The sequence below is a fragment of the Heptranchias perlo genome, chromosome 30, assembly GCF_035084215.1.
Source record: "Heptranchias perlo isolate sHepPer1 chromosome 30, sHepPer1.hap1, whole genome shotgun sequence".
NCBI classification, from domain to species: Eukaryota; Metazoa; Chordata; class Chondrichthyes; order Hexanchiformes; family Hexanchidae; genus Heptranchias; species Heptranchias perlo.
Window position 1 is genome coordinate 33,122,035 of NC_090354.1, and position 288,358 is coordinate 33,410,392.

Sequence of the window (288,358 nt, forward strand, 5' to 3'; positions counted from 1 at the left end):
GTCTTACGAGGAAAGATTGAACAGGTTGGATCTATACTCATTGGAGTTTAGAAGAATGAGGGGAGAGCTTATTGGATTATAAAATTCTTATAGGATTCTGAGGGGACTCGATAGGGTTGGTGCTGAGAGGATGTTACCCCTCATGGGGGAATCTAAAACTAGGGGGCATAGTCTCAGAATAAGGGGTCACCCATTTAAGATGGAACGAGGAGGAATTTCTTCTCCCAGAGGGTCGTGAATCTTTGGAATTCTTTACCCCAAAAACCTGTGGAGGCTGAGTCACTGAATACATTCAAGTCTGAGTTCGACAAATTTTTGAACAGCAAGGGAGTCAAAGGATATGGGGAAGGAAAATGCGGAAAGTGGAGTTGAGGTAAAAATCAGATCAGCCATGATCTCATTAAATGGCGGAGCAGGTTCGAAGGGCCAAATGGCCTGCCTCTATGTCTTGTGGTCTTATAGTACTCCTGCCTCTATGTCTTGTGGTCTTATAGTAAAGCTCCCTCAACACTGTCCATCAAACATTCTGAGGGCGTGTACAGCACGGGTTAGATACAGAGCGAAGTGCTCTCTACACTGTCCCATCAAACACTCCCAGGGCAGGTTCAGCATGGGTTAGATACAGAGTAAAGCTCCCTCTACACTGTCCCATCAAACACTCACAGGGCAGGTACAGCACGGGTTAGATACGGAGTAAAGCTCCCTCTACACTATCCCATCAAACACTCCCAGGGCAGGTACAGCACGGGTTAGATACAGAGTAAAGCTCCCTCTACACTGTCCCATCAAACACTCCCAGGGCAGGTACAGCACGGGTTAGATACAGAGTAAAGCTCCCTCTACACTGTCCCATCAAACACTCACAGGGCAGGTACAGCACGGGTTAGATACAGAGTAAAGCTCCCTCTACACTGTCCCATCAAACACTCACAGGGCAGGTACAGCACGGGTTAGATACAGAGTAAAGTTCCCTGAACGCTGCTCAGAATGTTTCTTGGCCATTTTCAGAAGATCGCCCCCTCCTGCACCTATGTGGCATTTTTCCATTTCCAACACCAACCATTCTATGGTGTCTCAGTTAATTTTGTAATTCCGCTCCAAACTGAACTGCAGCTGCCCAAGTTCATTTCACGATTTCGGTCATGGCTTTAGCACAAATACATCTACAGCCTTCGTGCAAAGCACATTTTACTTAGGGCCATTAAAGACCGAAGAGAGAGTTGTCCCATCAGTCCAGGCCTGGGCAGTGGTGAAAGGCCACAACCTAGACCATGGTATTGGTGCTTTCCGGTGAGTATGTGTAATGGCAGAGTACTGTGTTGTGTTTGTAATACACGTCTGTCTTTATTCCAGACTGTTCAACCATGGGAGAAGCGAACCTTCCCACTGACGTGTGATCCTGGGACTGAGCGTGAGAGTCGAGCTGAAACCAGCCACAGACAGACCAGAAACAGTCGCCGTTCATCTGGAGGCAGCAGCAGAGGAAGCCAGGAGGCGGAGAGTGGTGCACTGTCCTCCCTTCCACACGATGGCAAACAGAGACATTCTGTACCTCTGCGGCTCGCACACAGATAAACAAATTAGTGGCAACTACACTTTGTTCTCGACGTTTGATATTCAAACATCACCCAAACAAAATTCACAGTTTTTAGTGAATTTAGAGTCCATTTTAGATAGCTTTCTTAGGTTAAACTTTCTGTCACCGGCCACAGTTATCACGATTAAGAGGTTAGTTTGGCAAATTAGATTCTAGGGTAAAAGCTGGATTGACTGATAGTTCGGGTATTGGCCTATATTAATAGTCCTGTACATAAAGTCGCTAACTCCTTTTGGTTGCGTGTAGTGATTATCGATCCCTTAAATCAACAGTGGAGCGCACAGATGGCTGGTAATGTTCGCTAGCAGTCCTATATCATAACTGGTTTTGTTCCTGTTTTGCTGTCGTCTTGTGGGAGGGGCTGAGATGAGTAATGCTTCACTCTTAAGGAAACTGCTTCACTTCCCACTTTGAGCTTTTGGAGTTTAGCATCAGCTAAAGTGCACCTGGGCCAGAGGCTCCACCCTGGGGATTAATTTGAATCAAACCCTGTAGAGATTTGAATTGAATTTATTCTAGACTTGGTGAGTTGCTGTGTGTCATCATGTGCACTGCCTGAGCTAACTGGGTTCAAAGGTGAAGCAGATTGCTGCATAGTTGTGAATATTTCGGAGGGTTGGATGTATCTGTACTCCGCCTGCTGCTTCCTGCTCCTTACTGGTTCCTGCATTTTGCTTTGAAACCATTGCTGAGTGGCAGCCTGGGACCAGATGCTTGATTAAGAGTTGGCAATTTGAAAGAGGATATAGGACTTGTGGGTAAATCCCAATGGGGGATGGGTGTCGTGTGCCTCGGGTGCCTGTGTCAGGCTGGGGATGGGGCTGAAACAGCAATAAATATACAGATAACACTCCTTTTGTCTCATCTGTCGAATGACCTTTCTCTTTAAATGGCTCAGAATCTTTGAGGCTGCTTCACCTTCCTTGTGTCAAAGCAGGTGACAGCTGTGCAGTTTTCTTGAGGGGCGGTTGTGCTTACAGATGCATTCTTACCGCAGAGTGGTGTAGAAACAGAACATGGGCAAAATCATCAACAGCCAGGCATGTGCATTACAACTTATCCCAATCTGAATTACTGGTAGCAAATTCTGCTGAAATAATCACAGGTTTAATATTCTCCCTTTTAGAGCTCCAATCTGCTTGGATCTTTCAGGCAGTTACTTAGGCACTTGATCAGGATATTGAGTTATTGAGGCACTGCAGCAATTCATGTAAAACACTTCGATTGTGCTTCCATACCAAACTACGGGCAACTTGGGCAATTGTTTAAAATGTTAGATTTTAAAAGCCGATTACAGGGGATCCCCTCCTCAGAGAGGCTGTAACGTAAATGTTATACTCTAAATAGGAAAGAGAAAGAGCACTGAAAATATGCAGCAGGCCAGTCGGCATCTGAAAGAGAAAAGGCAGGGTTTTGGATGGAGGCCAGTCAGAGTAGCTCCACCCAAAACAATAACCTGCCTTTTTCTTCTCGCATGCCTTCATGTGTGCGTCTCATCCTGCTCCCTCGGCAGACTGTTAGTAATGTTGGGGGTTGAATCTCCGCTAACATCACCAACTCTGTGGTGGAATTGATGTGATATTTACTAGGAGCCAGCATGAATGGAGGAGACTGGAGCCTGGCAGGATTACACACTCTGATCTCCTGTCCCTTTGAACAGGATAGGGCTCAGAGAGATTGGAGGCACTCCAGTCTAGTGCTGCTTTACTTCAACATCCCTGCTTTCCATTTTCTGGCGATAGAGGTGTTATACCACCCATAGTGCGTTATTTGGAAGAAGGAGCAGCTGTTCGCACAAAGTATCGATGACAGATGGGCATGGACTTCCATCTAAAGTGGGACATTGGTACAGTGATATGACCAGTCCTATGGGGAGGGGTCCCCCCATCTACTGCTGAGTGGGGTTTTTTAAGTGCTACTCTGCAGGGACAGGTCGTTCTTAAAAATAAAATGTCAGTCAGCAAAACAAACGGCTCATTCTCTGCATGCTCCCAAGGTAAGTCGTCTAAAGGACCGATTCCAAGTGTCCACCATTCTGTCCCTTATCCTGGCACAGAGATAGCAGTGCCAGTGTGTGGCAGCCCTCTGCTCGTTCACAGGGACCAGTTGGTGTAACTCTTTCCCTGGTTGAGCTGGTGGAGAGGAGAGGGCCGAGGCTGGGTACATTTCCTCCCCCCAATATTGGGAGCCAACTCAAGGGATCAATTGTCTGTGCACAAAACTAGCTTCAGTCTGCTGGTCAGTTGCAGTGAGGCAGGTGTCTCACGTTTTCCTTGGTTAAGGGATTGGAGTAGAGAGAGGGAAGGGTAAGAGAGGGAAGGGTAAGAGAACTTATACTCCACAGCACCACACTAGTAATGGGAGAGCTTTGTGTGCATGATATGAATGGGGTGACCCACTCACTGCTGTACCTGAATCAGACCATGTCACACTGCTCGCCTCTGTGAGCCATCTATACTCAGCACGTCCATTTTGGTTTGGACCATTCTTCTGACCAGTGCCACAATGGTAGCAATAACATTTTAAATGCGTTTAATCAAGGCTCTGTTACTTGTTGAAACTGGAAAAGATTGATGCGAGGTGCAGGGTTTATGTTGAGTTATTGAGGTTTTGAAAACTGCAACAAAAAGAAATCAGGGAAACCTGATAAGATCTGTGGTTTGCCAAAGAAAAGACTTTTACTAAACCGTAATTAGAAATGGGTCTTATCGGGGCTGAGCAGCAGCATTCAAATAACCCAACTACCGCTCAGTTTTCTGGAGAGTGCTAAAATTATTTTGCTTCAAACAGTTTCCTGATAATGAGTGGTCGCATGAACTGGGCCAGGTAAATCCAGTATTCCCTCTTGCTGAGACTGTCCCTGTGAGTGCCCAAAATCAGACTGTAATTTGGGGGCAAGTTATAGTACTTTAGTTGGTGTGTTGTAGTAGAGAATGGGAGGGTGTTCTGGGGGAAGTGGGAGGGGGCACTGTACACGGTTGGGGGAGAGCAGAACATGGAGAATTGCTCATTGAAATTACACAAGTACTGGTTTTGTTAGTTTAAGTGTTTTTTTAAGGGTCAGAAATATATGGGTTGGGTCATAAAATAATGCCCATGTGTCCAGGACAGAATAAAAGTTAACTTAAGGGACGTCAACTTTTCCCTGCTACTCATCCTCTCACTAGTAAGATAGATTTTTAAAAAAATATCTAGGGCTATAGTGAGTGACTGTATTGCGTGTAGCATGAGAGTAACTGATTTGGGAATGTGACTTGGGCATAGTGTGTGTGACTTGTACGTGGCATGAGTGTAGAATTTGTGTAAGTGTGTGTGACTATTGGGTTTGAGAGTGTAACTTGTGTGTGGTGTGTGATTCTATTGTCATTTGTGCCTGTGTTGTTTGTGACTTGTGCATGGTGTGTGAGTGTGACTGTTGTGTGGCACATGAGTGTGTCTATATTGTGCTTGAATATTGTGTGTGGAGTGTGACTTATGTGGCGCATGAGTGTGACTTGTGCGAGTGTGACTGTTGTCTGGTGCGTGAGTGTGACTGGCACGAGTGTGCCTATATTGTGTTGTGTGTGGCGTGTAAGTGGTCGATAATCCTGGATACTTTCCCTCTATTCTGTGGCACTGCTGTATGTAGATTTGAACAGAATGACTCTCGATCAGTATTAACCTATATTTAGGTTTCAGCTAATGTTCCTCTTTTCTCAGTGCTTAGCATTCTGTGAATGCGGAACATAGGAAACAAACAGCTTGGTAAAAAGCATAGCATGTTCTCTCATTCACTCAAAAAAAAACCAAATGTATCTCTTCAACTTGCCGGAACATCACCCTATAGAGAAGCAGCCTGAAAGCACAAACCATACTGTTCAGTTCTGTTTTACTTGCCTTTAAACCTGGAGTCCTGTGAATTAAAACTGGGATTGGTAACTAAATTGGTGTAATCAGAAGCAGTTGGTAAATGAGTATGACGACAGTCCAATCTCTTGGACCTTTCTGTGCTAATGGCATGGGTTAACCCAACATCAACAGCCTGATGTGTCCAGCAATTAATTGCACCTCAATCAGCCTGAGCAGTGTTAGAGCCATCTTAGTTTTTGTTTGGAGAATTCAGGTTTGTCTCCAGCACACCAGCTGTTCATTGTCCCAGTGATGGTTCTCCCTATGTGTGACGTGTCTCTCCAGTCAGTTGGTTGAGCTGACAATCCAAAGTACTTTTACATTTTGCTTAAATGTTTGCATTCGTGAACCTTCTAGTGCTTGTATTTGTTGGGCCAGAGCCACTTGCCACTTTCCCAGTCTTGGAGCAGTGTTGCTTTTCGATCATGTAGAGTTGTTAGCTCTTGAGATGCGTAAAACAAGTTTTTCTAAGAGCAATCTGCTTTCAAGTACTAAAAGAGCAGTGGATAGGTCAGTACCTCAGGCAGGTTTTGTTACGATGTGTTTCTGGAATATTGAGAGTACATGTTAGAAGCAGCCTGCTAATCGAAGTAGCAGACTTGAAAAAGTTAAACTTGTCTGATGTTTGTCTGTAAGTACTCACCTGAATCTCCATTCCCACCCACCAAATTAATATACCACCCAAACTTACACAGCTGTGAAGAACGTTGCTCGTAGATTTGAACCTGTCTCTAGGTCAACCTGCCATGTTGCCCACCTGCTCTCACTCCCCTGTAGTAAAGGGTGACACAGTCTGTCGAGCAGCCCTTGTGGTGTTAGATTCCCATTTCACCAAAGAGTGATACTTGGTGTTCGTGCTGCAGACATGACTGGGCCATCTCAGCTCTTACCTCAGCCCCTGTGATCCAATCATTGTTTAAACTGTCCTTCAGTTGTACCTGTTCCTTCCGATGTGGTGTCGAAAGCTAGTTCACTGTTAGCTTTGTGCCTGTCTCTGTATATTTCCATCTCAGAAAGTCATTGAAAAGTGTAAAAAAATCAAATTTTTTTGATCTTTTATATACGTTAAATGAAAATTGTAGCTGACTGCTTTGATTGTAGCGCCCTTAGCCTTGTAAAAATGTTCTATTTTGTACATATTTTCTCTTTTTTGAAAGCTGTGTATGGAGGTATGGACTCTCGTTGTCCTTGCTGTATAGAAGGCTTTTCTTTATGCAGAGAAGCAGTACTTTATGACTTAATCAACCCTAATGTTAAGCACATCCTGTGCTTATAAAAAGTTTAAAAATTTTAAAAATATTAAAAAAAAGGTTGAAGACTTTCTGGATTTGCTGGTGTGTTCATTCCTCACATGGGTCGACTAAAAAAGAGGCTGGCTTATGTTAATGTGTCTCTTCAGAGTGTCTCATACAATGGATTATTTAGGAAGTGAGTTACTCTTATTTCCACATTGCAAGATCTCACAAGCAGCAATGATCAGCTCATCATTTTTTGGTGGTGTTTGTTGTGGGAGGAATATTGGCCAGGACACCAGGAGAACTCTGCTCTTCCAACAATGCCATCGAAAGACCAGCTCCCCGGCACCGCAGCGTTCCCCCCCCCCCCCCCCCCCAGCACCGCAGCGTTCCCCCCCCCCCCCCCCCAGCACCGCAGCGTTCCCCCCCCCCCCCCCCCAGCACCGCAGCGTTCCCCCCCCCCCCAGCATTCCACCCCCCCCCCCGAGCACCGCAGCGTTCCCCCCCCCCCCCAGCATTCCCCGGCACCGCAGCGTTCCCCCCCCCCCCCCCGGCACCGCAGCGTCCCCCCCCCCCCCCCCCCCAGCACCGCAGCGTTCCCCCCCCCCCCCCCCCAGCACCGCAGCGTTCCCCCCCCCCCCCCCCGGCACCGCAGCGTTCCCCCCCCCCCCCCCAGCACCGCAGCGTTCCCCCCCCCCCCCCCAGCACCGCAGCGTTCCCCCCTCCCCCCCCCCCCCCCCCCGGCACCGCAGCGTTCCCCCCCCCCCCAGCACCGCAGCGTTCCCCCCCAGCACCGCAGCGTTCCCCCCCCCCCAGCACCGCAGCGTTCCCCCCCCCCCAGCACCGCAGCGTCCCCCCCCAGCACCGCAGCGTTTCCCCCCCCCCCCAGCACCGCAGCGTTCCCCCCCCCCCCCCCCCCCGGCACCGCAGCGTCCCCCCCCCCCCCCCAGCACCGCAGCGTTCCCCCCCCCCCCAGCACCGCAGCGTTCCCCCCCCCCAGCACCGCAGCGTTCCCCCCCCCCCCCCCCAGCACCGCAGCGTTCCCCCCCAGCACCGCAGCGTCCCCCCCCCCGGCACCGCAGCGTCCCCCCCCCCCCCCCCCCCAGCACCGCAGCGTTCCCCCCCCCCCCCCCCAGCACCGCAGCGTTCCCCCCCCCCCCCCCGGCACCGCAGCGTCCCCCCCCCCCCCCCCCCCCGGCACCGCAGCGTTCCCCCCCGGCACCGCAGCGTTCCCCCCCCCAGCACCGCAGCGTTCCCCCCCCCCCAGCACCGCAGCGTTCCCCCCCCCCCCCAGCACCGCAGCGTTCCCCCCCCCCCCCCCAGCACCGCAGCGTTCCCCCCCCCCCCCAGCACCGCAGCGTTCCCCCCCCCCCCCCAGCACCGCAGCGTTCCCCCCCCCCCCCAGCACCGCAGCGTTCCCCCCCCCCCCCCCCAGCACCGCAGCGTTCCCCCCCCCCCCCCAGCACCGCAGCGTTCCCCCCCCCCCCCAGCACCGCAGCGTTCCCCCCCCCCCCCCCAGCACCGCAGCGTTCCCCCCCCCCCCCCCAGCACCGCAGCGTTCCCCCCCCCCCCAGCACCGCAGCGTTCCCCCCAGCACCGCAGCGTTCCCCCCCCCCCCCCCCAGCACCGCAGCGTTCCCCCCCCCCCCCCCCCAGCACCGCAGCGTTCCCCCCCCCCCCCCCCCAGCACCGCAGCGTTCCCCCCCCCCCCCCCAGCACGCAGCGTTCCCCCCCCCCCCCCCCAGCACCGCAGCGTTCCCCCCCCCCCCAGCACCGCAGCGTTCCCCCCCCCCCCCCAGCACCGCAGCGTTCCCCCCCCCCCCCCCCAGCACCGCAGCGTTCCCCCCCCCCCAGCACCGCAGCGTTCCCCCCCCCCCCCCCAGCACCGCAGCGTTCCCCCCCCCCCCCCCAGCACCGCAGCGTTCCCCCCCCCCCAGCACCGCACCGTTCCCCCCCCCCCCCCAGCACCGCAGCGTTCCCCCCCCCCCCCCAGCACCGCAGCGTTCCCCCCCCCCCCCCAGCACCGCAGCGTTCCCCCCCCCCCAGCACCGCAGCGTTCCCCCCCCCCCCCCCAGCACCGCAGCGTTCCCCCCCCCCCCCCCCCAGCACCGCAGCGTTCCCCCCCCCCCCCCCCAGCACCGCAGCGTTCCCCCCCCCCCCCCCCAGCACGCAGCGTTCCCCCCCCCCCCCCCAGCACCGCAGCGTTCCCCCCCCGGCACCGCAGCGTCCCCCCCCCGGCACCGCAGCGTCCCCCCCCCCGGCACCGCAGCGTCCCCCCCCCCCGGCACCGCAGCGTCCCCCCCCGGCATCGCAGCGTCCCCCCAGCACCGCAGCGCTCCCCCCCCCCCCAGCACCGCAGCGTCCCCCCCCCGGCACCGCAGCGTCCCCCCCCCCCCGGCACCGCAGCGTCCCCCCCCCCCGGCACCGCAGCGTCCCCCCCCCGGCATCGCAGCGTCCCCCCCCCCCCAGCACCGCAGCGTCCCCCCCCCCCCCCCCCGGCATCGCAGCGTTCCCCCCCCCCCCCCCCCAGCACCGCAGTATTCCCCCGATAAAGACCGGCACCTCCAATACCGTAGCATTCCCCCAATAAAGCACCAGAGTATCAGCCCAGATATTGTTCTTGGGGTCATGAGTGATTCAAAAGAGAGCGTTACCAACTGAGGAAGAGTATCCAGCCTCTTGAGAGGCTTGAAAGGGGATGGGTGCTCTGTCCCGAGTGGCTCACCTCAAGTTCCGCAATCTACAAGGACAGAACGCTCATCACTCGCCTGGATGGAGGATGGATGCAGCCACAATAACACTCGGAGCTCAATGTTAAGGTCAGGTTTAGCTTGTATACCTCCCACCCCTCTCACCAGGCTCAGCATTCACCCACTCTACTGCATTGTGGCTGCAGCATATACAGGAGCAACACTGCAGCTACTCACCAATGTTAATGCGACAGCAAGCTGTCCCAATGCGCCCCCCACTTCACCTACCACGAAGGGCAAGAGCAGTAATGTGGGAACATCCCCTCTAAGTCTCACCATTCTGACTTGAACATATATCACCATTCCTTCTCGTCGCTGGGTCGATATTCTGGAATTCCCTACCTAGCACCATTGTAGGAGCATTGTCTCCACAAGGGCTGCAACGGTTCAAGGAGAAGGCTCACCGCCTTCGAGCAACTACAGATGAGCAATAAATAGAGCCTTGCTAGCATCACCCAGATCCCAAGGAGAGATAAATAAAAATGTTTATTGAACTGCCTTGCTGCAATGCTAGCTTTTTTTCATAAGCTGAGAGATCTGCTTTGTCAATTTTTGTTCTAATTTAGATTGTGGATTATTATGGGTTGTGTTGACTTGCTCTTTTCACTGCGATGTTCAGATGGCAGACTGAACTCAAACCAGTCTACACTTTGTGGACAGCCCAAATGATTGTATTTTGTTGACCCATTTGTAAGAATAAAACTGCATAAATGTGAGCTGTTAAATGGGCTGCCTTGGGTCACTGGCTGGGATTTAAACAGGTCTCAGACAAATAGAAAGAGATCCCAGCACACTTGTGTTATTAACCCCTGACAAAATTCAGCAGCCCTTTTACACATTCCTAAACTAGTAAATTTCAGCCCAATTTCCATTGCGCATAAGTGCACAGCACTAAGTTGGTGACAAGTTCTGCATTAATTGGGTGGTGCTGCACAGCAAGGTAATTTGGATAAGACTATTTCCACTGTTCAATGAGTCAGTAACTTGACGTATATACTGACAACACCCAACTCTGTTTCCACTACTTCTCAGCTTGACTGCCTGTGTGCTGTCAGGCTGCTTGTCTAACATCAAATATGATCTCTTCAGTATTTCTGATATTGAGCTGTAGGAAGTTATGATATCTAAGATTTGATAAAGTGCCACATTATAGACGTGTTAGCGCAATTGAAGCCCATGGGATTAAAGGGACAGTGGCAGCGTGGATACAAAATTGGCTAAGGGACAGAAAGCAGAGTAGTGGTGAACGGTTGTTTCTCAGAACGGAGGGAAGTATACAGTGGTGTTCCACAGGGGTCAGGATTAGGACCACTGCGCCTTTTGATATATACCAATGACCTGGACTTGGGTATACATGGTATAATTTCAAAGTTTGCAGTTGACACGAAACTCGGAAATGTAATAAACGGCAAGGATAGAGGGAGCACGGAGTAGTAGCTATCGACAGAGTCTGGTTTCGACAGAGTCTATAATTGGGAATTTGGTGAGTGAGGGGATTTTTAAGGATTGATCTTTAAAATTTGACTAAGTTTGGCATCAAGCATTTAACATAAATTTAATCTTAACTTGCAGTTTTCAGTTAGTGGTAAACAAGCAGCCTGAAGTGGCAGTCGGTCCCCTAGTTAATTAGGTGACTGGTTAGAACTGGTAATTACTATCAGCCGGGGCTGACTCAGGTGATTGGCATTCTAACTAGCATAAGTTCAGAAGGGTTTTGCTAACGCACGACGTAGCAGCTATCGATAGAGTCTGGTTTCAACAGTCTATAATTGGGAATTTGGTGAGTGAGGGGATTTGATTAGTCAGCGGAGAGGAGCGTCCCGAGAGCGGGTCGCAGCAACAACAAAACAAAACTGCAGTGTGACGATACAGGTAAGGCAGGTAGGTGGTTGGTGGTGAGTATCTCTTCTGTTTTCTTCTTTCTTAGGACTGTGGGCTCAGTAACTTACAGCATAAAACTATTTTTTTTTTAAAAACTAAACTTAATTTAGTTATAGCAAGTAGTGTTTTTTAGTGAATTAAAGGAGCTGGAGCTGTGGGTGGATTCACTGTGGAGCATCCGCGATGCTGAGATTATTGTGGATAGCACGTTCAGTGAGGTGGTCACACCGCAGGTAAAGATTACGCAGACAGAAAGGAAATGGGTGACTGCCAGGCAGAGTAAAAGGACTAGGCAGGTACAACAGGAGTCCCCTGGGGCCATCTCCCTCTCAAACAGATATTCCACTTTGGATGTTGTTGGGGGAGATGGCTTATCAGGGGAATGCAGCAAGAGTCAAGACTGTGGCACCACGAGTGACTCAGCTGCACAGGAGGAAGGAAAAAGAATGGGAGAGCAATAGTGATAGGGGATTCCATCGTAAGGGGGACAGATAGGCGTTTCTGTGGTCGCAGACGTGACTCCAGGATGGTATGTTGCCTCCCTGGTGCTAGGGTCAAGGATGACACGGAGCGGCTGCAGGACATTCTGAAGGGAGAGGGTGAACAGCCAGAGGTCGTGGTCCATATCGGTACCAACGACATAGGTTTTAAAAAAAAGGGATGAGGTCCTGCCAGCAGAATATAGGGAGTTAGGAAATAAATTAAAAAGCAGGACCTCTAAGGTAGTAATCTCAGGATTACTCCCAGTGCCACGTGCTAGCGAGAGCAGAAATAGGAGAACAGACCAGATGAATGCGTGGCTTGAGGGATGGTGTAGGAGGGAGGTGTTTAAATTCCTGAGGCACTGGGACCGATTCTGGGAAAGGCGGGACCTGTACAAGCTGGACGGTTGCACCCAAGCAGAACCGGAACCAATATCCTCGCGGGGGCATTTGCTAGTTCTGTTGGGGAGAGTTTAAACTAGTATGGCAGGGGGATGAGAACCAAAGGGCAGGTACAGATAGGACAAATTCAGACCAGGAAACGGGAAGTAGAAAAGCAGTTAGTGACGTAGTTAGCGACACGGAAAGGCAAAAGAAGCAAAGGTTAAATAGTGTTCAGCCCAGGAATTTGACTGGGTTAAAGGGTATATACTTCAATGCAAAGAGTATTACAAACAAAGCAGATGAGCTAAGGGCACAGATAGACACATGGCAGCATGATATCATTGCAATAACAGAAACCTGGCTTAAAGAGGGGGATAATTGGCAGCTCAATATTCCTAATACTGAGTTTTCTGGCAGGATAGATTAAAAAAGGAGGGGGGTAGCATTATTGGTTAAATTACAGTTGTGAGAAGGGATGATATGCTAAATGGATCATCAATCGAGGCCATATGGGTTGAGCTAAGAAATATAAAAGGGGCAGTCACACTACTAGGAGTGTACTATAGACCCCGAATAGCGAAAGGGAGATAGAAGAACAAATATGTAGGCAAATTTCTGAGTGCAAAAATAAGAGGGAAATAATAGTAGGGGACTTCAACTACCCTAACATCAACTGGGATTGAAACAGTGTGAGGGGCACAGAAGGCGCAAAATTCTTGATCGGTGTCCAGGAGAACTTTTTTATCCAGTACGTGACAAGCCCAACAAGAGGGGATGCAATTCTAGATTTAGTCCTGGGAAATGAAGGTGGGCAAGTGGGTGAAGTGACAGTGGGTGACCATATTGGGGATAGTGAGCACAATTCAGTTAGTTTTAGCATTATTATGGAAAGGGACAGAGTTAAATCAGGAGTAAACGTTTTAAATTGGGGGAAGGCAAATTTTACAGAACTAAGAGGTGATTTGGCAGATGTGGACTGGACACAACTACTTGAGGAGAAATCAGTGACAAGCCAGTGGGAGGCACTAAAAAGTGAAATTCTACAGGTACAATGCAGACACGTCCCCTCAAAGAAAAAGGGTGGCACTGCCAAATCTAGAGCCCCCTGGTTGTCTAGAAGTATACGGGGCAAGATAAAGCAGAAAAAGAAAGCTTATGACTGTCACAGAAAACTAAATACTGCAGAAAGCCTAGAGGAGTATAGAAAGTACAGGGATGACGTAAAAAAGGAAATCATAGAAGTTTACAACATGGAAACAGGCCCTTCGGCCCAACATGTCCATGTCGCCCAGTTTATACCACTAAGCTAGTCCCAATTGCCTGCACTTGGCCCATATCCCTCTATACCCATCTTACCCATGTAACTGTCCAAATGCTTTTTAAAAGACAAAATTGTACCCGCCTCTACTACTGCCTCTGGCAGCTCGTTCCAGACACTCACCACCCTTTGAGTGAAAAAATTGCCCCTCTGGACCCTTTTGTATCTCTCCCCTCTCACCTTAAATCTATGCCCCCTCGTTATAGACTCCCCTACCTTTGGGAAAAGATTTTGACTATCGACCTTATCTATGCCCCTCATTATTTTATAGACTTCTATAAGATCACCCCTAAACCTCCTACTCTCCAGGGAAAAAAGTCTCAGTCTATCCAACCTCTCCCTATAAGTCGAACCATCAAGTCCCGGTAGCATCCTCGTAAATCTTTTCTGCACTCTTTCTAGTTTAATAATATCCTTTCTATAACAGGGTGACCAGAACTGTACACAGTATTCCAAGTGTGGCCTAACTAATGTCTTGTACAACTTCAACAAGACATCCCAACTCCTGTATTCAATGTTCTGACCAATGAAACCAAGCAAGCTGAATGCCTTCTTCACCACCCTATCCACCTGTGACTCCACTTTCAAGGAGCTATGAACCTGTACTCCTAGATCTCTTTGTTCTATAACTCTCCCCAACGCCCTACCATTAACGGAGTAGGTCCTGGCCCGATTCGATCTCCCAAAATGCATCACCTCACATTTATCTAAATTAAACTCCATCTGCCATTCATCGGCCCACTGGCCCAATTTATCAAGATCCCGTTGCAATCCTAGATAACCTTCTTCACTGTCCACGATGCCACCAATCTTGGTGTCATCTGCAAACTTACTAACCATGCCTCCTAAATTCTCATCCAAATCATTAATATAAATAACAAATAACAGCGGACCCAGCACTGATCCCTGAGGCACACCGCTGGTCACAGGCCTCCAGTCTGAAAAACAACCCTCTACACCCACCCTCCGTCTTCTGTCGTCAAGCCAATGTTGTATCCAATTGGCTACCTCACCTTGGATCCCGTGAGATTTAACCTTATGTAACAACCTACCATGCGGTACCTTGTCAAAGGCTTTGCTGAAGTCCATGTAGACCACGTCTACTGCACAGCCCTCATCTATCTTTTTGGTTACCCCTTCAAAAAACTCAATCAAATTCGTGAGACATGATTTTCCTCTCACAAAACCATGCTGACTGTTCCTAATCAGTCCCTGCCTCTCCAAATGCCCGTAGATCCTGTCTCTCAGAATACCCTCTAACAACTTACCCACTACAGATGTCAGGCTCACCGGTCTGTAGTTCCCAGGCTTTTCCCTGCCGCCCTTCTTAAACAAAGGCACAATATTTGCTACCCTCCAATCTTCAGGCACCTCACCTGTAGCGGTGGATGATTCAAATATCTCTGCTAGGGGACCCGCAACTTCCTCCCTAACCTCCCTAAATGAAATAAGGAAAGCAAAGAGAGGGCATGAAAAAATATTAGCTAGTAAGATTAAAGAAAACCCAAAGATGTTTTATCAGTACATTAAGAACAAGAGGATAGCTAAGGAAAAGGTGGGACCTATCAGGGATGATAAGGGTAACTTGTGTGTAGAAGCAGAGGATGTGGGTAGGGTTTTAAATGAATATTTTGTCTCCGTATTCACAAAGGAAAGGGATGATCCGGACATAGTCGTTAAAGAGGAGAGGTGTGAAATGTTGGATAAGGTAAACATAACGAGAGAGGAAGTACTAGAGGGACTGGAATCCTTGAAAGTTGATAAGTCACCAGGGCCGGATGGATTGTTTCCTAGGCTATTGAAGGAAGCCAGGGAGGAAATAGCAGATGCTCTGAGGATCATTTTCCAATCCTCACTAGATACAGGGGAGGTACCGGAGGACTGGAAGACTGCAAACGTAATACCATTGTTTAAAAAGGGTATGAGGGAAAGGTCGAAGAATTATAGGCCGGTCAGTCTTACCTTGGTGGTGGGCAAACTATTAGAATCAATGCTGAGAGATAGGATAAACTGTCACTTGGAAAGGCATGGTTTAATCAGGGATAGTCTACATGGATTTGTTCAGGGAAGGTCATGCCTTCCAAATCTGATTGAATTCTTTGAGGAAGTGACAAGGAGGATTGATGAGGGTGCAGTGGATGTTGTCTACATGGATTTTAGTAAGACATTTGACAAGGCCCCACATGGCAGACTGGTCAGAAAGGTAAAAGCCCATGGGATACAGGGAAATGTGGTAAATTGGATCGAAAATTGGCTCAGTGACAGGAAACAAAGGGTAAAAGTCGATAGATGCCTTTGCGAATGGAAATCCGTTTCCAGTGGTGTGCCACAGGGCTCAGTGTTGGGTCCCTTGCTGTTTGTGGTATATATTAATGATTTGGACTTAAATGTAAGGGGCATGATTGGCAAATTTTCAGACAACACAAAAATTGGCCGTGTAGTTGATAATGAAGAGGATAGCTGTAGACTCCAAGAAGATATCAATGGGTTGATGGAGTTGGCGGAAAAGTGACAAATGGAGTTCAACCCGGAGAAGTGTGAGGTAATGCACTTAGGGAGGGCAAACAGTAAAAGGGAATACGCAGTAAATGGGAATATATTGAGAGGGGTAGAGGAAGTGAGAGACCTTGGAGTGCATGTGCACAGGTCCCTGAAGGTGGCAGTACAGGTAGATAAGGTTGTGAAGAAGGCATACGGAATGCTCTCCATTATTAGCCGAGGGATAGAATACAAAAGCAGGGATGTAATGATGGAACTGTATAAAACGCTGGTAAGGCCACAGCTGGAGTATTGTGTGCAGTTCTGGTCACCACATTACAGGAAGGACGTAATTGCTCTGGAGAGAGTACAGAGAAGATTTACAAGAATGTTGCCAGGGCTTGAAAATTGCAGCTACGAGGAGAGATTGGATAGGCTGGGGTTGTTTTCCTTGGAGCAGAGGAGGCTGAGGGGAGACTTGATTTAGGTGTACAAATTATGAGGGGCCCAGATAGAGTAGACAGGAAGTACCTGTTTCCCCTAGCGGAGAGTTCAAGAACTAGAGGACATAGATTTAAGCTGATTGGTGGAAGGATTAGAGGGGACATGAGGAAAAATTTTTTACCCAGAGGGTGGTGGGTGTATGGAATTCACTGCCCGAATTGGTGGTAGAGGCAGGGACCCTCAACTCTTTTAAAAAGTACCTGGACCTGCACCTAAAGTGCTGTAAGCTGCAGGGCTACGGACCAGGTGCTGGAAGGTGGGATTAGAATGGGCACCTGGTTGTTCTTCGAGCCGGCACGGACACGATGGGCCGAATGGCCCCCTTCTATGCTGTATCTTTTCTACGGTTCTATGATAGAAACAAACTTCAGGGGGACATAGACAGACTTTAGGAAGAGGGTGCAGAGGAGATTTACTGGAATGGTTCCAGGAATGAGGGACTTCAGTTATGTTGATAAACTGGAGAAGCTGAGGTTGTTCTCCTTAGAGCAGAGAAGGTTAAGGAGAGGTTTGATCGAGGTGTTCAAAATCATGAACGGTTTTGATAGAGTTAATAAGGAGAAACTGTTTCCAGTGGTAGAAGGGTCGGTAACCAGGGGACACAGATTTAAGGTGATTGGCAAAAGAACCAGAGGCGACACGAGGAAACATTTTTTTACGCAGCGAGTTGTTATGATCTGGAATTCACTCCCTGAAAGGGCGGTGGAAGCAGATTCAATAATAACTTTTAAAAGGGAATTGGATAAATACTTGGGAAAAAATTTACACGGCAATGGGGATTGGGACTAGTTGGAGAGCTCTTTCAAAGAGCCGGCACAGGCACGATGGGCCAAATGGCCTCCTGTGCTGTACCATACTATGATGAAATGGGCAGACACATGGCAGATGAAATTTAACGCAGATTATTTTTTATTCGTTCTTGGGATGTGGGCGTCGCTGGCGAGGCTGGCATTTATTGCCCATCCCCAATTGCCCTTGAGAAGGTGGTGTTGAGCCACCTTCTTGAATCGCTGCAATCCGTGTGGTGAAGGTTCTCCCACAGTGCTGTTAGGAAGGGAGTTCCAGGATTTTGACCCAGCGATGATGAAGGAACGGTGATATATTTCCAAGTCGGGATGGTGTGTGACTTGGAGGGAAACGTGCAGGTGGTGTTGTTCCCATGTGCCTGCTGCCCTTACCCTTCTAGGTGGTAGAGGTCACGGGTTTGGGAGGTGCTGTCGAAGAAACCTTGGCGAGTTGCTGCAGTGCATCCTGTGGATGGTACACACTGCAGCCACAGTGCGCCGGTGGTGGAGGGAGTGAATGTTTAGGGTGGTGGATAGGGTGCCAATCAAGCGGGCTTCTTTTTCCTGGATGGTGTCGAGCTCCTTTAGTGTTGTTGGAGCTGCACTCATCCAGACAAATTGAGAGTATTTCATCACACTCCTGACTTGTGCCTTGTAGATGGTGGAAAGGCTTTGGGGAGTCAGGAGGTGAGTCACTCGCCGCAGAATACCCAGCCTCTGACCTGTTCTTTTAGCCACGGTATTTATGTGGCTGGTCCAGTTAAGTTTCTGGTCAACGATGACCCCCAGGATGTTGATGGTGGGGGATTCGGCGATGGTAATGCCTTTGACTATCAAGGGGAGGTGATTAGACTCTCTCTTGTTGGAGATGTTCATTGCCTGGCACTTCTCTGGCATGAATGTTACTTGCCACTTATCAGTCCAAGCCTGGATGTTGTCCAGGCCTTGCTGCATGCGGGCACGGACTGCTTTGTTATCTGAGGGGTTGCAGTTGGAACTGAACACTGTGCAATCATCAGCGAACATCCCCATTTCTGACCTTGTGATGGAGGAAGGTCATTGATGTAGCAGCTGAAGATGGTTGGGCCTAGGACACTGCCCTGAGGAACTCCTGCAGCAAAGTCCTGGGGCTGAGATGATTGGCTTCCAACAACCACTACCATCTTCCTTTGTGCTAGGTATGACTCCAGCCACTGGAGAGTTTCCCCCCTGATTCCCATTGACTTCAATTTTACTAGGGCTCCTCGGTCAAATGCTGCCTTGATGTCGAAGGCAGTCACTCTCACCTCACCTCTGGAATTCAGCTCTTTTGTCCATGTTTGGACCAAGGCTGTAATGAGGTCTGGAGCCGAGTGGTCCTGGCGGAACCCAAACTGAGCATCGGTGAGTAAGTGCCGCTTGATAGCACTGTCGACGACACCTTCCATCACTTTGCTGATGATTGAGAGTAGACTGATGAGGCGGTAATTGGCCGGATTGGATTTGTCCTGCTTTTTATGGACAGGACATAACTGGGCAATTTTCCACATTGTCGGGTGGATGCCAGTGTTGTAGCTGTACTGGAACAGTTTGGCTCGAGGCGCGGCTAGTTCTGGAGCACAAGTCTTCAGCACTACAGCTGGGATGTTGTCGGGGCCCATAGCCTTTGCTGTATCCAGTGCACTCGACCGTTTCTTGATATCACGTGGAGTGAATCAAATTGGCTGAAGACTGGTTTCTGTGAAGGCAGGGATATCGGGAGGAGGCCGAGATGGATCATCCACTCGGCACTTCTGGCTGAAGATCGTTGCAAATGCTTCAGCCATGTCTTTTGCACTCACGTGCTGGACTCTGCCATCATTGAGGATGGGGATGTTTACAGAGCCTCCTCCTCCTGTTTAATTGTCCGCCACCATTCACGACTGGATGTGGCAGGACTGCAGAGCTTTGATCTGATCCGTTGGTTGTGGAATCGATTAGCTCTGTCTATAGCATGTTGCTTCTGCTGTTTAGCATGCATGTAGTCCTGTGTTGTAGCTTCACCAGGTTGGCACCTCATTTTTAGGTACGTCTGGTGCTGCTCCTGGCATGCTCTTCTACACTCCTCATTGAACCAGGGTTGATCCCCTGGCTTGTTGGTAATGGTAGAGTGAGGAACATGCCGGGCCATGAGGTTACAGATTGTGCTGGAATACAATTCTGCTGCTGCTGATGGCCCACAGCACCTCATGGATGCCCAGTTTTGAGCTGCTAGATCTGTTCTGAATCTATCCCATTTAGCATTGTGGTAGTGCCACACAACACATTGGATGGTGTCCTCAGTGCGAAGACGGGACTTCGTCTCCACGAGGACTGTGCGGTGGTCACTCCTACCAATACTGTCATGGACAGATGCATTTGTGACAGGTAGATTGGTGAGGATGAGGTCAAGTAAGTTTTTCCCTCGTGTTGGTTCGCTCACCACCTGACACAAGCCCAGTCTGGCAGTTATGTCCTTTAGGACTTGGCCAGCTCGGTCAGTAGTGGTGCTACTGAGCCACTCCAACCAGTGTACATTCTAAGTGTGAAGTGATGCATTTTGGAAGGAAGAATGAGGAGAGGCAATATAAACTAAATGGTACAATTTTATAGGGGTGCAGGAACAGAGAGACCTGGGGGTGTATGTACACAAATCTTTGAAGGTGGCAGGACAAGTTGAGAAGGATGTTAGAAAAAGCATATGGGATCCTGGGCTTTATTAATAGAGGCACCACACTTCAGGAAGGATGTGAAGGCCTTAGAGAGGGTGCAGAAGCGATTTACTAGAATGGTACCAGGGATGAGGGACTTCAGTTATGTGGAGAGACTGGAGAAGCTGGGGTTGCTCTCATTGGAGCAGAGAAAATTAAGGGGAGAATTAATCGAGGTGTTCAAAATCATGGGTTTTGATAAAGTAATTAAGGAGAAACTGTTTCCAGTGGCAGGAGGGTCGGTAACCAGAGGACACAGATTTAAGGTGATTGGCAAAAGAACCAGAGGGGAGATGAGATTTTTTTTTACGCAGCGAGTTGTTATGATCTGGAATTCACTGCCTGAAAGGGCGGTGGAAGCAGATTCAATAGTAACTTTATTAACTTTAATAGGGGGCACAGTCTAAAAATTAGAGCCAGACCTTTCAGGAGTGAGATTATAAAACATTTCTACACACAAAGGGCGGTAGGAACATAGGAACAGGAGTAGGCCATTCAGCCCCTCGTGTCTGCTCCTCCATTTGATAAGATCATGGCTGATCTGTGATCTAACTCCATATACCTGCCTTTGGCCCATATCCCTTAATACCTTTGGTTGCCAAAAAGCTATCTATCTCAGATTTAAATTTAGCAATTGAGCTAGTATCAATTGCCGTTTGCGGAAGAGAGTTCCAAACTTCTACCACCCTTTGTGTGTAGAAATGTTTTCTAATCTCGCTCCTGAAAGGTCTGGCTCTAATTTTTAGACTGTGACCCTACTCCTAAAATCCCCAATCAGCGGAAATAGTTTCTCTCTATCCACCCTATCTGTTCCCCTTAATATCTTATAAACTTCGATCAGATCACCCCTTAACCTTCGAAACTCCAGAGAATACAACCCCAATTTGTGTTATCTCTCCTCATAACTTAACCCTTGAAGTCCGGGTATCATTCTAGTAAACCTACGCTGCACTCCCTCCAAGGCCAACATGTCCTTCCGAAGGTGCGGTGCCCAGAACTGCTCACAGTTCTCCAGGTGCGGTCTAACCAGGGTTTTGTATAGCTGCAGCACAACTTCTGCCCCCTTGTACTCCAGTCCTCGAGATATAAAGGCCAGCATTCCATTAGCCTTATTGATTATTTTCTGCACCTGTTCATGACACTTCAATGATCTAGGTACCTGAACCCCTAAGTCCCTTTAGACATCCACTGTTTTTAACGTTTTACCATTTAGAAAGTACCCTGTTCTATCCTTTTTTGATCCAAAGTGGATGACCTCACATTTGCCTACATTGAATTCCATTTGCCACAGTTTTGCCCATTCACCTAATCTATCAATATCGCTTTGTAATTTTATGTTTTCATCTACACTGCTTACAATGCCACCAATCTTTGTGTCATTGGCAAATTTAGATATGAGACTTTCTATGCCTTCTTCTAAGTCGTTAATAAATATTGTGAATAATTGAGGCCCCAAGACAGATCCCTGCGGGACTCCACTAGTCACATCCTGCCAATGTGAGTACCTACCCATTATCCCTACTCTCTGTCGCCTTTCGCTCAGCCAACTTCCTAACCAAGTCCGTAATTTTCCCTCAATTCCATGGGCTTCTATCTTAGCTAACAGTCTCTTATGTCGGGCCTTATCAAATGCCTTCTGGAAGTCCATATAAATAACATCCATTGACATTCCCCTGTCCACTACTTTAGTCACCTCTTCAAAAAATTCAATCAGGTTTGTCAGGCACGACCTACCTGTCACAAATCCATGCTGGCTCTCTCTGATTAACTGAAAATTCTCGAGGTGTTCAGTCACCCTATCCTTAATTATAGACTGCAGCATTTTCCCCACAACAGATGTTAGGCTAACTGGTCTGTAATTCCCTGGTCTCTCTCTCTCTCTCTCCTTTCTTAAAAAGCGGAGTGACATGGTGCAATTTTCCAATCTAGAGGGACAGTTCCTGAATCGAGAGAACTTTGAAAGATTGTAGTTAGGGCATCTGCAATGTGCTCACCTACTTCCTTTAAAACCCTGGGATGGAAACCATCTGGTCCTGGGGATTTGTCACTCTTTAGTGCTATTATTTTCTTCATTACTGTTGCTTTACTTATGTTAATTTTATCGAGTCCCTGTCCCTGATTCAATATTAGTTTTCTTGGGATTTCCGGCATGCTATCCTCTTTTTCGACTTTAAATACTGATGCAAAGTAATTATTCAACATGTCTGCCATTTCCCCATTGTCAATGACAATATCCCCACTTTCAGTTTTTAAGGGGCCAACACTGCTCCTGACCACCCTCTTTTTCCTAATATAACTATAAAAGTTCTTCGTATTGGTTTTGATATCCCTTGCAAGTTTCTTTTCATACTCTCTTTTTGTAGCCCTTACTATCTGTTTGTGACCCTTTGTTGATCTTTGTATCTTTCCCATTCGCCAGGATCTGTGCCATTTTTTTGCCTTTTTATATGCCCTTTCCTTATGTCTTATACTGTCCCTTACCTCTTTAGTTGTCCATGGCTGTTTTTTTTGGCAAGTAGAGTTCTTGCCCCTCAGGGGTAGAAACCGATTCTGTATCACGTTAAATGTTTCTTTAAACATTTCCCACTGATCATCAGTCGTTTTACCCATTAACAGATTTGCCCAGTTTACTGTGGACAGTCTCTGTCTCATCCCATTGAAGTCGGCCTTACCCAATTCTAGAATCTTAGCAGCTGATTCACTTTTTTCCCTTTCAAACACTACATTGAACTCGATCATGTTATGATCGCTATTGGATAGATTTTCACGCACAGTTAAGCCGTTAACTAAATCTGGTTCATTACTCATTACTAAATCTAGTATGGCTTGCCCCCTTGTTGCCTCTCGGACACACTGCTGTATAAAACTATCCCGGACACACTCAAGAAATTCACTACCTTTCTGACAGTTGCTAGTCTGCTTTTCCCAATCTATGTGAAGGTTAAAGTCCCCCATTAAGACCACTATGCCTTTGTTACACGCTTGTCTAATCTCTGCATTTATACAATCTAGCACTTCAGAGCTGCTGCCAGGGCTCCTATACACAACTCCCTCTATAGTCTTAGATCCTTTCCTATTTCTCAATTCAACCCATAAGGTCTCTGTTGGCTGCTTACCTCTCGTTATATCCTCCTTTATCATTGAAGTGATTTCATCTCTAATCATTAAGGCTACTCCTTCCCTTCTTCCATTTTCCCTGACTCTCCTGTAGACCTTATAACCCGGTATATTTAGTTCCCAATCCTGACCATCCTGCAGCCAAGTCTCAGTAATAGCTGTCATGTCATACCCTCCAATTTGAATTTGAACCTGTAGTTCATTTAATTTATTCCTTATACTCTGTGCATTTGTATATAGAAGTTTGGAACTCTCTTCCACAAACGGCAATTGACACTAGCTCAATTGCTAATTTTAAATCTGAGATGGATAGCTTTTTGGCAACCAAAGGTATTAAGGGATATGGGCCAAAGGCAGGTATATGGAGTTAGATCACAGATCAGCCATGATCTTATCAAATGGCGGAGCAGGCTCGAGGGGCTGAATGGCCTACTCCTGTTCCTATGTTCCTAACTTTCAAAAGGGAATTGGATAAATTCATGAAAAAGAAAAATTGCAGGGCTATGGGGAAAGAGCAGGGGAATGCGACTAATTGGATAGCTCATTCAAAGAGCTGGCACAGGCATGACGGGCCGAATGGCCTCCTTCTGTGCTGTCTGATTCTATGTAAAGCAAAGCAGCAGGTGCCCTGAGCAATAGGCCCATCTGATTACATGAACGGACCCTCCGCATGGAAGTGACTAACTTCATTTTTAGTAAACGGGAAATAGTCTCCATGTTTGAGAAAAAGCCATTCACGGCTCTGCTCCTGTGGGGCTGGTTTGACCACAGCTCTGCTCCTGTAGATGTCCGGGGCAGGTTTCTGTATATTTTCCTTCGTAGCATGATCATTCAAATGACCCTTATTGGCTGAGGAATACCTGTTTTGTGGCCCTCAGTTTTAATTTGGCCGATGAGGGTCCCAGACACAATAGCCCTCAAAGCCCCCGACTGGCCTGGCTCTTTGCCACAGGCCATGGCTACGATATTGATGCATTTAAAAAAGTCCATTTCGAAGGAGTGTAACCCCCCAATCAAAGCAGTTTGTCTCCTGATACCGTCATCATCCTATGGCCTTAAGTGTCGGCATATGGTGTGTCAGCAAGTATATCAGTGGTGTCACCAAATGATTTCTGTCTGTCACTTCCTTCTGGTGGGAGGTGAAAGTTAGGTCAGCCTCAATTTTATCCGATTTTTTAGAACGCTGTCTGGAAATTGTGGCCTTTAGTTCCTTCGGTTGTCCAAGTGCCTCGCACGTCCACAGGGGCAGAGCTGTGATCAAAGCTGCCCCACAGGAGCAGAGTCCAAGTGGGAACTGAGAAATTAATGTCCCATCAGAATAGAAGGTTCTGTCCTGTCACTCTCAGTGCGCGCACTGATTGGGCAGCAGCCAGGATAGTTCTCCAGTCCTTTTCTTAAAGCCTGTATTCACTTTGACTCAGAACATTAATTCTGCCATTTTATCTGATCTCATACATTCTTTTAATTGAAATGAAAGTCACAGGACACAAGGTAGGGGCATCGATTTTGTCATCTCAATGATTGCTTCCTTTGAGAACAAGACTTTAGGTAAATCCATTTAGACCCTACTGACCCTCCCCCGGTAAACTGTACTGACCCTCCCCTGGTAAACTGTACTGACCCTCCCCCGGTAAACTGTACTGACCGACCCCTGGTAAACTGTACTGACCCTCCCCTGGTAATCTGTACTGACCCTCCCCTGGTAATCTGTACTGACCGACCCCTGGTAAACTGTACTGACCCTCCCCTGGTAATCTGTACTGACCAACCCTGGTAATCTGCACTGACCGACACCTGGTAAACTGTACTGACCCTCCCCTGGTAATCTGTACTGACCAACCCTGGTAATCTGCACTGACCGACACCTGGTAAACTGTACTGACCCTCCCCTGGTAATCTGTACTGACCGACCCCTGGTAAACTGTACTGACCCTCCCCTGGTAATCTGTACTGACCAACCCTGGTAATCTGCACTGACCGACACCTGGTAAACTGTACTGACCCTCCCCTGGTAAACTGTACTGATCCTCCCTGGTAAACTGTACTGACCCTTTCCTGGTAACTGTACTGACCGACTCCTGGTGAATTCTTCTGACCAACTCCCGGTAAACTGTACTGACCAACTCCCGGTAAACTGTACTGATCCTCCCCTGGTAAACTGTACTGACCAACTCCTGGTGAATTCTTCTGACCAACTCCCGGTAAACTGTACTGATCCTCCCCTGGTAAACTGTACTGACCAACTCCTGGTGAATTCTTCTGACCAACTCCCGGTAAACTGTACTGATCCTCCCCTGGTAACTGTACTGACCGACTCCTGGTGAATTCTTCTGACCAACTCCCGGTAAACTGTACTGACCCTCCCCTGGTAAACTGTACTGATCCTCCCCTGGTAAACTGTACTGACCAACTCCTGGTGAATTCTTCTGACCAACTCCCGGTAAACTGTACTGATCCTCCCCTGGTAACTGTACTGACCGACTCCTGGTGAATTCTTCTGACCAACTCCCGGTAAACTGTACTGACCCTCCCCTGGTAAACTGTACTGACCCTCCCCTGGTAAACTGTACTGACCAACTCCTGGTAAACTGTACTGACCCTCCCCTGGTAAACTGTACTGACCGACCCCTGGTAAACTGTACTGACCCTCCCCTGGTAAACTGTACTGACCCTCCCCTGGTAATCTGTACTGACCAACCCTGGTAATCTGCACTGACCCTCCCCTGGTAAACTGTACTGATCCTCCCTGGTGAATTCTTCTGACCAACTCCCGGTAAACTGTACTGACCAACTCCCGGTAAACTGTACTGATCCTCCCCTGGTAAACTGTACTGATCCTCCCCTGGTAATCTGTACTGACCGACCCCTGGTAAACTGTACTGAACCTCCCCTGGTAATCTGTACTGACCGACCCCTGGTAAACTGTACTGACCGACACCTGGTAATCTGTACTGACCGACCCCTGGTAAACTGTACTGACCGACACCTGGTAAACTGTACTGACCGACACCTGGTAAACTGTACTGACCGACCCCTGGTAATCTGTACTGACCGACCCCTGGTAATCTGTACTGACCAACTCCTGGTAAACTGTACTGACCAACCCTGGTAAACTGTACTGACCGACACCTGGTAAACTGTACTGACCAACCCTGGTAAACTGTACTGACCGACACCTGGTAAACTGTACTGACCAACCCTGGTAAACTGTACTGACCAACCCTGGTAAACTGTACTGACCGACCCCTGGTAATCTGTACTGACCAACTCCTGGTAAACTGTACTGACCAACCCTGGTAAACTGTACTGACCAACTCCTGGTAAACTGTACTGACCAACCCTGGTAAACTGTACTGACCGACACCTGGTAAACTGTACTGACCGACACCTGGTAAACTGTACTGACCGACTCCTGGTAAACTGTACTGACCGACACCTGGTAAACTGTACTGACCAACTCCTGGTAAACTGTACTGACCGACACCTGGTAATCTGTACTGACCAACTCCTGGTAAACTGTACTGACCAACCCTGGTAAACTGTACTGACCAACTCCTGGTAAACTGTACTGACCGACACCTGGTAAACTGTACTGACCCTCCCCTGGTAGACTGTACTGACCGACCCCTGGTAATCTGTACTGACCCTCCCCTGGTAAACCGTACTGACCAACTCCTGGTAAACTGTACTGACCCTCCCCTGGTAAACCGTACTGACCGACCCCTGGTAAACTGTACTGACCAACTCCTGGTAATCTGTACTGACCCTCCCCTGGTAAACCGTACTGACCAACTCCTGGTAAACTGTACTGACCCTCCCCTGGTAAACCGTACTGACCGACCCCTGGTAAACTGTACTGACCAACTCCTGGTAATCTGTACTGACCCTCCCCTGGTAAACCGTACTGACCAACTCCTGGTAAACTGTACTGACCCTCCCCTGGTAAACCGTACTGACCAACTCCTGGTAAACTGTACTGACCCTCCCCTGGTAAACCGTACTGACCGACCCCTGGTAAACTGTACTGACCAACTCCTGGTAATCTGTACTAACCGACCCCTGGTAATCTGTACTGACCGACCCCTGGTAATCTGTACTGACCGACCCTGGTAAACTGTACAAACCGAAGCACCACCAGCACAGAAAGCCCTGGCTTTGGGACGTCCTGAGGTCATGAAAGGTGCGATAGAAAGTCAGGTTTGTTCCAATATTTTGCAAATGGAGAACAGGCTCTGTCCTGAATTATTTACGTTTCAACAAAACCTCTGTGCTGACATCAGTGCTGCTTCACCCTTTTTGAGGACAGTCTCACTCCAGCTGGCTGATCAACAGGAGATGATGATATATTTCACAAAGGACCGAGAATCAGACGGGAAACCACAGCACTTGGAACAGACTTTATTTCCAAACTTTTACTTTTACAGCAACGATTATCAATGTAAACCAATGATTAAAACAGTTACAGCATTGAGCAATCACAGACAAGAAGCAAAGCCACTGAACATTAGCGAAGATGCTGCCATCGGGATTAAATTGCCGTGTCTCCTACCTCAAAGAGCAAGCTTTAAGAAACAATATACACCAGCCACAAAACACACCTTCATGTCGGCACTAACCTGTTTGAGCCCAAAGAAATCTAGAGTAGGATGAGAGTGAAGGTCTGTTCAGAGGGATCAGCTTCGATGGGCGAATGGCCTCTCCCCAACCCTGTCTATTCCCGAGTTCTTAGCCCTTTTAGAGAAATGTGGAGCCTGACAATTGCTACAGCGCCAAGATATAGAACAGAGTCCACACTGAGCGCAGAAAGTCACCTTAGACACCTCGATCCTGCTCTCAATCTGTGAGTGGGTCTGGGAGTGGCCGACTCTGAGTGGGTCTGGGAGTGACCGACTCTGAGTGGGTCTGGGAGTGACCGACTCTCTGTGAGTGGGTCTGGGAGTGACCGACTCCCTGTGAGTGGGTCTGAGAGTGACTGACTCTGAGTGGGTCTGGGAGTGACCGACCCTCTGAGTGGGTCTGGGAGTGATCGACTCCCCGTGAGTGGGACTGGGAGTGACCGACTCCCTGTGAGTGGGTCTAGGGAGTGACCGACTCCCTGTGAGTGGGTCTGGGAGTGACCGACTCCCTGTGAGTGGGTCTGGGAGTGACCGACTCCCTGTGAGTGGGTCTGGGAGTGACCGACTCTGAGTGGGTCTGGGAGTGACCGACTCTGAGTGGGTCTGGGAGTGACCGACTCTGAGTGGGTCTGGGAGTGACCGACTCTCTGTGAGTGGGTCTGGGAGTGACCGACTCCCTGTGAGTGGGTCTGAGAGTGACCGACTCTGAGTGGGTCTGGGAGTGACCGACTCCCTGTGAGTGGGTCTGGGAGTGACCGACTCCCTGTGAGTGGGTCTGGGAGTGACCGACTCCCTGTGAGTGGGTCTGGGAGTGACCGACTCTGAGTGGGTCTGGGAGTGACCGACTCCGAGTGGGTCTGGGAGTGACCGACTCTCTGTGAGTGGGTCTGGGAGTGACCGACTCCCTGTGAGTGGGTCTGAGAGTGACCGACTCTGAGTGGGTCTGGGAGTGACCGACTCTCTGTGAGTGGGTCTGGGAGTGACCGACTCCCTGTGAGTGGGTCTAGGGAGTGACTGACTGAGTGTGGGTCTGGGAGTGACCGACTCCCCGTGAGTGGGTCTGGGAGTGACCGACTCCCCGTGAGTGGGTCCGGGAGTGACCGACTCCCCGTGAGTGGGTCTAGGGAGTGACCGACTGTGAGTGGGTCTGGGAGTGACTGACTGAGTGGGTCTGGGAGTGACCGATTCTCTGTGAGTTGGTCCAGGGAGTGACCGACTCCCTGTGAGTGGGTCTAGGGAGTGACCGACTCCCTGTGAGTGGGTCTGGGAGTGACCGACTCCCTGTGAGTGGGTCTGGGAGTGACCGACTCCCTGTGAGTGGGTCTGGGAGTGACCGACTCTGAGTGGGTCTGGGAGTGACCGACTCTGAGTGGGTCTGGGAGTGACCGACTCTGAGTGGGTCTGGGAGTGACCGACTCTCTGTGAGTGGGTCTGGGAGTGACCGACTCCCTGTGAGTGGGTCTGAGAGTGACCGACTCTGAGTGGGTCTGGGAGTGACCGACTCCCTGTGAGTGGGTCTGGGAGTGACCGACTCCCTGTGAGTGGGTCTGGGAGTGACCGACTCCCTGTGAGTGGGTCTGGGAGTGACCGACTCTGAGTGGGTCTGGGAGTGACCGACTCTGAGTGGGTCTGGGAGTGACCGACTCTCTGTGAGTGGGTCTGGGAGTGACCGACTCCCTGTGAGTGGGTCTGAGAGTGACCGACTCTGAGTGGGTCTGGGAGTGACCGACTCTCTGTGAGTGGGTCTGGGAGTGACCGACTCCCTGTGAGTGGGTCTAGGGAGTGACTGACTGAGTGTGGGTCTGGGAGTGACCGACTCCCCGTGAGTGGGTCTGGGAGTGACCGACTCCCCGTGAGTGGGTCCGGGAGTGACCGACTCCCCGTGAGTGGGTCTAGGGAGTGACCGACTGTGAGTGGGTCTGGGAGTGACTGACTGAGTGGGTCTGGGAGTGACCGATTCTCTGTGAGTTGGTCCAGGGAGTGACCGACTCTCTGAGTGGGTCTGGGAGTGACCGACCCTCTGTGAGTGGGTCTGGGAGTGACTGACTCTGTGTGAGTGGGTCTGGGAGTGACCGATCCTGTGAGTGGGTCCAGGGATCACTGATTTCAGGTTTAAAGGAAAGTAACAAACAAACTAATATTAATTTCATGTTGACCAGTTGACTTAAAACTGGTTTGGGCCCAGAATGTGTTCCTGAGTGTGAGCACAGACTGATCCTCTCGGTGAAGACTCTCTCCCTCATGCAGCGGTCAGTGTGGACTTGCAGGATCTGGCAAACTTCTCTCTGCATTCAGGTTTCCCACAATTCTCAGAACTGCTCCATTCTGTGGCCCTTTGAGTTCCATCTAATTATAAAATACCACATTTCCTACTTTAATGCTACACAGAGAAAGTTTCTTCACTAATATTAAGACAATCAAACGCAGTCAATGTATTGAATGTGAGCGGAGTGGGCGGAGGGTTACAAATAGCCCCCAACACCTGCAGTAAGGAGAGACACAACACATCACTGCCACTGACAGAGTGGGCCAGATATGGAACTCACTGCCACATGGAGTGGTTGAAGCAGATAGCATTGACCCATTTAAGGAGAAGCTTGATGCAGACCTGAGGGAGAAGGGAATAGAGGGGGATACGGGGCCAGGTGGGAAGAGGGAATTAGAGTGGAGTATAAACACCAGCATAGACCAGTTGGGCCGAATGGCCTGTTTCTGTGCTGTAAATCCATTTACTATCCTGTGGGATTTATCTGAGTTGGATCTCCTACCTTTCCAATGACACTTCCATCTGCTCTATTCTCATGGGCACTCCATCAGATTTCATGCTCAGTTAACAAGAGAAGCTTCCAAAACCCCTCTCTCTTTCTTGGGACCAGTGACTCGGCTACCCTGGGCTCGGGCTGTACCAGGTTGACTTCTGCATATTGCTGGGTGTGAAACAAGCCTAGCAGACACTCCCAGTGAATTGGATTACCACCTCAGATGAAATCCCAACTCACACCAGCTGGTGTTTATAAACCATGTAACCAGAGTCCTACTGCTAGTTAGCTCTGGTTATCTCTTTCCCCTGCCAGTCAAGAAAGGGGTCATTTGTACCAGTGTAAAAAAGCCATCTCCTCCATTGTGGGGGTTCAGTGCTCATTGGCATTCAGTCCCAAATAGGTGCCAGCTGGCAAGGGCACTTTCTCACTGTGGGTTGAAGGTAACAGGCAGCGATTGAGTTCCCAGTAAATGACATTGAGGACGAGTTAGTCTGGAGTTAGAGGTTTCACATCACCAGGAAATTGAGATTCAATCAGAGCCGTTACCAAGACTATCCTTTAAATGTTCAGAACGTGAAATCCCTCAGGTGCAGCAGTGTGAAGATACTTAATATCAACGGGCAGTGAGGTCAACGAGCAGAGAGGTCAACGAGCAGAGAGGTCAACGGGCAGAGAGGTCAACGGGCAGAGAGGTCAACGGGCAGAGGGATCAACGGCCAGAGGGATCAACGGGCAGAGAGGTCAACGGGCAGAGAGGTCAACGGGCAGAGGGATCAACGGGCAGAGGGATCAACGGGCAGAGAGGTCAACGGTCGGCAATGTCAACGGTCGGAGATGTCAATGAGCAGAGAGGTCAATGGGCAGAGAGGTCAATGGGCACTGCGGTCAATGGTCGGAGATGTCAATGAGCAGAGAGGTCAATAAGCAGAGAGGTCAACGGGCAGAGAGTTCAACGGTCGGAGATGTCAACGGTCGGAGATGTCAACAGTCGGAGATGTCAATGAGCAGAGAGGTCAATGAGCAGAGAGGTCAATGGGCAGCAGTTCACACTCAGCAGCTTCTAAACTACATGCAGGACTAGTGACAGGCAGTTAGCAGCCACGTTAATCGAGTTATACACCAGTAAAACTGGGTTCTGTTTACAACAGCTAAAAATAACACATTCTTAAACACCCCTCATTAAACAGGTACTACAGCCTGTACCCACTGGGGTCATAGCTTTACTGTAGGAACAAAGGTGGTCAAGGCATCAACCAGGGCTGCAAAGTCATTAATAACACACAGTAAACAAAACACTGGTACACCCAGGGTCTAATCGAGGGGTTCAGGGGGTTTATATATAGAATAACAGATCCCTGGGAGTGAGTTACAGGCTGGAATCTAATCGAGGGGTTCGGGGGGTTTATATATAGAATAACAGATACCCGTGAGTGAGTTACAGGCTGGAATCTAATCGAGGGGTTCAGGGGGGTTTATATATAGAATAACAGATACCCGGGAGTGAGTTACAGACTGGAATCTAATCGAGGGGTTCGGGGGGGGTTTATATATAGAATAACAGATACCCGGGAGTGAGTTACAGACTGGAATCTAATCGAGGGGTTCGGGGGGGTTTATATATAGAATAACAGATACCCGGGAGTGAGTTACAGACTGGAATCTAATCGAGGGGTTCGGGGGGGTTTATGGATAGAATAACAGATACCTGGGAGTGAGTTACAGGCTGGAATCTAATCGAGGGGTTCGGGTGTTGTAATTAAACCATGACAACAAAACTCAAATAGCCTGTAACTCTCACTGAACCCTTCGATGCTGGCACCAGGAGATAGTGTGAAGTAATCTCGGTCTATAATCGGGTAACTGACAGTCCGGGTGTGGAATCGTTTGTTAGGGATGGAGAGAGAAGGAGAGAGAGATAAGATTCTGTAAAGCTATCAATTAAATCGATAAGGGATGTTTTGCTAAATGTCTCTCCTCACGCTTAAAGTTTGAGGGTGAGGTGGGCCCCCCTTTGCTGCAGCAGTTCCAGTCTGTCAGTGATGCAGTGATAGTGTGTGTGGTTTATGAGGAGGACTCACAGTCTGTTCTCGAGTCCCTTCACCTGACCCAGGAAGTGTGTGTGTGGGAGGGAAGACACCACTTCCTGCCACAATCCCAGGGAATTAACCGCACACTGGGAGCAAAGTGCACTGTTGCTCCTGAGACCCTCGGTTAGACCCAGCTCCGTTTAACTCTTGCCCACCTTAGCCAGGAAAATAGAGTGAGATCCAGAGTGGATTAAACCCCAGCATCCTCTATCAGTCTGGTCTACTGCAGCCCAGTCTGGACACACCAGTGACTGACTCCAGCATCAATACAGACTCCATATGAAAACGAGACCTAGAAAAGCACATCAAACAGCACACCAGGTAAAACTGTTCATAGTTAAAGGTTCAGCTCCAGTGGGTGCCAGGAATACACAGCCCCATCCACTCTACTGCAGTCGGTTATACAGAGAGCCCGGGCTCAGGAGCAGACTGCGGTTATACCCTGACTTTCAGTTTGACCAATCAATCAGAGTGCAACAAAAGATTCAGGTTTTAACCCGGTTGGATCAAGTTACGTGGCAGAAACATTGGCACCATTTTCACCAGCTGGTAACGGGCCGCCCGGAGAGGGTTAAAAACCAGGAGTGTCCTGGAACCAACCAATCAACTCTGCTCTGCAATCATTCTGTAGGGTTTTCTGAGGAAACTTGGCTAACGTGGACTGAAAGGGTAGACATGGGCAGACAGAGACAGGGGAAGGGGCAGGGGCAGGGGAACGGGAAGGGGCAGGGCCAGGGGGAAGGGGCAGGGGCAGGGACAGGGGATGGGGAAGGGGCAGGGTCAGGGGGAAGGGTCAGGGGAAGGGTCAGGGGCAGGGGAAGGGGAAGGAGAAGGGTCAAGGGTAGGGTCAGGGTCAGGGGAAGGGTCAGGGGAAGGGTCAGGGGTAGGGGAAGGGTCAGGGTCAGGGGAAGGGGAAGGGGAATGGAAGGGGCAGGATGGGACAGGAACAGGAAAGGATGGCGAAGAGCTGGGCTGAGCTGGCCCTGTCTTGCTGCTGTTTCTTGCTTGTCCTCTGCTGAATTTTAGCAGTAACAGCTTCCAGGCTCCAGCATTTTATACTGTGATCATCCTCAACATTCACTTTGCAGCTGCTCAGCCCCTTAAATTCATCAGAACTATACTTAAAAGGGTTAAATTATGAGGCCAGGTTGCATGGACTAGGCTTGTATTCCCTTGAATATAGAAGAATAAGGGGTGATCTAATTGAGGTTGTTTAAGATGATTTAAAGGGTTTGATGGGGTAGATAGAGAGAAACTATTTCCTCTGTTGTGGGAATCCAGAACAAGAGGGCATGACCTTAAAATTGGAGCTCGGCCGTTCAGGCGTGATGTCAGGAAGCACTTCTTCACACAAAGGGGAGTGAAAATCTGGAACTCTCTCCCCCAAAAAGCTGTTGAGACTGGGGGTCAATTGAAAATGTCAAAACGGAGATTGATCGATTTTTGTTAGGCCAGGGTATTAAGGGTTATGGTACCAAGGAAGGTAGATGGAGTTAAGGTACAGATCGGACATGATGTGATTGAATGGCGGAACAGTCTCGAGGGACTGAATGGCCTCCTGCTCCTATGTTTAAAAGTAAACACGTGGAGTTAAGTTATGAGGGGTATAAATGGTGAAAAGACCAACAGGAGTGTGGCAGCACGGAGGGACAATTCCTCAACACCAAGGTACAGAGTTTACAGGACTCACGAGGGGTAGTTTTCCACCTTGGGGTTTGTTGTGGGTGGGGGGTGGTGAGGGGAAGGAGTTGGCCTTGGACAGAACACATTGCAAATTCTAGTGCATTCTGCACACAATTTCCCACTGGCATTCTGAGTGGACAAAGGGAAGGCGGAGAACGACCCCTAAAAAATTACACCAGAGGGAACATAGGAACAGGAGTAGGCCATTCGGCCCCTTGAACCTGTTCCGCCATTCAATGAGATCATGGCTGATCTGTATCTTAACTACATTTACCCGTCTTGGTTCCGTGGCCCTTAATACCCTTACCCAATAAAAATCTATCACTCCCAGTTTTGACATTTTCAATTGACCCCCAGCCTCAACAGCTTTTTGGGGGAGAGAGTTCCAGATTTCCACTCCCCTTTGTGTGAAGAAGTGCTTCCTGACATCACCATGGAACGGCCAAGCTCTAATTTTAAGGTCATGCCCCCTTGTTCTGGATTCTCCCACCAGAGGAAATAGTTTCTCTCTATCTACCCCATCAAACCCTTTAATCATTTTAAACACCTTCATTAGATCACCCCTTAATCTTCTATACTTGAGGGAATAAAAGCCTGGTCTATGCAACCTGTCCTCATAATTTAACCCTTTTAGCCCCGGTATCATTCTGGTGAATCTGCACTGCACCCCCTCCAAGGCCAATATATCCATCCTGAGGTGCGGTGCCCAGAACCAGATGGGGTCTGACCAGTGCTCTGTACAACTGAAGCATAACTGTCTCCCCTTTGTATTCCAGCCCCCTCGAGATAAAGGCCAACATTCCATTAACCTTTTAAATTATCTTTTGAATCTGTCCACTGGCTTTTAGTGATTTCTGTACTTGGACCCCAAAATCTCTAAATAAAGGGACAGACTACCTCTAGAGTCCTAGCCTTCTCAAAAAGCCTAAAGGATTGCAGATCAGGAGTTAACATATGGGATGTGCAAGGCCACATGAAAGACAACAAAGCACCACTGTCTGTAACTGGCCAGATATCTGGGCATAGCCAGACTGAGTGCTTCAGGGGACAGTGCAAGAAGCGAGATAGAGAGGGCTCAGGATGGTCCAGCACCAGTTCATGTTAGACACCTGTGAACTGCTGTGAAGGAAGGAGAGGCTTCAAAGCAACAGTCACAAGCCCTGCTTGGCCAAGGAGGCTGAGACTTGATCAGCCAGTGTAGCAAGCTGTGGGGACTCCACCATATTGATGCTGCCAGAAGAGGACACGTTGCTGAGGCGGCGGGGAGATCCCTCGGTGGAAGCGGTCGGAGATTTGTAGACAATTTCTGCACCGTGATCGGTCCGAGATTTGGCCGACTCGCGGAAAGTCAGCTTGTGAGATTCAATCTGGAGAGAGAAGGGAGATTGTGTCAGTGCAAAGCACAAAGCAGAATCAGCTTCCAGCTCAGGAATTAGTTAAAATCACCCAACTGGGAACCAATCACCCAAAGGGGAATCAATCATCCACCTGGGAATCAATCACTCAACTCAGAATCAATTGCCCAACTGGAAACCAATCACACAATTGGGAATCAATCACTCATCTGGGAACCAATCACACAACTGGGAATCAGTCACCCAATTGGGAATCAATCATCCAACTGGGAATCAATCATCCAATGGGGAATCAATCACCCAATTGGGAATCAATCGTACAATTGGGAATCAAATGCCCAACTGGGAACCAATCACCCAGCTAGGAACCAATCACACAATTGGGAATCAATCACTCATCTGGGAACCAATCACACAACTGGGAATCAATCACCCAATTGGGACTCAATCATCCAACTGGGAATCAATCATCCAACAGGGAACCAATCACCCAATTGGGAATCAATCACCCATTTGGTAATCAATTGCGTAAATGGGTATCAATCATCCAAATGGGAATCAATTGCCCAACTCGGAATCATTCGCCCAACTGCGAATCAAATATCCAACTGGGAATCAATCACGCAACTGGGAATCAATCATCCAATTGGGAATCAATTGCCCAACTGGGAATCAATAACGCAACTGGGAATCAATCACCCAGCTGGGAATCAATCACGCAACTGGGAATCAATCATGCAACTGGGAATCAATGGCCCAACTGGGAATCAATCACCCAACTGGGAATCAACCATCCAACTGGGAAGCAATCGCCCAACAGGGAATCAATCACTCAACTAGGAATCAATCACCCAATAGGGAATCAATCACTCAACTAGGAATCAATCACCCAACTGGGAATCAATCGCCCAACTGGGAATCAATTGCCCAACTGGGAATCAATCGCCCAACTGGGAATCAATTGCCCAAGTGGAAAAAAAATCACCCAATGCGGAATCAATCGCCCAACTGGGAATCAATTGCCCAACTGGGAATCAAAGGCCCAACTGGGAATCAGATGCCCAACTGGAAATCAATCACCCAACGGGGAATCAAACAACCATGTTGGAATCAATCACACACCAGAGAATCAATGCCAAACTGAGAATCAATAACGCAACTGGGAGTCATTCACACAACAGGGAATCAATCACCCAACTGGGAATTCAATCCTACAACAGGGAATTAATTATTCAACAAAGAATCATTCACCCAAGCAGGAATCATTCACCCAACTGGAAATCAATCATCCAATGGGGAATCAATCTCCCAACTGGGAATCAATCATGAAACAAGGAATCAATCATGAAACAGGAATCAATCACCCAACTGGGAATCAATCGCCCAATGGGGAATCAATTGCCCAACAGGGATTCAATCACCCAACTGGGAACAATCACCCAGCAGGGAATCAATCGCCCAAAGGGGAATCAATTGCCCAACTGGGAATCAATAGCCCAACTGGAATCAATCACCCAACTGGAAAACAAACAACTAATGGGGTATCAATCGCCCAAATGGGAATCAATCACGTAACGGGAAACAAATCACCCAACTGGGAATCAATCATGCAACTGGGAATCACACAACTGGAAATCAATCACCCAACTGGAAAACAAACAACCAATGGGGAATCAATCAAGCAACAGGGAATTAATCACACAACTGGGAATCAATCACACAGCAGGGATTCAATCACACAACTGGGAATCAATCAGCCAATGGGGAATCAATCACCAAACTGGGAATCAATCAAGCAACAGGGAATTAATCACACAACTGGGACTCAATCACCCAATCGGGAATCAATCGCATAATTGGGAATCAATCAGCCAATGGGGAATCAATCACCAAACTGGGAAACAATCAGCCAATGGGTAACTAATCAACCAGCTGGAATCAATCACCCAATGGGGAATCAATCATCTAAATGGGAATCAATCACCCAACTGGAAATCAACCACCAACTGGGAAACAATCAGCCAATGGGTAATTAATCAACCAACTGGGAATCAATCGCTGAATGGGGAATCAATCAATCAACAGAGAATCAATCACCCAACTGGAAATCAATCATCCAACTTGGAACCAATCATCCAACTGGGAATCAATCGCCCAATGGGGAATAAATCACCCAACAGGGAACAAATCACCCAACTGGGAATCAATCACCCATCTGTGAACCAATAACACAACAGAGAATCAATCATGCAACAGAGAATCAATCGCTAAACGGGGAACTAATCACCCAAAGGGGAACCAATCACCCAAAGGGGAATCAATCGCCCAACTGGGAATCAATCACCCAATGGAGAATCAACCACTCAACTGGGTATCAATTAGCCAGCTGGGAATCAATCACCCAATGGGGAATCAATAATCCACCTGGGAATCAATGACCCAACTTGGAATAAAACATCCAGATTGGAAAAAATCACCAAACTGGGAATTAATCACCCAACTCAGAATCAATCGTCCAATGTGGAATCAATAACCCAACTGGAAGCAACCACGCAATTGGGAATCAATCATCCAACTGGGAATCAATTACCCAACTTGGAATCAATCATCCTGCTGGGAATCAATCATGCAACAGGAAATGAAACACACAACAGGGAATCAATCACACAACTGGGAATCAATCGCCCAACTGGGAATCAATAACGCAACTGGGAAACAATTACCCAACTTGGAATCAATCATTCAGCTGGGAATCAATCATGCAACTGGGAATCAATCACCCAACGGGGAATCAATCGCCCAATTGGGAATCAATCATGCAACTTGGAATCTATCACCCAACTGGTAATCAAATATTCAATTGGGAATCAATCATGCAACAGGAAATGAAACACACAACAGGGAATCAATCACACAACTGGGAATCAATCGCCCAACTGGGAATCAATAACGCAACTGGGAAACAATTACCCAACTTGGAATCAATCATTCAGCTGGGAATCAATCATGCAACTGGGAATCAATCACCCAACGGGGAATCAATCGCCCAATTGGGAATCAATCATGCAACTTGGAATCTATCACCCAACTGGTAATCAAATATTCAACTGGGAATCAATCAGGCAACTGCGAATCAATCATCCTGCTGGGAATCAATCATGCAACAGGAAATGAAACACACAACAGGGAATCAATCACACAACTGGGAATCAATCGCCCAACTGGGAATCAATAACGCAACTGGGAAACAATTACCCAACTTGGAATCAATCATTCAGCTGGGAATCAATCATGCAACTGGGAATCAATCACCCAATGGGGAATCAATCGCCCAATTGGGAATCAATCATGCAACTTGGAATCTATCGCCCAACTGGTAATCAAATATTCAACTGGGAATCAATCATCCAACTAGAAATCCATCACGCAATTCGCATCAACCACCCAACTGGTAATCAATAACGCAACTGGGAATCAACCACCCAACTGGGAATCAATAACGCAATAGGGAATCAATCACCCAACAGGGAATCAATCGCCGAATTGCAAATCAATCACTCATCTGGGAACCAATCAGCCAACTGAGAACCACTCATGCAACTCGGAATCAATCGCCCAATGGGGAATCAATAACACAATTGGGAAACAATCAGCCAATTGGGAATTAATCATCCAACTGGGAATCAATAACGTAATAGGGAATAAATCACCCAACAGGGAATCAATTACACAACTGGGAATCAATCATGAAACTGCAAATCAATGAACCAATGGGGAATCAATCACCCAATGGGAATCAATCACCGAATTGCGAATCAATCACTCATCTGGGAACCAATCAGCCAACTGGGAATCAATCATGCAACTCGGAATCAGTCGCCCAATGGGGAATCAATAACACAACTGGGAAACAATCAGCCAATTGGAAATTAATCATCCAACTGGGAATCAGTCATCCAACTGCGAATCAATTGACCAACTGGGAATCAAACAAGCAATTGGGAATCAATCACTCAACTGGGAAGCAATTACCCAACACAGAATCAATCACGCAACTGAGAATCAATCATCCAATGGGAAACGAATCACCCAACTGGGAATCAATCGCTTCACTGGGAATCAATAAACCAACTGGGACTCAATTGCAAAATTGGGAATCAATTGCCCAACTGGAAATCAATCACGCAACAGGGAATCAATCACTAAACTGCAAATCAATCAACCAATGGGGAATCAATCACTCAACTGGGAACCAATCACCGAATTGGAAATCCATCACCCAATCGGGAACCTATCATCAAACTGCAAATCAATCACCCAATAGGGAATCAATCTTCCAACTGGGAATCAATCGCCCAACTGGGAATCAATCTCGCAATACGGATTCAATTGCCCAACTGGGAATCACTCGCCCAACTGGGAATCAATAATACAACTTGGAATCAATGATCCAACGGGGAATCAATCATCTAATGGGGAATCAATCACTGAACTGGGAATCAATCATCGAATTGTGAATCAATCGCCCAATGGGGAACGAATCACCCAACTGGGAATCAATCACCCAGCTGGGAATCAATCACCCAACTGGGAATCAATCAGCCAACTAGGAATCAATTGCCCAACAGGGAATCAATAACACAACAGGAAATCAATCACCCAACAGAGAATCAATTACGCAACTGGGAATCAATCATCCAACTGTGACTCAAGCAACCAACTGGGAAACAATCTCCCAACAGGGAATCAATAACACAACAGGGAATCAATCATCCAACGGGGAATCAATCGCCCAACTGGGAATCAACCACACAATGGGGAATAAATCATCCAACTGTGACTCAAAGAACCAACTGGGAAACAATCACCCAACTGGGAATCAATAACACAACAGGGAATCAATCACTCAACAGGGAAGCAATAACACAACAGGGAATCAATCAGCCAACTGGGAATCAATCGCCCAACTGGGAATCAATCACGCAATGGGGAATAAATCATCCAACTGTGACTCAAACAACCAACTGGGAAACAATCACCCAACTGGGAATCAATAACACAACAGGGAATCAATCAGCCAACTGGGAATCAATTGCCCAACTGGGAATCAATCACCCAATGGGGAATAATTTACCTAACTGGGAAGCAATTAACTAACTGGGAATCAATCACCCAACTCGGAATCAATCACGCAACTGAGAATCAATCATCCAATGGGGAATCAATCACCGAACTGGGAATCAATCATCGAATTGCGAATCAATCGCCCAATGGGGAACGAATCACCAAACTGGAAATCAATCACTCAGCTGGGAATCAATCAGCCAACTGGGAATCAATCGCCCAACAGGGAATCAATAACACAATAGGGAGTCAATCACACAACTGGGAATCAATTACTCAACTTGGAATCAATCATCCAGCTTGGTATCAATCAACCAATGGGGAATCAATCACCCAATAGGGAAACAATCATACAACAGGGAGTCTATTACCCAACTGATTCAATCACCCAACTGAGAATCGATCATACAGCTGGGAATCAATCATGCAACAGGGAATCAATCACCCAACAGGGAATCAATCGCCCAATTGGGAATCAATAATACAACTTGAAATCAATCACCCAATGGGGAATAAATCACCCAACTTGGAAGCAATTACCCAACTGGGAATCAATCACCCAACGGGGAATCAACCACTCAACTGGGTATCAATTAGCCAGCTAGGAATCAATCGCACAAATGGAAATCAATCGCCCAATTGGGAATCAATCACCCAACTGGGAAACAATCACCCAATGGGGAATCAATAATCCACCTGGGAATCAATGACCCAACTTGGAATAAAACATCCAGATTGGAAAAAATCACCAAACTGGGAATTAATCACCCAACTCAGAATCAATTGTCCAATGTGGAATCAATAACCCAACTGGAAGCAACCACGCAATTGGGAATCAATCATCCAACTGGGAATCAATTACCCAACTTGGAATCAATCATCCTGCTGGGAATCAATCATGCAACAGGAAATGAAACACACAACAGGGAATCAATCACACAACTGGGAATCAATCGCCCAACTGGGAATCAATAACGCAACTGGGAAACAATTACCCAACTTGGAATCAATCATTCAGCTGGGAATCAATCATGCAACTGGGAATCAATCACCCAACGGGGAATCAATCGCCCAATTGGGAATCAATCATGCAACTTGGAATCAGTCGCCCAATGGGGAATCAATAACACAACTGGGAAACAATCAGCCAATTGGAAATTAATCATCCAACTGGGAATCAGTCATCCAACTATGAATCAATTGACCAACTGGGAATCAAACAAGCAATTGGGAATCAATCACTGAACTAGGAAGCAATTACCCAACACAGAATCAATCATGCAACTGAGAATCAATTATCCAATGGGGAACAAATCACCCAACTGGGAATCAATTGCTTCACTGGGAATCAATAAGCCAACTGGGACTCAATTGCGAAATTGGGAATCAATTGCCCAACTGGAAATCAATCACGCAACAGGGAATCAATCACTAAACTGCAAATCAATCATTCAATGGGGAATCAATCACTCAACTGGGAACCAATCACTGAATTGGAAATCCATCACCCAATCGGGAACCTATCATCAAACTGCAAATCAATCACCCAATAGGGAATCAATCTTCCAACTGGGAATCAATCGCCCAACTGGGAATCAATCACGCAATACGGATTCAATTGCCCAACTGGGAATCAATCGCCCAACTGGGAATCAATCACGCAACTTGGAATCAATCGCCCAACTGAGAATCAAACATCTAACTGTGAATCAATCATGCAGCTGGGAATCAATCATCCAAATAGGAATCCATCACGCAATTGGAATCAACCACCCAACTGGGAATCAACCACCCAACTGGGAATCAATAACGCAACTGGAAATCAACCACCCAACTGGGAATCAATAACGCAATAGGGAATCAATCACCCAACAGGGAATCAATTACACAACTGGGAATCAAACATGAAACTGCGAATCAATGAACCAATGGGGAAATAATCACCCAACGGGAATCAATCGCCGAATTGCGAATCAATCACTCATCTGGGAACCAATCAGCCAACTGGGAATCAAACATGCAACTCGGAATCAATCGCTCAATGGGGAATCAATAACACAACTGGGAAACAATCAGCCAATTGGGAATTAATCATCCAACTGGGAATCAGTCATCCAACTGCGAATCAATCGCTCAACTGGGAAACAATTACCCAACTCAGAATCAATCATGCAACTGAGAATCAATCATCCAATGGGGAACGAATCACCCAACTGGGAATCAATCGCCCAACTGGGAATCAATCACGCAACTTGGAATCAATCACCCAACTGAGAATCAAACATCTAACTGTGAATCAATCATCCAGCTGGGAATCAATCATCCAGCTGGGAATCAATCATGCAACAGAGAATCAATCGCATAACGGGGAATCAATTATGAAACTGGGAATCAATCACACAACTGGGAATTAATCGCCCAACAGGGAATCAATACAGCAACTGGGAATGAATTACCCAACTTGGAATCAATCAACTTGCTGGGAATCAATCATGCAACAGGGAATGTATCACGCAACAGGGAATCAATCGCTAAACTGGGAATCAATCACCAACTGGGAAACAATCAACCAACTGGGAATCACTCACCCAATGGGGAATCAATCACTCAACTGGGAATCAATCACCCAACAGGGAATCAATCATCCAACGGTGAATCAATCATCCAACGGTGAATCAATTACACAACTGCGAATCAATCATCCAACTGTGACTCAAACAACCAACTGGGAATCACTCACTCAACAGGGAATCAATAACACAACAGTCAATCAGCCAACTGGGAATCAATCGCCCAACTGGGAATCAATTACCCAACTTGGAATCAATCATCCAGATTGGAATCAATCACACAATGGGGAATCAATCACCCAACAGGGAAACAATCACACAACAGGGAATCTATTACCCAACTGGGAATCAATCATCCAGATTGGAATCAATCACCTAATGGGGAATCAATCACCCAACAGGGAAACAATCACCCAACTGAGAATCGATCATACAGCTGGGAATCAATCATGCAACAGGGAATCAATCACCCAACCGGGAATCAATAGCCCAATTGGGAATCAATAATACAACTTGGAATCAATCACCAAACTGGGAATCAATCATCGAATTGCGAATCAATTGCCCAATGGGGAACGAATCACCCAACTGGGAATCAATCACCCAACTGGGAATCAATCACCCAACTAGGAATCAATCGCCCAACAGGGAATCAATAACACAACAGTGAATCAATCACCCAACTGGGAATCAATCATCCAGCTTGGAATCAATCAACCAATGGGGAATCAATCACCCAATAGGGAAACAATCACACAACAGGGAGTCTATTACCCAACTGATTCAATCACCCAACTGGGAATCAATCATACAACAGGGAATCAATCACCCAACCGGGAATCAATCACCCAATAGGGAATCAATAATACAACTTGGAATCAATCAACCAACGGGGAATAAATCACCCAACTGGGAAGCAAATACCCAACTGGGAATCAATCACCCAACTCGGAATCAATCATGCAACCGAGAATCAATCATCCAATGGGGAATCAATCACCCAACTGGGAATCAATCACCGATTTGCGAATCAATCGCCCAATGGGGAACGAATCACCCAACTGGGAATCAATCACCCAACTGGGAATCAATCACGCAGCTGGGAATCAATTGCCCATCTGGTAATCAAACAGTCAACTGTGATTCAATCACCAAAATGGGAATCAATCACCCAACGGGGAATCAACCACTCCACTGGGTATCAATTAGCCAGCTGGGAATCAATTGCCCAAATGGAAATCAATCGCTCAATTGGGAATCACTCACCCAAATGGGAACCAATCACCCAATGGGGAACCAATAATCCTCCTGGGAATCAATTACCCAACTTGGAATCAATCATCGAGCTGGGAATCAATCATGCAACAGGGAATGAATCACACAACAGGGAATCAATCACATAACTGGGAATCAATCGCCCAACTTGGAATCAATCATCCAGCTGGGAATCAATCACCAAATTGGGAAACAATCGCACAATTGGGAATCAATCATGCAATTGGGAATCAACCACCCAACTGGGTATCAATTAGCCAGCTGGGAATCAATTGCCCAAATGGAAATCAATCGCCCAATTGGGAATCAATCACCCAACTGGGAACCAATCACCCAATAGGAAATTAATAATCCAACTGGGAATCAATCGCCCAACTGGGAATCAATCACGCAACTTGGAATCAATCGCCCAACTGAGAATCAAACATCTAACTATGAATCAATCATGCAGCTGGGAATCAATCATCCAGCTGGGAATCAATCGCCCAACTGGGAATCAATCACGCAACTTGGAATCAATCTCCCAACTGAGAATCAAACATCTAACTGTGAATCAATCATCCAGCTGGGAATCAATCACGCAGCAGAGAATCAATCGCACAATGGGGAATCAGTTATGAAACTGGGAATCAATCAAGCAACTGGGAATCAATCACACAACTGGGAATCAATCGCCCAACAGGGAATCAATACAGCAACTGGTAATGAATTACCCAACTTGGAATCAATCAACTTGCTGGGAATCAATCATGCAACAGGGAATCAATCGCTAAACTGGGAATCAATCACCAACTGGGAAACAATCATCCAACTGGGAATCACTCACTCAACAGGGAATCAATAACACAACAGAAAATCAATCAGCCAACTGGGAATCAATCGCCCAACTGGGAATCAATCATCCAGCTTGGAATCAATCACCTAATGGGGAATCAATCACCCAACAGGGAAACAATCACACAACAGGAAATCTATTACCCAACTGATTCAATCACCCAGCTAAGAATCGATCATACAGCTGGGAATCAATCATGCAACAGGGAATCAATTATCCAACTGGGAATCAATAGCCCAATTGGGAATCAATAATACAACTTGGAATCAATCATCCAACGGGGAATCAATCATCTAATGGGGAATCAATCACCGAACTGGGAATCAATCATCGAATTGCGAATCAATTGCCCAATGGGGAACGAATCACCCAACTGGGAATCAATCACCCAACTGGGAATCAATCAGCTAACTAGGAATCAATTGCCCAACAGGAAATCAATAACACAACAGGAAATCAATCACCCAACAGGGAATCAATTACGCAACTGGGAATAAATCATCCAACTGTGACTCAAGCAACCAACTGGGAAACAATCACCCAACAGGGAATCAATAACACAACAGGGAATCAATCAGCCAACTGGGAATCAAGCGCCCAACTGGGAATCAATCACCCAATGGGGAATAATTCACCTAACTGGGAAGCAATTAACTAACTGGGAATCAATCACCCAACTCGGAATCAATCACGCAACTGAGAATCAATCATCCAATGGGGAATCAATCACCGAACTGGGAATCAATCATCGAATTGCGAATCAATCGCCCAATGGGGAACGAATCACCAAACTGGAAATCAATCACTCAGCTGGGAATCAATCAGCCAACTGGGAATCAATCGCCCAACAGGGAATCAATAACACAATAGGGAGTCAATCACACAACTGGGAATCAATTACTCAACTTGGAATCAATCATCCAGCTTGGTATCAATCAACCAATGGGGAATCAATCACCCAATAGGGAAACAATCATACAACAGGGAGTCTATTACCCAACTGATTCAATCACCCAACTGAGAATCGATCATACAGCTGGGAATCAATCATGCAACAGGGAATCAATCACCCAACCGGGAATCAATAATACAACTTGGAATAAATCACCCAATGGGGAATAAATCACCCAATTTGGAAGCAATTACCCAACTGGGAATCAATCACCCAACGGGGAATCAACCACTCAACTGGGTATCAATTAGCCAGCTGGGAATCAATCGCCCAAATGGAAATCAATCGCTCAATTGGGAATCACTCACCCAACTGGGAACCAATCACCCAATGGGGAATCAATATTCCACCTGGGAATCAATGACCCAACTTGGAATCAATCATTGAGCTGGGAATCAATCATGCAACAGGGAATGAATCACACAACAGGGAATCAATCACACAACTGGGAATCAATCACCCAACTGGGAATCAATCACCCAACTGGGAATCAATCACCCAACTGGGAATCAATCACACAACTGGGAATCAATCGCCCAACTAGAAATCAATAACTCAACTGGGAAACAATTACCCAACTTGGAATCAATCATCCAGCTGGGAATCAATCACCAAATTGGGAATCACTAATGCAATTGGGAATCAACCAACAAACTGGGAATCAATCACACAATTGGGAATCAACCACCCAACTGGGAATCAATAACACAATAGGGAATCAACCACCCAACTGGGAATCAATTACCCAACTGGGAATCAATCATGAAACTTTGAATCAATGATCCAATGGGGAATTAATCACCCAACGGGGAACCAATCACCCAACTAGGAATCAATCAGCCAACTGGGAATCAATTGGCCAATTGGGAATCAATTGCCCAACTGGGAATCAATCGCGCAACTGGGAATCAATCATTCAACTGCGATTCAATCACTCAAATGGGAATCAATCACCCAACAGGGAATCAACCACTCAACTGGGTATCAATTAGCCAGCTGGGAATCAATCGCCCAAATGGAAATCAATCGCCCAATTGGGAATCAATCACCCAACTGGGAACCAATCACCCAATAGGGAATCAATAATCCAACTAGGAATAAATCATCCAGCTGGGAAAAAATCGCTAAACTGGGAATTAATCACCCAACTTGGAATCAATTGTCCAATGTGGAATCAATAACCCAACTGGGAATCAATCACGCAATTGGGAATCAATCATCCCACTGGGAATCAATCATCCAACAGGGAATCAATAATCCAACTGGGAATCATTCATCCAACTGCAAATCAATTGCCCAACTGGGAATCAATTGCCCAATTGGGAATCAATCGTCCAATTTGGAATCAATCACGCAACAGGGAATGAATCACACAACTGGGAATCAATCGCCCAACTGGGAATCATTAACGCAACTGGGAAACAATTACCCAACTTGGAATCAATCATCCAGCTGGGAATCAATCATGCAACCGGGAATCAATCACCCAACGGGAATCAATTGCCCAACTGGGAAGCAATAATGCAACTGGGAATCAATCACCTAATTGGGAATCAATCATGCAACTTGGAATCTATCGCCCAAGCGGTAATCAAAGATTCAACTGGAAATCAATCACGCAATTAGGAATCAACCATCCAACTGGGAATCAATTACCCAACTGGGAATCAATCATGAAACTGTGAATCAATGATACAATGGGGAATCAATCACCCAACGGGAATCAATCACTGAATTGCGAATCAATCACCCAACGGAATCAATAACACAACTGGGAATCAATCAGCCAACTGGGAATCAATTGTCCAATTGGGAATCAATCACACAACTGGGAAACAATCAAACAACAGGGAATCTATTACCCAACTGTGACTCAATCCCCCAAATGGGAATCAATCATACAGCTGGGAAGCAATCATGCAACAGGCAATCAATCACCCAACCGGGAATCAATCGCCCAATTGGAAATCAATAATGCAACTGGGAATCAATCGCCCAATTGGGAATAAATCATACAACTTGGAATCAATCGCCTAACTGGTAATCAAACATCCAACTGGGAATCAATCACGCAACTGGGAATTAATCATCCAACAGGGAATCAGTTGCCCAACTGGGAATCAATCAGCCAGCTGGGAATCAATCACCCAAATGGGAATCAATCGGTCAATTGTGAATCAATCACGCATCTGGGAATCAATCACCCAACTGGGAATCATTTGCTCAACTGGGAATCAATCGCCCAATTGGGAATCAATAATGCAATGAGGAATCAGTTACCCAACTTGGAATCAATCAACCAACTGGGAATCAATCAACCAATGGGGAATCAAGCATGCAACTGTGAACCAATCATCCAACTGGGAATCAATCACCCAACAGGGAATCAAAGACACAACTGGGAATCAATCACCCAACTGGGAAACTATCACCCAACTGGGAACCAATCATGCAACTCAGAATCAATAGCCCAATGGGGAAACAATAACCCAACTGGGAATCAACCACCCAACTGGGAGTCAATCACGCAACTGCGAATCAATCATGCAACTGGGAATCAATAACGCAACTGGGAATCAATCGCCCAACTGGGAATCAATTACACAACTGGGCATCAATCACGCCACTGGGAATCAATCACGCAATTGTGAATCAACCACCCAACTGGAAATCAATCACACAACAGGGAATCAATTACCTAACTTGGAATCAATCATCCAGCTGGGAATCAATCACACAACAGGGAATCAACCACACAACAAGGAATCAATCACCTAACTGGGAATCAATTACCCAACTGGGAATCAATCACGCAATTGTGAATCAACCACCCAACTGGGAATCAATAACGCAACTGGGAATCAATTACCAAACTTGGAAACAATCATCCAGCTGGGAATCAATCACCCAACTGGGAATCAATCGCCCTACAGGGAATTAATCACATAACAGGGAATCAATCACCCAAATGGGAATCAATCAGCCAGCTGGGAATCAATCACCCAATTGGGAATCAATCGCCCAACTGAGAATCAATCACGCAACTGGGAATCTATTGCCCAACTGGAAATCAATCGCAAAACTGGGAATCAATAATGCAATTGTGAATCAATTACCAAACTGGGAATCAATTACCCAGCTGGGAATCAATCATACAACGGGGAATCAGTCGCACAACAGGGAATCAATCACACAACCGGGAATCAATCGCTAAATTGGGAATCAATCACCCAACTGGGAAACAATCACACAACTAGGAATCAATAACCCAACTGGGAATCAATAATCCAACTGGGAATCAATCAACCAATGGGGAATCAATAATTCAACTGGGAATCAATCGCTCAATTGCAAATCAATCGTGCAACTGAGAATCAATCATCCAACTGGGAGTCAATCATGCAACTGAGAATCAATCATCCAACTGGGAATCAATCACGCAACTGAGAATCAATCATCCAACTGGGAATCAATCACCAACTGGGAAACAATCAGCCAACTGGGAATCAATCACGCAACTGGGAATAAATTGCCCACCTGGGAATCAATCAAGCAACTGGGAATCAATCATCCAACTGGCAATCAATCGCCCAACCGGGAATCAATAGCGCAACTGAGAATCAGTTACCTAACTTGGAACCAATCATCCATCTGGGAATCAATCATGCAACTGGGAATCAATCACCCAATGGGGAATCAATCGCACAACTGGGAATCAATAGCGCAACTTGGAAACAATAACCCAACTGGAAATCAATCATGCAACCGGGAATCAATTACCCAACCGGGAATCAATCGCTAAACTGGGAATCAATCACCCAACTAGAAATCAATCACTGAACTGGGAATCAATCACCCAACTGGGAATCAACCACTCATTTGGGAACCAATCACCCAACTGGGAATCAATCGCCCAACTTGGAATCAATCGTCCAATGTGGAATCAATAACCTAACTGGGAATCAAAAGAGCAATTGGGAATCAATCGCCTAACTGGGAATCAATGAAGCAACTGGGTATCAATCAGCTAGCTGGGAATTAATCGCCCAAATGGAAATCAATCACCCAACTGGTAACTAATCACCCAATGGGGAATCAATAATCTAACTGGGAATCAATTACCCAACTTGGGATAAATCATCCAGCTGGGAAAAAATAGCCAAACTGGGAATCAATCACCCAACTCGGATTCAATCGCACAATTTGGAATCAATAACCCAACTGGGAATCAATCATGCAATTGGGAATCAATCATCCAACTGGGAATCAATCACCAAACGGGAATCAATACCCCAACTGGGAATCAATCACACAATTGGGAATCAATCATCCAACTTCGAATAAATTGCACAACTGGGAATCAATCGCCCAATTGGGAATCATTCATGCAACTGGGAATCAATTGCGCAATGGGAAATCAATCACGCAACTGGGAATCAATTGTCCAGCTGGGAATCAGCCACACAACTGTGAATCAATTGCCCAACTGGGAATCAGTCACACAACTGTGAATCAATCACGCAATCGGGAATCAACCACACAATTGTGGATCAATAACGCAACTGTGAATCAATAATCCAATGGGGAATTAATCACTGAATTGTGAATCAATCACCCAACGGGGAACCAATCAACCAAATGGGAATCAATCAGCCAACTGGGAATCAAATGCCCAATTGGGAATCAATCAGCCAACTGGGAATCAATTACCCAACTTGGAATCAATCATCCAGCTGGGAATCAATCACGTAACAGGGAATCAATCACACAACAAGGAATCAATCATGCAACCGAGAATCAATCACCCAACCGGATATCAATCGCTAAACTAGGAATCAACCAGCCAACTGGGAATTAATAACGCAATAGGGAATCAATCACCCAACTGGCAATCAATAACCCAACTGGGAATCAATCACCCACTGGCAATCAATAACCCAACTGGGAATCAATCATCCAACTAGGAATCAGTTGCTCAATTTGGAATCAATCACCCAATTGGGAATCAATCACACAACTGGGAATCTATCACCCAATTGGGAACCAATCACACAACAAGGGATCAATCGTGCAACCGGGAATCAATCACCAAACTGGGAATCAATTACCCAATCGGGAATCAATTACCCAACTGGGAATCAATTACCCAATGGGGAATCAATCAGCCAACTGGGAATCATACAACGAATTGGGAATCAAACTAGCTTGGCAGGGAAATGGGAACCTGAGTGTGGATTCAGATGGGATAAAGTCAGAACTGGAAATGGCAGGCAGAAAATTAGTGAGTGAGTCTGGAAGGCCGAGGGAACAAAGGTTAGAAAATAAACAACAGAGGAGGTTGGCAGTGCGTAAATGTATTTACCTCAATGCAAGGAGTATAGTGAATAAGGCAGATGAGCTGAGGGCACAGATAGACACGTGGCAGTACGATATCTTAGCTATTACAGGAACATGGCTTAAAGAGGGGCAGGACTGGCAGCTCAACATCTCTGGTTACAGGGTTTTCAGATGAGATAGAGAGGGGATATAAAAGGAGGGGGGTGGCAATTTTGGTTAAGGAAACAATTATAGTTGTGAGAAGGGATGATATCTTAGAAGGAGCATCAAATGAGGCCTTATGGGTTGAGCTAAAGAACAAAAAAGGGGCAGTCACACTGCTGGGAGTGTACTAGAGACCCCCAAACAGTCAGAGGGAGATAGAGGAGCAAATATGTAGGCAAATTTCTGAGAAGTGCAAAAATAGGGCAGTAATAGTCGGGGATTTCAACTCCCTGAATATTAACCGGGACAGTATCAGTGTGAATGGTATAGAGGGTGCAGAATTCTTCAATTGCAGACAGGAGAATTTTTTTTAGCCAGCACATAGCAAGCCCAACGAGAGGGTGGGGGGGCAGTTCTGGATTTAGTTCTAGGAAATGAAGCTGGGCAGGTGGAAGGAGTAGCAGTGGGAGAGTATTTTGGTGGTAGTGATCATATTACTGTTAGTTTTAGCATAGTTATGGAAAAGGATAAAGACAGAGCAGGAGTTAAAGTTTTCAATTGGGGAAAGGCCAATTTTACTAAACTCAGAAGTGATTTAGCAGAAATAAACTGGAAACAGCTACTTGAAGGTAAATCAGTGTCAGAGCAGTGGGAGACATTCAAGGGGGAGATTCAAGGGGTTCAGAGTAAACATGTTCCCACAAAGAAAAAGGGAGGGACTGCCAAATCTAGAGCCCCCTGGGTGACAAGGAGCATACAAGGTAAAATAAGACAGAAAAAGAAAGCCTATGATAGACACCAGGAACTCAATACTACGGAAAGCTTAGAGGAGTATACAAAGTGCAGGGGTGAAGTTAAAAAGGAAATGAGGAAATCAAAGAGAGGGCATGAAATAATATTAGCAGATAAAATCAAAGAAAACCCAAAGATGTTTTATAAATACATTAAGAGCAAGAGGATAACTAAGGAAAGAGTAGGGCCTATCAGAGACCAAAAAGGCAAACTATGTGTGGAGGTGGAAGATGTGGGTATGGTTCTTAATGAATACGTTGCGTCTGTTTTCACAAAGGAGAGGGGACGATGCAGACATTGTAATTAAGGAGGAGGAGTGTGAAATATTAGATGGGATAAACATAGTGAGAGAGGAAGTATTAAGGAGATTAGCATCTTTGAAAGTGGATAAATCACCAGGGCCGAATGAAATGTATCCCAGGCTGTTAAAAGAAGCCAGGGAGGAAATAGCAGAGGCTTTAACAATCATTTTCCAAACTTCACTGGATACAGGATTAGTGCCGGAGGATTGGAGGATTGCTAACGTTGTACCGTTGTTTAAAAAGGGAGCGAAGGATAGACCGAGTAATTACAGGCCAGTCAGTCTAACCTCGGTGGTGGGCAAGTTATTGGAATCAATTCTGAGGGACAGGATAAACTGTCATTTAGAAAGGCACGGACTAATCAAGGACAGTCAGCATGGATTTGTTAAGGGGAGGTCGTGTCTGACTAACTTGATTGAATTTTTCGAGGAGGTGACAAGGAGGGTCGATGAGGGTAATGTGTTTGATGTAGTCTACGTGGATTTTAACAAGGCTTTTGACAAAGGTCCCACATGTCAGATTGGTCAAAAAAGTAAAGGCCCATGGGATCCAAGGGAAAGTGTCAAGTTGGATCCAAAATTGGCTCAGTGGCAGGAAGCAAAGGGTAATGGTCGATGGGTGTTTTTGCGACTTTTTTTTTTATTCGTTCACGGGATGTGGGCGTCGCTAATCCCTAATTGCCCTTGAGAAGGTGGTGGTGAGCCGCCTTCTTGAACCGCTGCAGTCCGTGTGGTGATGGTTCTCCCACAGTGCTGTTAGGAAGGGAGTTCCAGGATTTTGACCCAGCGACAAAGAAGGAACGGCGATATATTTCCAAGTCGGGATGGTGTGTGACTTGGAGGGGAACGTGCAGGTGGTGTTGTTCCCATGTACCCTGCTGCTCTTGTCCTTCTAGGTGGTAGAGGTCACGGGTTTGGGAGGTGCTGTCGAAGAAGCCTTGGCGAGTTGCTGCAGTGCATTCTGTGGATGGTGCACACTGCAGCCACAGTGCGCCGGTGGTGAAGGGAGTGAATGTTTAGGGTGGTGGATGGGGTGCCAATCAAGCGGGCTGCTTTATCTTGGATGGTGTCGAGCTTCTTGAGTGTTGTTGGAGCTGCACTCATCCAGGCAAGTGGAGAGTATTCCATCACACTCCTGACTTGTGCCTTGTAGATGGTGGAAAGGCTTTGGGGAGTCAGGAGGTGAGTCACTCGCCGCAGAATACCCAGCCTCTGACCTGCTCTCGTAGCCACAGTATTTATATGGCTGGTCCAGTTAAGTTTCATGTCAATGGTGACCCTCAGGATGTTGATGGTGGGGGATTCGGCGATGGTAATGCCGTTGAATGTCAAGGGGAGGTGGTTAGACTCTCTCTTGTTGGAGATGGTCATTGCCTGGCACTTGTCTGGCGCGAATGTTACTTGCCACTTATGAGCCCAAGCCTGGATGTTGTCCAGGTCTTGCTGCATGCGGGCTCGGACTGCTTCATTATTTGAGGGGTTGTGAATGGAACTGAACACTGTGCAGTCATCAGCGAACATCCCCATTTCTGACCTTATGATGGAGGGAAGGTCATTGATGAAGCAGCTGAAGATGGTTGGGCCTAGGACACTGCCCTGAGGAACTCCTGCAGCAATGTCCTGGGGCTGAGATGATTGGCCTCCAACAACCACTACCATCTTCCTTTGTGCTAGGTATGACTCCAGCCACTGGACAGTTTTCCCCCTGATTCCCATTGACTTCAATTTTACTAGGGCTCCTTGGTGCCACACTCGGTCAAGGGCAGTCAAGGGCAGTCACTCTCACCTCACTTCTGGAATTCAGCTCTTTTGTCCATGTTTGGACCAAGGCTGTAATGAGGTCTGGAGCCGAGTGGACCTGGCGGAACCCAAACTGAGCATCGGTGAGCAGGTTATTGGTGAGTAAGTGCCGCTTGATAGCACTGTCGACGACACCTTCCATCACTTTGCTGATGATTGAGAGTAGACTGATGGGACGGTAATTGGCCGGATTGGATTTGTCCTACTTTTTGTGGTCAGGACATAACTGGGCAATTTTCCACATTGTCGGGTAGATGCCAGTGATGTAGCTGTACTGGAACAGCTTGGCTAGAGGCGCTGCTAGTTCTGGAGCACAAGTCTTCAGCACTACAGCTGGGATGTTGTCGGGGCCCATAGCCTTTGCTGTATCCAGTGCACTCAGCCGTTTCTTGATATCACGTGGAGTGAATCGAATTGGCCGAAGACTGGCTTCTGTGATGGTGGGGATATCGGGAGGAGGCCGAGATGGATCATCCACTCCGCACTTCTGGCTGAAGATCGTTGCAAATGCTTCAGCCTTGTCTTTTGCACTCACGTGCTGGACTCCGCCATCATTGAGGATGGGGATGTTTGCAGAGCCTCCTCCTCCCGTTAGTTGTTTAATTGTCCACCACCATTCACGACTGGATGTGGCAGGACTGCAGAGCTTTGATCTGATCCGTTGGTTGTGGAATCGCTTATCTCTGTCTATAGCATGTTGCTTCCGCTGTTTAGCATGCATGTAGTCCTGAGTTGGAGCTTCACCAGGTTGGCACCTCATTTTTAGGTACGCCTGGTGCTGCTCCTGGCATGCTCTTCTACACTCCTCATTGAACCAGGTTGATCCCCTGGCTTGTTGGTAATGGTAGAGTGAGGAATATGCCGGGCCATGAGGTTACAGATTGTGCTGGAATACAATTCTGCTGCTGCTGATGGCCCACAGCGCCTCATGGATGCCCAGTTTTGAGCTGCTAGATCTGTTCTGAATCTATCCCATTTAGCACGGTGGTCGTGCCACACAACACGTTGGATGGTGTCCTCAGTGCGAAGACGGGACTTCATCTCCACGAGGACTGTGCGGTGGTCACTCCTGCCAATACTGTCATGGACAGATGCATTTGCGACAGGTAGATTGGTGAGGACGAGGTCAAGTAAGTTTATCCCTCGTGTTGGTTCGCTCACCACCTGCCGCAGGCCCAGTCTAGCAGCTATGTCCTTCAGGACTCGGCCAGCTCGGTCAGTAGTGGTGCTACCGAGCCACTCTTGGTGATGGACATTGAAGTCCCCCACCCAGAGTACATTTTGTGCCCTTGCTACCCTCAGTGCTTCCTCCAAGTGGTGCTCAACATGGAGGAGGACTGATTCATCAGCTGAGGGAGGACGGTAGGTGGTAATCAGCAGGAGGTTTCCTTGCCCATGTTTGACCTGATGCCATGAGATTTCATGGGGTCCAGAGTCAATGTTGAGGACTCCCAGGGCCACTCCCTCCTGACTGTATATCACTGTACTGCCACCTCTGGTGGGTCTGTCCTGCCGGTGGGACAGGACATACCCAGGGATGGTGATGGAAGAGTCTGGGACGTTGGCTGAAAGGTATGATTCTGTAAGTATGGCTATGTCAGGCTGTTGCTTGACTAGTCTGTGGGACAGCTCTCCCAATTTTGGCACAAGTTCCCAGATGTTAGTATGGAGGACCTTGCAGGGTCGACTGGGCTTGGTGTTTTGCCGTTGTCGTGTCCGGTGCCTAGTGGTCCGATGCCGGGTGGTCCGTCCGGTTTTATTCTTATTATGACTTTTCGTAGCGAGATTTTACAACTGAGTGGCTTGCTAGGCCATTTCAGAGGGCAATTAAGAATCAACCGCATTGCTGTGGGTCTGGAGTCACATATAGGCCAGACCGGGTAAGGACGGCAGGTTTCCTTCCCTAAAGGACATTAGTGAACCAGATGGGTTTTTTTACGACAATCCGGTAGTTTCATGGCCATCATTACTGATACTAGTATTTTAATTCCAGATTTTTATTTAATTAATTGAATTTAATTGACTGGAAGGCTGTTTCCAGTGGGGTGCCGCAGGGCTCGGTACGAGGTCCCTTGCCTTTTGCGGTATACATTAACGATTTGGTCTTAAATGTAGGGGCATGATTAAGAAATTTGCGGATGACACAAAGATAGGCTGTGTGGTTGATAGTGAGGAGGAAAGCTGTGGACTGCAGGAAGATATCAATGGACTGGTCAGATGGGCAGAAATTTGGCAAATGGAGTTCAATCCGGAGAAGTGTGAGGTAATGCATTTGGGGAGAGCAAACAAGGCAAGGGAGTACACAATAAATGGGAGGATACTGAGAGGTGTAGAGGAAGTGAGGACCTTGGAGTGCATGTCCACAGATCCCTGAAGGTAGCAGGACAGGTAGATAAGGTGGTTAAGAAGGCATATGGGATACTTTCCTTTATTAGCTGAGACATAGAATATAAAAGCAGTTACGAGGAGAGATTACACAAATTGGGGTTGTATTCTCTGGAGTTTAGAAGGTTAAGGGGTGATCTGATCGAAGTTTATAAGATATTAAGGGGAACGGATAGGGTGGATAGAGAGAAACTATTTCCGCTGGTTGGGGATTTTAGGAGTAGGGGGCACAGTCTAAAAATTAGAGCCAGACCTTTCAGGAGTGAGATTAGAAAACATTTCTAGACACAAAGGGTGGTAGAAGTTTGGAACACTCTTCCGCAAACGGCAATTGATACTAGCTCAATTGCTAAATTTAAATCTGAGATAGATAGCTTTTTGGCAACCAAAGTTATTAAGGGATATGGGCCAAAGGCAGGTATATGGAGTTAGAATTAGATCAGCCATGATCTTATCAAATGGCAGACTGGGCTCGAGGGGCTGAATGGCCTACTCCTGTTCCTATGTTCCTATGGAGGTTATGCTGGAACTGTATAAAACACTAGTTAGGCCACAGCTTGAGTTCTGTGTACAGTTCTGGTCACCACATTACAGGAAGGATGTAATTGCACTGGCGAGGGTACAGAGGAGATTTACGAGGATGGTGCCAGGAGAATTTTAGCTCTGAGAAAAGTTTGGATCGGCTGGGGTTGTTTTCTTTGGAACAGAGGAGGCTGAGGGGAGTTATGATTGTGGTGTATAAAATTATGAGGGGCCTAGATAGAGTGGATAGGGAGGACCTATTTCCCTTAGCGGAGAGGTCAATAACCAGGGGGCATAGATTGAAAGTGATTGGTAGAAGGATTAGAGGGGAGCTGAGGAAAATTGATTTCACCCATGGGAAACAATCATCCAACTGGGAATCAATCACGCAACTGGGAATCAATTACCCAATGGGGAACCAATCACGCAACTGGGAATCAATCAATCAACTGGGCATCAATCACCCAATTGTGAATCAATCGCCCAACTGGGAATCAATCACCCAACTGGGAATCAATCACCCAACTGGGAATCAAACACCCAACTGGGAATCAATCACCCAACTGGGAATCAAACACCCAACTGGAAATGAATCGTCCAATTGGGAATCAATCACCCAACTGGGAATCAATCACCCAACTGGGAATCAAACACCCAACTGGAAATGAATCGTCCAATTGGGAATCCATCGCCCAACTGGGAATCAATCATCCAAATGGGAATCAATCATCCAAATGGGAATCAATCGCCCAACTGGGAATCAATCACACAACTGGGAATCAATCACACAACTGGGAACCCCCTGGTCGGTTGTGCCCAGAAATGGTCAGTCCGGGGAAATTCCGTGGGCTGTGGATAACCAACTGGCTATTCCCAAAACTTAATGCAACTGATAGAATAACTTTCTATCCGGGTAACGGAGACCCTTGTAGAGGATAGGCTGGGATGGTTTCACTCACACGTCTTGTCTGCCTGTGTCTCCTGGCTCGGGGTGACGTGTGACACACGGGATTCGCTAACGCCTGAAACAGGAACTCGGGCCGGTGTGTCACTGACACCGTTCTGAGCAGTTTCATGAACTGCTGCTTCTTCCTTCCTGTTCTCTTTCTATAAATGAAACCAGGGTGGTATACAACGCATCATCATCATTATCATCATTATCATCCATGGAGCGGATGCCCAACACTCATTAAAATTTAACTTGCAAAATCTGACTCTAAAAATAGAAGGAAAGAGGAAGAAAGAAAAGCACTAGGGAATCTTTGGGGTTTCCTGGGAGTAAGGACAGGCTCCACAGCTCCTGCTTCCCCCTCAGAGGGACAAAGGCCCACAGAAGGACCCCAGCCCTTTATACCGTCCAGTCCGTGCATCAGCAGTCACATAACAGAACGTGAAGGGTCAGTCAGCATCTAATGAGAAAAGGGATGGGTTAACGTCGCAGGGAAAGACCCCTGGGGTCGATGCAGGGTTTGGTCCCTGGGTCTGATGGAGTTGCCCCTCCTATGTATTTCCAGCATTTACTGTTTTTATTGGAATGGTTAACACGCCATCTCATAATAACATGAGTAGCCCTTGCTGCAGCCTCAGTAAAGGCCTCCATCAGATGGCACTGCCCTGACTGAGGCTGGTGGGGATCAGTTTGACTGGGCTGGCCCCTGGACCAGGAAAGGACGAGCATTCAGGCTCCAACTGGTGATACAGCCAGTAAATGAGATTGGATAACTAGTCCGCTGCTGCCTGGCAAAGACCAAGCTGACAATCGAAGGGACGAGGGAGTGGAACTGATGGAAGGTGTCTGATGGGCACCGCATGGCACGAGGTACCTGCCTGATCACTGAGGCTATTACAGTGTCAGACAGGCTAAGGGAGGTCTTACACTGGGTTCCTTACACTGGGGGGGGCGGGGAGAGAGAGGGAGGGAGGAGAGAGGGAGATGGAGGGGATCAGGGAGGGAGAGAGAGAGAAGGGAAGAGAGGGGGAGGGAGTGAAGGGGAAGGAGTGAGAAGGGGAGGGAGAGGGGGAGGGTGTGTGTGTGGGGAGGGGGTGTGTGTGGGGAGGGGGTGTGTTTGGGGAGGGGGTGTGTGTGGGGAGGGGGTGTGTTTGGGGAGGGGGTGTGTGTGGGGAGGGGGTGTGTGTGGGGAGGGGGTGTGTGTGGGGAGGGGGTGTGTTTGGGGAGGGGGTGTGTGTGGGGAGGGGGGTGTTTGGGGAGGGGGTGTGTGTGGGGAGGGGGTGTGTGTGGGGAGGGGGGGTGTGTGGGGAGGGGGGTGTTTGGGCAGGGGGTGTGTTTGGGGAGGGGGTGTGTTTGGGGAGGGGGGTGTTTGGGGAGGGGGTGTGTTTGGGGAGGGGTGTGTTTGGGGAGGGGGTGTGTTTGGGGAGGGGGGTGTTTGGGGAGGGGGGTGTTTGGGGAGGGGGTGTGTTTGGGGAGGGGTGTGTTTGGGGAGGGGGTGTGTTTGGGGAGGGGGGTGTTTGGGGAGGGGGTGTGTGTGGGGAGGGGGTGTGTTTGGGGAGGGGGGGTGTTTGGGGAGGGGGTGTGTGTGGGGAGGGGGTGTGTTTGGGGAGGGGGGTGTTTGGGGAGGGGGGTGTTTGGGGAGGGGGTGTGTTTGGGGAGGGGTGTGTTTGGGGAGGGGGTGTGTTTGGGGAGGGGGGTGTTTGGGGAGGGGGTGTGTTTGGGGAGGGGTGTGTTTGGGGAGGGGGTGTGTTTGGGGAGGGGGGTGTTTGGGGAGGGGGTGTGTGAGGGGAGGGGGTGTGTGGGGAGGGGGTGTGTTTGGGGAGGGGGTGTGTTTGGGGAGGGGGGTGTTTGGGGAGGGGGGTGTTTGGGGAGGGGGTGTGTTTGGGGAGGGGTGTGTTTGGGGAGGGGGTGTGTTTGGGGAGGGGGGTGTTTGGGGAGGGGGTGTGTGAGGGGAGGGGGTGTGTTTGGGGAGGGGGTGTGTTTGGGGAGGGGGGTGTTTGGGGAGGGGGTGTGTGAGGGGAGGGGGTGTGTGGGGAGGGGGTGTGTGTGGGGAGGGGGTGTGTTTGGGGAGGGGGGGTGTGTGGGGAGGGGGGTGTTTGGGCAGGGGGTGTGTTTGGGGAGGGGGTGTGTTTGGGGAGGGGGTGTGTTTGGGGAGGGGGTGTGTGTGGGGAGGGGGTGTGTGAGGGGAGGGGGTGTTTGGGGAGGGGGTGTGTGTGGGGAGGGGGTGTGTGTGGGGAGGGGGTGTGTTTGGGGAGGGGGGTGTTTGGGCAGGGGGTGTGTTTGGGGAGGGGGTGTGTTTGGGGAGGGGGTGTGTTTGGGGAGGGGGGTGTTTGGGGAGGGGGTGTGTGTGGGGAGGGGGTGTGTGAGGGGAGGCGGTGTTTGGGGAGGGGGTGTGTGTGGGGAGGGGGTGTGTGTGGGGAGGGGGTGTGTTTGGGGAGGGGTGTGTTTGGGGAGGGGGGTGTTTGGGCAGGGGGTGTGTTTGGGGAGGGGGTGTGTTTGGGGAGGGGGTGTGTGTGGGGAGGGGGTGTGTTTGGGGAGGGGGGTGTTTGGGGAGGGGGGTGTTTGGGGAGGGGGGTGTTTGGGGAGGGGGGTGTGTGTGGGGAGGGGGTGTGTTTGGGGAGGGGGGTGTTTGGGGAGGGGGGTGTTTGGGGAGGGGGTGTGTGAGGGGAGGGGGTGTTTGGGGAGGGGGTGTGTGTGGGGAGGGGGTGTGTTTGGGGAGGGGGGTGTGTGTGGGGAGGGGGTGTGTGTGGGGAGGGGGTGTGTGTGGGGAGGGGGTGTGTTTGGGGAGGGGGTGTGTTTGGGGAGGGGGGTGTTTGGGGAGGGGGTGTGTGTGGGGAGGGGGTGTGTGTGGGGAGGGGGTGTTTGGGGAGGGGGTGTGTTTGGGGAGGGGGGTGTTTGGGGAGGGGGGTGTTTGGGGAGGGGGGTGTTTGGGGAGGGGGGGTGTTTGGGGAGGGGGGTGTGTGTGGGGAGGGGGTGTGTTTGGGGAGGGGGTGTGTGTGGGGAGGGGGTGTGTTTGGGGAGGGGGGTGTTTGGGGAGGGGGGTGTTTGGGGAGGGGGGTGTTTGGGGAGGGGGGTGTTTGGGGAGGGGGGTGTTTGGGGAGGGGGTGTGTGTGGGGAGGGGGTGTGTTTGGGGAGGGGGGTGTTTGGGGAGGGGGGTGTTTGGGGAGGGGGGTGTTTGGGGAGGGGGGGTGTTTGGGGAGGGGGGTGTGTGTGGGGAGGGGGTGTGTTTGGGGAGGGGGTGTGTGTGGGGAGGGGGTGTGTTTGGGGAGGGGGTGTGTTTGGGGAGGGGGTGTGTTTGGGGAGGGGGTGTGTGTGGGGAGGGGGGTGTTTGGGGAGGGGGTGTGTGAGGGGAGGGGGTGTGTTTGGGGAGGGGGTGTGTTTGGGGAGGGGGTGTGTGGGGAGGGGGTGTGTTTGGGGAGGGGGTGTGTTTGGGGAGGGGGGTGTTTGGGGAGGGGGTGTGTTTGGGGAGGGGGTGTGTTTGGGGAGGGGGTGTGTTTGGGGAGGGGGTGTGTGGGGAGGGGGTGTGTTTGGGGAGGGGGTGTGTGTGGGGAGGGGGTGTGTGAGGGGAGGGGGGTGTTTGGGGAGGGGGTGTGTTTGGGGAGGGGGGGTGTTTGGGGAGGGGGTGTGTTTGGGGAGGGGGGTGTTTGGGGAGGGGGGTGTTTGGGGAGGGGGTGTGTTTGGGGAGGGGGGTGTTTGGGGAGGGGGTGTGTTTGGGGAGGGGGGGTGTTTGGGGAGGGGGTGTGTTTGGGGAGGGGGTGTGTTTGGGGAGGGGGGTGTTTGGGGAGGGGGGTGTTTGGGGAGGGGGTGTGTTTGGGGAGGGGGGTGTTTGGGGAGGGGGGTGTTTGGGGAGGGGGGTGTTTGGGGTGGGGGGTGTTTGGGGTGGGGGTACCAGGCCTCTCTATGACCAGCTGTGAAATCGCAGGCCAATGGCTGCCTCCAGCAAGCACAGAACTCGACCTATGGAGGGAGATTTGATTCCCGTTAATCCTCCGAGTGACTGAGGATTGAGGGCAGCGTTTTTTGCAGGGTCGCTTTAAGGGAGTTCCGAGGAATCCCCGGAACCTCTCCTGTAGCACAAAGCCTGAAAGGCAGTTCAAAGCGAAGGAAGCAGCAGATGGTGCAGTGAATGAAACAAAGCAAAGGGAGAGTAGAGCATTCCCGACCCAAACAAGCACAACACGAGTACAATCCCACCCTCAGCACCAGGGCATTCAGTGAAACAGAACAAATCTCTGTCACCTGCACCTGTCCCTGTAACCTTGTTTTTTATTCGTTCATGGGATGTGGGCGTCACTGGCGAGGCCGGCATTTATTGCCCATCCCTAATTGCCCTTGAGAAGGTGGCGGTGAGCCGCCTTCTTGAACCGCTGCAGTCTGTGTGGTGACGGTTCTCCCACAGTGCTGTTAGGAAGGGAGTTCCAGGATTTTGACCCAGCGACGATGAAGGAACGGCGATATATTTCCAAGTCGGGATGGTGTGTGACTTGGAGGGGAACGTGCAGGTGGTGGTGTTCCCACGTACCTGCTGCTCTTGTCCTTCTAGGTGGTAGAGGTCGCGGGTTTGGGAGGTGCTGTTGAAGAAGCCTTGGCGAGTTGCTGCAGTGCATCCTGTGGATGGTGCACACTGCAGCCACGGTGCGCCGGTGGTGAAGGGAGTGAATGTTTAGGGTGGTGGATGGGGTGCCAAATAAGTGGGCTGCTTTGTCCTGGATGGTGTTGAGCTTCTTGAGTGTTGTTGGAGCTGCACTCATCCAGGCAAGTGGAGAGTATTCCATCACATTCCTGACTTGTGCCTTGTAGATGGTGGAAAGGCTTTGGGGAGTCAGGAGGTGTCACTCGCTGCAGAATACCCAGCCTCTGACCTGCTCTTGTAGCCACAGTGTTTATATGGCTGGTCCAGTTAAGTTTCTGGTCAATGGTGACCCCCAGGATGTTGATGGTGGGGGATTCGGCGATGGTAATGCCATTGAATGTCAAGGGGAGGTGGTTAGACTCTCTCTTGTTGGAGATGGTCATTACCTGGCACTTGTCTGGCGCGAATGTTACTTGACACTTGTCAGCCCAAGCCTGGATGTTGTCCAGGTCTTGCTGCATGCAGGCTCAGTCTGCTTCATTATCTGAGGGGTTGCGAATGGAACTGAACACTGTGCAATCATCAGCGAACATCCCCATTTCTGACCTTATAATGGAGGGAAGGTGATTGATGAAGCAGCTGAAGATGGTTGAGCCTAGGACACTGCCCTGAAGAACTCTTGCAGCAATGTCTGCACCTGTCCCTGTAACCTGCACCTGTCTCTATAACCTGCACCTCTCCCTGTAACCTGCACCTGTCTCTGTAACCTGCACCTGTCTCTGTAACCTGCACCTCTCCCTGTAACCTGCACCTGTCTCTGTAACCTGCACCTGTCTCTGTAACCTGCACCTGTCTCTATAACCTGCACCTCTCCCTGTAACCTGCACCTGTCTCTGTAACCTGCACCTGTCCCTCTAACCTGCACCTCTCCCTATAACCTGCACCTGTCCCTCTAACCTGCACCTGTCCCTCTAACCTGCACCTGTCCCTCTAACCTGCACCTGTCTCTGTAACCTGCACCTGTCCCTGTCACCTGCACCTGTCTCTGTAACCTGTACCTCTCCCTGTAACCTGTACCTGTCCCTGTAACCTGCACCTGTCCCTGTAACCTGCACCTGTCCCTCAAACCTGCACCTGTCTCTGTAACCTGCACCTGTTCCTGTCACCTGCACCTGTCTCTGTAACCTGCATCTCTCCCTGTAACCTGTACCTGTCCCTGTAACCTGCACCTGTCTCTGTAACCTGCACCTGTCTCTGTAACCTGCACCTGTCTCTGTAACCTGTACCTCTCCCTGTAACCTGCACCTGTCTCTGTAACCTGCACCTGTCTCTGTAACCTGCACCTGTCTCTGTAACCTGCACCTGTCCCTGTCACCTGCACCTGTCTCTGTAACCTGTACCTCTCCCTGTAACCTGCACCTGTCCCTGTAACCTGCACCTGTCTCTGTAACCTGTACCTGTCCCTGTAACCTGCACCTGTCTCTGTAACCTGTACCTGTCTCTGTAACCTGCACCTGTCTCTGTAACCTGCACCTGTCTCTGTAACCTGCACCTGTCTCTGTAACCTGTACCTGTCCCTGTAACCTGTACCTGTCCCTGTAACCTGCACCTGTCTCTGTAACCTGCACCTGTCTCTGTAACCTCTACCTGTCTCTGTAACCTGTACCTGTCCCTGTAACCTGTACCTGTCCCTGTAACCTGCACCTGTCTCTGTAACCTGCACCTGTCTCTGTAACCTCTACCTGTCTCTGTAACCTGCACCTGTCCCTGTATGCTGCATCTGTCTCTATATCCTCTACCTGTCTCTTTAACCTGCACCTGTCTCTATATCCTCCACCTGTCTCTATATCCTCCACCTGTCTCTGTATCCTCTACCTGTCTCTGTATCCTCTACCTGTCTCTGTATCCTCTACCTGTCTCTGTAACCTGAACTTTGAGAAGGCCGTGGTTTCAGGTTCCACTGTAGAGACTCGAACCCATAATCCAGGCTCAAACTCTACTGCAATAAAAGATCCCACAGCAGTATTTCGAAGAAAAGCAGGGGTGTTTTCCCCAATGTCCTGGGGCTTATATTTACCCCTCAAACACCATCACTAAAAACAGATTAACTATTCATTATCACATTGCTGTTTGTGGGATCTTGCTGTGCACAATTTGACTGCTGCATTTCCTACATTACAACAGTGACTACACTTCAAAAGTACTTCATTGCCTGTAAAGCACTTTGGGACATTCTGAAGATGTGAAAGGTGCTATATAAATGCAAGTTCTTTTTTTCTGATGTTTATTTCTTGTTGGCCCTGTGTCCATGATTCTCCATCATGGGACCACAGTGCCTCTCACCTTCTTCGCTCCCCCTCCTGGTGTGTGGGTGATGTTGTCCATCGAACCAATCTTCGACTGAGCCTTGTCCTTAAAATCGACTTTCTGCGATTTGATCTCCACATTCCCACCACCTGTTGGGGAAGAGGTGCAGGCGGTTTGGGGTTGGTCAGTCTGCAGCAGCTTTATTCTTCAATGTTATTTACTTTTGCCACTTTCATAATTGACCTTTTCCTCTGCCCCATAACCGAGCATTGCCCAGACAGCCCCCAATCCCACTCTGTAAACTACGAGCTGTAGACGAGCAATCAGACCAGCTCCACTCAGACCCCATCGGTCCCACACTATGATGAGCAGGCCTCTGCACTCGGCCTCCCTGCCTGAACACAGTCAAGATCAGACACGCATCAAACCCCCATTCTGCATTTGTCGGATTGGTTCAGTTAGTTCGCAGATTCCTCAATCGAGCTCAATCTGCTTTCGAGCCCCACTCAAGGATTTGAGCTCATAATCAGGGCCGACACTCTCTCTCTGAGATGTGACACTGTGCTCTCTCTCTCTCTCTGAGATGTGACACTCTGCTCTCTCTCTCTGAGATGTGACACTGTGCTCTCTCTCTCTCTCTGAGATGTGACACTCTGCTCTCTCTCTCTGAGATGTGACACTGTGCTCTCTCTCTCTCTCTGAGATGTGACACTGTGCTCTCTCTCTCTCTCTCTGAGATGTGACACTGTGCTCTCTCTCTCTCTCTCTCTGAGATGTGACACTGTGCTCTCTCTCTCTCTGAGATGTGACACTGTGCTCTCTCTCTCTCTCTCTGAGATGTGACACTGTGCTCTCTCTCTCTCTCTCTCTGAGATGTGACACTGTGCTCTCTCTCTCTCTGAGATGTGACACTGTGCTCTCTCTCTCTCTCTCTGAGATGTGACACTGTGCTCTCTCTCTCTCTGAGATGTGACACTGTGCTCTCTCTCTCTCTCTCTCTGAGATGTGACACTGTGCTCTCTCTCTCTCTGAGATGTGACACTGTGCTCTCTCTCTCTCTGAGATGTGACACTGTGCTCTCTCTCTCGCTCTGCGATGTGACACAGTGATCTCTGAGATGTGACTTTACTCACTCTGAGATATACCTGTGCGTTGCTGAATGTTCCGGCCTGTGGGATTACCTGGTCTGTGACGAATGTTATCCTTTGATCCACACTTTGATGACACGTGACTCAGATCGATTTTCTTGTTCAAAATTTGCACCTGAAATTTAAAAAAAAATTAAACAGCCAACAATCAGAGGGCCTGATGGAGGTTGTTCCTGTCCCAATGTCTCTGTGCAGAGCATTGTAGTGATCTCACACACTGGGACCCAGAGGGAATCTCACACACTGGGACCTAGAGGGAATCTCACACACTGGGACCCAGGGGGAATCTCACACACTGGGACCCAGGGGGAATCTCACACACTGGGACCCAGGGGGAATCTCACACACTGGGACCCAGGGGGAATCTCACACACTGGGACCTAGGGGGAATCTCACACACTGGGACCCAGGGGGAATCTCACACACTGGGACCCAGGGGGAATCTCACACACTGGGACCCAGGGGGAATCTCACACACTGGGACCCAGGGGGAATCTCACACACTGGGACCCAGGGGGAATCTCACACACTGGGACCCAGGGGGAATCTCACACACTGGGACCCAGGGGGAATCTCACACACTGGGACCCAGGGGGAATCTCACACACTGGGACCCAGGGGGAATCTCACACACTGGGACCCAGGGGGAATCTCACACACTGGGACCCAGGGGGAATCTCACACACTGGGACCCAGAGGGAATCTCACACACTGGGACCCAGGGGGAATCTCACACACTGGGACCCAGAGGGAATCTCACACACTGGGACCCAGGGGGAATCTCACACACTGGGACCCAGAGGGAATCTCACACACTGGGACCCAGAGGGAATCTCACACACTGGGACCCAGGGGGAATCTCACACACTGGGACCCAGGGGGAATCTCACACACTGGGACCCAGGGGGAATCTCACACACTGGGACCCAGGGGGAATCTCACACACTGGGACCCAGGGGGAATCTCACACACTGGGACCCAGGGGGAATCTCACACACTGGGACCCAGGGGGAATCTCACACACTGGGACCCAGAGGGAATCTCACACACTGGGACCCAGAGGGAATCTCACACACTGGGACCCAGAGGGAATCTCACACACTGGGACCCAGAGGGAATCTCACACACTGGGACCCAGAGGGAATCTCACACACTGGGACCCAGAGGGAATCTCACACACTGGGACCCAGAGGGAATCTCACACACTGGGACCCAGAGGGAATCTCACACACTGGTACCCAGAGGGAATCTCACACACTGGGGCCCAGAGGGAATCTCACACACTGGGACCCAGAGGGAATCTCACACACTGGGCCCCAGAGGAATCTCACACACTGGGACCCAGCAATAAGCCCACAAGTAGTGACTCAGGGGGAATCTCACCCACAGTGACCCAGAGGGAATTTCACACACTGGGACCCAGTGGAACGCTCACACAGTGGGAGCCAGAGGGAATCACACAAACTGGGATCCAAAGGAATCTCACATACTGGGACCCAGAGGGAATCTCAAACACTGGCAACCAGGGGAATCTCACACACTGGGACCCAGAGGGAATCTCACACACTGGGACCCAGAGGGAATCTCACACACTGGGACCCAAAGGGAATCTCACACACTGGGACCCAGAGGGAATCTCACACACTGGGACCCAGAGGGAATCTCACACACTGGGACCCAGAGGGAATCTCACACACTGGGACCCAGAGGGAATCTCACACACTGGGATCCAGAGGGAATCTCACACACTGGGACCCAGAGGGAATCTCACACACTGGGACCCAGAGGGAATCTCACACACTGGGACCCAGAGGGAATCTCACACACTGGGACCCAGGGGGAGTATCACACACTGGGACCCAGGGGGAATCTCACACACTGGGACCCAGGGGGAATCTCACACACTGGGACCCAGGGGGAATCTCACACACTGGGACCCAGGGGGAATCTCACACACTGGGACCCAGGGGGAATCTCACACACTGGGACCCAGGGGGAATCTCACACACTGGGACCCAGGGGGAATCTCACACACTGGGACCCAGGGGGAATCTCACACACTGGGACCCAGGGGGAATCTCACACACTGGGACCCAGGAGGAGTATCACAATGTGGTTCACTCAGGTCAGTGTTACCGATACAGACTGGGACCTGTTCCTGTACTTACATTGCCTCCTCCTGGAATATGCCTGATCTTATCCTTGGACCCACACTTAGACTGCACAGTGCTGTAATCTTCCTTTTTGTGTACGATTTGAACCTGCAGCAATTAGTGCAGAAAAAGAGTCAAAGTAATCAGAGGCAAAGGACTCAGTCCCAAAGATAAATATGGTGTGACAAGGACAAGTGTGTCCCAGAACTAGTCCGGTGAGGGTGACATGTGCACACGCAGTCGTTGCGCTATGTGGGGTCCTGGGTCAGTCTCTAGACTGTCCTATGTTCTGCCTGGGAATGACCTTGTGCGAATATTATCTGACTGGGTGGCACATCCTCCCTGCCTCTCACTCTGCCCTTGTTGCTCTGCGGCCCTTCCTCCAACTGCAGACTCACCTGCACTCCAGCTCACGTGGGGAGGAAGCAAGTCCTCTCACCAGCTGACCAGACAGAGCTATCAATATCAGCAAAAACAGGTCAATTGGCTGCCCCATACAACCATAGAAATTGACAGCACAGAAGGAGTGCATTCGGCCCATCAGCTTCATGCCAGCCCATTGCTGGAGCAATCCAAAACTAATCCCATGGCCCCGCCCTCTCCCCGTAACCCCGTATCTTCCTCTGCTTCAAACATTGATCCAATTTACCCTTAAAAGATGCATTGTCCTCTGGCTCAACCACTCCCTGCGGCAAAGCATTCCATGTCTCCGAACTTCTCTTGTTTACTCTCAGTGATGACGCCTTGTAACTGACTCCCCGACCACAGGAAATAGTTTTTACGATATCAAAACACTTCATCATTTTAAAAACCTCTATTGAATCTCCTCTGAGCCATTTCTGCTCCAGTAGAAATAGTCTCAGTTCCAAGTCTCTTCTTGTAACTATAGTTTCCCATCCCTGGTAAAATCCTGGTGAATCTACGTTGTACGCTCACTAGGGGGGTGATTTTAACCCTACCTGCCCAGCAGAAACCAGGTGGGTGGGCAGTTAAAATCGCCCAGATTACGTGCCTGCTAGAAAGCCGCCAGGAACCCACGGTTCCGAATTTTCAAGCAGCAAGAACAGCTGCTCAAAGCTGACGGAGTCCTTCTTTACATTTACATGGCAGGTCCCAATGACATCATCGGGACCCGACTGCAATTTTAACTCAGGCCTGAGCCAGGTGAAGACAGGGGATCGTGAGCTGGGGCCTGAAGAGGCCCAGACAGGTAAGTTTTACTTTCCTTGTGGGGCCGGGAGGAGCAGAAGTGCCTATGGGCCCCACAGGGACAGCTCAGGCCTCCCCTGCTGCAATCGTACTCCTTCCCCAATCACAAGAGGCCTGTGAGAAGCCTGCGGAAGCCGATCCTGCCGCCTAAATGGTGTCAGCCGGTAGTCTCTCAACTTCCTGTAGACTTCCCACTTGGAGTGAGTGGGCGGTCGGCTGGTGAGATTGAAATCAGGCCCAGGGTTTAAAATAGCCCATTCCTCAATCCTGGACCAACTCACCTTGTTACCCACTCAAAACACGCCTGCAGTAAAAACTGGGGCTATATGGCTTTAATATCCATTGTATAATGAGGCCCAACACTCTACACAGGACTCTAACTGTGGCCTAATTAATAGTTTGTACAAATTGACCCTTATTTCTTCATGGTTTTATCTATCTGAACTCACATTTTTAGGGAATGATATATTTGAACCCCAAGGTCTACATAACATCAGAACATAAGAAATAGGAGCAGGAGTAGGCCATATGGCCCCTTGAGCCTGCTCCGCCATTCAATAAGATCATGGCTGATCTTCAACCTCAACTCCACATTCCTGCCCGATCCCCATATCCTTTGATTCCCCGAGAGTCCAAAAATCTATCGATCTCAGTCTTGAATATACTCAATGACTGAGCATCCACAGCCCTCTGGGGTAGAGAATTCCAAAGATTCACAACCCTCTGAGTGAAGAAATGCCTCCTCATCTCAGTCTTAAATGGCCAATTCCTTATCCTGAGATTGTGCCCCCAGTTCTAGATTCTCCAGCCAGGGGAAACAATCTCTCAGCATCTACCCTGTCAAACCCCCTCAGAACCTTATATGTTTCAATGAGATCACCTCTCATTCTTCTAAATTCCAGAGAGTATAGGCCCATTCCACTCAACCTCTCCTCATAGGACAACCCTCTCATCCCAGGAATTAATCTAGTGAACCTTTGTTGCACCGCCTCTAAAGTAAGTATATCCTTCCTTAGATAAGGAGACCAAAACTGTAAGCAGTACTCCAGGTGAGGTCTCACCAAAGCCCTGTACAATTGTAGTAAGACTTCCTTGCTCTTGTACTCTAACCCCTTTGCAATAAAGGCCAGTAAGCCATTTGCCTTCCTGATTGCTTGCCGTACCTGCATGCTAACTTTTTGTGTTTCTTGTACGAGGACACCCAAGTCTCTCTGGACACCAGCATTTAATAGTTTCTCACCATATTCTCACCAAATATTCTGTTTTTCTAATCTTCCTACCAAAGTGAATAACCTCACATTTTCCTACATTATGCTCCATCTGCCAACTTCTTGCCCACTCACTTAACCTGTCTAAATCCCTTTGCAAACCCTGTCCTCTTCACAGCTTAGTTTCCCACCTAGCTTGGTATCGTCAGCAAACTTGGATACATTACATTTGGTCCCTTCATCCAATTCATTAATATAGATTGTAAATAGCTGAGGCCCAAGCACTGATCCTTGCGACACCCCACTAGTGACAGCCTGACAACCTGAGAATGAACCGTTTATACCTACTCTTTATTTTTTGTCCTTTAACCAATGGTAATCCATGGTAATATATTACCCCCAACCCCATGAGCCCTTATCTTGCGTAACAACCTTTTATGAGGCACCTTATCGAATGCCTTTTGGAAATCCAAATATGCTATATCCACTGGTTCCCCTTTATCTACCCTGCTAGTTAAAATCCTCGAAAAATTCTAATGAATTTGTCAAACACGATTTCCCTTTAATAAAACCATGTTGACTCTGCCTAATCATATTATGATGTTCTAAGTGCCCTGTTACTTTAATAATGGATTCTAGCATTTTCCCGGTGACTGATGTCAGGCTATCTGGCCCGTAGTTCCGTTTTCTCTCTCCCTTTTTCTTGAATAGCAGTGTTACATTTGCTACCTTCCAATCCACTGGGACCGTTCTAGAATCAAGGGAATTTTGGAAGATCATAACCAACGCATCCACTATCTCTGCAGTCACCTCTTTTAGAACCCTCGGATGTAGGTCATCAGGTCCAGGGGATTTATCGGCTTTTAGTCCCATTAGTTTCTCAAGTACTTTTTCTCCACTGATATTAATTACTTTAAGTTCCTCGCTCTCATTAGCCCCTTGGTTTCCCATTATTTCTGGTATGCTTTTTGTGTCTTCCACTGTGAAGACAGATACAAAAATATTTGTTTAACGTATCTGCCATTTCCTGATTCCCCATTATAATTTCTCCTGTCTCAGCCTCTAAGGGACCAACGTTTACTTTTGCTACTTTCTTCCTTTTTACATACTTGTAGAAGCTCTTACAATCTGTTCTTATATTTCTTGCTAGTTTACTTTCATATTCTATTTTCTCCCTTTTTATCAATTTTTTGGTCGTCCTTTGCTGGTTTCTAAAACTCTCCCAATCCTCAGGCTTATTACTCTTCTTGGCAACATTATAGGCCTCTTCTTTCAATCTAATACTCTCCTTAACTTCTTTAGTTAGCCACAGATGGATCACTTTTCCCGTGGAGTTTTTATTTCTCAATGGAATGTATATTTGTTGAGAATATTGAAATATTTCTTTAAATGTTTGTAATTGCTTTTCAACCATCGCACCCTTTAATTTAATTTCCCAATCTACCTTCGCTGACTCGCCCCTCATACCTACATAATTGGCTTTATTTAAGTTTAAGACTCTAGTTTCGGACTCAAGTACGTCACTCTCAAACTCAATGTGAAAATCTATCATATTATGATCACTCTTCCCCAGAGGATCCTTTACTGTGAGATTACTAATTAATCCTGTCTCGTTACACAAAATAACCTGTTCCCTGTTTGGTTCCATGATGCATTGCTCCAGGAAATCATCTCAAATACATTTCATGAACTCCTCGTTCAAACTACTTTTGCCAATTTGATTTGTCCAGTCTCTATGAAGATTAAAATCCCCCATGATTACTGCATTACCTTTGTTACAAGCTCCTATTATTTTATGATTAATACTCTGTCCAATGGTATAGCTACTATTAGGGAGTCTATAAACTGCTCCTACCAGTGTTTTCTGCCCCTTATTTCTTATTTCCACCCAGACTGATTCCACTTTCTGATCCTCTGAGCCAAGGTCCTTTCTCACCACTGTCCTCATGTCATCCTTTATTATTAGGGCTACACCCACCCCCCCCCACCTTTTCCATTCTGCCTGTCTTTTCTAAACGTCATGTACCCTGGAATATTTAGTTCCCAATCTTGGTCACTTTGCAACCATATCTCTGTAATGGTTATCAGGTCAAACCCATTTATCTCTATTTATGCAATTAATTCATCTATCTTGTTACGAATGCTCCGTGCATTCAGATCAAGAGTCTTTAATTTTGACTTTTTACCAATTTTTCCTGCTTTGACCTTACTTGTTGATGCTCTATTATTGGTAAACTCTCTGTCACTTCCTGCCACACTCTGCTGATCTTAACTCGAATCGCGACACTGCTCCGTTGCCTTGACTTTTCTCATTAGATTTCTAAATTTCCCCTCACCTGACCCCTCCCCACCCTTTTTAGTTTAAACCCCTATCCACAGCCCGAGTTATTCGATTTGCCAGGACACTGGTCCCAGCCCGGTTTAAGAGGAGCCCGTCCCAATGGAACAGCTCCCTCTTTCCCCAGTACTGGTGCCAGTGCCCCATGAATCGAAACCCCTGTCCCCCACACCACTCTTTGAGCCACGCATTTAACTCTCTGATCTGTTTGTCTCGATGCCAATTTGCACATGACTCAGGTAGTAATCCAGAGATTATTACTTTTGAGGTTCTGCTTATTAATTTAGACCCTAGCGCCTCAAACTGTCTCAGCAGAACCCCATTCCTAGTTCTACCTATGTTGTTGGTTCCTACGTGGACCACGACAACTGGATCCTCCCCCTCATGATCCAAGTTCTTTTCCAGCCATGAGATGTCCTTAACCCTGGCACCGGACAGACAACACAGCCTTCGGGACTCTGTTGCGGCTGCAGAGAACAGTCTCTATCCTCCTGACTATACTACCCCCTAACACTACCACATTCCTTTTTACTCCCCCCACTTGAATGGCCCCCTGTACCAAGGTGCCATGGTCAGTTTGCCCATCCTCCCCGCAGTCTTTGCTCTCATCCCTACCAGGTAGCAAGTACCTCTTACCTGTTGGACAAGATCAAGGGCTGAGGCTCCTCCATCACTGCATCATGAGTCCCCATACCTGCCTCTCTGTCTCTCTCTGTCCATCAGCACCCTTCAGTGTGTCTCCATTCAGCAGTCTCCCATTCCTCATTTCTTTCCTCCCACAATGTATTGCCTCATCCTTCGCATTAAGTTGCACCTGTCTCCTGTCTGCCCATTCCGCTGACCTCCTCACTGTTGGGGGTCCATGGGCATTTATGTTGCCTGCCCCTCTCCCCGGGTCAAGGGGTCGTTCCTGAGCTTTACGCTCCTGAAAGATCTCAGTGGAACTCATGCCAGATGAGATCTGGCGGAAGTCCCTTTTAGGCCTTCTTAAGACCCCAACCCTTCTGTGCCGTGATCCCGGAGAGGCTCGATCACCTTCCAGAATCGGAGTGGCTTTAATGGGAGTGGAGAGGACTCCTCTTGGATTGACACCAGAGGCCCACCCAGGCTGTTCAGGTTTCCCACTTTGAGTGAGAGCAATTTCTCCTCCAGCTCACTTACCCGGGTGGGACAGGTCTTGACTTTGTGCGATGGTGTAAGCCGAGCGACAGCGAGCCTGCAGCCCGTTTCACATCCCCCCTGATTTTTATTTCCAATGATTTCAATGGGGAGAGATGTGAAACTGGCTGCCAACTCACCATCACCCGTTAACACTGCACAGTCAAAATCTGGCCCATGGATTTACAATCCCCTGATCTCTCCGCCCAGTTCCAAATCAAAATCTCACTCCCATCATCATTTGCAAAAACTGACGCAAAATAATATTTAATATATCTGCCACATATTCATCCTCCTTCCTTCCCCAGGGACTGTCCCTTGACCTGGTGGGAAAGTCTGTGTGTTGCTGCGACCCTCAGAGCTGTGCTGGTGGGAGTATAAATCCTGGGAGGACCACCCAAGCCAGACAGGATGGAAGGTAGAAGTCAGACTAAAGGCAAACACTGCCCTCCTGGTAGGGGTTATGAGTCCAGCCAACGGCCTGCTCACATAAAGATGTCTTTCGTTATGGAAACAACCCAGAGACAAGACGAGTCTGTTACAGACTGACAAATATAATCAGCTGTGGAGACCCACGATGTGCTGGATGTGAGGGGAGATGATTTTTTTTTATTATTCGTTCATGGGATGTGGGCGTCGCTGGCGAGGCCGGCATTTATTGCCCATCCCTAATTGCCCTTGAGGAGGTGGTGGTGAGCCGCCTTCTTGAACCGCTGCAGTCCGTGTGGTGACGGTTCTCCCACAGTGCTGTTAGGAAGGGAGTTCCAGGATTTTGACCCAGCGACGATGAAGGAACGGTGATATATTTCCAAGTCGGGATGGTGTGTGACTTGGAGGGGAACGTGCAGGTGGTGTTGTTCCCATGTGCCCGCTGCCCTTGTCCTTCTAGGTGGTAGAGGTCGTGGGTTTGGGAGGTGCTGTCGAAGAAGCCTTGGCGAGTTGCTGCAGTGCATCCTGTGGATGGTACACATTGCAGCCGCTGTGCGCCGGTGGTGAAAGGGGTGAATGTTTAGGGTGGTGGATGGGGTGCCAATCAAGCGGGCTGCTTTGTCCTGGATGGTGTCGAGCTTCTTGAGTGTTGTTGGAGCTGCACTCATCCAAGCAAGTGGAGAGTATTCCATCACACTCCTGACTTGTGCCTTGTAGATGGTGGAAAGGCTTTGGGGAGTCAGGAGGTGAGTCACTCGCCACAGAATACCCAGCCTCTGACCTGCTCTTGTCGCCACAGTATTTATATGGCTGGTCCAATTAAGTTTCTGGTCAATGGTGACCCCCAGGATGTTGATGGTGGGGGATTCGGCGATGGTAATGCTGTTGAATGTTCAAGGGGAGGTGGTTAGACTCTCTCTTGTTGGAGATGGTCATTGCCTGGCACTTGTCTGGCGCGAATGTTACTTGTCACTTATCAGCCCAAGCCTGGATGTTGTCCAGGTCTTGCTGCATGCGGGCTCGGACTGCTTCATTATTTAAGGGGTTGCGAATGGAACTGAACACTGTGCAATCATCAGCGAACATCCCCATTTCTGACCTTATGATGGATGGAAGGTCATTGATGAAGCAGCTGAAGATGGTTGGGCCTAGGACACTGCCCTGAGGAACTCCTGCAGCAATGTCCTGGGGCTGAGGTGATTGGCCTCCAACAACCACTACCATCTTCCTTTGTGCTAGGTATGACTCCAGCCACTGGAGAGTTTTCCCCCTGATTCCCATTGACTTCAATTTTACTAGGGCTCCTTGGTGCCACACTCAGTCAAATGCTGCCTTGATGTCAAGGGCAGTCATTTTCACCTCACCTCTGGAATTCAGCTCTTTTGTCCATGTTTGGACCAAGGCTGTAATGAGGTCTGGAGCCGAGTGGTCCTGGCGGAACCCAAACTGAGCATCGGTGAGCAGGTTATTGGTGAGTAAGTGCCGCCTGATAGCACTGTCGATGACACCTTCCATCACTTTGCTGATGATTGAGAGTAGACAGATGGGGCGGTAATTGGCCCGATTGGATTTGTCCTGCTTTTTGTGGACAGGACATACCTGGGCAATTTTCCACATGGTCGGGTGGATGCCAGTGTTTTGTAGCTGTGCTGTCTCTGATCGGAGCCAAATATCCTGCTCTGGACTGACAGCAGTGGGAGAAATGGGATGTCTCACATACCACTCAGGCACAGGACGCTCGACCTCACCACAATCCTCCATCACTGGTGGGTCCGACTCTCCCTTTAATTAATCTTTTACTTTTCACGTGTTTACAAATGCCCTATTTCCTTTTGCACACGACACTTTCTATATTCCTCATAACCGTCTTTGGTTTTGTTGGCCCTAACTATATCATACACCTCCCTTTTAAGTTCCAGTTTAATTTTAATCTCTTCATTTATCTATGAAACTCTATTTTTTGGTGCACCCCCATTGACACCTGTCTCACATTTGAAGATTTGCCAACTTTCCGACCATTAATTCGGGCCTGGTCGCTATTTCCCACTTGTTTTTCTACTCTCACCTCCATCCACGCCCCCACTCCCCGCCCCCTCCCATTACCCCCCTTCCCTCCCCACCCCTGTACCTGACCTTGTGCAGGCTGCCGTGGCCCGATCCAGAAGCCTCCATCCTCGAGCTGCACAGGGTCTCCTATCGGTTCCCCAGAGCTCACCTGCCGGATTAAAATGAGGCCGCGGCCTCAAAATCGCGGAGGGGGCAAACTCTTCACTGACTGAACCAGCGCACTCCCCCAATCGGTAACACAACAGTCCAAATAGACCCCAGTGATCCAGGAAGTCGTTCTGGCTGCAATCTAACCCCTCGTCCCTTTTCTCTCTCTCCATCTCTAACCCCTTGTCTTGTTCTCAGCCCCAGGATTTGATACTGCTCTCAGTCTCTCTCCACACAGAGGACCAGTTGTAGGGAGTCTGGCCCGGGAGATAATGAGGGGAGAGAGGATGAAGATTTACCTTGCCTCCGCCGGGGGTGTGTTTAATGTTCTCTGTCGATCCGATCTTTGATCTGACGTTCTTCAGATCAGGCATGGGCACAACAGCTGGGGCAGCCCGAGTCTTGGAAGAAGCCGGGGATTTCGGAGGAGTGCGCAAAACAGCCACTTTCTTCATGTCTTTGGTTGCTCCTGCAGGCTGCTGGGAAGGTGTGCGGGAGCGGCTCCCTGGAGTGCCAGGAGTCCCCGGAGTGCCTGGACTGCTGCAACCACTGCCGCTGGCTCCGGCTTTAGCCGGAGAATCACCTGGGAAACAAGACAGGACAAACATGTCGGATAATAATTAATTTTTCCCCTCATCTCCTGAAGATGCTGAGGCTCAGGGTACAGTTCACAGACACTGCCTCTCACTGGGGTACAGTTCTACAGACACTGCCTCTCACTGGGGTACAGTTCGACAGACACTGACTCTCACTGGGGTACAGTTCCACACACACTGACTCTCACTGGGGTACAGTTCTACAGACACTGACTCTCACTGGGGTACAGTTCCACAGACACTGACTCTCACTGGGGTACAGTTCTACAGACACTGACTCTCACTGGGGTACAGTTCCACAGACACTGACTCTCACTGGGGTACAGTTCCACAGACACTGACTCTCTCTGGGGTACAGTTCTACAGACACAGACTCTCACTGGGGTACAGTTCTACAGACACTGACTCTCACTGGGGTACAGTTCTACAGACACTGACTCTCACTGGGGTACAGTTCCACACACACTGACTCTCACTGGGGTACAGTTCTACAGACACTGACTCTCACTGGGGTACAGTTCTACAGACACTGACTCCCTCTGGGGTACAGTTCTACAAACACTGACTCTCACTGGGGTACAGTTCTACAAACACTGACTCTCACTGGGGTACAGTTCTACAGGCACTGACTCTCACTGAGGTACAGTTCTACAAACACTGACTCTCACTGGGGTACAGTTCTACAGACACTGACTCTCACTGGGGTACAGTTCTACAGACACTGACTCTCACTGAGGTACAGTTCTACAGACACTGACTCTCACTGGGGTACAGTTCTACAGACACTGACTCTCACTGAGGTACAGTTCTACAGACACTGACTCTCACTGGGGTACAGTTCTACAGACACTGACTCTCACTGGGGTACAGTTCTACAGACACTGACTCTCACTGGGGTACAGTTCTACAGACACAGACTCTCACTGGGGTACAGTTCTACAGACACTGACTCTCACTGGGGTACAGTTCTACAGCCACTGACTCTCACTGGGGTATAGTTCTGCATCGCCTGTGGAAATGTACCCCAGTGAGTGTCAGTGCTTTCAGATAGGAGAGGAGAATATTGGTGAAGAAACAGAACTTGAAAGATAACCCAGGCCGCATGGAGTGAGATTCCATGGGCAGAGAGTGACCAGGGACAGAGAGTGACCGGGACAGAGAATGACCGGGACAGAGAGTGACCAAGAACAGAGAGTGACCAGGAAAAGAGAGTGACTGGGGACAGAGAGTGACCGGGGACAGAAATTGACCAAGGGCAGAGAGTGACCACAGAGAGTGGATGGTGATTCACGTGGGAACTTGAGAATTTGGTGAGAGTGGGAATTAAGTGCAGAGGGGGAACGAGGTGCTAAATTTAAAAAAATAGAAAAATATCCCAAAAGAGATTAAAAAGTAATTATCTATAAATAAATGAATATAGACTAAGATATGGCAGAGCAGGTTGTGTATCGGGACTGCAATATGTGGGAGTTTGTGGACAGCAAGAATGTCTCGGGCGAACACATCTGCAGTAGATGTCTCCGCCTCTAATCTCTCCGGCTCGGAGTCATTGAGCTGGAGTGTGAGTTGGAGACACTCCGAGACATAAGGGAGGGGGAGGGGGAGGATCCAGTCATCGTGGTCCATGTTGGGACCAACAACACAGGGAAGTGTAGGCAGGAGGTCCTGTCCAGAGAGTACCAGGAGCTAGGAGCTAAATTAAAAAAAGGACCTCAAGGGTTCGAATCTCTGGTTTATTACCCAAGCTGCGGGCAAATTGGCGTCGGGATCAACAGATTAGGGAGGTGAACACGTGGCTGGAGGAGGGGTTCCATTTCATGGGACACTGGCACCAGTACTGGGACAGGAGGGAGCTGGGGCCAGGGTCTGAGCGGAAAGGATAAATAGGGCAGTCACAAGGACTTTAAACTAGTAAATGGGGGAGGTGGGGAAGGGCTTAGGTGGAATAAGTAGTAGAATAATAATTATAAAACAAACAAAAAGGAAGAGAGCAGAGTGAGAGTCAGAAATTCTGCTTTAGGCTCTACAGGTAAAGGGAAAACTAAAAGATGTAAAGTAATTAAATCAGGAGAGAGAAGTAAGAAATGTGAGAGAAAAACAACATTAGAGCAGAAGGACAGGTTCGGGAGTGTGGTCCAAATAAACGTTCTTTATACAAACACAAGGAGTATAAGGAACAAATTGAATGAACTGCAGGCGCAAATTTAACATGGTCGCCATTACTGAGATACGGCTGCCAGACGGTCAGGACTGGGAACTGAATATACCAGGTTATAAGGCCTACAGGAAGGAGAGGGAAACTGGCAGAGGGGGAGGAATAGTCTGAGCGATTAAGGATGAAATTACTTCAATGATAAGAGATGATATATCAAGAGGTGAGCAGGCAGTGGAGACTTTATGGGTAGAATTAAGAAATAGAAAAGGATTTAAGACTGCAGTGGGAGCTGTGTATAGGCCACCGGTGGCAGCTGTGAAGTGGCAGAATGTATAAATGCAGAGATTAGACAAGCATGTAGCAAAGGCAGAGTGGTTTTAATGGGGGTTCTAACTTTCATATTGATTGGGATAAGCAGACAAGCTCGTGTCAGAAAGGTAACGAATTTCTTGAGTGTGTTCAGGACAGCTTTCTGCAACAATATGTCCTAGAACCAACAAGGGGGCAGGGCCATATTAGATTTAATAATGAGTAATGAGCCCGATTCAGTTAACAGCCTAATGGTGCGTGAACATTTATCTAATAGCGATCATAATATAATCCTAAATTTGGGTAAGGCCGACTTCAACGGGATGAGACAGAGACTGTCCACGGTAAACTGGGCAAATCTGTTAGTGGGTAAAACGACAGAAGATCAGTGGGAGGTGTTTAAAAAATAATTTAACATGATACAGAACAATTCATACCCCTGAGGGGCAAGAGCTCTACTTGCTAAAAAGCAAAACCATGGACAACAAAAGAAGTACAGGACAACATAAAACTAAAAGAAAAAGCATACAAAAATACAAAAATAGCACAGATTCTGGTGACTGGGAGAGACACAAAGAACAGCAAAGGGTGACAAATCAGATAGTAAGAGCTACAAAAAGGAAATATGAAAAGAAACTTGGAAGGGATATCAAAATCAACACAAAGATTTTTACAATTATATTAGGATAAAGAGGTGGTCAAGAGCAATGTGAGACCATTAAAAACAATGGTGATCTTGTAAATGAAAATAAGGAAATGGCGGACATGTTAAATAATTACTTTGCCTCAGTATTTACAGTAGAGGGAGAGGATAACATGCCAGACACCCCAAGGAAACTAATTTTGAATCAGGGACGGGGACTCACCATAATTAACGTAAGCAAATTAACAGTAATGAAGAAAATAATGGCACTAAAGAGTGACAAATCCCCAGGACCAGATGGTTTCCATCCCAGGGTTTTAAAGGAAGTAGGTGAGCACATTGCAGAAGCCCTAAGTATAATCTTTCAAAGTTCTCTCAATTCGGGAACTGTTCCTTTAGATTGGAAAATTGCACATATCACTCCGCTATTTAAGAAAGATGAGAGAGGGAAACCAGTTAGCCTAGCATCTGTTGTTGGGAAATTACTAGAGTCTATAATTAAGGATAGAGTGACTGAACACCTTGAAAATTTTCAGCTGATCAGAGAGAGCCAGCATGGATTTGTAAACGGGAGGTCATGCCTGATGAACCTGATTGAATTTTTTGAAGAGGTGACTAAAGTAGTGGATGGTGGAATGTCTATGGATGTTGTTTACATGGACTTCCAGAAGACATTCGATAAAGTCCCTCATAAGAGACCGTTAGCTAAAGTTGAAGCTGATTGAGGGCAAATTATTGACCTGGTTAGGAAATTGGCTGAGTGGCAGGAGACAGAGAGTAGGGATAATGGGCAGGTCCTCAAATTGGCAGGATGTGACTAGTGGAGTCCCACAGGAATCTGTGTTGGGGCCTCAACTATTCACAGTATTTTTTAACGACTTATATGATGGGATAGAGTCACAAATCCAAGTTTGCTGCTGACACTAAGATAGGCAGCATTGTAATCAGTGTAGATGGAAGCATAAAATTACAGAGCGATATTAATAGATTGTGAATGGGCAAAACTATGGAAAATGGATTTCAGTGAAGGCAATTGTGAGGTCACCACTTTGGATCTGAAAAGCATAGATCAGAGTACATTCTAAATGGTGAAAAGCTCGAAACAATGGAGGTTCAAAGAGACTTAGGGATTCATGTACATAGATCATTAAAATGTCATGGACAGGTACAGAAAATAATCAAAAAGACTAATGGAATGCTGGATTTATATCTAGAGGATTACAATACAAGGGGGCAGTCGTTAAGCTACAGCTAAACAAAGCCCCGGTTAGACCGCACCTGGAGTACTGTGTTCAGTTCTGGGCACCGCACCATAGGAAGGATATATTTGCCTTGGAGGGAGTGCAGCGTAGGTTTACTAGAATGATACCTGGACTCCAAGGGTTTAATTACAAGGAGAGATTACACAAACTAGGGTTGTATTCCCTGGACTTTAGAAGATTAAGGGGTGATTTGATCGAAGTTTTCAAGATATTAAGAGGAACTGATAGGGTAGATAGAGAGAAACTATTTCCGCTGGTTGGGGAGTCTAGGACTAGGGGAAATAGCCCAATAATTAGAGCCAGGACTTTCAGGAGTGAAGTGAAGAAACACTTCTACACGCAAAGGGTGATAGAAGTTTGGAACTCTGATCCACAAACGACAGTTGATGCTAGCTCAATTGTTAATTTCAAATCTGAGATAGATAGATTTTTGTTAACCAAAGGTATTAAGGGATATGGGGCGAAGGAGGGTATATGGAGTTAGGTCACAGGTCAACCATGATCTCGTTGAATGAGAGAACAGGCTCAAGGGGCGAAATGGCCTCCTCCTGTTCCTATGACCAGGGACAGAGGCGGTGACTCTAGGGGTCAGTGTGTGATATTAAAGGAGGCGGTGACCCTAGGGGTCAGTGTGTGATATTAAAGGAGACAGTGACTCTCGGGGTCAGTGTGTGATATTAAAGGAGACGGTGACCCTAGGGGTCAGTGTGTGATATTAAAGGAGACCGTGACCCTAGGGGTCAGTGTGTGATATTAAAGGAGACGGTGACTCTCGGGGTCAGTGTGTGATATTAAAGGAGACGGTGACCCTAGGGGTCAGTGTGTGATATTAAAGGAGATGGTGACTCTCGGGGTCAGTGTGTGATATTAAAGGAGACGGTGACCCAAGGGGTCAGTGTGTGATATTAAAGGAGGCGGTGACCCTAGGGGTCAGTGTGTGATATTAAAGGAGGCGGTGACCCTAGGGGTCAGTGTGTGATATTAAAGGAGGCGGTGACTCGAGGGGTCAGTGTGTGATATTAAAGGAGGCGGTGACTCTAGGGATCAGTGTGTGATATTAAAGGAGGCGGTGACTCTAGGGATCAGTGTGTGATATTAAAGGAGGCGGTGACTCGAGGGGTCAGTGTGTGATATGAAAGGAGGCGGTGACTCTAGGGGTCAGTGTGATATTAAAGGAGACGGTTACTCTAGGGGTCAGAGTGTGATATTAAAGGAGGCGGTGACTCTAGGGGTCAGTGTGATATTAAAGGAGGCGGTGACCCTAGGTGTCAGTGTGTGATATTAAAGGAGACGGTGACTCTAGGGGTCAGTGTGTGATATTAAAGGAGACGGTGACCCTAGGGGTCAGTGTGTGATATTAAAGGAGTCGGTGACCCGAGGGGTCAGTGTGTGATATTAAAGGAGGCGGTGACCCTAGGGGTCAGAGTGTGATATTAAAGGAGACGGTGACTCTAGGGGTCAGTGTGTGATATTAAAGGAGGCGGTGACTCTAGGGCTCAGAGTGTGATATTAAAGGAGGCGGTGACCCTAGGGGTAAGAGTGTGATATTAAAGGAGACGGTGACCCTAGGGGTCAGTGTGTGATATTAAAGGAGACGGTGACCCTAGGGGTCAGTGTGATATTAAAGGAGGCGGTGACTCTAGGGGTCAGAGTGTGATATTAAAGGAGACGGTGACTCTAGGGGTCAGTGTGATATTAAAGGAGGCGGTGACTCTAGGGGTCAGTGTGTGATATTAAAGGAGACGGTGACCCTAGGGGTCAGTGTGATATTAAAGGAGGCGGTGACTCTAGGGGTCAGTGTGTGATATTAAAGGAGGCGGTGACTCTAGGGGTCAGAGTGTGATATTAAAGGTGGCGGTGAACCTAGGGGTCAGAGTGTGATATTAAAGGAGACGGTGACTCTCGGGGTCAGTGTGTGATATTAAAGGAGACGGTGACCCTAGGGGTCAGAGTGTGATATTAAAGGAGGCGGTGACCCTAGGGGTCAGTGTGTGATATTAAAGGAGACGGTGACTCTAGGGGTCAGTGTGTGATATTAAAGGAGACGGTGACCCTAGGGGTCAGTGTGATATTAAAGGAGACGGTGACCCTAGGGGTCAGTGTGTGATATTAAAGGTGGCGGTGAACCTAGGGGTCAGAGTGTGATATTAAAGGAGACGGTGACTCTCGGGGTCAGTGTGTGATATTAAAGGAGACGGTGACCCTAGGGGTCAGTGTGTGATATTAAAGGAGGCGGTGACTCTAGGGGTCAGTGTGATATTAAAGGAGACGGTGACCCTAGGGGTCAGAGTGTGATATTAAAGGAGACGGTGACTCTAGGGGTCAGTGTGTGATATTAAAGGAGACGGTGACCCAATGGGTCAGTGTGTGATATTAAAGGAGACGGTGACCCTAGGGGTCAGTGTGTGATATTAAAGGAGGCGGTGACTCTAGGGGTCAGTGTGATATTAAAGGAGACGGTGACCCTAGGGGTCAGAGTGTGATATTAAAGGAGACGGTGACTCTAGGGGTCAGTGTGTGATATTAAAGGAGACGGTGACCCAAGGGGTCAGTGTGTGATATTAAAGGAGACGGTGACCCTAGGGGTCAGTGTGTGATATTAAAGGAGTCGGTGACCCTAGGGGTCAGTGTGTGATATTAAAGGAGGCGGTGACCCTAGGGGTCAGTGTGTGATATTAAAGGAGGCGGTGACTCTAGGGCTCAGAGTGTGATATTAAAGGAGGCGGTGACCCTAGGGGTCAGAGTGTGATATTAAAGGAGACGGTGACCCTAGGGGTCAGTGTGTGATATTAAAGGAGACGGTGACCCTAGGGGTCAGTGTGATATTAAAGGAGGCGGTGACTCTAGGGGTCAGAGTGTGATATTAAAGGAGACGGTGACTCTAGGGGTCAGTGTGATATTAAAGGAGGCGGTGACTCTAGGGGTCAGTGTGTGATATTAAAGGAGACGGTGACCCTAGGGGTCAGTGTGATATTAAAGGAGGCGGTGACTCTAGGGGTCAGTGTGTGATATTAAAGGAGGCGGTGACTCTAGGGGTCAGAGTGTGATATTAAAGGTGGCGGTGAACCTAGGGGTCAGAGTGTGATATTAAAGGAGACGGTGACTCTCGGGGTCAGTGTGTGATATTAAAGGAGACGGTGACCCTAGGGGTCAGAGTGTGATATTAAAGGAGGCGGTGACCCTAGGGGTCAGTGTGTGATATTAAAGGAGACGGTGACTCTAGGGGTCAGTGTGTGATATTAAAGGAGACGGTGACCCTAGGGGTCAGTGTGATATTAAAGGAGACGGTGACCCTAGGGGTCAGTGTGTGATATTAAAGGTGGCGGTGAACCTAGGGGTCAGAGTGTGATATTAAAGGAGACGGTGACTCTCGGGGTCAGTGTGTGATATTAAAGGAGACGGTGACCCTAGGGGTCAGTGTGTGATATTAAAGGAGGCGGTGACTCGAGGGGTCAGTGTGATATTAAAGGAGACGGTGACCCTCGGGGTCAGAGTGTGATATTAAAGGAGACGGTGACTCTAGGGGTCAGTGTGTGATATTAAAGGAGACGGTGACCCAAGGGGTCAGTGTGTGATATTAAAGGAGACGGTGACCCTAGGGGTCATTGTGTGATATTAAAGGAGACGGTGACCCTAGGGGTCAGTGTGATATTAAAGGAGACGGTGACTCTATGGGTCAGTGTGCGATATTAAAGGAGGCGGTGACTCTAGGGGTCAGAGTGTGATATTAAAGGAGACGGTGACTCTAGGGGTCAGTGTGTGATATTAAAGGAGACGGTGACTCTAGGGGTCAGTGTGTGATATTAAAGGAGACGGTGACTCTAGGGGTCAGTGTGTGATATTAAAGGAGACGGTGACTCTAGGGGTCAGTGTGTGATATTAAAGGAGACGGTGACTCTAGGGGTCAGTGTGTGATATTAAAGGAGACGGTGACTCTAGGGGTCAGTGTGTGATATTAAAGGAGACGGTGACCCTAGGGGTCAGAGTGTGATATTAAAGGAGACGGTGACTCTAGGGGTCAGAGTGTGATATTAAAGGAGACGGTGACCCTAGGGGTCAGTGTGTGATATTAAAGGAGGCGGTGACCCTAGGGGTCAGTGTGTGATATTAAAGGAGACGGTGACTCTAGGGGTCAGTGTGTGATATTAAAGGAGACGGTGACTCTAGGGGTCAGTGTGATATTAAAGGAGACGGTGACCCTAGGGGTCAGAGTGTGATATTAAAGGAGACGGTGACTCTAGGGGTCAGTGTGTGATATTAAAGGAGACGGTGACTCTAGGGGTCAGTGTGTGATATTAAAGGAGACGGTGACTCTAGGGGTCAGTGTGTGATATTAAAGGAGACGGTGACTCTAGGGGTCAGTGTGTGATATTAAAGGAGGCGGTGACCCTAGGGGTCAGTGTGATATTAAAGGAGACGGTGACTCTAGGGGTCAGTGTGTGATATTAAAGGAGACGGTGAATCTAGGGGTCAGTGTGATATTAAAGGAAACGGTGACCCTAGGGGTCAGTGTGATATTAAAGGAGGCGGTGACTCCAGGGGTCAGTGTGATATTAAAGGAGACGGTGACCCGAGGGGTCAGTGTGTGATATTAAAGGAGACGGTGACCCTAGGGGTCAGTGTGATATTAAAGGAGACGGTGACCCTAGGGGTCAGTGTGATATTAAAGGAGACGGTGACTCTAGGGGTCAGTGTGTGATATTAAAGGAGACGGTGACCCTAGGGGTCAGAGTGTGATATTAAAGGAGACGGTGACCCTAGGGGTCAGTGTGATATTAAAGGAGACGGTGACCCTAGGGGTCAGTGTGATATTAAAGGAGACGGTGACTCTAGGGGTCAGTGTGATATTAAAGGAGATGGTGACTCTAGGGGTCAGTGTGTGATATTAAAGGAGACGGTGACCCTAGGGGTCAGTGTGATATTAAAGGAGACGGTGACTCTAGGGGTCAGTGTGATATTAAAGGAGGCGGTGACCCTAGGGGTCAGTGTGTGATATTAAAGGAGACGGTGACCCTAGGGGTCAGTGTGTGATATTAAAGGAGGCGGTGACCCTAGGGGTCAGTGTGTGATATTAAAGGAGACGGTGACTCTAGGGGTCAGTGTGTGATATTAAAGGAGACGGTTACTCTCGGGGTCAGTGTGTGATATTAAAGGAGACGGTGACTCTCGGGGTCAGTGTGTGATATTAAAGGAGACGGTGACTCTAGGGGTCAGTGTGATATTAAAGGAGACGGTGACTCTAGGGGTCAGAGTGTGATATTAAAGGAGACGGTGACCCTAGGGGTCAGTGTGTGATATTAAAGGAGGCGGTGACCCTAGGGGTCAGTGTGTGATATTAAAGGAGATGGTGACCCTAGGGGTCAGTGTGTGATATTAAAGGAGACGGTGACTCGAGGGGTCAGTGTGTGATATTAAAGGAGACGGTGACCCTAGGGGTCAGTGTGTGATATTAAAGGAGATGGTGACTCTCGGGGTCAGTGTGTGATATTAAAGGAGACGGTGACTCTAGGGGTCAGTGTGTGATATTAAAGGAGACGGTGACTCTAGGGGTCAGTGTGTGATATTAAAGGAGACGGTGACTCTAGGGGTCAGTGTGTGATATTAAAGGAGACGGTGACTCTAGGGGTCAGTGTGTGATATTAAAGGAGACGGTGACCCTAGGGGTTAGTGTGATATTAAAGGAGACGGTGACCCTAGGGGTCAGTGTGATATTAAAGGAGACGGTGACCCTAGGGGTCAGTGTGATATTAAAGGAGACGGTGACTCTAGGGGTCAGTGTGTGATGTTAAAGGAGACGGTGACCCTAGGGGTCAGTGTGATATTAAAGGAGACGGTGACTCTAGGGGTCAGTGTGATATTAAAGGAGACGGTGACTCTAGGGGTCAGTGTGTGATATTAAAGGAGGCAGTGACCCTCGGGGTCAGTGTGTGATATTAAAGGAGACGGTGACCCTAGGGGTCAGTGTGTGATATTAAAGGAGACGGTGACCCTAGGGGTCAGTGTGTGATATTAAAGGAGACGGTGACTCTAGGGGTCAGTGTGATATTAAAGGAGACGGTGACTCGAGGGGTCAGAGTGTGATATTAAAGGAGGCGGTGACTCTAGGGGTCAGTGTGTGATATTAAAGGAGACGGTGACCCTAGGGGTTAGTGTGATATTAAAGGAGACGGTGACTCTAGGGGTCAGTGTGATGTTAAAGGAGACGGTGACCCTAGGGGTCAGTGTGTGATATTAAAGGAGACGGTGACCCTCGGGGTCAGTGTGTGATATTAAAGGAGACGGTGACCCTAGGGGTCAGTGTGTGATATTAAAGGAGACGGTGACTCTAGGGGTCAGTGTGTGATATTAAAGGAGACGGTGACCCTAGGGGTCAGTGTGATATTAAAGGAGACGGTGACTCTAGGGGTCAGTGTGTGATATTAAAGGAGGCGGTGACCCTAGGGGTCAGTGTGATATTAAAGGAGACGGTGACCCTAGGGGTCAGTGTGATATTAAAGGAGACGGTGACCCTAGGGGTCAGTGTGTGATATTAAAGGAGGCGGTGACTCTAGGGGTCAGTGTGATATTAAAGGAGACGGTGACCCTAGGGGTCAGTGTGATATTAAAGGAGGCGGTGACCCTAGGGGTCAGTGTGTGATATTAAAGGAGACGGTGACCCTAGGGGTCAGTGTGTGATATTAAAGGAGGCGGTGACCCTAGGGGTCAGTGTGTGATATTAAAGGAGACGGTGACCCTAGGGGTCAGTGTGATATTAAAGGAGGCGGTGACCCTAGGGGTCAGTGTGTGATATTAAAGGAGACGGTGACCCTAGGGGTCAGTGTGATATTAAAGGAGACGGTGACCCTAGGGGTCAGTGTGATATTAAAGGAGACGGTGACCCTAGGGGTCAGTGTGATATTAAAGGAGGCGGTGACCCTAGGGGTCAGTGTGTGATATTAAAGGAGACGGTGACCCTAGGGGTCAGTGTGTGATATTAAAGGGGACGGTGACCCTAGGGGTCAGTGTGTGATATTAAAGGGGACGGTGAGCTGCGTGGCATCGACAGAAACTCTCTCACCTCTTCCTGACTTCCTCTGCTCCATTTTCGCTGCTCAGGAAAAGAAATCAAGATTTTAGGAAAAAAACTTTTGAACCGATTGGGGGAACAGACTGAGGGAACAGACTGAGGGAAACAGAGTGAGGGAAACAGAGTGAGGGGATCAGAGTGAGAGGATCAGAGTGAGGGGAACAGAGTGAGGGGATCAGAGTGAGGGAGAACAGACTGTGGGAACAGAGTGAGGGGAACAAACTGAGGGAGAACAGACTGTGGGAACAGAGTGAGGGGAACAGAGTGAGGGAAACAGACTGAGGGAACAGACTGAGGGAAAACAGACTGAGGGAACAAACTGAGGGAAACAGACTGAGGGAAACAGAGTGAGCGGAACAGAGTGAGAGGATCAGAGTGAGGGGAACAGAGTGAGGGGATCAGAGTGAGGGAAACAGACTGAGGGAACAGACTGAGGGAAAACAGACTGAGGGAACAGACTGAGGGAAACAGAGTGAGCGGAACAGAGTGAGGGGATCAGAGTGAGGGGATCAGAGTGAGGGAAACAGAGTGAGGGAAACAGAATGAAGGGATCAGAGTGAGGGGAACAGACTGTGGGAACAGAGTGAGGGGAACAGAGTGAGGGAAACAGAGTGAGGGAAACAGAATGAAGGGATCAGAGTGAGGGAGAACAGACTGTGGGAACAGAGTGAGGGGAACAGAGTGATGGGAACAAACTGAGGGAGAACAGAGTGAGCAGAACAGAGTGAGGGGATCAGAGTGAGGGGATCAGAGTGAGGGAGAACAGACTGTGGGAACAGAGTGAGGGGAACAGAGTGAGGGAAAACAGACTGAGGGAACAAACTGAGGGAAACAGACTGAGGGAAACAGAGTGAGCGGAACAGAGTGAGGGGATCAGAGTGAGGGAAACAGACTGAGGGAACAGACTGAGGGAAAACAGACTGAGGGAACAAACTGAGGGAATACAGACTGAGGGAACAAACTGAGGGAAACAGACTGAGGGAAACAGAGTGAGGGAAACAGAGTGAGGGGAACAGAGTGAGGGGAACAGAGTGAGGGGATCAGAGTGAGGGGAACAGACTGAGGGAAACAGAGTGAGGGAAACAGAGTGAGGGAACAGACTGAGGGAACAAACTGAGGGAAACAGAGTGAGGGAAACAGAGTGAGGGAAACAGAGTGAGGGAAACAGAGTGCGGGAAACAGATTGAGGGAAACAGAGTGAGGGGAACAGACTGAGGGAAAACAGACTGAGGAAAACAGACTGAGGAGAACAGAGTGAGGGGAACAGACTGAGGGAAACAGAGTGAGGGGAACAGAGTGAGGGAACAGACTGAGGGAACAAACTGAGGGAAACAGAGTGAGGGAAACAGATTGAGGGAAACAGAGTGAGGGGAACAGACTGAGGGAACAAACTGAGGGAAACAGAGTGAGGGAAACAGAGTGAGGAAAACAGATTGAGGGAAGCAGAGTGAGGGAAACAGAGTGAGGGAACAAACTGAGGGAAACAGAGTGAGGGAAACAGAGTGAGGGAAACAGAGTGAGTGGAACAAACTGAGGGAAACAGAGTGAGTGGAACAGTCTGAGGGAACAAACTGAGGGAAACAGAGTGAGGGAAACAGAGTGAGGGAAACAGACTGAGGGAAAACAGACTTAGGGAACAAACTGAGGGGAACAGAGTGAGGGGAACAAAGTGAGGGGAACAGACTGAGGGAAAACAGACTGAGGAGAACAGAGTGAGGGAAAACAGAGTGAGGGAAAACAGAGTGAGGGAAACAGACTGTGGGAACAGACTGAGGGAAACAGACTGAGGGAACAGAGTGAGGGGAACAGACTGAGGGAACAAACTGAGGGAAACAGAGTGAGGGAAACAGAGTGAGGGGAACAGACTGAGGGAACAAACTGAGGGAAACAGAGTGAGGGAAACAGAGTGAGGGAAACAGAGTGAGGGAAACAGAGTGAGTGGAACAGAGTGAGGGGAACAGACTGAGGGAGAACAGACTGTGGGAACAGACTGAGGGAACAAACTGAGGGAAACAGAGTGAGGGAAACAGAATGAGGGAACAGACTGAGGGAGAACAGAGTGAGGGAACAAACTGAGGGAAACAGAGTGAGGAAAACAGAGTGAGGGAAAACAGACTGAGGGAAAACAGACTGAGGGAACAGACTGAGGGAAAACAGACTGAGGGAACAAACTGAGGGAAACAGAGTGAGGGAAACAGAGTGAGGGAAACAGAGTGAGGGGAACAGACTGAGGGAGAACAGACTGTGGGAACAGACTGAGGGAAACAGAGTGAGGGGAACAGAGTGAGGGGAACAGACTGTGGGAACAGAGTGAGGGAAACAGAGTGAGGGGAACAGAGTGAGGGGAACAGACTGTGGGAACAGACTGAGGGAACAGAGTGAGGGGAACAGAGTGAGGGGAACAAACTGAGGGAACAAACTGAGGGAGAACAGACTGTGGGAACAGAGTGAGGGGAACAGAGTGAGGGGAACAGAGTGAGGGAACAAACTGAGGGAACAGAGTGAGGGGAACAGACTGAGGGAACAGAGTGAGGGGAACAGAGTGAGAGAAACAGAGTGAGGGGAACAGACTGTGGGAACAGAGTGAGGGGAACAGACTGAGGGAACAGAGTGAGGGGAACAGAGTGAGAGAAACAGAGTGAGGGGAACAGACTGTGGGAACAGACTGAGGGAACAGAGTGAGGGGAACAGAGTGAGGGGAACAGACTGAGGGAGAACAGACTGTGGGAACAGACTGAGGGAAACAGAGTGAGGGGAACAGAGTCAGGGGAACAGACTGTGGGAACAGAGTGAGGGAAACAGAGTGAGGGGAACAGACTGTGGGAACAGACTGAGGGAACAGAGTGAGGGGAACAGAGTGAGGGGAACAAACTGAGGGAACAAACTGAGGGAGAACAGACTGTGGGAACAGAGTGAGGGGAACAGAGTGAGGGGAACAGAGTGAGGGAACAGACTGAGGGAAAACAGACTGAGGGGAACAAACTGAGGGAAACAGAGTGAGGGAAACAGAGTGAGGGAAACAGAGTGAGGGGAACAGACTGAGGGAGAACAGACTGTGGGAACAGACTGAGGGAAACAGAGTGAGGGGAACAGAGTGAGGGGAACAGAGTGAGGGGAACAGAGTGAGAGAAACAGAGTGAGGGGAACAGACTGTGGGAACAGAGTGAGGGGAACAGAGTGAGGGGAACAGAGTGAGGGGAACAGACTGTGGGAACAGAGTGAGGGGAACTGACTGAGGGAACAAACTGATGGAGAACAGACTGTGGGAACAGACTGTGGGAACAGAGTGAGGGAAACAGAGTGAGGGGAACAGAGTGAGGGGAACAGAGTGAGGGAAACAGAGTGAGGGGAACAGAGTGAGGGGAACAGACTGCGGGGACAGAGTGAGGGGAACAGAGTGAGGGGAACAGACTGTGGGAACAGAGTGAGGGAAACAGAATGAGGGGAACAGAGTGAGGGGAACAGACTGCGGGGACAGAGTGAGGGGAACAGAGTGAGGGAGAACAGATTGAGGGAACAAACTGAGGGAACAGAGTGAGGGCAACAGACTGAGGGAAACAGGCTGAGGGAACAAACTGAGGAGAACAGACTGAGGGAACAAACTGAGGGAACAGACTGAGGGAAACAGGCTGAGGGAAACAGGCTGAGGGAAACAGGCTGAGGGAGAATAGACTGAGAGAACAGACTGATGGGAACAGACTGATGGGAATAGAGTGAGGGAACAGAGTGAGGGAGAACAGACTGTGGGGACAGAGTGAGGGGAACAGAGTGAGGGAGAACAGACTGAGGGAACAAACTGAGGGAAACAGAGTGAGGGAAACAGAGTGAGGGAAACAGAGTGAGGGAAACAGAGTGAGTGGAACAGAGTGAGGGGAACAGACTGAGGGAGAACAGACTGTGGGAACAGAATGAGGGAACAGACTGAGGGAGAACAGAGTGAGGGAACAAACTGAGGGAAACAGAGTGAGGAAAACAGAGTGAGGGAAAACAGACTGAGGGAAAACAGACTGAGGGAACAGACTGAGGGAAAACAGACTGAGGGAACAAACTGAGGGAAACAGAGTGAGGGAAACAGAGTGAGGGAAACAGAGTGAGGGGAACAGACTGAGGGAGAACAGACTGTGGGAACAGACTGAGGGAAACAGAGTGAGGGGAACAGAGTGAGGGGAACAGACTGTGGGAACAGAGTGAGGGAAACAGAGTGAGGGGAACAGAGTGAGGGGAACAGACTGTGGGAACAGACTGAGGGAACAGAGTGAGGGGAACAGAGTGAGGGGAACAAACTGAGGGAACAAACTGAGGGAGAACAGACTGTGGGAACAGAGTGAGGGGAACAGAGTGAGAGAAACAGAGTGAGGGGAACAGACTGTGGGAACAGAGTGAGGGAGAACAGACTGTGGGAACAGAGTGAGGGGAACAGACTGAGGGAACAGAGTGAGGGGAACAGAGTGAGAGAAACAGAGTGAGGGGAACAGACTGTGGGAACAGAGTGAGGGGAACAGACTGTGGGAACAGAGTGAGGGGAACTGACTGAGGGAACAAACTGATGGAGAACAGACTGTGGGAACAGACTGTGGGAACAGAGTGAGGGAAACAGAGTGAGGGGAACAGAGTGAGGGGAACAGAGTGAGGGGAACAGACTGCGGGGACAGAGTGAGGGGAACAGAGTGAGGGGAACAGACTGTGGGAACAGAGTGAGGGAAACAGAATGAGGGGAACAGAGTGAGGGGAACAGACTGCGGGGACAGAGTGAGGGGAACAGAGTGAGGGAGAACAGATTGAGGGAACAAACTGAGGGAACAGAGTGAGGGCAACAGACTGAGGGAAACAGGCTGAGGGAACAAACTGAGGAGAACAGACTGAGGGAACAAACTGAGGGAACAGACTGAGGGAAACAGGCTGAGGGAAACAGGCTGAGGGAAACAGGCTGAGGGAGAATAGACTGAGAGAACAGACTGATGGGAACAGACTGATGGGAATAGAGTGAGGGAACAGAGTGAGGGAGAACAGACTGTGGGGACAGAGTGAGGGGAACAGAGTGAGGGAGAACAGACTGAGGGAACAAACTGAGGGAACAGAGTGAGGGGAACAGACTGAGGGAAACAGGCTGAGGGAACAAACTGAGGAGAACAGACTGAGGGAACAAACTGAGGGAACAGGCTGAGGGAAACAGGCTGAGGGAAACAGGCTGAGGGAGAATAGACTGAGAGAACAGACTGATGGGAATAGAGTGAGGGAAACAGACTGAGGGAAACAGACTGATGGGAATAGAGTGAGGGAACAGAGGGCCGGAGGGAGGGGAGTGTTATTTCCTTCCCCGATCTCCTCCCTCTCTCACGTCCCCTCCCCTCCCTCGTGTCCCACTCCCCTCCCTCATGCCCCACTCTCCTTCCTCCAGTTCCCCACCCTTACCGATGTGTGAACCTAGACACTGGGCATTGAGGTAATATTCCTCATGTTGGCATCAATTCCGAGCCTGAAATCCAGTGACTATGTGAAGTAAATCATCGCACTTGCTCCCTCATCGAAACCCAATGGATGTGTTTGAATGTAATTGGACACCTGCTCGAAAGTATGAGCTGTAATTTCTCCCTGTTTGCCGTTGCAACTGGTGGATAATTGTTTCTTCTCCGTTCCTTCACCCGAGCCCCGCCCTCCCATTGATCAGAGATAGTCCATGAGGCTAGGCGTTCATTTTGGGCCAATGACTCTGCGCTCGTCGGTCACACGGGCACTTTGGAAGCCGGCGGTGTGGAGGATCATGGGAACAGTTACACACCCGACTGCCATGTGATGTGCTGGGTTGGGGGCTCCCACTATGTTATGTCACTACCTTTCCCTACTGATCTCTGCCAGTATTACCAGGCTCCTCCCCCGGGCTGTGTTTAATCCTGCCAATTCCCTCATTGAGTGCACAGGTAGTGCCAACGCAAACCTGATGGGGAGGGGGGAAGGAGGCTTGGGTGAGCAGGCCTGAAGTCTTCTTCTTGGCCGATATGCAGAGAGCAGAACATTTTGCACTAACATTTGAAGGGGTGGAATGCCAAGAGACCTTGGGGGTCCTTCGAGAAACAACCAGGGGAACTGTGCTGCAATGTGAAATACATGCTGCGATTGCCTGGTTACAAAATGGCCACCCTGGCAACGAGAGGAGACACAATGACAGGGACTTATTTTAAAACAATGGAGCAAATGTCATTAAAACATCATTTACAGGTCGCTCACACCAGAATTTCAAGAGTATCAGTAATCTTTAGATTATTTGATGTTTGTCCTTTTCTCTTTTTATTCTCCTCTCCCATCTCATTTGCTGATCTTATTAGCTGACCCTGTGATACTATGTTTTCTCTCTGAGCCCCAGTGGGATTTGAATTAATTACTGCGTCCAGGATAAAGCACTAAGTGTGTCCCTGCTCTGTGCACAGATAATAAACAATCAGGAGCCGCCCCCTGCAGACAGCAAGCTCAGTAACACAAAGGGTCTGTGCCTTCTCACCCCACTCACTCAACGGGGCCAAGAGGTGGGACTGGGCTCTCCCGCAGTCTGCATCAAGCAGTGTGTGACCAGTACTGGCACTCTCTCTATCGCTAGCCCAGGAAACCATGGCAATGTGAAACCATAGTGACACTGAATCCCAGCCTGGAATCCTGTTTGATGCATCAGTCTGAGGGGTGAGGAGAGACTTGAGGTACTGGGATAATTTCCACTGGAGCAGAGAAGCCTCCGAAGAGATTTGATCAAGGTTTTTAAAATGATGAAGGGTTTTGATGGATTGAATAGAGAAAGTTTATTGCCTCTGGTGTGGAGTCAGTCACGAGGAGTCCCCGATTTAAAATGATCACTGAGAGTGTGGAGAGATATTACGAGGAATTTCGCCGGGGGTTAGAGCAGGGAACGCTTTCCCACCGGGATTGGTTGAAGCAGAGACTATCGCATGTTTTAAGGGAAGAGTAAATTATTTTTTTTGAAATAGAGGAAGATACAGAGCAATGAAGAGAGAGCGGGGCAGGGGGATTAGCTTTGGATTACTCCAGTAAAGACATGATAGGCTGAATGGCCTCCTTCTGTGCTGTAAACTAATATGGTTCAAGGGTTCTATGCACGGATACATGGCTGATTACTAGATACGGATATGACTGAAACTGTTACAGTGGCAGGAATGGAAAGGGATTTGGGAATGGTCTTCCGGGGTTTGGGATTAAGCTGGGAGCCTCCCAATGACACAGTGCATAAAAGCACTGAGGGTGCTAAATTGGGTCATGTCGCGCCCACTGTTTCAGCGCGACACGGCCTCACCGACATCCAAGATGGCGTCTTGGCTGCGCACTCACGTTTCTAGTGTGACTTGTGCCAGACGCCATCTTGGTATAGGAGTTAGCGCAGGCGCAGATAACGAACGCTGGAAAGATGTAAAGTGGGGAGAAAATGGCTTCAATCAGTGTACAACGCTGATTAAAGTGATAGACACCATTTTGGGACTTAACGCTCAACTCAACGCACAGTCTTAACCCCGACCATCTGAACATGTCTTAGAGTGCCTGGAGGACCCCCCACCAGTGCTATTTAAAGGGACCATGCAGGATTTACAGGTTAGTGGCTGGATTATTGTTTCTGGCTGCCGAGACATTTGTAACTGTTTTTGAAGGTCTCCTAGACTTCAATACTAGGACGTGGGGACATAGCCTAACATTTAGAGCCAGGACGTGCAGGAGTGAAGTTAGGAAATGCTTCTACACACAAAGGGTGGGAGACGTTTGGAATGCTCTTCGACAGACGGCAGTTGATGCGAGCTCAATTCTGAATTCTAAATCTGAGATTGATAGATTTCTGTGAACCAAGGGTATTAAGGGATATGGGGCTAAGGTGGGTATATGGAGTTAGGTCACAGGTCCACCGTGATCTCATTGAATGGCGGATCAGGCTCGAGGGGCTAAATGCCACTGCCATTTGCTGCCTCTTGATATGCGCCACCTTCTCCTGCAAGAAAGCGGGACGTGTGTCTGGGTGATGTGCCTGTCATGGTTGAATAGCTGCCAGTGTGTGTGGCCTGTGAGTTGTGGGTGGACGGCTTGAAACAGTGGTAATGTGTAAGGGTGAGAGGAAGCATCTGATTGGAAGAGTTGAGTACTGATGGAAAGAGTTTATTGGTATGTGGGTGATGGGGGTGTAGTGTGTGGTGCAGTTGGTAGGAGACGCCACTTGACAGTTGACCTCACTCACCTTGACCACTCGTGTCAAAGCATTGAACTTCTTCCTGCACTGCATCCATGTTCATGATGCTGTGAGCCTGGCAATGACTTCGTCCCCCGCTGCCTCCCACTGCCTTTTGGGTATATGTCTGGAGGGCCTCTTGCTCCCCGCCCCCCTCACTGCGGATATAGGATGTCCCTCCTTCTGTCCACCTCTTGCACCAAGGCCTCTAGTGCATCAGCAGAGAACCTTGGTGCACGCACTCTCACAGGCCTGGTACCAACTCAGATCGGCAGATTGGTGAGGTCTGGTGTGCAGATTGGAGGATGTGGGATTTAGTAGTGCGCAACCTTTATTCAATGTTTTAACATAACTCATCAGTGTGTAAACATAGGGATGGGACCTGCATGTGTGTTTTACGTGTGTGATGTCTGATCTCTGTTCAGACTCCATGCAGACAGTAGACTGTTATTTTCAGCAAATAACAGGTACCAGCTACCTTTAAGAGATTTCTAAGAAACATCCTCCCTTTAAGATATTGACCTCCCCTGTTGGTGGAAAGTGTGAGTTGCATTGATTCCATGTGCAAGGCCTGGAATGGAACACTGATTGCAGGTGAGTCCTCGGGCCGGCCGAAACTTGTGTCCTGCCTGCACAGGGGTCACTGGGCACGGAGTAATAGTGCATCACACTACCCGCGCCCAAAAACGGCCCTTATGCAATTTTTCCCCAAGTGCCTGAGCAGAAGGTCCTGAGCTTTGATCCCCAGATTGTGCACCTGGGCTGCTACAATTGCCTGCAGTGCCCTTGGGCCAGAGCTACTGCTTCTGATCACTGCCGTGAGACTGCTAGGCACATGTGCGGTTATTGTGTGGGAACAGGGCTTGCTGTGATGCCATCCAGTTCCTGGCCCGCAACAGTGCCTGGCCCGCAACAGTGCCCTGCCTGCAGCAGTGCCAGCCCACAGCCAGTGCCCAGACCACAACAGTGCCCGGCCCCCAGCCAGTGCCCGGCCGACTCTTGGCCTATGCAGGAGGAACGGCCACCTGTGAGATGCTGCCTGCCATTTGTGGAACTGATATTGCAGCATCAGTTGGCACTGCCAGGACGGGAGGGTGTTGGCCGGGTGAAGAGCCCACTGTAAACATGGACACAAGACCCTAACGGACTCCCAAAGTTTCGGCTTTTTGTAATGTTCAGAGTGACCCAACAAACTAATGATCAGGAACCTTGTGTGAGCGAATCACCCTGCCTGGGCTGTACAGGCTGGCCAATCAGACCTGAGCACACAGTGTGAAATTAAAATCCTAGCGAGTGACAGATTGAGCCTGTTAACAAATCCAGGGGGAATCTAACATTTAAACAGGGGTGGATTGACCATCTGATCCAATCAAATGTAAGGAATCTTACAACACCAGGTTATAGTCCAACAGTTTTATTTGAAAATCACAAGCTTTCGGAGGCTTTCTCCTTCGTCAGGTGAGTGTCAGATTCCATGGACGGTACCGCATATATAGTCAGAGAACAATGCCTGGTGATTACAGATAATCTTTCCAACTGCCCGTTGTCAAGGCAATCAAAGGAGTCGAATAGTGTTCAGACAGAGAGACATTACATACAGGACTACTGAATATACAAACGGTCAGAACCCAAAGACAGAGAGAGAGAGAGAGAGAGAAACATCCGAAAGGAAGAGAAAGAGAGAGAATGATCAGTTGAATTAAAAACAGATAACTCTTTTTTCGCTGGTGGGATTAGGTGTAGCGTGACATGAACCCAAGATCCCGGTTGAGGCCGTCCTCATGGATGCGGAACTTGGCTATCAATTTCTGCTCGACGATTTTGCGTTGTCCTGTGTCTCGAAGGCCGCCTTGGAGAACGCTTACCCGAAGATCGGTGGCTGAATGTCCCTGACTGCTGAAGTGTTCCCCGACTGGGAGGGAACCCTCCTGTTTGGTGATTGTTGCGCGGTGTCCGTTCATCCGTTGTCGCAGTGTCTGCATGGTCTCGTCAATGTACCATGCTCCGGGGCATCCTTTCCTGCAACGTATGAGGTAGACAACGTTGGCCGAGTCACAGGAGTATGAACCATGCACCTGGTGGGTGGTGTCCTCTCGTGTGATGGTGGTATCTGTGTCGATGATCTGGCATGTCTTGCAGAGGTTACCGTGGCAGGGTTGTGTGGTGTCGTGGACGCTGTTCTCCTGAAAGCTGGGTAATTTGCTGCGAACGATGGTCTGTTTGAGGTTGGGTGGCTGTTTAAAGGCGAGTAGTGGAGGTGTGGGGATGGCCTTAGCGAGGTGTTTGTCGTCATCGATGACATGTTGAAGGCTGCGGAGAACATGGCATCGTTTCTCCGCTCCGGGGATGTACTGGACGACAAAGGGTACTCTGTTGGTTGCGTCCCGTGTTTGTCTTCTGAGGAGGTCTATGCGATTCTTCGCTGTGGCCTGTCGGAACTGTCGATCGACAAGTCATCATGTCATCGATGACGACAAACACCTCGCTATGGCCATCCCCACACCTCCACTACTCGCCTTCAAACAGCCGCCCAACCTCAAACAGACCATCGTTCGCAGCAAATTACCCAGCTTTCAGGAGAACAGCGTCCACGACACCACACAACCCTGCCACGGTAACCTCTGCAAGACATGCCAGATCATCGACACAGATACCACCATCACACGAGAGGACACCACCCACCAGGTACATGGTTCATACTCCTGTGACTCGGCCAACGTTGTCGACCTCATACGTTGCAGGAAAGGATGCCCCGGAGCATGGTACATTGGCGAGACCATGCAGACACTGCGACAACAGATGAACGGACACCGCGCAACAATCGCCAGACAGGAGGGTTCCCTCCCAGTCGGGGAACACTTCAGCAGTCAAGGACATTCAGCCACCGATCTTCAGGTAAGCGTTCTCCAAGGCGGCCTTCGAGACACAGGACAATGCAAAATCGTCGAGCAGAAATTGATAGCCAAGTTCCGCACCCATTAGGATGGCCTCAACTGGGATCTTGGGTTCATGTCACGCTACACGTAACCCCACCAACAAAAAAAGAGTTATCTGTTTTTAATACAACTGATCATTCTCTCTCTTTCTCTTCCTTTCGGATGTTTCTCTCTCTCTCTCTCTCTCTGTCTTTGGGTTCTGACTGTTTGTATATCCAGTAGTCCTGTATGTCATGTCTCTCTGTCTGAACACTATTCGACTCCTTTGATTGCCTTGACAATGGGCAGTTGGAAAGATTATCTGTAATCACCAGGCACTGTTCTCTGACTATATATGCGGTACCGTCCATGGAATCTGACACTCACCTGACGAAGGAGAAAGCCTCCGAAAGCTTGTGATTTTCAAATAAAACTGTTGGACTATAACCTGGTGTTGTAAGATTCCTTACATTTGTCCACCCCAGTCCATCACCGGCATCTCCACATCATGATCCAATCAAGGTTAAGGGGCTGGACAGTTGTGTGGCAGTTCCCAGTCCCAGAGTGTGAAAGGTCAGTGTTTGACCTTCTGTCCCAGAGTGTGAAAGGTCACTGTCTGACGCTCTATCCCAGAATGTGAAAGGTCAGTGTCTGACCCTCTGTCCCAGAGTGTGAAAGGTCAGTGTTTGACCCTCTGTCCCAGAGTGTGAAAGGTCAGTGTCTGACCCTCTGTCCCAGAGTGTGAAAGGTCAGTGTCTGATCCTCGGTCCCAGAGTGTGAAAGGTCAGTGTCTGACCCTCGGTCCCAGAGTGTGAAAGGTCAGTGTCTGACCCTCGGTCCCAGAGTGTGAAAGGTCAGTGTCTGACCCTCGGTCCTGCCAGTTTCCTCCCCCTCCTTTGACCCCTAATGTTCATAATGTTCAGTCCTTGCACGCAACTCATGAACATGCAGGCTAGCTTTCCATTCCTGCCCCCATCCCAGCCCCACCCTCCTGTTCTCCCATTCCTGCCCCCACACTTACCTGTTGCCCTTTTGACATCAGGAGAGCGAGGAGTTCCCTTCTGGGTGGCCATAGGTTTGGGTGGGGTCTTTGAAGCAATGGCTCCTGGCATCCTGAGACCAGATGGTGCCTGCGATCCTGGAGTCTTCCTTGTTTCTGGCACCTGCATGGAATCAGGGGGCTGTTAGTGTGGAGTGAATACCGGGGTCTGACAGACAGCGCAGTGCCAGGCACTCCCGTCTACACATGATCCATTTTGCCTTCTGCATCCTCCCTGGCTCAGGTCTTTCTTGCTGTGAGAATGGGGAGGGCCCAGTTCACAGACAGCTTCCCCTGTCTGGGGATATATTGTGGGTAAGCTAGATGGGCTGAATGGCCTTTTCTCCTTATTACTCACACCACCATCAGCAGTGTTCCGATGCTGTGAGTGTTCCAGTTAGTATACCCTCGTTCTCATAGGTGACCTCTAGAGAAAGGTGGTATAGGGGAAACAGTGCTGGTGCCAGCCCAGTATAGCCCCATCATTGCTGCAGTGCTGGGGGTCCCTCTTTAAACATGACCGTTAACGTGACCCCAAAACCTACCTCTATCCATAATGAGAGCAGAAGTGAGGAGGTACAACCAGGAACTGCCATGGCCAGGATTGAGGCAGCGATTCCCTCCACTATTATCTCTCTAATGCTTCATAAGGGAAAGGATTGAAGAGTTTCATTTTGGTGCAGAGTGACCGTCTCTCAATGGGATGGGGGAGGAGGCAGGGTGACACCATTCTGGAGAATGGAGCTGAGTTCCTGAGTGCACCGATATCCACAATCACCCAGGGAACATGAACAAGCTCAGTCACATCACTGCACTGAGGTACCAGACACACGGACCGAGGCATTGACTGGGGACATGGCACTGCGAGGAGCCTGCTGGAAGTGTGGCATTGGGGAGGGGGTGTGTGAGGGGGGGAGGTATGATGAGGGAAGGTGTGACGTGGAGGTGTGATGGGGAGGTGTGACGGGGAGGTGTGACGGGGAGGTGTGACGGGGAGGTGTGATGGGGAGGTGTGATGGGGAGGTGTGATGGGGAGGTGTGATGGGAACGTGTGATGGGGAGGTGTGATGGGGAGGTTTGACAGGGAACTGTGATGGGGAGGTGTGACGGGGAGGTGCGGTGAAGAGGTGTGACGAGGCGGTGTGACCGGGCTGTTGTGACAGGGACGTGTGACGGGGAAGGTGTGACCGGGAGGTGTAATAGGGAGATGTGACGGGGAGGTGTAATAGGGAGGTGTGACCGGGATGTGTGATGGGGGCAGTGTGATAGGGAGGTGATAGGGAGTTGTGACGGGGAGATGTGACAGGGCAGGTGTGGTAGGGAGGTGTGACGGGGAGGTGTGATGGGGGCTGTGTGATAGGGAGGTGATAAGGAGGTGTGACAGGGAGGTGTAATGGGGAGGTGTGGTAGGGAGGTGTGACGGGGAGGTGTAATGGGGAGGTGTAACGGGGAGGTGTGACGGGGAGGTGTGACGGGGAGGTGTAATGGGGAGGTGTAACGGGGAGGTGTGACGGGGAGGTGTAATGGGGAGGTGTGATGGGGAGGTGTAATGGGGGGGTGTGACGGGGAGGTGTGACGGGGAGATGTAATGGGGAGGTGTGACGGGGAGGTGTGACGGGGAGGTGTGATGGGGAGGTGTAACGGGGAGGTGTGATGGGAAAGATGTGATGGGGAAGTGTAACGGGGAGGTGTAATGGGGAGGTGTGCCGGGGAGGTGTGATGGGGAGGTGTAACGGGGAGGTGTGATGGGGAAGTGTAACGGGGAGGTGTAATGGGGAGATGTGATGGGGAGATGTGATGGGGAGATGTGATGGGGAGGTGTGACAGTGAGGTGTGATAGGGAGGTGATAGGGAGGTGTGACGGGGCAGGTGTGGTAGGGAGGTTTGACGGGGAGGTGTGACGGGGAGGTGTAACGGGGAGGTGTAATGGGGAGATGTGACGGGGCAGGTGTGGTAGGGAGGTTTGACGGGGAGGTGTGACGGGGAGGTGTAACGGGGAGGTGTAATGGGGAGGTGTAACGGGGAGGTGTAATGGGGAGGTGTGCCGGGGAGGTGTGATGGGGAGGTGTAACGGGGAGGTGTAATGGGGAGATGTGATGGGGAGGTGTAATGGGGAGATGTGATGGGGAGGTGTGACAGTGAGGTGTGATAGGGAGGTGATAGGGAGGTGTGACGGGGCAGGTGTGGTAGGGAGGTTTGACGGGGAGGTGTGACGGGGAGGTGTAATGGGGAGGTGTGACGGGGAGGTGTGACGGGGAGGTGTGACGGGGCAGGTGTGGTAGGGAGGTTTGACGGGGAGGTGTGACGGGGAGGTGTAATGGGGAGGTGTAACGGGGAGGTGTGATGGGGAGGTGTGGTAGGGAGGTGTGACGGGGAGGTGTGACGGGGAGGTGTGATGGGGAGGTGTGACGGGGAGGTGTGACGGGGAGGTGTGACAGGGCAGGTGTGGTAGGGAGGTTTGACGGGGAGGTGTGACGGGGAAGATGTGATTCTTTCTCCCATGTCTCAAGCAGTGAACAATCAGTAAAATGTGGATGGGAAACTGAGAAATCAGGATTGAGAAACAATACATGAAAGAGATCTCACCCTGAATATAATGGGGCAGTGACCATCACTGAGTAAGTAGCTGAGTTGGTAACTTGGAGAGTTGAAACGCTTCTATCTACTCCAGAGATTGAACACAAATGAACTGAACATGAAGCGGTTGTGCTGATCTGTTGACATTTGGGTTTGGCTATGAGTTTGTTCAGTTGAGAGTAGAACTCCTCCAGCTAAGGAGGAAGCCTCGATGTGACCCTTACCTTTGCTCTATGCTCTTTAGCTCCTGTACCATCAGGCTGGCTTGTAGTGGATGCAGGTCTTTTGGGGGTGGAGACAAGGTTGGAAGTTTTGTTGCTACGGGCAGCAGCTGTGGTAGGCCTCTTGGGAATGGTAGAGGCCTGAGGCCTAGCTTTTGAGGTTTTAGTAGGTGTGGAGCTCTTGACATGAAAATAAAATTCAAAATGGCAACACAAAATATGAATTGCATAAACCAAATAAAATTATGGTTAAAATAACGTTAAATAGCAAAACAAGAAATGTAAAGTTTGGTGGCGATGTGTTGGTGCCGTGGCCTGAATACTGAGCACCTTGTTTGGTCCTCTCACTCTCACCTTGCTCTTGCTCTCGGGTAAGGCTGCCTGAGATTTCGCATCTTCTTCACCCACAAAGGGCAGCTGGGCTAAAAACAGGGAACAAAGACAAAACGGTTCTCTCCAATTTCAAATGGGACATTAAAAAGGATATGAAATAAGGGGACGTTGTGAGGAAGAGACAGAAAGCAGTGGGAATTCCCAACAAGGGATTCTGCCCATTAACCCCACATCCTGCGCCAGGCCCCAGTGACTGAAAAAAACACTGGTTACTAAAGACTCTGAGTGTTGTGTGACTCACGGTGATCAGAGGGTGAATACAGACCCCACTAAACCAATCGTGAAACATTCGAAAACCGGCGTTTATCACAATGGCAGGCCAGTGCTTTGCGAGCTATTTGTTCCGAGGATTTCAGGATTTCGCATAATCACAAACTGGGGCAGCACATTCTCTAAGGAATCTTAACTTGTTAGGAACAATAAATTAAACCCCTTTTCTGACATGGATCATAATAAACCACGAGGTTAGTTCCTGATCTCTCAGGTGAGTCAAATAGAAGTCAGGCCCGATTGTGAGGGAATGGGAGATAAATCAGGCTGGAATTACCATTGGTATCGTCATTGCTTAACGGCCATTTTTAATTGGGATTAACATTGCACACTCCCAGTCGGGAGAGTAAGCCCCATATACATGAACATGTTGCCTCTGTGTATATTGTAGCCGCTATGTATATTGTAGCCTCTATGTACATTGTATCTCCTGTGCACACTGCCCCTGTGTACACTGCCCCTGTATATATTGTATCCCTGAGTATATTTTAGCCCCTGTGTATATTGTAGCCCCTGTGTGTATTGTAGCCCCTGTGTATATTGTAGCCTGTGTATATTGTAGCCCCTGTGTGTATTGTAGCCTGTGTATATTGTAGCCTGTGTATATTGTAGCCCCTGTGTGTATTGTAGCCCCTGTGTGTATTGTAGCCCCTGTGTATATTGTAGCCTGTGTATATTGTAGGCTGTGTATATTGTAGCCTGTGTATATTGTAGCCCCTGTGTGTATTGTAGCCCCTGTGTATATTGTAGCCCCTGTGTGTATTGTAGCCCCTGTGTATATTGTAGCCCCTGTGTATATTGTAGCCTGTGTGTATTGTAGCCCCTGTGTGTATTGTAGCCCCTGTGTATATTGTAGCCTGTGTATATTGTAGCCCCTGTGTGTATTGTAGCCTGTGTGTATTGTAGCCCCTGTGTATATTGTAGCCCCTGTGTGTATTGTAGACTGTGTATTATGTAGCCCCTGTGTATATTGTAGCCCCTGTGTGTATTGTAGCCTGTGTGTATTGTAGCCCCTGTGTATATTGTAGCCCCTGTGTATATTGTAGCCTGTGTGTATTGTAGCCCCTGTGTATATTGGAGCCCCTGTGTGTATTGTAGCCCCTGTGTGTATTGTAGCCCCTGTGTATATTGTAGCCTGTGTATATTGTAGCCTGCGTATATTGTAGCCCCTGTGTGTATTGTAGCCCCTGTGTATATTGTAGCCCCTGTGTGTATTGTAGCCCCTGTGTATATTGTAGCCCCTGTGTGTATTGTGGCCTGTGTATATTGTAGCCCCTGTGTGCATTGTAGCCTGTGTGTATTGTAGCCCCTGTGTATATTGTAGCCCCTGTGTGTATTGTAGCCCCTGTGTATATTGTAGCCCCTGTGTGTATTGTAGCCTGTGAATATTGTAGCCCCTGTGTGTATTGTAGCCTGTGTATATTGTAGCCTGTGTATATTGTAGCCCCTGTGTATATTGTAGCCCCTGTGTGTATTGTAGCCTGTGTATATTGTAGCCCCTGTGTGTATTGTAGCCCCTGTGTATATTGTAGCCTGTGTATATTGTAGCCCCTGTGTGTATTGTAGCCCCTGTGTGTATTGTAGCCTGTGTATATTGTAGCCCGTGTGTATATTGTAGCCCCTGTGTATATTGTAGCCCCTGTGTGTATTGTAGCCCCTGTGTATATTGTAGCCCCTGTGTATATTGTAGCCCCTGTGTATATTGTAGCCTGTGTATATTGTAGCCCCTGTGTGTATTGTAGCCTGTGTATATTGTAGCCCCTGTGTGTATTGTAGCCCCTGTGTGTATTGTAGCCCCTGTGTATATTGTAGCCCCTGTGTGTATTGTAGCCCCTGTGTATATTGTAGCCCCTGTGTGTATTGTAGCCCCTGTGTGTATTGTAGCCCCTGTGTATATTGTAGCCTGTGTATATTGTAGCCTGTGTATATTGTAGCCTGTGTATATTGTAGCCCCTGTGTGTATTGTAGCCCCTGTGTATATTGTAGCCCCTGTGTATATTGTAGCCCCTGTGTGTATTGTAGCCCCTGTGTATATTGTAGCCCCTGTGTATATTGTAGCCTGTGTATATTGTAGCCCCTGTGTGTATTGTAGCCCCTGTGTATATTGTAGCCCCTGTGTATATTGTAGCCCCTGTGTGTATTGTAGCCTGTGTGTATTGTAGCCCCTGTGTGTATTGTAGCCTGTGTATATTGTAGCCCCATTGTATATTGTAGCCCCTGTGTGTATTGTAGCCTGTGTGTGTATTGTAGCCCCTGTGTATATTGTAGCCCCTGTGTATATTGTAGCCTGTGTGTATTGTAGCCCCTGTGTATATTGTAGCCCCTGTGTGTATTGTAGCCTGTGTATATTGTAGCCCCTGTGTGTATTGTAGCCCCTGTGTGTATTGTAGCCCCTGTGTATATTGTAGCCTGTGTGTATTGTAGCCCCTGTGTATATTGTAGCCCCTGTGTGTATTGTAGCCTGTGTATATTGTAGCCCCTGTGTGTATTGTAGCCTGTGTGTATTGTAGCCCCTGTATATATTGTAGCCCCTGTGTGTATTGTAGCCTGTGTGTATTGTAGCTCCTGTGTATATTGTAGCCCCTGTGTGTATTGTAGCCCCTGTGTGTATTGTAGCCCCTGTGTATATTGTAGCCTGTGTATATTGTAGCCCCTGTGTGTATTGTAGCCCCTGTGTATATTGTAGCCCCTGTGTATATTGTAGCCCCTGTGTGTATTGTAGCCCCTGTGTATATTGTAGCCCCTGTGTATATTGTAGCCTGTGTATATTGTAGCCCCTGTGTGTATTGTAGCCCCTGTGTATATTGTAGCCCCTGTGTATATTGTAGCCTGTGTATATTGTAGCCCCTGTGTATATTGTAGCCCCTGTGTGTATTGTAGCCTGTGTGTATTGTAGCCCCTGTGTGTATTGTAGCCTGTGTATATTGTAGCCCCATTGTATATTGTAGCCCCTGTGTGTATTGTAGCCTGTGTGTATTGTAGCCCCTGTGTATATTGTAGCCCCTGTGTATATTGTAGCCTGTGTGTATTGTAGCCCCTGTGTATATTGTAGCCCCTGTGTGTATTGTAGCCTGTGTATATTGTAGCCCCTGTGTGTATTGTAGCCTGTGTGTATTGTAGCCCCTGTATATATTGTAGCCCCAGTGTGTATTGTAGCCTGTGTGTATTGTAGCTCCTGTGTATATTGTAGCCCCTGTGTGTATTGTAGCCCCTGTGTGTATTGTAGCCCCTGTGTATATTGTAGCCTGTGTATATTGTAGCCCCTGTGTATATTGTAGCCCCTGTGTGCATTGTAGCCTGTGTGTATTGTAGCCCCTGTGTGTATTGTAGCCTGTGTGTATTGTAGCCTGTGTATATTGTAGCCTGTGTATATTGTAGCCCCTGTGTATATTGTAGCCCCTGTGTATATTGTAGCCCCTGTGTGTATTGTAGCCTGTGTATATTGTAGCCCCTGTGTATATTGTAGCCCCTGTGTATATTGTAGCCCCTGTGTATATTGTAGCCCCTGTGTATATTGTAGCCCCTGTGTGTATTGTAGCCTGTGTATATTGTAGCCCCTGTGTATATTGTAGCCCCTGTGTATATTGTAGCCCCTGTGTGTATTGTAGCCTGTGTATATTGTAGCCCCTGTGTGTATTGTAGCCTGTGTATATTGTAGCCCCTGTGTGTATTGTAGCCTGTGTGTATTGTAGCCCCTGTGTATATTGTAGCCCCTGTGTGTATTGTAGCCCCTGTGTGTATTGTAGCCCCTGTGTATATTGTAGCCCCTGTGTGTATTGTAGCCCCTGTGTATATTGTAGCCCCTGTGTGTATTGTAGCCCCTGTGTATACTGTAGCCCCTGTGTATATTGTAGCCCCTGTGTATATTGTAGCCCCTGTGTGTATTGTAGCCCCTGTGTATATTGTAGCCCCTGTGTGTATTGTAGCCCCTGTGTATATTGTAGCCTGTGTGTATTGTAGCCCCTGTGTATATTGTAGCCCCTGTGTGTATTGTAGCCCCTGTGTATATTGTAGCCCCTGTGTATATTGTAGCCCCTGTGTGTATTGTAGCCCCTGTGTGTATTGTAGCCCCTGTGCATATAATGTAGTCCCGTGTACATTGTAGCCCCTGTGTATATTGTAGCCCTTGTGTATATTGTAGCCTTCACTACATGGACTGCAGCGGTTCATGAAGGCGGCTCACCACCACCTTCTCAAGAGCAATTAGGGATGGGCAATAAATGCCGGCCTCGCCAGCGATGCCCACATCCCATGAACGAATAAAAAAAAAGCCTGTGTATGTTGTAGCCTGTGTATATTGTAGCCTGAGTATATTGCAGCCTGTGTATATTATAGCCTGTGTATATTGTAGCCTGTGTATATTGTAGATTGTAGCCTGAGTATATTGTAGCCTGTGTATATTGTAGCCTGAGTATATTGTAGCCTGTGTATATGGTAGATTGTAGTCTGTGTATATTGTAGCCTGAGTATATTGTAGCCTGTGTATATTGTAGCCTGTGTATATTGTATCCTGTGTATAGCCTGAGTATATTGTAGCCTCTGAATATAGTAGCCTGTGTATATTGTAGTCTGTGTATATTGTAGCCTGAGTATATTGTAGCCTGTGTATATTGTAGTCTGTGTATATTGTAGTCTGTGTATATTGTAGCCTGAGTATATTGTAGCCTGTGTATATTGTAGTCTGTGTATATTGTAGCCTGTGTATATTTCAGCCTGTGTATATTGCAGCCTGTGTATATTGCAGCCTGTGTATATTGTAACCTGTGTATACTGTAGTCTGTGTATAGCCTGTGTATATTGTAGCCTGTGTATATTGCAGCCTGTGTATATTGTAGCCTGTGTATATTGTAGCCTGTGTATATTGTAGCCTGTGTATATTGTAGTCTGTGTATAGCCTGTGTATATTGTAGCCTGTGTATATTGCAGCCTGTGTATATTGTAGTCTGTGTATAGCCTGTGTACATTGTAGCCTGTGTATATTGTAGTCTGTGTATAGCCTGTGTATATTGTAGCCTGTGTATATTGCAGCCTGTGTATATTGTAGCCTGTGTATATTGTAGTCTGTGTATAGCCTGTGTATATTGCAGCCTGTGTATATTGTAGCCTGTGTATATTGTAGCCTGTGTATATTGCAGCCTGTGTATATTGTAGCCTGTGTATATTGTAGCCTGTGTATATTGTAGATTGATAGCCATGGCCTACTATGGAGAAGAATGATAATGTCGCACCATTCACATGATGAGTGAGAGTGGTGATCTAAGGTAGCACTCCCTCAGACTTCACTGTGACAGAGAGGAATGGGCACGGGTTTGTAAGACCTCAGCACTGCTGTTGGTTCAGTGCAGCATTAAATCGGAATGATTCTCAGTGTGCCATGCAGTCGGAAGGGGTTTGTGGGTATAAGGCATGCGGGTGTTGGGAAGAATCACAGGGTTACAGAGAGTGATAGAAACAGTGGTGGTTTGGGGTGAATGTGCTTCGAGCACAGTTTCTGACACTGAGGTAAGGAGAATCGAGGTGCTGTACTCATACCCAGACTTGGCAGTCAGTCCCAGTGCACCACGTGCCCACAGCGAGGGGTCGGTGAACAACACAATGAACCACTTTCTGGCCCCGTTGCGTTTTTTCGATATGATGAGAACACAGGTTCAGCAGCACCTTACCCCATAGGCTGGTTGGTTAAGGTGAGTTAAATTGTGCTCTGATAGGTCGGTCTGTGTGTCTGCAGTCACTTTCCATGGTGATGAGTGACTCCTCCCCACGATTAACTCACTGACTGTCCAGCTGTTCTTTATTCTGGGCTGGAGCTCGAGGCTGGGGTTTTTTGAGTGAGTTGCCCAGAATTTCTACAACGTAAACCAGATAGCAATGGTCTGTTTTAAACAAAAGGCCATTTCTTCCACTTCTGTGTCTCCCTCTTAGGATTTCATCTAACTCTTACCATCAGCTAACAGCAGAACACAAGCCTTGACACATCTCCGCCTCACACCCCGCCCCAGTCTCCCCTACACCACCCCGATACCCCCCCAGTCTCCCCTACACCACCCCGATACCCCCCCAGTCTCCCCTACACCACCCCGATACCCTCCCCAGTCTCCCCTACACCACCCCGATACCCCCCCAGTCTCCCCTACACCACCCCGATACCCCCCCAGTCTCCCCTACACCACCCCGATACCCCCCCAGTCTCCCCTACACCACCCCGATACCCCCCCAGTCTCCCCTACACTGCCCCGATACCCCCCCAGTCTCCCCTACACCACCCCGATACCCTCCCCAGTCTCCCCTACACCACCCCGATACCCCCCCAGTCTCCCCTACACCACCCCGATACCCCCCCAGTCTCCCCTACACCACCCCGATACCCCCCCAGTCTCCCCTACACCGCCCCGATACCCTCCCCAGTCTCCCCTACACCACCCCGATACCCCCCCAGTCTCCCCTACACCACCCCGATACCCCCCCAGTCTCCCCTACACCACCCCGATACCCCCCCAGTCTCCCCTACACCACCCCGATACCCTCCCCAGTCTCCCCTACACCACCCCGATACCCCCCCAGTCTCCCCTACACCACCCCGATACCCCCCCAGTCTCCCCTACACCACCCCGATACCCCCCCAGTCTCCCCTACACTGCCCCGATACCCCCCCAGTCTCCCCTACACCACCCCGATACCCCCCCAGTCTCCCCTACACCACCCCGATACCCCCCCCAGTCTCCCCTACACTGCCCCGATACCCCCCCAGTCTCCCCTACACTGCCCCGAAACCCCCTCCCCAGTCTCCCCTACACTGCCCCGAAACCCCCTCCCCAGTCTCCCCTACACTGCCCCTATACCCCCCCTCCCCAGTCTCCCCTACACTGCCCCTATCCCCCCGCCCCAGTCTCCCCTACACTGCCCCGATACTCCCCCTACCCCTATTCCCCCCTTGCCCCTGTTTACCCCCCCTGCCTGTACCTTATTGCCCTGACCCTAACCGCACCCCCTCCCTGGGGAAGGTGATGATCTGATTTCTTTCTGCAGTGACCAGTCCCTTTCTGGAAGTTGCTTTGAGTCACAGCGTCTCACACTCGGCGATGTTCTACAGTCTCTGAGCCCAAGGTTCATCGAGCTGATTTTTCCTGAATCATTGTCTGGAAATGGCGGAGAGTGCCCTGAACCTCAGCCTCCGCTACATTCCTGCGTCTGACACTAACACCTACACTCTCGACAATCCACTCTCCGTTCTTTCTGCTGTCAAACTTTTATATCCTTTCTGGGTGACTGGAGTAATTGCAGTTCTTTGCAAAAACGCAACAGATTAAAAGCTGCTGCTGTAAAATATAACCCAAAGTACGAGAGGTGTTTTTGCATGATGGCTGTCATGGTGGGAAAGAGGCACAGAACAAACAGGTGGAGGGCACAGGACGTGACAGTCACACATGCAATAAGTCATGCAGCAGAAGATCTGTGGAAAGAAGCACTCGGAGTTTGAAGCCAAGTGTGAGAGTGCGAGGCAGCAGTTCTGGTTTGGGGAGCTTCAGGCAGCCAGAAGAGGGAGCAAGAGGCAGAGGGACATGTCGAGTTTGCTTGAGAGAGAGAGAGAGGGAGAGAGCGAGAGAGAGAGGGTGCTGGTGGGACAGAGAGAGAGAGGGACAAACCTTTTGCTGCTGACACAGGCCGATCTTCTTTACTCTCACTTCTCTGGATTCCGGGTGACTGTGGCTGGACAGGTCTCTCTGCTCCGTCCCAAGCCACTGGCAGGGGCTGGTGGACTTCAGCCTCTTCCACCAGAGTTGCTGCTTCATGCTCCTCAGCTGCAGGCTGGTCTTCCTCACCCAACTCTCTGAATCCAGCATCTCCGAGACCCTCCATACACTCACTGTCTTCAGTTGGCTTTGGGAGTGCAGTCGGTTTCATGTCAGACTCAGCCTCCTGAATGCTCTCTCCAGTCAGTGCTTCCTGCACCAGGCTCCCTTCTGTCGATTCTCCCACATCATCTCCAGCAACCAGGTCCAAGGCTTCCATGGCCTGGGGGGGAGGACCTCCCATTTCCTGCTCCACGTTCTCAGTCAGCTCCAGGTCCTTGGTCTGTTCTGAGGCCGGTGGAACTACATGACCTGTTTCCAGGGGTCCTTGTTCCACACTGACCTGTCTCTCTTCAAATCCAAACCATGGTGCTTTCAGCCCAGACATATCAGCAGCTACTTCTAACGCCTGGGGACTGTCCAAAGTGGCCAGCGCCACCTCGCTGACTGAAGGGGTCACAGTCACGACCTCCTCAGTCCGCACAGTGCTCAGGGGTACCAGCGGTTCCTGAAGAATTGGACTGGTTTGCTCTTTCGGGCCGATCTCGGCCCCCATCCTCTCGATGAAACTCTGTTGCCAGTAGCTCTGCTGAACTCCAACAAAGGACAGGCCTCGCTCCTCTTCTTCTGTTGTTGGGGAAGCAAAGGCCGCAATTCAGCGGAGAAAAAAATAACCGGTGAAATTCTGACACGGGGAAAGCACAGCAGCTACAGGGCGACATCAGTAGAACGGAGAGGGCCACAACCACCACCCATCAGTGGCTGTAGCATCAGCTGCATCTTCATCGTTCCATTCAGCTCCTTCCCCACTCCTCCCGTCTGTGTATCCTCTTCCCGCCGGAAGGGTTTGGAGAACATGGTGGTAGCAGGGCCGAGAAACTACTGGGCACCTTCCCAGAAAGAGGAAGGGGAATCAAAGGACAAGCCAGCCTGCAGGCCCCTCGGACCCTCCTCGAGGCTAGGCCGGGGGCTGGAGGCAGCACCCAGGCCCATTACCCATCAGCCTTTGGAATAATTTGTCATAAAATGGTGGCGGGGTCAAAGTACATGGCAAACAACACATAGAATGGAGTCAATGGATAAACAAAGGGACAAACAATGAACACATTCAATCTGGAGAACAAACAATTAATTTAGTGATTTAATGCTTGGCTAACAATCTTCCCTCAGTCCTGCTGCTCCCAGACACCGCTGCCCCCATACACTGCTCCCTCCAGACACTGCTCCTCCCAGACACTGCTCCCCCCAGACACCTCTCCCCCCCAGACACCTCTCCCCCCCAGACACCGCTGCCCCCATACACCGCTCCCTCCAGACACTGCTCCTCCCAGACACTGCTCCCCCCAGACACCTCTGCCCCCCATACACCACTCCCTCCAGACACTGCTCCCCCCAGACACCTCTCCCCCCCCGAGACACCGCTGCCCCCATACACCGCTCCCTCCAGACACTGCTCCTCCCAGACACTACTCCCCCCAGACACCTCTCCCCCCCCAGACACAACTCCCTCCAGACACTGCTCCCCACAGACACCACTGCCCCCATACACCGCTCCCTCCAGACACTGCTCCTCCCAGACACTACTCCCCCCAGACACCTCTCCCCCCCAAGACACCACTCCCTCCAGACACTGCTCCCCCAGACACCGCTCTCCCCAGACACCTCTCCCCCCCCAGACACCACTCCCTCCAGACACTGGTCCCCCCAGACACGACTGCCCCCAGACACCGCTCCCTCCAGAAACCGCTCTCCCCAGACACCTCTCCCCCCCAAGACACCACTCCCTCCAGACACTGCTCCCCCAGACACCGCTCCCTCCAGAAACCGCTCTCCCCAGACACCTCTCTCCCCCCCAGACACCGCTGCCCCCATACACCGCTCCCTCCAGACACTGCTCCTCCCAGACACTGCTCCCCCCAGACACCTCTCCCTCCCATACACCGCTCCCTCCAGACACTGCTCCTCCCAGACACTGCTCCCCCCAGACACCTCTCCCTCCCATACACCGCTCCCTCCAGACACCGCTCCCCCCAGACACTACTCCCCCCAGACACTGCTCCCCCAGACACCGCTCCCTCCAGAAACCGCTCTCCCCAGACACCTCTCCCCCCCAAGACACCACTCCCTCCAGACACTGCTCCCCCAGACACCGCTCCCTCCAGAAACCGCTCTCCCCAGACACCTCTCTCCCCCCCAGACACCGCTGCCCCCATACACCGCTCCCTCCAGACACTGCTCCTCCCAGACACTGCTCCCCCCAGACACCTCTCCCTCCCATACACCGCTCCCTCCAGACACTGCTCCCCCCAGACACCTCTCCCTCCCATACACCGCTCCCTCCAGACACTGCTCCTCCCAGACACTACTCCCCCCAGACACCTCTCCCCCCCCAGACACCACTCCCTCCAGACACTGCTCCCCCCAGACACCACTCCCCCCAGACACTGCTCCCCCCAGACACCACTGCCCCCAGACACCGCTCCCTCCAGACACCGCTCCCCCCAGACACCTCTCCCACCCCCAGACACCACTCCCTCCAGACACCGCTCCCCCCAGACACTGCTCTCCCCAGACACCACTCCCCCCAGACACCGCTCCCCCGAGACACCGCTCCCCCAGACACCGCTCCCCCCAGACAACGCTCCCCCCCAGATACCACTCCCCCCAGACACCGCTCCCCCCAGACACCGCTCCCCCAGACACCGCTCCCCCGCAGACACCGCTCCCCCGAGACACCGCTCCCCCCAGACACCGCTTCCCCCCCCAGACACCGCTACCCCCAGACACCACTCCCCCACCCAGACACCGCTTCCCCCCCAAACACCACTCCCTCCAGACACTGGTCCCCCAGACACTGTTCCCCCCCAGACACCGGTCCCCCAGACACCGCTTCCTCCAGATACCGCTCCCCCCAGACACCGCTCCCCCCAGACACCAGTCCCCCAGACACCACTCCCCCCCAGACACCGCTCCCCCCAGACACCAGTCCCCCAGACACCACTCCCCCCCAGACACCGCTCCCCCCCAGACACCAGTCCCCCAGACACCACTCCCCCCCAGGCACCGCTCCCCCCGGACACCGCTGCCTCCAGACATCGCTCCCCCCAGACACCTCTCCCTCCAGACATTGCTCCCCCCAGACACCGCTCCCTCCAGACACTGCTCCCCCCAGACACCGCCCCCCCCCCCAAGATATTGCTCCTCTAGACTCTGCTCCCTCCAGACACCGTTCCTCCAGACACTGCTCCCCCCAGACACCTCTCCCTCCAGACATTGCTCCCCCCAGACACCGCTCCCCCAGATACCGCTCCCTTAGACATCGCTCCCCCCCGACACCGCTCCCTCCAGACACCGCTCCCCCCAGACACTGCTCCTCCCAGACACTGCTCCCCCCAGACACCTCTCCCTCCCATACACCGCTCCCTCCAGACACTGCTCCCCCCAGACACCTCTCCCTCCCATACACCGCTCCCTCCAGACACTGCTCCTCCCAGACACTACTCCCCCCAGACACCTCTCCCCCCCCAGACACCACTCCCTCCAGACACTGCTCCCCCCAGACACCACTCCCCCCAGACACTGCTCCCCCCAGACACCACTGCCCCCAGACACCGCTCCCTCCAGACACCGCTCCCCCCAGACACCTCTCCCACCCCCAGACACCACTCCCTCCAGACACCGCTCCCCCCAGACACTGCTCTCCCCAGACACCACTCCCCCCAGACACCGCTCCCCCGAGACACCGCTCCCCCAGACACCGCTCCCCCCAGACAACGCTCCCCCCCAGATACCACTCCCCCCAGACACCGCTCCCCCCAGACACCGCTCCCCCAGACACCGCTCCCCCGCAGACACCGCTCCCCCGAGACACCGCTCCCCCCAGACACCGCTTCCCCCCCCAGACACCGCTACCCCCAGACACCACTCCCCCACCCAGACACCGCTTCCCCCCCAAACACCACTCCCTCCAGACACTGGTCCCCCAGACACTGTTCCCCCCCAGACACCGGTCCCCCAGACACCGCTTCCTCCAGATACCGCTCCCCCCAGACACCGCTCCCCCCAGACACCAGTCCCCCAGACACCACTCCCCCCCAGACACCGCTCCCCCCAGACACCAGTCCCCCAGACACCACTCCCCCCCAGACACCGCTCCCCCCCAGACACCAGTCCCCCAGACACCACTCCCCCCCAGGCACCGCTCCCCCCGGACACCGCTGCCTCCAGACATCGCTCCCCCCAGACACCTCTCCCTCCAGACATTGCTCCCCCCAGACACCGCTCCCTCCAGACACTGCTCCCCCCAGACACCGCCCCCCCCCCCCCCCCCCCCCCCCCAAGATATTGCTCCTCTAGACTCTGCTCCCTCCAGACACCGTTCCTCCAGACACTGCTCCCCCCAGACACCTCTCCCTCCAGACATTGCTCCCCCCAGACACCGCTCCCTCCAGACACTGCTCCCCCCAGACACCGCCCCCCCCCCAAGATATTGCTCCTCTAGACTCTGCTCCCTCCAGACACCGTTCCTCCAGACACTGCTCCCCCCAGACACCTCTCCCTCCAGACATTGCTCCCCCCAGACACCGCTCCCTCCAGACACCGCTCCCCCAGATACCGCTCCCTTAGACATCGCTCCCCCCCGACACCGCTCCCTCCAGACACCGCTCCCCCCAGACACCGCCCCCCCACCCAAGATATTGCTCCTCTAGACTCTGCTCCCTCCAGACACCGTTCCTCCAGACACTGCTCCCCCCAGACACCACTCCCCCAGACACTGCTCCCCCTTGCAGGTAAGACGCTGGCTCAGGGTCTGCGAGGAAGTCACTCCAGACATTAGCCCAATAACCTGCCACTAAGAGCAATGGCAGGAATGAAGAAAGCTCCAGCCCATTGGAGTGGGAGTTGCAGGAAGTTTACCCATAAAGGGAAGGGATTTTCTGTGCACAGTCTGGACTTCCAATGAAAGAGCCCACAGCCTCCCTGAACTTCAAAAGGGTTCGGATCAGTTTGAGAATTCCCTTTAATTGAGCAGATTGGTCACTGCTGTGTGTGTTTTTCCCTGGAGTGTGAGCGGCCACACTCTTTATTTTGAATTGCCATTTCCCCTTAATAACCGGGCTCAGGCCTCGCGGAGGTGATTGATCACTGAGAGTGAGGCTGGCCTGTGCGATTAATGTGCATTAAAGCTTCCTCTTAAACTAAACTCTGCCATTAGCAATTAAGGCTGTTATTTCCTGAAGATAGATCCGACTGTTTAAAATATCTCCCACCCACCCCCTCTGCCGGCCTCTGTAGGGAATGTCTATCCAGCATTGGATAATGATTAAACCGCCTGCATGTTCTGTGTGAATGGTGAGGAACCGCCTGATTCATTAGTGCGGGCATCGCTCCATATACTGTCCTATAAACTCTACTCTCTCGCTCCTTGTGAGCTCCAATCCCCTGCCCTACACACCCTCCCTGGACCCTCAGTGTATTGAAATCAAGACCCATCCGATACACACCAAAAAAACCCAACATTTCACTTTTGGCCTCTATCCTTGTGTGGTAAATGGCAGGGGATACTCTGTAGGTTTGGGTGCCGCAGCTGAACAAATCTCACTCAAAAATACATGGTCCAGTGGCCTAGTGGTTCTGGGACTGGATTGGCAGCACAGAGGAATTGAGTTCAAATCCCACCAAGGCAGCGAGTGATAAGTGAATTCAGTAAATCTGGTAATTTATGGGCTGGATTGTCATCAAAACCCAAGTGGATCATTAATGCCGTTCCGGGAACCAGTCACAGCTACACATCTGAGCTTACTCGTGACTCCAGTCCCACACTAGGTAGCTGACAGTTAATGCCCTCAGCCACTGGGATAGACAATAAATGTCAGTGTCAAACACCTCCCAAGGACAAATAAAAAGACAATAACATCCTCCAACTATAATTGGCTAGATGTATTTTAGGAAAATGCTGGAAGTTCACTGGTTGGGGGGAGGGGTACTCGCAGATCGGTTCCCACCTGATTGCTCAGGTTACCAGGGCAACAGGAACATTGGTCCTGGGGGGGGATTGCAGCAGACCAGTTTTCAAGTCCTGCTCTATGATAGGTTACATTGAGCACACTGTGATCCGTGCATCAGGAAACTCCGGAACACCTCGCACAGTGAGCGTGTATCAGGAAACTCCGGAACATCTCACACAGTGAGAGTGCATCAGGAAACTCCGGAACACCTCGCACAGTGAGCGTGTATCAGGAAACTCCGGAACACCTCGCACAGTGAGCGTGCATCAGGAAACTCCGGAACATCTCACACAGTGAGCGTGCATCAGGAAACTCCGGAACACCTCACACAGTGAGCGTGCATCAGGAAACTCCGGAACACCTCGCACAGTGAGCGTGCATCAGGAAACTCCGGAACATCTCACACAGTGAGCGTGCATCAGGAAACTCCGGAACACCTCACACAGTGAGCGTGCATCAGGAAACTCCGGAACACCTCGCACAGTGAGCGTGCATCAGGAAACTCCGGAACATCTCACACAGTGAGCGTGCATCAGGAAACTCCGGAACACCTCGCACAGTGAGCGTGTATCAGGAAACTCCGGAACACCTCACACAGTGAGCGTGCATCAGGAAACTCCGGAACACCTCGCACAGTGAGCGTGTATCAGGAAACTCCGGAACATCTCATACAGTGAGCGTGCATCAGGAAACTCCGGAACATCTCATACAGTGAGCGTGTATCAGGAAACTCCGGAACACCTCGCACAGTGAGCGTGTATCAGGAAACTCCGGAACATCTCATACAGTGAGCGTGCATCAGGAAACTCCGGAACATCTCGCACACTGACCATGCATCAGGAAACTCCGGAACACCTCGCACAGTGAGCGTGTATCAGGAAACTCCGGAACATCTCACACAGTGAGTGTGCATCAGGAAACTCCGGAACATCTCGCACACTGACCATGCATCAGGAAACTCCGGAACATCTCGCACAGTGAGCGTGCATCAGGAAACTCCGGAACATCTCGCACAGTGAGCGTGTATCAGGAAACTCCGGAACATCTCGCACAGTGAGCGTGCATCAGGAAACTCCGGAACATCTCGCACAGTGAGCGTGTATCAGGAAACTCCGGAACATCTCGCACAGTGAGCGTGCATCAGGAAACTCTGGAACATCTCGCACAGTGAGTGTGTATAAGGAAGCTCTGGAATGTCGCACACCATGACCGTGTATCAGGAAATTCTGGAATCTCGTGAACTGTGACCGTGTATCAGGAAATTCCAGAACCTCTCGCACACCTTAACCGTGTATCAGAAACCGCGAAACCTCTCGCACCATGACCGTGTATCAGGAAATTCCGGGCGCTGAGGTGCCTCACCATGGGCGGGAACCTATAAAATGAACCCTAGTGTCTCCACATCCGTTTAATACAAGCTTGGAGATCTATCCAACAGGAGGACTATCTTGGTGAATGTCAGAAATAAGACATACGGTCACATCGAGTGAAATTGATTGGAAACTGCTTTAAACGCTGGGAGATGGGTTTATTCAAGCAGAAGGCTCACCACCACCTTCTCAGGGTAACTAGGGATGGGCAATAAATGTCAGCCTTACCAGCGACACCCACATCCCAAGAACAAATAGATATTGTTCTTTGTGAGATACGTTGAAATAGGAGACGGTTTCAAACCAAAGTGACCGAGTCTCACTTTAGGTCATCGAATGCTCAAATCGCAGCAGTGCCAATGAGGCAACAGGTTATTTTTATGCAGTGCTTACAGGAATTAAAATGGTGCTGAGTGTATTTTGGAAGCTGAGTGCTCAGACTATGTAACATGATAACTGCCTGGGTCACCTGCATCTTTCTGCTGACGAGCTACGCAGAGATCACACTGCGATCTCAGTGGGATCCAGCCCCAGAGCCATTACAATTTGTGTAATTGCTTTCTACCTACCTCTGCCTCTCACTGTCTCTCTCTCCTCTCTCTCTCTCCTCTCTCTCTCCTCTCTTTCTCTCTCTCTCCTCTCCTTCTTCCCTCTCTCCTCTCTTTCTTCCCTCTCTCCTCTCTTTCTACCGTCTCTCTGCCTTTCACTTTCTCTCTCTCTCTCTCTTCTCTCTCTCTCTCCTCTCCTCTCTGCACCCTCACTCTGCTTCTCACTCCCTCTGTCTCTCTCCTCTCTGTACCCTCTCTCCACCTCTCATTCTCTCTCTCTCCTCTCTTTCTCTCTCTCTCCTCTCCTTCTTCCCTCTCTCCTCTCTTTCTTCCCTCTCTCCTCTCTTTCTACCGTCTCTCTGCCTTTCACTTTCTCTCTCTCTCTCTCTCGTCTCTGTCTCTCTCCTCTCTTTCTATTCTTTGTCTGCCTCTCACACATTCTCTCCCACAGTGCAGTTGGGAGCCTGATTTAAATTTAACTGCTGCCTGCCGGGTTTCCCAGAAGGTTTCTCTAACTATAATCTTTCAAAGTTCTCTAGATTCAGGAACTGTCCCTCTAGATTGGAAAATTGCACATGTCACTCCGCTTTTTAAGAAAGGAGAGAGAGGGAAACCGGGGAATTATAGACCAGTTAGCCTAACATCTGTTGTGGGGAAAATGCTGGAATCTATAATTAAGGATAGGGTGACTGAACACCTCGAGAATTTTCAGTTAATCAGAGAGAGCCAGCATGGATTTGTGAAAGGTAGGTCGTGCCTGACAAACCTGATTGAATTTTTTGAAGAGGTGACTAAAGTAGCGGACAGGGGAATGTCAATGGATGTTATTTATATGGACTTCCAGAAGGCATTTGATAAGGTCCCACATAAGAGACTATTAGCTAAGATAGAAGCCCATGGAATCGAGGGAAAAGTACGGACTTGGTTAGGAAGTTGGCTGAGTGAAAGGCGACAGAGAGTAGGGATAATGGGTCGGTACTCACATTGGCAGGATGTGACTAGTGGAGTCCTGCAGGGATCTGTCTTGGGGCCTCAATTATTCACAATATTTATTAACGACTTAGATGAAGGCATAGAAAGTCTCATATCTAAGTTTGCCGATGACACAAAGGTTGGTGGCATTGTAAGCAGTGTAGATGAAAACATAAAATTACAAAGCGATATTGATAGATTAGGTGAATGGGCAAAACTGTGGCAAATGGAATTCAATGTAGACACATGTGAGGTCATCCACTTTGGATCAAAAAAGGATAGAACAGGGTGCTTTCTAAATGGTAAAAAGTTAAAAACAGTGGATGTCCAAAGGGACTTAGGGGTTCAGGTACATAGATCATTGAAGTGTCATGAACAGGTGCAGAAAATAATCAATAAGGCTAATGGAATGCCTTTATATCTGGAGGACTGGAGTACAAGGGGGCAGAAGTTATGCTGCAGCTAGACAAAACCCTGGTTAGACCGCACCTGGAGAACTGTGAGCAGTTCTGGGCACCGCACCTTCGGAAGGACATATTGGCCTTGGAGGGAGTGCAGCGTAGGTTTACTAGAATGATGCCCGGACTTCAAGGGTTAAGTTACGAGGAGAGATTACACAAATTGGGGTTGTATTCTCTGGAGTTTAGAAGGTTAAGGGGTGATCTGATCGAAGTTTATAAGATATTAAGGGGAACGGATAGGGTGGATAGAGAGAAACTATTTCCACTGGTTGGGGATTTTAGGAGTAGGGGGCACAGTCTAAAAATTAGAGCCAGACCTTTCAGGAGTGAGATTAGAAAACATTTCTACACACAAAGGGTGGTAGAAGTTTGGAACTCTCTTCCGCAAATGGCAATTGATACTAGCTTAATTGCTAAATTTAAATGTGAGATAGATAGCTTTTTGGCAACCAAAGGTATTAAGGGATATGGGCCAAAGGCAGGTATATGGAGTTAGATCACAGATCAGCCACGATCTTATCAAATGGCGGAGCAGGCACGAGGGGCTGAATGGCCTACTCCTGTTCCTATCTCAGTCTATCCTTCCCTTTTTCTTTCTTTCTGTCTCTATCATTCTTTCTGTCTCTCTCTCTCTCCCACTCCCTCCCTAATGTTCAACATGAGATCTGGGTTAAGAGTGACTTTGGTTTGAAAGGGTCCCCAGTCCATCACCGTCCTTATTTGTAGTGAGCTTCATTCACTTTGATTAAAGATGTTCCTCAAGGTACCTCACGCAGAACGTACTCTGTGTGTTCAGGGGGTTTGTGATCTCTCGCCTTCCCTTTGATCATAAATCTGGGTCCTAATTAGTCTCCAGTATTGTCGGCTTTGGTGTGGTGGTGGGCAGGGGAGGGGAGGTGGGGCGGGAGGGGAGGTGGGAGGGGAGGTGGCGGGGAGGGAAGAAGGGAGGGGGAGGGGAGGTGGGGGCGGAGAGGAGCAGGTGGGGAGGGGAGCAGGCGGGGGAGGGGAGGTGGGCGGGGAGGGGTGGCGGGCGGGGGAGTGGAGGTGCGCGGGGAGGGGAGGGGGCGGCGGGGGAGGGGTGGCGGGCGGGGGAGGGGAGGCGGGCGGGGAGGGGAGGGGCGGGGGAGGGGGGGCGGGGGAGGGGAGGTTGGAGGGGGAGGGGAGGTGGGCAGGGAGGGGAGGTGGGCGGGGGAGGGGAGGTGGGAGGGGGAGGGGAGGTGGGCGGGGGAGGGGTGGTGGGCGGGGGAGGTGGGCGGGGGAGTGGAGGTGGGCGGGGGAGGGGAGGTGGGAGGGGGAGGGGAGGTGGGAGGGGAGGGGAGGTGGGCGGGGGAGGGGAGGTGGGCGGGGGAGGGGAGGTGGGCGGGGGAGTGGAGGTGGGCGGGGGAGGGTGGTGGGCGGGGGAGTGGAGGTGGGCGGGGGAGGGGTGGTGGGTGGGGGAGGGGTTTTGGGCAGGGGAGGGGAGGGGGTACATCTGATAAACATTATCACAGCCTGCTCGCCAGGTCACCATTCCTCCAATTTGGGCCTGGGAAACGTTTGATCCTTGGGAGCAAACCTGAGGAAAGATGGGTGGGATAATGCCTGGCCGCTTCTGGGGGTGTGGTCTCCCTGTGCCGGGGGTGTGGTCTCCCTGTGCCGGGGGTGTGGTCTCCCTGTGCCGGGGGTGTGGTCTCCCTGTGCCGGGGGTGTGGTCTCCCTGTGCCGGGGGTGTGGTCTCCCTGTGCCGGGGGTGTGGTCTCCCTGTGCCGGGGGTGTGGTCTCCCTGTGCCGGGGGTGTGGTCTCCCTGTGCCGGGGGTGTGGTCTCCCTGTGCCGGTAAGGACAGTGATCCGTAGAAATGAGGCGGGCGTGATTTCATCACATGTCCTATCTGGTTTCCCCGGCTCTTGGGCTGGTGGAGGCCCCAATACAGGGGCATGAAGATAAATGGGCCTTGCTCTGTGCCCAGCCTGCTCGAGGTGAAGAATCTAATCAGGGCCTGGGTATAAACCTTTGTGGCTGGATGAACATAAGAGACAGATACCTTCTCGCCTGTGACACTGGTCAGGCCTGTAAACCCAGCCCCCACACTCCCGCCAATGGTCGCCCGCCTTACCAGTCCATTTAGAAAAAGCTAAATCTTTCCACCGACCGATTGGCTGATTCAGTCAAACAGCCTTTCTTCCCATCTCCAATATTTTTATAATTAATAAACAGAATATTCAAAGAAAATGAAAAAGGCTCACAGAGTTTTTATTGCTGCTGTGATGTTTCTCCTGGTTTGCTCACAGCAGTCGATTGGAGATTGATCTTTCATTCTTGGAGACTCCAGGGTAATCTGGGCTGGCAACTCGTCCAGCAGCAGATGCATTTTCAAAAGAGTAATGGAGCTCCCAGATACACTACGCCTGATTTGACTGCAGTGGGCGGGCGTATAAAGAGCGGCCAATCCGCTCGTGGCCCGATTTGCATCCCATTGATATTGAATTTCACCCTAATTTTTCACTGAGTGTGATCGAATCAGCTGCCTCCACCTTTCCACCGCTCGGCCTGCTGACTCATTAGATTATTGGCCACTGATAGCAGACAATACAGAGCTTCGTTACATTTGGGAGCAGAGGTTGAGATGACTTACCTGCGGTGGCCTCGTGTGAAGCCAGGTCCAAGGGCAATGCAGTCAGACCTGTCGGGTCCACTGAGGTTTCAATTCAGGAGCGAGGCACAGTATCCGCCGGCCACATGTGGGAGCAAATCAGCAAAGAAATCATCCATGAGAAAATGAGCAATAATACAGCAAATAAAAATATACAGCAACAAACAGGAGATAGACGAGCGCACGGAACAGAGGGGTAGAGAGGGGATACACTGGGGAACAGAAGGGACACACTGGGGAACAGAGGGGTATAGAGGGGACACACTGGGGAAAAGAGGGGTGTAGAGGGGACACACTGGGGAACAGAGGGGTACAGAGGGGACACGCTGGGGAACAGAGGGGTATAGATGGGACAAGCTGGGGAACAGAGGGGACACACTGGGGAACAGAGGGGTATAGAGGGGACACACTGGGGAACAGAAGGGTTTAGAGGGGACACACTGGGGAACAGAGGGGTTTAGAGGGGACACACTGGAGAACAGAGGGGACACACTGGGGAACAGAGGGGACACACTGGGGAACAGAGGGGTATAGAGGGGACACACTGGGGAACAGAGGGGTTTAGAGGGGACACACTGGGGAACAGAGGGGACACACTGGGGAACAGAGAGGACACACTGGGGAACAGAGGGGTATAGAGGGGACACACTGGGGAACAGAGGGGTTTAGAGGGGACACACTGGGGAACAGAGGGGACACACTGGGGAACAGAGGGGACACACTGGGGAACAGAGGGGTATAGAGGGGACACACTGGGGAACAGAGGGGACACACTGGGGAACAGAGGTGTATAGAGGGGACACACTGGGGAACAGAGGGGTATAGAGGGGATACACTGGGGAACAGAGGGGTGTAGAGGGGACACACTGGGGAACAGAGGGGTTTAGAGGGGATACACTGGGGAACAGAGGGGTGTAGAGGGGACAAACTGGGGAACAGAGGGGACACACTGGGGAACAGAGTGGTATAGAGGGGATACACTGGGGAACAGAGGGGTGTAGAGGGGACACACTGGGGAACAGAGGGGTTTAGAGGTGACACACTGGGGTACAGAGGGGTATAGAGGGGTTACACTGGGGAACAGAGGGGTTTAGAGGGGACACACTGGGGAACAGAGGGGATATACTGGGGAACAGAGGGGTGTAGAGGGGACAAACTGGGGAACAGAGGGGACACACTGGGGAACAGAGGGGTGTAGAGGGGACACACTGGGGAACAGAGGGGACACACTGGGGAACAGAGGGGACACACTGGGGAACAGAGGGGTATAGAGGGGACACACTGGGGTACAGAGGGGTATAGAGGGGACACACTGGGGAACAGAGGGGTATAGAGGGGACACACTGGGGAACAGAGGGGACACATTGGGGAACAGAGGGGTATAGAGGAGACTGGGAAACAGAGGGGTGTAGAGGGGACACACTGGGGAACAGAGGGGACACACTGGGGAACAGAGGGGACACACTGGGGAACAGAGGGGTATAGAGGGGACACACTGGGGTACAGAGGGGACACACTGGGGAACAGAGGGGACACACTGGGGAACAGAGGGGTATAGAGGGGACACACTGGGGAAAAGAGGGGTGTAGAGGGGACACACTGGGGAACAGAGGGGTATAAAGGAGACTGGGAAACAGAGGGGTGTAGAGGGGACACACTGGGGAACAGAGGGGTAAAGAGGGGACAAGCTGGGGAACAGAGGGGACACACTGGGGAACAGAGGGGTATAGAGGGGACACACTGGGGAACAGAGGGGTTTAGAGGGGACACACTGGGGAACAGAGGGGTTTAGAGGGGACACACTGGGGAACAGAGGGGTATAGAGGGGACACACTGGGGTACAGAGGGGTATAGAGGGGACACACTGGGGTACAGAAGGGTATAGAGGGAGCACACTGGGGTACAGAGGGGTATAGAGGGGATACACTGGGGAACAGAGGGGTGTAGAGGGGACAAACTGGGGAACAGAGGGGACACACTGGGGAACAGAGGGGACACACTGGGGAACAGAGGGGTGTAGAGGGGACACACTGGGGAACAGAGGGGACACACTGGGGAACAGAGGGGACACACTGGGGAACAGAGGGGTATAGAGGGGACACACTGGGGTACAGAGGGGTATAGAGGGGACACACTGGGGAACAGAAGGGACACACTGGGGAACAGAGGGATATAGAGGGGATACACTGGGGAACAGAGGGGTATAGAGGGGGCACACTGGGGAACAGAGGGGACACACTGGGGAACAGAGGGGTATAGATGGGATACACTGGGGAACAGAGGGGTATAGAGGGGACACACTGGGGAGCAGAGGGGACACACTGGGGAACAGAGGGGTATAGAGGTGACACACTGGGGTACAGAGGGGTATAGAGGGTACACACTGGGGTACAGATGGGTATAGAGGGGGCACACTGGGGTACAGATGGGTATAGAGGGGATACACTGGGGAACAGAGGGGTGTAGAGGGGACAAACTGGGGAACAGAGGGGACACACTGGGGAACAGAGGGGACACACTGGGGAACAGAGGGGTGTAGAGGGGACACACTGGGGAACAGATATGACACACTGGGGAACAGAGGGGACACACTGGGGAACAGAGGGGTATGGAGGGGATACACTGGGGAACAGATATGACACACTGGGGAACAGAGGGGACACACTGGGGAACAGAGGGGACACATTGGGGAACAGAGGGGTGTAGAGGGGGCACACTGGGGAACAGAAGGGACACACTGGGGAACAGAGGGGTATAGAGGGGATACACTGGGGAACAGAGGGGTATAGAGGGGACACACTGGGGAACAGAGGGGACACACTGGGGAACAGAGGGGTATAGAGGGGATACACTGGGGAACAGAGGGGTATAGAGGGGACACACTGGGGAACAGAGGGGACACACTGGGGAACAGAGGGGTGTAGAGGGGATACACTGGGGAACAGAGGGGTATAGAGGGGACACACTGGGGAACAGAGGGGACACACTGGGGAACAGAGGGGTGTAGAGGGGACACACTGGGGAACAGAGGGGACACACTGGGTAACAGAGGGGTATAGAGGGGACACACTGGGGTACAAAGGGGTATAGAGGGGACACACTGGGGAACAGAGGGGACACATTGGGGAACAGAGGGGACACACTGGGGAACAGAGGGGTATAGAGGGGACACACTGGGGAACAGAGGGGACACACTGGGGAACCAAGGGGTATAGAGGTGACACACTGGGGAACAGAGGGGACACACTGGGGAACAGAGGGGTTTAGAGGGGACACACTGGGGAACAGAGGGGACACACTGGGGAACAGAGGTGTATAGAGGGGACACACTGGGGAACAGAAGGGACACACTGGGGAACAGAGGGGTATAGAGGGGACACACTAGGGAGCAGAGGGGACACACTGGGGAACAGAGGGGTATAGAGGGGACACACTAGGGAGCAGAGGGGACACACTGGGGAACAGAGGGGTATAGAGGGGACACACTGGGGAACAGAAGGGACACACTGGGGAACAGAGGGGACACACTGGGGAAAAGAGGGGTGTAGAGGGGACACACTGGGGAACAGAGGGGTATAGAGGAGACTGGGAAACAGAGGGGTGTAGAGGGGACCCGCTGGGGAACAGAGGGGACACACTGGGGAACAGAGGGGTATAGAGGGGACACACTGGGGAACAGAGGGGTTTAGAGGGGACACACTGGGGAACAGAGGGGACACACTGGGGAACAGAGGGGTATAGAGGGGACAGACTGGGGTACAGAGGGGACACACTGGGGAACAGAGGGGACACACTGGGGTACAGAGGGGTATAGAGGTGACACACTGGGGTACAGAGGGCTATAGAGGGGCCACACTGGGGTACAGAGGGTATAGAGGGGACACACTGGGGTACAGAGGGGTATAGAGGGGACACACTGGGGTACAGAGGGGTATAGAGGGGACACACTGGGGAACAGAGGGGACACACTGGGGAACAGAGGGGTATAGAGGGGACACACTGGGGTACAGAGGGGACACACTGGGGAACAGAGGGGTATAGAGGGGACACACTGGGGAACAGAGGGGACACATTGGGGAACAGAGGGGTGTAGAGGGGGCACACTGGGGAACAGAAAGGACACACTGGGGAACAGAGGGGTATAGAGGGGACACACTGGGGAATAGAGGGGACACACTGGGGAACAGAGGGGACAAACTGGGGAACAGAGGGGTGTAGGGGGGACACACTGGGGAACAGATGGGACACACTGGGGAACAGAGGGGTGTAGAGGGGACACACAGGGGAACAGAGGGGACACACTGGGGAACAGAGGGGACAAACTGGGGAACAGAGGGGTGTCGGGGGGACACACTGGGGAACAGATGGGACACACTGGGGAACAGAGGGGTATAGAGGGGACACACTGGGGAACAGAGGGGACACACTGGGGAACAGAGGGGACACACTGGGGAACAGAGGGGTGTAGAGGGGGCACACTGGGGAACAGAAGGGACACACTGGGGAACGGAGGGGTATAGAGGGAATACACTGGGGAACAGAGGTGTATAGAGGGGACACACTGGGGAACAGAGGGGACACACTGGGGAACAGAGGGGTGTAGAGGGGACATACTGGGGAACAGAGGGGTATAGAGGGAATACACTGGGGAACAGAGGGGTGTAGAGGGGACACACTGGGGAACAGAGGGGACACACTGGGGAACAGAGGGGTGTAGAGGGGACATACTGGGGAACAGAGGGGTATAGAGGGGACACACTGGGGAACATAGGGGACACACTGGGGAACAGAGGGTTATAGAGGGGACACACTGGGGAACAGAGGGGTATAGAGGGGACACACTGGGGAACTTAGGGGACACACTGGGGAACAGAGTGTTATAGAGGGGACACACTGGGGAACAGAGGGGTATAGATGGGACACACTGGGGAACAGAGGGGACACACTGGGGAACAGAGGGGTAAAGAGGGGACATACTGGGGAACAGAGGGATGTAGAGGGGACACACTGGGGAACAGAGGGGTGTAGAGGGGACACACTGGGGAACAGAGGGGACACACTGGGAAACAGAGGTTTATAGAGGGGACAGACTGGGGAACAGAGGGGTGTAGAGGGGATATACTGGGGAACAGAGGGGTATAGAGGGGACACACTGGGGAACAGAGGGTTATAGTGGGGACAGACTGGGGAACAGAGGGGTGTAGAGGGGATACACTGGGGATCAGAGGGGTATAGAGGGGACACACTGGGGAACAGACGGGTGTAGAGGGGACACACTGGGGAACCAAGGGGTGTAGAGGGGATACACTGGGGAACAGAGGGGACACACTGGGGAACAGAGGGGTATAGAGGGGACACACTGGGGAGCAGAGGGGACACACTGGGGAACAGAGGGGTATAGAGGTGACACACTGGGGTACAGAGGGGTATAGAGGGGACACACTGGGGTACAGATGGGTATAGAGGGGGCACACTGGGGTACAGAGGGGTATAGAGGGGATACACTGGGGAACAGAGGGGTGTAGAGGGGACAAACTGGGGAACAGAGGGGACACACTGGGGAACAGAGGGGACACACTGTGGAACAGAGCTGTGCAGAGGGGACACACTGGGGAACAGATGGGACACACTGGGGAACAGAGGGGACAGACTGGGGAACAGAGGGGTATAGAGGGGACACACTGGGGTACAGAGGGGTATAGAGGGGACACACTGGGGAACAGAGGGGACACATTGGGGAACAGAGGGGTGTAGAGGGGGCACACTGGGGAACAGAAGGGACACACTGGGGAACAGAGGGGTATAGAGGGGATACACTGGGGAACAGAGGGGTATAGAGGGAATACACTGGGGAACAGAGGGGTGTAGAGGGGACACACTGGGGAACAGAGGGGACACACTGGGGAACAGAGGGGTGTAGAGGGGACATACTGGGGAACAGAGGGGTATAGAGGGGACACACTGGGGAACATAGGGGACACACTGGGGAACAGAGGGTTATAGAGGGGACACACTGGGGAACAGAGGGGTATAGAGGGGACACACTGGGGAACTTAGGGGACACACTGGGGAACAGAGTGTTATAGAGGGGACACACTGGGGAACAGAGGGGACACACTGGGGAACCAAGGGGTGTGGAGGGGATACACTGGGGAACAGAGGGGACACACTGGGGAACAGAGGGGTATAGAGGGGACACACTAGGGAGCAGAGGGGACACACCGGGGAACAGAGGGGTATAGAGGGGACACACTGGCGAACAGAGGGGACACACTGGGGAACAGAGGTGTATAGAGGGGACACACTGGGGAACAGAAGGGACACACTGGGGAACAGAGGGGACACACTGGGGAAAAGAGGGGTGTAGAGGGGACACACTGGGGAACAGAGGGGACACACTGGGGAACAGAGGGGACACACTGGGGAACAGAGTGGTATAGAGGGGACACACTGGGGTACAGAGGGGACACACTGGGGAACAGAGGGGTATAGAGGGGACACACTGGGGAACAGAGGGGCTTAGAGGGGACACACTGGGGAACAGAGGGGACACACTGGGGAACAGAGGGGTATAGAGGGGACACACTGGGGAACAGAGGGGCTTAGAGGGGACACACTGGGGAACAGAGGGGACACACTGGGGAACAGAGTGGTATAGAGGGGACACACTGGGGTACAGAGGGGACACACTGGGGAACAGAGGGGACACACTGGGGAACAGAGGGGTATAGAGGGGATACACTGTGGAACAGAAGGGTGTAGAGGGGACAAACTGGGGAACAGAGGGGACACACAGGGGAACAGAGGGGTTTAGAGGGGACACACTGGGGTACAGAGGGGACACACTGGGGAACAGAGGGGACACACTGGGGAACAGAGGGGACACACTGGGGAACAGAGGGGTATAGAGGGGACACACTGGGGTACAGAGGGGTTTAGAGGGGACACACTGGGGAACAGAGGGGACACACTGGGGAACAGAGGGGACACACTGGGGAACAGAGGGGTATAGAGGGGACACACTGGGGTGCAGAGGGGTATAGAGGGGATACATTGGGGAACAGAGGGGTGTAGAGGGGACACACTGGGGAACAGAGGGGACACACTGGGGAACAGAGGGGTGAAGAGGGGACACACTGGGGAACAGTGGGGACACACTGGGGAACAGAGGGGTATAGAGGGGACACACTGGGGTACAGAGGGGTATAGAGGGGACACACTGGGGAACAGAGGGGTGTAGAGGGGATACACTGGGCAACAGAGGGGACACACTGGGGAACAGAGGGGTGTAGGGGGGACACACTGGGGAACAGATGGGACACACTGGGGAACAGAGGGGTATAGAGGGGACACACTGGGGAACAGAGGGGACACACTGGGGAACAGAGGGGTGTAGAGGGGGCACACTGGGGAACAGAAGGGACACACTGGGGAACAGAGGGGTATAGAGGGAATACACTGGGGAACAGAGGGGTATAGAGGGGACACACTGGGGAACAGAGGGGACACACTGGGGAACAGAGAGGTATAGAGGGAATACACTGGGGAACAGAGGGGTGTAGAGGGGACACACTGGGGAACAGAGGGGACACACTGGGGAACAGAGGGGTGTAGAGGGGACATACTGGGGAACATAGGGGACACACTGGGGAACAGAGGGTTATAGAGGGGACACACTGGGGAACAGAGGGGTGTAGAGGGGACACACTGGGGAACTTAGGGGACACACTGGGGAACAGAGGGTTATAGAGGGGACACACTGGGGAACAGAGGGGTGTAGAGGGGACACACTGGGGAACTTAGGGGACACACTGGGGAACAGAGGGTTATAGAGGGGACACACTGGGGAACAGAGGGGACACACTGGGGAACAGAGGGTTATAGAGGGGACACACTGGGGAACAGAGGGTTATAGAGGGGACACACTGGGGAACAGAGGGGTAAAGAGGGGACATACTGGGGAACAGAGGGGTGTAGAGGGGACACACTGGGGAACAGAGGGGACACACCGGGGAACAGAGGGGTATAGAGGGGACACACTGGCGAACAGAGGGGACACACTGGGGAACAGAGGTGTATAGAGGGGACACACTGGGGAACAGAAGGGACACACTGGGGAACAGAGGGGACACACTGGGGAAAAGAGGGGTGTAGAGGGGACACACTGGGGAACAGAGGGGACACACTGGGGAACAGAGGGGACACACTGGGGAACAGAGTGGTATAGAGGGGACACACTGGGGTACAGAGGGGACACACTGGGGAACAGAGGGGTATAGAGGGGACACACTGGGGAACAGAGGGGCTTAGAGGGGACACACTGGGGAACAGAGGGGACACACTGGGGAACAGAGGGGTATAGAGGGGACACACTGGGGAACAGAGGGGCTTAGAGGGGACACACTGGGGAACAGAGGGGACACACTGGGGAACAGAGTGGTATAGAGGGGACACACTGGGGTACAGAGGGGACACACTGGGGAACAGAGGGGACACACTGGGGAACAGAGGGGTATAGAGGGGATACACTGTGGAACAGAAGGGTGTAGAGGGGACAAACTGGGGAACAGAGGGGACACACAGGGGAACAGAGGGGTTTAGAGGGGACACACTGGGGTACAGAGGGGACACACTGGGGAACAGAGGGGACACACTGGGGAACAGAGGGGACACACTGGGGAACAGAGGGGTATAGAGGGGACACACTGGGGTACAGAGGGGTTTAGAGGGGACACACTGGGGAACAGAGGGGACACACTGGGGAACAGAGGGGACACACTGGGGAACAGAGGGGTATAGAGGGGACACACTGGGGTGCAGAGGGGTATAGAGGGGATACATTGGGGAACAGAGGGGTGTAGAGGGGACACACTGGGGAACAGAGGGGACACACTGGGGAACAGAGGGGTGAAGAGGGGACACACTGGGGAACAGTGGGGACACACTGGGGAACAGAGGGGTATAGAGGGGACACACTGGGGTACAGAGGGGTATAGAGGGGACACACTGGGGAACAGAGGGGTGTAGAGGGGATACACTGGGCAACAGAGGGGACACACTGGGGAACAGAGGGGTGTAGGGGGGACACACTGGGGAACAGATGGGACACACTGGGGAACAGAGGGGTATAGAGGGGACACACTGGGGAACAGAGGGGACACACTGGGGAACAGAGGGGTGTAGAGGGGGCACACTGGGGAACAGAAGGGACACACTGGGGAACAGAGGGGTATAGAGGGAATACACTGGGGAACAGAGGGGTATAGAGGGGACACACTGGGGAACAGAGGGGACACACTGGGGAACAGAGAGGTATAGAGGGAATACACTGGGGAACAGAGGGGTGTAGAGGGGACACACTGGGGAACAGAGGGGACACACTGGGGAACAGAGGGGTGTAGAGGGGACATACTGGGGAACATAGGGGACACACTGGGGAACAGAGGGTTATAGAGGGGACACACTGGGGAACAGAGGGGTGTAGAGGGGACACACTGGGGAACTTAGGGGACACACTGGGGAACAGAGGGTTATAGAGGGGACACACTGGGGAACAGAGGGGTGTAGAGGGGACACACTGGGGAACTTAGGGGACACACTGGGGAACAGAGGGTTATAGAGGGGACACACTGGGGAACAGAGGGGACACACTGGGGAACAGAGGGTTATAGAGGGGACACACTGGGGAACAGAGGGTTATAGAGGGGACACACTGGGGAACAGAGGGGTAAAGAGGGGACATACTGGGGAACAGAGGGGTGTAGAGGGGACACACTGGGGAACAGAGGGGTGTAGAGGGGACACACTGGGGAACAGAGGGGACACACTGGGAAACAGAGGGTTATAGAGGGGACAGACTGGGGAACAGAGGGGTGTAGAGGGGATATACTGGGGAACAGAGGGGTAATAGAGGGGACACACTGGGGAACAGAGGGTCATAGTGGGGACAGACTGGGGAACAGAGGGGTGTAGAGGGGATACACTGGGGATCAGAGGGGTATAGAGGGGACACACTGGGGAACAGACGGGTGTAGAGGGGACTCACTGGGGAGCAGAGGGGTATAGAGGGGATACACTGGGGAACAGAGGGGTTTAGAGGGGACGCACTGGGGTACAGACGGGTATAGAGGGGACAGACTGGGGAACAGAGGGGTGTAGAGGGGACACACTGGGGAACAGAGGGGACACACTGGGGAACAGAGGGGTATAGAGGGGACACACTGGGGAACAGAAGGGACACACTGGGGAACAGAGGGGTATAGAGGGGACACACTGGGGAACAGAGGGGACACACTGGGGAACAGAGGGGTGTAGAGGGAATACACTGGGGAACAGAGGGGTATAGAGTGGACACACTGGGGAACAGAGGGGACACACTGGGGAACAGAGGGGTATAGAGGGGACACACTGGGGTACAGACGGGTGTAGAGGGGACAAACTGGGGAACAGAGGGGACACACTGGGGAACAGAGGGGACACACTGGGGAACAGAGGGGTAAAGAGGGGACATACTGGGGAACAGAGGGGTGTAGAGGGGACAGACTGGGGAACAGAGGGTTATAGAGGGGACACACTGGGGAACATAGGGGACACACTGGGGAACAGAGGGGTATAGAGGGGACACACTGGGGAACATAGGGGACACAGTGGGGAACAGAGGGGTATAGAGGGGACACACTGGGGTACAGACGGGTGTAGAGGGGACACACTGGGGAACAGAGGGGACACACTGGGAAACAGAGTGTTATAGAGGGGACAGACTGGGGAACAGAGGGGTGTAGAGGGGATATACTGGGGAACAGAGGGGTATAGAGGGGACCCACTGGGGAACAGAGGGTTATAGAGGGGACAGACTGGGGAACAGAGGGGTGTAGAGGGGATACACTGGGGATCAGAGGGGTATAGAGGGGACACACTGGGGAACAGATGGGTGTTGAGGGGACACACTGGGGAGCAGAGGGGTATAGAGGGGATACACTGGGGAACAGAGGGGTTTAGAGGGGACGCACTGGGGTACAGACGGGTTTTGTGGGGACAGACTGGGGAACAGAGGGGACACACTGGGGAACAGAGGGTTATAGAGGGGACACACTGGGGAACAGAGGGGTGTAGAGGGGACACACTGGGGAACAGAGGGGACACACTGGGGAACAGAGGGGTGTAGAGGGGACACACAGGGGAACAGAGGGGTGTAGAGGGGACATACAGGGGAACAGAGGGGTGTCGAGGGGACACACTGGGAAACAGAGGGGTGTAGAGGGGATACATTGGTGAACAGAGGGGTGTAGAGGGGACACACTGGGGAACAGAGGGGTGTAGAGGGGATACACTGGGGAACAGAGGGGACACATTGGGGAACAGAGGGGTGTAGAGGGGACCACTGGGGAACAGAGGGGTGTAGAGGGGACACACTGGGGAACAGAGGGGTGTAGAGGGGACAGACTGGGGAACAGAGGGGTGTAGAGGGGACACACTGGGGAACAGAGGTGTGTAGAGGGGATACACTGGGGAACAGAGGGGACACATTGGGGAACAGAGGGGTGTAGAGGGGACCACTAGGGAACAGAGGGGTGTAGAGGGGACAGACTGGGGAACATCGGGGTTTAGAGGGGACACACTGGGGAACAGATGGGTATAGAGGGGACACAATGGGGAACAGAGGGGACACACTGGGGAACAGAGGGGTGTAGAGGGGACACACTGGGGAACAGATGGGTATAGAGGGGACACACTGGGGAACAGAGTGGACACACTGGGGAACAGAGGGGTCACACTGCAGAACAGAGGGGTGTAGAGGGGACACACTGGGGAACAGAGGGGTGTAGAGGGGACACACTGGGGAACAGAGGGGTGTAGAGGGGACACACTGGGGAACAGAGGGGTGTAGAGGGGACACACTGGGGAACAGAGGGGTGTAGAGGTGATACACTGGGGAACAGAGGGGTATGGAGGGGACACACTGGGGAACAGAGGGGTGTAGAGGGGACACACTGGGGAAAAGAGGGGTCACATTGGGGAACAGAGGGTTGTAGAGGGGACACACTGGGGAACAGAGAGGTGTAGAGGGGACAGACTGGGGAACAGAGGGGTGTAGAGGGGACACACTGGGGAACAGATGGGTATAGAGGGGATACTCTGGGGAACAGAGGGGACACACTGGGGAACAGAGGGGTGTAGAGGGGACACACTGGGGAACAGATGGGTCTTGAGGGGACACACTGGGGAACAGAGGGGACACACTGGGGAACAGAGGGGTCACACTGCAGAACAGAGGGGTGTAGAGGGGACACACTGGGGAACAGAGGGGTGTAGAGGGGACACACTGGGGAACAGAGGGGTAAAGAGGGGACACACTGGGGAACAGAGGGGTGCAGAGGGGACACACTGGGGAACAGAGGGGTATGGAGGGGACACACTGGGGAACAGAGGGGTGTAGAGGCGACACACTGGGGAAAAGAGGGGTCACATTGGGGAACAGAGGGTTGTAGAGGGGACACACTGGGGAACAGAGGGGTGTAGAGGGGACAGACTGGGGAACAGAGGGGTGTGGAGGGGACACACTGGGGAACAGAGGGGTATGGAGGGGACACACTGGGGAACAGAGGGGTGTAGAGGCGACACACTGGGGAAAAGAGGGGTCACATTGGGGAACAGAGGGTTGTAGAGGGGACACACTGGGGAACAGAGGGGTGTGGAGGGGACACACTGGGGAACAGAGGGGTGTAGAGCGGACACACTGGGGAACATAGGGGTGTAGAGGGGACAGACTGGGGAACAGAGGGGTGTGGAGGGGACACACTGGGGAACATAGGGGTGTAGAGGGGACAGACTGGGGAACAGAGGGGTGTAGAGCGGACACACTGGGGAACAGATGGGACACACTGGGAAACAGAGGGGTGTTGAGGGGACACACTGGGGAACAGAGGGGACACACTGGGGAACAGAGGGGTATAGAGGGGACACACTGGGGAACAGAGGGGACACACTGGGAAACAGAGGGGTGTAGAGGGGACTGACTGGGGAACAGTGGGGTTTCGAGAGGAAACACTGGGGAACAGTGGGCCAGAGAGATGACATACAGGGGAACAATGGGATGTCGAGGGGACACACTGATCAGTGTATCAGACCTGTATCAGTGCTGATATTGGGGAGTATTGGACCTGTATTGGAGGTGATGTCAGAGAGTATCGGACCCGTGTCACAGCTGATATCAAGGTATAACTGACTATCAGTGCTGATGGGATTAGATGAAGTAGGGAGGGAGGAGGCTCGTGTGAAGCATAAATGACAGCAGAGATCAGTTGGGCCGAATGGCCTGTTCCTGTGCGATGGACTCGATGAAGTATTGGACCTGTGTCACAGTTAATATCAGGAGTATTGGATCCATATCAGTCCTGATATTGAGGCATTCCAGAGATATTTCAGTGGTGATATCAGAGAGTAGCAGATATCGACGGGTATTATACTGATATCAGTGCTGATACTGGGGAATGAAGGACCTGTATTGGTATTGGAATTTGGGTAATTGGATTTGTTTCAGTGCTGGTGTTGGACGTGTATTGGAGTATTGGTTTAATGGGTAATTGGGCCTGTATTGGTGCTGGTATTGGGCTAATTCAACGTATTTCAATACTGGTAATGGGGAAATTGGAGGATTCAGTGCTGGTATTGGCATAATTGGGCATGTTGTGTTATTGATTATTGTGGTACTTGGGCCTGTATTGGAGTATTGGTTTTGGGGTAATTGGACCTGTAATGATGCTGGTATTGGAGTAATTGGACCTGTAATGATGCTGGTATTGGGGTAATTGGACCTGTAATGATGCTGGTATTGGGGTAATTGGAACTATAGTGGTGCTGGTATTGGGGTAATTGGTCTTGTATTGATGCTGGTTTTGGGGTAATTGGACCTGTATTGGTTCAGGTACTGGGGCAATTGAACCTGTTTCAGTCCTGGTTTTCGGGTAATTGGACCAGTGGTGTTGCTGGTTTTGGGGTAATTCAATATGTTTCAGTACTGGTATTGGGGTAATTGGACCTGTATTTGTGCTGGTATTGGGGTAATTGGACTTGCATTGGTTCTGGTATTGGGGTAATGGGATCTGTATTGGAGTACTGGTATTGGGGTAATGGGATCTGTATTGGAGTACTGGTATTGGGGTAATGGGATCTGTATTGGAGTACTGGTATTGGGGTAATTGGACTTGCATTTGTGCCCCAGGTCTGTCCAGGCTCTGCAGCATTGCTAACGACATTGTAGGGGGTGTTGCCTTATGGAAACTGTTGCTATCAGAAGGAGATCAGGCAGAACCTACACTCTGAAGATGGCGTGCTCTTCACATCAGACGCATCTGAGACAGGTTCATCTGTGACAGGAGAAGGATCTGGAAGAGGATGAGTGGAGAACACAGGTTACTGTGCTGGAAGCAAGTGAGACCTCTAACTGCCCACACTGTCAGAGGGGAGTGGAACGACAGTGAAAATATTTCACAATTAAACAATATTCTCATTGAGTTTATAAATCCTTAAAAGGCTCTTTCAGGGGTTCTGCTGGTTAAACTAACTATAGCATTAACCCAGGTCAGTACAACTAACCACGGCCAATTAAAGCACTAATCCAGATCAGTACAACTTGTTGAGTACAACCTATTGGATTAATATAGTCTGCTGATGGGTGAGACCACTCCCAATGGGTGAATATAAAACCCTGATAGAAGATTACACTCCCAATGGGTGAATGTAAACCAGCTATGGGTGAGTACACCCCCAATGGGTGAATATAAACCCCAAATGGGTGAGTACACCCCCAATGGGTGAATATAATCCCCAAATGGGTGAGTACACCCCCAATGGGTGAATATAATCCCCAAATGGGTGAGTACACCCCCAATGGGTGAATATAACCTGCTTATGGGTGAGTACACCCCCAATGGGTGAATATAATCCCCAAATGGGTGAGTACACCCCCAATGGGTGAATATAACCTGCTTATGGGTGAGTACACCCCCAATGTGTGAATATAACCTGCTTATGGGTGAGTACACACCCAATGGGTGAATATAATCCCCAAATGGGTGAGTACACTCCCAATGGGTGAATATAAACCCTCCGATTGGTGAGTTAATACCCGATGGGTGAATATAACAACCCGAGGGGTAGGTCCTCTCCTGATGGGTGAATATAAACTCCTGATGAGTGAGTACACACCCGATGGATGAATTTAACCTCTCCCCTATGGGTAAGTACAATCCCAATGGGTGAATCTACCCATGCTGATGGCCGAGTAAACCCTTGATGGTAGAATGTAACTTCCCTGATGGCTGAGTCCATCTCCGAAGGGTGAATATAAAACCCCGATGGGTGAATATAAAACCCCGATGGGTGAGTACACTCCCGATGGATGAATATAATCTCCTGATGGATGAATATAATCTCCTGATGGGTGAATATAATCTCCTGGTGGGTGAGTACACTCCCGATGGGTGAATATAATCGCCCAATGGGTGAGTACATTCCCGATGGGTGAATATAATCGCCCGATGGGTGAATATAATCTCCCGATGGGTGAATATAATCTCCCGATGGGTGAATATAATCGCCCGATGGGTGAATATAATCTCCCGATGGGTGAGTACATTCCCGATGGGTGAATATAATCGCCCGATGGGTGAATATAATCTCCCGATGGGTGAGTACATTCCCGATGGGTGAATATAATCGCCCGATGGGTGAGTACATTCCCGATGGGTGAATATAATCGCCCGATGGGTGAACATAATCGCCCGACGGGTGAACATAATCTCCCGACGGGTGAGTACATTCCCGATGGGTGAATATAATCGCCCGATGGGTGAACATAATCGCCCGACGGGTGAGTACATTCCCGATGGGTGAATATAATCGCCCGATGGGTGAGTACATTCCCGATGGGTGAATATAATCGCCCGATGGGTGAGTACATTCCCGATGGGTGAATATAATCGCCCGATGGGTGAACATAATCGCCCGACGGGTGAACATAATCTCCCGACGGGTGAACATAATCTCCCGACGGGTGAATACACTCCCGATGGGTGAATATAATCGCCCGACGGGTGAACATAATCTCCCGACGGGTGAATACACTCCCGATGGGTGAATATAATCGCCCGATGGGTGAACATAATCGCCCGACGGGTGAACATAATCTCCCGACGGGTGAGTACATTCCCGATGGGTGAATATAATCGCCCGATGGGTGAACATAATCGCCCGACGGGTGAGTACATTCCCGATGGGTGAATATAATCGCCCGATGGGTGAGTACATTCCCGATGGGTGAATATAATCGCCCGATGGGTGAGTACATTCCCGATGGGTGAATATAATCGCCCGATGGGTGAACATAATCGCCCGACGGGTGAACATAATCTCCCGACGGGTGAATACACTCCCGATGGGTGAATATAATCGCCTGATGGGTGAATACACTCCCGATGGGTGAATATAATCTCCCGATGGGTGAATATAACCCTCCTGATTGTTAGAAAAAAAACCCTGATGGATGAGTATAATCTTGATGGGTGAATATAAAGCCTTAATGGGTGAGTACAAATCCAACGGGTGAGTACACTGCTGATGGGAAAATATACCTTCCCGATGGGAGAATATAACCTCCCGATGAGTGAGTACAATCCCAATGGGTGTGTACAACCTCCGATGGGTGAATATAAACCCCTGATGGATGAATATCATAGAATCATAGAATGATACAGCACAGAAGGAGGCCATTCGGCCCATCGTGCCTGTGCCTGCCCTTTGAAAGAGCTACCAATTAGTTCCACTCCCCTGCTCTTTCCCCATAGCCCTGTAATTTTTTTCCCTTCAAGTATTTATCCAATTCCCTTTTGAAAGTTATTATTGAATCTGCTTCCACCGCCCTTTCAGGCAGCGCATTCCAGATCATAACAACATTGCTTAAAAAAAAGTTTCCCCAAGTCTCCTCTAGTTATCTCCCAATCACCTTAAATCTGTGTCCTCTGGTTACCGACACTTCTGCCACTGGAAACAGTTTCTCCTTATTTACTCTATCAAAACCCTTCATGATTTTGAACACCTCAATCAAACCTCCCCTTAACCTTCTCTGCTCTAAGGAGAACAACCCCAGCTTCTCCAGTCTCTCCACATAACTGAACTCCCTTATCCCTGGTACCATTCTAGTAAATCTCTTCTGTACCCTCTCTAAGGCCTTGCCATCCTTCCTGAAGTGTGGTGCCTAGAATTGAACACAATACTCCAGTTGAGGCCTAACCAGTGTTTTATAAAGGTTTAGCATAACTTCCTTGCTTTTGTACTCTATGCCTCTATCAATAAAGTCCAGGATCCCATATGCTTTTTTAACAGCCTTCTCAACTTGTCCTGCCACCTTCAAAGATTTGTGTACATACACCCCCAGGTCTCTCTGTTCCTGCACCCCCTTTAAATTGTACCATTTAGTTTATATTGCCTCTCATTCTTCCTATCAAAATGTATCACTTCACACTTCTCTGCATTAAATTTCATCTGCTGTGTGTCTGCCCATTTCACCAGTCTGTCTCTGTCCTCCTGAAGTTTGTTACTATCCTCCACATTGTTTACTACATTCCCGAGTTTTGTGTCATCTGCAAACTTTGAAATTATACCCTCTATACCAAAGTCCAAGTCTTTGATTTATATCAAAAGGAGCAGTGGTCCTAATACTGACCCCTGGGGAACACCACTGTATACTCCCCTCCAGTCTGAAAAACAATCATTCACCACTACTCTCTGCTTTCTGTCCTTTAGCCAATTTTGTATCCATGCTGCCACTGTCCCTTTAATCCCATGGGCTTAAATTTTGCTAACAAGACTATTATGTGGTACTTTATCAAATGCCTTTTGAAAGTCCATATACACATCAAACTCACCACCCTCATCAACCCTCTCCGTTACTCCATCAAAGAACTCAATCAAGTTAGTCAAAGACGATTTTCCTTTAACAAATCCGTGCTGACTTTCATTTATTAACTCATACTTTTCCAAACGCCAATTTATTTTGTCCCGGATTATTGTCTCTAAAAGTTTCCCCATCACCGACATTCGGCTAACTGGTCTGTAATTGCCGGGTTTATCACTCTCTCCTTTTTTTGAACAGGGGTGTGACATTTGCAATCCTCCAGTCCTCAGGCACCATCTCCATATCTGAGGAGGTTTGGAAGATTGTGGCCAGAGCCTCTGCAATTTCCACCCTTACTTCCCTCAGTAACCTAGGATGCACCGGGTGACTTTTCTACCTTGAGTATTACCAACCTTTTAAATATCTCCTCTTTATCTATTTTTATCCTATCCAATATCGCTACTACCTCCTCCTTTACTGCTACAATGGCAGCATCCTCTTCTCTCGTGAAGACCGATGTGAAATATTCATTTAGTGCCTCAGCCATGCCCTCTGCCTCCACAAGAAGATCTCCCTTTTTGTCCGTAATTGGTTCCACTCTTCCTTTGACTGTCCATGTGTTTATAAAAGACTTTTGGGTTCCCTTTTATGTTAGCCTCTAATCTATTCTCATACTCTCTCTTTGCCCCTCTTATTCCCTTTTTTAGATCTCCTCTGTACTTTCTGTATTCAACCTGGTTCTCAACTGTATGATGAATCTTACATTTGTCATAAACCTACTTTTTCTGTTTCATTTTAATGTCTTATCTTCAGACATCCAGGGAGCTCTAGCTTTCGATATCCTTCCTTTCCCCTTCGTATGAATGTGTTCACTCTGTACCCGAACCATCTCCTTCTTGAAGGCCTCCCATTGTTCAATTCCTGTTTTGCCCACCAATTTTCGATCCCTTTTTAACTCACTGAAATTAACCCTCCTCCAGTTAAGTATTTTCACGTTTGATTGTTCCTTGTCCTTTTCCTTAACTATTCTAAACCTAATGATATTGTGATCACTGTTCCCCAAACACTCCCCCACTGAAACATGCTCCACCTGCCCCACATCATTCCCCAGAATTAGATCCAGCACTGTTTCCTCCCTGGTTGAGCTGGAAACACACTGATCGAAAAAGTTCTCTTGTTCACATTTCAGGAATTCCTCCCCCTCTTTGCCCTTTACACTGTTAATGTCCCAGTCAATATTGGGATAATTGAAGTCCCCCATTATCATTACTCTTGGTTCGTGCATCTTTCTGTAATTTGCCTGCAAATGTTCTCCTCTATCCCCTTCCGACTATTTGGTGGCCTACAGTCTACACCCAGTAGTGTAATAACTCCTCTATTGTTCCTTAATTCCAACCAAATAGATTCCGTCTTTGACCCCTCAACTACATCATCCCTCTCCAGTGCTATAATAGTTTCTTTGATCAATACTGTCACCCCCTCCTTTCTTTCCTTCCATATCTTTCCTAAATACCTTGTAGTCAGGAATATTAAGTACCCAATCCTCCCCTTCTTTGAGCCAGGTCTCTCTTATTGCCCCTATATCACAGTCCCATGTGGTGACTTGAGCCTGTAGTTCACCAACCTTATTTCCCACGCTACGTGTATTTACGCACATGTTCTCCAATCTCACCTTAGACTGCCTCCCATTTTCCCCCAGTCTGATCCCTCCTATTTCTGAACTATTCTTTACTCTAGTGCTACTTGTCTCTCCCAGTCCTCTGTGCACCTCGTTTCTCCACTCTAATGTTTCATCCTGGTGCCCAGCCACTGCCAAATTAGTTTAAACCCTTCCCCACACCAGTAGTGAATCTCCCCACGAGGACATTGGTCCCAGATTTGTTGAGGTGAAACCCGTCCACCTTGAACAGATCCCTCCTGCCCCAGAACTGGTCCCAACGTCTCAGGAATCTGAAGCCCTCCCTCCTGCACCATTGCTCCAGCCACACATTAACCTGTCTTATCCGACTATTCCTGTACTCACTAGCGTGTGGCACTGGGAGTAATCCAGAGATTACTACCTTTGAGGACCTGCTTTTTAACTTCCTCCCTTGCTCCCGAAACTCTGACTGCAGGACCTCGACCCTTTTCCTTCTTATGTCATATAAACCCCGTTGTACAATCCCAATGGGTGAATACAAACCACTGATTGGTGAATATTACATAGAATTTACAGCACAGAAATAGGCCATTCGGCCCAACAGATCTATACTGGTGTTTATGCTCCACATGAGCCTGTAAAGTCAGTGGGGTTAATTTTGACTTTGTGCGATAGTGTGAGACAGGTGAATCGACAGCCTGTTTTAGGGCTCGCCATAGATTTCAACGGAAGTAAAAACCGGGAGCAATGCAAAAAGAGCCGTCATCTCACTATTGCCCGCTTCACACTATCGAGTCAAACCAAAACCCACTCCGGTCTCCTCAGGAGAGAAACGCAGAAAATTGGCACGAAAAGCTAAACCTCCAGAAAGGATGGGCGCCTGAGTCTGTGGAGCCTGTGAGGGAGACGGCAGTCGTCCAGTGCAAATATTCTGTCAGTCGGAAAGAATAAGTGCCCAAGGTCTCACCTCGTGGACAGGTGCCCGTTATTGTCTACATCACACCCTTATCTGAAGCCCTTTCTCTGATGCCCAATCCGTTATCTGGTTGCCGGGCGGGGCACAATGGCTGCACAGAGCTGAGCCACGGAATCACCTTCGTGTTCCTTGTGGTGGGGGGCGCGTCCCGTAACGGAGCAGGAAACCAGAGAGGACCTTTCTGGATTCAACACTCCCCAAATAATCGAAGGCTTTCACAGCAGAGAGGAGCTCGCGAAGGGTTACACACATTAGCTGCATGCAAAGTGGTTCCGTGTGTTTGAGAATAGTCCAGCAGTGTTAATCTTCAGCAGAAGGATTTCAAAGCTGCAACCAATTGCAAATGAAAGATCAGCAGAGATAATGCAGCAAACGGCAGCCCTGGTGAACATGCCAGTGTTTACTAGAATATTCCAGAGATGCTGGAGATACGCCCTGAGCCATCTGTGCTAACCCTGCTGTTTCTACCCATCTGAAACACCCGTCTTATAACAAAGCTCCTTTCTCTTCACTAACCTTTTGTCGCTCGGTTTCCTGCCCCAAACTGTGTTGCTGCGGTTACCCCGACTCCATTCTCTTTCACCTCTGGGAGGCCTGGTGCTGCTTTATTGTCCTGGTCCTGATCTACGCACAGACTGTTGTCTCCTCTAACCACCGTCTCCATCTCTGCTGCAGCCTGAGCGGGTTCTCCTGACGAGACGTGCAGGGGCTAGTGACCAGCCTCTGTTCCACTGCACTGGTGCTGATGCTCAGTCGTTCCCACACAGATTCAGCCTGAAAGAGAGGGGGGGAGGGGAGAGTGAGCAGCTAAACGTCCATATTCATGACTCGCGGAGAACTGCACAGGGTCTCTTTCCTGCTAACAGCGGACATCTTTTCAAATCACTGCAGCACAGAATTCCAATACATGACGTTCCCATTACAAGGAGCTCTCCAGCCCCATCACCATCTGCCACACTCTCAGTTTGCCAACGACTCCAGCCCCGCAATAATGCTGCAGAGAGGCACAGCCCCTTTACTGCCCTTCCCACAAACATCCAATGCTCACTGCTTTGAGGGGCCAACAATCCACACCTCCATCCTACTCATGTCTTAAAGAGGTCTTTTATACCGATTATGAAGACACCTTCATAGAACCACAAAGAGCATCTCCAGGACCCATTACTCTATGCCTCGTGAAACCAATATCGAGCATACTCACCCCCGGCCCTAAATTTTTTCACTCAGAGGGTGGTGGGGGTCTGGAACTCACTGCCTGAGAGGGTGGTAGAGACAGAAACCCTCAACTCATTTAAAAAATACCCGGATGTGCACCTGAAGAGCCGTGACCTGCAGGGCTACGGACCAAATGCAGGAAAGTGGGATTAGGCTGGGTGGTTCGTTTCTCAGCCGGCACGGACACGATGGGCCGAATGGCCTCCTTCTGTGCCCTAAATTTTCTACGATTCTATGATTAAATGTTCTCATTTCACGATCAACCCGTGAAATGGGGAACTGTCCAGAGCCTGGTGTCAACCCTCCCGACTAGAATTAGTTTTCTAAATATACAGATATTGAGTTCTGCTTTTGCCTAGTGCTGAGCAGATCTCCCTGTGTAAGACTGAACCCCACAGAGCAGGAGAGCACCGCCCGGTGTGGGACTGAGCCCCACGGAGCAGGAGAGCACCGCCCGGTGTGGGACTGAGCCCCACGGAGCGGGAGAGCACCGCCCGGTGTGGGACTGAGCCCCACGGAGCGGGAGAGCACTGCCCGGTGTGAGACCGAGCCCCACGGAGCAGGAGAGCACCGCCCGGTGTGGGACTGAGCCCCACGGAGCGGGAGAGCACCGCCCGGTGTGAGACTGAGCCCCACGGAGCAGGAGAGCACCGCCCGGTGTGGGACTGAGCCCCACGGAGCAGGACAGCACCGCCCGGTGTGGGACCGAGCCCCACGGAGCGGGAGAGCACCGCCCGGTGTGGGACTGAGCCCCACGGAGCGGGAGAGCACCGCCCGGTGTGGGACTGAGAGACACGGAGCAGGAGAGCACCGCCCGGTGTGGGACCGAGCCCCACGGAGCAGGACAGCACCGCTCGGTGTGGGACTGAGCCCCACGGAGCGGGAGAGCACCGCCCGGTGTGGGACTGAGCCCCATGGAGCGGGAGAGCACCGCCCGCTGTGGGACTGAGCCCCACGGAGCAGGAGGGCACTGCCCGGTGTGGGACTAAGCTGGAGGTCACAGAATTGCTCCCAGCTCTTTCCCATTAGCTGATTTCAGCTGGAGCGCCAAGAAGGCGAGCTCCAATTCGACTTGAATCCATCGGCTGGAAAGTTCCTGCTCTGGCTGATGTTCCCCTGAATATGGAAATCAAAGCAAAGAACAGACGACCTGAAGTGGCCCAGTCAGGCCAACATTGGTAGTGCCAGGTGAAGATACAAAGCTGCCTCTCACTGTTTGAACAAACATGTAGAATAGCAATTTGGACCAAGCAGAAAATATGGTAGAAATGTAACGAGCAGAGACATTTTTCAGGTAAACTTACACAGTAACTGGCACGAACGGGGGTATATTTCCACAGTAATTGAATCCCACTGGGGTACAGTTCCACACAAACTGACTCTCACTGGGATGCAGTTCCACAGACACTGACTCTCACTGGGGTACAGTTCTACAGACACTGACTCTCACTGAGGTACAGTTCTACACACACTGATTCTCACTGGGGTACAGTTCCACACACACTGACTCTCACTGGGGTACAGTTCCACAGACACTGACTCTCACTGGGGTACAGTTCCACAGACACTGACTCTCACTGGGGTACAGTTCCACAGGCACTGATTCTCACTGGGGTACAGTTCCACAGACACTGACTCTCACTGGGATGCAGTTCCACAGACACTGACTCTCACTGGGGTACAGTTCTACAGACACTGACTCTCACTGAGGTACAGTTCTACAGACACTGATTCTCACTGGGGTACAGTTCCACACACACTGACTCTCACTGGGGTAAAGTTCGACAGACACTGACTCTCACTGGGGTACAGTTCTACAGACATTGACTCTCACTGGGATACAGTTCTACAAACTGACTCTCACTGGGGTACAGTTCGACAGACACTGACTCTCACTGGGATACAGTTCTACAGACACTGACTCTCACTGGGATACAGTTCTACAGACACTGACTCTCACTGGGATACAGTTCTACAAACTGACTCTCACTGGGATACAGTTCCACAGACACTGACTCTCACTGGGGTACAGTTCTACAAACACTGACTCTCACTGGGGTACAGTTCTACAAACACTGACTCTCAGTGGGATACAGTTCGACAGACAATGACTCTCACTGGGGTACAGTTCCACACACACTGACTCTCACTGGGGTACAGTTCCACAGACACTGACTCTCACTGGGGTACAGTTCGACAAACACTGATTCTCACTGGGGTACAGTTCCACAGACACTGACTCTCACTGGGGTACAGTTCCACAGACACTGACTCTCACTGGGGTACAGTTCTACAGACACTGACTCTCACTGGGGTACAGTTCGACAGACACTGACTCTCACTGGGGTACAGTTCTACAGACATTGACTCTCACTGGGATACAGTTCTACAAACTGACTCTCACTGGGGTACAGTTCGACAGACACTGACTCTCACTGGGATACAGTTCTACAGACACTGACTCTCACTGGGATACAGTTCTACAGACACTGACTCTCACTGGGATACAGTTCTACAAACTGACTCTCACTGGGATACAGTTCCACAGACACTGACTCTCACTGGGGTACAGTTCTACAAACACTGACTCTCACTGGGGTACAGTTCTACAAACACTGACTCTCAGTGGGATACAGTTCGACAGACAATGACTCTCACTGGGGTACAGTTCTACACACACTGACTCTCACTGGGATACAGTTCCACAGACACTGACTCTCACTGAGGTACAGTTCTACAGACACTGTCTCTCGCTGGAGTACAGTTCTACACACACTGACTCTCACTGGGATACAGTTCCACAGACACTGACTCTCACTCGGGTACAGTTCCTCATACACTGACTCTCATTGGAATACAGCATTACAGACACTGTCTCTCTCTGGGATTCAGTTCTACACTCACTAGCTATCTGTGGGGTACAGTTCTACAGACACTGACTCTCACTGGGATATAGTTCTACAGACACTGACTCTCACTGGGATACAGTTCTACAAACTGACTCTCACTGGGATACAGTTCCACAGACATTGACTCTCACTGGGGCACAGTTCGACAGACACTGACTCTCACTGGGGCACAGTTCTACAAACACTGACTCTCACTGGGGTACAGTTCTACAGACACTGACTCCCTCTGGGGTACAGTTCCACACACACTGACTCTCACTGGGGTACAGTTCTACAGACACTGACTCTCACTGGGGTACAGTTCTACGGGCACTGATTCTCACTGGGGTACAGTTCTACAGATACTGACTCTCACTGGGGTACAGTTCTACAGATACTGACTCTCACTGGGGTACGGTTCTACAGACACTGACTCTCACTGGGGTACAGTTCCACAGACACTGACTCTCACTGGGGTACAGTTCCACACACACTGACTCTCACTGGGGTACAGTTCTACAGACACTGACTATCACTGGGGTACAGTTCAACAGACACTGACTCCCTCTGGGGTACAGTTCTACAGACACTGACTCCCTCTGGGGTACAGTTCCACACACACTGACTCTCACTGGGGTACAGTTCTACAGACACTGACTCTCACTGGGGTACAGTTCTACAGACACTGACTTTCACTGGGGTACAGTTCTACAGACACTGACTCTCACTAGGGTACAGTTCCACAGACACTGACTCTCACTGGGGTACAGTTCCACAGACACTGACTCTCACTGGGGTACAGTTCCACAGACACTGACTCTCACTGGGGTACAGTTCGACAGACACTGACTCTCACTGGGGTACAGTTCTACAGACATTGACTCTCACTGGGATACAGTTCTACAAACTGACTCTCACTGGGGTACAGTTCGACAGACACTGACTCTCACTGGGATACAGTTCTACAGACACTGACTCTCACTGGGATACAGTTCTACAGACACTGACTCTCACTGGGATACAGTTCTACAAACTGACTCTCACTGGGATACAGTTCCACAGACACTGACTCTCACTGGGGTACAGTTCGACAGACAATGACTCTCACTGGGGTACAGTTCGACACACACTGACTCTCACTGGGATACAGTTCCACAGACACTGACTCTCACTGAGGTACAGTTCTACAGACACTGTCTCTCGCTGGAGTACAGTTCTACACACACTGACTCTCACTGGGATACAGTTCCACAGACACTGACTCTCACTCGGGTACAGTTCCTCATACACTGACTCATTGGAATACAGCATTACAGACACTGTCTCTCTCTGGGATTCAGTTCTACACTCACTAGCTCTCTGTGGGGTACAGTTCTACAGACACAGACTCTCACTGGGGTACAGTTCCACACACACTGACTCTCACTGGGGTACAGTTCTACAGACACTGACTCTCATTCCGGTACAGTTCAACAGACACTGACTCTCATTCCGGTACAGTTCTACAGACACTGACTCTCACTGGGATACAGTTCTACAAACTGACTCTCACTGGGATACAGTTCCACAGACATTGACTCTCACTGGGGCACAGTTCGACAGACACTGACTCTCACTGGGGTACAGTTCTACAAACACTGACTCTCACTGGGGTACAGTTCTACAAACACTGACTCCCTCTGGGGTACAGTTCTACAGACACTGACTCCCTCTGGGGTACAGTTCCACACACACTGACTCTCACTGGGGTACAGTTCTACAGACACTGACTCTCACTGGGGTACAGTTCTACAGACACTGACTCTCACTGGGGTACAGTTCTACAAACACTGACTCTCACTGGGGTACAGTTCTACAGGCACTGACTCTCACTGGGATACAGTTCTACAGATACTGACTCTCACTGGGGTACAGTTCTACAGACACTGACTCTCACTGGGACACAGTTCTACACACACTGACTCTCACTGGGGTACAGTTCCACAGACACTGACTCTCACTGGGGTACAGTTCTACAGACACTGACTCTCACTGGGGTACAGTTCTACAGACACTGACTCTCACTGTGGTACAGTTCCACAGACACTGACTCTCACTGGGGTACAGTTCTACAGACACTGACTCTCACTGGGGTACAGTTCGACAGACACTGACTCTCACTGGGGTACAGTTCTACAGACACTGACTCTCACTCGGACACAGTTCTACAGGGACTCACTCTCACTGGGGTACAGTTCCACAGACACTGACTCTCACTGGGGTACAGTTCGACAGACACTGACTCTCACTGGGGTACAGTTCTACAAACTGACTCTCACTGGGGTACAGTTCTACAAACACTGACTCTCAGTGGGATACAGTTCGACAGACAATGACTCTCACTGGGGTACAGTTCTGCAGACACTGTCTCTCGCTGGAGTACAGTTCTACACACACTGACTCTCACTGGGATACAGTTCTACACACACTGACTCTCACTCGGGTACAGTTCCTCATACACTGACTCTCATTGGAATACAGCATTACAGACACAGTCTCTCTCTGGGATTCAGTTCCACACTCACGAGCTATCTGTGGGGTACAGTTCTACAGACACTGACTCTCCTTCCGGTACAGTTCTACAGACACTGACTCTCACTGAGGTACAGTTCTACAGACACTGTCTCTCGCTGGAGTACAGTTCTGGACACACTGACTCTCACTGGGATACAGTTCCACAGACACTGACTCTCACTCGGGTACAGTTCCTCATACACTGACTCTCATTGGAATACAGCATTACAGACACTGTCTCTATCTGGGATTCAGTTCTCCACTCACTAGCTATCTGTGGGGTACAGTTCTACAGACACTGACTCTCATTCCGGTACAGTTCTACAGGCACTGACTCTCATTGGGGTACAGTTCTACAGGCACTGACTCTCATTGGGGTACAGTTCTACAGGCACTGACTCTCACTGCGATATAGTTCTACAGACACTGACTCTCACTGGGATACAGTTCTACAAATTGACTCCCACTGGGATACAGTTCCAATGACATTGACTCTCACTGGGGCACAGTTCCACAGACACTGACTCTCACTGGGGTACAGTTCGACAGACACTGACTCTCACTGGGGTACAGTTCGACAAACACTGACTCTCACTGGGGTACAGTTCTACAAACACTGACTCCCTCTGGGGTACAGTTCTACAGACACTGACTCCCTCTGGGGTACAGTTCCACACACACTGACTCTCACTGGGGTACAGTTCTACAGACACTGACTCTCACTGGGGTACAGTTCTACAGACACTGACTTTCACTGGGGTACAGTTCTACAGACACTGACTCTCACTGGGGTACAGTTCTACAGACACTGACTCTCACTGGGGTACAGTTCTACGTGCACTGATTCTCACTGGGGTACAGTTCTACAGGACTGACTCTCACTGGGATACAGTTCTACAGACACTGACTCTCACTGGGGTACAGTTCTACAGACACTGACTCTCACTGGGACACAGTTCTACACACACTGACTCTCACTGGGGTACAGCTCCACAGACACTGACTCTCACTGGGGTACAGTTCTACAGACACTGACTCTCACTGGGGTACAGTTCCACAGACACTGACTCTCACTGTGGTACAGTTCCACAGACACTGACTCTCACTGGGGTACAGTTCTACAGACACTGACTCTCACTGGGGTACAGTTTGACAGACACTGACTCTCACTGGGGTACAGTTCTACAGACACTGACTCTCACCAGGACACAGTTCTACAGGAACTCACTCTCACTGGGGTACAGTTCCACAGACACTGACTCTCCCTGGGGTACAGTTCTACAAACACTGACTCTGACTGGGGTACAGTTCTACACACACTGACTCTCGCTGGAGTACAGTTCGACACACACTGACTCTCACTGGGATACAGTTCCACAGACACTGACTCTCACTGAGGTACAGTTCTACAGACACTGTCTCTCGCTGCAGTACAGTTCTACACACACTGACTCTCACTGGGATACAGTTCCACAGACACTGACTCTCAATGGGATACAGTTCTACAGACACTGACTCTCACTGAGGTACAGTTCTACAGACACTGTCTCTCGCTGGAGTACAGTTCTACACACACTGACTCTCATTCCGGTACAGTTCTACAGACACTGACTCTCACTGAGGTACAGTTCTACAGACACTGTCTCTCGCTGGAGTACAGTTCTAGACACACTGACTCTCACTGGGATACAGTTCCACAGACACTGACTCTCACTCGGGTACAGTTCCTCATACACTGACTCTCATTGGAATACAGCATTACAGACACTGTCTCTATCTGGGATTCAGTTCTCCACTCACTAGCTATCTGTGGGGTACAGTTCTACAGACACTGACTCTCATTCCGGTACAGTTCTACAGGCACTGACTCTCATTGGGGTACAGTTCTACAGGCACTGACTCTCATTGGGGTACAGTTCTACAGGCACTGACTCTCACTGCGATATAGTTCTACAGACACTGACTCTCACTGGGATACAGTTCTACAAATTGACTCCCACTGGGATACAGTTCCAATGACATTGACTCTCACTGGGGCACAGTTCCACAGACACTGACTCTCACTGGGGTACAGTTCGACAGACACTGACTCTCACTGGGGTACAGTTCGACAAACACTGACTCTCACTGGGGTACAGTTCTACAAACACTGACTCCCTCTGGGGTACAGTTCTACAGACACTGACTCCCTCTGGGGTACAGTTCCACACACACTGACTCTCACTGGGGTACAGTTCTACAGACACTGACTCTCACTCGGGTACAGTTCCTCATACACTGACTCTCATTGGAATACAGCATTACAGACACTGTCTCTCTCTGGGATTCAGTTCTCCACTCACTCGCTATCTGTGGGGTATAGTTCTACAGACACTGACTCTCATTCCGGTACAGTTCTACAGGTACTGACTCTCATTGGGGTACAGTTCTACAGGAACTGACTCTCACTCCGATATAGTTCTACAGACACTGACTCTCACTGGGATACAGTTCTACAAACTGACTCCCACTGGGATACAGTTCCAATGACATTGACTCTCACTGGGGCACAGTTCCACAGACACTGACTCTCACTGGGGTACAGTTCGACAGACACTGACTCTCACTGGGGTACAGTTCTACAAACACTGACTCTCACTGGGGTACAGTTCTACAAAAACTGACTCCCTCTGGGGTACAGTTCTACAGACACTGGCTCCCTCTGGGGTACAGTTCCACACAAACTGACACTCACTGGGGTACAGTTCTACAGACACTGACTCTCACTGGGGTACAGTTCCACAGACACTGACTCTCACTGTGGTACAGTTCCACAGACACTGACTCTCACTGGGGTACAGTTCTACAGACACTGACTCTCACTGGGGTACAGTTTGACAGACACTGACTCTCACTGGGGTACAGTTCTACAGACACTGACTCTCACCAGGACACAGTTCTACAGGAACTCACTCTCACTGGAGTACAGTTCCACAGACACTGACTCTCACTGGGGTACAGTTCGACAGACACTGACTCTCACTGGGGTACAGTTCTACAATCTGACTCTCACTGGGATACAGTTCCACAGACACTGACTCTCACTGGGGTACAGTTCTACAGACACTGACTCTCACCAGGACACAGTTCTACAGGAACTCACTCTCACTGGGGTACAGTTCCACAGACACTGACTCTCACTGGGGTACAGTTCGACAGACACTGACTCTCACTGGGGTACAGTTCTACAATCTGACTCTCACTGGGGTACAGTTCGACAGACACTGACTCTCCCTGGGGTACAGTTCTACAAACACTGACTCTGACTGGGGTACAGTTCTACAAACACTGACTCTCGCTGGAGTACAGTTCTGCACACACTGACTCTCACTGGGATACAGTTCCACAGACACTGACTCTCACTGAGGTACAGTTCTACAGACACTGTCTCTCGCTGCAGTACAGTTCTACACACACTGACTCTCACTGGGATACAGTTCCACAGACACTGACTCTCAATGGGATACAGTTCTACAGACACTGACTCTCACTGAGGTACAGTTCTACAGACACTGTCTCTCGCTGGAGTACAGTTCTACACACACTGACTCTCATTCCGGTACAGTTCTACAGACACTGACTCTCACTGAGGTACAGTTCTACAGACACTGTCTCTCGCTGGAGTAATCTTCGAGACACACTGACTCTCACTGGGATACAGTTCCACAGACACTGACTCTCACTCGGGTACAGTTCCTCATACACTGACTCTCATTGGAATACAGCATTACAGACACTGTCTCTCTCTGGGATTCAGTTCTCCACTCACTAGCTATCTGTGGGGTATAGTTCTACAGACACTGACTCTCATTCCGGTACAGTTCTACAGGCACTGACTCTCATTGGGGTACAGTTCTACAGGCACTGACTCTCATTGGGGTACAGTTCTACAGGCACTGACTCTCACTGCGATATAGTTCTACAGACACTGACTCTCACTGGGATACAGTTCTACAAACTGACTCCCACTGGGATACAGTTCCAATGACATTGACTCTCACTGGGGCACAGTTCCACAGACACTGACTCTCACTGGGGTACAGTTCGACAGACACTGACTCTCACTGGGGTACAGTTCTACAAACACTGACTCTCACTGGGGTACAGTTCTACAAACACTGACTCCCTCTGGGGTACAGTTCTACAGACACTGACTCCCTCTGGGGTACAGTTCCACACACACTGACTCTCACTGGGGTACAGTTCTACAGACACTGACTCTCACTGGGGTACAGTTCTACAGACACTGACTTTCACTGGGGTACAGTTCTACAGACACTGACTCTCACTGGGGTACAGTTCTACAGACACTGACTCTCACTGGGACACAGTTCTGCACACACTGACTCTCACTGGGGTACAGTTCCACAGACACTGACTCTCACTGGGGTACAGTTCTACAGACACTGACTCTCACTGGGGTACAGTTCCACAGACACTGACTCTCACTGTGGTACAGTTCCACAGACACTGACTCTCACTGGGGTACAGTTCTACAGACACTGACTCTCACTGGGGTACAGTTTGACAGACACTGACTCTCACTGGGGTACAGTTCTACAGACACTGACTCTCACCAGGACACAGTTCTACAGGAACTCACTCTCACTGGGGTTCAGTTCCACAGACACTGACTCTCACTGGGGTACAGTTCGACAGACACTGACTCTCACTGGGGTACAGTTCTACAATCTGACTCTCACTGGGATACAGTTCCACAGACACTGACTCTCCCTGGGGTACAGTTCTACAAACACTGACTCTGACTGGGGTTCAGTTCTACAAACACTGACTCTCGCTGGAGTACAGTTCTACACACACTGACTCTCACTGGGATACAGTTCCACAGACACTGACTCTCACTGGGATACAGTTCTACAGACACTGACTCTCACTGAGGTACAGTTCTACAGACACTGTCTCTCGCTGGAGTACAGTTCTACACACACTGACTCTCACTGGGGTACAGTTCCACAGACACTGACTCTCACTCGGGTACAGTTCCTCATACACTGACTCTCATTGGAATACAGCATTACAGACACTGTCTCTCTCTGGGATTCAGTTCTACACTCACGAGCTATCTGTGGGGTACAGTTCTACAGACACTGACTCTCATTCCGGTACAGTTCTACAGGCACTGACTCTCATTGGGGTACAGTTCTACAGACACTGATTCTCACTGGGGTACAGTTCTACAGACACTGACTCTCACTGGGACACAGTTCTACAGGCACTGACTCTCACTGGGGTACCGTTCTACAGACACTGACTCTCACTGGGGTACCGTTCTACTGACACTGACTCTCACTGGGGTACAGTTCTACAGACACTGATTCTCACTGGGGTACAGTTCTACAGACACTGACTCTCACTGGGATACAGTTCTACAGGCACTGACTCTCATTGGGGTACAGTTCTACAGACACTGACTCTCACTGGGGTACAGTTCCACACACACTGACTCTCACTGCGGTACAGTTCTACAGACACTGACTATCACTGGGGTACAGTTCAACAGACACTGACTCCCTCTGGGGTACAGTTCCACACACACTGACTCTCACTGGGGTACAGTTCTACAGACACTGACTATCACTGGGGTACAGTTCAACAGACACTGACTCCCTCTGGCGTACAGTTCTACAGACACTGACTCCCTCTGGGGTACAGTTCCACACACACTGACTCTCACTGGGGTACAGTTCTACAGACACTGACTCTCACTGGGGTACAGTTCTACAGACACTGACTTTCACTGGGGTACAGTTCTACAGACACTGATTCTCACTGGGGTACAGTTCTACAGACACTGACTTTCACTGGGGTACAGTTCTGCAGACACTGACTCTCACTGGGGTACAGTTCCACAGACACTGACTCTCACTGGGGTACCGTTCCACAGACACTGATTCTCACTGGGATACAGTTCTACAGACACTGACTCTCACTGGGGTACAGTTCGACAGACACTGACACTCACTGGGGTACAGTTCTACAGACACTGACTCTCACTGGGATATAGTTCTACAAACTGACTCTCACTGGGGTACAGTTCGACAGACACTGACTCTCACTGGGATACAGTTCTACAGACACTGACTCTCACTGGGATACAGTTCTACAAACTGACTCTCACTGGGATACAGTTCCACAGACACTGACTCTCACTGGGGTACAGTTCGACAGACACTGACTCTCACTGGGGTACAGCTCTACAAACACTGACTCTCACTGGGGTACAGTTCTACAAACACTGAGTCTCAGTGGGATACAGTTCTACAGACACTGACTCTCACTGGGGTACAGTTCCACAGACACTGACTCTCACTGAGGTACAGTTCTACAAACACTGTCTCTCGCTGGAGTACAATTCTACACACACTGACTCTCACTGGGGTACATTTCTGCAGACTCTGACTCTCACTGGGATATAGTTCTACAGACACTGACTCTCACTGGGATACAGTTCTACAAACTGACTCTCACTGGGATACAGTTCCACAGACATTGACTCTCACTGGGGCACAGTTCGACAGACACTGACTCTCACTGGGGTACAGTTCTACAAACACTGACTCTCACTGGGGTACAGTTCTACAGACACTGACTCCCTCTGGGGTACATTTCCACACACACTGACTCTCACTGGGGTACAGTTCTACAGACACTGACTCTCACTGAGGTACAGTTCTACAAACACTGTCTCTCGCTGGAGTACAATTCTACACACACTGACTCTCACTGGGGTACAGTTCCACAGACACTGACTCTCACTCGGGTACAGTTCCTCATACACTGACTCTCATTGGAATACAGCATTACAGACACTGTCTCTCTCTGGGATTCAGCACTACACTCACTAGCTATCTGTGGGGTACAGTTCTACAGACACTGACTCTCATTCCGGTACAGTTCTACAGGCACTGACTCTCATTGGGGTACTGTTCTACAGACACTGATTCTCACTGGGGTACAGTTCCACAGACACTGACTCTCACTGGCGTACAGTTCGACAGACACTGACTCTCACTGGGGTACAGTTCTACAATCTGACTCTCACTGGGATACAGTTCCACAGACACTGACTCTCCCTGGGGTACAGTTCTACAAACACTGACTCTGACTGGGGTACAGTTCTACAAACACTGACTCTCGCTGGAGTACAGTTCTACACACACTGACTCTCACTGGGATACAGTTCCACAGACACTGACTCTCACTGGGATACAGTTCTACAGACACTGACTCTCACTGAGGTACAGTTCTACAGACACTGACTCTCACTGGGGTACAGTTCCACAGACACTGACTCTCACTCGGGTACAGTTCCTCATACACTGACTCTCATTGGAATACAGCATTACAGACACTGTCTCTCTCTGGGATTCAGTTCTACACTCACGAGCTATCTGTGGGGTACAGTTCTACAGACACTGACTCTCATTCCGGTACAGTTCTACAGGCACAGACTCTCATTGGGGTACAGTTCTACAGACACTGATTCTCACTGGGGTACAGTTCTACAGACACTGACTCTCACTGGGATACAGTTCTACAGGCACTGACTCTCACTGGGGTACCGTTCTACAGACACTGACTCTCACTGGGGTACCGTTCTACTGACACTGACTCTCACTGGGGTACAGTTCTACAGACACTGATTCTCACTGGGGTACAGTTCTACAGACACTGACTCTCACTGGGATACAGATCTACAGGCACTGACTCTCACTGGGGTACAGTTCTACAGACACTGACTCTCACTGGGGTACAGTTCCACACACACTGACTCTCACTGGGGTACAGTTCTACAGACACTGACTATCACTGGGGTACAGTTCAACAGACACTGACTCCCTCTGGGGTACAGTTCCACACACACTGACTCTCACTGGGGTACAGTTCTACAGACACTGACTATCACTGGGGTACAGTTCAACAGACACTGACTCCCTCTGGGGTACAGTTCTACAGACACTGACTCCCTCTGGGGTACAGTTCCACACACACTGACTCTCACTGGGGTACAGTTCTACAGACACTGACTCTCACTTGGGTACAGTTCTACAGACACTGACTTTCACTGGGGTACAGTTCTACAGACACTGATTCTCACTGGGGTACAGTTCTACAGACACTGACTTTCACTGGGGTACAGTTCTGCAGACACTGACTCTCACTGGGGTACAGTTCCACAGACACTGACTCTCACTGGGGTACCGTTCCACAGACACTGATTCTCACTGGGATACAGTTCTACAGACACTGACTCTCACTGGGGTACAGTTCGACAGACACTGACTCTCACTGGGGTACAGTTCTACAGACACTGACTCTCACTGGGATATAGTTCTACAAACTGACTCTCACTGGGGTACAGTTCGACAGACACTGACTCTCACTGGGATACAGTTCTACAGACACTGACTCTCACTGGGATACAGTTCTACAAACTGACTCTCACTGGGATACAGTTCCACAGACACTGACTCTCACTGGGGTACAGTTCGACAGACACTGACTCTCACTGGGGTACAGTTCTACAAACACTGACTCTCACTGGGGTACAGTTCTACAAACACTGAGTCTCAGTGGGATACAGTTCTACAGACACTGACTCTCACTGGGGTACAGTTCCACAGACACTGACTCTCACTGAGGTACAGTTCTACAAACACTGTCTCTCGCTGGAGTACAATTCTACACACACTGACTCTCACTGGGGTACAGTTCTACAAACTGACTCTCACTGGGGTACAGTTCTACAGACAGTGACTCTCACTGGGGTACATTTCTACAGAATCTGACTCTCACTGGGATATCGTTCTACAGACACTGACTCTCACTGGGATACAGTTCTACAAACTGACTCTCACTGGGATTAAGTTCCACAGACATTGACTCTCACTGGGGCACAGTTCGACAGACACTGACTCTCACTGGGGTACATTTCTACAAACACTGACTCTCACTGGGGTACAGTTCTACAGACACTGACTCCCTCTGGGGTACATTTCCACACACACTGACTCTCACTGGGGTACAGTTCTACAGACACTGACTCTCACTGGGGTACAGTTCTACAAACACTGTCTCTCGCTGGAGTACAATTCTACACACACTGACTCTCACTGGGGTACAGTTCCACAGACACTGACTCTCACTCGGGTACAGTTCCTCATGCACTGACTCTCATTGGAATACAGCATTACAGACACTGTCTCTCTCTGGGATTCAGTTCTACACTCACTAGCTATCTGTGGGGTACAGTTCTACAGACACTGACTCTCATTCCGGTACAGTTCTACAGGCACTGATTCTCACTGGGGTACATTTCTACAGACTCTGACTCTCACTGGGATATAGTTCTACAGACACTGACTCTCACTGGGATACAGTTCCACAAACTGACTCTCACTGGGATACAGTTCCACAGACATTGACTCTCACTGGGGCACAGTTCGACAGACACTGACTCTCACTGGGGTACAGTTCTACAAACACTGACTCCCTCTGGGGTACAGTTCTGCAGACACTGACTCCCTCTGGGGTACATTTCCACACACACTGACTCTCACTGGGGTACAGTTCTACAGACACTGACTCTCACTGGGGTACAGTTCTACAGACACTGACTTTCACTGGGGTACAGTTCTACAGACACTGACTCTCACTGGGGTACAGTTCTACAGACACTGACTCTCACTGGGGTACAGTTCTACGGGCACTGATTCTCACTGGGGTACAGTTGTCCAGGCACTGACTCTCACTGGGACACAGTTCTACAGATACTGACTCTCACTGGGGTACAGTTCTACAGACACTGACTCTCACTGGGACACAGTTCTACACACACTGACTCTCACTGGGGTACAGTTCCACAGACACTGACTCTCACTGGGGTACATTTCTACAGACACTGACTCTCACTGGGGTACAGTTCGACAGACACTGACTCTCACTGGGGTACAGTTCCACAGACACTGACTCTCACTGGGGTACAGTTCAACAGACACTGACTCCCTCTGGGGTACAGTTCGACAGACACTGACTCCCTCTGGGGTACAGTTCCACACACACTGACTCTCACTGGGGTACAGTTCTACAGACACTGACTCTCACTTGGGTACAGTTCTACAGACACTGACTTTCACTGGGGTACAGTTCTACAGACACTGATTCTCACTGGGGTACAGTTCTACAGACACTGACTTTCACTGGGGTACAGTTCTGCAGACACTGACTCTCACTGGGGTACAGTTCCACAGACACTGACTCTCACTGGGGTACCGTTCCACAGACACTGATTCTCACTGGGATACAGTTCTACAGACACTGACTCTCACTGGGGTACAGTTCGACAGACACTGACTCTCACTGGGGTACAGTTCTACAGACACTGACTCTCACTGGGATATAGTTCTACAAACTGACTCTCACTGGGGTACAGTTCGACAGACACTGACTCTCACTGGGATACAGTTCTACAGACACTGACTCTCACTGGGATACAGTTCTACAAACTGACTCTCACTGGGATACAGTTCCACAGACACTGACTCTCACTGGGGTACAGTTCGACAGACACTGACTCTCACTGGGGTACAGTTCTACAAACACTGACTCTCACTGGGGTACAGTTCTACAAACACTGAGTCTCAGTGGGATACAGTTCTACAGACACTGACTCTCACTGGGGTACAGTTCCACAGACACTGACTCTCACTGAGGTACAGTTCTACAAACACTGTCTCTCGCTGGAGTACAATTCTACACACACTGACTCTCACTGGGGTACAGTTCTACAAACTGACTCTCACTGGGGTACAGTTCTACAGACAGTGACTCTCACTGGGGTACATTTCTACAGAATCTGACTCTCACTGGGATATCGTTCTACAGACACTGACTCTCACTGGGATACAGTTCTACAAACTGACTCTCACTGGGATTAAGTTCCACAGACATTGACTCTCACTGGGGCACAGTTCGACAGACACTGACTCTCACTGGGGTACATTTCTACAAACACTGACTCTCACTGGGGTACAGTTCTACAGACACTGACTCCCTCTGGGGTACATTTCCACACACACTGACTCTCACTGGGGTACAGTTCTACAGACACTGACTCTCACTGGGGTACAGTTCTACAAACACTGTCTCTCGCTGGAGTACAATTCTACACACACTGACTCTCACTGGGGTACAGTTCCACAGACACTGACTCTCACTCGGGTACAGTTCCTCATGCACTGACTCTCATTGGAATACAGCATTACAGACACTGTCTCTCTCTGGGATTCAGTTCTACACTCACTAGCTATCTGTGGGGTACAGTTCTACAGACACTGACTCTCATTCCGGTACAGTTCTACAGGCACTGATTCTCACTGGGGTACATTTCTACAGACTCTGACTCTCACTGGGATATAGTTCTACAGACACTGACTCTCACTGGGATACAGTTCCACAAACTGACTCTCACTGGGATACAGTTCCACAGACATTGACTCTCACTGGGGCACAGTTCGACAGACACTGACTCTCACTGGGGTACAGTTCTACAAACACTGACTCCCTCTGGGGTACAGTTCTGCAGACACTGACTCCCTCTGGGGTACATTTCCACACACACTGACTCTCACTGGGGTACAGTTCTACAGACACTGACGCTCACTGGGGTACAGTTCTACAGACACTGACTTTCACTGGGGTACAGTTCTACAGACACTGACTCTCACTGGGGTACAGTTCTACAGACACTGACTCTCACTGGGGTACAGTTCTACGGGCACTGATTCTCACTGGGGTACAGTTCTCCAGGCACTGACTCTCACTGGGACACAGTTCTACAGATACTGACTCTCACTGGGGTACAGTTCTACAGACACTGACTCTCACTGGGACACAGTTCTACACACACTGACTCTCACTGGGGTACAGTTCCACAGACACTGACTCTCACTGGGGTACATTTCTACAGACACTGACTCTCACTGGGGTACAGTTCGACAGACACTGACTCTCACTGGGGTACAGTTCCACAGACACTGACTCTCACTGGGGTACAGTTCGACAGACACTGACTCTCACTGGGGTACAGTTCGACAGACACTGACTCTCACTGGGATACAGTTCTACAGGCACTGACTCTCACTGGGGTACCGTTCTACAGACACTGACTCTCACTGGGGTACAGTTCTGCAGACACTGACTCTCACTGGGGTACAGTTCCACAGACACTGACTCTCACTGGGGTACCGTTCCACAGACACTGATTCTCACTGGGATACAGTTCTACAGACACTGACTCTCACTGGGGTACAGTTCGACAGACACTGACACTCACTGGGGTACAGTTCTACAGACACTGACTCTCACTGGGATATAGTTCTACAAACTGACTCTCACTGGGGTACAGTTCGACAGACACTGACTCTCACTGGGATACAGTTCTACAGACACTGACTCTCACTGGGATACAGTTCTACAAACTGACTCTCACTGGGATACAGTTCCACAGACACTGACTCTCACTGGGGTACAGTTCGACAGACACTGACTCTCACTGGGGTACAGCTCTACAAACACTGACTCTCACTGGGGTACAGTTCTACAAACACTGAGTCTCAGTGGGATACAGTTCTACAGACACTGACTCTCACTGGGGTACAGTTCCACAGACACTGACTCTCACTGAGGTACAGTTCTACAAACACTGTCTCTCGCTGGAGTACAATTCTACACACACTGACTCTCACTGGGGTACATTTCTACAGACTCTGACTCTCACTGGGATATAGTTCCACAGACACTGACTCTCACTGGGATACAGTTCTACAAACTGACTCTCACTGGGATACAGTTCCACAGACATTGACTCTCACTGGGGCACAGTTCGACAGACACTGACTCTCACTGGGGTACAGTTCTACAAACACTGACTCTCACTGGGGTACAGTTCTACAGACACTGACTCCCTCTGGGGTACATTTCCACACACACTGACTCTCACTGGGGTACAGTTCTACAGACACTGACTCTCACTGGGGTACAGTTCTACAAACACTGTCTCTCGCTGGAGTACAATTCTACACACACTGACTCTCACTGGGGTACAGTTCCACAGACACTGACTCTCACTCGGGTACAGTTCCTCATACACTGACTCTCATTGGAATACAGCATTACAGACACTGTCTCTCTCTGGGATTCAGTACTACACTCACTAGCTATCTGTGGGGTACAGTTCTACAGACACTGACTCTCATTCCGGTACAGTTCTACAGGCACTGACTCTCATTGGGGTACAGTTCTACAGACACTGATTCTCACTGGGGTACAGTTCCACAGACACTGACTCTCACTGGGATATAGTTCTACAAACTGACTCTCACTGGGGTACAGTTCGACAGACACTGACTCTCACTGGGATACAGTTCTACAGACACTGACTCTCACTGGGATACAGTTCTACAAACTGACTCTCACTGGGATACAGTTCCACAGACACTGACTCTCACTGGGGTACAGTTCGACAGACACTGACTCTCACTGGGGTACAGCTCTACAAACACTGACTCTCACTGGGGTACAGTTCTACAAACACTGAGTCTCAGTGGGATACAGTTCTACAGACACTGACTCTCACTGGGGTACAGTTCCACAGACACTGACTCTCACTGAGGTACAGTTCTACAAACACTGTCTCTCGCTGGAGTACAATTCTACACACACTGACTCTCACTGGGGTACATTTCTACAGACTCTGACTCTCACTGGGATATAGTTCCACAGACACTGACTCTCACTGGGATACAGTTCTACAAACTGACTCTCACTGGGATACAGTTCCACAGACATTGACTCTCACTGGGGCACAGTTCGACAGACACTGACTCTCACTGGGGTACAGTTCTACAAACACTGACTCTCACTGGGGTACAGTTCTACAGACACTGACTCCCTCTGGGGTACATTTCCACACACACTGACTCTCACTGGGGTACAGTTCTACAGACACTGACTCTCACTGGGGTACAGTTCTACAAACACTGTCTCTCGCTGGAGTACAATTCTACACACACTGACTCTCACTGGGGTACAGTTCCACAGACACTGACTCTCACTCGGGTACAGTTCCTCATACACTGACTCTCATTGGAATACAGCATTACAGACACTGTCTCTCTCTGGGATTCAGTACTACACTCACTAGCTATCTGTGGGGTACAGTTCTACAGACACTGACTCTCATTCCGGTACAGTTCTACAGGCACTGACTCTCATTGGGGTACAGTTCTACAGACACTGATTCTCACTGGGGTACAGTTCCACAGACACTGACTCTCACTGGCGTACAGTTCGACAGACACTGACTCTCACTGGGGTATAGTTCTACAATCTGACTCTCACTGGGATACAGTTCCACAGACACTGACTCTCACTGGGATACAGTTCGACAGACACTGACTCTCACTGAGGTACAGTTCTACAGACACTGTCTCTCGCTGGAGTACAGTTCTACACACACTGACTCTCACTGGGGTACAGTTCCACAGACACTGACTCTCACTCGGGTACAGTTCCTCATACACTGACTCTCATTGGAATACAGCATTACAGACACTGTCTCTCTCTGGGATTCAATTCTACACTCACGAGCTATCTGTGGGGTACAGTTCTACAGACACTGACTCTCATTCCGGTACAGTTCTACAGGCACTGACTCTCATTGGGGTACAGTTCTACAGACACTGATTCTCACTGGGGTACAGTTCCACAGACACTGACTCTCACTGGGATACAGTTCTACAGGCACTGACTCTCACTGGGGTACCGTTCTACAGACACTGACTCTCACTGGGGTACCGTTCTACTGACACTGACTCTCACTGGGGTACAGTTCTACAGACACTGATTCTCACTGGGGTACAGTTCTACAGACACTGACTCTCACTGGGATACAGATCTACAGGCACTGACTCTCACTGGGGTACAGTTCTACAGACACTGACTCTCACTGGGGTACAGTTCCACACACACTGACTCTCACTGGGGTACAGTTCTACAGACACTGACTATCACTGGGGTACAGTTCAACAGACACTGACTCCCTCTGGGGTACAGTTCCACACACACTGACTCTCACTGGGGTACAGTTCTACAGACACTGACTATCACTGGGGTACAGTTCAACAGACACTGACTCCCTCTGGGGTACAGTTCTACAGACACTGACTCCCTCTGGGGTACAGTTCCACACACACTGACTCTCACTGGGGTACAGTTCTACAGACACTGACTCTCACTTGGGTACAGTTCTACAGACACTGACTTTCACTGGGGTACAGTTCTACAGACACTGATTCTCACTGGGGTACAGTTCGACAGACACTGACACTCACTGGGGTACAGTTCTACAGACACTGACTCTGACTGGGATATAGTTCTACAAACTGACTCTCACTGGGGTACAGTTCGACAGACACTGACTCTCACTGGGATACAGTTCTACAGACACTGACTCTCACTGGGATACAGTTCTACAAACTGACTCTCACTGGGATACAGTTCCACAGACACTGACTCTCACTGGGGTACAGTTCGACAGACACTGACTCTCACTGGGGTACAGCTCTACAAACACTGACTCTCACTGGGGTACAGTTCTACAAACACTGAGTCTCAGTGGGATACAGTTCTACAGACACTGACTCTCACTGGGGTACAGTTCCACAGACACTGACTCTCACTGAGGTACAGTTCTACAAACACTGTCTCTCGCTGGAGTACAATTCTACACACACTGACTCTCACTGGGGTACATTTCTACAGACTCTGACTCTCACTGGGATATAGTTCTACAGACACTGACTCTCACTGGGATACAGTTCTACAAACTGACTCTCACTGGGATACAGTTCCACAGACATTGACTCTCACTGGGGCACAGTTCGACAGACACTGACTCTCACTGGGGTACAGTTCTACAAACACTGACTCTCACTGGGGTACAGTTCTACAGACACTGACTCCCTCTGGGGTACATTTCCACACACACTGACTCTCACTGGGGTACAGTTCTACAGACACTGACTCTCACTGGGGTACAGTTCTACAAACACTGTCTCTCGCTGGAGTACAATTCTACACACACTGACTCTCACTGGGGTACAGTTCCACAGACACTGACTCTCACTCGGGTACAGTTCCTCATACACTGACTCTCATTGGAATACAGCATTACAGACACTGTCTCTCTCTGGGATTCAGTACTACACTCACTAGCTATCTGTGGGGTACAGTTCTACAGACACTGACTCTCATTCCGGTACAGTTCTACAGGCACTGACTCTCATTGGGGTACAGTTCTACAGACACTGATTCTCACTGGGGTACAGTTCCACAGACACTGACTCTCACTGGCGTACAGTTCGACAGACACTGACTCTCACTGGGGTACAGTTCTACAATCTGACTCTCACTGGGATACAGTTCCACAGACACTGACTCTCACTGGGATACAGTTCGACAGACACTGACTCTCACTGAGGTACAGTTCTACAGACACTGTCTCTCGCTGGAGTACAGTTCTACACACACTGACTCTCACTGGGGTACAGTTCCACAGACACTGACTCTCACTCGGGTACAGTTCCTCATACACTGACTCTCATTGGAATACAGCATTACAGACACTGTCTCTCTCTGGGATTCAGTTCTACACTCACGAGCTATCTGTGGGGTCCAGTTCTACAGACACTGACTCTCATTCCGGTACAGTTCTACAGGCACTGACTCTCATTGGGGTACAGTTCTACAGACACTGATTCTCACTGGGGTACAGTTCCACAGACACTGACTCTCACTGGGATACAGTTCTACAGGCACTGACTCTCACTGGGGTACCGTTCTACAGACACTGACTCTCACTGGGGTACCGTTCTACTGACACTGACTCTCACTGGGGTACAGTTCTACAGACACTGATTCTCACTGGGGTACAGTTCTACAGACACTGACTCTCACTGGGATACAGATCTACAGGCACTGACTCTCACTGGGGTACAGTTCTACAGACACTGACTCTCACTGGGGTACAGTTCCACACACACTGACTCTCACTGGGGTACAGTTCTACAGACACTGACTATCACTGGGGTACAGTTCAACAGACACTGACTAACTCTGGGGTACAGTTCCACACACACTGACTCTCACTGGGGTACAGTTCTACAGACACTGACTATCACTGGGGTACAGTTCAACAGACACTGACTCCCTCTGGGGTACAGTTCTACAGACACTGACTCCCTCTGGGGTACAGTTCCACACACACTGACTCTCACTGGGGTACAGTTCTACAGACACTGACTCTCACTTGGGTACAGTTCTACAGACACTGACTTTCACTGGGGTACAGTTCTACAGACACTGATTCTCACTGGGGTACAGTTCTACAGACACTGACTTTCACTGGGGTACAGTTCTGCAGACACTGACTCTCACTGGGGTACAGTTCCACAGACACTGACTCTCACTGGGGTACCGTTCCACAGACACTGATTCTCACTGGGATACAGTTCTACAGACACTGACTCTCACTGGGGTACAGTTCGACAGACACTGACTCTCACTGGGGTACAGTTCTACAGACACTGACTCTCACTGGGATATAGTTCTACAAACTGACTCTCACTGGGGTACAGTTCGACAGACACTGACTCTCACTGGGATACAGTTCTACAGACACTGACTCTCACTGGGATACAGTTCTACAAACTGACTCTCACTGGGATACAGTTCCACAGACACTGACTCTCACTGGGGTACAGTTCGACAGACACTGACTCTCACTGGGGTACAGTTCTACAAACACTGACTCTCACTGGGGTACAGTTCTACAAACACTGAGTCTCAGTGGGATACAGTTCTACAGACACTGACTCTCACTGGGGTACAGTTCCACAGACACTGACTCTCACTGAGGTACAGTTCTACAAACACTGTCTCTCGCTGGAGTACAATTCTACACACACTGACTCTCACTGGGGTACAGTTCTACAAACTGACTCTCACTGGGGTACAGTTCTACAGACAGTGACTCTCACTGGGGTACATTTCTACAGAATCTGACTCTCACTGGGATATAGTTCTACAGACACTGACTCTCACTGGGATACATTTCTACAAACTGACTCTCACTGGGATTAAGTTCCACAGACATTGACTCTCACTGGGGCACAGTTCGACAGACACTGACTCTCACTGGGGTACATTTCTACAAACACTGACTCTCACTGGGGTACAGTTCTACAGACACTGACTCCCTCTGGGGTACATTTCCACACACACTGACTCTCACTGGGGTACAGTTCTACAGACACTGACTCTCACTGGGGTACAGTTCTACAAACACTGTCTCTCGCTGGAGTACAATTCTACACACACTGACTCTCACTGGGGTACAGTTCCACAGACACTGACTCTCACTCGGGTACAGTTCCTCATGCACTGACTCTCATTGGAATACAGCATTACAGACACTGTCTCTCTCTGGGATTCAGTTCTACACTCACTAGCTATCTGTGGGGTACAGTTCTACAGACACTGACTCTCATTCCGGTACAGTTCTACAGGCACTGATTCTCACTGGGGTACATTTCTACAGACTCTGACTCTCACTGGGATATAGTTCTACAGACACTGACTCTCACTGGGATACAGTTCCACAAACTGACTCTCACTGGGATACAGTTCCACAGACATTGACTCTCACTGGGGCACAGTTCGACAGACACTGACTCTCACTGGGGTACAGTTCTACAAACACTGACTCCCTCTGGGGTACAGTTCTACAGACACTGACTCCCTCTGGGGTACATTTCCACACACACTGACTCTCACTGGGGTACAGTTCTACAGACACTGACTCTCACTGGGGTACAGTTCTACAGACACTGACTTTCACTGGGGGACAGTTCTCCAGGCACTGACTCTCACTGGGACACAGTTCTACAGATACTGACTCTCACTGGGGTACAGTTCTACAGACACTTACTCTCACTGGGACACAGTTCTACACACACTGACTCTCACTGGGGTACAGTTCCACAGACACTGACTCTCACTGGGGTACATTTCTACAGACACTGACTCTCACTGGGGTACAGTTCGACAGACACTGACTCTCACTGGGGTACAGTTCCACAGACACTGACTCTCACTGGGGTACAGTTCTACAGACACTGACTCTCACTGGGGTACAGTTCGACAGACACTGACTCTCACTGGGATACAGTTCTACAGGCACTGACTCTCACTGGGGTACCGTTCTACAGACACTGACTCTCACTGGGGTACAGTTCTACAGGCACTGACTCTCACTGGGGTACCGTTCTACAGACACTGACTCTCACTGGGGTACAATTCTACAGACACTGACTCTCACTGGGACACAGTTCTGCAGGGACTCACTCTCACTGGGGTACAGTTCCACAGACACTGACTCTCACTGGGGTACAGTTCGACAGAAACTGACTCTCACTGGGATACAGTTCTACAAACTGACTCTCACTGGGATACAGTTCCACAGACACTGACTCTCACTGGGGTACAGTTCTACAGAAACTGACTCTCACTGGGGTACAGTTCTACAGACACTGACTCTCACTGGGATACAGTTCTACAAACTGACTCTCACTGGGGTACAGTTCGACAGACACTGACTCTCACTGGGATACAGTTCTACAGACACTGACTCTCACTGGGATACAGTTCTACAGATGCTGACTCTCACTCGGGTACAGTTCTACAGACACTGACTCTCACTGGGACACAGTTCTACAGGCACTGACTCTCACTGGGGTACAGTTCGACAGGCACTGACTTTCACTGCGACAAAGTGATTGCCTGTCGAACTGGCAACCAAAGGTATTAAGGGATATGGGCCAAAGGCAGGTATAAGGAGTTAGATCACAGGTCAGTCATAGAGTCATAGAGTCATAGAGTTATACAGCACGGATAGAGGCCCTTCGGCCCATCGTGTCCGCGCCGGCCATCAAGCCCTGTCTACTCTAATCCCATATTCCAGCATTTGGTCCGTAGCCTTGTATGCTATGGCATTTCAAGTGCTCATCCAAATGCTTCTTGAATGTTGTGAGGGTTCCTGCCTCCACAACCCTCTCAGGCAGTGAGTTCCAGACTCCAACCACCCTCTGGGTGAAAAAGTTCTTTCTCAAATCCCCTCTCAACCTCCCGCCTTTTACCTTGAATCTATGTCCCCTTGTTATGGAACCCTCAACGAAGGGAAAAAGCTCCTTAGTATCCATCCTATCTGTGCCCCTCATAATTTTGTGCACCTCAATCATGTCCCCCCTCAACCTCCTCTGCTCCAAGGAAAACAAACCCAATCTTCCCAGTCTCTCTTCATAGCTGAAGCGCTCCAGCCCTGGTAACATCCTGGTGAATCTCCTCTGCACCCTCTCCAAAGCGATCACATCCTTCCTGTAGTGCGGCGACCAGAACTGCACACAGTACTCCAGCTGTGGCCTAACCAGTGTTTTATACAGCTCCATCATAGCCTCCTTGCTCTTCTATTCTATGCCTCGGCTAATAAAGGCAAGTATCCCATATGCCTTCTTTACCACCTTATCTACCTGTTCCGCCGCCTTCAGGGATCTGTGAACTTGCACACCAAGATCCCTCTGACCCTCTGTCTTGCCTAGGGTCCTCCCATTCATTGTGTATTCCCTTGCCTTGTTAGTCCCTCCAAAGTGCATCACCTCGCACTTTTCCGGGTTAAATTCCATTTGCCACTGTTCCGCCCATCTGACCAACCCATCTATATCGTCCTGCAGACTGAGGCTATCCTCCTCGCTATTTACCACCCTACCAATCTTTGTGTCATCAGCGAACTTACTGATCATATCTTTTACATTCATATCCAAGTCATTAATGTAGACCACAAACAGCAAGGGACCCAGCACCGATCCCTGTGGTACCCCACTGGCCACAGGCTTCCAGTCACAAAAACAACCTTCGACCATCACCCTCTGCCTTCTGCCACTAAGCCAGTTTTGTATCCAAAGTGCCAAGGCACCCTGGATTCCATGGGCTCGTACCTTCTTGACCAGTCTCCTGTGGGGGACTTTATCGAAGGCCTTACTGAAATCCATGTATACCACATCCACTGCGTTACCCTCATCCACACGCCTAGTCACCCCCTCAAAAAATTCAATCAAATTAGTCAGACATGATCTTCCCTTGACAAAGCCATGTTGACTATCCCTGATTAATCCTTGCTTCTCCAAGTGGAGACTAATTTTGTCCTTCAGAATTTTTTCCAATAATTTTCCTACCACTGATGTTAGGCTCACTGGCCTGTAGTTCCCTGGTTTTTCCCTACTCCCCTTCTTGAATAATGGTACTACATTAGCGGTTCTCCAGTCCTCTGGCACATCCCCTGTGGCCAGAGAGGTTCTGAATATATGTGTCAGAGCCCCCGCAATCTCCTCCTTTGCCTCACACAGTAGCCTGGGATACATTTCGTCCGGGCCTGGGGATTTATCCATTTTTAGGCCTGCTAAAACCGCCAATACCTCCTCCCGCTCGATGTTAATATGTTCGAGTATATCACAGTCCCCCTGCCATATTTCTATGTCTACATCGTCCTTCTCCATAGTGAAAACAGATGCAAAAAATTCATTTAGAACCCCTCCTACATCTGCCGGCTCCACACACAGATTGCCATTTTTGTCCCTAATGGGCCCTATTTTTTCCCTAGTTATCCTCTTACCCTTAATATACTTATAAAACATCTTAGGATTTTCCTTTATTTTGCTCGCCAGTGTTATTTCATGGCCCCTCCTTGATCTCCTAATTTCTTTTTTAAGTATCCCCCTGCACTTTTTGTACTCCTCTTGGGCTTCCTCCGTCTTTAGCCTTTTGTATCTGCCAAAAGCCCTCCTTTTTTTCCTAATCCATTCTCATATATCCCCTGACATCCAAGGTTCCCTGGAGTTCTTGGAACCACCCTTGATCTTTACGGGAACATGTTGCCATTGTATGGTCTCAATCTCCCTTCTGAAAGACTCCCATTGCTCCGATGCGGATTTTCCTACAAGCAGCTGATCCCAGTCCATTTTGGCCAGATCCTGCCTTATCCTATTAAAATCGGCCTTCCCCCAATTTAGAACCTTTATTTCCGGCCCCTCCCTGTCCTTTTCCATGACCACCTTAAATCTCACCGAATTATGGTCACTGTCACCAAAGTGCTCACCTACTAGCACTTCTTCCACTTGGCCGGCCACATTCCCTAGAATTAGGTCCAGTACCGCCCCCTCTCTTGTAGGACTTTCTACATGCTGGCTCAAAAAGCTCTCCTGGATGCACGTTAAGAATTTTGTACCTTCTAAGCCTTTTACACTCTGAGTATCCCAGTTAATATTGGGGAAGTTGAAATCCCCCACTATTATTACCCTATTATTTGCACAATTTTCTGAGATTTGCCCACATATCTGTTCCTCTATCTCACCCTGACTGTTTGGGGGCCTATAGTACACTCCCATCAAAGTGCTTGCCCCCTTTTTGATTTAAGCTCCACCCATATGGCCTCATTAGAGGAACCTGCTAATATATCATCCCTCCTTATGGCAGTAATTGATTCTTTAATAAATATTGCGACCCCCCCTCCTCTTATACCTCCCCCTCTGTCTCGCCTGAAGATTCTGTACCCCGGAATATTGAGCTGCCAGTCTTGCCCCTCCCTCAACCATGTCTCTGTGACAGCAACAATATCATACTCCCATGTGTTTATCAACACCTTCAGTTCATCCACCTTATTCGCAAGACTCCTTGCATTAAAATAGATGCCATCCAGCCTTGCCCTTACCTATTTGCCCTGTCTTCCAAGCTGACTTGTTTTTTTCTCTATATTTGGCTGCACATCACCCCCTATTGTAGCTCCACTCTGTATCCCATCCCCCTGCCAAGTTAGTTTAAACCCCCCCCAACAGTGCTAGCAAACCTCCCCGCAAGGATATTTGTCCCGCTCTGGTTCAGGTGCAACCCGTCCGACTTGTACAAGTCCCACCTTCCCCAGAAGCAGGCCCAGTGATCCAGGAAACTGAAACCCTCCCTCCTGCACCAACTCTTTAGTCACGCATTCATCTGTTCTATCCTCCTATTTCTATACTCACTAGCCCGTGGCACTGGGAGTAATCCAGAGATTACAACCTTTGAGGTCTTATCAAATGGCGGAGCAGGCACGAGGGGCTGAATGGCCTACTCCTGTTCCTATGTTCACTGTGGTACAGTTCCACAGACTCTGACTCTCACTGTGGTTCAGTTCGACCGACATTGATTCTCACTGGGGTACAGTTCAACACACACTGACTCTCACTGGGGTACAGTTCCACAGACACTGACTCTCACTGGGGTACAGTTACACAGACACAGACACTGACTCTCACTGTGGTACAGTTCTCCAGACACTGACTCTCACTGGGGTACAGTTCCACAGACACTGACACTCACTGGGGTACAGTTCAACACACACTGACTCTCACTGGGGTACAGTTCTCCAGACACTGACTCTCACTGGGGTACAGTTCCACAGACACTGACTCTCGCTGGGGTACAGTTCTACACACATTGACTCTCAGTTCAGTACAGCATTACAGACACTGTCTCTCACTGGAGTACAGTACTACAAACACTGTCTCTCTCTGGGGTACAGTTCTACACACACTGACTCTCACAGTGGTCGAGTTCCACAGACACTGATTCTCACTGGAATACAGTTCCACACACAGTGACTCTCAGTGGGGTACAGTTCCACACACACTGACACTCAGTGGGGTACAGTTCTCCAGACACTGATGCTCACTGGGGTACAGTTCCACAGGGACTGACTCTCACTGGGGGACAGTTCCAAAGACAGTGACTCTCACTTGGGTACAGTTCTACACACACTGACTCTCACTGGGATACTGTTCTACAGGCACTGTTTGTAGTACTGTCCCCCACTGAGAGTCAATGTCTGTAGAACTAAACCGCAGAGAGAATCAGTGTTTGTCGTGCTGTACTCCAGCGAGAGACAGTGTCTGTCATACTATACTACACTGATAGTCAGTGTGTGAGGAACTGTACCCCAGTGAGAATCAGTGTCTGTAGAACTGTACCCCACTTATTGTCAGTGTTTGTAGTACTGTAGAAATTGTGTTTGTCAAACCGACTGGAGTTTTTTGAGGATGTAACTGGTAGAATAGATAAGGGAGAGCCAGTGGATGTGGTTTATTTGGTTTGTGTGCAAAATTAAAGAACATGGGATTGGGGGTAATATACTGGCATGGATTGAGAATTGGTTGACAGACAGGAAACAGAGGGAAGCAATAAATGGGTCTTTTTCCGGGTGGCAGGCAGTGACTAGTGGGGTACCACAGGGATCAGTGCTTGGGCCCCAGCTATTCACAATATATATCAATGATTTGGATGAGGGAACCAAATGTAATATTTCCAAGTTTGCTGACGACACAAAACTAGGAGGGATCGTGAGTTGTGAGGAGGATGCAAAGAGGCTTCAAGGTGATTTAGACAAGTTGAGTGAGTGGGTAAATACATGGCAGATGCAGTATAATGTGGATAAATGTGAAGTTATCCACTTCGGAAGGAAAAACAGAAAGGCAGAGTATTATTTAAATGGTGATAGATTGGGGAATGTTGATGTACAAAGGGACCTGGGTGTCCTTGTACACCAGTCACTGAAAGAGAACATGCAGGTGCAGCAAACAGTTAGGAAGGCAAATGGTATGTTGGCCTTCATTGCAAAAGGATTTGAGTACAGAAGCAAGGATGTCTTACTGCAGTTATAGAGGGCCTTGGTGAGACCACACCTGGAATATTGTGTGCAGTTTTGGTCTCCTTACCTAAGAAAGGATATACTTGCCATAGAGGGATTGCAGCAAAGGTTCACCAGACTGATTCCTGGGATGGCAGGACTGTCATATGAGGAGAGATTAGGCAGGCTAGGCCTGTATTCATTCGAATTTAGAAGAATGAGAGGAGATCTCTTGAAACATATAAAATTCTGACAGGGCTAGACAGACTGGATGCAGGGAGGATGTTTCCCCTGGCTGGGGGGTCCAGGACGAGGGGTCACAGCCTCAGGATACGGGGTGGGACATTTAGGACTGAGATGAAGAGAAATTTCTTCACTCAGAGGGTGGTGAACCTGTGGAATTCTCTACCACAGAAGGCTGTGGAGGTCAAGTCATTGAATATATTTAAGAAGGAGCTAGATAGATTTCTAGACACAAAAGGCATCAAGGGGTATGTGGAGAGAGCAGGAATATGGTATTGAGATAGAGGATCAGCCATGATCATATTGAATGGCGGAGCAGGCTCGAAGGGCTGAATGGCCTACTCCTGCTCCTATTTTCTATGTTTCGATATAATAATATCCTGTGCGTTTGTGGGTATAACACTCCTGTATATATTATATAATAACACACCAAGTGTTACTGGGTACAACACTCCTGTATATATATCTTCTATGTTTCTATGACTCTCACTGTGGTTTAGTCTCTTAGTCCCTGACTCTCACTGGGGTACAGTTCTACAGACACAGACTCTCACTGGGATAGAGTTCTACAGACACTGACTCTCACTGGGGTACAGTTCTACAGACACTGACTCTCATCGGGATACAGTTCTATACACACTGACTCTCACTGGGGTACAGTTCTACACATATTGACTCTCAGTGGGGTACAGCATTAAAGACACTGACTCTCACTGGGGTACTGTTCTACAGACACTGACTCTCACTGGGGTACTGTTCTACAGACACTGACTCTCACTGGGGTACTGTTCTACAGGCACTGACTCTCACTGGGGTACAGTTCTACAGACACTGACTCTCACTGGGGTACTGTTCTACAGACACTGACTCTCACTGGGATACAGTTCTACAGACACTGACTCTCACTGGGGTACTGTTCTACAGACACTGACTCTCACTGGGGTACAGTTCTACAGACACTGGCTCTCACTGGGGTACAGTTCTACAGACACTGACTCTCACAGGGGTACAGTTCTACAGGCACTGACTCTCACTGGGGTACAGTTCTACAGACACTGACTCTCACTGGGGTACAGTTCTACAGACACTGACTCTCACTGGGGTACAGTTTAACAGACACTGACTCTCACTGGGGTACAGTTCTACAGACACTGACTCTCACTGGGGTACAGTTCTACAGGCACTGACTCTCACTGGGGTACAGTTTAACAGACACTGACTCTCACTGGGGTACAGTTCTACAGACACTGACTCTCACTGGGGTACAGTTCTACAGACACTGACTCTCACTGGGGTACAGTTCTACAGGCACTGACTCTCACTGGGGTACAGTTCTACAGACACTGACTCTCACTGGGGTACAGTTCTACAGACACTGACTCTCACTGGGGTACAGTTCTACAGACACTGACTCTCACTGGGGTACAGTTTAACAGACACTGACTCTCACTGGGGCAGCAATGGAAAGGAGAACCAAGGGGCACAAAGGATTGGGGGAGAAAGATAGGACTCAGCACGTAATATTACAGTGTTATGTGGGATCAGACTAAGAGCGAGTACAAGAAAGTCTAAGACGCGTTTGCTGTGCATGTGTGTAAACCCACAAAGCGTGATAAACAAGGTTGGTGAGCTACAGGTGCAAATATCCACATGGGAATATGATGTTGTGGCGATAACGGAGACCTGACTGGACTTGGTTCTAGGGAATGAGACGGGCCAAGTGAGCAAGTGTCAGTGGGGGAGCATTTAGGGAGTAGCGATCATAGTATCATAAGGTTTAGAATAACTATGGAAAAGGACATGGACCACTCTAAAGTAAAAATACTCAATTGGCTGAGGGCCAATTTCAGTGGGTTGAGAACGGATCTGGCCCGGGTAAATTGGAATCAAAGATTGTCAGGCAAAACTGTAATTGAACAGTGGGCGACCTTTAAAAAGGAGATGATTCGGGTACAGTCTAGGCATGAGGCAGAAAGGCAGAGCAACGAAAGCCAGAGCTCCCTAAATGACAAAAGAGACAGTGAGTAAGATGAAACAGAAAAAAGGGGGCGTATGACAGATGTCAGGTTGATAACACAAGTGAGAACCAGGCAGAATATAGAAAGTTCAGAGGGGAAGCTAAAAAGGAAATACGAGGGGCAAAGATAGAGTATGAGAACAGACTGGCGGCCAACATAAAAGGGAATCCAAAAGTCTTCTACAGTCTTCGACAGACTACAGGCTAGTCAGAGTAGGAATGACAGGATAGCTAGAATGAATATGTGGCTTGAGAGATGGTGCAAGAGGGAGGGATTCAAATTCCTGGGCCATTGGAACCGGTTCTGGGGGAGGTGGGACCAGTACAAATTGGACGGTCTGCATCTGGGCAGGACTGGAACCAATGTCCTTGGGGGAGTGTTTGCTAGTGCTGTTGGGGAGGGTTTAAACTAATGTGGCAGGGGGATGGGAACCGATGCAGGAAGTCAGTGGGAAATAAAGTGGTGACAGAAACAAAAGGCAGTAAGGGAGAGTGTACAGAACATGACCGGACAGATGGTCTGAGAAAGCAGGGCAAAGACCAAGGGAAGTCTAGATTAAACTGCATTTATTTCAATGCAAGAAGTCTGATGGGCAAGGCAGATGAACTCAGGGCATGGATGGGTACATGGGACTGGGATGTTATAGCTATTACTGAAACATGGCTAAGGGAGGGGCAGGACTGGCAGCTCAATGTTCCAGGGTACAGATGCTATAGGAAAGATAGAGCAGGAGGTAAGAGAGGAGAGGGAGTTGCGTTCTTGATTAGGGAGAACATCACGGCAGTAGTGAGAGGGGATATATCCGAGGGTTCGCCCACTGAGTCTATATGGGTAGAACTGAAAAATAAGAAGGGAGAGATCACTTTGATAGGATTGTACTACAGACCCCCAAATAGTCAACGGGAAATTGAGGAGCAAATATGTAAGGAGATTACAGACAGCTGCAAGAAAAATAGGGTGGTAATAGTAGGGGACTTTAACTTTCCCGACATTGACTGGGACAGCCATAGCATTAGGGGCTTGGATGGAGAGAAATTTGTTGAGTGTATTCAGGAGGAATTTCTCATTCAGTATGTGGATGGCCCGACTAGAGAGGGGGCAAAACTTGACCTCCTCTTGGGAAATAAGGAAGGGCAGGTGACAGAAGTGTTAGTGAGGGATCACTTTGGGACCAGTGATCATAATTCCATTAGTTTTAAGATAGCTATGGAGAAGGATAGGTCTGGCCCAAAAGTTAAAATTCTAAATTGGGGAAAGGCCAATTTTGATGGTATTAGATAGGAACTTTCAGAAGTTGATTGGGAGAGTCTGTTGGCAGGCAAAGGGACGTCTGGTAAGTGGGAGGCTTTCAAAAGTGTGTGAACCAGGGTTCAGGGTAAGCATATTCCTTATAAAGTGAAGAGCAAGGCTGGTAGAAGTAGGGAACCTTGGATGACTCGGGAGATTGAGGCCCTAGTCAAAAAGAAGGAGGCATATGACATGCATAGGCAGCTGGGATCAAGTGGATCCCTTGAAGAGTATAGAGATTGCCGGAGTAGAGTTAAGAGAGAAATCAGGAGGGCAAAAAGGGGACATGAGATTGCTTTGGCAGATAAGGCAAAGGAGAATCCAAAGAGCTTCTACAAATACATAAAGGGCAAAAGAGTAACTAGGGAGAGAGTAGGGCCTCTTAAGGATCAACAAGGTCATCTATGTGCGGAACCACAAGAGATGGGTGAGATCCTGAATGAATATTTCACATCGGTATTTACGGTTGAGAAAGGCATGGATGTTAGGGAACTTGGGGAAATAAATAGTGATGTCTTGAGGAGTGTACATATTACAGAGAGGGAGGTGCTGGAAGTCTTAACGCGCATCAAGGTAGATAAATCTCCGGGACCTGATGAAATGTAACCCAGGACGTTATGGGAGGTTAGGGAGGAAATTGCGGGTCCCCTAGCAGAGATATTTGAATCATCGACAGCTACAGGTGAGGTGCCTGAAGATTGGAGGGTAGCAAATGTTGTGCCTTTGTTTAAGAAGGGCGGCAGGGAAAAGCCTGGGAACTACAGACCGGTGAGCCTGACATCTGTAGTGGGTAAGTTGTTAGAGGGTATTCTGAGGGACAGGATCTACAGGCATTTGGAGAGGCAGGGACTAATTAGGAACAGTCAGCATGGTTTTGTGAGAGGAAAATCATGTCTCACAAATTTGATTGAGTTTTTTGAAGGGGTAACCAAGAAGATAGATGAGGGCTGTGCAGTAGACGTGGTCTACATGGACTTCAGCAAAGCCTTTGACAAGGTACCGCATGGTAGGTTGTTACATAAGGTTAAATCTCATGGGATCCAAGGTGAGGTAGCCAATTGGATACAAAATTGGCTTGACGACAGAAGACAGAGGGTGGTTGTCGAGGGTTGTTTTTCAAACTGGATGCCTGTGTCCAGCGGTGTGCCTCAGGGATCGGTGCTGGGTCCGCTGTTATTTGTTATTTATATTAATGATTTGGATGAGAATTTAGGAGGCATGGTTAGTAAGTTTGCAGATGACACCAAGATTGGTGGCATTGTGGACAGTGAAGAAGGTTATCTAGGATTGCAACGGGATCTTGATAAATTGGGCCAGTGGGCCGATGAATGGCAGATGGAGTTTAATTTAGATAAATGTGAGGTGATGCATTTTGGTAGATCGAATCGGGCCAGGATCTACTCCGTTAATGGTAGGGCGTTGGGGAGAGTTATAGAACAAGAGATCTAGGAGTACAGGTTCATAGCTCCTTGAAAGTGGAGACACAGGTGGATAGGGTGGTGAAGAAGGCATTCGGCATGCTTGGTTTCATTGGTCAGAACATTGAATGCAGGAGTTGGGATGTCTTGTTGAAGTTGTACAGGGCATTGGTGAGGCCACACTTGGAGTACTGTGTACAGTTCTGGTCACCCTATTATAGAAAGGATATTATTAAACTAGAAAGAGTGCAGAAAAGATTTACTAGGATGCTACCGGGACTTGATGGTTTGACTTATAGGGAGAGGTTGGACAGACTGGGACTTTTTTCCCTGGAGAGTAGGAGGTTAAGGGGTGATCTTATAGAAGTCTATAAAATAATGAGGGGCATAGAAAAGGTAGATAGTCAAAATCTTTTCCCAAAGGTAGGGGAGTCTATAACGAGGGGGCATAGATTTAAGGTGAGGGGAGAGATACAAAAGGGTCCAGAGGGGCAATTTTTTCACTCAAAGGGTGGTGAGTGTCTGGAGCGAGCTGCCAGAGGCAGTAGTAGAGGCGGGTACAATTTTGTCTTTTAAAAAGCATTTGGACAGTTACATGGGTAAGATGGGTATAGAGGGATATGGGCCAAGTGCAGGCAATTGGGACTAGCTTAGTGGTATAAACTGGGCGACATGGACATGTTGGGCCGAAGGGCCTGTTTCCATGTTGTAACTTCTATGATTCTATGATTCTATGTAATCAGTAAATGGGTAGTAAGAGGAGGGGTGGGGCCGATTAGGGACCATAAAGGAGATCTACTCATGGAGGCAGAGGGCATTGGCCGAGGCACTAAATGAGTACTTTGCATCTGTCTTTACCAAGGAAGAAGATGCTGCCAGAGTGTCAGTAAAGGAAGATCTAGTCGAGATACTGGATGAGCTTAAAATTGATAAAGAGGAGGTACTAGAAAGTCTCGCTGTACTTAAAGTAAATAAGACACCCGGTCCAGATGGGATGCATCCTAGGTTGCTGAGGGAAGTAAGGGTGGAAATTGCGGAGGTACTGGCCATAATCTTCCAATCATCTTTAGATCCGGGGGTGGTGCAGGAGGACTGGAGAATTGCAAATGTTGCACCTTGTTCAAAAAAGGGTGTAAGGATAAACCCAGCAACTATAGGCCAGTCAGTTTAACCTCAGCGGTGGGGAAACTTTTAGAATCGATAATCCGGGACAGAATTAACAGTCACTTGGACGAGTGTAGATTGATTAGAGAAAGCCAGCACGGATTTTTAAAGGCAAATCGTGTTTAAATAACTGATAGAGTTTTTTGATGAGGTAACAGAGAGGATAGATGAGGGCAATGCAGTTGATGTGATGTATATGGACTTTCAAAAGGCGTTTGATAAAATGCTGCATGGTAGGCTTATCATCAAGATTGCGGCCCATGGAATTAAGTTGCAACATAGATACAGAATTGGCTAAGGGACAGGAAACAGAGTAGTGATGAATGGTTGTTTTTGGACTGGAGGGATGTGTGCAGTGGTGTTCCCCAGGGGTGAGTGCTGGGACCACTGCTTTTCTTGATATATATTAATGACTTGGGTGTACAGGGCACAATTTCAAAATATGCGGATGACACAAAACTTGGAAGGGAAGTAAACAGTGAGGAGGATAGTGATAGACTTGAAGAGGACATAGACAGGCTGGTGGAATGGGCAGACACGTGGCAGATGAAATTTAACGCAGAAAAATGCGACGTGATACATTTCTGTAGGAAGAAAGAGGAGAGGCAATATAAACTCGAGGGCACAATCCTAAAAAGGGTACAGGAACAGGGAGATCTGGGGGTATATGTGCACAAATCGTTGAAGGTGGCAGGGCAGGTTGAGAAAGTGGTTAAAAAAGCATACGGGATCCTGGGCTTTATAAATAGAGGCATAGAGTACAAAAGTATGGAAGTCATGATGAAACTTTATAAAACACTGGTTTGGCCACAACTGGAGTATTGTGTCCAGTTCTGGGCACCGCACTTTGGGAAAGATGTGAAGGCCTTAGAGAGGGTGCAAAAGAGATTTACTAGAATGGTTCCAGGGATGAGGGACTTTAGTTATGTGGATAGATTGGAGAAGCTGGGGTTGTTCTCCTTGGAACAGAGTCGGTTGCGAGGAGATTTGATAGAGGTATTTAAAATCATGAAGGGTCTAGATGGAGTAGATAGAGAGAAACTGTTCCCATTGGTGGAAGGGTCAAGAACCAGAGGACATAGATTTAAGGTGATTGGCAAAAGAACCAAAGGTGACATGAGGAAAAACGTTTTTACACAGCGAGTGTTTAGGATCTGGAATGCACTGCCCGAGGGGGTGGTGGAGGCAGATTCAATCATGGCCTTCAAAAGGGAACTGGATAAATACTTGAAAGGAAAAAACTTGCAGGTCTACGGGGATAGGGCGGGGGAGTGGGGCTAGCTGGATTGCTCTTACATGGAGCATGCGCGGACTCGATGGGCCGAATGGCCTCCTTCCGTGCTGTAACCTTTCTATGATTCTAGTTCAACAGACACAGACTCTCACTGACGTACAGTTCTGCACACTCTGACTCTCAGTGGGGTACAACATTAAACACACTGACTCTCACTGCAGAACAGTTCCACAAACAATGACTTTCAGTGGGGTACAGTCACACAGACACCGACTCTCAGAGGGGTACAGTTTTACACACACTGACTGTCACTGGGCTACAGTTTTACACACACTGACTGTCACTGGGATACAGTTCCACAAGCACTGTCTCTCACTGAGGTATAGTTCGTCAGACTCTCAGTGACGTACAGTATTACAGACACTGACTCTCTCCGGGATACTGTTCCTCAGGCACTGACTCTCAATGGGTTACAATTCCTCCAACACTGACTCTCACTGGGATACAGTATTACAGACACTGACTCTCACTGGGGTACAGTTCCACACACACTGACTCTGACTGGGGTACAGTTCCACACACGCTGACTCTAAGTGGGGTACAGTTCTACATACACCGATTCTTTCTGGGGTACATTATTACACACACTGACTCTCAGTGCGGTACAGTATTACAGGTACTGACTCTCCCTGAGATACCGTTGTACACACACTGACTCTTATTGGGATACAGTTCCACTCACACTGACTCTCACTGGGGTACAGTTCCACACACACTGACTCTCACTGGGGTACAGTTCCACACACACTGACTCTCACTGGGGTACTGTTCGACAGACACTGACTGACATTGGGGTACAGTATTATACACACTGACTCTCACTGGGGTAGAGTATTAGACACACTGACTCTCACTGGGGTACAGTACATAAGAACATAAGAAATAGGAGCAGGAGTAGGCCAATCGGCCCCTCGAGCCTGCTCCGCCATTTAATAAGATCATGGCTGATCTGATCCGAACCTCAAATTTAAAGAACACAAGAAGTAGGAGCAGGACCCGGCCACTCAGCCCCTGGGCCCTCTCCGCCACCCACAGGGCCTTGACCGATCCGAACTCAGCTTCATGTCCAATTTCCTGCCCGCTCCCCGTAACCCCTAATTCCCTTTACTTCTAGGAAACTGTCTATTTCTGTTTTAAATTTATTTAATGATGTAGCTTCCACAGCTTCTTGGGGCAGCAAATTCCACAGACCTACTACCCTCTGAGTGAAGAAGTTTCTCCTCATCTCAGTTTTGAAAGAGCAGCCCCTTATTCTAAGATTATGCCCCCTGGTTCTAGTTTCACCCATCTTTGGGAACATCCTCACCGCATCCACCTGATCAAGCCCCTTCACAATCTTATATGTTTCAATAAGATCGCCTCTCATTCTTCTGAACTCCAATGAGTAGAGTCCCAATCTACTCAACCTCTCCTCATATGTCCACCCCCTCATCCCCGGGATTAACCGAGTGAACCTTCTTTGTACTGCCTCGAGAGCAAGTATGTCTTTTCTTAAGTATGGAGACCAAAACTGTATGCAGTATTCCAGGTGCGGTCTCACCAATACCTTATATAACTGCAGCAATACCTCCCTATACCACACACACTGACTCTCACCGGGGTACAGTTCTACAGGCACTGACTCTCACTGGGGTACAGTTCCACAGACACTGACTCTCACTGGGGTACAGTTCTACAGGCACTGACTCTCACTGGGGTACAGTTCCACAGACACTGACTCCCACTGGGGTACAGTTCTACAGGCACTGACTCTCACTGGGGTACAGTTCTACAGGCACTGACTCTCACTGGGGTACAGTTCCACAGACACTGACTCCCACTGGGGTACAGTTCCACACACACTGACTCTCACCGGGGTACAGTTCTACAGGCACTGACTCTCACTGGGGTACAGTTCCACAGACACTGACTCCCACTGGGGTACAGTTCTACAGGCACTGACTCTCACTGGGGTACAGTTCCACAGACACTGACTCTCACTGGGGTACAGTTCTACAGGCACTGACTCTCACTGGGGTACAGTTCTACAGACACTGACTCTCACTGGGGTACAGTTCCACAGACACTGACTCTCACTGGGGTACAGTTCTACACACACTGACTCTCACTGGGGTACAGTTCTACAGACACTGACTCTCACTGGGGTACAGTTCCACAGACACCGACTCTCACTGGGGTACAGTTCCCCGAACGCTGACTCTCACTGGGGTACAGTTCCACAGATACTGACTCTCACTGGGGTACAGTTCCACAGACACTGACTCTCACTGGGGTACAGTTCCACAGACACCGACTCTCACTGGGGTACAGTTCCCCGAACGCTGACTCTCACTGGGGTACAGTTCCACAGACACTGACTCTCACTGGGGTACAGTTCCACAGATACTGACTCTCACTGGGGTACAGTTCCACAGACACTGACTCTCACTGGGGTACAGTTCCCCGAACGCTGACTCACTGGGGCGCTCTGTTCTGCGAGTGGAGCTCACTCTCTGGGTTCTCACCCTAGCGGCATTCTCCATGTGGAAGGCCGGGTACTTGCCCCTGGTGCTCGCCGCTCTGAGACAAATCTCGTCCTTGTCCAATCTCCACACAAACCATTGCCTCCCCGCAGGTATCAATGGACTGCGATCAAAGGCTGGAACGCTTTGCCCAGGGGGTGCCCCGGCAAATTCCAGTTAACTGAGTGCAGGGGGAGGCTGGTCGCACCCCTTCAGTAACAGTCTCAGATGCACAGCCCTTTTCTGCACTGGTTTGAAGTGCTCAATCTCTCATGCTGCCATGCTGCGGCTTCTCCCACACTGATTGATGATGCAGTTTCCAGCGAGCTACAAATTAGAGGCAGCTTTATGGCATGGGCTGGCACACACTTGGACTGTGCGAGTAATTTCACGGAGAATCCAGACCGAGGATCCTTTCTTTCCACCAGTCTGGGCTGGTGCCGTCCGCTCGAAGAGTGCTGCCACACCGGACAACTCAGTCCTGCTTTCCTTTTAAAAAATGTTTTAAATGACGATGTGCCCCAGATTGTATCACATTCTACTCACCCTGCACGATAAGGCTCAGCCTCGGAGAAGAACCTGAATCATTGTGGGAAGCAAGCTGTGAGGAGGAGGAGAGCAGGCCGTGGCTGGAAGTGTGTGAGACGCCGACAGACCAGGGGGTGTGTTCAGTGTCAGAGCCAGGCCGAGCATTAGATAAGTGTCTATTATGGGCAGGGTTAGATTACAGGGAAACGGGCAGGAGCTGCAGTCGGGTTAGATTACAGGAACAGAGCTGACAGGAGTCTGACGTCTTGTGCTAATTAATGCAGCAAGCGGAGGGACAGGCTAATGCTCAGCTTCCCAAATAAAAATAGAGAAATAAAATACGTAAATCCTGCAGCTCAGTGCCTCAGCCTGCCTACAGCTCGAATCAAGCATTCAGAGATACAGGGGGGCAGGTCCGAGCACAGGGTCCACTCTGACACCCGACAATCGTTCAGCTGGATGGTTCTGGAAGCTCTTGGATAAATGAGCTCCAGGAGGGAGGTGGTGCTACTGCTTTGTTTAACATGTTGAGCACAGTTAGGCTGGAGGACCCTTCAGACTGGGTCCTGTCCCAGCTGGGAAGGAACTCATCTCCTTCAGATAGGGCCACACTACTGACAGATAACCGCAGGCGTTACCCATCCACCATGGGTTATGTTCAGGGGTCAAATATTCGCAGGCCACGATCCGGGAAGTTAAACCGGAATCAGGCCCACCCGTGCCCTGCTGGGGTTTGCTGGGTCAGTGCCAAGGTCCCTCACGAGCCTGGGGCCTGAGGGTCACTGCGCCAATGCAGGAGACGTGTTGCCGGAATCACCCACCCCAGCACCCTGACTGGTGCCGCCTTCAGTCCCGGGTATTGGGGATAATACTGAAAACTTTGGGGAAACAAAGTGGCTCATCTTTGTGGCCCAGGCTGATTGCCAGCTGCAGGCAGGCACGGCTTGTCTGAATCAAATCAACACCGATCTTACCCTGTGTCCTATATGGGCCAGTCTAGCCTCTCCTCACTTCACAGGGCTGACATTCCAAGTGGTGAGCTGAGACTCAACCCCTTCAAAGGCCAAGCAGGATTTCTCAAATCAGGTTGGTATATCACACAAGCGGCACTTACTCACCAATAACCTGCTCACCGATGCTCAGTTTGGGTTCCGCCAGGACCACTCGGCTCCAGACCTCATTACAGCCTTGGTCCAAACATGGACAAAAGAGCTGAATTCCAGGGGTGAGGTGAGAATGACTGCCCTTGACATCAAGGCAGCATTTGACCAAGTGTGGCACCAAGGAGCCCTAGTAAAATTGAAGTAAATGGGAATCAGGGGGAAAACTCTCCAGTGGCTGGAGTCATACCTAGCACAAAGGAAGATGGTAGTGATTGTTGGAGGCCAATCATCTCAGCCCCAGTACATTGCTGCAGGAGTTCCTCAGGGCAGTGTCCCAGGCCCAACGATCTTTAGCTGCTTCATCAATGACCTTCACTCCATCATAAGGTCATTGATGATTGCACAGTGTTCAATTCCATTCGCAACCCCTCGAATAATGAAGCAGTCTGTGCCTGCATGCAGCAAGGCCTGGACAACATCCAGGCAAGGCTGATAAGTGCCAAGTAACATTCGCGCCAGACAAGTGCCAGGCAATGACCATCTCCAACAAAAGAGAATCTAACCATCTCCCCATGACATTCAACGGCATTACCATCGCTGAATCCCCCACCATCAACATCCTGGGGGTCACCATTGACCAGAAACATAACTGGACCAGCCATATAAATACTGTGGCTACAAGAGCAGGTCAGAGGCTGGGTATTCTGCGGCGAGTGACTCACCTCCTGACTCCCCAAAGCCTTTCCACCATCTACAAGGCACAAGTCAGGAGTGTGATGGAATACTCTCCACTTGCCTGGATGAGTGCAGCTCCAACAACACTCAAGAAGCTCGACACCATCCAGGACAAAGCAGCCGCTTGATTGGCACCCCATCCACCACCCTAAACATTCACTCCCTCCACCACCGGTGCACTGTGGCTGCAGTGTGTACCATCCACAGGATGCACTGCAGCAACTCGCCAAGGCTTCTTCGACAGCACCTCCCAAACCCGCGACCTCTACCACCTAGAAGGACAAGGGCAGCAGGCACATGGGATAAACTACGCCTGCACGCTCCCCTCCAAGTCACACACCATCCCGCCTTGGACTGCAGCTGTTCAAGAAGGCGGCTCACCACCACCTTCTCAAGGGCAATTAGAGATGGGCAATAAATGCTGGCATTGCCAGCGACACCCACATCCCATGAACGAATAAAAAAAAACACACCCGGGTCCTGGTCTGATATCGAACCTTTCAGCGGGATCCAGCATTAGATGATTGCAATATATACAGGAGTGTTATACCCAGTAACACACGGTGTGTTATTATATAATATATACAGGAGTGTTATACCCAGTAACACACGGTGTGTTATTATATAATATATACAGGAGTGTTATACCCAGTAACACACGGTGTGTTATTATATAATATATACAGGAGTGTTATACCCAGTAACACACGGTGTGTTAGTATATAATATATACAGGAGTGTTATACCCAGTAACACACGGTGTGTTATTATATAATATATACAGGAGTGTTATACCCAGTAACACACGGTGTGTTATTATATAATATATACAGGAGTGTTATACCCAGTAACACACGGTGTGTTATTATGTAATATATATACAGGAGTGTTATACCCAGTAACGCACGGTGTGTAATTATATAATATATACAGGAGTGTTATACCCAGTAACGCACGGTGTGTTATTATATAATATATACAGGAGTGTTATACCCAGTAACGCACGGTGTGTTATTATATAATATATACAGGAGTGTTATACCCAGTAACGCACGGTGTGTTATTATATAATATATATACAGGAGTGTTATACCCAGTAACACACGGTGTGTTATTATATAATATATATACAGGAGTGTTATACCCAGTAACACAAGGTGTGTTATTATATAATATATACAGGAGTGTTATACCCAGTAACACATGGTGTGTAATTATATAATATATACAGGAGTGTTATACCCAGTAACACATGGTGTGTAATTATATAATATATACAGGAGTGTTATACCCAGTAACACATGGTGTGTAATTATATAATATATACAGGAGTGTTATACCCAGTAACACATGGTGTGTTATTATATAATATATACAGGAGTGTTATACCCAGTAACACATGGTGTGTAATTATATAATATATACAGGAGTGTTATACCCAGTAACACACGGTGTGTTATTATATAATATATACAGGAGTGTTATACCCAGTAACACACGGTGTGTTATTATATAATATATACAGGAGTGTTATACCCAGTAACACACGGTGTGTTATTATATAATATATACAGGAGTGTTATACCCAGTAACACACGGTGTGTTAGTATATAATATATACAGGAGTGTTATACCCAGTAACACACGGTGTGTTATTATATAATATATACAGGAGTGTTATACCCAGTAACACACGGTGTGTTATTATATAATATATACAGGAGTGTTATACCCAGTAACACACGGTGTGTTATTATGTAATATATATACAGGAGTGTTATACCCAGTAACGCACGGTGTGTAATTATATAATATATACAGGAGTGTTATACCCAGTAACGCACGGTGTGTTATTATATAATATATACAGGAGTGTTATACCCAGTAACGCACGGTGTGTTATTATATAATATATACAGGAGTGTTATACCCAGTAACGCACGGTGTGTTATTATATAATATATATACAGGAGTGTTATACCCAGTAACACACGGTGTGTTATTATATAATATATATACAGGAGTGTTATACCCAGTAACACAAGGTGTGTTATTATATAATATATACAGGAGTGTTATACCCAGTAACACATGGTGTGTAATTATATAATATATACAGGAGTGTTATACCCAGTAACACATGGTGTGTAATTATATAATATATACAGGAGTGTTATACCCAGTAACACATGGTGTGTAATTATATAATATATACAGGAGTGTTATACCCAGTAACACATGGTGTGTTATTATATAATATATACAGGAGTGTTATACCCAGTAACACATGGTGTGTAATTATATAATATATACAGGAGTGTTATACCCAGTAACACATGGTGTGTTATTATATAATATATACAGGAGTGTTATACCCAGTAACACATGGTGTGTAATTATATAATATATACAGGAGTGTTATACCCAGTAACACACGGTGTGTTATTATATAATATATACAGGAGTGTTATACCCAGTAACACACGGTGTGTTATTATATAATATATACAGGAGTGTTATACCCAGTAACACACGGTGTGTTATTATATAATATATACAGGAGTGTTATACCCAGTAACACACGGTGTGTTATTATATAATATATACAGGAGTGTTATACCCAGTAACACACGGTGTGTTATTATGTAATATATATACAGGAGTGTTATACCCAGTAACACATGGTGTGTTATTATATAATATATACAGGAGTGTTATACCCAGTAACACATGGTGTGTAATTATATAATATATACAGGAGTGTTATACCCAGTAACATATGGTGTGTAATTATATAATATATACAGGAGTGTTATACCCAGTAACACACGGTGTGTTATTATATAATATATACAGGAGTGTTATACCCAGTAACGCACGGTGTGTTATTATATAATATATACAGGAGTGTTATACCCAGTAACGCACGGTGTGTTATTATATAATATATACAGGAGTGTTATACCCAGTAACGCACGGTGTGTTATTATATAATATATACAGGAGTGTTATACCCAGTAACGCACGGTGTGTTATTATATAATATATATACAGGAGTGTTATACCCAGTAACACACGGTGTGTTATTATATAATATATATACAGGAGTGTTATACCCAGTAACACAAGGTGTGTTATTATATAATATATACAGGAGTGTTATACCCAGTAACACATGGTGTGTAATTATATAATATATACAGGAGTGTTATACCCAGTAACACATGGTGTGTAATTATATAATATATACAGGAGTGTTATACCCAGTAACACATGGTGTGTAATTATATAATATATACAGGAGTGTTATACCCAGTAACACATGGTGTGTTATTATATAATATATACAGGAGTGTTATACCCAGTAACACATGGTGTGTAATTATATAATATATACAGGAGTGTTATACCCAGTAACACACGGTGTGTTATTATATAATATATACAGGAGTGTTATACCCAGTAACACACAATGTGTTTTATATAATATAAACAGGAGTGTTATTCCCAGTAACACACGGTGTGTTATTATATAATATATATACAGGAGCTTTATACCCAGTCACACAAGGTGAGTTATTATATAATTTATATACAGGAGCGTTATACCCAGTAACACACGGTGTGTTATTATATAATATATGCAGGAGTGTTATACCCAGTAACACAAGATGTGTTATTATATTATACGTACAGGAGTGTGATACCCAGTAACACAAGGTGTGTTATTATATAATATATATACAGGAGCGTAATACCCAGTAACACACAGTGAGTTATCATATAATATATATACAGGAGTGTTATACCCAGTAACACACGGCGTGTTATTATATAATATATACAGGAGTGTTATACCCAGTAACACACGGTGTGTTATTATATAATATATAGAGGAGTGTTATACCCAGTAACACACGGTGTGTAATTATATAATATATACGGAGTGTGATACCCAGTATCATATGGAGTGTTATTCTATAATAAGTGCAGGAGCGTTATCCCCAGTAACACAAGGTGTGTTATTATATAATATATATACAGGAGCGTAATACCCAGTAACACACAGTGAGTTATCATATAATATATATACAGGAGCATTATACCCAGTAACACAGAGTTTGTTATGATATAATATATACAGGAGTGTTATACCTAGTTACACACGATGTGTTATTATATAATATGTGTGCAGGAGTGTTATACCCAGTAACACAAGGTGTGTTATTATATAATATATAGAGGAGTGTTATACCCAGTAACACACAGTGTGTAATTATATAATATATACGGAGTGTTATACCCAGTATCATATGGAGTGTTATTATATAATAAGTGCAGGAGCGTTATCCCCAGTAACACACGGTGTGTTATTATATAATATATACAGGAGTGTTATACCCAGTAACACATGGTGTGTTATTATATAATATATACAGGAGTGTTATACCCAGTAACACACGGTGTGTTATTATATAATATATACAGGAGTGTTATACCCAGTAACACACGGTGTGTTATTATATAATATGTACAGGAGTGTTATACCCAGTAACACACGGTGTGTAATTATATAATATGTACAGGAGTGTTATACCCAGTAACACACGGTGTGTTATTATATAATATATGTACAGGAGTGTTATACCCAGTAACACACGGTGTGTTATTATATAATATATATACAGGAGTGTTATACCCAGTAACACATGGTGTGTTATTATATAATATATACAGGAGTGTTATACCCAGTAACACATGGTGTGTTATTATATAATATATATGCAGGAGCGTTATGCCCAGTAACATACGGTGAGTTATAATATAATATATATACAGGAGGGTTATACCCAGTAACACACGGTGTGTTATTATATAATATATATACAGGAGCATTATACCCAGTAACATACGGTGAGTTATTATATAATATATACACAGGAGCGTCATACACAGTAACACAGAGTTTGTTATTATATAATATATATATAGGAGCGTAATACACGGTAACACATGGTGAGTTATTACATAATCTATATGCAGTAGCGTTATGCCCAGTAACACACGGTGCATTATTATCTGATATATATACAGAAGGGTCATACCAAGTAACACACGGTGTGTTATTATTTAATATATATACAGGAGCGTTATACCCAGTAACACACGGTGTGTTATTATATAATATATACAGGAGTGTTATACCCAGTAACACACGGTGTGTTATTATATAATATATACAGGAGTGTTATTCCCAGTAACACAAGGTGTGTTATTATATAATATATATACAGGAGCGTAATACCCAGTAACACACAGTGAGTTATCATATAATATATATACAGGAGTGTTATACCCAGTAACACACAATGTGTTTTATATAATATAAACAGGAGTGTTATTCCCAGTAACACACGGTGTGTTATTATATAATATATATACAGGAGCTTTATACCCAGTCACACAAGGTGAGTTATTATATAATTTATATACAGGAGCGTTATACCCAGTAACACACGGTGTGTTATTATATAATATATGCAGGAGTGTTATACCCAGTAACACAAGATGTGTTATTATATTATACGTACAGGAGTGTGATACCCAGTAACACAAGGTGTGTTATTATATAATATATATACAGGAGCGTAATACCCAGTAACACACAGTGAGTTATCATATAATATATATACAGGAGTGTTATACCCAGTAACACACGGCGTGTTATTATATAATATATACAGGAGTGTTATACCCAGTAACACACGGTGTGTTATTATATAATATACATACAGGAGTGTTATACCCAGTAACACACGGTGTGTTATTATATAATATATAGAGGAGTGTTATACCCAGTAACACACGGTGTGTAATTATATAATATATACGGAGTGTGATACCCAGTATCATATGGAGTGTTATTCTATAATAAGTGCAGGAGCGTTATCCCCAGTAACACACAGTGAGTTATTATTTAACATATACACAGGAGCGTAATACACAGTAACACACGGTGAGTTATTAAAAAATATATATACAGGAGCATTATACCCAGTAACACAGAGTTTGTTATGATATAATATATACAGGAGTGTTATACCTAGTTACACACGATGTGTTATTATATAATATGTGTGCAGGAGTGTTATACCCAGTAACACAAGGTGTGTTATTATATAATATATAGAGGAGTGTTATACCCAGTAACACACAGTGTGTAATTATATAATATATACGGAGTGTTATACCCAGTATCATATGGAGTGTTATTATATAATAAGTGCAGGAGCGTTATCCCCAGTAACACACGGTGTGTTATTATATAATATATACGGAGTGTTATACCCAGTAACACACGGTGTGATATTATATAATATATACGGAGTGTTATACCCAGTAACACACGGTGTGATATTATATAATATATACAGGAGTGTTATACCCAGTAACACAAGGTGTGTTATTATATAATATATATACAGGAGGCTTATACCCAGTAACAGGTGGTGTGTTATTATATAATATATATGCACGAGCGTTATCCCTAGTAACACAGTGTGTAATTATACAATATATTTATACAGGAGTGTTATTCTCAGTAACACACGGTGTGTTATTATATGATATATACATGAGCGTTATACTCAGTAACACACGGTGTGTTATTATATAATATATACAGGAGTGTTATACCTGGTAACACACGGTGTGTTATTATATAATATATATGCAGGAGCGTTATACCCAGTTACACATGTGTATTACTATATAATATATGCAGGCGTGTTATACCCAGTAACACACGGTGTGTAATTATATAATATATATACACGAGCATTATAACCACTAACACATGGTGTGTTATTATATAGTATATACAGGAGCGTTATGCCCAGTAACACACGATGTGTTATTATATAATATATATACAGGAGCGTTATACCCACTAACACACGGTGTGTTATTATATAATATATATACAGGAGCGTTATACCCACTAACACCACTTAATATAAGGTATTGGTGAGACCGCACCTGGAATACTGCATACAGTTTTGGTGTCCATACTTAAGAAAAGACATACTTGCTCTCGAGGCAGTACAAAGAAGGTTCACTCGGTTAATCCCGGGGATGAGGGGGTGGACATATGAGGAGAGGTTGAGTAGATTGGGACTCTACTCATCGGAGTTCAGAAGAATGAGAGGCGATCTTATTGAAACATATAAGATTGTGAAGGGGCTTGATCGGGTGGATGCGGTAAGGATGTTCCCAAGGATGGGTGAAACTAGAACCAGGGGGCATAATCTTAGAATAAGGGGCTGCTCTTTCAAAACTGAGATGAGGAGAAACTTCTTCACTCAGAGGGTAGTCGGTCTGTGGAATTTGCTGCCCCAGGAAGCTGTGGAAGCTACATCATTAAATGAATTTAAAACAGAAATAGACAGTTTCCTAGAAGTAAAGGGAATTAGGGGTTACGGGGAGCGGGCAGGAAATTGGACATGAATTTAGATTTGAGGTTAGGATCAGATCAGCCATGATCTTATTGAATGGCGGAGCAGGCTTGAGGGGCCGATTGGCCTACTCCTGCTCCTATTTCTTATGTTCTTATGTTCTTATAACACATGGTGTGTTATTATATAATATATACAGGAGCGTTATACCCAGTAACACACTGTGTGTAATTATATAATATATGTACAGGAGTGTTATACTCAGTAACACACGGTGAGTTATTATTTAATATATACACAGAAGCGTAACACATGGTGAGTTATTATATAATATATATACAGGAGTGTTATACCCAGTAACACATGGTGAGTTATCATATGATATATATAGGAGTGTTATACCCAGTAACACACAGTGTGTTATTATTTAATATATACACAGAAGCGTTATACCCAGTAACACACTGTGTGTAATTATGTAATATATAGAGGAGTATTATACCCAGTAACACACGGTGTGTTATTATATAATATATATTCAGGAGCGTTATACACAGTAACACATATTGTGTTATAATATAATACATGCAGGAGTGTTATACCCAGTAACACACGGTCTGTTGTTATATAATATATATACAGGAGTGTTATACCCAGTAACACATATTGTGTTATAATATAATATATACAGGAGTGTTATACCCAGTAACACACGGTGAGTTATTATATAATGTATATACAGGAGCGTCATACCCAGTAACACAGAGTTTGTTATTGTATATTATTTATATAAGAGCGTTATACCGAGTAACACACGGAGAGTTATTATATAATATACACAGGAGTGTTTTACCATGTAACACACGTTGTGTAATTATATAATATATATACAGGAGTGTTATGCACAATAACACACATTGTGTTATTATATAATGTGTACAGGAGTGTTATACCCAGTTACACACGATGTGTAATTATTTTCTATATATATATGTATACAGGAGCGTTATACCCACTAACACACGGTGTGTTATTATATAATATATATACAGGAGTGTTATACGCAGTAACACATGGTGTGTTATTATATAATATATACAGGTGTCTTATACCCAGTAGCACACGGTGTGTAATTATATATTATGTATACAGGAGTGTTATACCCACTAACACGTGGTGTGTTATTATATAATATATATACAGGCGCGTTATACCCAGTAACACACAATGTGTTATTATATAATATATACAGGAGCGTAATACCCAGTAACACACGGTGTGTAATTATGTAATATATATGCTGGATTGTTATACCCAGTAACACACGGTGAGTTATTATATAATATATATACAGGAGTGTTATACCCAGTAACACACAATGTGTTATTATATAATATATACAGGAGCGTAATACCCAGTAACACACGGTGTGTAATTATGTAATATATATGCAGGAGTGTTATACCCAGTAACACACGGTGTGTTATTATATAATATATACAGGAGCGTTATACCCAGTAACACACGGTGTGTTATTATATAATATATATACAGGAGCGTTATACCCACAAACGCACAGGATGTTATTATATGGAAACATAGAAAATAATCGCAGGAGTAGGCCATTCAGCCCTTCGAGCCTGCTCCGCCATTCAATATGATCATGGCTGATCCTCTATCTCAACACCATATTCCCGCGCTCTCCCCATACCCCTTGATGCCTTTTGTGTCTAGAAATCTATCTAGCTCCTTCTTAAATATATTCAGTGACTTGACCTCCACAGCCTTCTGTGGTAGAGAATTCCACAGGTTCACCACCCTCTGAGTGAAGAAATTTCTCCTCATTTCAGTCCTAAATGTCCTACCCCGTATCCTGAGACTGTGACCCCTCGTTCTGGACCCCCCCCCAGCCAGGGGAAACATCCTCCCTGCATCCAGTCTGTCTAACCCAGTCAGAATTTTATATGTTTCAATGTGATCCCTTCTCATTCTTCTAAACTCAAGTGAATACAGGCCTAGTCGACCCAATCTCTCCTCATACGACAGTCCTGCCATCCCAGGAATCAGTCTGGTGAACCTTCGCTGCACTCCCTCTATGGCAAGTATATCCTTTCTTAGGTAAGGAGACCAAAACTGCACACAATACTCCAGGTGTGGTCTCACCAAGGCCCTGTATAACTGCAGTAAGACATCCTTGCTCCTGTACTCAAATCCTCTTGCAATGAAGGCCAACATACCATTTGCCTTCCTAACTGCTTGCTGCACCTGCATGTTTGCTTTCAGTGACTGGTGTACAAGAACACCCAGGTCCCTTTGTACATCAACATTTCCCAATCTATCACCATTTAAATAATACTCTGCCTTTCTGTTTTTCTTTCTGAATTGGATAACTTCACATTTATCCACATTATACTGCATCTGCCATGTATTTGCCCACTCACTCAACTTGTCTAAATCGCCTTGAAGCCTCTTTGCATCCTCCTCACAACTCACGATCCCACCTAGTTTTGTGTCGTCAGCAAACTTGGAAATATTACATTTAGTTCCCTCATCCAAATCATTGATATATATTGTGAATAGCTGGGGCCCAAGCACTGATCCCTGCGGTACCCCACTAGTCACTGCCTGCCACCCCGAAAAAGACCCATTTATTCCTACTCTCTGTTTCCTGTCTGTTAACCAATTTTCAATCCATGCCAGTATATTACCACCAATCCCATGGGCTTTAATTTTGCACACTAACCTCTTGTGTGGGATTTTATCAACAGCCTTCTGAAAATCCAAATAAACCACATTCACTGGTTCTCCCTTATCTATTCTACCAGTTACAGCCTCAAAAAACTCCAGTATGTTTGTCAAACATGATTTCCCTTTCATAAATCCATGTTGACTTTGTCTAATCCTGTTGATATTTTCTAAGTGTCCTGTTATCACATCCTTTATAATAGACTCTAAGCATTTTCCCTCCTACTGATGTTAGGCTAACCGGTCTGCAGTTCCCTATTTTCTCTCTCCCTCCTTTTTTAAATAGTGGGGTTACATTTGCCACCCTCCAATCTGCAGGAACTGTTCCATAATCTATCGAATTTTGGAAGATGACAACTAATGCATCCACTATTTCCATGGCTACCTCTTTTAGTATTCTGGGATGCAGATTATCAGGCCCCGGGGATTTATCGGCTTTCAGTCCCATTAATTTCTCCAGCACTATTTTTGTACTAATTTCCTTTAATTCCTCCTTCTCACTAGTCCCTTGGTTCCCTAGTATTTCTGGGAAATTATTTGTGTCCTCTTCCGTGAAGACAGAACCAAAGTATTTGTTTAATTGCTCTGCCATTTCCCTGTTCCCCATTAAAAATTCTCCCATTTCTGACTGTAAGGGACCTACATTTGTCTTCACTAATCTTTTTCTTTTTACATGAAGAAACTTTTACAGTCCACTTTTATGTTCCTTGCAAGTTTACTCTCATACTCTATTTTTCCCCTCTTAATCAACCCCTTGGTCCTTTTTTGCTGAATTCTAAACTGCTCCCAATCCTCAGGCTTGCTACTTTTTCTGGCAACTTTATATGACTCCTCTTTGGATCTAATACTATCCTTAATTTCTTTTATTAGCCATGGTTGGGCCGCATTTCCTTTTGAGTTTTTGTGCCAGAAAGGAATGTATAACTGTTGCAATTCATGCATTCATTCCTTAAATGTTAGCCATTGCCTATCCACCGTCATGCCTTTTAATGAAGCTCCCCAATCTATCAGAGCCAACTCACTCCTCATACCTTCGTAGTTTCCTTTGTTTAGATTTAGGACCCTAGTTTCGGGTTGGACTACTTCACTTTCCATCTTAACGAAGAATTCAATCATGTTATGGTCACTCTTCCCTAAAGGACCCCGCACAATAAGGTTATTAATTAGCCCCTTCTCATTGCACAATACCCAATCTATACTATATAATTAATACAGGAGCATCATACCTGATAACGCACAGTGCGTTATTTTTAAATATATACAGGAGTGTTGTATTCAGTGATGCACGGCGTGTTATTATATAATATATATACAGGAGCGTTATAACCATTAACACACGGTGTATTGTATAATATATACAGGAGTGTTATGCCCAGTAATGCACGGGGTGTTATTGTATAATACATATTCAGGAGCGTTATACCCAGTAAAACACGATTGGCTCTAAATTGGGCCGTGTAGCGCCTGTTGTTTTGGCGCAACACGGTCTCTCTGACATCCAAGATGGTGTCTTGGATGCGCATGCACGTTTCCTGCGTGATGTGTGCTGGACATGATCTTGGTATAGGAGTTTGCGCAGGCGCAGATAACAAACGCTGGAGTCATGTAAAGTCGGGGGAAAATGGCCTCAATCAGTGTACAACGCTAATTTAAAGTGATAGACACCATTTTGGGACTTAACGCTCAACTCAACACACAGTCTTAACCCCGACCATCTGAACGTGTCTTAGAGTGCCTGGAGGACCCCCCACCAGTGCTATTTAAAGGGACCATGCAGGATTTACAGGTTAGTGGCTGGATTATTGCTTCTGGCAGCCGAGACATTTGTAACTGTTTTTGGAGGTATCCTAGACTTCAATACTGGGACGCGGGGACATAGCCTAACATTTAGAGCCAGGACGTGCAGGAGTGAAGTTAGGAAATGCTTCTACACACAAAGGGTGGGAGACGTTTGGAACACTCTTCTGCAGACGGCAGTTGATGCGAGCTCACTTGTGAATGTTAAATCTGAGATTGATCGATTTCTGTGAACCAAGGGTATTAAGGGTATTGGGGCTAAGGTGGGTATATGGAGTTAGGTCACAGGTCCACCATGATCTCACTGAATGGTGGAACAGGCTCGAGGGGCTAAATGCCACTGCCACTTGCTGCCTCCTGATATGCGCCACCTTCTCCTGCAAGAAAGCGGGACGTGTGTCTGGGTGATGAACCTGTCATGGTTGAATAGCTAGTGTGTGTGGCCTGTGAGTTGTGGGTGGGCGGCTTGAAACAGTGGTAATGTGTAAGGGTGAGAGGAAGCATCTGATTATAAAAGCTGAGTACTGATGGAAAGAGTTTATTGGTATGTGGGTGATGGGGGTGTAGTGCCTGGTGCAGTTGGTAGGAGACGCCACTTGACAGTTAACCTCTCACCTTGCCCACTCATGTCAAAGCATTGAACTTCTTCCTGCACTGCATCCATGTTCATGGTGTTGTGCTCCTGGCATTGACTTCGTCCCCCGCTGCCTCCCACTGCCTTTTGGATATATTTCTGGAGGCCTCTTCCTCCCTCCACTGCGGATATAGGATGTCCCTCCTTCTGTCCACCTCTTGCACCAAGGTCTCTAGTGCATCAGCAGAGAACCTTGGTACACGCACTCTCACAGGCCTGGTACCAACTCAGATCGGCAGGTTGGTGAGGTCTGGTGTGCAGATTGGAGGATGTGAGATTTAGTAGTGTGCAACCTTTATTCAATGTTTTAACATAACTCATCAGTGTATAAACATAGGGATGGGACCTGCATTTGTGTTTTACATGTGCAATGTCTGATCTCTGTTCAGACTCCGTGCAGACAGTAGACTGTTATTTTCAGCAAATAAGAGGTACCAGCTACCTTTAAGAGATTTCTAAAAAAAATCCTCCCTTTAAGCGATTGCGCTCCCCTGGTGGTGCAAATTGTGAATTGCATCGATTCCAGTGCAAGTCCTGGAATGGAACGCTGATTGCAGAAGAGTCCTCCTGCAGGCCGAAAATTGCGTCCTGCTTGGGCAGGGGTCAATGGGGTGATAGCACATCAGGCTAACCACGCACTAAAACCGCCCTTTTCCAATTTTTTCCATAGAAACATAGAAAAGATATAGCACAGGAGGGGACCATTCAGCCCATCATGTCCGTGCTGGCTCGAAGAACAACCAGGTGCCCATTCTAATCCCACCTTCCAGCACCCGGTCCGTAGCCCTGCAGCTTACAGCACTTTAGGTGCAGGTCCAGCTTTTTAAAAGAGTTGAGGGTCCCTGCCTCTACCACCAATTCAGGCAGCGAATTCTATACACCCACCATCCTCTGGGTAAAAAAGTTTTTCCTCATGTCCTCTCTAATCCTTCCGCCAATCAGCTTAAATCTATGTCTTCTAGTTCTTGAACTCTCCGCTCGGGGAAACAGGTACTTCCTGTCTACTCTATCTGGGCCCCTCGTAGTTTTGTACACCTCAATCAAGGCACCCCTCAGCCTCCTCTGCTCCAAGGAAAACAACCCCAGCCTATCCAATCTCTCCTTGTAGCTGCAATTTTCAAGCCCTGGCAACATTCTTGTAAATCTTCTCTGCACTCTCTCCAGAGCAATTACGTCCTTCCTGTAATGTGGTGACCAGAACTGCACACAATACTCCAGCTGTGGCCTTACCAGCGTTTTATACAGTCCCATCATTACATCCCTGCTTTTGTATTCTATACCTCGGCTAATAATGGAGAGCATTCCGTATGCCTTCTTCACAACCTTATCTACCTGTGCTGCCACCTTCAGGGACCTGTGCACATGCACTCCAAGGTCTCTCACTTCCTCTACCCCTCTCAATATATTCCCGTTTACTGCGTATTCCCTTTTACTGTTTGCCCTCCCTAAGTGCATTACCTCACACTTCTCCGGGTTGAACTCCATTTGCCACTTTTCCGCCCACTCCACCAACCCATTGATATCTTCTTGGAGTCTACAGCTATCCTCTTCATTATCAACTACACGGCCAATTTTTGTTTCGTCTGCAAATTTGCCAATCATGCCCCTTACATTCAAGTCCAAATCATTAATATATACCACAAACAGCAAGGGACCCAACACTGAGCCCTGTGGCACACCACTGGAAACGGATTTCCATTCGCAAAGACATCCATCGACTTTTACCCTTTGTTTCCTGTCACTGAGCCAATTTTGGATCCAATTCACCACATTTCCCTGTATCCCATGGGCTTTTACCTTTCTGACCAGTCTGCCATGTGGGACCTTGTCAAATGTCTTACTAAAATCCATATAGACAACATCCACTGCACTACCCTCATCAATCCTCCTTGTCACTTCCTCAAAGAATTCAATCAGATTTGTAAAGCATGACCTTCCCTGAACAAATCCATGCTGACTATCCCTGGTTAAACCATGCCTTTCCAAGTGACAGTTTATCGGATATCTCAGTATTGATTCTAATACTTTGTCCACCACCGAGGTAAGACTGACCGGCCTATAATTGTTCCCCTGAAGTGATATTATATAACATATACAAGAGTGTTATATCTAGTAACACATGGTATGTTATTATATAATATTTATACTGGAACGTTATATCGTTCAACACACGGTGAGTTATTAAATAATATATACAGTAGTTTTATATCATGTAAAAAGCAATGTTTTATTATATAATATATGCAGGAGTGTTATACCCAGTAACACACGGTGTGTTATTATATAATATATATACAGGGGAGTTATACCCAGTAACACATGGTGTGTTATTATATAATATATATACAGGGGAGTTATACCCAGTAACACATGGTATGTTATTATATAATATATATATATATACAGGGGTATTATAGCCAGTAACACATGGTGTCTTATTATATAATTTATATACAGGAGTGTTATACCCAGTAACAGATGGTATGTTATTATATAATACACAGGAGCGTTATACCCAGTAACACACGGTGAGTTATTATATAATATATATACAGGGGTGTTAAACGCAGTAACACACGGTGTGTTATTATATAATATATATACAGGAGTGTTATACCCAGTAACACACGGTGTATTATTATATAATATATATACAAGAGCGTTATACCCACTAACACACGGTGAGTTATTAAATAATATGTACAGTAGTTTTATATCCTGTAAAAAATTGTGTTTTATTATATAATAAATGCAGGAGTGTAGAACCCAGTAACACACAGTGTGTTATTATATAATATATATATACAGGAGTGTTATACCCAGTAACACACGGTGAGTTATTATATAATATATATACAGGAGCGTTACACCCAGTAACACATGGTGTGTTATTATATAATATATATACAGGAGTGTTGTACCTAGTAACACATGGTGTGTTATAATATAATACATACAGGGGTGTTATAACCAGTAACACACGGTGTGTTATTATACAATATTTACGGGGGTGTTATACCCAGTAACACACCGTGTGTTATTATATAACATATATATACAGGAGTGTTATACCCAGTAACACATGGTGAGTTATTATATAATATATATTCAGGAGTGTTATACCCAGTAACAGATGGTATGTTATTATATAATATTTACAGGGGTGTTATACCCAGTAACACATGGTGTGTTATTATATAATATATATACAGGAGTGTTGTACCTAGTAACACACCGTGTGTTATTATATAATATTTACAGGGGTGTTATACCCAGTAACACACAGTGTGTTATTATATAATATATACAGGAGTGTTATACCCGGTAACACACGGTGTGTTATTATATAATATTTACAGGGGTGTTATACCCAGTAACACACAGTGTGTTATTATATAATATATACAGGAGTGTTATACCCAGTAACACACGGTGAGTTATTATACAATATATATACAGGAGTGTTATACCCAGTAACACACGGTGAGTTATTATACAATATATATACAGGAGTGTTATACCCAGTAACACATGGTGTGTTATTATATAATATATAAACAGGAGTGTTGTACCTAGTAACACACGGTGTGTTATAATATAATATATACAGGGGTGTTATACCCAGTAACACACGGTATGTTAGTATTTAATATATACAGGAGTGTTATACCCAGTAACACACGGTGTATTATTATTTAATATATACAGGAGTGTTATACCCAGTAACACACGGTGTATTATTATAATATATATACAGGATTGTTATACCCAGTAACACTCGGTATGTTATTATATAATATATACAGGAGTGTGATATATCAGTGTGTGAATGACGCTCGCCTTTATTAATGTGCAAATCGTCCACCAATTTGTGGCGAGGAAGGGATACCCTGTGAATTGCGAGTTGCCACAAGTTGTTTGACAGTTTGCTCCCCTCCATTGTTAGCTTCGCGAAAACGGCATCGCGCCCTCAACCTCCCCATGAGTTTCATGAAGTTGCTTCAGCAGCACGTTAATTTCCCATTAAACTCACCACAGAAAGTTCAGATTAGTAATCAATAGCATTAAGTCCCCTTTTAATGACGAGATCATTATTAATGACTCCAATCAACCTCTCTGACCCAGAAAGTGAACATTTAAAGTTTGGAGCTCCAAGTTGCCCTGTTTCTCTCACTGTGACATTATCACCTTGCACTGTCAGCAACTTGCCACCCAAAAAATTTAAAACCTAAACATGCAGTGACAAGTCTAACTAATGGCAGACACCGCTGGACGCCCTGCTACGGAAAATGAAAGAGATCTGAGGGTCCTGATTGATAATAAATTGAAGCTCGGTGACAGTGAGTGAAGCAAATCAGATGTTGAAATGGAGTAATAGGTCAATATTGTGCTGAAATAGTGAGGTAATCCTGCCACTTTATAAATCATTGGTGTGACTGCACTGTGTACAGTTCTGATCACCACAGTACAAAAAGGATATTACAGTTATTGAAAGGATAGAGAAGACCAGAGTGATTGAGGTGGCGGAGGGATTGGATTATGAGGAGTGAAGATGTAAATTGGGAATGTTCTCACTGGCCAATGTTGAGAGGTGATCTGGTTGCTGTTTTCGGATTGTAAACGGACTGGATAATAGCCAATATGACATGCTGCTTCACCTTGTCCAGAACACTCGATCCAGAGGGCACTTGAAGGGGGGAAATTCAAAACTAATCTGCAGAAACATTGGGCTCGATACTAACCCCCTCTCGATGGATGGGAGATGGTCGGGGGAAATGTTAAAAATTAAAAATCGTGAATTGCATCACCAACCTGCCGTATACGGTCCTGCCGCCATGTTACGGCGGTGGGTTTCGATCCTGGCAAGTCTCCTGTCGTGGAGAGGAGGGACACTTCATTATCACATTTAAATCAGGCTCCCACACTGCAATTTGGAACCTGATTTAAATTTAACGCTGGCCACTCGGGTTTCCCAGGGCTCGGGAAACCCGGCAGTGAAAGGGAGGCGGGAGCTGCTGGCTGCAGCAGATTAAAGCTTTTTACTGCACTCCTTGTAGGCCAAGAGGAGCAGGAGTGCTCCCTCCGGACCCTTGAGCAAACCTTCTGCCCACCGCGGCCTCTCCTCGGTGCCCCGCGATCGGCCGACCTCACACCCCTCCTCCATGCCCCGATCTCTCCCACCCACTCTCCCGATTGCTAGGCCGTGACCTTCCCCCCCCCCCCAAACCCCTGACCTTTCCCGATTGTCCCCAATGGTCCCCGGCTGTGGCCTTCTGCCACTGGCTTTTCCACCCAGCAGCAGGACAGCCTCTCAATCTGGCCGGCTGCTTGACGGGACACGGAAGAAGAAAATAATAATGAGGTTAAAATCAGCAGTACCTCAGCATTCCAGGGAATTCTGGATCTCCCCCCCCCCGTTACTGCACTGCCCTGCTCCCTCCCCACCTCCCCGTAAATATCGGGGCCCTTGGGCTCGATTTTCAAAGGGCGTTGGGATGGCAGCGGGATTGGGGGGGGGGGTCAAAGGGTGCGCGGGTAACCTGACTAATAAAATCTTACCGTTCCCCACACGATCGCGAGTTGATTGGTGGCCCTTAACGGGTCTTCCGGGTTTGCCGTCTGAAAGCTGCGCAGTGGACGGACTGAGCACCCATATCACAGGCTGTCAGCTGGAGGAGCTCTATATAAAGGGCCATTGATCCAATGGCTTTTGCTGCAGCAAAGACCCAGAAACCACAATATGGAGCATCACAGGGGCAAGACTGCTCCAAGATTCAGTGATGTCTCACTGCAGCAGCTACTGGACGGGGTCAGGAGGAGGGAGGTGTTTTACCCTGAGGACAGGAGGAAGTGGCCTGTCTCTGCCACCAAGAAGGCCTGGCTCGAGGAGGTCACCAACAGCAGCAACATCTCCCGCACCTGGATCCAGTGCAGGAAGCGCTTCAATGACCTAACTAGGTCAGTCAAAGTGAGTACACTTACTCATTCTCCTACACTCCGTCTTCCACATCACCGCCCCCACCCCACAACTCATTCTGCACTGCCAACACTACTCTATCACATCACTCCTCACACCCACTTAAGGCTCATCCTCAACTTACCTTCACTTCCTCACCTCCCCCTTACTCACCCCACCACTACCACTCACCCCAATCCTCATCCAATGTGATGTCTCTGTCTCATACTCACCCTCTGATGCATCTCTTTCACGGTCAGCCTCACCCAAAGCAATGCATTCATTGGTTGACCACTTCACCCTCACTCACTCACACGTCTGTACTTTCTCCCCTTATAGGAGAAGAGAGCGCAAAATGCACGGGAGAGGGCGAGGACTAGAGGGGGGGCCGCAGCAAACAGTGGTCCTCACAGACGTGGAGCAGGAGGCCCTGGAGATCAGCCGCACCCTCGAGTGTCTGTCCGTCGGGGACACCAAGACTGGCACCTCACAAACGTCTGGTGACACAACTTTAACATTCATCACACACAACATGAATTGATGTTAATAATGATTGCCATGTTAAACACCTCAGTATGCTCATCGCAACATGACACATCTGTGATGATGCTTAATATTGCCTTCTGTTCTCTTACAGGGCCTTCAATGACCACAATGATGGCAGAGGGCGATTCCTCAGAGGAGCTCCCAGCCTCTGACGGGGCACTGTCACATCTGAGTGAGCCATCCACCAGCGCAGATACACACACCTCGGTGGGTCCTATTAGTCAGTTAGTTGGGTTCGCACCTAGTGAGTCACCACACATGTGAGCACGAGCAGACAATGGTGGCAGGGGCAGCTGTGGAGAGTCCGTGTCGGTGGGCGCACTCCTCTCCAGGCTCTGCTCAGCTGGACACAGATGCTGAACCCCGGGGGCCATCCTTTAAAAGGAGAATGATCGAGGGGCAGCAGCACATTTGCGAGGTGCTGGAACAGGTGCCATGCGCACTCTCCACAATCGCGCAGAGGATGGAGGAGTCCAACTCCTGCATGAGTGGAATGGTGGCACAGGTACAGGAGGGAATCTCTGATACTGTCACAGGGACGAGAGGGCATCTCTGAGATACTGTCACAGGGACGTGAACAACTCTCTGAGATAGTGTCGCAGGTAAGTGCGGGAATGTCTGCGATGCAGAGAATGGCAGCCTCTGTTGAGCTTCAAGCACGGCTCACAAATGAGTCCATTCAGGCCCTGATAACGGCCGTTCGGACTCAGGGTGAGCAACATTCTGCCGCCTTAAACAGGCAGGCAGATACTTTACAACTGGGCTTCCAAGACCTCACACATGTCCATCACACTGTTGTCCAGCAGGGTGGTAGGAGTGATGTGGGCCTGGCCCAGGGGAGGGATGATGGTGAAAGGGGACATGGAAGTGGGGAAGCCGCTCAAAGCGCTCCCACGTCTCACCCGTTGCCTCCCTCTCAACCAGTACCCACAATGCTGCCTCCTCTCCAGGTGGCCGAGTCTGCCCCTGCACAGGTGCAGGTGGAGCAGTCTTTGGAGGGACCCTCACGGGCTCCGAAACCCAGAGGGCGTCGGCCCAAAGCATCTAATCGGTCAGGGCATGAACAAGAGCAACCTGCCACTACCTCTGCTGCAGACACAGGGGAAGCACCAGGTAGAAGCGGTAGGAAGAGAAAGGCGAAGGATTTGTGATCACGAAGGGGATGCACAAGGGGGTCTGACACACTGTCATGTTTTTCATTTATATTTGGTTTTTGATAAACTCACATTAAATGTTATCATTCTCACCACTACTGCCACATCGTGCCCATTCTTGACTGGCTTTTGTGATAGGGCCCTTTCATGAGGTTCACCATGAACAGTGAGACTTGATGCCACCCATTGGGTCACTCTACAGTGGGTGTATGTGGAGTTACAGGACTGTTTTCTGCAGGGAGGGGTAGGGCTGGTGTGGCCGCTGCTCTGTCCAGGTGGTGAGGACTGGACTCTTCTCACTGTCTGATGTTAGGAGAACCGTTCACATATCAGTGACTCCCTGTCCTCACGAGCAGCAGGTGAGCCGCTGCCCTGCCCATGGGTTGCTCCTCCTCTGCCTCCTCCTCCTCCTCCTCCTCAATGTGGGTTGCAGATGTGGACGGGGCCTCCTCCTGTGGCACCCCACTCTGTTGTACCATATTGTGCAGGGCACAACACACGACTATAATGTGTCCCACTCTGTCTGGTGCGTATTGAAGCTCTCCCCCAGAATGATCAAGACACTTAAATCGCATCTTGAGCTGCCCTATAGCATGTTCAATTGTAGACCTGGTGGCGATGTGGCTGTCGTTATATCGACGTTGTTGCTCGGTGATGGGGTTCCTCAGAGGTGTCATGACCCACATGTGCAGGGGATATCCCTTGTCCCCGAGGAGCCAGTCCTTAAGGGTGTTCGGTGCGTGGAAGAGGGGTTGATGTTGGATTTCCAGAGGATGAAGGAATCATGGCAGCTGCCAGGGTATCTGGGGCACACGTGAAGGAATCTCTTGCGGTGGTCACAAATGAGCTGAGTGTTGATGGAGTGATAGCCCTTCCTGTTGATGAACAGTCCTGGCTCGTGTGGAGGTGCTCGTATTGCTATATGGGTGCAATCAATTACACCCTGCACCCGTGGGAAGCCAGACACAGCGTGGAATCCCACTGCCCTCTCCGTCTGGCTGAGGTCGTCCATGGGGAAGTTGATTTAGTGCGAGGCCCTGTGAAACAAGCCGTCGGTGACCTGCCTCATGCACTTGTGTATAGACGACAGAGACCCCGGCGATGTCCCCGGTGGCACCCTGGAATGATCCGGAGGTGAAGAAGTCGAGGGCAGTGGTGACTTTAACAGCGACAGGTAAGGAGGTGCTGCTTTGGCCCAGCCGGGAGCAGCTCGGCATGAAGGAGGCTGCAGATGTCTGCGACTACCTGGCAACTGACTCTGAGCCTCCGTATGCACTGCTCCTCAGAGAGGTCCAGGAAGCCGAGCCTCAGTCTGTAGACCCTGTTGCGAGGGTAGTGCCTCCTGCGACGTCGCTCTCTCTGTTGTTGCCCTCCGTGCTGTTGTGCAGGTGCCTGTGGTGCAGCACTGTGTTGTGGAGCTCCACGTGGCGGAGGTGGACAGCGTGCCTGGTGATGTCGCTCGTCCTCGGATGAAGTGATGAATGCAGCCATGGTGCCCCCCATCCTGACGGTGTGAGTTTGAGGGGGTCTGAAAAGTTGGTAAATATGGTATATTTACCAAAAAGTTGGTAAAGTTTGTCTGAGAGAACTGAGTGCCCTGCTGCAATAACTCACTTTTTATCTGTCAAACAGGGATTTAAACGTCCAAATGGCTGAAACACGTCTCCTAAACCATGGAGTGTTTCCCACAGCACGGGAAACATACTGAGGCTGAATGAAAATCGGTCCCCTGCCTCAATCACCAAGAAATTAACTCGTTCAAATACTTTAACTATCTAACTAACTGTCATCCCGCCGGCTTTAATTGCCGGTGGGACTTCCACATTTATGAGGCACGCACGCCCAGACTCGTTGGTGGGGAACCCGGAAGTCGGCGGGTTGGAGCTGGCTTTCTCACATCCTCAACACAAGTACATAAGACAGGTCACCGACAGCTTGTTCCACAGGGCCTCGCAATACGTCAACTTCCCCATGGACAACCTCAGCCAGACGGAAGGGGCAGTGGGATTCCACTCTGTATCTGGCTTCCCACGGGTGCAGGGTGTAATCGATTGCACCCATATAGCAATCCGAGCACCTCCACTCGAGCCAGGACTGTTCATCAACAGGAAGGGCTATCACTCCATCAACACTCAGCTCATCTGTGACCACCGCAAGAGATTCCTTCACGTGTGCCCCAGATTCCCTGGCAGCTGCCACGATTCCTTCATCCTCCGGGAGTCCAACATCCCGCCCCTCTTCCACGCACCCAACACCCGCAAGGGCCGGCTCCTCGGGGACAAGGGATATCCCGTGAACACATGGCTCATGACACCTCCGAGGAACCCCATCACCGAGCAACAGCGTCGATATAACCGATTTCCGGGGCCCCCACGCCCCCAATGCACCCGCACTTGGATTCTAAAATCGGGGCCATTATGTCAGTAAACGAGTGGTCAAACGATGAAATGGGCTCCTTAGGGAAACGGTGGAAGGAAATAGGAACATAGGAACAGGAGGAGGCCATTCAGCCCCTCGGGCCTGTTCCGCCATTCAATTAGATTGTGGCTGATCTGTACCTCAACCCTATTTACCCACCGTGGCTCCATATCCCTCGACACCCTTACCCAACAAAAATCTACCGATCTCAGTCTTGAAAGCTCCAATTGTTCCAGCATCCACAGCCTTTTGGGGGAGAGAGTTCCAGATTTCTACTACCCTTTGTGTAAAAAAGTGCTTCCTGATTTCACTCCGGAATGGCCTAATTCTAATTTGGAGATTATGTCCCCTTGTTCTTTATTCCTCCATCAGAGGAAATAGTTTCTCCGTATCGACCTTATCCAATCCTTTTACCATTTTAAACTCCGCGATTAGATCACCCGTCAATCTTCTAAACTCAAGGGAATACAAGACAAGTTTATGCAACCAATACAAGTCAGGAATGTGATGGAATACTCTCCACTTGCCTGGATGAGTGCAGCTCCAACAACACTCAAGAAGCTCGACACCATCCAGGACAAAGCAGCCCGCTTGATTGGCACCCCATCCACCACCATAAACATTCACTCCCTTCACTACTGGTGCACTGTGGCTGCAGTGTGTACCATCCACAGGATGCACTGCAGCAACTCGCCAAGGCTTCTTCGACAGCACCTCCCAAACCCGCGACCTCTACCACCTAGAAGGACAAGGGCAGCAGGCACATGGGAACAACAACACCTGCACATTCCCCTCCAAGTCACACACCATCCCGACTTGGAAATATATCGCCATTCCTTCATCGTCGCTGGGTCAAAATCGTGGAACTCCCTTCCTAACAGCACTGTGGGAGAACCTTCACCACATGGACTGCAGCGTTCAAGAAGGCGGCTCACCACCACCTTCTCAAGGGCAATTAGGGATGGGCAATAAATGCTGGCCTCGCCAGCGATGCCCACATCCCATGAATGAATAATAAAAACCTGTCCTCTTAATTTAACCCTCTAAGCCCCACTATCATTCTGGTGAATCTACACTGCACCCAGGTGGGGTCTGACCAAGGCTCTGTACAACTGAAGCATAACTTCCTCCTCTTTATGTTCCAGCCCCCTTGAGATAAAGGCCAACATTGCATTAGCCTCTTTGATTGCTTTTTGTACCTGTCTACTAGCTTTTGGTGGTTTGTGCACTTGGATTCCAAAATCTCTCTGTTCCTCTACAATTCCTACTTTCTCACGATTTAGAAAATACTCTGATCGATCTTTCTTAGGTCCAAAGTGGATGACCTCACATTTCCCCACATTGAACTCCTTTTGCCAAATTTTGCCCACTCACTTAATCTGTCTATGTCCTTTAGCAACGTCCTGCTCCCATCTACACTACTTACTGTCCCTCCTAACAGTGATTTTAACTTAGTGAATCACTAACTAACCTAGTTAATGTTGACTCATTCAAATGCAAATTAGATCGATTCCTTTCAGAAAATAACATTTTGGGATCCAGTATACAAGTAATTTGAGACATGACCTGTGGTGAGTGTGAGAGGCTCGGGAGGAACAGGTGACTCTGGGCCTGTGGTTCCCAAAGCTCTCCACCACTGGGGGTTTCCTCGCCTTGTGTCTGGGTCTGTTGTAGACTGATTAATAGAGATTGATTGCTCTGATTAGTCAACAGTTCCGTTATCGTTGTAACATAGGACAACCAGGGTGGTAGAAGGTGAGCCTTGGTCTTGTCTCGTCTAGAGTTTCCTATGTTCCTATGACTGTACAGATCAGAGTGTACAGACTGGAGGATTCAGACTGGAGGATTCAGACTGGAGGGTACAGGTTGGAGTGCACAGAGTGGAGTATACAGACTGGAATGTACAGCCGGAGTGTACAGATTGGAGGATACAGGTTGGAACGTACAGGTTGGAGTGTACAGAGCAGCTTTCTACCGCACTCTTTGAAAATGGAGGGTTCAAATTCAACAAAGATCATGAAGGGTTAGTTTTGTCTTTTGAATAAAGAAATTACAGGGTTAAATGCGACCCAGTTCCTCGCATTAGAACTTCATCAATTCTCATTTACTTAACAAGATGGCTCCTACCTTGCAACAGAGATCGCTCAATATCCGAACTGTCAAACCTTCACTGATGGATTTTGTCAACTCAGAGTCAACGGGTGACAGATAAAGACCATGAAACAGCCAGGGAGCTGACTCACTGACTGGGACCAAACCACGGAAACACAGCCAGTTATCTACTCCTGCCCTGCTGTAACTGAGTCACATGGTCTGCTTATCACAGACCACCAGCACATCCCACCCTCAGGATAGCAGTGAGACCGGCCAATACCAGCACAGTATCCATCAGCAGTAAAGAGCGAGAGGTTCAGCCTCCCTTTGAGGCTCAGTCCTCGGGCCAAAGCTTATTTCAGGGGGAATTATTTGTGTGGACTCTCACTCTCCCCAAGACGCCTGCTGTGTAGTTCGATGGAATAAGGGAAGATTAGCATAAATTAGAGCTCATGGGATTGGAGGTGGCCTTTTGACTTGGGTTGGAAATTGTTTGGGAGGTAGGAGAGAGGGTGGGGATAAAGGGAAGGTACTCTGACTGGCAGGAGGTGACGAGTGGTGTTCGCCAGGGATCTGTTCTGGGGCCTAAACTTTTCACTATATTTATTGATGACCTGGACGAAGTATATGCAGTTTTGCAGATGACACGAAGTTAGGAGGGACAGTAAGTAGTGCAGATAGCAGCAGGAAATTACAAAGGGACATGGACAGATTAAGTGAGTGGGCAAAACTATGACAAATGGAGTTCAATGTGGGCAAGTGTGAGGTCATCCACTTTGGACCCAAGAAAGACAACATTTAAAGCATTTTCTAAATGGTGAGAAACTAGGAGCTGCATAGATGCATGGAGATTTGGGAGTCCAAATACATGAATCATTAAAAGCTAGTTGACAGGTACAAAAAGCAGTCAAAAATTGGGACTAGCTTAGTGGTATAAACTGGGCGACATGGACATGTTGGGCCGAAGGGCCTGTTTCCATGTTGTAACTTCTATGATTCTATGATTCTAAAAAGGCTAATAGAATGTTGGCCTTTCTCTCAAGGGAACTGGAACCCCTGTGCTCGCTGACCTACATTGGCTCCTGGTCCGGCAACGCCTCAAATTCAAAATTCTCATCCTTGTTTTCCAATCCCCCCATGGTCTCGCCCCTCCCTATCTCTGTAACCTCCTCCAGCCTCACAACCCGCCGAGATCTCTGCGCTCCTCCAATTCTGGCCTCTTGTGCATCCCTAATTTTCTTCATCCCGCCATTGGCAGCCGTGCCTTCAGCAGCCTAGGCCCCGAGCTCTGGAATCCCTCCCTGAACCTCTCCGCCTCTCCCCCTCTCTGTCCACCTTTGAGATGCTCCTTAAAACTTACCTCTTTGACCAACCTTTTGGTCACCTGTCCTAATATCTCCTGAAGTGGCTCGGTGTCAAAGTTTGCCTGATTATGCTGCCACTTTGGGATGTTTTACAATGTTAAAAGTGCAAGTTGTTGTTGAATATAAAGGGGAGGGAATTATGCTTCAGTTGCATAAAGCCTTGGTTAGACCCCATCCAGAGTACTGTCGAAAGACTTGGGCACCGCACCTCAGGAAGGATATACTGGCCTTGGAAGGGTACAGTGAAGATTCACCAGAATCATACCAGTGCTAATTATGAGGACAGCTTGTATTCCCTTGAGTATAGAAGATTGAGGGGTGATCTGATCGAGGTGTTTAAAATGTTAAAAAGATTCGATGGGGTGGAGACAGAGAAACGATTTCATCTGGTGCGGTAATCCAGAACAAGGGGGAATAATCTTAAAATTAGAGCCAGGTCATTCAGGGGTGAAATGAGAAAACACTTTTTCACACAAAGAAAGCAGTCGAAATTTGGAAATTACTCCCCAAAAAGCAGTGGATGCGGGAACATAGGAGCTTTCAAGGCTGCGATCAATGGATTTTTGTTAGGTAACGGTGTCGAGGGACACGGAGCTAAGGTGGATCAATGGAGTTGAGGTGCAGATCAGCGATGATCTAATTGAATGGCGGAGCAGGCCCGAGGGGCTGAATGGCCGATGTTCCGAAGACAAAAACAAAAATTTACATTCATACAGCGCCGATAACGTAGTAAAACATCCCAAGATATCAGGCTCTGGAGCAGCGAGGACTCTGAGCAGGCCTGAGTGTCACAAGGCCTCAGTACTGAACCCAGAACAATGTTGGGTGAGTGAGTCACAGAAGGCAGGAGCGTTCATTGCAATGCTCTGATTCCCCACACACCTCACTGTAACACCACGATATACCCCACACCCCTCTTTGTAACACTCCGATATCCCCCACACCCCTCATTGTAACATTCTGAGATACCCCACACCCCTCATTGTAACATTCCGATATACCCCACACCCCTCATTGTAACATTCCGATACACCCCACACCCCTCATTGTAACATTCTGAGATACCCCACACCCCTCATTGTAACATTCCGATATACCCCACACCCCTCATTGTAACATTCTGAGATACCCCACACCCCTCATTGTAACACTCCGATATACCCCACACCCCTCATTGTAACATTCTGATACACCCCACACCCCTCATTGTAACATTCTGAGATACCCCACACCCCTCATTGTAACATTCCGATACACCCCACACCCCTCATTGTAACATTCCGATATACCCCACACCCCTCATTGTAACATTCCGATATATCCCACACCCCTCATTGTAACATTCCGATATACCCCACACCCCTCATTGTAACATTCTGAGATACCCCACACCCCTCATTGTAACATTCCGATATACCCCACACCCCTCATTGTAACATTCCGATATACCCCACACCCCTCATTGTAACATTCCGATACACCCCACACCCCTCATTGTAACATTTTGAGATACCCCACACCCCTCATTGTAACATTCCGATATACCCCACACCCCTCATTGTAACATTCTGAGATACCCCACACCCCTCATTGTAACACTCCGATATACCCCACACCCCTCATTGTAACATTCTGAGATACCCCACACCCCTCATTGTAACATTCCGATATACCCCACACCCCTCATTGTAACATTCTGAGATACCCCACACCCCTCATTTTAACACTCCGATATACCCCACACCCCTCATTGTAACATTCTGATATACCCCACACCCCTCATTGTAACATTCTGAGATACCCCACACCCCTCATTGTAACACTCCGATATACCCCACACCCCTCATTGTAACATTCTGATACACCCCACACCCCTCATTGTAACATTCCGATATACCCCACACCCCTCATTGTAACATTCTGAGATACCCCACACCCCTCATTGTAACATTCCGATATACCCCACACCCCTCATTGTAACATTCTGAGATACCCCACACCCCTCATTGTAACACTCCGATATACCCCACACCCCTCATTGTAACATTCTGATACACCCCACACCCCTCATTGTAACATTCTGAGATACCCCACACCCCTCATTGTAACATTCCGATACACCCCACACCCCTCATTGTAACATTCCGATATACCCCACACCCCTCATTGTAACATTCCGATATATCCCACACCCCTCATTGTAACATTCCGATATACCCCACACCCCTCATTGTAACATTCCGATATACCCCACACCCCTCATTGTAACATTCTGAGATACCCACACCCCTCATTGTAACATTCCGATATACCCCACACCCCTCATTGTAACATTCCGATATACCCCACACCCCTCATTGTAACATTCTGAGATACCCGCACCCCTCATTGTAACATTCCGATATACCCCACACCCCTCATTGTAACATTCTGAGATACCCACACCCCTCATTGTAACATTCTGATATACCCCACACCCCTCATTGTAACATTCTGAGATACCCACACCCCTCATTGTAACATTCCGATACACCCCACACCCCTCATTGTAACATTCCGATATACCCCACACCCCTCATTGTAACATTCTGATACACACCACACCCCTCATTGTAACATTCTGATACAGCCATTCCCCTCATTGTAACATTCCGATATATCCCACACCCCTCATTGTAACATTCCGATATACCCCACACCCCTCATTGTAACATTCCGATATACCCCACACCCCTCATTGTAACATTCTGATACAGCCATTCCCCTCATTGAAACATTCCGATATACCCCACACCCCTCATTGTAACATTCCGATACACCCCACACCCCTCATTGTAACATTCCGATATACCCCACACCCCTCATTGTAACATTCCGATACACCCCACACCCCTCATTGTAACATTCCGATACACCCCACACCCCTCATTGTAACATTCTGATACAGCCATTCCCCTCATTGTAACATTCCGATATACCCCACACCCCTCATTGTAACATTCCGATATACCCCACACCCCTCATTGTAACATTCCGATATACCCCACACCCCTCATTGTAACATTCTGATACACCCCACACCCCTCATTGTAACCTTCCAATATACCCCACACCCCTCATTGTAACATTCTGATACACCCCACACCCCTCATTGTAACATTCCGATATACCCCACACCCCTCATTGTAACATTCTGATATACCCCACACCCCTCATTGTAACATTCTGATACACCCCACACCCCTCATTGTAACATTCCGATATACCCCACACCCCTCATTGTAACATTCTGATACACCCCACACCCCTCATTGTAACATTCTGATACACCCCACACCCCTCATTGTAACATTCTGATACACCCCACACCCCTCATTGTAACATTCTGATACACCCCACACCCCTCATTGTAACATTCCGATATACCCCACACCCCTCATTGTAACCTTCCAATATACCCCACACCCCTCATTGTAACATTCCGATATACCCCACACCCCTCATTGTAACATTCCGATATACCCCACACCCCTCATTGTAACATTCTGATACAGCCATTCCCCTCATTGTAACATTCCGATATACCCCACACCCCTCATTGTAACATTCTGATATACCCCACACCCCTCATTGTAACATTCTGATACACCCCACACCCCTCATTGTAACATTCTGATACACCCCACACCCCTCATTGTAACATTCTGATACACCCCACACCCCTCATTGTAACATTCTGATACACCCCACACCCCTCATTGTAACATTCTGATACACCCCACACCCCTCATTGTAACATTCTGATACACCCCACACCCCTCATTGTAACATTCTGATACACCCCACACCCCTCATTGTAACATTCTGATACACCCCACACCCCTCATTGTAACATTCTGATACACCCCACACCCCTCATTGTAACATTCTGATACACCCCACACCCCTCATTGTAACATTCTGATACACCCCACACCCCTCATTGTAACATTCTGATACACCCCACACCCCTCATTGTAACATTCTGATACACCCCACACCCCTCATTGTAACATTCTGATACAGCCATTCCCCTCATTGTAACATTCCGATATACCCCACACCCCTCATTGTAACATTCTGATACACCCCACACCGCTCATTGTAACATTCCGATATACCCCACACCCCTCATTGCAACATTCTGATACACCCCACACCCGTCATTGCAACATTCTGATACACCCCACACCCCTCATTGCAACATTCTGATACACCCATTCCCCTCATTGTAACATACTGATACACCCATTCCCCTCATTGTAACATACTGATACACCACACACCCCTCATTGTAACATTCTGATATACCCCACACCCCACATTGTAACATTCCGATATACCCCACACCCCACATTGTAACATTCCGATATACCCCACACCCCTCATTGTAACATTCCGATACACCCCACACCCCTCATTGTAACATTCCGATACACCCCACACCCCACATTGTAACATTCCGATATACCCCACACCCCACATTGTAACATTCCGATATACCCCACACCCCTCATTGTAACATTCCGATACACCCCACACCCCACATTGTAACATTCCGATATACCCCACACCCCACATTGTAACATTCCGATATACCCCACACCCCTCATTGTAACATTCCGATATACCCCACACCCCTCATTGTAACATTCCGATATACCCCACACCCCTCATTGTAACATTCCGATAAACACCACACCCCTCATTGTAACATTCCGATATACCCCACACCCCTCATTGTAACATTCCGATATACCCCACACCCCTCATTGTAACATTCCGATATACACCACACCCCTCATTGTAACATTCCGATATACCCCACACCCCCATTGTAACATTCCGATATACACCACACCCCTCATTGTAACATTCCGATATACCCCACACCCCTCATTGTAACATTCCGATATAGCCCACGCCCCTCATTGTAACATTCCGATATACCCCACGCCCCTCATTGTAACATTCCGATATACCCCACACCCCTCATTGTAACATTCCGATATACCCACACCTCTCATTGTAACATTCCGATATACCCCACACCCCTCATTGTAACATTCCGATATACTCCACACCCCTCATTGTAACATTCCGATATACCCCACAACCCTCATTGTAACATTCCGATATACCCCACACCCCTCATTGTAACATTCCGATATACCCACACCCCTCATTGTAACATTCTGATACACCCCACACCGCTCATTGTAACATTCCGATACACCCCACACCCCTCATTGTAACATTCTGATACACCCCACACCCGTCATTGCAACATTCTGATACACCCCACACCCCTCATTGTAACATTCCGATACACCCCACACCCCTCATTGCAACATTCTGATACACCCCACACCGCTCATTGTAACATTCCGATACACCCCACACCCCTCATTGCAACATTCTGATACACCCCACACCCGTCATTGCAACATTCTGATACACCCCACACCCCTCATTGTAACATTCTGATACACCCCACACCCGTCATTGCAACATTCTGATACACCCCACACCCCTCATTGCAACATTCTGATACACCCATTCCCCTCATTGTAACATACTGATAAACCCATTCCCCTCATTGTAACATACTGATACACCACACACCCCTCATTGTAACATTCTGATATACCCCACACCCCACATTGTAACATTCCGATATACCCCACACCCCACATTGTAACATTCCGATATACCCCACACCCGTCATTGTAACATTCCGATACACCCCACACCCCTCATTGTAACATTCCGATACACCCCACACCCCACATTGTAACATTCCGATATACCCCACACCCCACATTGTAACATTCCGATACACCCCACACCCCTCATTGTAACATTCCGATACACCCCACACCCCACATTGTAACATTCCGATATACCCCACACCCCACATTGTAACATTCCGATATACCCCACACCCCTCATTGTAACATTCCGATACACCCCACACCCCACATTGTAACATTCCGATATACCCCACACCCCACATTGTAACATTCCGATATACCCCACACCCCTCATTGTAACATTCCGATATACCCCACACCCCTCATTGTAACATTCCGCTATACCCCACACCCCTCATTGTAACATTCCGATAAACACCACACCCCTCATTGTAACATTCCGATATACCCCACACCCCTCATTGTAACATTCCGATATACCCCACACCCCTCATTGTAACATTCCGATATACACCACACCCCTCATTGTAACATTCCGATATACCCCACACCCCTCATTGTAACATTCCGATATACACCACACCCCTCATTGTAACATTCCGATATACCCCACACCCCTCATTGTAACATTCCGATATACCCCACGCCCCTCATTGTAACATTCCGATATACCCCACGCCCCTCATTGTAACATTCCGATATACCCCACACCCCTCATTGTAACATTCCGATATACCCCACACCCCTCATTGTAACATTCCGATATACCCACACATCTCATTGTAACATTCCGATATACCCCACACCCCTCATTGTAACATTCCGATATACTCCACACCCCTCATTGTAACATTCCGATATACCCCACAACCCTCATTGTAACATTCCGATATACCCCACACCCCTCATTGTAACATTCCGATATACCCCACACCCCTCATTGTAACATTCCGATATACCCCACACCTCTCATTGTAACATTCTGATATACACCACACCCCTCATTGTAACATTCCGATATACCCCACACCCCTCATTGTAACATTCCGATATACCCCACACCCCTCATTGTAACATTCTGATATACACCACACCCTCATTGTAACATTCCGATATACCCCACACCCCTCATTGTAACATTCCGATATACCCCACACCCCTCATTGTAACATTCCGATATACCCCACACCCGTCATTGCAACATTCCGATGTACCCCACACCCCTCATTGTAACATTCTGATACACCCCACACCCTCATTGTAACATTCCGATATACCCCACACCCCTCATTGTAACATTCCGATATACCCCACACCCCTTATTGTAACATTCCGATATACCCCACACCCGTCATTGCAACATTCCGATATACCCCACACCCCTCATTGTAACATTCCGATATACCCCACGCCCCTCATTGTAACATTCCGATATACCCACACCCCTCATTGTAACATTCCGATATACCCCACACCCCTCATTGTAACATTCCGATATACCCCACACCTCTCATTGTAACATTCCGATATACCCCACACCCCTCATTGTAACATTCCGATATACCCCAGCAGCCCTCATTGTAAAATTCCGATATACCCCACACCCCTCATTGTGACATTCCGATATACCCCACACCCCACATTGTAACATTCCGATATACCCCACACCCCTCATTGTAACATTCCGATATACCCCACACCCCTCATTGTAACATTCCGATATACCCCACACCCCTCATTGTAACATTCCGATATACACCACACCCCTCATTGTAACATTCCGATATACCCCACACCCCTCATTGTAACATTCCGATATACCCCACACCCCTCATTGTAACATTCCTATACACCCCACACCTCTCATTGTAACATTCCGATATACTCCAGCACCCCTCATTGTAACATTCCGATATACCCACACCTCTCATTGTAACATTCCGATATACCCCACACCCCTCATTGTAACATTCCGATATACCCCACACCCCTCATTGTAACATTCCGATATACCCCACACCCCTCATTGTAACATTCCGATATACCCCACAACCCTCATTGTAACATTCCGATATACCCCACACCCCTCATTGTAACATTCCGATATACCCCACACCCCTCATTGTAACATTCCGATATACTCCACACCCCTCATTGTAACATTCCGATATACCCCACAACCCTCATTGTAACATTCCGATATACCCCACAACCCTCATTGTAACATTCCGATATACCCACACCTCTCATTGTAACATTCCGATATACCCCACACCCCTCATTGTAACATTCCGATATACCCCACACCCCTCATTGTAACATTCCGATATACCCCACACCCCTCATTGTAACATTCCGATATACCCCACAACCCTCATTGTAACATTCCGATATACCCCACACCCCTCATTGTAACATTCCGATATACCCCACACCCCTCATTGTAACATATTATATACCCCACACCCCTCATTGTAACATTCCGATATACCCCACACCCCTCATTGCAACATTCCGATATACCACACGCCCCTCATTGTAACATTACGATATACCCCACACCCCTCATTGTAACATTCCGATATACCCCACACCCTCATCGTAACATTCCGATATACTCCACACCTCTCATTGTAACATTCCGATACACCCCACACCCCTCATTGTAACATTCCGATATACCCCACACCCCTCATCGTAACATTCCGATATACCCCACACCTCTCATCGTAACATTCCGATATACCCCACACCCCTCATTGTAACATTCCGATATACCCCACACCCTCATCGTAACATTCCGATATACCCCACACCTCTCATCGTAACATTCCGATATACCCCACACCCCTCATTGTAACATTCCGATATACCCCACGCCCCTCATTGTAACATTCCGATATACCCCACACCCCTCATTGTTACATTCCGATACACCCCACACCTCTCATTGTAACATTCCGATATACCCCACACCCCTCATTGTAACATTCCGATATACCCCACACCCCTCATTGTAACATTCCGATATACCCCACACCCCTCATTGTAACATTCCGATATACCCCACACCCCTCATTGTTACATTCCGATACACCCCACACCCCTCATTGTAACATTCCGATATACCCCACACCCCTCATTGTAACATTCCGATATACCCCACACCCCTCATTGTTACATTCCGATACACCCCACACCCCTCATTGTAACATTCCGATATACCCCACACCCCTCATTGTAACATTCCGATATACCCCAGGCCCCTCATTGTTACATTCCGATACACCCCACACCTCTCATTGTAACATTCCGATACACCCCAGGCCCCTCATTGTTACATTCCGATACACCCCACACCTCTCATTGTAACATTCCGATATACCCCACACCCCTCATTGTAACATTCCGATATACCCCACACCCCTCATTGTAACATTCCGATATACCCCACACCCCTCATTGTTACATTCCGATACACCCCACACCCCTCATTGTAACATTCCGATACACCCCACACCCCTCATTGTTACATTCCGATACACCCCACACCCCTCATTGTAACATTCCGATACACCCCACACCCCTCATTGTAACATTCCGATATACCCCACACCTCTCATCGTAACATTCCGATATACCCCACACCCCTCATTGTAACATTCCGATATACCCCACACCCCACATTGTAACATTCCGATATACCCCACACCCCTCATTGTAACATTCCGATATACCCCACACCCCTCATTGTAACATTCCGATATACCCCACACCCTCATTGTAACATTCCGATATACCCCACACCCCTCATTGTAACATTCTGATATACACCACACCCTCATTGTAACATTCCGATATACCCCACACCCTCATTGTAACATTCTGATATACCCCACACCCCTCATTGTAACATTCCGATATACCCCACACCCCTCATTGTAACATTCCGATATACCCCACACCCCTCATTGTAACATTCCGATATACCCCACACCCCTCATTGTAACATTCCGATACACCCCACACCCCTCATTGTAACATTCCGATATACCCCACACCCCTCATTGTAACATTCCGATACACCCCACACCCCTCATTGTAACATTCCGATATACCCCACACCCGTCATTGCAACATTCCGATACACCCATTCCCCTCATTGTAACATTCCGATACACCCCACACCCCTCATTGTAACATTCCGATATACCCCACACCCGTCATTGCAACATTCTGATACACCCCACACCCCTCATTGTGACATTCCGATATACCCCACACCCCACATTGTAACATTCCGATATACCCCACACCCCTCATTGTAACATTCCGATATACCCCACACCCCTCATTGTAACATTCCGATATACCCCACACCCCTCATTGTGACATTCCGATATACCCCACACCCCACATTGTAACATTCCGATATACCCCACACCCCTCATTGTAACATTCCGATACACCCCACACCCCTCATTGTAACATTCCGATACACCCCACACCCCTCATTGTAACATTCCGATATACCCCACACCCCTCATTGTAACATTCCGATACACCCCACACCCCTCATTGTGACATTCCGATACACCCCACACCCCTCATTGTAACATTCCGATATACCCCACACCCCTCATTGTGACATTCCGATATACCCCACACCCCACATTGTAACATTCCGATATACCCCACACCCCTCATTGTAACATTCCGATATACCCCACACCCCTCATTGTAACATTCCGATATACCCCACACCCCTCATTGTAACATTCCGATATACACCACACCCCTCATTGTAACATTCCGATATACCCCACACCCCTCATTGTAACATTCCGATATACCCCACACCCCTCATTGTAACATTCCGATATACCCCACACCCCTCATTGTAACATTCCGATATACCCCACACCCCTCATTGTAACATTCCGATATTCTCCAGCACCCCTCATTGTAACATTCCGATATACCCACACCTCTCATTGTAACATTCCGATATACCCCACACCCCTCATTGTAACATTCCGATATACCCCACACCCCTCATTGTAACATTCCGATATACCCCACACCCCTCATTGTAACATTCCGATATACCCCACAACCCTCATTGTAACATTCCGATATACCCCACACCCCTCATTGTAACATTCCGATATACCCACACCTCTCATTGTAACATTCCGATACACCCCACACCCCTCATTGTAACATTCCGATATACCCCACACCCCTCATTGTAACATTCCGATATACCCCACACCCCTCATTGTAACATTCCGATATACCCCACAACCCTCATTGTAACATTCCGATATACCCCACACCCCTCATTGTAACATTCCGATATACCCCACACCCCTCATTGTAACATATTATATACCCCACACCCCTCATTGTAACATTCCGATATACACCACACCCCTCATTGTAACATTCCGATATACCCCACACCCCTCATTGTAACATTCCGATATACCCCACGCCCCTCATTGTAACATTCCGATATACCCCACGCCCCTCATTGTAACATTCCGATATACCCCACACCCCTCATTGTAACATTCCGATATACCCACACCTCTCATTGTAACATTCCGATATACCCCACACCCCTCATTGTAACATTCCGATATACTCCACACCCCTCATTGTAACATTCCGATATACCCCACAACCCTCATTGTAACATTCCGATATACCCCACACCCCTCATTGTAACATTCCGATATACCCCACACCCCTCATTGTAACATTCCGATATACCCCACACCTCTCATTGTAACATTCTGATATACACCACACCCCTCATTGTAACATTCCGATATACCCCACACCCCTCATTGTAACATTCCGATATACCCCACACCCCTCATTGTAACATTCTGATATACACCACACCCTCATTGTAACATTCCGATATACCCCACACCCCTCATTGTAACATTCCGATATACCCCACACCCCTCATTGTAACATTCCGATATACCCCACACCCGTCATTGCAACATTCCGATGTACCCCACACCCCTCATTGTAACATTCTGATACACCCCACACCCTCATTGTAACATTCCGATATACCCCACACCCCTCATTGTAACATTCCGATATACCCCACACCCCTTATTGTAACATTCCGATATACCCCACACCCGTCATTGCAACATTCCGATATACCCCACACCCCTCATTGTAACATTCCGATATACCCCACGCCCCTCATTGTAACATTCCGATATACCCACACCCCTCATTGTAACATTCCGATACACCCCACACCCCTCATTGTAACATTCCGATATACCCCACACCTCTCATTGTAACATTCCGATATACCCCACACCCCTCATTGTAACATTCCGATATACCCCAGCAGCCCTCATTGTAAAATTCCGATATACCCCACACCCCTCATTGTGACATTCCGATATACCCCACACCCCACATTGTAACATTCCGATATACCCCACACCCCTCATTGTAACATTCCGATATACCCCACACCCCTCATTGTAACATTCCGATATACCCCACACCCCTCATTGTAACATTCCGATATACACCACACCCCTCATTGTAACATTCCGATATACCCCACACCCCTCATTGTAACATTCCGATATACCCCACACCCCTCATTGTAACATTCCTATACACCCCACACCTCTCATTGTAACATTCCGATATACTCCAGCACCCCTCATTGTAACATTCCGATATACCCACACCTCTCATTGTAACATTCCGATATACCCCACACCCCTCATTGTAACATTCCGATATACCCCACACCCCTCATTGTAACATTCCGATATACCCCACACCCCTCATTGTAACATTCCGATATACCCCACAACCCTCATTGTAACATTCCGATATACCCCACACCCCTCATTGTAACATTCCGATATACCCCACACCCCTCATTGTAACATTCCGATATACTCCACACCCCTCATTGTAACATTCCGATATACCCCACAACCCTCATTGTAACATTCCGATATACCCCACAACCCTCATTGTAACATTCCGATATACCCACACCTCTCATTGTAACATTCCGATATACCCCACACCCCTCATTGTAACATTCCGATATACCCCACACCCCTCATTGTAACATTCCGATATACCCCACACCCCTCATTGTAACATTCCGATATACCCCACAACCCTCATTGTAACATTCCGATATACCCCACACCCCTCATTGTAACATTCCGATATACCCCACACCCCTCATTGTAACATATTATATACCCCACACCCCTCATTGTAACATTCCGATATACCCCACACCCCTCATTGCAACATTCCGATATACCACACGCCCCTCATTGTAACATTACGATATACTCCACGCCCCTCATTGTAACATTCCGATATACCCCACACCCCTCATTGTAACATTCCGATATACCCCACACCCTCATCGTAACATTCCGATATACTCCACACCTCTCATTGTAACATTCCGATACACCCCACACCCCTCATTGTAACATTCCGATATACCCCACACCCCTCATCGTAACATTCCGATATACCCCACACCTCTCATCGTAACATTCCAATATACCCCACACCCCTCATTGTAACATTCCGATATACCCCACACCCTCATCGTAACATTCCGATATACCCCACACCCCTCATTGTAACATTCCGATATACCCCACACCCCTCATTGTTACATTCCGATATACCCACACCCCTCATTGTAACATTCCGATATACCCCACACCCCTCATTGTTACATTCCGATACACCCCACACCTCTCATTGTAACATTCCGATATACCCCACACCCCTCATTGTAACATTCCGATATACCCCACACCCCTCATTGTAACATTCCGATATACCCCACACCCCTCATTGTAACATTCCGATACACCCCAGGCCCCTCATTGTTACATTCCGATACACCCCACACCTCTCATTGTAACATTCCGATATACCCCACACCCCTCATTGTAACATTCCGATATACCCCACACCCCTCATTGTAACATTCCGATATACCCCACACCCCTCATTGTTACATTCCGATACACCCCACACCCCTCATTGTAACATTCCGATACACCCCACACCCCTCATTGTTACATTCCGATACACCCCACACCCCTCATTGTAACATTCCGATACACCCCACACCCCTCATTGTAACATTCCGATATACCCCACACCTCTCATCGTAACATTCCGATATACCCCACACCCCTCATTGTAACATTCCGATATACCCCACACCCCACATTGTAACATTCCGATATACCCCACACCCCTCATTGTAACATTCCGATATACCCCACACCCCTCATTGTAACATTCCGATATACCCCACACCCTCATTGTAACATTCCGATATACCCCACACCCCTCATTGTAACATTCTGATATACACCACACCCTCATTGTAACATTCCGATATACCCCACACCCTCATTGTAACATTCTGATATACCCCACACCCCTCATTGTAACATTCCGATATACCCCACACCCCTCATTGTAACATTCCGATATACCCCACACCCCTCATTGTAACATTCCGATATACCCCACACCCCTCATTGTAACATTCCGATACACCCCACACCCCTCATTGTAACATTCCGATATACCCCACACCCCTCATTGTAACATTCCGATACACCCCACACCCCTCATTGTAACATTCCGATATACCCCACACCCGTCATTGCAACATTCTGATACACCCATTCCCCTCATTGTAACATTCCGATACACCCCACACCCCTCATTGTAACATTCCGATATACCCCACACCCGTCATTGCAACATTCTGATACACCCCACACCCCTCATTGTGACATTCCGATATACCCCACACCCCACATTGTAACATTCCGATATACCCCACACCCCTCATTGTAACATTCCGATACACCCCACACCCCTCATTGTAACATTCCGATATACCCCACACCCCTCATTGTGACATTCCGATATACACCACACCCCACATTGTAACATTCCGATATACCCCACACCCCTCATTGTAACATTCCGATATACCCCACACCCCTCATTGTAACATTCCGATATACCCCACACCCCTCATTGTAACATTCCGATATACACCACACCCCTCATTGTAACATTCCGATATACCCCACACCCCTCATTGTAACATTCCGATATACCCCACACCCCTCATTGTAACATTCCGATATACCCCACACCCCTCATTGTAACATTCCGATATACCCCACACCCCTCATTGTAACATTCCGATATTCTCCAGCACCCCTCATTGTAACATTCCGATATACCCACACCTCTCATTGTAACATTCCGATATACCCCACACCCCTCATTGTAACATTCCGATATACCCCACACCCCTCATTGTAACATTCCGATATACCCCACACCCCTCATTGTAACATTCCGATATACCCCACAACCCTCATTGTAACATTCCGATATACCCCACACCCCTCATTGTAACATTCCGATATACCCACACCTCTCATTGTAACATTCCGATACACCCCACACCCCTCATTGTAACATTCCGATATACCCCACACCCCTCATTGTAACATTCCGATATACCCCACACCCCTCATTGTAACATTCCGATATACCCCACAACCCTCATTGTAACATTCCGATATACCCCACACCCCTCATTGTAACATTCCGATATACCCCACACCCCTCATTGTAACATATTATATACCCCACACCCCTCATTGTAACATTCCGATATACCCCACACCCCTCATTGCAACATTCCGATATACCACACGCCCCTCATTGTAACATTACGATATACTCCACGCCCCTCATTGTAACATTCCGATATACCCCACACCCCTCATTGTAACATTCCGATATACCCCACACCCTCATCGTAACATTCCGATATACCCCACACCCCTCATTGTAACATTCCGATATACCCCACACCCCTCATCGTAACATTCCGATATACCCCACACCTCTCATCGTAACATTCCGATATACCCCACACCCCTCATCGTAACATTCCGATATACCCCACACCCCTCATTGTAACATTCCGATATACCCCACACCCTCATCGTAACATTCCGATATACCCCACACCCCTCATTGTAACATTCCGATATACCCCACACCCCTCATTGTAACATTCCGATATACCCCACACCTCTCATCGTAACATTCCGATATACCCACACCCCTCATTGTAACATTCCGATATACCCCACACCCCTCATTGTAACATTCCGATATACCCCACACCCCTCATTGTAACATTCCGATATACCCCACACCCCTCATTGCAACATTCCGATATACCACACGCCCCTCATTGTAACATTACGATATACTCCACGCCCCTCATTGTAACATTCCGATATACCCCACACCCCTCATTGTAACATTCCGATATACCCCACACCCCTCATTGTAACATTCCGATATACCCCACACCCCTCATTGTAACATTCCGATATACCCCACACCCCTCATTGTAACATTCCGATACACCCCACACCCCTCATTGTAACATTCCGATATACCCCACACCCCCCTCATTGTAACATTCCGATATACCCCACACCCGTCATTGCAACATTCTGATACACCCATTCCCCTCATTGTAACATTCCGATACACCCCACACCCCTCATTGTAACATTCCGATATACCCCACAACCCTCATTGTGACATTCCGATATACCCCACACCCCACATTGTAACATTCCGATATACCCCACACCCCTCATTGTGACATTCCGATATACCCCACACCCATCATTGTGACATTCCGATATACCCCACACCCCACATTGTAACATTCCGATATACCCCACACCCCTCATTGTGACATTCCGATATACCCCACACCCCACATTGTAACATTCCGAAATACCCCACACCCCTCATTGTGACATTCCGATATACCCCACACCCCTCATTGTAACATTCCGATATACCCCACACCCCTCATTGTAACATTCCGATATACACCACACCCCTCATTGTAACATTCCGATATACCCCACACCCCTCATTGTAACATTCCGATATACCCCACACCCCTCATTGTAACATTCCGATATACCCCACACCCCTCATTGTAACATTCCGATATACCCCACACCCCTCATTGTAACATTCCGATATACTCCAGCACCCCTCATTGTAACATTCCGATATACCCACACCTCTCATTGTAACATTCCGATATACCCCACACCCCTCATTGTAACATTCCGATATACCCCACACCCCTCATTGTAACATTCCGATATACCCCACACCCCTCATTGTAACATTCCGATATACCCCACAACCCTCATTGTAACATTCCGATATACCCCACACCCCTCATTGTAACATTCCGATATACCCACACCTCTCATTGTAACATTCCGATATACCCCACACCCCTCATTGTAACATTCCGATATACCCCACACCCCTCATTGTAACATTCCGATATACCCCACACCCCTCATTGTAACATTCCGATATACCCCACAACCCTCATTGTAACATTCCGATATACCCCACACCCCTCATTGTAACATTCCGATATACCCCACACCCCTCATTGTAACATATTATATACCCCACACCCCTCATTGTAACATTCCGATATACCCCACACCCCTCATTGCAACATTCCGATATACCACACGCCCCTCATTGTAACATTACGATATACTCCACGCCCCTCATTGTAACATTCCGATATACCCCACACCCCTCATTGTAACATTCCGATATACCCCACACCCTCATCGTAACATTCCGATATACCCCACACCCCTCATTGTAACATTCCGATATACCCCACACCCCTCATCGTAACATTCCGATATACCCCACACCTCTCATCGTAACATTCCGATATACCCCACACCCCTCATCGTAACATTCCGATATACCCCACACCCCTCATTGTAACATTCCGATATACCCCACACCCTCATCGTAACATTCCGATATACCCCACACCCCTCATTGTAACATTCCGATATACCCCACACCCCTCATTGTAACATTCCGATATACCCCACACCCCTCATTGTAACATTCCGATATACCCCACACCTCTCATCGTAACATTCCGATATACCCACACCCCTCATTGTAACATTCCGATATACCCCACACCCCTCATTGTAACATTCCGATATACCCCACACCCCTCATTGTAACATTCCGATATACCCCACACCCCTCATTGCAACATTCCGATATACCACACGCCCCTCATTGTAACATTACGATATACCCCACACCCCTCATTGTAACATTCCGATATACCCCACACCCTCATCGTAACATTCCGATATACCCCAGGCCCCTCATTGTAACATTCCGATATACTCCACACCCCTCATCGTAACATTCCGATATACCCCACACCCCTCATTGTAACATTCCGATATACCCCACACCCCTCATTGTAACATTCCGATATACCCCACACCCCTCATCGTAACATTCCGATATACCCCACACCCCTCATTGTAACATTCCGATATACACCACACCCTCATCGTAACATTCCGATATACCCCACACCTCTCATTGTAACATTCCGATACACCCCACATCCCTCATTGTAACATTCCGATATACCCCACATCCCTCATTGTAACATTCCGATATACCCCACACCTCTCATCGTAACATTCCGATATACCCACACCCCTCATTGTAACATTCCGATATACCCCACACCCCTCATTGTAACATTCCGATATACCCCACACCCCTCATTGTAACATTCCGATATACCCCACACCCGTCATTGCAACATTCCGATACACCCCACACCCCTCATTGTAACATTCCGATATACCCCACACCCCTCATTGCAACATTCCGATATACCCCACACCCCTCATTGTAACATTCCGATATACCCCACACCCCTCATTGCAACATTCCGATATACCACACGCCCCTCATTGTAACATTACGATATACTCCACGCCCCTCATTGTAACATTACGATATAATCCACGCCCCTCATTGTAACATTCCGATATACCCCACACCCCTCATTGTAACATTCCGATATACCCCACACCCTCATCGTAACATTCCGATATACCCCAGGCCCCTCATTGTAACATTCCGATATACTCCACACCCCTCATCGTAACATTCCGATATACCCCACACCCCTCATTGTAACATTCCGATATACCCCACACCCTCATCGTAACATTCCGATATACCCCACACCCCTCATTGTAACATTCCGATATACCCCACACCCCTCATTGTAACATTCCGATATACCCCACACCTCTCATCGTAACATTCCGATATACCCACACCCCTCATTGTAACATTCCGATATACCCACACCCCTCATTGTAACATTCCGATACACCCCACACCCCTCATTGTAACATTCCGATATACCCCACACCCGTCATTGTAACATTCCGATATACCCCACACCCCTCATTGTAACATTCCGATATACCCCACACCCCTCATTGTAACATTCCGATATACCCCACACCCCTCATTGTAACATTCCGATATACCCACACCCCTCATTGTAACATTCCGATACACCCCACACCCCTCATTGTAACATTCCGATATACCCCACACCCGTCATTGTAACATTCCGATATACCCCACACCCCTCATTGTAACATTCCGATATACCCCACACCCTCATCGTAACATTCCGATATACCCCACACCCCTCATTGTAACATTCCGATATACCCCACACCCCTCATTGTAACATTCCGATATACCCCACACCTCTCATCGTAACATTCCGATATACCCACACCCCTCATTGTAACATTCCGATATACCCACACCCCTCATTGTAACATTCCGATATACCCCACACCCCTCATTGTAACATTCCGATATACCCCACACCCGTCATTGTAACATTCCGATATACCCCACACCCCTCATTGTAACATTCCGATATACCCCACACCCTCATCGTAACATTCCGATATACCCCAGGCCCCTCATTGTAACATTCCGATATACTCCACACCCCTCATTGTAACATTCCGATATACCCCACACCCTCATCGTAACATTCCGATATACCCCAGGCCCCTCATTGTAACATTCCGATATACTCCACACCCTCATCGTAACATTCCGATATACCCCAGGCCCCTCATTGTAACATTACGATATACTCCACGCCCCTCATTGTAACATTCCGATATACCCCACACCCCTCATTGTAACATTCCGATATACCCCACACCCTCATCGTAACATTCCGATATACCCCAGGCCCCTCATTGTAACATTCCGATATACTCCACACCCCTCATTGTAACATTCCGATATACCCCACACCCCTCATTGTAACATTCCGATATACCCCACACCCCTCATTGTAACATTCCGATATACCCCACACCCGTCATTGTAACATTCCGATATACCCCACACCCTCATCGTAACATTCCGATATACCCACACCCCTCATTGTAACATTCCGATATACCCCACACCCCTCATTGTAACATTCCGATATACCCCACACCCCTCATTGTAACATTCCGATATACCCCACACCCTCATTGTAACATTCCGATATACCCCACACCCCTCATTGTAACATTCTGATATACACCACACCCTCATTGTAACATTCCGATATACCCCACACCCCTCATTGTAACATTCTGATATACCCCACACCCCTCATTGTAACATTCCGATATACCCCACACCCCTCATTGTAACATTCCGATATACCCCACACCCCTCATTGTAACATTCCGATACACCCCACACCCTCATTGTAACATTCTGATATACCCCACACCCCTCATTGTAACATTCCGATATACCCCACACCCCTCATTGTAACATTCCGATATACCCCACACCCCTCATTGTAACATTCCGATATACCCCACACCCCTCATTGTAACATTCCGATACACCCCACACCCCTCATTGTAACATTCCGATATACCCCACACCCCTCATTGTAACATTCCGATACACCCCACACCCCTCATTGTAACATTCCGATATACCCCACACCCCTCATTGTAACATTCCGATATACCCCACACCCCTCATTGTAACATTCCGATACACCCCACACCCCTCATTGCAACATTCTGATACACCCATTCCCCTCATTGTAACATTCCGATACACCCCACACCCCTCATTGTAACATTCCGATATACCCCACACCCGTCATTGCAACATTCTGATACACCCATTCCCCTCATTGTAACATTCCGATATACCCCACACCCCTCATTGTAACATTCCGATATACCCCACACCCGTCATTGCAACATTCTGATACACCCATTCCCCTCATTGTAACATTCCGATATACCCCACACCTCTCATTGTAACATTCCGATATACCCCACACCCCTCATTGTAACATTCCGATATACCCCAGCACCCCTCATTGTAAAATTCCGATATACCCCACACCCCTCATTGTAACATTCCGATATACCCCAGCACCCCTCATTGTAAAATTCCGATATACCCCACACCCCTCATTGTAACATTCCGATATACCCCAGCACCCCTCATTGTAACATTCCGATATACCCCACACCCCTCATTGTAACATTCCGATATACGCACACCCCTCATTGTAACATTCCGATATACCCCACACCCCTCATTGTAACATTCCGATATACCCCACGCCCCTCATTGTAACATTCCGATATACGCACACCTCTCATTGTAACATTCCGATACACCCCACGCCCCTCATTGTAACATTCCGATATACCCCACACCCTTCATTGTAACATTCCGATATACCCCACGCCCCTCATTGTAACATTCCGATATACCCCACACCTCTCATTGTAACATTCCGATATACCCCACACCCCTCATTGTAACATTCCGATATACCCCACACCCTTCATTGTAACATTCGGATATACCCCACACCCCTCATTGTAACATTCCGATATTCCCCAGCACCCCTCATTGTAACATTCCGATATACCCCACACCCCTCATTGTAACATTCCGATATTCCCCAGCACCCCTCATTGTAACATTCCGATATACCCCACACCCCTCATTGTTACATTCCGATATACCCCACACCCCTCATTGTAACATTCCGATATACCCCACACCCCTCATTGTAACATTCCGATATACCCCACACCCCTCATTGTAACATTCCGATATACCCCACACCCCTCATTGTTACATTCCGATATACCCCACACCCCTCATTGTAACATTCCGATACACCCCACACCCCTCATTGTAACATTCTGATACACCCCACACCCCTCATTGTAACATTCCGATATACCCCACACCCCTCATTGTAACATTCCGATATACCCCACACCCCTCATTGTAACATTCCGATATACCCCACACCCCTCATTGTAACATTCCGATATTCCCCAGCACCCCTCATTGTAACATTCCGATATACCCCACACCCCTCATTGTAACATTCCGATATACCCCAGGCCCCTCATTGTAACATTCCGATATACCCACACCCCTCATTGTAACATTCCGATATACCCCACACCCCTCATTGTAACATTCCGATATACCCCACACCCCTCATTGTAACATTCCGATATACCCCACACCCCTCATTGTAACATTCCGATATACCCCAGCACCCCTCATTGTAACATTCCGATATACCCCACACCCCTCATTGTAACATTCCGATATTCCCCAGCAACCCTCATTGTAACATTCCGATATACCCCACACCTCTCATTGTTACATTCCGATATACCCCACACCCCTCATTGTAACATTCCGATATACCCCACACCCCTCATTGTAACATTCCGATATACCCCACACCCCTCATTGTAACATTCCGATATACCCCACACCCCTCATTGTAACATTCCGATACACCCCACACCCCTCATTGTAACATTCTGATACACCCCACACCCCTCATTGTAACATTCCGATATACCCCACACCCGTCATTGTAACATTCCGATATACCCCACACCCCTCATTGTAACATTCCGATATACCCCACAACCCTCATTGTAACATTCCGATACACCCCACACCCCTCATTGTAACATTCCGATATACCCCACACCCCTCATTGTAACATTCCGATACACCCCACACCCCTCATTGTAACATTCCGATATACCCCAGGCCCCTCATTGTAACATTCCGATATACCCCACACCCCTCATTGTAACATTCCGATACACCCCACACCCCTCATTGTAACATTCCGATATACCCCAGGCCCCTCATTGTAACATTCCGATATACCCCACACCCCTCATTGTAACATTCCGATATACCCCACACCCCTCATTGTAACATTCCGATATTCCCCAGCACCCCTCATTGTAACATTCCGATATACCCCACACCCCTCATTGTAACATTCCGATATACCCCAGGCCCCTCATTGTAACATTCCGATATACCCACACCCCTCATTGTAACATTCCGATATACCCCACACCCCTCATTGTAACATTCCGATATACCCACACCCCTCATTGTAACATTCCGATATACCCCACACCCCTCATTGTAACATTCCGATATACCCCAGCACCCCTCATTGTAACATTCCGATATACCCCACACCCCTCATTGTAACATTCCGATATTCCCCAGCAACCCTCATTGTAACATTCCGATATACCCCACACCTCTCATTGTTACATTCCGATATACCCCACACCCCTCATTGTAACATTCCGATATACCCCACACCCCTCATTGTAACATTCCGATATACCCCACACCCCTCATTGTAACATTCCGATATACCCCACACCCCTCATTGTAACATTCCGATACACCCCACACCCCTCATTGTAACATTCTGATACACCCCACACCCCTCATTGTAACATTCCGATATACCCCACACCCGTCATTGTAACATTCCGATATACCCCACACCCCTCATTGTAACATTCCGATATACCCCACAACCCTCATTGTAACATTCCGATACACCCCACACCCCTCATTGTAACATTCCGATATACCCCACACCCCTCATTGTAACATTCCGATACACCCCACACCCCTCATTGTAACATTCCGATATACCCCAGGCCCCTCATTGTAACATTCCGATATACCCCACACCCCTCATTGTAACATTCCGATACACCCCACACCCCTCATTGTAACATTCCGATATACCCCAGGCCCCTCATTGTAACATTCCGATACACCCCACACCCCTCATTGTAACATTCCGATACACCCCACACCCCTCATTGTAACATTCCGATATACCCCACACCCCTCATTGTAACATTCCGATATACCCCACACCCCTCATTGTAACATTCCGATATACCACACACCCCTCATTGTAACATTCCGATATACCCCACACCCCTCATTGTAACATTCTGATACACCCCACACCCCTCATTGTAACATTCCGATATACCCCACACCCCTCATTGTAACCTTCCGATATACACCACACCCCTCATTGTAACATTCCGATATACCCCACACCCCTCATTGTAACCTTCCGATATACCCCACACCCCTCATTGTAACATTCTGATACACCCCACACCCCTCATTGTAACATTCTGATACACCCCACACCCCTCATTGTAACCTTCCGATATACCCCACACCCCTCATTGTAACATTCCGATATACCCCACACCCCTCATTGTAACATTCCGATATACCCCACACCTCTCATTGTAACATACCAATATACCCCACACCCCTCATTGTAAAATTCCGATATACCCCACACCTCTCATTGTAACATTCCGATATACCCCACACCCCTCATTGTAACATTCCGATATACCCCACACCCCTCATTGTAACATTCCGATATACCCCACACCCCTCATTGTAACATTCCGATATACCCCACACCCCTCATTGTAACATTCCGATATACCCCACACCTCTCATTGTAACATTCTGATATACCCCACACCCCTCATTGTAACATTCTGATATACCCCACACCCCTCATTGTAACATTCCGATATACCCCACACCCGTCATTGCAACATTCTGATACACCCATTCCCCTCATTGTAACATTCCGATACACCCCACACCCCTCATTGTAACATTCCGATATACCCTACACCCGTCATTGCAACATTCTGATACACCCATTCCCCTCATTGTAACATTCCGATATACCCACACCCCTCATTGTAACATTCCGATATACCCCACACCACTCATTGTAACATTCCGATATACCCCACACCCCTCATTGTAACATTCCGATATACCCCAGCACACCTCATTGTAAAATTCCGATATACCCCACGCCCCTCATTGTAACATTCCGATACACCCCACACCCCTCATTGTAACATTCCGATATAACCCACACCCCTCATTGTAACATTCTGATACAGCCATTCGCCTCATTGTAACATTCCGATATACCCCACACCCCTCATTGTAACATTCTGATACACCCCACACCCCTCATTGATACATTCTGATACACCCCACACCCCTCATTGTAACATTCTGATACACCCCACACCCCTCATTGTAACCTTCCGATATACCCCACACCCCTCATTGTAACATTCTGATACAGCCATTCCCCTCATTGTAACATTCCGATATACCCCACACCCCTCATTGTAACATTCTGATACACCCCACACCCCTCATTGTAACATTCTGATACACCCCACACCCCTCATTGTAACATTCTGATACACCCCACACCCCTCATTGTAACATTCTGATACACCCCACACCCCTCATTGTAACATTCCGATATACTCCACACCCCTCATTGTAACATTCTGATACAGCCATTCCCCTCATTGTCACATTCCGATATACCCCACACCTCTCATTGCAACATTCTGATACACCCATTCCCCTCATTGTAACATTCTGATACACCCCACACCCCTCATTGTAACATTCTGATACACCCATTCCCCTCATTGTGACATTCCGATATACCCCACACCCCACATTGTAACATTCCGATATACCCCACACCCCTCATTGTAACATTCCGATATACCCCACACCCCTCATTGTAACATTCCGATATACACCACACCCCTCATTGTAACATTCCGATATACCCCACACCCCTCATTGTAACATTCCGATATGCTCCACACCCGTCATTGTAACATTCCGATATACCCCACACCCCTCATTGTAACATTCCGATATACCCTACACCCCTCATTGTAACATTCCGATATACTCCACACCCGTCATTGTAACATTCCGATATACCCCACACCCCTCATTGTAACATTCCGATATACCCCACACCCCTCATTGTAACATTCCGATATACTCCACACCCCTCATTGTAACATTCCGATACACCCCACGCCCCTCATTGTAACATTCCGATATACCCCACACCCCTCATTGTAACATTCCGATATACCCCACACCCCTCATTGTAACATTCCGATATACTCCACACCCCTCATTGTAACATTCCGATACACCCCACGCCCCTCATTGTAACATTCCGATATACCCCACACCCCTCATTGTAACATTCCGATACACCCCACACCCCTCATTGTAACATTCCGATACACCCCACACCTCTCATTGTAACATTCCGATATACCCCACACCCCTCATTGTAACATTCCGATATACCCCACACCCCTCATTGTAACATTCCGATATACCCCACACCCCTCATTGTAACATTCCGATATACCCCACACCCCTCATTGTAACATTCCGATATACCCCACACCCCTCATTGTAACATTCCGATATACCCCACACCCCTCATTGTAACATTCCGATATACCCCACACCCCTCATTGTAACATTCCGATATACCCCACATCCCTCATTGTAACATTCCGATATACCCCACACCCCTCATTGTAACATTCCGATATACCCCACACCTCTCATTGTAACATTCTGATATACACCACACCCTCATTGTAACATTCCGATATAACCCACACCCTCATTGTAACATTCTGATATACCCACACCCCTCATTGTAACATTCCGATACACCCCACACCCCTCATTGTAACATTCCGATATACCCCACACCTCTCATTGTAACATTCCGATATACCCCACACCCCTCATTATAACATTCCGATACACCCCACACCCCTCATTGTAACATTCCGATATACCCCACACCCCTCATTGTAACATTCCGATATACCCCACACCCCTCATTGTAACATTCCGATACACCCCACACCCCTCATTGTAACATTCCGATACACCCCACACCCCTCATTGTAACATTCCGATATACCCCACACCCCTCATTGTAACATTCCGATACACCCCACACCCCTCATTGTAACATTCCGATATACCCCACACCCCTCATTGTAACATTCCGATATACCCCACACCCCTCATTGTAACATTCCGATAGACCCCACACCCCTCATTGTAACATTCCGATATACCCCACACCCCTCATTCTAACATTCCGATATACCCCACACCCCTCATTGTAACATTCCGATATACCCCACACCCCTCATTGTAACCTTCCGATACACCCCACACCCCTCATTGTTACATTCCGATATACCCCACACCCCTCATTGTAACATTCCGATATACCCACACCCCTCATTGTAACATTCCGATATACCCCACACCCCTCATTGTAACATTCCGATATACCCCACACCCCTCATTGTAACATTCCGATATTCCCCACACCCCTCATTGTAACATTCCGATATACCCCACACCCCTCATTGTAACATTCCGATATACCCCACACCCCTCATTGTAACCTTCCGATACACCCCACACCCCTCATTTTAACATTCCGATATACCCACACCCCTCATTGTTACATTCCGATATACCCCACACCCCTCATTGTAACATTCCGATATACCCCACACCCCTCATTGTAACATTCCGATATTCCCCACACCCCTCATTGTAACATTCCGATACACCCCACACCCCTCATTGTAACATTCCGATACACCCCACACCCCTCATTGTAACATTCCGATATACCCCACACCCCTCATTGTTACATTCCGATATACCCCACACCCCTCATTGTAACATTCCGATATTCCCCACAACCCTCATTGTAACATTCCGATACACCCCACACCCCTCATTGTAACATTCCGATATACCCCACACCCCTCATTGTAACATTCCGATACACCCCACACCCCTCATTGTAACATTCCGATATACCCCACACCCCTCATTGTTACATTCCGATATACCCCACACCCCTCATTGTAACATTCCGATATTCCCCACAACCCTCATTGTAACATTCCGATACACCCCACACCCCTCATTGTAACATTCCGATATACCCCACACCCCTCATTGTAACATTCCGATACACCCCACACCCCTCATTGTAACATTCCGATATCCCCCACACCCTTCATTGTAACATTCCGATATACCCCACACCCCTCATTGTAACATTCCGATATACCCCACACCCCTCATTGTAACCTTCCGATACACCCCACACCCCTCATTGTTACATTCCGATATACCCCACACCCCTCATTGTAACATTCCGATATTCCCCACATCCCTCATTGTAACATTCCGATACACCCCACACCCCTCATTGTAACATTCCGATACACCCCACACCCCTCATTGTAACATTCCGATATACCTCACACCCCTCATTGTAACATTCCGATAAACCCCACACCCCTCATTGTAACATTCCGATATACCCCACACCTCTCATTGTAACATTCCGATATACCCCACACCCCTCATTGTAACATTCCGATACACCCCACACCCCTCATTGTAACATTCCGATACACCCCAGGTCCCTCATTGTAACATTCCGATACACCCCACACCCCTCATTGTAACATTCCGATACACCCCACACCCCTCATTGTAACATTCCGATATACCCAACACCCCTCATTGTAACATTCCGATACACCCCACAACCCTCATTGTAACATTCCGATACACCCCACACCCCTCATTGTAACATTCCGATATACCCAACACCCCTCATTGTAACATTCCGATACACCCCACAACCCTCATTGTAACATTCCGATACACCCCACACCCCTCATTGTAACATTCCGATACATCCCACACCTCTCATTGTAACATTCCGATATACCCCACACCCCTCATTGTAACATTCCGATACACCCCACAACCCTCATTGTAACATTCCGATATACCCCACACCCCTCATTGTAAAATTCCGATATACCCCACACCCCTCATTGTAACATTCCGATATACCCCACACCCCTCATTGTGACATTCCGATACACCCCACACCCCTCATTGTAACATTCCGATACACCCCACACCCCTCATTGTAACATTCCGATATACCCCACACCTCTCATTGTAACATTCCGATATACCCCACACCCCTCATTGTAACATTCCGATACACCCCACAACCCTCATTGTAACATTCCGATATACCCCACACCCCTCATTGTAACATTCCGATGCACCCCACACCCCTCATTGTAACATTCCGATACACCCCACACCCCTCATTGTAACATTCCGATATACACCACACCCTCATTGTAACATTCCGATATACCCCACACCCCTCATTGTAACATTCCGATACACCCCACACCCCTCATTGTAACATTCCGATATACCCCACACCCCTCATTGTAACATTCCGATATACCCCACACCCCTCATTGTAACATTCCGATATACCCCACACCCCTCATTGTAACATTCCGATACACCCCACAACCCTCATTGTAACATTCCGATATACACCACACCCTCATTGTAACATTCCGATATACCCCACACCCCTCATTGTAACATTCCGATATACCCCACACCCCTCATTGTAACATTCCGATATACCCCACACCCCTCATTGTAACATTCCGATACACCCCACACCCCTCATTGTAACATTCCGATATACACCACACCCTCATTGTAACATTCCGATACACCCCACACCCCTCATTGTAACATTCCGATATACACCACACCCTCATTGTAACATTCCGATATACCCCACACCCCTCATTGTAACATTCCGATACACCCCACACCCCTCATTGTAACATTCCGATATACCCCACACCCCTCATTGTAACATTCCGATATACCCCACACCCCTCATTGTAACATTCCGATATACCCCACACCCCTCATTGTAACATTCCGATACACCCCACAACCCTCATTGTAACATTCCGATATACACCACACCCTCATTGTAACATTCCGATATACCCCACACCCCTCATTGTAACATTCCGATATACCCCACACCCCTCATTGTAACATTCCGATATACCCCACACCCCTCATTGTAACATTCCGATACACCCCACAACCCTCATTGTAACATTCCGATATACCCCACACCCCTCATTGTAACATTCCGATACACCCCACAACCCTCATTGTAACATTCCGATATACACCACACCCCTCATTGTAACATTCCGATATACCCCACACCCCTCATTGTAACATTCCGATACACCCCACAACCCTCATTGTAACATTCCGATATACCCCACACCCCTCATTGTAACATTCCGATACACCCCACAACCCTCATTGTAACATTCCGATATACACCACACCCCTCATTGTAACATTCCGATATACCCCACACCCCTCATTGTAACATTCCGATACACCCCACACCCCTCATTGTAACATTCCGATATACCCCACACCCCTCCTTGTAACATTCCGATATACCCCACACCCCTCATTGTAACATTCCGATATACCCCACACCCCTCATTGTAACATTCCGATACACCCCACAACCCTCATTGTAACATTCCGATATACACCACACCCTCATTGTAACATTCCGATATACCCCACACCTCTCATTGTAACATTCCGATATACCCCACACCCCTCATTGTAACATTCCGATACACCCCACAACCCTCATTGTAACATTCCGATATACCCCACACCCCTCATTGTAACATTCCGATATACACCACACCCCTCATTGTAACATTCCGATACACCCCACAACCCTCATTGTAACATTCCGATACACCCCACACCCCTCATTGTAACATTCCGATGCACCTCACACCTCTGATTGTAACATTCCGATATACCCCACACCCCTCATTGTAACATTCCGATATACACCACACCCTCATTGTAACATTCCGATACACCCCACACCCCTCATTGTAACATTCCGATATACACCACACCTCTCATTGTAACCTTCCGATATACCCCACACTCCTCATTGTAACATTCCGATAAACCCCACAACCCTCATTGTAACATTCCGATATACCCCACACCCCTCATTGTAACATTCCGATATACACCACACCCTCATTGTAACATTCCGATACACCCCACACCCCTCATTGTAACATTCCGATGCACCTCACACCTCTGATTGTAACATTCCGATATACCCCACACCCCTCATTGTAACATTCCGATATACACCACACCCTCATTGTAACATTCCGATACACCCCACACCCCTCATTGTAACATTCCGATATACACCACACCTCTCATTGTAACCTTCCGATATACCCCACACTCCTCATTGTAACATTCCGATAAACCCCACAACCCTCATTGTAACATTCCGATATACCCCACACCCCTCATTGTAACATTCCGATATACACCACACCCTCATTGTAACATTCCGATACACCCCACACCCCTCATTGTAACATTCCGATACACCCCACGCCCCTCATTGTAACATTCCGATATACCCCACACCCCTCATTGTAACATTCCGATACACCCCACACCCCTCATTGTAACATTCCGATGCACCCCACAACCCTCATTGTAACATTCCGATGTACCCCACACCCCTCATTGTAACATTCCGATATACCCCACACCCCTCATTGTAACATTCCGATATACCCCACACCCCTCATTGTAACATTCCGATATACCCCACACCCCTCATTGTCACATTCCGATATACCCCACACCCCTCATTGTGACATTCCGATGCACCCCACACCCCTCATTGTAACATTCCGATATACCCCACACCTCTCATTGTAACATTCCGATATACCCACACCCCTCATTGTAACATTACGATATACCCCACACCCCTCATTGTAACATTCCGATATACCCACACCCCTCATTGTAACATTCCGATACACCCCACAACCCTCATTGTAACATTCCGATATACCCCACAACCCTCATTGTAACATTCCGATATACCCCACACCCCTCATTGTAACATTCCGATATACCCCACAACCCTCATTGTAACATTCCGATATACCCCACACCCCTCATTGTAACATTCCGATATACCCACACCCCTCATTGTAACATTCCGATACACCCCACACCCCTCATTGTAACATTCCGATGCACCTCACACCTCTCATTGTAACATTCCGATATACCCCACACCCCTCATTGTAACATTCCGATACACCCCACAACCCTCATTGTCACATTCCGATATACCCGACACCCCTCATTGTGACATTCCGATGCACCCCACACCCCTCATTGTAACATTCCGATATACCCCACACCCCTCATTGTAACATTCCGATATACCCCACACCCCTCATTGTAACATTCTGATACACCCCACACCCCTCATTGTAACATTCCGATACACCCCACACCCCTCATTGTAACATTCCGATACACCCCACACCCCTCATTGTAACATTCCGATACACCCCACACCCCTCATTGTAACATTCCGATACACCCCACACCCCTCATTGTAACATTCTGATACACCCCACACCCCTCATTGTAACATTCCGATACACCCCACACACCTCATTGTAACATTCCGATACACCCCACACCCCTCATTGTAACATTCCGATACACACCACACCCCTCATTGTAACATTCCGATACACCCCACACCCCTCATTGTAACATTCCGATATACCCCACACCCCTCAATGTAACATTCAGATATACCCCACAACCCTCATTGCAACATTCCGATATACCCCACACCCCTCATTGTAACATTCCGATATACCCCACACCCCTCATTGTAACATTCCGATATACCCCACACCCCTCATTATAACATTCCGATACACCCCAGGCCCCTCATTGTAACATTCTGATATACCCCACACCCCTCATTGTAACATTCCGATACACCCCACACCCCTCATTGTAACATTCCGATACACCCCACACCCCTCATTGTAACATTCCGATACACCCCACAACCCTCATTGTAACATTCCGATACACCCCACACCCCTCATTGTAACATTCCGATACACCCCACACCCCTCATTATAACATTCCGATACACCCCACACCCCTCATTGTAACATTCCGATACACCCCACAACCCTCATTGTAACATTCCGATATACCCCACACCCCTCATTGTAACATTCCGATACACCCCACACCCCTCATTATAACATTCCGATACACCCCACACCCCTCATTGTAACATTCCGATACACCCCACACCCCTCATTGTAACATTCCGATACACCCCACACCCCTCATTGTAACATTCCGATACACCCCACAACCCTCATTGTAACATTCTGATATACCCCACACCCCTCATTGTAACATTCCGATATACCCCACACCCCTCATTGTAACATTCCGATACACCCCACACCCCTCATTGTAACATTCCGATATACCCCACACCCCTCATTGTAACATTCCGATACACCCCACACCCCTCATTGTAACATTCTGATATACCCCACACCCCTCATTGTAACATTCCGATATACCCCACACCCCTCATTGTAACATTCTGATATACCCCACACCCCTCATTGTAACATTCCGATACACCCCACACCCCTCATTGTAACATTCCGATACACCCCACAACCCTCATTGTAACATTCTGATATACCCCACACCCCTCATTGTAACATTCCGATATACCCCACACCCCTCATTGTAACATTCCGATACACCCCACACCCCTCATTGTAACATTCCGATATACCCCACACCCCTCATTGTAACATTCCGATACACCCCACACCCCTCATTGTAACATTCCGATATACCCCACACCCCTCATTGTAACATTCCGATACACCCCACACCCCTCATTGTAACATTCTGATATACCCCACACCCCTCATTGTAACATTCCGATATACCCCACACCCCTCATTGTAACATTCCGATACACCCCACACCCCTCATTGTAACATTCTGATATACCCCACACCCCTCATTGTAACATTCCGATACACCCCACAACCCTCATTGTAACATTCTGATATACCCCACACCCCTCATTGTAACATTCCGATATACCCCACACCCCTCATTGTAACATTCCGATACACCCCACACCCCTCATTGTAACATTCCGATATACCCCACACCCCTCATTGTAACATTCCGATACACCCCACACCCCTCATTGTAACATTCCGATATACCCCACACCCCTCATTGTAACATTCCGATACACCCCACACCCCTCATTGTAACATTCCGATACACCCCACACCCCTCATTGTAACATTCCGATATACTCCACACCCCTCATTGTAACATTCCGATATCCCCCACACCCCTCAATGTAACATTCAGATATACCCCACACCCCTCATTGTAACATTCCGATATACCCTACACCCCTCATTGTAACATTCCGATATACCCCACAACCCTCATTGTAACATTCCGATACACCCCACACCCCTCATTGTAACATTCCGATACACCCCACACCCCTCATTGTAACATTCCGATACACCCCACACCCCTCATTGTAACATTCCGATACACCCCACACCCCTCATTGTAACATTCCGATACACCCCACACCCCTCATTGTAACATTCCGATACACCCCAGGCCCCTCATTGTAACATTCCGATATACCCCACACCCCTCATTGTAACATTCCGATATACCCCACACCCCTCATTGTAACATTCCGATATACCCCACACCCCTCATTGTAACATTCCGATACACCCCACACCCCTCATTGTAACATTCCGATACACCCCACACCCCTCATTGTAACATTCCGATATACCCCACACCCCTCATTGTAACATTCCGATATACCCCACACCCCTCATTGTAACATTCCGATATCCCCCACACCCCTCATTGTAACATTCCGATACACCCCACACCCCTCATTGTAACATTCCGATATAACCCACACCCCTCATTGTAACATTCCGATACACCCCACACCCCTCATTGTAACATTCCGATACACCCCACACCCCTCATTGCAACATTCCGATATACCCCACACCCCTCATTGTAACATTACGATATACCCCACACCCCTCATTGTAACATTCCGATACACCCCACACCCCTCATTGTAACATTCCGATACACCCCACACCCCTCATTGTAACATTCCGATACACCCCACACCCCTCATTGTAACATTCCGATACACCCCACACCCCTCATTGTAACATTCCGATACACCCCACACCCCTCATTGTAACATTCCGATATACCACACACCCCGCAATGTAACATTCAGATATACCCCACACCCCTCATTGTAACATTCCGATATACCACACACCCCTCATTGGAACATTCCGATATACCCCACACCCCTCATTGTAACATTCCGATAAACCTCACACCCCTCATTGTAACATTCCGATATACCCCACACACCTCAATGTAACATTCCGATATACCCCACACCCCTCATTGTAACATTCCGATGTACCACACACCCCTCATTGTAACATTCCGATATACCCACACCCCTCATTGTAACATTCCGATGTTCCCCACACCCCTCATTGTAACATTCCGATATACCCACACCCCTCATTGTAACATTCCGATATACCCCACACCCCTCATTGTAACATTCCGATATACCCTAATCCCTCATTGTAACATTCCGATATACCCCACACCCCTCATTGTAACATTCCGATATACCCCACACCCCTCATTGTAACATTCCGATGTACACCACACCCCTCATTGTAACATTCCGATACACCCCACACCCCTCATTGTAACATTCCGATACACCCCACACCCCTCATTGTAACATTCCGATATACCACACACCCCGCAATGTAACATTCAGATATACCCCACACCCCTCATTGTAACATTCCGATAAACCTCACACCCCTCATTGTAACATTCCGATATACCCCACACCCCTCAATGTAACATTCCGATATACCCCACACCCCTCATTGTAACATTCCGATGTACCCCACACCCCTCATTGTAACATTCCGATATACCCACACCCCTCATTGTAACATTCCGATGTTCCCCACACCCCTCATTGTAACATTCCGATATACCCACACCCCTCATTGTAACATTCCGATATACCCCACACCCCTCATTGTAACATTCCGATATACCCTAATCCCTCATTGTAACATTCCGATATACCCCACACCCCTCATTGTAACATTCCGATATACCCCACACTCCTCATTGTATCATTCCGATATACCCCACACCCCTCATTGTAACATTCCGATATACCCACACCCCTCATTGTAACATTCCGATGTACCCCACACCCCTCATTGTAACATTCCGATATACCCCACATCCCTCATTGTAACATTCCGATATACCCTAATCCCTCATTGTAACATTCCGATACACCCCACACCCCTCATTGTAACATTCCGATATACCCCACACTCCTCATTGTATCATTCCGATATACTCCACGCCCCTCATTGTAACATTCCGATATACCCCACACCCCTCATTGTAACATTCCGATATACCCCACACTCCTCATTGTATCATTCCGATATACCCGCACCCCTCATTGTAACATTCCGATATACCCCACACCCCTCATTGTAACATTCCGATATACCCCACACCCCTCATTGTAACATTCCGATATACCCCACAACCCTCATTGTAACATTCCGATATACCCCAATCCCTCATTGTATCATTCCGATATACCCCACACCCCTCATTGTAACATTCCGATATACCCCACACCCGTCATTGTAATATTCCGATATACACCACACCCCTCATTGTAACATTGCGATATACACCACACCCCTCATTGTAACATTCCGATATACCCCACACCCCTCATTGTAACATTCCGATATACCCCACACCCCTCATTGTAACATTCCGATATACCCCACACCCCTCATTGTAACATTCCGATATACCCCACACCCCTCATTGTAACATTCCGATACACCCCACACCCCTCATTGTAACATTCCGATACACCCCACACCCCTCATTGTAACATTCCGATATACCCCACACCCCTCATTGTAACATTCCGATATACCACACACCCCTCATTGTAACATTCCGATACACCCCACACCCCTCATTGTAACATTCCGATACACCCCACACACCTCATTGTAACATTCCGATATACCCCACACCCCTCATTGTAACATTCCGATATACCCCACACCCCTCATTGTAACATTCCGATATACCCCACACCCCTCATTGTAACATTCCGATACACCCCACACCCCTCATTGTAACATTCCGATATACCCCACACCCCTCATTGTAACATTCCGATATACCCCACACCCCTCATTGTAACATTCCGATATACCCCACACCCCTCATTGTAACATTCTGATATACCCCACACCCCTCATTGTAACATTCCGATATACCCCACACCCCTCATTGTAACATTCCGATATACCCCACACCCCTCATTGTAACATTCCGATATACCCCACACCTCTCATTGTAACATTCCGATACACCCCACACCCCTCATTGTAACATTCCGATACACCCCACACCCCTCATTGTAACATTCCGATATACCCCACACCCCTCATTGTAACATTCCGATACACACCACACCACTCATTGTAACATTCCGATACACCCCACACCCCTCATTGTAACATTCCGATATACCCCACACCCCTCATTGTAACATTCCGATACACCCCACACCCCTCATTGTAACATTCCGATACACCCCACACCCCTCATTGTAACATTCCGATATACCCACACACCTCATTGTAACATTCCGATATACCCACACCCCTCATTGTAACATTACGATATACCCCACACCCCTCATTGTAACATTCCGATATACCCACACCCCTCATTGTAACATTACGATATACCCCACACCCCTCATTGTAACATTCCGATTTATCCCATGCCCCTCATTGTAACATTACGATAGACACAAACCCCTCATTGTAACATTCCGATACACCCCACACCCTTCATTGTAACATTCCGATTTATCCCATGCCCCTCATTGTAACATTACGATAGACACAAACCCCTCATTGTAACATTACGATATACACAAACCCCTCATTGTAACATTCCGATACACCCCACACCCCTCATTGTAACATTCTGATACACCGCACACCCCTCATTGTAACATTCCGATATACCCCACACCCCTCATTGTAACATTCCGATACACCCCACACCCCTCATTGTAACATTCCGATATACCCCACACTCCTCATTGTAACATTCCGATATACCCCACGCCCCTCATTGTAACATTCCGATACACCCCACACCCCTCATTGTAACATTCCGATATACCCCACACCCCTCATTGTAACATTCCGATACACCCCACACTCCTCATTGTAACATTCCGATACACCCCACACCCCTCATTGTAACATTCCGATACACCCCACACCCCTCATTGTAACATTCCGATATACCCCACACCCCTCATTGTAACATTCCGATACACCCCACACCCCTCATTGTAACATTCCGATACACCCCACACCCCTCATTGTAACATTCCGATATACCCCACACCCCTCATTGTAACATTCCGATACACCCCACACCCCTCATTGTAACATTCCGATAGACCCCACACCCCTCATTGTAACATTCCGATATACCGCACACCCCTCATTGTAACATTCCGATATACCCCACACCCCTCATTGTAACATTCCGATACACCCCACACCCCTCATTGTAACATTCCGATATATCCCACGCCCCTCATTGTAACATTCCGATATACCCCACACTCCTCATTGTAACATTCCGATATACCCCACGCCCCTCATTGTAACATTCCGATATACCCCACACCCCTCATTGTAACATTCCGATATACCCCACACCCCTCATTGTAACATTCCGATACACCCCACACCCCTCATTGTAACATTCCGATACACCCCACACCCCTCATTGTAACATTCCGATACACCCCACACCCCTCATTGTAACATTCCGATATACCCCACACCCCTCATTGTAACATTCCGATATATCCCACACCCCTCATTGTAACATTCCGATATACCCCACACCCCTCATTGTAACATTCCGATATACCCCACACCCCTCATTGTAACATTCGGATATACCCACACCCCTCATTGTAACATTCCGATATACCCCACACCCCTCATTGTAACATTCCGATATACCCCACACCCCTCATTGTAACATTCCGATATACCCCACACCCCTCATTGTAACATTCCGATACACCCCACACCCCTCATTGTAACATTCCGATACACCCCACAACCCTCATTGTAACATTCCGATACACCCCACACCCCTCATTGTAACATTCCGATATACCCCACACCCCTCATTGTAACATTCCGATATACCCCACACCCCTCATTGTAACATTCCGATACACCCCACACCCCTCATTGTAACATTCCGATACACCCCACACCCCTCATTGTAACATTCCGATATACCCCACACCCCTCATTGTAACATTCCGATATACCCCACACCCCTCATTGTAACATTCCGATATACCCCACACCCCTCATTGTAACATTCCGATATACCCCACACCCCTCATTGTAACATTCCGATACACCCCACACCCCTCATTGTAACATTCCGAGATACCCCACACCCCTCATTGTAACATTCCGATACACCCCACACCCCTCATTGTAACATTCCGATATACCCCACACCCCTCATTGTAACATTCCGATATACCCCACACCCCTCATTGTAACATTCCGATACACCCCACATCCCTCATTGTAACATTCCGATATACCCCACACCCCTCATTGTAACATTCCGATATACCCCACACCCCTCATTGTAACATTCCGATACACCCCACACCCCTCATTGTAACATTCCGAAACACCCCACACCCCTCATTGTAACATTCCGATACACCCCACACCCCTCATTGTAACATTCCGATATACCCCACACCCCTCATTGTAACATTCCGATATACCCCACGCCCCTCATTGTAACATTCCGATATACCCCACACCCCTCATTGTAACATTCCGACATACTCCACGCCCCTCATTCTAACATTCCGACACACCCCACACCCCTCATTGTAACATTCGGATATACCCCACACCCCTCATTGTTACATTCCGATATACCCCACACCCCTCATTGTAACATTCGGATATACCCCACACCCCTCATTGTAACATTCCGATATACCCCACACCCCTCATTGTAACATTCCGATATACCCCACACCCCTCATTGTAACATTCCGATATACCCCACACCCCTCATTGTAACATTCCGATATACCCCACACCCCTCATTGTAACATTCCGATACACCCCACACCCCTCATTGTAACATTCCGATATACCCCACACCCCTCATTGTAACATTCCGATATACTCCACGCCCCTCATTGTAACATTCCGATATACTCCACGCCCCTCATTCTAACATTCCGATATACCCCACACCCCTCATTGTTACATTCCGATACACCCCACACCCCTCATTGTAACATTCCGATATACTCCACGCCCCTCATTGTAACATTCCGATATACCCCACACCCCTCATTGTAACATTCCGATATACCCCACACCCCTCATTGTAACATTCCGATATACCCCACACGCCTCATTGTAACATTCCGATATACCCCACACCCCTCATTGTAACATTCCGATATACCCCACACCCCTCATTGTAACATTCCGATATACTCCACGCCCCTCATTGTAACATTCCGATATACTCCACGCCCCTCATTCTAACATTCCGATATACCCCACACCCCTCAATGTAACATTCCGATATACCCCACACCCCTTATTGTAACATTCCGATATACTCCACGCCCCTCATTGTAACATTCCGATATACCCCACACCCCTTATTGTAACATTCCGATATACTCCACGCCCCTCATTGTAACATTCCGATATACCCCACACCCCTCATTGTAACATTCCGATATACCCCACACCCCTCATTCTAACATTCCGATATACCCCACACCCCGCATTGTAACATTCCGATATACCCCACACCCCTCATTGTAACATTCCGATATACCACACACCCCTCATTGTAACATTCCGATATACCCCACACCCCTCATTGTAACATTCCGATATACCCCACACCCCGCATTGTAACATTCCGATATACCCCACACCCCTCATTGTAACATTCCGATACACCCCACACCCCTCATTGTAACATTCCGATATACCCCACACCCCTCATTGTAACATTCCCCTCATTATAACATTCCGATACACCCCACACCCCTCATTGTAACATTCCGATATAGCCCACACCCCTCATTGTAACATTCCGATATACCCCACACCCCTCATTGTAACATTCCGATATACCCCACACCCCTCATTGTAACATTCCGATACACCCAGACCCCTCATTGTAACATTCCGATATACCCCACACCCCTAATTGTAACATTCCGATATACCCACACCCCTCATTGTAACATTCCGATATACCCCACACCCCTCATTGTAACATTCCGATATACCCCACACCCCTCATTGTAACATTCCGATACACCCCACACCCCTCATTGTAACATTCCGATATACCCCACACCCCTCATTGTAACATTCCGATATACCCCACACCCCTCATTGTAACATTCCGATATACCCCACACCCCTCATTGTAACATGCCGATATACCCCACACCCCTCTTGTAACATTCCGATATACCCCACACCCCTCATTGTAACATTCCGATACACCCCACACCCCTCATTGTAACATTCCGATATACCCCACACCCCTCATTGTAACATTCCGATATACCCCACACCCCTCATTGTAACATTCCGATACACCCAGACCCCTCATTGTAACATTCCGATACACCCCAGGCCCCTCATTGTAACATTCCGATACACCCCAGACCCCTCATTGTAACATTCCGATACACCCAGACCCCTCATTGTAACATTCCGATACACCCCAGGCCCATCATTGTAACATTCCGATACACCCCACACCCCACATTGTAACATTCCGATATTCCCCACACCCCTCATTGTAACATTCCGATATACACCACACGCCCCTCATTGTAACATTCCGATACACCCAGACCCCTCATTGTAACATTCCGATATACCCCACACCCCTCATTGTAACATTCCGATATACCCCACACCCCTCATTGTAACATTCCGATACACCCCACACCCCTCATTGTAACATTCCGATATACCCCACACCCCTCATTGTAACATTCCGATACACCCCACACCCCTCATTGTAACATTCCGATATACCCACACCCCTCATTGTAACATTCCGATATACCCACACCCCTCATTGTAACATTCCGATATACCCCACACCCCTCATTGTAACATTCCGATACACCCCACACCCCTCATTGTAACATTCCGATATACCCCACACCCCTCATTGTAACATTCCGATACACCCCACACCCCTCATTGTAACATTCCGATATACCCACACCCCTCATTGTAACATTCCGATATACCCCACACCCCTCATTGTAACATTCCGATATACCCACACCCCTCATTGTAACATTCCGATATACCCCACACCCCTCATTGTAACATTCCGATACACCCCACACCCCTCATTGTAACATTCCGATACACCCCACACCCCTCATTGTAACATTCCGATATACCCACACCCCTCATTGTAACATTCCGATATACCCCACACCCCTCATTGTAACATTCCGATATACCCCACACCCCTCATTGTAACATTCCGATATACCCCACACCCCTCATTGTAACATTCCGATATACCCCACACCCCTCATTGTAACATTCCGATACACCCCACACCCCTCATTGTAACATTCCGATACACCCCACACCCCTCATTGTAACATTCCGATATACCCACACCCCTCATTGTAACATTCCGATATACCCCACACCCCTCATTGTAACATTCCGATATACCCACACCCCTCATTGTAACATTCCGATACACCCCACACCCCTCATTGTAACATTCCGATATCCCCCACACCCCTCATTGTAACATTCTGATACACCCCACACCCCTCATTGTAACATTCCGATATACCCCACACCCCTCATTGTAACATTCCCCTCATTATAACATTCCGATACACCCCACACCCCTCATTGTAACATTCCGATATAGCCCACACTCCTCATTGTAACATTCCGATACACCCCACACCCCTCATTGTAACATTCCGATACACCCCACACCCCTCATTGTAACATTCCGATATACCCCACACCCCTCATTGTAACATTCCCCTCATTATAACATTCCGATACACCCCACACACCTCATTGTAACATTCCGATATAGCCCACACCCCTCATTGTAACATTCCGATATACCCCACACCCCTCATTGTAACATTCCGATATACCCCACACCCCTCATTGTAACATTCCGATACACCCAGTCCCCCCATTGTAACATTCCGATATACCCCACACCCCTCATTGTAACATTCCGATACACCCCACACCCCTCATTGTAACATTCCGATATCCCCCACACCCCTCATTGTAACATTCTGATACACCCCACACCCCTCATTGTAACATTCCGATATACCCCACACCCCTCATTGTAACATTCCGATATACCCCACACCCCTCATTGTAACATTCCGATATACCCACACCCCTCATTGTAACATTCCGATATACCCCACACCCCTCATTGTAACATTCCGATACACCCCACACCCCTCATTGTAACATTCCGATACACCCCACACCCCTCATTGTAACATTCCGATATACCCACACCCCTCATTGTAACATTCCGATATACCCCACACCCCTCATTGTAACATTCCGATATACCCACACCCCTCATTGTAACATTCCGATACACCCCACACCCCTCATTGTAACATTCCGATATCCCCCACACCCCTCATTGTAACATTCTGATACACCCCACACCCCTCATTGTAACATTCCGATATACTCCACACCCCTCATTGTAACATTCCGATATACCCCACACCCCTCATTGTAACATTCTGATACACCCCACACCCCTCATTGTAACATTACGATATACCCCACACCCCTCATTGTCACATTCCGATATACCCCACACACCTCATTGTAACATTCCGATACACCCCACACCCCTCATTGTAACATTCCGATATACCCACACCCCTCATTGTAACATTCCGATATACCCCACACCCCTCATTGTCACATTCCGATATACCCCACACCCCTCATTGTAACATTCCGATATACCCCACACCCCTCATTGTAACATTCCGATATACCCACACCCCTCATTGTAACATTCCGATATACCCCACACCCCTCATTGTAACATTCCGATATACCCCACACCCCTCATTGTAACATTCCGATATACCCACACCCCTCATTGTAACATTCCGATATACCCCACACCCCTCATTGTAACATTCCGATATACCCACACCCCTCATTGTAACATTCCGATATACCCCACACCCCTCATTGTGACATTCCGATATACCCCACACCCCTCATTGTAACATTCCGATATACCCCACACCCCTCATTGTAACATTCCGATACACCCCACACCCCTCATTGTAACATTCCGATATACCCACACCCCTCATTGTAACATTCCGATATACCCCACACCCGTCATTGTAACATTCCGATATACTCCACACCCCTCATTGTAACATTCCGATATACCCCACACCCCTCATTGTAACATTCCCCTCATTATAACATTCCGATACACCCCACACCCCTCATTGTAACATTCCGATATAGCCCACACTCCTCATTGTAACATTCCGATACACCCCACACCCCTCATTGTAACATTCCGATACACCCCACACCCCTCATTGTAACATTCCGATATACCCCACACCCCTCATTGTAACATTCCCCTCATTATAACATTCCGATACACCCCACACACCTCATTGTAACATTCCGATATAGCCCACACCCCTCATTGTAACATTCCGATATACCCCACACCCCTCATTGTAACATTCCGATATACCCCACACCCCTCATTGTAACATTCCGATACACCCAGTCCCCCCATTGTAACATTCCGATATACCCCACACCCCTCATTGTAACATTCCGATATACCCACACCCCTCATTGTAACATTCCGATATACCCCACACCCCTCATTGTAACATTCCGATACACCCCACACCCCTCATTGTAACATTCCGAAATACCCCACACCCCTCATTGTAACATTCCGATATACCCCACACCCCTCATTGTAACATTCCGATACACCCCACACCCCTCATTGTAACATTCCGATATACCCCACACCCCTCATTGTAACATTCCGATATACCCCACACCCCTCATTGTAACATTCCGATATACCCCACACCCCTCATTGTAACATTCCGATACACCCCACACCCCTCATTGTAACATTCCGAAATACCCCACACCCCTCATTGTAACATTCCGATATACCCCACACCCCTCATTGTAACATTCCGATACACCCCACACCCCTCATTGTAACATTCCGAAATACCCCACACCCCTCATTGTAACATTCCGATATACCCCACACCCCTCATTGTAACATTCCGATACACCCTACACCCCTCATTGTAACATTCCGACACACCCCACACCCCTCATTGTAACATTCCGATATACCCCACACCCCTCTTGTAACATTCCGATATACCCCACACCCCTCATTGTAACATTCCGATACACCCCACACCCCTCATTGTAACATTCCGATACACCCAGACCCCTCATTGTAACATTCCGATACACCCCACACCCCTCATTGTAACATTCCGATATACCCCACACCCCTCATTGTAACATTCCGATATACCCCACACCCCTCATTGTAACATTCCGATACACCCAGACCCCTCATTGTAACATTCCGATACACCCCACACCCCTCATTGTAACATTCCGATATACCCCACACCCCTCATTGTAACATTCCGATACACCCCAGGCCCCTCATTGTAACATTCCGATACACCCCACGCCCCTCATTGTAACATTCCGATATACCCCACACCCCACATTGTAACATTCCGATATTCCCCACACCCCTCATTGTAACATTCCGATATACCCCACACCCCTCATTGTTACATTCCGATATACCCACACCCCTCATTGTAACATTCCGATACACCCCACACCCCTCATTGTAACATTCCGATATACCCACACCCCTCATTGTAACATTCCGATATACCCCACACCCCTCATTGTAACATTCCGATACACCCCACACCCCTCATTGTAACATTCCGATACACCCCACACCCCTCATTGTAACATTCCGATACACCCCACACCCCTCATTGTAACATTCCGATATACCCCACTCCCCTCATTGTAACATTCCGATATACCCCACACCCCTCATTGTAACATTCCGATATACCCCACACCCCTCATTGTAACATTCCGATATACCCCACTCCCCTCATTGTAACATTCCGATATACCCACACCCCTCATTGTAACATTCCGATATACCCCACACCCCTCATTGTAACATTCCGATATACCCCACACCCCTCATTGTAACATTCCGATATACCCACACCCCTCATTGTAACATTCCGATATACCCCACACCCCTCATTGTAACATTCCGATACACCCCACACCCCTCATTGTAACATTCCGATACACCCCACACCCCTCATTGTAACATTCCGATATACCCACACCCCTCATTGTAACATTCCGATATACCCCACACCCCTCATTGTAACATTCCGATACACCCCACACCCCTCATTGTTACATTCCGATATACCCACACCCCTCATTGTAACATTCCGATATACCCCACACCCCTCATTGTAACATTCCGATACACCCCACACCCCTCATTGTTACATTCCGATATACCCCACACCCCTCATTGTTACATTCCGATATACCCCACACCCCTCATTGTAACATTCCGATATACCCCACTCCCCTCATTGTAACATTCCGATATACCCACACCCCTCATTGTAACATTCCGATATACCCCACACCCCTCATTGTAACATTCCGATATACCCCACACCCCTCATTGTAACATTCCGATATACCCACACCCCTCATTGTAACATTCCGATATACCCCACACCCCTCATTGTAACATTCCGATACACCCCACACCCCTCATTGTAACATTCCGATACACCCCACACCCCTCATTGTAACATTCCGATATACCCACACCCCTCATTGTAACATTCCGATATACCCCACACCCCTCATTGTAACATTCCGATACACCCCACACCCCTCATTGTTACATTCCGATACACCCCACACCCCTCATTGTAACATTCCGATATCCCCCACACCCCTCATTGTAACATTCTGATACACCCCACACCTCTCATTGTAACATTCCGATATACCCACACCCCTCATTGTAACATTCCGATACACCCCACACCCCTCATTGTAACATTCCGATATCCCCCACACCCCTCATTGTAACATTCTGATACACCCCACACCCCTCATTGTAACATTCCGATATACTCCACACCCCTCATTGTAACATTCCGATATACCCCACACCCCTCATTGTAACATTCTGATACACCCCACACCCCTCATTGTAACATTCCGATATACCCACACCCCTCATTGTAACATTCCGATATACCCCACACCCCTCATTGTCACATTCCGATATACCCCACACACCTCATTGTAACATTCTGATACACCCCACACCTCTCATTGTAACATTCCGATATACCCACACCCCTCATTGTAACATTCCGATACACCCCACACCCCTCATTGTAACATTCTGATACACCCCACACCTCTCATTGTAACATTCCGATATACCCACACCCCTCATTGTAACATTCCGATACACCCCACACCCCTCATTGTAACATTCTGATACACCCCACACCTCTCATTGTAACATTCCGATATACCCACACCCCTCATTGTAACATTCCGATACACCCCACACCCCTCATTGTAACATTCTGATACACCCCACACCCCTCATTGTAACATTCCGATACACCCCACACCCCTCATTGTAACATTCTGATACACCCCACACCTCTCATTGTAACATTCCGATATACCCACACCCCTCATTGTAACATTCCGATATCCCCCACACCCCTCATTGTAACATTCTGATACACCCCACACCTCTCATTGTAACATTCCGATATACCCACACCCCTCATTGTAACATTCCGATACACCCCACACCCCTCATTGTAACATTCCGATATCCCCCACACCCCTCATTGTAACATTCTGATACACCCCACACCCCTCATTGTAACATTCCGATATACTCCACACCCCTCATTGTAACATTCCGATATACCCCACACCCCTCATTGTAACATTCTGATACACCCCACACCCCTCATTGTAACATTCCGATATACCCACACCCCTCATTGTAACATTACGATATACCCCACACCCCTCATTGTAACATTCCGATATACCCACACCCCTCATTGTAACATTCCGATATACCCCACACCCCTCATTGTCACATTCCGATATACCCCACACACCTCATTGTAACATTCCGATATACCCCACACCCCTCATTGTAACATTCCGATATACCCCACACCCCTCATTGTAACATTCCGATATACCCACACCCCTCATTGTAACATTCCGATATACTCCACACCCCTCATTGTAACATTCCGATATACCCACACCCCTCATTTTAACATTCCGATATACCCCACACCCCTCATTGTGACATTCCGATATACCCCACACCCCTCATTGTAACATTCCGATACACCCCACACCCCTCATTGTAACATTCCGATATACCCACACCCCTCATTGTAACAATCCGATATACTCCACACCCCTCATTGTATCATTCCGATATACCCCACACCCCTCATTGTAACATTCCGATATACCCCACACCCCTCATTGTAACATTCCGATACACCCCACACCCCTCATTGTAACATTCCGATATACCCCACACCCCTCATTGTAACATTCCCCTCATTATAACATTCCGATACACCCCACACCCCTCATTGTAACATTCCGATATAGCCCACACCCCTCATTGTAACATTCCGATATACCCCACACCCCTCATTGTAACATTCCCCTCATTATAACATTCCGATACACCCCACACCCCTCATTGTAACATTCCGATATAGCCCACACCCCTCATTGTAACATTCCGATATACCCCACACCCCTCATTGTAACATTCCGATACACCCAGTCCCCCCATTGTAACATTCCGATATACCCCACACCCCTCATTGTAACATTCCGATATACCCACACCCCTCATTGTAACATTCCGATATACCCCACACCCCTCATTGTAAAATTCCGATACACCCCACACCCCTCATTGTAACATTCCGAAATACCCCACACCCCTCATTGTAACATTCCGATATACCCCACACCCCTCATTGTAACATTCCGATACACCCCACACCCCTCATTGTAACATTCCGATATACCCCACACCCCTCATTGTAACATTCCGATATACCCCACACCCCTCATTGTAACATTCCGATATACCCCACACCCCTCATTGTAACATTCCGATACACCCCACACCCCTCATTGTAACATTCCGAAATACCCCACACCCCTCATTGTAACATTCCGATATACCCCACACCCCTCATTGTAACATTCCGATACACCCCACACCCCTCATTGTAACATTCCGAAATACCCCACACCCCTCATTGTAACATTCCGATATACCCCACACCCCTCATTGTAACATTCCGATACACCCTACACCCCTCATTGTAACATTCCGACACACCCCACACCCCTCATTGTAACATTCCGATATACCCCACACCCCTCTTGTAACATTCCGATATACCCCACACCCCTCATTGTAACATTCCGATACACCCCACACCCCTCATTGTAACATTCCGATACACCCAGACCCCTCATTGTAACATTCCGATACACCCCACACCCCTCATTGTAACATTCCGATATACCCCACACCCCTCATTGTAACATTCCGATACACCCCACACCCCTCATTGTAACATTCCGATATACCCCACACCCCTCATTGTAACATTCCGATACACCCCAGGCCCCTCATTGTAACATTCCGATACACCCCACGCCCCTCATTGTAACATTCCGATATACCCCACACCCCACATTGTAACATTCCGATATTCCCCACACCCCTCATTGTAACATTCCGATATACACCACACGCCTCATTGTTACATTCCGATATACCCACACCCCTCATTGTAACATTCCGATATACCCACACCCCTCATTGTAACATTCCGATATACCCACACCCCTCATTGTAACATTCCGATATACCCCACACCCCTCATTGTAACATTCCGATACACCCCACACCCCTCATTGTAACATTCCGATATACCCACACCCCTCATTGTAACATTCCGATATACCCCACACCCCTCATTGTAACATTCCGATACACCCCACACCCCTCATTGTAACATTCCGATACACCCCACACCCCTCATTGTAACATTCCGATACACCCCACACCCCTCATTGTAACATTCCGATACACCCCACACCCCTCATTGTAACATTCCGATACACCCCACACCCCTCATTGTAACATTCCGATATACCCACACCCCTCATTGTAACATTCCGATATACCCCACACCCCTCATTGTAACATTCCGATATACCCCACTCCCCTCATTGTAACATTCCGATACACCCCACACCCCTCATTGTAACATTCCGATATACCCCACACCCCTCATTGTAACATTCCGATATACCCCACACCCCTCATTGTAACATTCCGATATACCCCACTCCCCTCATTGTAACATTCCGATATACCCACACCCCTCATTGTAACATTCCGATATACACCCCACACCCCTCATTGTAACATTCCGATACACCCCACACCCCTCATTGTAACATTCCGATACACCCCACACCCCTCATTGTAACATTCCGATATACCCACACCCCTCATTGTAACATTCCGATATACCCCACACCCCTCATTGTAACATTCCAATATACCCCACACCCCTCATTGTAACATTCCGATATACCCCACACCCCTCATTGTAACATTCCGATATACCCCACACCCCTCATTGTAACATTCCGATACACCCCACACCCCTCATTGTAACATTCCGATACACCCCACACCCCTCATTGTAACATTCCGATTTTCCCCACACCCCTCATTGTAACATTCCGATATACTCCACACCCCTCATTGTAACATTCCGATATACCCCACACCCCTCATTGTAACATTCTGATACACCCCACACCCCTCATTGTAACATTCCGATACACCCCACACCCCTCATTGTAACATTCCGATATACCCACACCCCTCATTGTAACATTCCGATATACCCCACACCCCTCATTGTAACATTCCGATACACCCCACACCCCTCATTGTAACATTCCGATACACCCCACACCCCTCATTGTAACATTCCGATATACCCACACCCCTCATTGTAACATTCCGATACACCCCACACCCCTCATTGTAACATACCGATATACCCACACCCCTCATTGTAACATTCCGATATACCCACACCTCTCATTGTAACATTCCGATATACCCACACCCCTCATTGTAACATACCGATATACCCACACCCCTCATTGTAACATTCCGATATACCCCACGCCCCTCATTGTAACATTCCGATATACCCCACACCCCTCATTGTAACATACCGATATACCCACACCTCTCATTGTAACATTCCGATATACCCCACACCCCTCATTGTAACATACCGATATACCCACACCCCTCATTGTAACATTCCGATATACCACACGCCCCTCATTGTAACATTCCGATATACCCACACCCCTCATTGTAACATTCCGATATACCCCACACCCCTCATTGTAACATTCCGATATACCCACACCCCTCATTGTAACAATCCGATATACTCCACACCCCTCATTGTAACATTCCGATATACCCCACACCCCTCATTGTAACATTCCGATATACCCCACACCCCTCATTGTAACATTCCGATATACCCCACACCCCTCATTGTAACATTCCGATATACCCCACACCCCTCATTGTAACATTCCGATATACCCACACCCCTCATTGTAACATTCCGATATACCCACACCCCTCATTGTAACATTCCGATATACCCCACACCCCTCATTGTAACATTCCGATATACCCCACACCCCTCATTGTAACATTCCGATATACCCCACACCCCTCATTGTAACATTCCGATATACCCACACCCCTCATTGTAACATTCCGATATACCCCACAACCCTCATTGTAACATTCCGATATACCCCACACCCCTCATTGTAACATTCCGATATACCCCACACCCCTCATTGTAACATTCCGATATACCCCACACCCCTCATTGTAACATTCCGATATACCCCACACCCCTCATTGTAACATTCCGATATACCCACACCCCTCATTGTAACATTCCGATATACCCCACACCCCTCATTGTAACATTCCGATATACCCCACACCCCTCATTGTAACATTCCGATATACCCACACCCCTCATTGTAACATTCCGATATACCCCACACCCCTCATTGTAACATTCCGATATACCACACGCCCGTCATTGTAACATTCCGATATACCCCACACCCCTCATTGTAACATTCCGATATACCACACGCCCGTCATTGTTACATTCCGATATACCCCACACCCCTCATTGTAACATTCCGATATACCCACACCCCTCATTGTAACATTCCGATACACCCCACACCCCTCATTGTAACATTCCGATATACCCCACACCCCTCATTGTAACATTCCGATATACCCCACACCCCTCATTGTAACATTCCGATATACCCACACCCCTCATTGTAACATTCCGATATACCCCACACCCCTCATTGTAACATTCCGATATACCCCACACCCCTCATTGTAACATTCCGATATACCCACACCCCTCATTGTAACATTCCGATATACCCACACCCCTCATTGTAACATTCCGATATACCCCACACCCCTCATTGTAACATTCCGATATACCCACACCCCTCATTGTAACATTCCGATATACCCCACACCCCTCATTGTAACATTCCGATATACCACACGCCCGTCATTGTTACATTCCGATATACCCCACACCCCTCATTGTAACATTCCGATATACCCACACCCCTCATTGTAACATTCCGATACACCCCACACCCCTCATTGTAACATTCCGATATACCCCACACCCCTCATTGTAACATTCCGATATACCCCACACCCCTCATTGTAACATTCCGATACACCCCACACCCCTCATTGTAACATTCCGATATACCCCACACCCCTCATTGTAACATTCCCCTCATTATAACATTCCGATACACCCCACACCCCTCATTGTAACATTCCGATATAGCCCATACCCCTCATTGTAACATTCCGATACACCCCACACCCCTCATTGTAACATTCCGATACACCCCACACCCCTCATTGTAACATTCCGATATACCCCACACCCCTCATTGTAACATTCCGATACACCCAGACCCCTCATTGTAACATTCCGATATACCCCACACCCCTCATTGTAACATTCCGATACACCCCACAACCCTCATTGTAACATTCCGATATACCCCACACCCCTCATTGTAACATTCCCCTCATTATAACATTCCGATACACCCCACACCCCTCATTGTAACATTCCGATATACCCCACACCCCTCATTGTAACATTCCGATATACCCCACACCCCTCATTGTTACATTCCGATATACCCACACCCCTCATTGTAACATTCCGATATACCCCACACCCCTCATCGTAACATTCCGATATACCCCACACCCCTCATTGTAACATTCCGATATACCCACACCCCTCATTGTAACATTCCGATATACCCCACACCCCTCATTGTAACATTCCGATACACCCCACACCCCTCATTGTAACATTCCGATATACCCCACACCCCTCATTGTAACATTCCGATATACCCCACACCCCTCATTGTAACATTCCGATATACCCACACCCCTCATTGTAACATTCCGATATACCCCACACCCCTCATTGTAACATTCCGATATACCCCACACCCCTCATTGTAACATTCCGATATACCCACACCCCTCATTGTAACATTCCGATATACCCCACACCCCTCATTGTAACATTCCGATACACCCCACACCCCTCATTGTAACATTCCGATATACCCCACACCCCTCATTGTAACATTCCGATACACCCCACACCCCTCATTGTAACATTCCGATATACCCCACACCCCTCATTGTAACATTCCGATACACCCCACACCCCTCATTGTAACATTCCGATATACCCCACACCCCTCATTGTAACATTCCGATATACCCCACACCCCTCATTGTAACATTCCGATATACCCCACACCCCTCATTGTAACATGCCGATATACCCCACACCCCTCTTGTAACATTCCGATATACCCCACACCCCTCATTGTAACATTCCGATACACCCCACACCCCTCATTGTAACATTCCGATACACCCAGACCCCTCATTGTAACATTCCGATACACCCCACACCCCTCATTGTAACATTCCGATATACCCCACACCCCTCATTGTAACATTCCGATATACACCACACGCCCCTCATTGTAACATTCCGATATACCCACACCCCTCATTGTAACATTCCGATACACCCCAAGCCCCTCATTGTAACATTCCGATACACCCCACACCCCTCATTGTAACATTCCGATATACCCCAGACCCCTCATTGTAACATTCCGATAAACCCCAGACCCCTCATTGTAACATTCCGATAAACCCCACACCCCTCATTGTAACATTCCGATACACCCCACGCCCCTCATTGTAACATTCCGATACACCCCAGGCCCCTCATTTTAACATTCCGATACACCCCAGGCCCCTCATTGTAACATTCCGATACACCCCAGACCCCTCATTGTAACATTCCGAAATACCCCACACCCTCATTGTAACATTCCGATATACCCCACACCCCTCATTGTAACATTCCGATACACCCCAGGCCCCTCATTGTAACATTCCGATAAACCCCACACCCCTCATTGTAACATTCCGATATACCCCACACCCCTCATTGTAACATTCCGATATACCCCACACCCCTCATTGTAACATTCCGATATACCCCAGGCCCCTCATTGTAACATTCCGATACACCCCAGGCCCCTCATTGTAACATTCCGATAAACCCCACACCCCTCATTGTAACATTCCGATACACCCCAGGCCCCTCATTGTAACATTCCGATAAACCCCACACCCCACATTGTAACATTCCGATACACCCCAGGCCCCTCATTGTAACATTCCGATCAGCCCCACACCCCTCATTGTAACATTCCGATACACCCCAGGCCCCTCATTGTAACATTCCGATAAACCCCACACCCCTTATTGTAACATTCCGATCAGCCCCACACCCCTCATTGTAACATTCCGATATACCCCACACCCCTCATTGTAACATTCCGATATACCCCACACCCCTCATTGTAACATTCCGATATACCCCAGGCCCCTTATTGTAACATTCCGATCAGCCCCACACCCCTCATTGTAACATTCCGATACACCCCAGGCCCCTCATTGTAACATTCCGATATACCCCACACCCCTCATTGTAACATTCCGATATACCCCAGGCCCCTCATTGTAACATTCCGATACACCCGAGGCCCCTCATTGTAACATTCCGATATACCCCAGGCCCCTCATTGTAACATTCCGATACACCCCAGGCCCCTCATTGTAACATTCCGATATACCCCAGGCCCCTCTTTGTAATATTCCGATATACCCCAGGCCCCTCATTGTAACATTCCGATAAACCCCACACCCCTCATTGTAACATTCCGATAAACCCCACACCCCTCATTGTAACATTCCGATAGACCCCACGCCCCTCATTGTAACATTCCGATATACCCCACGCCCCTCATTGTAACATTCCGATATCCCCCAATCCCTCATTGTAACATTCCGATAAACCCCACACCCCTCATTGTAACATTCCGATATACCCCAATCCCTCATTGTAACATTCAGATATACCCCAATCCCTCATTGTCACATTCCGATAAACCCCACACCCCTCATTGTAACATTCCAATATACCCCAATCCCTCATTGTAACATTCCGATATACCCCAATCCCTCATTGTAACATTCCGATATACCCCAATCCCTCATTGTAACATTCCGATAAACCCCACACCCCTCATTGTAACATTCCGATATACCCCACACCCCTCATTGTAACATTCCGATATACCCCACACCCCTCATTGTAACATTCCGATATACCCCAATCCCTCATTGTAACATTCCGATATACCCCACACCCCTCATTGTAACATTCCGATACACCCCACACCCCTCATTGTAACATTCCGATATACCCCACACCCCTCATTGTAACATTCCGATATACCCCAATCCCTCATTGTAACATTCCGATAAACCCCACACCCCTCATTGTAACATTCCGATACACCCCAGGCCCCTCATTGTAACATTCCGATATACCCCACACCCCTCATTGTAACATTCCGATACACCCCACACCCCTCATTGTAACATTCCGATACACCCCACACCCCTCATTGCAACATTCCGATATACCCCACATTCCTCATTGTAACATTCCGATACACCCCACACCCCTCTTTGTAACATTCCGATATACCCCACGCCCCTCATTGTAACATTCCGATATACCCCACACCCCTCATTGTAACATTCCGATACACCCCACACCCCTCATTGTAACATTCCGATATACCACACACGCCACATTGTAACATTCGGATATACCCCACGCCCCTCATTCTAACATTCCGATACATCCCAGGCCCCTCATTGTAACATTCCGATATACCTCACACCCCTCATTTTAACATTCCGATATACCCCACACCCCTCATTGTAACATTCCGATATACCCCACACCCCTCATTGTAACATTCCGATATACCCCAATCCCTCATTGTAACATTCCGATATACCCCACACCCCTCATTGTAACATTCCGATACACCCCACACCCCTCATTGTAACATTCCGATATACCCCACACCCCTCATTGTAACATTCCGATATACCCCAATCCCTCATTGTAACATTCCGATAAACCCCACACCCCTCATTGTAACATTCCGATACACCCCAGGCCCCTCATTGTAACATTCCGATATACCCCACACCCCTCATTGTAACATTCCGATACACCCCACACCCCTCATTGTAACATTCCGATACACCCCACACCCCTCATTGCAACATTCCGATATACCCCACATTCCTCATTGTAACATTCCGATACACCCCACACCCCTCTTTGTAACATTCCGATATACCCCACGCCCCTCATTGTAACATTCCGATATACCCCACACCCCTCATTTTAACATTCCGATATACCCCACACCCCTCATTGTAACATTCCGATATACCCCACGCCCCTCATTGTAACATTCCGATACACCCCACGCCCCTCATTGTAACATTCCGATATACCCCACACCCCTCATTGTAACATTCCGATACACCCCACACCCCTCATTGTAACATTCCGATATACCCCACACCCCTCATTGTAACATTCCGATACACCCCACACCCCTCATTGTAACATTCCGATATACCCACACCCCTCATTGTAACATTCCGATACACCCCACACCCCTCATTGTAACATTCCGATATACCCCACACCCCTCATTGTAACATTCCGATATACCCCACACCCCTCATTGTAACATTCCGATACACGCCACACCCCTCATTGTAACATTCCGATACACCCCACACCCCTCATTGTAACATTCCGATATACCCCACACCCCTCATTGCAACATTCCGAAATACCCCACACCCCTCATTGTAACATTCCGATATACCCCACACCCCTCATTGTAACATTCCGATACACCCCAGGCCTCTCATTGTAACATTCCGATATACCCCACACCCCTCATTGTAACATTCCGATACACCCCACACCAGTCATTATAACATTCCGATATACCCCACACCCCTCATTGTAACATTCCGATACACCCCACACCCCTCATTATAACATTCCGATATATCCCACACCCCTCATTGTAACATTCCGATATACCCCACACCCCTCATTGTAACATTCCGATACACCCCACGTCCCTCATTGTAACATTCCGATATACCCCACACCCCTCATTGTAACATTCCGATACACCCCAGGCCCCTCATTGCAACATTCCGAAATACCCCACACCCCTCATTGTAACATTCCGATACACCCCACGTCCCTCATTGTAACATTCCGATATACACCACACCCCTCATTGTAACATTCCGATACACCCCACGTCCCTCATTGTAACATTCCGATATACCCCACACCCCTCATTGTAACATTCCGATACACCCCACGTCCCTCATTGTAACATTCCGATATACCCCACACGCCACATTGTAACATTCGGATATACCCCACACCCCTCATTTTAACATTCTGATATACCCCACACCCCTCATTGTAACATTCCGATATACCACACGCCCCTCATTGTAACATTCTGATATACCCCAGGCCCCTCATTGTAACATTCCGATATACCCCACACGCCACATTGTAACATTCCGATATTCCCCACACCCCTCATTGTAACATTCCGATATACCCCACACCCCTCATTGTAACATTCCGATATACCCCACACCCCTCATTGTTACATTCCGATATACCCCACGCCCCTCATTGTAACATTCTGATATACCCCACACGCCACATTGTAACATTCCGATATACCCCACACCCCTCATTCTTACATTCCGATATACCACACGCCCCTCATTTTAACATTCCGATATACCCCACACCCCTCATTGTTACATTCCGATATACCACACGCCCCTCATTTTAACATTCCGATATACCCCACGCCCCTCATTTTAACATTCCGATATACCCCACACCCCTCATTGTAACATTCCGATACACCCCACACCCCTCATTGTTACATTCCGATATACCACACGCCCCTCATTTTAACATTCCGATATACCCCACACCCCTCATTGTAACATTCCGATATACCCCACACCCCTCATTGTAACATTCCGACACACCCCACACCCCTCATTGTAACATTCCGATACACCCCACACCCCTCATTGTTACATTCCGACACACCCCACACCCCTCATTTTAACATTCCGATATACCCCACACCCCTCATTGTAACATTCCGATACACCCCACACCCCTCATTGTAACATTCCGATACACCCCACACCCCTCATTGTTACATTCCGACACACCCCACACCCCTCATTTTAACATTCCGAAATACCCCACACCCCTCATTGTAACATTCCGATACACCCCACGTCCCTCATTGTAACATTCCGATATACACCACACCCCTCATTGTAACATTCCGATACACCCCACGTCCCTCATTGTAACATTCCGATATACCCCACACCCCTCATTGTAACATTCCGATACACCCCACGTCCCTCATTGTAACATTCCGATATACCCCACACGCCACATTGTAACATTCGGATATACCCCACACCCCTCATTTTAACATTCTGATATACCCCACACCCCTCATTGTAACATTCCGATATACCACACGCCCCTCATTGTAACATTCTGATATACCCCAGGCCCCTCATTGTAACATTCCGATATACCCCACACGCCACATTGTAACATTCCGATATTCCCCACACCCCTCATTGTAACATTCCGATATACCCCACACCCCTCATTGTAACATTCCGATATACCCCACACCACTCATTTTAACATTCGGATATACCCCACACCCCTCATTTTAACATTCTGATATACCCCACACCCCTCATTGTAACATTCCGATATACCACACGCCCCTCATTGTAACATTCTGATATACCCCAGGCCCCTCATTGTAACATTCCGATATACCCCACACGCCACATTGTAACATTCCGATATTCCCCACACCCCTCATTGTAACATTCCGATATACCCCACACCCCTCATTGTAACATTCCGATATACCCCACACCCCTCATTGTTACATTCCGATATACCCCACGCCCCTCATTGTAACATTCTGATATACCCCACACGCCACATTGTAACATTCCGATATACCCCACACCCCTCATTGTTACATTCCGATATACCCCACGCCCCTCATTGTAACATTCTGATATACCCCACACGCCACATTGTAACATTCCGATATACCCCACACCCCTCATTCTTACATTCCGATATACCACACGCCCCTCATTTTAACATTCCGATATACCCCACACCCCTCATTGTTACATTCCGATATACCACACGCCCCTCATTTTAACATTCCGATATACCCCACGCCCCTCATTTTAACATTCCGATATACCCCACACCCCTCATTGTAACATTCCGATACACCCCACACCCCTCATTGTTACATTCCGATATACCACACGCCCCTCATTTTAACATTCCGATATACCCCACACCCCTCATTGTAACATTCCGATATACCCCACACCCCTCATTGTAACATTCCGACACACCCCACACCCCTCATTGTAACATTCCAATATACCCCACACCCCTCATTGTAACATTCCGATACACCCCACACCGCTCATTGTAACATTCCGATATACCCCAGGCCCCTCATTGTAACATTCCGATACACCCCACACCCCTCATTGTAACATTCCGATACACCCTACACCCCTCATTGTAACATTCCGATACACCCCACACCCCTCATTGTAACATTCCGATACACCCCACACCCCTCATTGTTACATTCCGACACACCCCACACCCCTCATTTTAACATTCCGATATACCCCACACCCCTCATTGTAACATTCCGATACACCCCACACCCCTCATTGTAACATTCCGATACACCCCACACCCCTCATTGTTACATTCCGACACACCCCACACCCCTCATTTTAACATTCCGATATACCCCACACCCCTCATTGTAACATTCCGATACACCCCACACCCCTCATTGTAACATTCCGACACACCCCACACCCCTCATTGTTACATTCCGACACACCCCACACCCCTCATTGTAACATTCCGACACACCCCACACCCCTCATTGTAACATTCCGATATACCCCACACCCCTCATTGTAACATTCCGATACACCCCACACCCCTCATTGTAACATTCCGACACACCCCACACCCCTCATTTTAACATTCCGATATACCCCACACCCCTCATTGTTACATTCCGACACACCCCACACCCCTCATTTTAACATTCCGATATACCCCACACCCCTCATTGTAACATTCCGACACACCCCACACCCCTCATTGTAACATTCCGACACACCCCACACCCCTCATTTGAACATTCCGATATACCCCACACCCCTCATTGTAACATTCCGATATACCCCACACCCCTCATTTTAACATTCCGATATACCCCAGGCCCCTCATTGTAACATTCTGATATACCCCACACCCCTCATTGTAACATTCCGATATACCCCAGGCCGCTCATTGTAACATTCCGATATACCCCAGGCCCCTCATTGTAACATTCCGATACACCCCACACCCCTCATTTTAACATTCCGATATCCCCCAGGCCCCTCATTGTAACATTCCGATATACCCCACACCCCTCATTGTAACATTCCGATATACCCCACAACCCTCATTGTAACATTCCGATATACCCCACACCCCTCATTGTAACATTCCGATATACCCCAGGCCCCTCATTGTAACATTCCGATATACCCCAGGCCCCTCATTGTAACATTCCGATACACCCCACACCCCTCATTTTAACATTCCGATATACCCCAGGCCCCTCATTGTAACATTCCGATATACCCCACACCCCTCATTGTAACATTCCGATATACCCCACACCCCTCAATTTTACATTCCGATATACCCACACCCCTCATTGTAACATTCCGATATACCCCACACCCCTCATTGTAACATTCCGATACACCCCACACCCCTCATTGTAACATTCCGATATACCCCACACCCCTCATTGTTACATTCCGATATACCCCACACCCCTCATTGTAACATTCCGATATACCCCACACCCCTCATTGTTACATTCCGATATACCCCACACCCCTCATTGTAACATTCCGATACACCCCACACCCCTCATTGTAACATTCCGATATACCCCACACCCCTCATTGTTACATTCCGATATACCCCACACCCCTCATTGTAACATTCCGATATACCCCACACCCCTCATTGTTACATTCCGATATACCCCACACCCCTCATTGTAACATTCCGATACACCCCACACCCCTCATTGTAACATTCCGATATACCCCACACCCCTCATTGTTACATTCCGATATACCCCACACCCCTCATTGTAACATTCCGATACACCCCACACCCCTCATTGTAACATTCCGATATACCCCACACCCCTCATTGTTACATTCCGATATACCCCACACCCCTCATTGTAACATTCCGATATACCCCACACCCCTCAATTTTACATTCCGATATACCCACACCCCTCATTGTAACATTCCGATATCCCCCACACCCCTCATTGTAACATTCCGATATACCCCACACCCCTCATTGTTACATTCCGATATACCCCACACCCCTCATTGTAACATTCCGATATACCCCACACCCCTCATTGTAACATTCCGATATACCCCACACCCCTCATTGTAACATTCCGATATACCCCACACCCCTCATTGTAACATTCCGATATACCCCACACCCCTCATTGTTACATTCCGATATACCCCACACCCCTCATTGTAACATTCCGATATACCCCACACCCCTCATTGTTACATTCCGATATACCCACACCCCTCATTGTAACGTTCCGATACACCCCACACCCCTCATTGTAACATTCCGATACACCCCAGGCCCCTCATTGCAACATTCCGATATACCCCACACCCCTCATTGTAACATTCCGATATACCCCACACCCCTCATTGCAACATTCCGATATACCCCACACCCCTCATTGCAACATTCCGATATACCCCACGCCCCTCATTGTAACATTCCGATACACCCCAGGCCCCTCATTGTAACATTCCGATATACCCCACACCCCTCATTGTAACATTCTGATATACCCCAGGCCCCTCATTGTAACATTCCGATATACCCCACACGCCACATTGTAACATTCGGATATACCCCACACCCCTCATTTTAACATTGCGATATACCCCACACTCCTCATTGTAACATTCCGATATACCCCACGCCCCTCATTGTAACATTCTGATATACCCCACGCCCCTCATTGTAACATTCCGATATTCCCCACACCCCTCATTGTAACATTCCGATATACCCCACACCCCTCATTGTAACATTCCGATATACCCCACGCCCCTCATTGTAACATTCCGATATACCACACACGCCACATTGTCACATTCCGATATTCCCCACACCCCTCATTGTAACATTCCGATATACCCCACACCCCTCATTGTAACATTCTGATATACCCCACACCCCTCATTGTAACATTCTGATATACCCCACGCCCCTCATTGTAACATTCCGATATACCCCACACGCCACATTGTAACATTCCGATATTCCCCACACCCCTCATTGTAACATTCCGATATACCCCACACCCCTCATTGTAACATTCCGATATACCCCACACCCCTCATTGTTACATTCCGATATACCCCACGCCCCTCATTGTAACATTCTGATATACCCCACACGCCACATTGTAACATTCCGATATTCCCCACACCCCTCATTGTTACATTCCGATGTACCCCACACCCCTCATTGTAACATTCCGATATATCCCACACCCCTCATTCTTACATTCCGATATACCACACGCCCCTCATTTTAACATTCCGATATACCCCACACCCCTCATTGTTACATTCCGATATACCACACGCCCCTCATTTTAACATTCCGATATACCCCACACCCCTCATTGTAACATTCCGATATACCCCACACCCCTCATTGTTACATTCCGATATACCACACGCCCCTCATTTTAACATTCCGATATACCCCACACCCCTCATTGTAACATTCCGATATACCCCACACCCCTCATTGTAACATTCCGATACACCCCACACACCTCATTGTAACATTCCGATATACCCCACACCCCTCATTGTAACATTCCGGTATCCCCCACACCCCTCATTGTAACATTCCGATACACCCCACACCCCTCATTGCAACATTCCGACACACCCCACACCCCTCATTGTAACATTCCGACACACCCCACACCCCTCATTGTAACATTCCGATATACCCCACACGCCTCATTGTAACATTCCGATACACCCCACACCCCTCATTGTAACATTCCGACACACCCCACACCCCTCATTGTAACATTCCGATATACCCCACACGCCTCATTGTAACATTCCGATACACCCCACACCCCTCATTGTAACATTCCGACACACCCCACACCCCTCATTGTAACATTCCGACACACCCCACACCCCTCATTTTAACATTCCGAAATACCCCACACCCCTCATTGTTACATTCCGACACACCCCACACCCCTCATTGTAACATTCCGATACACCCCACACCCCTCATTGTAACATTCCGACACACCCCACACCCCTCATTTTAACATTCCGATATACCCCACACCCCTCATTGTTACATTCCGACACACCCCACACCCCTCATTTTAACATTCCGATATACCCCACACCCCTCATTGTAACATTCCGACACACCCCACACCCCTCATTGTAACATTCCGACACACCCCACACCCCTCATTTTAACATTCCGATATACCCCACACCCCTCATTGTAACATTCCGATATACCCCACACCCCTCATTTTAACATTCCGATATACCCCAGGCCCCTCATTGTAACATTCCGATATACCCCACACCCCTCATTGTAACATTCCGATATACCCCAGGCCCCTCATTGTAACATTCCGATATACCACAGGCCCCTCATTGTAACATTCCGATACACCCCACAGCCCTCATTTTAACATTCCGATATACCTCAGGCCCCTCATTGTAACATTCCGATATACCCCACACCCCTCATTGTAACATTCCGATATACCCCAGGCCCCTCATTGTAACATTCCGATATACCCCACACCCCTCATTGTAACATTCCGATATACCCCAGGCCCCTCATTGTAACATTCCGATATACCCCAGGCCCCTCATTGTAACATTCCGATACACCCCACACCCCTCATTTTAACATTCCGATATACCCCAGGCCCCTCATTGTAACATTCCGATATACCCCACACCCCTCATTGTAACATTCCGATATACCCCACACCCCTCAATTTTACATTCCGATATACCCACACCCCTCATTGTAACATTCCGATATACCCCACACCCCTCATTGTAACATTCCGATATACCCCACACCCGTCATTGTAACATTCCGATATACCCCACACCCCTCATTGTTACATTCCGATATACCCACACCCCTCATTGTAACATTCCGATACACCCCACACCCCTCATTGTAACATTCCGATATACCCCACACCCCTCATTGTTACATTCCGATATACCCCACACCCCTCATTGTAACATTCCGATATACCCCACACCCCTCATTGTAACATTCCGATATACCCCACACCCCTCATTGTAACATTCCGATATACCCCACACCCCTCATTGTAACATTCCGATATACCCCACACCCCTCATTGTTACATTCCGATATACCCCACACCCCTCATTGTAACATTCCGATACACCCCACACCCCTCATTGTAACATTCCGATACACCCCACACCCCTCATTGTAACATTCCGATACACCCCACACCCCTCATTGTAACATTCCGATATACCCCACACCCCTCATTGTTACATTCCGATATACCCCACACCCCTCATTGTAACATTCCGATATACCCCACACCCCTCATTGTAACATTCCGATACACCCCACACCCCTCATTGTAACATTCCGATATACCCCACACCCCTCATTGTTACATTCCGATATACCCCACACCCCTCATTGTAACATTCCGATACACCCCACACCCCTCATTGTAACATTCCGATATACCCCACACCCCTCATTGTAACATTCCGATATACCCCAGGCCCCTCATTGCAACATTCCGATATACCCCACACCCCTCATTGTAACATTCCGATACACCCCAGGCCCCTCATTGTAACATTCCGATATACCCCACACCCCTCATTGTAACATTCTGATATACCCCAGGCCCCTCATTGTAACATTCCGATACACCCCACACCCCTCATTGTAACATTCGGATATACCCCACACCCCTCATTTTAACATTCCGATATACCCCACACCCCTCATTGTAACATTCCGATATACCCCACGCCCCTCATTGTAACATTCTGATATACACCAGGCCCCTCATTGTAACATTCCGATAAACCCCACACGCCACATTGTAACATTCCGATATTCCCCACACCCCTCATTGTAACATTCCGATATACCCCACACCCCTCATTGTTACATTCCGATATACCCCACACCCCTCATTGTAACATTCCGATACACCCTACACCCCTCATTGTAACATTCCGATATACTCCACACCCCTCATTGTTACATTCCGATATACCCACACCCCTCATTGTAACATTCCGATACACCCCACACCCCTCATTGTAACATTCCGATACACCCTACACCCCTCATTGTAACATTCCGATACACCCCAGGCCCCTCATTGCAACATTCCGATATACCCCACACCCCTCATTGTAACATTCCGATACACCCCAGGCCCCTCATTGTAACATTCCGATATACCCCACACCCCTCATTGTAACATTCTGATATACCCCAGGCCCCTCATTGTAACATTCCGATATACCCCACACGCCACATTGTAACATTCGGATATACCCCACACCCCTCATTTTAACATTCCGATATACCCCACACCCCTCATTGTAACATTCCGATATACCCCACGCCCCTCATTGTAACATTCTGATATACCCCAGGCCCCTCATTGTAACATTCCGATATACCCCACACGCCACATTGTAACATTCCGATATTCCCCACACCCCTCATTGTAACATTCCGATATACCCCACACCCCTCATTGTAACATTCCGATATACCCCACACCCCTCATTGTTACATTCCGATATACCACACGCCCCTCATTTTAACATTCCGATATACCCCACACCCCTCATTGTTACATTCCGATATACCACACGCCCCTCATTTTAACATTCCGATATACCCCACACCCCTCATTGTAACATTCCGATACACCCCACACCCCTCATTGTAACATTCCGATACACCCCACACCCCTCATTGTAACATTCCGACACACCCCACACCCCTCATTGTAACATTCCGATACACCCCACACCCCTCATTGTAACATTCCGACACACCCCACACCCCTCATTGTAACATTCCGATATACCCCACACCCCTCATTGTAACATTCCGATATACCCCACACCCCTCATTTTAACATTCCGATATACCCCAGGCCCCTCATTGTAACATTCCGATATACCCCACACCACTCATTGTATCATTCAGATATACCCCACACCCCTCAATTTTACATTCCGATATACCCACACCCCTCATTGTAACATTCCGATATACTCCACAACCCTCATTGTTACATTCCGATAGACCCCACACCCCTCATTGTAACATTCCGATATACCCCACACCCCTCATTGTTACATTCCGATATACCCCACACCCCTCATTGTAACATTCCGACATACCCCGCACCACTCATTGTAACATTCCGATATACCCCAGGCCCCTCATTGTAACCTTCCGATATACCCCACACCCCTCATTTTAACATTCCGATATACCCCAGGCCCCTCATTGTAACATTCCGATATACCCCACACCCCTCATTGTAACATTCCGATATACCCCACACCCCTCAATTTTACATTCCGATATACCCACACCCCTCATTGTAACATTCCGATATATCCCACACCCCTCATTGTTACATTCCGATATACCACACGCCCCTCATTGTAACATTCCGATATACCCCACACCCCTCATTGTAACATTCCGATATACCCCACACCCCTCATTGTAACATTCCGATACACCCCAGGCCCGTCATTGTAACATTCCGATATACCCCACAAGCCACATTGTAACATTCGGATATACCCCACACCCCTCATTGTAACATTCCGATATACCCCACACCCCTCATTTTAACATTCCGATATACCCCAGGCCCCTCATTGTAACATTCCGATATACCCCACACCCCTCATTGTAACATTCCGATATACCCCACACCCCTCAATTTTACATTCCGATATACCCACACCCCTCATTGTAACATTCCGATATACCCCACACCCCTCATTGTTACATTCCGATATACCACACGCCCCTCATTGTAACATTCCGATATACCCCACACCCCTCATTGTAACATTCCGATATACCCCACACCCCTCATTGTAACATTCCGATATACCCCACACCCCTCATTGTAACATTCCGATATACCCCACACCCCTCATTGTAACATTCCGATACACCCCACACCCCTCATTGTAACATTCCGATATACCCCACACCCCTCATTGTAACATTCCGATATACCCCACACCCCTCATTGTAACATTCCGATATACCCCACACCCCTCATTGTTACATTCCGATACACCCCACACCCCTCATTGTTACATTCCGATATACCACACGCCCCTCATTGTAACATTCCGATACACCCCACACCCCTCATTGTTACATTCCGATATACCACACGCCCCTCATTGTTACATTCCGATATACCCCACACCCCTCATTGTTACATTCCGATACACCCCACACCCCTCATTGTTACATTCCGATATACCACACGCCCCTCATTGTAACATTCCGATACACCCCACACCCCTCATTGTTACATTCCGATACACCCCACACCCCTCATTGTTACATTCCGATATACCACACACCCCTCATTGTAACATTCCGATACACCCCACACCCCTCATTGTTACATTCCGATATACCACACGCCCCTCATTGTAACATTCCGATATACCCCAGGCCCCTCATTGTTACATTCCGATATAGGCACACGCCCCTCATTGTAACATTCCGATATACCCCACACCCCTCATTGTAACATTCCGATATACCCCACACCCCTCATTGTTACATTCCGATATACCACACGCCCCTCATTGTAACATTCCGATATACCCCACACCCCTCATTGTAACATTCCGATATACCCCACACCCCTCATTGTAACATTCCGATATACCCCACACCCCTCATTGTTACATTCCGATATACCCCACACCCCTCATTGTTACATTCCGATATACCACACGCCCCTCATTGTAACATTCCGATATACCCCACACCCCTCATTGTAACATTCCGATATACCCCACACCCCTCATTGTTACATTCCGATATACCACACGCCCCTCATTGTAACATTCCGATATACCCCACACCCCTCATTGTAACATTCCGATATACCCCACACCCCTCATTGTAACATTCCGATATACCCCACACCCCTCATTGTTACATTCCGATATACCCCACACCCCTCATTGTAACATTCCAATATACCCCACACCCCTCATTGTAACATTCCGATACACCCCACACCCCTCATTGTAACATTCCGATACACCCCACACCCCTCATTGTAACATTCCGATATACCCCACACCCCTCATTGTAACATTCCGATACACCCCACACCCCTCATTGTTACATTCCGATATACCACACGCCCCTCATTGTAACATTCCGATACACCCCACACCCCTCATTGTTACATTCCGATATACCCCACACCTCTCATTGTAACATTCCGATATACCACACACCCCTCATTGTTACATTCCGATATACCCCACACCCCTCATTGTAACATTCCGATATACCCACACCCCTCATTGTAACATTCCGATATACCCCACACCCCTCATTGTTACATTCCGATATACCACACGCCCCTCATTGTAACATTCCGATATACCCCAGGCCCCTCATTGTTACATTCCGATATACCACACGCCCCTCATTGTAACATTCCGATATACCCCACGCCCCTCATTGTAACATTCCGATACACCCCACACCCCTCATTGTAACATTCCGATATACCCCACACCCCTCATTGTTACATTCCGATATACCCCAGGCCCCTCATTGTTACATTCCGATATACCCCAGGCCCCTCATTGTAACATTCCGATATACCCCACACCCCTCATTGTTACATTCCGATATACCCCAGGCCCCTCATTGTTACATTCCGATACACCCCACACCCCTCATTGTAACATTCCGATATACCCCACACCCCTCATTGTAACATTCCGATACACCCCACACCCCTCATTGTAACATTCCGACACACCCCACACCCCTCATTGTAACATTCCAATATACCCCACACCCCTCATTGTTACATTCCGATATACCCCACACCCCTCATTGTAACATTCCGATACACCCCACACCCCTCATTGTAACATTCCGATATACCCCACACCCCTCATTGTAACATTCCGATACACCCCACACCCCTCATTGTAACATTCCGACACACCCCACACCCCTCATTGTAACATTCCGATACACCCCACACCCCTCATTGTTACATTCCGATACACCCCACACCCCTCATTGTAACATTCCGACACACCCCACACCCCTCATTGTAACATTCCAATATACCCCACACCCCTCATTGTAACATTCCAATATACCCCACACCCCTCATTGTAACATTCCAATATACCCCACACCCCTCATTGTTACATTCCGATACAGCCCACACCCCTCATTGTATACCTTCCGTCACACCCCACACCCCTCATTGTAACATTCCAATATACCCCACACCCCTCATTGTAACATTCAGATACACCCCACACCCCTCATTGTAACATTCCGATATACCCCACACCCCTCATTGTAACATTCCGATACACCCCACACCCCTCATTGTAACATTCCGACACACCCCACACCCCTCATTGTAACATTCCAATATACCCCACACCCCTCATTGTTACATTCCGATATACCCCACACCCCTCATTGTAACATTCCGATACACCCCACACCCCTCATTGTAACATTCCGATATACCCCACACCCCTCATTGTAACATTCCGATATACCCCACACCCCTCATTGTAACATTCCGATATACCCCACACACCTCATTGTAACATTCCGATATACCCCACACCCCTCATTGTTACATTCCGATATACCCCACACCCCTCATTGTAACATTCCGATATACCCCACACCCCTCATTGTAACATTCCGATACACCCCACACCCCTCATTGTAACATTCCGATATACTCCACACCCGTCATTGTAACATTCCGATACACCCCACACCCCTGATTGTAACATTCCGATATACCCCACACCCCTCATTGTAACATTCCGATATACCCCACACCCCTCATTGTAACATTCCGACACACCCCACACCCCTCATTTTAACATTCCGATATACCCCACACCCCTCATTGTAACATTCCGATATACCCCACACCCCTCATTTTAACATTCCGATATACCCCAGGCCCCTCATTGTAACATTCCGATATACCCCACACCCCTCATTGTAACATTCCGATACACCCCACACCCCTCATTGTAACATTCCGACACACCCCACACCCCTCATTGTATCATTCCGACACACCCCACACCCCTCATTGTAACATTCCGATATACCCCACACCCCTCATTGTAACATTCCGATATACCCCACACCCCTCATTTTAACATTCCGATATACCCCAGGCCCCTCATTGTAACATTCCGATATACCCCACACCCCTCATTGTAACATTCCGATATACCCCACACCTCTCATTGTAACATTCCGACACACCCCACACCCCTCATTTTAACATTCCAATATACCCCACACCCCTCATTGTAACATTCCGATATACCCCACACCCCTCATTGTAACATTCCGATATACCCCACACCCCTCATTGTAACATTCCGATATACCCCACACCCCTCATTGTTACATTCCGATATACCCCAGGCCCCTCATTGTAACATTCCGATACACCCCACACCCCTCATTGTAACATTCCGACACACCCCACACCCCTCATTTTAACATTCCAATATACCCCACACCCCTCATTTTAACATTCCGATATACCCCAGGCCCCTCATTGTAACATTCCGATATACCCCACACCCCTCATTGTAACATTCCGATATACACCACACCCCTCAATTTTACATTCCGATATACCCACACCCCTCATTGTAACATTCCGATATACCCCACACCCCTCATTGTTACATTCCGATATACCCCACACCCCTCATTGTAACATTCCGATATACCCCACACCCCTCATTGTTACATTCCGATATACCGCACACCCCTCATTGTAACATTCCGATATACCCCACACCCCTCATTGTAACATTCCGATATACCCCACACCCCTCAATTCTACATTCCGATATACCCACACCCCTCATTGTAACATTCCGATATACCCCACACCCCTCATTGTTACATTCCGATACACCCCACAACCCTCATTGTAACATTCCGATATACCCCACACCCCTCATTGTAACATTCCGATATACCCCACACCCCTCATTGTAACATTCCGATATACCCCACACCCCTCATTGTTACATTCCGATATACCCCACACCCCTCATTGTAACATTCCGATATACCCCACACCCCTCATTGTAACATTCCGATATACCCCACACCCCTCATTGTAACATTCCGATATACCCCAGGCCCCTCATTGTTACATTCCGATATACCACACGCCCCTCATTGTAACATTCCGAT

General features: G+C 48.5%; 2 protein-coding genes across 6 annotated transcripts in view; one reads left to right on the forward strand and one right to left on the reverse strand.

Moving 5' to 3' along the window:
* The window catches only part of kansl1b (KAT8 regulatory NSL complex subunit 1b), a 179,076-nt gene extending 172,270 nt beyond the window's left edge, over positions 1–6,806 (forward strand). For all 3 annotated transcript variants that reach the window (XM_067969141.1, XM_067969144.1, XM_067969142.1), the window contains one exon: positions 1,354–6,806. In XM_067969141.1, coding sequence (XP_067825242.1) covers positions 1,354–1,575 — 222 coding nt within the window. In that variant the 3' untranslated portion in view covers positions 1,576–6,806. The remainder of the gene's footprint in view (positions 1–1,353) is intronic.
* Positions 6,807–34,876: 28,070 nt separating this feature from the next.
* On the reverse strand, positions 34,877–214,066 carry LOC137300197 (microtubule-associated protein tau-like). 3 transcript variants are annotated; one of them, XM_067969280.1, is made up of 14 exons: positions 187,312–187,409; positions 145,815–146,072; positions 139,106–139,174; positions 124,773–124,832; positions 112,654–113,427; positions 104,702–104,769; positions 104,351–104,527; positions 101,532–101,673; positions 77,652–77,935; positions 68,812–68,904; positions 66,677–66,758; positions 65,532–65,644; positions 58,626–58,773; positions 35,552–35,641 (listed from the first exon to the last, which is right to left on the reverse strand). In XM_067969280.1, exons 2-14 carry the CDS (start codon positions 145,960–145,962, stop codon positions 35,637–35,639), a joined length of 2,163 nt encoding a protein of 720 aa, XP_067825381.1. In that variant the 5' UTR covers positions 145,963–146,072; positions 187,312–187,409; the 3' UTR covers positions 35,552–35,636. The 3 variants fall into 3 exon arrangements, with proteins under 3 accessions (XP_067825380.1, XP_067825379.1, XP_067825381.1); XM_067969279.1 differs by lacking the exons at positions 58,626–58,773; positions 187,312–187,409 and adding an exon at positions 213,963–214,066 and having other exon boundaries at positions 34,877–35,641; XM_067969278.1 differs by lacking the exon at positions 58,626–58,773 and having other exon boundaries at positions 34,877–35,641.
* Positions 214,067–288,358: the final 74,292 nt, after the last annotated feature.

Excerpts from the sequence above, each read along its gene's own strand:
- LOC137300197 (XM_067969279.1), bottom strand. The coding sequence starts at position 145,962 with ATGGAGACGGTGGTTAGAGGAGACAACAGTCTGTGCGTAGATCAGGAC. Across the intron at positions 124,833-139,105 it reads GAGCACGCCATCTTCAGAGT|TGGACCCGACAGGTCTGACT; the intron begins GTAGGTTCTGCC and ends TTGAAACCTCAG. Across the intron at positions 66,759-68,811 it reads ATATTCCAGGAGGAGGCAAT|GTGCAAATTTTGAACAAGAA; the intron begins GTAAGTACAGGA and ends TTTAAATTTCAG.